At 32.7% G+C, this 288,358-nt stretch overlaps 9 protein-coding genes and 1 pseudogene across 13 annotated transcripts; 5 read left to right on the top strand and 5 right to left on the bottom strand.

Annotated features, from left to right (window-relative positions):
- The first annotated feature begins 214 nt into the window (after positions 1 to 214).
- On the top strand, positions 215 to 12,523 carry LOC143236898 (histone H3.3A). The gene is made up of 3 exons (XM_076475566.1): positions 215 to 372; positions 9,846 to 10,141; positions 11,841 to 12,523. Exons 2-3 carry the CDS (start codon positions 9,860 to 9,862, stop codon positions 11,967 to 11,969), a joined length of 411 nt encoding a protein of 136 aa, XP_076331681.1. The 5' UTR covers positions 215 to 372; positions 9,846 to 9,859; the 3' UTR covers positions 11,970 to 12,523.
- A 17,005-nt stretch (positions 12,524 to 29,528) lies between these two features.
- LOC143236900 (acyl carrier protein, mitochondrial-like) lies at positions 29,529 to 37,412 on the top strand. Its single transcript, XM_076475569.1, has 5 exons — positions 29,529 to 29,742; positions 35,313 to 35,423; positions 36,024 to 36,111; positions 36,833 to 36,928; positions 37,270 to 37,412. Exons 1-4 carry the CDS (start codon positions 29,569 to 29,571, stop codon positions 36,922 to 36,924), a joined length of 465 nt encoding a protein of 154 aa, XP_076331684.1. The 5' UTR covers positions 29,529 to 29,568; the 3' UTR covers positions 36,925 to 36,928; positions 37,270 to 37,412.
- A 35-nt stretch (positions 37,413 to 37,447) lies between these two features.
- Positions 37,448 to 83,081, bottom strand: LOC143236899 (eukaryotic peptide chain release factor GTP-binding subunit ERF3A-like). Of its 2 annotated transcripts, XM_076475567.1 has the most exons (15): positions 82,757 to 83,081; positions 67,615 to 67,695; positions 65,191 to 65,355; positions 64,376 to 64,409; positions 61,266 to 61,374; positions 60,413 to 60,562; positions 57,430 to 57,584; positions 48,363 to 48,509; positions 47,876 to 47,969; positions 46,637 to 46,717; positions 44,618 to 44,719; positions 44,032 to 44,103; positions 41,961 to 42,050; positions 38,214 to 38,382; positions 37,448 to 38,111 (listed from the first exon to the last, which is right to left on the bottom strand). In XM_076475567.1, exons 1-15 carry the CDS (start codon positions 82,959 to 82,961, stop codon positions 38,068 to 38,070), a joined length of 1,698 nt encoding a protein of 565 aa, XP_076331682.1. In that variant the 5' UTR covers positions 82,962 to 83,081; the 3' UTR covers positions 37,448 to 38,067. The 2 variants fall into 2 exon arrangements, with proteins under 2 accessions (XP_076331682.1, XP_076331683.1); XM_076475568.1 differs by lacking the exon at positions 38,214 to 38,382 and having other exon boundaries at positions 37,956 to 38,111.
- Positions 83,082 to 91,828: 8,747 nt separating this feature from the next.
- On the top strand, positions 91,829 to 117,981 carry LOC143236901 (chitotriosidase-1-like). 2 transcript variants are annotated; one of them, XM_076475570.1, is made up of 17 exons: positions 91,829 to 91,962; positions 94,733 to 94,804; positions 98,165 to 98,425; positions 98,693 to 98,871; positions 99,683 to 99,807; positions 102,306 to 102,429; positions 102,830 to 103,015; positions 104,767 to 104,886; positions 105,194 to 105,470; positions 105,688 to 105,994; positions 107,486 to 107,609; positions 112,873 to 112,997; positions 113,575 to 113,698; positions 114,219 to 114,404; positions 116,376 to 116,495; positions 116,753 to 116,933; positions 117,282 to 117,981. In XM_076475570.1, the coding sequence occupies exons 2-17, from the start codon at positions 94,753 to 94,755 to the stop codon at positions 117,476 to 117,478; spliced, it is 2,688 nt and encodes an 895-aa protein (XP_076331685.1). In that variant the 5' UTR covers positions 91,829 to 91,962; positions 94,733 to 94,752; the 3' UTR covers positions 117,479 to 117,981. The 2 variants fall into 2 exon arrangements, with proteins under 2 accessions (XP_076331685.1, XP_076331686.1); XM_076475571.1 differs by lacking the exon at positions 94,733 to 94,804 and having other exon boundaries at positions 91,833 to 91,962.
- Positions 109,503 to 111,683, bottom strand: LOC143239891 (protein FAM200C-like). The gene is made up of 4 exons (XM_076481510.1): positions 111,478 to 111,683; positions 110,579 to 111,308; positions 110,220 to 110,303; positions 109,503 to 109,682 (listed from the first exon to the last, which is right to left on the bottom strand). The coding sequence occupies exons 2-4, from the start codon at positions 111,293 to 111,295 to the stop codon at positions 109,503 to 109,505; spliced, it is 981 nt and encodes a 326-aa protein (XP_076337625.1). The 5' UTR covers positions 111,296 to 111,308; positions 111,478 to 111,683.
- A 2,248-nt stretch (positions 117,982 to 120,229) lies between the features above and the next one.
- On the bottom strand, positions 120,230 to 131,626 carry LOC143239110 (uncharacterized). The gene is made up of 8 exons (XM_076479941.1): positions 131,390 to 131,626; positions 129,924 to 130,022; positions 128,645 to 128,797; positions 128,366 to 128,482; positions 127,981 to 128,121; positions 126,652 to 126,678; positions 122,978 to 123,022; positions 120,230 to 121,488 (listed from the first exon to the last, which is right to left on the bottom strand). Exons 1-8 carry the CDS (start codon positions 131,399 to 131,401, stop codon positions 120,814 to 120,816), a joined length of 1,269 nt encoding a protein of 422 aa, XP_076336056.1. The 5' UTR covers positions 131,402 to 131,626; the 3' UTR covers positions 120,230 to 120,813.
- Positions 131,627 to 133,195: 1,569 nt separating this feature from the next.
- LOC143240546 (uncharacterized) lies at positions 133,196 to 137,181 on the bottom strand. Its single transcript, XM_076483163.1, has 3 exons — positions 137,062 to 137,181; positions 134,438 to 134,628; positions 133,196 to 134,183 (listed from the first exon to the last, which is right to left on the bottom strand). Exons 1-3 carry the CDS (start codon positions 137,125 to 137,127, stop codon positions 133,994 to 133,996), a joined length of 447 nt encoding a protein of 148 aa, XP_076339278.1. The 5' UTR covers positions 137,128 to 137,181; the 3' UTR covers positions 133,196 to 133,993.
- An 18,098-nt stretch (positions 137,182 to 155,279) lies between these two features.
- On the top strand, positions 155,280 to 160,307 carry LOC143236902 (uncharacterized). 2 transcript variants are annotated; one of them, XM_076475572.1, is made up of 3 exons: positions 155,280 to 155,418; positions 155,838 to 155,912; positions 159,217 to 160,307. In XM_076475572.1, exons 1-3 carry the CDS (start codon positions 155,328 to 155,330, stop codon positions 159,804 to 159,806), a joined length of 756 nt encoding a protein of 251 aa, XP_076331687.1. In that variant the 5' UTR covers positions 155,280 to 155,327; the 3' UTR covers positions 159,807 to 160,307. The 2 variants fall into 2 exon arrangements, with proteins under 2 accessions (XP_076331687.1, XP_076331688.1); XM_076475573.1 differs by having other exon boundaries at positions 155,361 to 155,658.
- A 17,459-nt stretch (positions 160,308 to 177,766) lies between these two features.
- Positions 177,767 to 213,324, top strand: LOC143236904 (uncharacterized; annotated as a pseudogene). The gene is made up of 7 exons (XR_013019787.1): positions 177,767 to 177,869; positions 183,798 to 183,823; positions 186,012 to 186,158; positions 198,873 to 199,064; positions 200,565 to 200,805; positions 211,619 to 211,766; positions 213,081 to 213,324. The product of XR_013019787.1 is annotated as an uncharacterized LOC143236904 (transcript).
- A 55,651-nt stretch (positions 213,325 to 268,975) lies between these two features.
- LOC143239312 (uncharacterized) lies at positions 268,976 to 270,437 on the bottom strand. The gene has a single exon (XM_076480259.1). It carries the CDS (start codon positions 270,279 to 270,281, stop codon positions 268,986 to 268,988), a length of 1,296 nt encoding a protein of 431 aa, XP_076336374.1. The 5' UTR covers positions 270,282 to 270,437; the 3' UTR covers positions 268,976 to 268,985.
- Between the last annotated feature and the right edge of the window lie 17,921 nt (positions 270,438 to 288,358).

The raw sequence follows: 288,358 nt of genomic DNA on the forward strand, positions 1-288,358 counted from the left end.
TTACGAATTTTTTGATATAACTGCAACTAATTATTATCGGACATGTAGTTCACAAAAACAAAGTCAAAAACCTTGTAAAAACGGGATTGAGATGGCTGAAATACATCCAATCAAATTTCTTATTTATCAACGAATTGGGCCACTGAAACAACAAAATTATCCAATCGTATTTTAGCTTTAGAAACCCAATAACAGGAAACATTACAATCCTTTTAGCCAATCATAAGACGGATATTATCAAGCATAGTACCCATCCTCCTTTTCGAGAAAGCGTGAGATAGTTTTGTTCGAATTGTTGATTATTTGGATATTTTCAAGCTTGAAATTATATCTAGGCATTAGTGGGCATAACGTACTGGGAAATTGTTAAGTGTAAGTAACTTACGAAATTTAAGACACAGTAAAATTAAATTGTAACCAATATTCTTTAAGTTTAACTTTCCTGGTCATTTGATTATAACTATTATAAGACATTTAACTTCACTTTTAGGGTTGTCGAATTTAAAGTAAATTATGTTCGTGCAACGTGTTTTTATCATATTTGTTAATTCATAATAATAATATAATTAATAGTGTTAATGTTACGCTACATATTTGTGAGTTACTGAGTAATAAGTTCAAACTTATTAGTTTAAAACTTAAAATTTAGGTTTAAATTAAAGTTTGATTAATGTTATATTCAGTGTGTTTAACTTTGACACAGTTTAAGTTAGTTACATTACTTAAATTTAAAACACGAGATCTCGCAGTTAAATGTAATTTATAAGAATGCTAAGTGAATTCCGATTTTCTTTCATTTTAACAACAGCCTTTCACTTTATACTGAGATATATTTATACTTAATGTAACTGACTATAGAACTGGCAACATACAGATATTTTTACATTTATTACAACGTTTCTTTATTAGCAATGTTACTAAGCTGTATAAGTTATACAGTGCCAAGACTGATGATTGTCATAATTATAACAAACAGTAATACATTAGAGCATACTTCAACAAATATTTTCAAATCTAGCAGCCAACCTGAAAAGTTAAACTCTTGAACCATGTGTACCTAACCTAACTTTTCAACTGTCTGTAATTTTAGTTTATCAGGTAATGTTTGCCTAGTTTCATTAACTAGGTGTGATTAACCACTTGCAGTGATTTCTATCAACACTAGAGTAGAATCAGGGTCATTCTTAAGGTTGGTAATTACAAAACTATCCCTCCAGCAATGCACTGTTTTCTTAGCATGATGGAGAAATTTCATTCACTCTGTACACTTGACCACAATTGTATTTGTGACAAAAAATAATTGTTTTGTATTTAGTTGCATCAACAATAAGTTGAAAATACTTGAACTTCTATTGTATATTCAGTCAGGTTACTGAAAAGAAGTGTTTTGTGCCTGAAGGCATTAAACTGCAGAGCACAGAAAGCTGTGAGAGTCAAACGTCTGACTATAATTGTGTGTTTGATCATTTTATGTAAATGTTGTCTTCCAATTTCGTTTTAACCCTTTTGCAGTGGGTTAGAGGCTATGTCATTGTGTTTATTGGTTTGCATTCAAAATTTTATTGAATTACTCTAACGTATGGAAGTAAGTTTGGAATCAAATTGTAAATTATAATTCAGACTTCATACACAAGTTAATTTCTTAATATAAAAGCAAATACTATAAGAGCACACTAAAGCAAAGATTTTATTGAGTCACCTGGTATGTTGAATGCAGCACTGTTTTAAATTAGATGTTTGTGATGCCAAATTGCTAATGTTATCAAGCTAGAATATAATGTAAGAATCTTGTATCTTTTTGTTTTGCTGAGATATGGCTTATGTACTGAATCAAACACTGGCCCCTTTCACTTCTTTTTAATTTTTGGAAACTGTCCCTTACATACACTTATTTCAATATATGATGTGAATAACCAGTTGACAGTTTAGAATATACCCTCAATGGTTTTCTCAGCCATTCTATGAAAAGACTGCAAAATTTTCAAGAAGATAGGTTGTGTCTTTAGTTAGCTTGAAGTTTTTTGTTTGTTTTTTAACATAAATACATCATAGTTACTCAGCATAATAAATTAGTGTAATCCTATGGTATTAGTATAGTTTTTGTGAATTTTTGGTTCTTCAGTTGTGTGTGTGTGTGTGTGTGTGTGTGTATAAAACCTAAAGAAATTGTTTGATACCCTACACATGCAAAATTTTAAAAGGCTGAGCTGTCTATATCTCGCAGTAACAGAGTTCAAAAGTCGTAGCTAAAAAGTGGTAATTGCTTGCTTTACTTCATGATTTATTGTTTTATTTTTTAAGAAAAATGTTTAATAATTTATATCTAAAGATATGTATATATTGATGTATAATAATTTAAACATAACTGTATATTTCAAATACTAGTCCACTAAAGCCCAGCAAAAACTGAAGACAAGGTCAGTTTAATATTATAGGATACATGAGTGCACGAGTTTTGTCAATGTAACTTGTATAATGTTAGTTAGACATGACTGGAACATCAGTACAATAACATAAATAACATTATGAGACTTAAGCTGCTTAGACTAAACGTTTGTATTTTCATGTTGTCATTCTAGCACAAAAAAGCATGATTTATATTTATTTACTTTTTTTATGGTTATGATGTTAGTCAGGTGACAGACTCCACATAGGGTGTAGAAAATAATATAAAATATAAAGTCTTATTGAAAACAAACATTTGAAATGTATTTAGGATGTTTTAGAGATTACACAAATAATGACATTTTAGACAAAGAATAGTTTTAATTAGAACAGTAAAAAACATTTTGCATTCAAACTAGTTACAAAACAGACCCAATATGTTCACAAAAGAAAATTTTTTAAAACATTTCATTAAAAAAATCTGATTTTTTTTGTATGGAAAAGAATTGTAATCTTTACTAAAAGTCTACCAAATTTTGTAAAGGTATGCTGTGTCAAAATACAATGCAAATACTTTACCATGTGCAAGCATATAGATGAACTTGTATATTATAATGAGCCCATTGCAAAAGGATTAACCCAAAGTAATTGTACACATCTGGATATTGTATACTGGGCCATTGTGTTCTTTTGTTGATCTGTGAATTGGCAGGGTGTTGGTAGGAGCAGGAATCAAACCCAGTTGTATTTTCTTTTTCACTAATGCCTCAGGCACAACTTCATGTAATGATAAGACATTGCAATTGGTAACTTGACCATTAAATAATAATATGAATATTATAATTAAAGTACTTGCTCAGCAGTAACACGTGTATACAGTACCTATATCAGTTGTGTATGTGATATAGTTTGCCCATTTGTCATGACAGAAATCTTGTTACCAAGCAAAATACAGGACTTTGATGACATCTTGCTGTCTTCAAGAATTGAGTTCTGTTTAGCTATTCCAGTAGTGGTCTTAAATGGATTGCTACTAAGTTTAGTAAGTTCAGTAACTATAATTGGAGTTTTGTGATTTATGGTTCACAAATTGGCATATTGTGCCCATGTGTCTTTAATACTACCTGTATTTATGAAACCAGAAGTTTACATGAACCAGAATAAATCCATTGCATTAAAAAAGAAAAATATATCACAAAGTCCAAATCATTCATGGCTCTCAAACTACTTAAATAACACCATAACAGAAATTAGGGAGTGCTTTTAACTGATCATATTATGAGATGCAGAGAACAATAAAAGTGGATTATTTGGGAGGTGAATGAAATAGTCATATAAAAATATACAATTTTTAAATAAGGTATATCAATTTTAGTTGTAGCAGACATGTTCATAAGTGGCTTTTATTCAAAGTATGCTATATTATAATACATATGAATAAAATTGAAAATATACACCAGTTAATGTATTTAATTAAGTATATTTTTCAAACTATGTTATATATAGCAAATTATACTTTAAACTTTGGAGAGCAGTCACCTTCCCACAACTCTCTTCAGAGAGTGAAGAGTGAAATAGATGTGGGACATTTGGGCTTCAACATCCACATCTTGCTTTTCTGATTTCTATTCCTTTGCTTATTTTATTTCATTATTTAATAATTTTTATGTGAAATTGGCAAACGGAGGTTAAGACTGGAAGACAGGGTCTAACTGCTGCAGAGTGAGTCCTATAGTTATCTCCAAAACCTAGGGTGATTTTATATTCTACATACTGTACACTGGGGATCCTTTCAAATGGTGCATTGATTTCTATTTTTTGTTTTTGTTTGTATCAAATGTGTGTGTGTGTGTGTGTGTATGTATATTGTATAACTTACAACATGATAATATAATTCTTGGTTTTTCCAGTCGTATTTAAACTTTCTTTATAGCTCTTTCAAAAGCTGTGTTTTATTCATAAGTGATTAAATCAGATGATATGATTTCAAAATGAAGGATAATACTTGAAAATCAAAGGATAACATTCTCATGGAGTGATAGGTTCTTAAGTAAAATGGTTATTATTTGAGAAATAATTGTGGACTGAGTTTTTTGTTAGGTGGATTGTTTTCTTTAGAATGGGGTGAGCAACACATTTTTCATAGTGGCCACAACTGTGGCTAATGAAAACAGTGTTTACCACATTCAAAAAGAAAGATGTTAGTTTAATCAAAATAATTGCATTTCAACTAATCTTCAGTGTGAAAAATGGTGGGGGTTTTCATCAACAAGTTTCACGAAATTTGGCTTAATATCTATGCTCAATGAACATCTTAGCTCTGCCTCTAAATTTGTCAGTTAGTTGAGATCTGTATCTAGATTTGAGAAATTCTAGCGTAGAAGATGTTGATTCACACACCTGTGTGTATCTAAACATGGAAAATAATTTTGAAATTGTAATCTTTCAATTGGGAAGACTCATTTATCAGAACAGTGAGCCACATCTCTCCGGTAGAACATTTGTGTTTACCTTTTATGTGTTCTACACTTTGTAGGGTAAGCATCTTGTCTTCAAATCCACACTTATCCAAAGACAAAAAAGATGTAATTTCCTTACTGAAATTTTCTAAGTCAAATTGAAATGGATCATGCAAAAATTCAAATTTTTAAATTCAGAGAAATGAGATTCAAATTTTTGAGATAATTTTGATCCAGTTTACATGGAGGTCATCTTTAGCATCAGAGAAATAATAGCCCTTATTATTTTCTAGAAAACTATTCAACTTTGCAAAATGTGTCAAATCATTCTTTTGTAATTGTTCCACAAGGAGGTTTAGCTTTAATTGAAATTCAGGAATACTGTGATAATTCACTTATTATTTTACCTTTTCCCTGAAGCTTCATATTCAAATTATTCAGATACGTTATCATGTTGCACAGAAAGTGCAAATCACACTGCCATGACAAAGTTTCAGTTTCAAGGAAATTTTCAATCTTACCTTTTTTAACAAGATACTCATTTATTTGAGGAAATAAGGAAGTAAATCATTCCAAGACTTTTCTTCTACTTAGCCATCTTTCATTTGCAAAATCAGTAAGATCATCGAAAGTACAGTTACTGCTTTTCTTCAAAGGCTTAACAAACTGGCAATGGATGAAAGAGCTTCCACTTCTAATATAATTCACAATTTTCACAACAATGTCCATTAAATGTTTCAATTTATCACTTTTAGACATGTAAAGATGGCAGTGTGGGCTTCATATTATTTTCATTTTAAATGCTGCTTTAAAATAAAAAGCAAGTCTTGATTTTGCCCCAGTCATGGTGGGAGCACTGTCTGTTGTGACAGAAACCAATTTTTTAAAATCTAGATTGAATTTTTTTGACATTTCAAGAAATTTTTCAAAGATGTTTTTCCACATGTTTGATCTCATAATCTACAAAGGCCAAGCATTTCTTCCCACCTGGAGGTCTGAAGTTACATATCAGACCCAAAATATCAACTGTGCAGTGTCACTAACATCTATTGACTCATCTAGCACTAAAGAAAAATATAAACAGTCTTTTAGTTATTCAAAACACTGATTTTCTGTCTTTTGTTAACTCTTAACATTCTGCGGACAGTTGTTCTTCGACTTAATTGCAAATTATTTGTGTTTAGAAGAATATCTTTTATTTTTGAATCATAATTTTCTAAAGGAGTTTCAGTGACCACAATCAATATTTCTTTCACTAGTTGAGCATCAAAAAATGATTTCTTTTTTTAAGCTAGGATCCAAGCTGCTTTATAGCTAGCAAATGTAACTAGTTCTATCAGTGATAAAAATATTTTTAGGCATCTCTTTCATTCATGAAGTTGTGCTTTCAGATGGCTAATTTCATTCATATAATTTTTATTCTTAACTGGAAATTTTGCATCAAATTCGTTGTTAAAATTGTTAGTGTTGCTCAAGGTTGTATACTTTATTATTCCTAAAAATGTTGTTACACAAAAGATACACTGGCTTATTATTTGCTTCAATCACTGCAAATTTCAACTTTCAATAAATTCTCATTTCACATTTTTCCAGTCATGTGCCATACTCTTTTCAGTAGTGACACCAGAATCAATTAAATTGTCTTTACTAAGTGTTTGCCATCATCTGGATTCTTTTGTTTCCAAATTATCCACTTATCTATATTATGGGATTAAAAACAAAATATATTTAAACACTTCAAAGTTGCACAATAAAAATATGTTTGCAAGTGCATGCAAAACAATGCATTTTATAACAAACATCTAAACTAGACTGATGTTACAAAATGGGCTGAGTCTGTGGCAGTGATGAAACTTGTAACATTAACAATGATATGAGGCAGTGCAGTTGCTGATTACCAAATTTGTGATAAAAAATAAATGATAGAAAAGGTTGATTGTTAAACCTGAGCTGACCACAATTGTGCTATTCACTGGTCACATGTGGCCAGTGGCCATGAAGTTGCCCACCCCTGCTTTAGAAGCAAAACTACTCGGAAGCTACAAAAAATGTTTTTATACTGTTTAGTGGCATATTTTACCAGTCTTTGTTTACAGACTTACCATAATTTTTTTTTCTCTAAGTTATTAAAATTATTTTATGCTTTCTCTGACATGGTTAAATAAGTGACAGGTATTGCTGTTTGTTACATTGGTGTATTGTGTGTTTATACCACTAGCCAGTGAGTTACAGAAACTGAAATATAGGCAGTTACATCACACCAAGGCAACCAAAGTTGAACAGTGATGGGCTAAAATTATCTTGTATTGAAGTTATAAGGCTCAAATGAATGGTATTTCTTGCTCTAAGCTATTTTAACTTTAGGGATGTGTATGTGCTGTGTTTTTCACTTTTTTCTGCAATTTTTTTTTGTCACGACATAACCACCCATTCACCATATAGTTAATGTTAGTTTAGTTGCCAGTATCAGGTGAATTATCAGTTGCAATGGTAACCATGAAATCAGCTTACCAGATAAGTTAATCAGAAAATATGAAACTGTTTTTCTGGTCATCTATTCATATTCACAACTCAAACTAATATTGGTTTAGTAGTTTATCAAAGAGACTGTGATCTTCATATCAGGTCATCCTGTAAGTAATGTTGTTTGTAATGCTGAGATTTAAAAGGAAAAAAAGAACTCGGATAACATCTTTAATCAGTTATGTGTTTTCTATCGTTTTAATAACAATCTGCCAATGTCTCAAAATATTTTCAATACCACATTTATAAAAATCAGGTGGTTTTTGAGACAAATAAGGTACAAAGGATACTTTTTAACTCATCCATAGAAGTAAACTGTTTTTCATTCAAATGATGTTGCAAGCTTCTAAAAAGATGGTAATCTGAAGGAGCAACATCAGGAGAATAAGGGGATGGAGAAGTTTCTCCTAGCCAAGCTCTTCGGTTTTTCTGGAAGTTATATCAGTGTGAGAACATGCATTATCAGTGATTGTATGGTTTGACTGTAACAACTCAAACTGTATTACAGCACCTTTAATCCCACCAAACACTAAGCAAAACCTTCCTATATGCAGATTTTGTTTTGGCTGTGGTGTGACTGGTTCTGCACTGATCCACTGTCAGCAAGGCTTATTATTTTGATAGAGTACCTGTTTCTCATCTCTAGTTGCAAGGTGGTTCAAAAATGAAGATTGAAGTTCATGAGAGTGATGTGCAGATATCTACTCATTCTTTCAGATTATCAGCTGACAATTCATGTTTTACCTGTTTTCCCAACTTTGAAACTATCAAGTTGTTGCAATTGTCAATGAACAGTGGAAGGAGATGAGTTTCTGAGCTAATTCTTCAACAGTTATACCACAGTTCTCTTCAGATGAAGCAGGATATTATCAAACTCAACAGGGTACATTTGTCAAACTGCAGTCACCAATTCTAAACTTATTGAGCCATCTTTAACACTTCCTCACATTCAGAATGCCATTGCCGTATGCTTCACGTAGTTTTGGCAGCTCTTTTCCCCTTTCTGAACTTCTAAAACATTATGCCTTATGTGCTCCTGATACCTCCATGAGAGTTGGGATTTCTAAAATAAATAAAACAAAAAACTAGTAAGGAAATGAATTGGCTTAAACTTAATGCTATAAAGTCATCCAGTATAACTTCTATGACTGAGAGTAACTTATTTTAGCCAGGAAATATGCATTTAAACTTATCCAATTGCAAAAAAATATTTATGTGATGACCTGATACATTATGCTTTGACAAACTGTCTGATATCATCAATCACCAATCCTATACATTTTTTGTGTAATAGGGTGTGCAGAAGAAAAATGTGATACTTTTTGTTGATGCATATTTGACAAAAAGATTTGCCTCTTTATGAAGAATAAAAGTTGATAACTATCCAATTCTTAAAGCAAGAAATTTGTAACTTAAACTGAAAATGTCTTTATAGGTATAGTGTGACGAAGAAAAGAGATATTGATACTCAGATCATAAAGTCTTTTTTTTCTTTAAAATTGTAATAAAAAAAAACTTCAGTCTCTTAGCACCCCTTGATATTAATCTTTTATACTATTCAGTTATTGTTTGCTAGTTTATTGAAGGTATTATAGTATATGTACAGTCAGTAATAACTGTTTTGTAGTAAAGCATAGTATACTAAATTAGAAGCATTAATAAAAAAAAAAAAAGTGGCCTCAGTATATAGACTGAAACTGGAGAAAAATGTTGAGACAACAATATTCTTATGAACAGCACACATTAACAGAATGATGAACCGTGTGATGAGTCAGAAGTTTGAGTTGTTACTTAAATTAGGAATTTGTAACAAAACTGCAACATAATAAAGCTATACTGTAGATCAGTAATTTTTAAGAGAAAATTGATAATACCAGTTTAGAATATATATAATTTACTGAGCATTTCTGTTATTAACTTCACTGATGTGTTTGTTAATCAATATTCACTTTGTCTTGATATACCCTGAAACCAGTATTAGAAAATTTGTGCTCAGCCAAGACAAGTGACAATTTTATTAAAGTTATTTTATTTCTGTAATATATTGATTTATACTGATTCTAATGTTTTACAATAAATTCTTGTAGCTTATATGCACTTGAAGGGTAGGGAGCCCCATCTTTGACAGTTTTAGAATTTGATGTAAGGTATAGTTGAGAAAAATTAAATCTAGCTTTTTAAAATTAGATTTAAAACTTAGCCACTTGACAGCATGTTGTCAGATTAGTTAATTAAATTTTCACCAAGCAATGCCCAGGAAAAATTTTTAACTGAACAAAACTGTGTGTAGGTCTAGATTTATGTTAGTCCCAAAATTAATGTTAGTGCATCTGAGTTTGAAATTAGGCATACTGCCAAGCATAGCAGTCCTGAGTTTAAGTTAATAGATCTATCACATTTAGGTACAAGTTGCCAAAGAAAACTTGAGTTGAAATGTTGCATTATAAATACTATTAAAATATATATTTGTTTCTTTAGTGATTTGATACACAATGGCTCGTACCAAGCAAACAGCTAGAAAGTCAACAGGAGGAAAGGCTCCTCGTAAGCAGCTGGCAACAAAGGCAGCTCGTAAAAGTGCTCCCTCTACAGGTGGAGTGAAAAAACCTCATCGTTACAGACCTGGAACAGTGGCTCTAAGAGAAATCAGACGTTATCAGAAGTCTACTGAGTTGCTGATAAGAAAATTACCATTTCAGCGTTTAGTGAGAGAAATAGCACAGGATTTCAAAACTGATCTCAGATTCCAAAGTGCAGCTATTGGAGCACTACAGGTTGAGAGTCTAATTATTCTTATTTTAAAGATGTGGATAATAAACTAAAATCCTCTTCATTTAGAAACATTTCAGATTTATCACATTACAGTAACTAACTTAAGTCCATTTTTCTATTAAATTACTTGGTTAGTTTCTTGCTTGTTTCATTGTGTAGTGAAACTTAGGCTGATTGATTAGCATTAAAAATGTAGATTTGTGATAATATATTTTAGATAAGCACCTTTTGAAAGCACTTCGGTTTTTATCATTTAGTGGTGACGTACAACTTTAGTAGATTTACTTTAAAAGAAACTAACAACTTGGGCAGATTTGGTGCCATTAGAAATTGCCCACCAACCACCCTTGAATCACAAGCTTTCCATATCACCAAAACTGAAGAAAATTGAAGTTTAAAGAAAAGGCTAAGATTTGTAGAACACTGATACATAGTCCATTATTTAGTTTTGTGTTTAACTCGTTCATCATAGGTTCGGTCAATCTGACCAGTTGTGACGTGTTTATACTTGGTCTTTATAGATTTAATACCTCTAACTTTCATTATAGTGAGTATATCTTGACAAAATTTGACAGTCCTCTTCAGCTAACATTATAACATTGTATTTTTAGTGAAGTATTTTTAGTCAACTAAAATAAAAATTTGTTCAATGAAAATGTTGAGGATCTGTTTTAGATAGTCTGTGTGCAAAGAAATTTCCATGTCAAGATTAAAAATACTTTTTCTCTAACAAATCTTAAATTTCCTCGTCTGAGAAATTCTGTATTGAGTAATTTACATTTAATTTCATTTACTCTTTGAAGAGGTGGTAGAACAATAAGAGAAGACAAGATGCCGAGAAAAAATGTCCTGTTTCACAGTAGGGGTTAGGGAAATTCAAGATTTTTAAAAATATTACTTTATAGAAGTACAAGGCAATATATCTCTAAATATATATTATATAAGATTTTACACTGATAATTAGCATAACTTAAACAAAAAGTAGTTTAATAAAGTTTTGAATGTTACACAAACTTTTTTTCAATGGTAATAAAGGTTACGCAGGGTGAAAGGATGAACAACAAATATGGTAGCAATACTTCAGTTGTTTGTTTGTATTTTCATTATGTTAGTTTAAATGTAATTTTGATTAGTTGAGTACTGGAATAATTAGAAACACTAAATTTTAGTTACACAATCAAATTGCTGAGCTCTACATACCATGAAATTTAACTCGAGGTATAATCTTCAAAATTAAAACATCAAAACCTTGAAAAAAGCAATAATCACAACAATAGCCATCATCTGAAGAGATTCTTCCACTTAAAGATGCACTTAATATATGAGTGAAATACAAGACATGCACTTCTTTCCCCATTAGATCTTTTCTGTGTAAAAAGTTGGCAATCATGAATTTGTGTAATACACCTATATACAAATTCTTCCATTGTAAATTTTTTTCAAGGTTATGCCATATCATTCACTGTATTCATTTTACAATCTTTCATTTTTCACAAAATATTGAATTTGACCAATTTTGACTATAAAGAAACTTGTTACATAAACTTTGTGAGGTGGAAGGTTAGAATTTTGCATAAGTGGGTCATTGTGTGTTTGAAGGGTCAGAAAAGTTTTTTGTTTTTTTTGGCATTCCTTACTCTGTGAACATAATTGTTACAAACTTTTATTTATTTCATAAATTGTTATTTTTTTAAATTACAGGAAGCAAGTGAAGCCTATCTGGTAGGCCTGTTTGAAGACACAAACTTGTGTGCCATCCATGCAAAACGAGTAACGATCATGCCCAAAGATATTCAGCTGGCAAGACGAATTCGTGGAGAACGTGCATAAGCACTCCATTGTCTCCAATATTGTACAAGCACATATGACTTTCATCATAACAGTTTAATCACATTTTCATGACCTGTCTTTTTCACAAAAAAAGTGATATCAGCAAAACCAAATCATTTTGTAATATGTAGGTTTGTAAATTATTTTACTGCTCAAACAGCTAAGGTGGCAGTCTGGGGATCATTTTGTTGAGTTTTTTTTGTGACATTTACTTCACTGAATAATGTGGTCTATTGACTGAGGTTATGTGTAATATTAGTCTTCCCTGTATAGAAGTTGTATTATGTCCAGTAAGAGAAAAATTAAGTTTGGAAGCTTCTTTGTCATCCATTTTTGTTTATAATTTGTAGCATGTGTTCAAGTTGTCGATCATATACGAGCTGAAACCTTGTAGAATTCAAAATATTGAAATTAGGTGAAGCACTAGTTCACTGCCAGAAACAAATGTGCAACCCTCCATATACATCTCTTATTAAATGAAAGGTGAGAAGATATAAGGCAGTCAGTTTTATGTACAATGTTTTTATTAACTCAATAAATGTTGATAAACATTATTTCATTGTCTTGTTATTTTGTCATGATTAAAAATTAGACCACTAAGTACAATCTTAATAAACTACTTAATTTTCTGTGATAATATTTAACTATACAAAATTCATAATGAGGTGGAGTATATTACTGACTTCTTGAAATATAAAGTTTGTGTACAAGTGAAAATAAACATGCCTATATAAAAATACATTTATCAGGAAGTAAACCATTGTTTTAAGAGAATGCAACATGAAGCAGGTGGCTAAATTTGTGCTCTTTTATATTGTTGTTTATGTAAAAATAAGTTTTTTCCTACTTTTTTTTTTAATAAACATTTGTTATTTAATGTAGTTATTTGCACTCAAGACTCCAAATAGTTAATGATTTTTAATTTTAAAAAATATTTATTATTATACAGTTTTTACACTTGCCATAATCTCAAGAATCCCTTGAATGAATATTAAAAGTTTTTGTCAGATACATACTTATTTTTCACTTTCTCTACCGTTTCACTAACTACCTATTATCACCAACTTACAGTACAATAAAGTGCTTAAAATTACAAAATAGAAATATGTACATACCTTATAACTCTACATTGAATAATCTTTACATATCTTTGGATCGTGTATGTACCATCATGTCTTTTTTTTTCAGCTTACAGTTTAATTTTAATGTTTTATTTAGCTTTTCTGTTCTTTGCTATTGGTTATTTATACACGTCACTGGGTGCCCACAGGCAAAAGAATAGTATGAACAGCAGATGCATTATCCTATGGCAAAATATTTTTGTATACACTTGGTATTGTAAGCTTTGTAGAGTGAAGGAAAGTTTTGGTTATTTTGTAAAAATTATTAAAACTTTCAAACATGATTTTTTCAAAATGTATAATTAACATATTAGTAAAACCTAAATACAGTTTAACTGTATCTCCAATTATGGCATATTTAGGTAAGAAACGGTTGTAAAGATGTTACGAACAAAGCACCAATTTCAGAATAACTTGTTGGATTATAGTATAAAATGATTCTTTTCCAACGATTATAAACCTGTGTTGAAAACGTTAGAGCTGAATGTTAACTATGGAAGTGGGTGTGGTACCTGTGAGGAGTTGATAGTTTGTTTCAGCTGCATACAGCTTGAAAGCTCTCAAACATGTCAAAAGGACAAGTAAACTACATTGTCTAGACTTGCATGTGCATGGCTGCCCTCTTATGCTTCAAATTATACTTACCAAATTTTGACATAATTTATAACATTAAAATACATTGATAGTGTAAAGTGTTAATAACATTTTGAATATAACTTAGTGACATTTGGAGAAAGGAATTTGAAATTTGTTGTTATTAAAGGGTTCATAAACTATGCAGTTTTCTGCATTATATTTCACCCTACAAAATTCATAATTTGAATTACATTATTTTCTTTCTTAAATGTAAAATTTGTGTACAAATGAAAATTAAATAACATGCTTAGGTAAAAATATACATTTATCAGGAAGGAAACCATTAAGTAAATTTATCATAAAGAAGAAAGCTGGATTTAATGTTCTTGTGTATTGTGAAAATGTGGAACGTGTGAGATTATGTAATTTGTGATTACTCAACTTCATTATCAGCCTGGCATGGCCAGGTGGTTAAGGCATTTGACTTGTAATCCGAAGGTTCGAACCCCTCCACACCAAACATGCACCACCATTCAGTTGTGGGGGCATTATACTGTGAGGGTCAATCCCACTAGCCATTGGTAAAAGAGTAGTCCAAGAGCTGGCAGTGGATGGTGTTGACAAGCTGTCATCCCAATAGTCTTACACTGCTAAATTAGGGATGGCAAGTGCAGATAGCCCTCATGTAGCTTTGTCCAAAATTCAAACCAACTTCATTATTTTCTTTTTGATATGAATTAATGTGTTGTGTATTTTGTTATGTAAATTTTTCAGTATTGAATAACACAATATAATTGGCTAAACCATTGAAAACATGTAGGAAAGAATAAATTACAAATTGATTCAAAATCTCAAAGAACAAAGTTTTTGGCAGTGCGTAATATACTGTTATGTGAAATTATAATTCCTTTGTTTTTATACTTGCGAATTTCTCATCGAAGTCTGAAGTGTTTATGTGTACGGGTGCCTGTAAAGGGTTATGGTAATTTTTTTCAATGAAAAACTTTGAAATATTTTGAAAACTACTGAGATAATCAGGAAAAAATGGAATCCAGATCTTGTGTACATGACTCGTTTTTGAAATATGCAGTAGCTGTGAAATATTTTCAAATTTATACAAGCAGTAAGTTTTTATATAAAACTCTTTAGATATAGTTATGTAATTTGTAAAACTATGAGAAGACAGGTTTTTTCTCTGAAAGAAACTGCTTGTAAGATTCAGTTTATTACGTGAAAGAAATATATTTATCAGTGTTTATGCTTCAAGACTTATTTCATTATTGTAATAGAGAAAGAAATGTTTGTTATTTTCAGTATAAATTTTATGAATATTATATGGTTTTTAGTTTTGTTCCCGATATTCCTAAGGAGGTTTATAAAACAACAGTCTCAGAGTAAAAATTAATTGTAAAATCAGGAATAATGACATGTTTTGTAGATAGGACAATTTAACATGTTTTTAACGTTTAATATGTGTAGTATTTTCAGACTTTGTAGTGGAAGCAAAACAGTATTGAATTAGGAAACTACAAAGTATTCAGCTAATCTGAAGGTTAATATGTCAAATTCATAAAAAGCAGATGGTCAAGCATCTTCTAAATTGGCAAGAATGGGTTAGGAAGTGTTATTAGTGTAAAGAATGGTAATATGAAATAACTTGATGGAACAAAAAAAAGACCTTTCATGGAAAAAAATCTGAAGGGTGATTAACTAAAAATAATAAATAGATGTTTAAACTTTGCCACAAAAAACATGATTTAAAGGTTTACATATCCTGTTCTTGCAGTTTTCTGAAACATAAAAGTTTTTCTAAAAAATTATTGTCCTGATCTGATCTAAACATAAAGTCATGTTGTTGAGATAAAAGCAAGTAAAGTGACACCAACCATAGAAATGAAACCTGAACAAATATCCTGCATTGTAATTTATGCTATTTGGATGAAAGATGCTTCATGATATAAAAAGTACTTTTACCAATTAGTTTTCTTATTAATATGTTTTTTGTATTTATGAACCAAAATTGATCACTGTGAGTTGAAGAGAAAGACTATTTGATTACATTAGATGGTTAACCTGTATTTGTTGTTCTATTGCATCATATTCAGTGAAATGAGGTTTAGAAAATCGAGTGCATTGTTTGTTTGTTTTTTTGGAATTTCGCACAAAGCTACTCGAGGGCTATCTGTGCTAGCCGTCCCTAATTTAGCAGTGTAAGACTAGAGGGAAGGCAGCTAGTCATCACCACCCACCGCCAACTCTTGGGCTACTCTTTTTACCAACGAAAAGTGGGATTGACCATCACATTATAACGCCCCCACGGCTGGGAGGGCGAGCATGTTTGGCGCGAACCCGCGACCCTCAGATTACGAAGCGCACGCCTTAACGCGCTAGGCCATGCCAGACCCATCGATTGCAACGCTGAGAAAAGTATGTTGTTGTTTTTTTTAAGTAATATTGGAAGTGTTTTGAGATACTTGCAGTTTTATATGGTTCTGGGGAAGGTTGCTGACTGTTATACAGTTGAAGAATGTGGTATTCATAAAGTTTCCAAGGATGCAGAATAAATTATCTGTTAAGAGTATGTCATTAAACCTTTTGCTAGAGGCCAAATTGATCAAGCCATGTGGGTTACAATAAACAAGATATGGGACCCATATACTTTGATATTATTATTGGAAATCCATGTTAATCTAAGTAAGTGGACAATGTAAATGTACTAAGAATATATTTTATTGTTTCAGAACAATAGTACAAAAATAGTATAACAATTTTTTAATGTGACAATTAAAATAACCTTGTAACTAAGATATATATTGTATCAACTTCTTGTTACCACATATGGAAACTATGCATCTATAGAAATAATGTAATTTATACACTTAGTATAGAGAATTAATACTTAATGCTACTGTTACGTAAAAGTTCCATGCTCTGCAATTTCTGAGTGGGACATTGTAATGTAATGGGCATAGATCTATGTAGTTCATATAATGGAGTAAATTAAACTGGTAATACAAGCCTAGATAAAAGGTCATATAATGGAGAAAACTGTTTTATTCTATTATAAACAAGTGGTGTCTAGTTGCCTTGTATTTGTGACTTCCACCCAATTCTAGCTCACATAGCTTAATGTAACTATCAAAATGAAAGGTGTAGATCGTTTAAATAACAGGCCAACAAATAGCCCAAAAAATCCTATCAGAGCTACAGGCATGAGCCTACTGTTTAAACTCATGTAATAATTCATACTCCAATCTTCAACGGCAGACTCTCACAACGATAACTTTCACTGATTCCAATTAAAAAAAGAGCATCTCTAAACATTTCCTATGATGTCTCAAATAAAATGAGTTACACCTATTTATTTAATCATTATCTAGTTTATGTCAGAGGTTGTCATGTTTCCTTTGAAATTGTTGTTTTTGTTCACAGTAAGTGGAATGTTTTTCATAGTTTGCTAATTTATTTGTATATGGATAAACACATTTACCTTAAGATCAGAAATATAATTAACAAGGAAGGTATCCAAGTGATGAAACCATGTGCTATCATCTTTATAAGTATGAACTTAAAAAGGTGTATTTAATTAGCATTACTTATTACTGTTTTGTTTGTAATTTTTCTGTTAGTAGTTTTCTTTGAACATTAGATAATTATTTGGTTGAGAGTCAATTTTTCGAAAAACTAAAACTGAAACAACTATTCAGTTAAGAGTAGCAGCATTATAGTTGTTGGGTCCTGATGACAAGTTGCTTTCCCCTCAGTGCTTTAAAATTAGGGATGTCTATACCTAAATTTATATTAAGAATCTGACCTGGTCATTTTGATCATGTTGTATAAGGTGCCATTTGTGTCAAAAATACCATAATGTATATTTACTAATTTTTTATAATGCATAATTTTCATTTTATGAAATATTATTTCAGCTTCTCAGAATAAAATTTACAATTAATCAGTAAGAATGTTTTATCAGATGATGAAGGTAAAAAAAAAAAAAAAGGTAATGTTCTTAATTCTACAGTTGTTTGAATTTTCACAGATGTTATTGCTAGTATTTATAGTGTTCAATATTCTCTGCAATGTGAGTATGTTGTATTTTATTTTCATAATTGCTTAACAATCCATTTTAATTCTGAAGAATTTTCATTATGCTGAGCTCTTGAACAATTAATAATTGTGTTATATAAATCATTATATGCCTGAAAACAACAATATTGTAAAAGTTGTTTTTCATGGCTTTTGTTAAATTAATACTTTACTGTTACATTGAGGAACCTGGAACTTTTAAGAAGTACTCACATTTTTACCTTCTATTGTGTTATAATGTACAAAGGCTTAGCTTCTATATCTACTGTTACCACAAAACCATTTTTTGTTCCTTTCAGACATCCAGCTTTTATGGCATTCATTGTAGTCTGAAATATATTTGAATTATATCCCACATATCCACTATTTTTTTAGCTAGTAGTCTGTACATGCTCAGAGAAAAATGTCTTTTTCGGTAATTTATTATTTTATGTGATAAACCAGTTGTGAAAAGAAACTGATTTGTGTTTTAGAATTAAGAAAGATGGACTGCAGAAAGCATGGCCCCTATTAATTAGGGAAAGGTTATATTTATCCTGCAAAATCTAACCTGCAAGCAACTGAAGCAACTGCTTCAAGTCTTTCAAAGTTATTCCTTAAAGTGTGTAGTTGGTTAGCTAACGACTCGTACAGATCTGCACGTTTTTAGGTTCACATCCTCGTTTTGCAGAATTTGACTTGCTTTATGAAATTTTTGCAAAATCTCATCTGACATGATCAACATAAAAAATTCTAGTTCTTGCATCTTATTTGTAATACTGTCTGCTTCTCTTCTGGTGTCTCCCTTTTGTGACTGGTCTTCAACTAAACATTCTAAAGCTTCCAAAATCTTAAAGAAGGACTTCAAAATTGCTGTTGTTTCCATAGCATGTGCCTCCCATCTGATATCACAGAGGGATTTTTAACACACTTTCATTTCCACGACAAGCTTTTAAAAATTTTTCCACTGGCTGGAGTAAATGCATTGTAGAGAAAAAATTAACTCCCACTTTACAGCACTCTGGCCTACCAGATTTAGTGAATGAGCTGCACAGGACACATATATGCACACTTATCTTCTTCTAAAATCTTTTGCTGCATCCCCTTAAAACACCCAGACATGTTAGCAGCATTGTCGTAAGACTGACCCCTACATTTTGAAAAAAGTTTCCAAACTTAATGTAAGTACTGCAATACCTGGTTTGCCATTTCCTCACTGGCTTTTCAGTTCCAGAAAGGTTAAAAAGCATTCAATAGACTGCTCATCTTTAAGTATCGAAGTACAACACTTAACTGATCTATATGTGATAGATCTGGCATCGAGTCAACTGACAAACAAAATTAACCAGAAGAATTTACTTCATCAACAATGAATGCATGGACTTTCTGAGCCATTGGTTTAATGAGTTCTTCACAGGTGGTTTTGGACAAGTAAGAAGGAAATCCTTTTCCAGAATTTTGTGAATTCAAAATGAGCCATGCTAAAAATGGATCAAACTCACTTATGAGATCAAGCACTCCTAAAAAATTCCCATTCTGCAGGGAACCAAATTTTTCATCTATTCCTCGAAAAGCCAGGCCACGTTCAGCTAATGTACAAATAACAGCTATTAAATGCTCCAAGACATGCTCCCAGTAACTGCACTCTTGTTTTGTTTTTCAAACTCTTGTTGTAAGCCTAAACCTTGTCTGCGAGTTAAGTATTTTAGCATAGAGTCTTGGTGAGTAATGCTTATTTCATGATGATCAATTACAATAGTATTTCACCAGTCACTGAACCCTTCTCTTTCAACAAAACAGGAAAATTTAGGAGCAAAAAGTTTACGAACAAAGCAGTAAGCTGACCCTGTTGATGGTGCATACAATAACCACTCTCTCTTGTATTGCTCACCATTGGCTTTTACCCCAAAGAAAAGTTTGCAAACAGTATCTCCTTGGTTTGCCAATACTGAAAGCCCAACAAGATTTGCCAAATGGCTCTTTGTGATGTTGATAGTCAGTGGATCCACAAGCAATCCAATAAGTCACATCATCAGCAGAGAAACTGAGCCACAATCCTGAATTTTTTGCTTTAGTTTCTTCATCTTTTGTAGACTGAAGCATTTTACCATAGTCCAGTAAATTTTCATATTCAGCAATTATTTCAACTTCAGACTGTCTTGTAGAGCAACTTGCATCAGCATTAATACTAAAAATATCAGGAGAATTTACTGGCAAAGTGAGGTCAGTTGTGAGTCTTGTGCGGGTTGGGCCATCTTATGATACCTCAACGTCAACATGATGTTCTGACCTTGAAGTGGACAAAGTGGTACTTGTTGGTGTGGAGCTTGATTCAACTTTAATCTTGTCAGAGTCAGATGCAGTACAAGTGATTTCTAATGGCAGAGATGGGTTTTGATTTGGAAGATCATGTTGTGTAAGTTGAGTGAAAAAAATTAGCTTTCCAACTTTGGCCACTAAATCCAAAGCCTTTTGTTGGTTCTTTTTTAACAGTTTTCTCTTTTGTGCACCACTTAATTTGAACAGGTTTCATCTTGCAGTCTGAAAAATACAGAAACAAAAATTAAAAAAACAACAAAAGAATATAGATCATATATAGTTATAATGGTTAAAAAACACTAAAATTCATAATGAAAAACGGTCAAACATACTAAACTCTTGATCTATATTTAGACAAAGATTGTCAGTAAGTTATCCTAGGCCCATCAGCACATAAACATGAATTAATAAATACTTTTATTGATTTGCTGCATTCTGATTGGTTGAAAACCATTCTAGACTGACTTCAATTCATTTTAGGAGAATTAGTTTTCAATCATTGCAAAAGTTTCATTAAGGTTGTTGCTGTGGTAGCTGTACGCAAGAAGTAATGTCATTGGTAATATGCAAATCCATTGTGAGCCAAAAAGTATTCCAAAACAATTTGTGATCATCAATACTGGTACACGTACATAACATATAATCAATTGTAAACTGTACTGCACATTGAACTACTAAATACTGGGTTAGGCCTAGGTTAGGGTACCTTCTTCTTCTTCATGTGTCAAATCTGCGGCAGACATCGACGACCATGACATGCCAGACTTCTCTGCTGTCAAGCTTCCTTATCAACTCGATGTTGCTCATTGAGTTCTTGGTAACATAGTTATTGAGGTTGTCGATATATTTAGTTCTTTGACACCCTCTGCTTTTCCTCCCTTCTATTTTTCCACATAGCATCTGTTTCTCTATCCCATTCTTCCTACAGATGTGTCCTAGAAATTTCATTTGTCTCTTTCTTATAGTTTTCCTGCCAGTTCCATGACTTCCACATTTGTTTTTCTTTCAGTCCATGATATTTTTAGCATCCTTCTAAGGAACCACATTTCAGCAGCTTCTAATCTCTTCTCTGTATCTTTGTTCAGTGTTCAGCTCTCACAGCCATATAAGAGAACAGACCATACATATGATTTCAAGGTGTTAATTTTAGTGACATTTGTTATGTTCCTGTTTGTGAATATGGACTTCATTTTATTGAAAGTATCCTTGGACATTGCAATTCTTTTCTTTATTTCTGTGTCACTCTTTGCATTTGATGTTATAGTATATCCAAGATATTTGAAGCTTTCGACTTGTTTTATTCTCACGTCCTTGCCGGTTATGCTACATGTGGGTGTAATTGATTGTTTTGAGATAACCATGCACTCTGTTTTCTTTGCATTTAACTGTAAGCCTTTTTCTTCACTCTCGTCTACTGTTGTTGTGAGGAGAGTCTGTAGATTTCGTTTGGAGTCCGCAATGAGGACTGTGTCATCAGCGTAGCGCAAGTTGTTGATTTGCATCCGCCTACTTTGACTCCCTGATGTTCATTGATGTTTCGTAGGATTATTTCGCTGTATAAGTTAAAAAGATCTGGTGAAAATACACATCCCTGCCTCACCCCTCTTTCAATTGATCTATATTCACTCAATTCATTCAGGGTACCTTAATCCTAATCAAATATCTGAAAAATGAGTTGTACCTCAACTGAGTTCAGTTTTGACCTGGGGGACTTTAGATGAACCAACAAACCATACATCAACAAAATAGGCATATGTCTGAAACTTTATCTACATGCCTGGATGCAAAGGCAAATTCAAAACGACAGCCTTAAATTGGGAATAGTCCACTTTATTATTCCAGGCTACAATAGCGTTTCCAGTGAACTTACACTAAACTAGTTATAGTTTTTAGGTCTAACGTTATTGTCACTTTGTTCTCAGATAACAACACTAACGTTAGGCCTAATGCTAATACATATATTATTATGTTATATTCAATTACGCATGTATTATAAATTTCTTTTTTTTTCAGAGAAATATGACCGATGTAAGCCCATTTACACTTGAAGAGCGTATTGTGACAAGTATGTGGGTACTTATTACGCAGCGAGAATGATGGACAGCACGCAGATACACTGGATACATAAGATATATGGATGGGAGGGTCTGAGGCCATTTACGTTAAGCTTAGTACTCGGTACTAACCTTGCTCACAAGAAATTGTTCAATTCATGCACTTTTTCAGACAATCCTAAATTTATTTTGTTGATTTGTCGGTTCATTACAGTATATTTGTATGACCATGGTAAGACAGTACTGTACTACTACTAGTTGTTAATATAGTGTATACAAAACAACGTTAAGAATCACGTTGTCATACACGTCCAGAAGTCTTACGCAATTTGACCTGAAAGGTAGAATTATCGCCTTTAGACTGCTCCGATCAGTTACTTGTTTTCTCAGCTTTTCAGAAATGTAATAGAACAATACTGATCTGAATTTATAGTTGCCTAACAGTTGATTTACACCTAAAAGTTTGTAGTCGTTGTCTCTGTGTTTCTGTCTCGGATTGTTCGTTCGTCTCATAAAAAATATCACCAGAGGCCCGGGCCGGGCTGGGACATTATGACGTCAGGATAGGATCAAGGAAGAAGTAAGAAATATAAGATTGTGATCTACATTTTGGGGTTTAAAAATGGCATACATGACAAAATTTTGTTACTTATTTATGAATAAAAGGGTGCCAGGTCCTAAATGTGATTTAAAACCGGGCACCCTTGTTTTTATCCCCTAAGTAAATCTTAGCTTCAAATCTGTTTATATTTTTACATAATCACAAGGGAATACATACATGCCCAAATACTCTTATAGGTTACATGTAATCTATGAACGGTGACATTATTACAGTGGCATTCCTTTCTAATTTTTTTCTTGGTATGATAAATTTCAAAACTTGTACTCGCAAAGGAGGATTTTTACAACAAGTTGTTTGAAGCCAAAAAATTACGGCTCAGAAAAGCTTCAGTGAGAAACACACTTGTAAAAATATTACAAAACACACATGAATAATGAATACAATACTAACGCAAATAAAAGTAAAACAAACGAGACAATAACCCAAATATAACGTACAAAAACAGAAACTGAAAGAAACAAAACAAGCCACGTCTCTGTTCACATCTGTCGCCATTTCGTTTGATTTTGTTTCTGTGGTATTGTACTCTTATTTTTCTGTAGATATGACTGAATAAACCAGTAAAAGTTAAAACAAAGCAGTTCCACTGCCTATAATATCTTATAAATAGTCACAACAGAAGGAATGATTGAGAACAAATATTTCATCTTAAAAGCCAAACATCATAACATACGATCATCTTTTACCTGAAATTTTATCAACATTTTGTATTGCTTTTCACAGTAATCTTTCGCAAATCAATGACTTCTTACTTCAGATACATAATTTAGTAGTTTCACAATACTTTAGTCACTCACCGAGCCAAAGAAATCGTTTTTCAACAATGCAGAATAAAACCAAACATGGCAGACAAGGACAATTACAAAAAAAAAATCAAAAAAATCGACTAAAGTTGAGTGTGGCAGTGAAAGAGTTAAGGGCATGTATGATAGCTAGGGGAAAAACTGTGGTTTTCCCCTTCCCTTCGTAGCCTGAGGTCGTGCTTATTTTGCTTAATGGTTAATCCAGGCCTGACGCCACTGTTTTACACATCTAACTCTTTTTCTGTGAATTGTATACTGTTTATGCTGTCGTGTCTTTATGCTTAACTATTATGTATGTTTTGCATACTTCATCGTTTTCTCAGTTTGTGTTATCAAAACATAAATATGATTTGAGCTATTGTATCAGATTTATAATCTTCCAAATATCATTCAGGCTTTATTGTAGCTAGACCAGTGTCTTATTTCTGTTCTATATTTCATTAACTTATTCTTATTCCTTTATGTCACTTCACTGTATTTTCCTGTTTCATATGAGAAATTATGTTGTTTGTCTTTTGCTATCTGGACATTGACAGGTGATCTTGGTTTTAATTTGAGTGTTTGCCATAAGCTATTCAGGATATATCACTTCAATAACATTTCATTTGGCATTCCTTTTAATGTACTGCTTAATATTAGATGAAATATTTTTATTTCACCTTAATGTAGTTTTAGTAATTGAATTTTATTTTTATGCATAGTTTTTATGCTTTAACGTTATTGCTCAAATATATGTATTGTCCTGAAGATTTTGTCTCATGTAGTTTTTTTTTATCTTCCATAAATTTTTTCAAAGAAAGTACCACCTTGGAGTTTTCACTATCAAAATTGTATATTGTGATGAAAATATCAATATCTTTGTTTTGATTCTGTGGAACTTGTAGACTATAGTAGCTGATTATATTCTTCTCATCTCGTGCTTTCGTTTGGTAAAAAGACGTCATGGTTTCTCCAGGCTTCAATAACTTGCGTATCCTATATTTCAAATACTCAAAATAATGCAGTAAACATAAGTTTCCAACTGCATTGTTAGTAATTTTTCAAACAACTAACCTGACAAATAAGGTCACTATCACCTGTAGACATTTTAAAGAAAAGGCAGCTGGAGTAAAATAAAACCTAAGAACCAGATCAAATGTTTATGGGATATTAAAACTGACTTGTGACATGCAGTGTATTAACTGATCTACTTGTTTCTATTTCACGGACCACTGCCAGATAATTATAATGTGATCATGTTTTACACAAATGAGAGTATCTTCAAGTCAGAGACTGTTTCTGTCCACATTATAATCTTAGGGTGTTTGTAATAAATATTACTCTCTTTTACTGGTATTTATAATATATGCACACATCACATACATTCATTTTCTTAAGACAATCAGTCTGTTGAGGGAAATAAAATTTAAAAGAAATGTTAACTTAAAAAATAACGTTATTAATAAATGTTTTTGAGTTATTTGCATTATGTTTCTCAATACAAATAAACTATAACAAGCGTGTCAAAGCTGTGGTTTTCTTATTGAAATCTCCGACTAAAAGCTAACATTTAAAAGATCTAAAAGTAAGTCATTTACTTTTTGTTAGACTAAAAGTTATCATTAACGCCCTTAGAAAAGAATCATAGCAAATTCATACTAGCTTGTACAAGCCTCTATGAGCCCGACATGGCCAGGTGGTAAGGGTGCTCGACTCGTAATCTAAGGGTTTGAAACTCCGTTACATTAAACATAGTCGCTCTTTTATCAGTGGGTGAGTTATAATTTGACAGTTAATCCCACTATTTGTTAGCGAAAGAGTAGTCCAAGAGCTGGCGGTAGGCGGTGGTGACTAGTTGCCTTTCCTCTAATCTTACACTGCTAAATTAGGGATGACGAGTACAGATAGTTCTCGTGTAGCTTTGCGTGAAATTCAAAAACAAACATTCAAGCCTTTATATCCCCCATTAAAATATGTATGACTCTACTTAAGAAAGGTGTGATACACAAACAGCTACAAGGAAGTAATAAACCTTTGGAACATATTGTGACACGTAACATTTAGGGCTCGGCATGGTCAGGCAGTTACGATACTCAACTCGCAATATAGGGGTTAGAATCCCCGTCACACCAAACATGCTTGTCCTTTCAATTGTGGGGCGTTATAACGTTACGGTCTATCCCATTATTCATTGGTAAAAGAGTTGGTGGAGGGTGGTGATGACTAGCTGTCTTCCCTCTAGTCTTACACTGCTAAATTAGGGATGGCTTGCGCAGGTGGCCCTAGGGTAGCTTTGCGCAAAATTCAAAACAAAAGCATTTCTGAGTGCTGCATTAGTAAAGCTACCAATCATCTCAAATTTTTGGAATAGACCTGATTTTAGGTAGCATGTCTCGGTATTCTTACAAGTTTCGTAAAATGTTAGTTTTGTCTTATTTTTGATTAGTTGCTTCGTTTGTCACTAATAGTCAGACGGTAGTTTAGCATGAGCCCGATTGAATGATGTGAGTGGTTGTGGAGTGTGTGTTTTTCGTATAGCAAAGCCACAAAGGGCTATCTGCTCAGCCCACCGAGGGGAATCGAACCCCTGATTTTAGCGTTGTAGATCCGGAGACATACCGCTGTACTAGCGGGGGATGTGGTTGTGGAACTTCAGCTAATGGCATAACTCAACAAGACTTGTTGCAACTTCCGCCTATTACATTTTGTTTCTTGGTAGTGGCTGTTTTTAGACGAGACAATTTTATTAAGCCAAGGTGAAGAAGACTTTTGAATTTGAAATAACACAATAAAAAAGGAAGTTTAAAATGAAGAATTACAAAAAAGAATATCCATTTAGTAAAAAGAAACAAAAGTTGGAAATGTTTCGCAATCATTGCAACTTGCAGTTCTCCGTCGTTTATGGAGGTAAAACACATATAGTCATTAATGTTTAAACATCAGAGAGCTTAAGCAGCAGAAAAAACGGCACTTCAGTCTCAAACGTTTAAGTCAGTGCTCAAAGTTAGTGAAATGATGATTGAGATTAAGATTATATCAGTCATATTGAAACCAAAAGTGATGCAGTAGACTCGAATACTGGCTCCATTTTGTAAAAAAAAACAACAACAAAAAAACTGCAGCAAAGATGAAAGAAGCGACATCTCTAAGTGCTGCGAAAGATCCCTCCAACCACAAGATGACTCCAGTTTTTGTGTGATGCTTCGTGTCAGTGGTATTCAAACTAAATTACTGGACTTTAGTAGTCTAACAGGAGAAAGAAAAGAAACACATTTTTAATTACTAATTACAATATTGAAAATGCAAACACTGCGAATAAGTGTATAGTTCAGATGAAATCATTGTATACTTTAGAATTACCACTGGATCTTACAAAAATAATGTTTGATAAAAAGGGAGAACTACAACAATACGAATATCCGTAGTACTGACTGCACAATTCAGATGATTCACAATATTTTGTAAATTAATGCTAATTGTTGTCTGTTTACATGGATTTCACGCCTTCCAACTGCAATAATTTTATTTTTACAAGTTCACTGGAATGTGCCAAAATATATCATGAGACACAGCAACATTTTGGTTGTCATTGCTGCCAGCTGTTAGGTACTTAAATGATACCAAAAATACAATTCATTTCCCAAATAAATGCTCTATACCACTCCAGACGTTTATCAAAGAGTCATCTTCTGAGGTTTGGCTTTAATTTCTACATGGTCGACCGACGATTTCAACGCGATTGCCAAGAGAATTGGAACAAAAGTTGTATAACTGTTGAGGCAACTAAAGAGTTTCGGTCTTGGAAAAAGCTGCAAGAATTGAGGGAAGAGAACTTTACAAGATAAATGGAATGTTGAAGATCTTATTAGAAAAATGTGTTGTGTACAGTTGCAAATTTCTTAACCATGACAAACGTAAGACAAATGTAAGGTATTTGGAGAAAAGGGTCTTACTGACAGAGTATGGGAATTTCTCTTGGATCCTCTTAAACAATATTTGACTGGGTGCTTGTGGAGGAGTGCTTCTTTTGCGTCACTTTCCAAACTTGTTTTATTTGATAAAATGTCACGTTACGAGCTATCCTAATCCTCTCGCATTTTTCAACTGGTGTAGTAACAAGACTCGACCATTTTTCAGATGGTTTGAGAACTCCGAGAACCTTCAGAATAAAGAAACCACATAAAAACCTTCTACCTATGACTGAGTTTGCATTATCTCTACCTGTATTGGCCTGGCATGGCCAAGCGCGTAAGGCGTGCGACTCGTAATCCGAAGGTCGCGGGTTCGCGCCCGCGTTGCGCTAAACATGCTCGCCCTCCCAGCCGTGGGGGTGTATAATGTGACGGTCAATCCCACTATTCGTTGGTAAAAGAGTAGCCCAAGAGTTGGCGGTGGGTGGTGATTACTAGCTGCCTTCCCTCTAGTCTTACACTGCTAAATTAGGGACGGCTAGCACAGATAGCCCTCGAGTAGCTTTGTGCGAAATTCCAAAAACAAAACAAAACAAAACAACAAACTCTACCTGTAATCAGCAATTCAATGGATAGGTGTTTTTTGTTTTTTTTTATCTTGCGAGAAAGTGAACAAATGATTTATATCCTTCAACGGGATGGCCTGGCATGGCCAAGTGTGTTAAGGCGTTCGACTCGTAATCCGTGGATCGCGGGTTTGAATCTCGGTCGCACCAAACATGCTTGCCCTTTCAGCCGTGGGGGCGTTATAAAAGAGTAGCCCAAGAGTTGGCGGTGAGTGGTGATGACTAGCTGCCTTCCCTCTAGTCTTACATTGCTAAATTAGGGAAGGCTAGCGCAGATAGCTCTCGAGTAGATTTGCGTGAAATTCAAAAAACAAAGAAACAAACAATATTTTACCGGGTTAATACTTAAAACAATGTTGTTGTTTAAATTAATTTTCAACACTCGTATTCTGATTTTTACGACAAACTGCTTCAGAACAAGGATATTTCAAAGGAAATACCTCTAGACTGTCTGTATCTCAATTATATTGAGGAAACATATGAGATTGTTGCTAAGTTTTGGTCTCTAAGTATGTTTCATGTGTTTATATAGTTTGTCCTAATGCTTTTGTTTGGATAGATTTTTCTTACGTTGAAGACTTTCCATGCTGTTTATGACAATATTTTCAGTAATTTTGGAAGTTAGTGTTTCTCTTTTCAAAAAAAGCAAAGAAAGAAAAAAGTGAGAGTTATATATTATTATCTGCGAATCATGACCTGTTCTGGCTTTAGATTTTAAGAAAGTGATAACTTTAATAACTCCTTTAATATTTGTTCAGTTTTAAACATATTTTCGAGGAATTAGGGAAAGATGTGAGCAGCTTGGACTGCGGTAATTTATTCTGTTCCATCTTCAGCAAGGTTTTAAATTATGTTAAAAATAACGCATAGCTGACCGCATTGAGGACTTCGTCATTCTAAAGCTCTGGAAAACTGAAAATTAGAGTTTAAGTTTGAAAGATGGGACAAGATGACAAGAATGCGATAGTTAACAGTGAATGTTGTGCTTACATAGCAAATCTATATAAATAGTACAGGTAACTACTTCGATGTAGATTTTCACCAAAATTAATATGGAGATCCAATAGGTCCATTCGAAGATGCATACAAATTTTTAGTTTTTCATTTTGCATTTTTATTGATGTTTTTTCATCACTACCTCATCTTCTTTAAATGAATCTTCACCATATTTGATATGGATGTTTAGTGGGTCCATGGAGAGATGCATACAAATATTCAGTTTTGAGTTTTATACCCACACTTCACTCTGTTTATGGATTTTTGCCAAATTTAAAACATACATATACGTATGGTTTAAATATGCTATTTTTCACATCTTACTTAAATTGGGTGGTTAAAATCGAGAAACAGATATTTTCACTCTTAATAAATTTTGCATAACTATCCTTATATTTTGGCGAAAATTAACGGTTCTAATGAAAAATAAATAAATAATTAAAAATACATTGAACAGAAGCATAATAAAATGAAAAATGGTAAGAACGTAGCGATAGAGAGCTCTGCTTTTCACTGGGGTAAGGAACATGGCTCTACAAGGGAGGTTGGTTTGTCGTGGAATAATGCACAATATGAAGATTTCCAGGACGTTTACTCATCACCCATCTACTCTAGCTTTTTTAAACACAAATGATATACACAGGAATACGTGGGAAAACAAATATTTGTTAAAACGTTCCTTACTTCGTGAAACGAATCAGGTAAGGGCAAATTAAGTCTTTCTTCGTTTGTTTGATGCTCTGTGAGAAGAGATCTGTGTTTATTATCAGGATAACCTGAAGATGACCTCAGAAGGTCGAAACGTTGTTCTGTACTTTATATTAATTAAAGTTTTAATACCCATACCAGCCGTCTTTAGAATACAGATCCTTATCTAACTAAAAGTTTGAGGCAAAACATTAAATAACTGCACTAACAGACATAGTTTGCTTAAAAAGTTTGAGAGAAACTTCAGAAAGTAATGTTAGTCCTTTGTCTGAAAGTTTAGTGTAACTTGCAAGGGCAGAATTTTAAAACTGAAACTCTGAAATACGTAGCTTAATACTTAAGCAGTTTCACTTATGTTTTACTGATAGTTATAGCATTGCTATTACTAATACTACTTAAGTCAGGAAATCATGGAAATTAGACTTGATTAGAGAAGAACTCTCCTACTGTAATTTATATAAACTCGTAACTTACAAAACTAATACTGGTAGTAAGACCAAACCCTTAAAGTTATTCACTAATTCATATTTAGGTTAAAAATTATAATTCGTTGAACAGGAGTGTAATACTAATAACAGTAATTGAATCTAATTAAGACATGTTTGCTTTTTTCATTCTCAGTTGATGTTCTAAGCTACTGACACATCTATTCAACATTTAACACTATCTGAGTAGTAAGTGAGAGTTTAGCTGTTTGATTTGGTGGATTTTCATTTGTATCGAGTGAGAGTTTTGTGTGGATACCTGTTATTTGAACATTGTTTCAGCTGACCCATTTGGAAGAGCACGAGTCTTTTAGACTGTTAAGTAATTTGTGAAATTAGATTGATTTAAAATGAATAATGTGTGAATATTTTTTCTATAATTTTTTAGTTTATGAAGGTAGAAGAGACTTTTTTTTGAGTTTTTCATTTATAAACATTTATCTTGCAACTCTATCACCTCTAGACCATATGAGATTTAATTACTGTTATGGACTCAGAAAGTCAAACTATTTTAATTGATGTATTTAACAATGCCCAAGGTCTCATAAATTAATTATTCTAGTCCTGCCCTAAAGAATTTCAGTTTGAGAATAGGTGGTAGAGGTCGTGATGAGTAATAAAATTGAATCAGATGTACTCATGTCCCCATACTTGATATTACTGGCACACAAAAATGTAGCTAATAAAAAGGAGGAAAAAAGTATTGTAGCTCAATTTTCTCTAAATCTTGCCTTAAAGAATTTCAAGTGCTAAAGCTGCTGGGGATTCTCTCTTGTTGTAGATGAGATTTACTTTTAGCATGGTAGTCACCACAGTCTAAAGAAATTCTCATTTACTGTGAGATTTGAATTGTGTATCAGTTTATATATATGGTAGAGCCAAGTGAACTTGTAAGCAACAGTGTTAAATATTGTTATTTAGTAAGATATCATGTTTACTCATCTACATTGTTGAATTTGCTCTGGGAATAATCAAACTCTTCAAATTGATACACACTTGCTGGGTGAATAGTCACATACACAAATTTGGTACCCAAATATTGGCAAATAGACCCAGCCTTTGTAAAAATGTCCAAGTATTTGCAAAATAGTATGCAAGACTTAACAATTGCAAGTTTCATAAAATAAGTCTCAAATGTTTTTGTTAAGAAATTTTCTTGATGTGCAGAAGTAATTCATATAACTTACAAGTAGAGAGATCTGCTATAAATATCTGTTGAAAATCTTCAGATGTTTTGTTTAAATATGGAAATGGTGAACCAATTTTTTAGTAAATTGGCAATCAGTGGTGAAGACTTAAGTATCTGATTTATTGTATGTAGTTATGTTATGAACAAACTGGACAGTTTGTGGAATTTAAATGTGAAACAGTACCTCAAGTCTAATTAAAATTGAAAATAACTTCACATGGAGACTAAGATCCATTTGAAATATCAAATGGGTCCACTTCAGAGAAGAAAAACTCTATAGTAAAATTGAAATTGTAGTCTATTTAGCAGCTCTTAAATGGCTTTTTAGTCTTTCTTGTACAGAATAAAAAGTGATTCATCCACATAAATATCTTTACCAGTTTATCACTTTAGTACTATAGTTCCTAGCGCACACTTTTTTTGAGGGGGGGATTAAACCCTCTAAGGTGTAGTCTAGATTGATCATAGTTAAATGAATCATTGGAACTTTACTGTTTACTAATTCTGCTGACTGTATTACTCTCTCCATTGGTGTCAATAGATTGCATTTAATAATAATATTAAATATTTTTAATATAAAAGTTTAAGTTGATCATCAGTATAACTTTATACTGAGGTACCATACTTGGACATAAATATCTTGTTATAAACTTCTAATTGTTTAGCATTCCATCTGAAATTTGTTTTTAATGGGTATATTAGTAATGGTCACTCTGTAACTGTTCAATAGCTTTACCAAGAGCTTTTTCTACGTCATGAATTTTTCTACTGGTCCACAGTGTTGTTTATCACTTTAATTTTTCTGCAGTACAAGTTATAACTCCTTTTTCTACATTCTGCAGCCTGTTTTTATCATCATTGCCATAACTATTTTTATTGTCCTGTAGCTCATTTGCTTTCACTATTATAACAATATTCATCATTCTTTAGTTCGAGCCTTTAGTTGTAAATAATTTTAGGACAACCCAAACTGGTTATGTGTTTTCACTTTATAGTAAGTTTCTTTTGATGCAGTGCTTTCTATAGGTCTTGTTTTCAATATATGGAAGCTTTCAACAAATTATGTTAGAATGTTGGCAGTGTTTAAAATGAGACTTAGTTTGCATTTAAAAATGGACAAAAAAACAATGTATAGATGACAACACTTGAACACCTTGGTTAACTAATAAAAATTATAAACTTGGTGTTACACTGTTCTAAATCAAATATCACACTAGAAAGCTCATAAACTGATTGCAAATTGATTTTATTGTGGAATTGTATGAGCAGAACATGACCATCCTCTCTTTGTCATACTTCAGCTACAACCACTTTATTAGGAATATTCTTTTACATTTGTTGTGATTCTATTTGCAATTGGCCTTTTGTTTCAAAGACTTTGTACCTACTTTGATGTTATCTCTCATCTTTTACTCTGAGTTAAGATAAAAAGTGAAGCTTGTTTAGCCATTCCAGATTTGCATCTACATTGAAAATAGTACCTACATCTAATGTACCAAAACATGCAAAATATTAACTAAAATGAATGCAATGTTACCAAAATCTTTTGAGTGGCTGTTGCTGGGTATAACCTATGACGTTTTTTTTAAGACTTCACTTTTAAGTTAAACATTGCATGATGTCTTGATTGTATTTCTGTGAAAATCTGAACGTAATGCACATAGAAATATTACTCATTTATATGGTACTCTGAATGTACAAATACAGGGTAGGTATCTAAGGGCAATATAGTAATGCATCTAAGTTGGCAAATGATACTTTTAGCTTTTATGGAAAAACAGAAACCACTGGTTAGCTTTGAGAGGATAACTGTGGATAATACATTAACATAATTGCCTTGGGAAAATTGTTAAATTTCTCCACATATCTCAAGTTCATTTTCAACTTGTCGGTTTACGTACATTATTGGATTCATTACTCGTCTTAAGAAAGATGTTTTTTTCATGCAAGTAGCATGATGTGAAGCTGAGTGTAGAAAAAAAGTCAAATTTTGTAAATTTACTTCACATATAATCAAGAACATCTAGGAAACTGAATTGGCCACTTCCTGCCATGTGTTTTAGAGTAAAAGTTATACATGTATGGAAGATCAGATTACCTGTAAAATGTTGCCAGTCTATTTGACATTGAAGGCTAAGTACTAAAAATATCTATATACCTCAAGCAGAAGATGTTTTTCTTCCATTGTTTTCTTATATGTGCATGAATACTAGAGCAAAAACTACCAAAGGAATACTAAAAATGTCTGGGTCTTTTGTGGTACTTTATGGTTTTCATTAATGCTGATAAATATTCATTGATGGGTAGAGAGAAGCTACATCTAGGCTGAAAAAAAAGTTGTTTGGAGTGATACATTTTCCAGCATGCAGAGAAAATCATTCTCTTTACTTAGATGAGTTGGAATATAAGATGGTAATGGGTGGATTATCTCCACATTTAACAACAAAAAGATATTTGTGCTGTTTCACAGGGATGGACACTTATTATTGTGTAGTCGTTCTGTATGGTATAGTACTGTGATGTACTGCTGTGGTAAGTCTCATACATTTCTTGCTGTCATTCTGTCTGAGGTATTTACAGTGCATGAAGCAATAAGTTAGATGTATATCATCATCATTAGGGAAAAGATCTCACATTAAACTCCTAAGTTTTATTTTATTGCAAGTTTGTTCTAAGTAATAAAAATATATACAAATCTAATTATTTGAGACTACTTACATTAGTACTAAACTGAAAATGTAGTAATTACTAGAGAAAAGATGCAAATCCATTTTCTTTAAAAAAATAAACACCAAAAGAAAAGACCGAGTAATATATATGTGTATACTATATTACTGTCACACAGTGGTTCAGCCTGCAAAATCCCATTTAAAGCTTAATGTTAAATTGAATGGAATGTCTTCATTAATAATTTTATGACATATACACAGTTTTTATTATCACTAGGTAGATAAGATCAAGGCTATTAGAAAGATCATTTCTTGAATTTTTTAGCAGAAATGACAGGTGAAAAGATAATAAATGTAGGAATTCATATACTTATAGGCTTTAGAATAGATACCTTTGTTATGATACTGCCTCTGAAGTACACAAAACTACTCAGCAAATTTATAAACTTTCTTTTGTGAGTGTTAAAATTTACTGACTTAATCAATAACCGTATGATCAGACATTTCATTGCACGTGGCTAAGTATAAAATGTGCTCTGACTGAAACCGTAACTCTACAATGTACATTAGCTTTCCTTACTTTTCTGCTTAAAAACATTACAAATGGCTTTGATACAATATTAAGGTATAAATTCAAAAAGGTTGCAGTTAGAAAATGTCTGTAAGAGTTCTTCTAGGATAATGCTCACAGTAAGGGTATGAAAATAACCAGATAGATGAGCTGAAATTAATCAAAGAAGGTGGGTAGTTTGCTCAGTACTTAATGAAAATCTTTATGTTGAAATTCATATGAGAAATAGTGTATTTTATTTATGAATGTGAAAGATAGTTAAGTTTCACTTTGTCTAAAACTCAGAAGAAAATCACTATTACAATTGTTAATATTATCAACGGTCTTAGTTTCTTATTCAAATAGGCTTTTGTCTAAAACATTGCAATCAAACTTTGGAAAGAATAGGTTTAGTTTAAAATTTGTGATTATACATATATAATACACACATGCATCTGTGATAAGTATGTCGGAATTCAAATTTCATCCTTTCAAAAGTAATGTACAAGATGTGCAACAATAATGATATATGAAGTTTTTTAAAGGATTATAGACTAAGTATTAAAGTGAGTGATCTGACAGTTATCTTAGAATTTCTTCTATACGTAACTTTAAATTTGCATGTTGTTACATTTCAGACTGTTAAACTGTGTGATATTTTTCTTCACAGTCACTCTTCAATGTTTGTTACTTCTGTACAAAACCTCCATTAACTCTTGATGTTATTAGAGATAGAGTGCTTGTAGTTCTGAAACTGTATGACAAAATAGATTCTGAAAAGGTAAGATTTCTTATGGAACCTTTGGTTGGTTTTATTAAACATTTTTTATGCTTATCTAATATTCATAATTCATAATCAGTATTTCAATTCCAATGAATTTTGTTCAAGGAATATAAATAATTCAGCTATTAAAATTTTTGTTATGTATGTAATATAAAAAAAAATTAACTTATTGTTTTAATTAGGTACCTTAAAAATGAGACATTTTTGCTGTAAGTTTCATAGTAGTAGACTATTGCTTGAATGCGATGCAAAGACATACAATTTGTCTTATTTTCGAAGTTAAATGCTTCGGAAAGCTACAAGCAATTTTTTTTAAGTACCTAAAATGGTAACTAATGTTAAGAAGTGATGCAAGTTATGAACTGTTAATCTCTAAAAGTTAATTTTAATACCCACGTATTAAGGAACACAAACACTTTTCTGACAATAGATAAGTCAAATTACTAGGAGTGAATTCTTATAACCCTTAAAAGTTACAAGTATATATGGAAGTATGTAACCAGTCTATAAGGTGGTACATGATTATTAATTTCTGTTCATTTTATTTAATAAATTTATATTGTGTACATTATAAATATGATGATTTTTTCTTTCTAGTTAAATCTACAGTCCCACTTCATGAATGACTTAGGTCTGGACAGTTTAGATCACGTGGAAGTTATCATGGCAATGGAGGATGAGTTTGGTAAGATTTGTCCTTTAACCCATTCAAGGGTGGGATATTAGGCCAGGTAAATTCTATGGAGTCTGTTCATATTTTCTGAAACAATCTAGGAACTTGGGTAGAATGTCCTACACTGAGATTTAATTTTTTTGTGTACTAGTTTGGCTGATAACTATAAATTTGATTTTACAATGATATTTCCTTGCAAGTACGTACACTAACCAATTCTGTGACAAGTGAAAATTTCTTAGGTAATGCAGGACTTAGATTAATTAAATCCATGCATTACTAGAATAAAAATTAGTATTTTTTTTTTCTGTGTGGAAAGAAGGAAACACTTCCATTAAACTAAGTCTTCTTTTACTGGAAGCTGATAGATATTGGAGTATAATAAATCCAACCAGCAAGTTATATTAAGTTAACCCTAGAGGAGATTTATGCAATGTCAGACTGTGGAAGACATATTGGAAACCTCAGCAGTACTTAATAGTGTTTAATTTTTAGTATGTGACATGTATAAAGGAACCTGAAACAAAACTAATTAGAATCGATGTAGCAGCAACTATAGGGTTAATTATTTTATCTACATAGTTGAGAAGTGAACTTTAGGTATAGTATAGTTGAAAGTTGTAATTATTTTGGAATTTCATGTTTATGCCAACTATAAAGAAAGGGTAAGACAATATTTTACTGTAATTAGTCTCATGACCTGAGCAAAATGAAATGTTTCTAATTCTTCCAGGGTTCGAAATCTCAGATACTGATGCAGAACACCTTTTAACACCTGCTGATATTATTAAGTACATAGCAGATAAGGAAGATGTATATGAATAACAAGGTATGGCAGCTGCTTTATTTGACATTGTCCAATCAAGTATGTTTTTCCTGTGAAAAAAAAATGTACACAGGTTTTGTGGGGTGATGCAATTATCCCCTTTTCCTCACATTAAAATTTCTAGTCATAAAAGTAATTCCATTTTCTTGGTAAAGAAGCAAACAAACCCAGAACAACAAGCAGTAGGAGAGCATAGTTTTGAATAAACCCTGATGTACTACACTTTGTTTGAGAGTTAAGTACATAACATTCTTAAAACAGTTGTAAAGTTGCCAAATTGAAATGAAATGTCGGTACTTCTAATATCTTGCTGATGTTTGTGCTTGAAAATGTTTTTTATGCAGGTTATCAAGGAGGTTTAAAAAATCAGCTAGTCTACAACTGTCAAGATATTTTAGAGCTTTGCCATCAGAGGAGCCTGAGAAATGTTATGTTATTATGCTTAGTTTGATGTAGTTATTATTGAACAATAAAATCTAGATCAGGACACTGTCTTTTTTAACAAGGACACAATGACACTAATACATGTATTACTGATTTTATTAACCTCATTTAAGAAATGTAACAAGGCAACCAACCAATTTTCAAACCTCGACAGAGGTATTTATAGGTACTCCTCTCACATGCGTATGGTTTTGAAAACGTCATCCAAATAAAACTTTTTTCAATAGTTTTAGGGTTCTCTGTTCTCCAAGATGTGTTGTTACTAAATGAATGTGTTTGGGGAATCTCCAGCAACCAGGATAGTTTATCACATAATACAAAAGAACACAGTGAAACTTTTCTGGAATACAAACAAGCCCAGTCTGTAGCCATCTAATATTTTCTTTGTGGAAAACAACTAACAAAAAAGCATACCAACAGGCAGTTGGTATAGATGTGTTCCTCTTCATTTGCTTGGAAGATAAAACAAAATATATATATTTAAATATATATATGTGTGTGTGTGCTGACACGTTATCAGTAGTTTATCCCATACTCAATGAGTTAGAGGATGAGTTTGTGGTTGAAAGAATCCTGATACATGAATGGCTAAGCAGTCAACAAACTCCAGATCTTAGATACTTTGGATGTGGCATACCTCCTTGGTATTCCATCCATGCTGGTTCAGATATTTGTAACACAGATTGTCTTTTAAATCTTTACTCTACAACTCTTAAAATTTTTCCTATGGCGATGGTACGGCCTACAATAAAAATAAATCGTAATTTCAATAATTTTCACAACTACCTACAGTTATTAATAAATATAAAGAAACTACATTAAAAATATTCAACCACTTCCCTACCTTCGTCTCGTAGTGTAAACCGTCCCATTTGTGGGAATTTTTTAAAAGATTCCATACAAGTCAGAGCTAAACATTCAAATCTCATAATGGCCACTTGATCCTGCTTTACAAACCGTGGTCGTGTTTTGCTTCTTTCTCCCGATTTTTTATCAATTAGGCAGATTAAGGCCTGGGTTAAAGAAATACAAAATAACTGTTCAGTAACCTTAGGCATTGTTTCATGATAAATATATATTTTAATTACAAGCTTTATAAGCACCACTAATAACTCCTAAGTAATGCTATTTCACAGCATTAGTGAACAATTTTTCTGCTCTGTTATATGTAAAAAGGTCCCTCCTTCAATTAGAGGCACTTCAGTGGCAGGGATAAAATGTATGGAATTGTGCATATTCATATCCTCAATCGCATTCTTAATTATAATACTTTTTGTTGTGTCACTGAGAGGGTTGTTAAATAAACTTTTCCCTTCTTTGGCTGTCATTGCATCTGCTTTTCAGAAGACAGCTCTAAGCCACACACTATGACTAGAAGTTTGCTACTCTTCATTATGTTGTCATTAATTACCAATATCCCTTTAACTCTCTCAATATGGACTGGGTCAATTTGACCAATCATGTAACCTCATTGTACTCAGTCTTTATAGGTTTGATACTGCTAACTTTTAATAGTGTGTACATCTTCATGAAATTTGGCAGTCTTTCATTTAACATTAAATTGTTTTCAAGGAAGTATTCTGAATAAAATAAAATACGATTTGCCTGTTGTTTTTTTTTCCAGTAAAACTGTTGTTATTTTCTGTATCGTAACTCTACAGAATAATGTTGATCAATTTGACCGATTTCATACCCACCAAAAATGAAAAACGAAAAGTAAATTACTCTCTTTTTTACATTTTAGTAATTTTTATAACAATAAATAAAGAATTTACCTGTATCTTTTGTATTAATGGTAGTAATGCTCAAAATTATCTAACCTTTCTTCAAGTTAATATTATAGATAATAGCAAAATATATTGTTGAAAACAAACAGTAGGAAGGGTTTTAAGGGATTACACAAATAATATTTGAGATTTATGGGGATGAAGAATAGTTTAATCATAACATGAAATCACTTTGCACTCAGATTAGTAACGAGTATTTTCACAAAAAAATTCTTTAGTAAAAATATTTCAATCTTTACTAAAAGTCTACCAAATATTGTGAATCAACACTGTATCAAAAGTTAGTGTAAATACTTAACGTGTGCAAGTGTATAGATGAACTCGAACATATTATAGTGAGCCTGTTGCAAAACATTCAAAAAGCAGACAATTCTGGCTTTCTAACTAAGCACCAAGAGCCATTACAAATTCATCTATGCTAAGTCTATATTTCATGTTGGTAAAAGCTTGAACTAAAAGAGGAATAGACAATTCATAGTTTGTAACACAATGTAATATAACATTACTAATTAGCTGAACATTTTGGCTCTCTAAATTATAGATAACACAGAATTAAATGTTAGAACTATTAACAAACCCTGAAAGAGAGGATATAACAGATGGGTGTGGCAAGAGGAATTTAATTTTCTATTTTATGGCTCTGTAACCAAACAAAATTGAGAGATATACAAATTATGGTTTGTGTGAACAATGAGGATTTTATAGTGAGTCATTTAACCTTATTGTGATGAGTCACAGGTTAGAGGCCATGTCATCATATTTGTCGACTCGCATTCAAAATTTACTGAACTACTATTTTATGAATTTATGTCACTAAGTTTGATATCAAGCTAGAGATAATAATTCAAAAATTCATATCATAAATTATTTCTTTTCTTGATTTAAAAGTAAATCTTTAAAAACATACCTAAACATCAATTTTCATATGCCATTTGATATGCTGAATGCAGTAGTGTTTCAAATTAAATGTTTATGTTGTTCAATTCAAAGACAAACCTTCTTGCTCATAACTTGAGTCTTTAACCTGTTAGAAATTTCTTTTTGTTTTACCCAAATACAGCTCCATTACTAAACTTATGGATTTATAGGGTAGTGATATAGTAAATTATTATTTTTGGGTTATTAAAATGTACATGTAAAAACTTAAAAAAAATCATTTCACATCCATCACATGAAATTTAACGCTGCAGCAACTGAGCATTCTTACATGTTTTAAGAAAAACAAGTTTAAAATCTTATTTTTAAATAGCAATAATGTTTGTATATATAAAATGCATTACAACTAAAATGTGATTGTATTTTACAAAATACTAGTTCACTGAAACACAGTCAAGACAGGTCACTTTGTAAAGATAAGATCAGTTTATATGATTGAATAAACGTAACGAGTGCATGTGAACTGCATCATTGCAACTTCTATCTCGACTAGCAATAGCTGAAAGGTCAGTATAATAAAACTAATAACGTTATGGCATTTAAACTATTTAGATTAAACATTTGTGTTTACAAGTTATAATCATCTGATAAACAATGAAATTTCAGGTAACTATCATAGAATAATTACATTGATGAGCTTTAATTATATACAAGTAAGATACATAGTTAGAGTGAAATGTGTGTATAATATGCTATACTAAACAAGGGAGTTGGAGATTAAGACAATACTACTAACACGTACACTTACGTATCTCGTATTGATATCTTACTTGAATATTTATTTACTATATCACTTATAATGTGGTTAAATCCTTTTTGTGAACGTAAAAACTATGTGTGTGTTTTACAGTTCTTCCCAGTCATTCTGGGAAGAAATAAGCATAATTTATATTTGCTTCCTAATTTTATATGGTTATTACAAGATTGATAGTGAAAATAACATAAAATAGAACGTATATTCTTAATAAAGATTTGAAAATTATCTGGAGGTTATACACATTTCATATAAAATTAAAATTTTTTCTCATGTATGAAAGTATTTCTAATCTTAAAAATGAAAATTTTTCCAACCTGTGCAGTTGCTGATGGAAATGAATAATAACCATCCACCTGTATGATTTTTTTTTTTTTAAACTTAAGTTTTGATGCTTTAAATAGGCTTTCTTTAAACCAGATAACTAAGAACAGTACATTCTTACTCTTTAGTGAAGCTTTAGTAAGTATTTCAGAATATTTCATGTGACTTTTTGTGTAGTTGTTCATGAACAGTTGTAAATTGAGTGGTTTTTAATAACGTTTGACATGACTTATATTTACACCAAATGAGACTCCTAATTGTAGGTTGAAAGATCTATCAGTGTATCAAATGAAAAACAAAATTATTTAGCATGTTTTAATGTCAAATAAACTGCCACATGAGAAAATGAAAAAAACAAAAAACAATTTAAATTGGATATTTTTTATTTCATGCATTTCTTAATAGACTGCCATGAAATTTGTTATGTGGAGTAAGTGTCCAGCATAGCACATCCAATAAAAATATTAGATATTTTTATTCTGAGAGTCCAAACCACAAAAGGTGGAAAATTGCTAAACTATCACTCCTGTTAATAACCCAGTGTGTCCTACAGGTCGTTTTGGCTACATGGCACATAACCACGTCTTGATACAAATGTTAATATAAAAAATACAAGAATTTGTATTATCCTTACATTTAGTTTCTATCACAAATGGCATTAAAGTTATTCATTGATGCTCTAAAACAGGATTCATTACCTAAGGTGAAGAATCCTGAAATACATCTGATGTTGTTAGGAAGTTCAGATGTACATAAAGACACCCACAAATTTAAGGAAATAAAAACTTACTTTGACTGACACCTCCTCAACGGTTGCATGCAGATGCAGGACAGCTGTATAACCCGGACATATAATAGACTTGTGTTCTAATATCACCACCTGTAAGTATGCATTTTCAATAAACTATAGGATTCATTCATTTCTTTAACAAAAAAGTTAATCACAAATTAAAAATAATCATGTCATATGGACTCTGGAATTCTGGTTATATGAAGTGTACAAATAAGGAATTTTAGAAAAAAAAAATAGCTTATATTAAAAAAAAATGTATTCACCTGCAGAGATGTTTTGAACGTTTCTACTACTATATTTGACAGTCACACTAAAACTGAAAATAACTTCAAAATTTCTCAATACAGTATTTTTTCAGCATTAGTGGACACAAGGATAGAATGCCATACTACAAAGACAAGATTACATCAGCTTTAATATAGATACTCCATAATATTAATGCTGTATAATGAACCTGATTGATTGGACATTCACAACATTAATTTGAACTACACATTTCAATAACAGCTTTCAAAACATGCCTGAACTTTAAATAGTGTATGTACTTCAAGATTGTTTTGTTTTCCAATATCTAAGCTTATATTTATCTTTTCTGATCAAAGTTTAGTATTTCCAGTTAACTTTGCAATTATTTTACATTTTTGTGTCTTGATTGCTTAATTGTTAATTTACTGACTGAACTTAGTTATTGTACTGCCCACAAAGTTCCTGTTATATATAGAATAGTTCGTAACTTTGAAAAGCAGTACAGCATTAAGCTAACACTGTAAGAAAGAGAAGATTCTGATATTTAACACTTATTAGTCAAGAATAATTCATATGAAAATTAATCACACATACATATGAAAACATTGAAACAACATCAAGATTTTAAAACAATTCCTCAAAGTTTAGAGGTCATATTTTTGTCATAACTTTTATTTTTGCATATTATGTTTGTTGGAAGGGTACAGGGATAATCTATGAAAAATATCTGATAAAGATACTTATATTTGGCCTGCAAAAGGAAACTGTTCAGAAAACATAAATATAAGAACTTGTGTATTATAAACAAACTATTATTATTAAATGTAAAAGGATCTCAACCAAAAAATATTATCAAAGTAGCATACTAGAACAACTGACCAAAGTAATGGTGATACCAATTTGAAAGATAAAACCATTGGTCACAAACAAAGATTTGTCAATCTTGCATTGCTGGTGTTATTTACAGTGGAAAATCAGTTGTTTTTGTTGGCAAGGTACAAAGAAAAAATCAAGGTAAAGCTGATAAGACATATAAAGTGAAACTTTTAGATGCACAATACAAAAAAAATTAGATGTCTAATACAAGTATTTTATCTTTTCAATAGTATTATATAAAACAAAATTTCAAAACTTTAAAACCTAAGATTTATATAAATACCAAATCATATTGAAGGTCTCATGAAATTTAGTTAACTATTTTCATTTTGACTAAGTTATGAAGAAACTTTATTATCAGTCAATATTTTGAGTGTGTTTTTCTTATAGCAAAGCCACAATGAGCTATCTACTGAGTCTACCGAGGGGAATTGAACCCATAATTTTAGTGTAAATCCAAAGACTTGCCACTGTACCAAGCGGGGGACAAAATCACAACCAATATTATGTGTTGTTTTTATTTAGAAGTGTAATTGCTTTGGTCATATTGGAAATGTTTAGGTCTGTGGCAAGGATTTCCTAAACCATGTTTCCATGGTTTATTTGTTTTAAATATTTTTGTAAAGCTGTCTGTATTAACCATCTCCAATTTGAACTGACAAAAAACAGCTAGTTCACACCATCAAACCTTGGATTAATTTTACTGAATAGTGGGATTTAAAGGTACTTTTGTAATACATCTATGATCACAATTATGAAAAATAATTTTGCAGGAATGATACATGAACTCTTGGATTCACAGTTCTGCAATTAACTAATAGCTCACACTGTCTGTGGATCTCTGACTATAACTTAAACATTAAGTTAAAATATGCAACCAAAAAGTAAAGCACAGCTATATAAATGATTGGATAAAACCACCTGTAAAAGTAATTACTAAACATACCTGAGCATCAAATATTTTTCCTACTGTACATGCATTGTCTGCATCACACAGGACAAAACCTGACTGTACTTCCTAAATGTAAAAAAATTACATCAAGTATCAGGAGTATCAACTGTATACCTTATATGCAAATAATAAATTCCTCAAATAAGAAACCTTTTTACATTTTCTCATTATTTTATAAATGTATTAGATTAAAATCTATCTTTATAAATATGTTTTGTATTCTTGATTTTTTCATATACTTCTTAGTTTACACAAAAATGAATTTTATTACAAGTACAGAAAAGAGTAAATTATGTATATTGTGTGCATGTGTATGAATTAAAACATTTCATGAAAACCAGAAATAAAGCTCAAAAGCAATGTTTATCTGTTGTAAAGGACAAAGCTACACAACGTGCTCTGCCAGCTGCAGGTACTGAAGCCCAATTTTTAGCATCATTAGCTCTTTGACTTACCACTGAACTACCAGTAGATCTTTAAAAACTAGTTATTCCTTTATGTTTCATAAAATACACCTTTATTCATTTTTTTAAAATAAAAACACATGCAAAGAAATATTTGATGTTTCATTCTAAGTTACCTCTTCTTCTACTCCTTTTAACTTTATCTTAACACTATCACCAGAAGTAACCATGTTAACTTCATCTTCATCCATCCACAAAGTTAACACTTCTACCAGTTTCTGTAAAAACAAAAGAATTCAGCATACTATTTTACCAAACAAATACAGAAGATTGTTACTGATTATTTGAACAATTTGTTTTATGTTACATAAAAAGTACATACAATTGTCAAATCTAAGTTTACAATCCTAAGGAAATTACTAGACTAATATAACCAATATCAGGAATGTTAAGTCTTAACCCTTTCACGCCTAGTAGGTGTATCTTGCCATTCCTCTAACTGCATATCATAAAAATTAGCAAGTCAAACCCTACTCGTACATAAAACACTGAAACAAACTTTAAAACATAAACCACGATAATCATTTAATGTTTTTGAAACTAGATTTTTATGAAAAACCACTACATGACACAAATATACACTATGCTATTAAGAAATAAACCTGTAACTGTTGACTTTAAAGCCAGGTTTCATAAAATATTATTCTACAACTCAATGTTTGGTAGTATTTTCTTTTTATTTTACACATTTTATTAAACAAGTAACTGTCCCAAAAAGAATCAGCACTTGAACCATGCTTTATTTTTCACATTGTTCTTTATTTATATTAATTTCAATAGACATACACATTTTTGAAAAGTTACAAATACAATCACAAGTCTAATAATGTAATGTACTAACTCATGTTTTTGAAAGAAATTCTGCAGTAAAATATCTCATGTATCATTAAAACTAATATAATTCTAACCTTACTATATATGATTTACAAAATTACTTCTGTATTTCTTTTGGAAATTCTGTATATTTGCTTCAAACAGACTACTGTTAATCTTTAAGCTAATGCCAGGGAAAGTGGTAAGATTAAGTTGATTTCAAATTACCACTGGGTAAGGATAGAAAGAATGAAACAAAATTGAATTCACCTGAGGAAAAGTTACCATAAAAGATTACATTCCCTCATGTACAGTTGCATTTTCTCATAAATGTTTTTGTATTTAATACATGCAATATGTTCACTTTTATTGGTTATAAATAAAAGAATATGGATGGTCAATACATTCCTGATCAGAAAAGCCAACTGAAAAGAGGAAATTCTTTAAGCAAAATTAAATTCTTTGGCAATGCAAGAAAGTAATATTGTGATAATTTTTGGAAGTTTTAATAATTAGTTTAAAAAAGAAACTTCTAGATTAATTACTTCAACAAAGGAAAAAATAAAACTGAGGGAACTAAGAAAATTAATATATTACTTTTAAAGTGGCACAAAACACAATATTGTTGGTTAATTGATATGTTATGAAAGAAAGGCTTCAGAATTAATAACTATAATTAGAAATGTAAAATTCACAAAAGAAGCTATGCTGTAAATAGATTGCAAACAACAAAATAGGTCTCAGCTTTCACATGATATATGACAGTCCAAAAAATATTTAAACTCTTCAATAAAGCATTGTGTCCACAAGTTTGTGAATGTCACTACAATCAAGTCTTCAATTATTTCCTTTTAAATTTAAGACAGAATATTAATCAAGCATGAAACCAGCTATACAAAAATTAAAATAAAAAACATGAGAAGTTCATAAGGACAAATTGCCACAACTATGAATTTTCCCTTGAAAAAATTTGCTGTTTTCATCGTTCAAAGCTACACATTTGGCTATTTCCATTCTGTCCAAGACAGAAAATCAAATCCTGCACTTTAGCGTAAATTTACTGATGGTACACTGGGGGACTTTTAAAACAAAATGTACAAGTAATTGTTTTAGACTATTACATATACAAAAAAAAAAGAACTGAATAACAAATCACTTCTTTGAGAAAAAAAATTAATATCCCTCTCAATATTTATCATAAATAAATTTATACATTTCTCACCAAGTTATACAAATACGCTTAAAGTACTCACTGATGGTCCAAATAAGATATGTGAAAGACATTTCATGCAATAATTTAATGTTTTTAGTAACTCACTCACCCTGATTGGCATTAGAATAAGCTGTTGGCCTCTCTTTACTGCTCCTGATTCAATTTTACCTAGGACCACTGTGCCCATATCCTAAAGATAAAACAAACTAACTTTAGTTTTTGTATGTTTTGGCAGTACAATGTTAGATTCTGAAATACACGTCCTACTGATATGATATTGTTTCCATAACTGATATCATTTCATAATTAACAAATACTATTTGTGAGAAAAAAACAAGTATCAAATTATATTTAGACCAACAACCAACAAGTATTCTGATCAAAACTACTTGTGAAGATGATCCTAAAAATGTACTAATAATTAAATAATGAAACAGAATTTAAATAAACCAAAGATTTAAAATCCCAGACAGAGATTCCACGACATATTTTGAGATTACAATCATAACCCATATAAAAGTGGATAATACATAAGTGAATATAGCATCAGACAAGCAGGCAAACTGTAGGATACAAACTAAATAGTAATTAGACTTGAGTGGTCATTTATGCTAAAAGCCGTGACAACTGATGCCTAATAATCGTCTCTTTATCATAAATACTTAAATAATTAATTATTACACAGTTCAAGGTATTTATGAAACAATTTTGAAAGTCAACATTTATAACTGTTAGTATAATGTACGTTTATAGGAATCATTGTGCAACATTGCTTCATGCATAAACAGTTAAGTAGGATTCATCAATCTAGACATCACATTACTGAAATCATTAGAAAATGCCCATGTAGCTTTTCAGCTATGTTCTTTTGATTGCTAAGAAACAATCTTCAATTTTAAGCTTTAATAATCAATCAATCAGCCTACTTAAAAATTCAGAACTAAAAATGGCTTGAATGATATCTTTCAGCTTTTGCTCATTATTTTAGCTGAGCAAGAAATAATGGCTAAGAAGTATTTTATAAACATTACTTTTCTCTTAAGGGTTTACTGCTCGAGTAGTTAGTAAGGCCATTACTAAAGTGCAGCAGGAAACAAAACATTTTAAAATTTATTCACAACACACTCACTCATTTTATTTCAAACTCAGAAGTGAAGTACCTTTGAGCATTAATTTTAACGATAACAAAAGACAGCAAAGCAAATAATATATTTATGCACATAAATTATGTAAAAGATTCTTACATAACTTTTTCTCTTATTTTTGAGGGTTCTAAAATCATATTGAAATTTTTAAATAGCAACTGTCACAAATGCTACCTGTAAAGTTAGCTCACACCAAGACATACCTTGTATTTATCTACAACAGGCATTATGAATGGTCCTTCCACTGATCTGTTTAATGGTGGAAGATTTTCAATGTACTGTAGTAATGAAGGGCCTCTGAAAATCAATGATGTTTCTTATCATTTTAAAAGATCAGTAGTTCTTTTAAATACATTGCATAAACATTATTGTAATAATTTTTGACATTTCTTTTCCTGAATATTACAGATCACCATTATTTTACTTTTAATACAAATATTTAACAAAACCAATTATATATTTTTTGTTTGTACACAGAGTTAGGGACTTAACATTATTCATGAAAGATCAATATTCTATTAACTTTTTTTAATTTTGCACATATATAATTAATAATCACAGATCATACAAAAATAAAACAAAGTTGAAGTCATTTAAATAGCTATAAGCTTTGTTTATCACACTTCCATAAAAGTCAGTTTTCCATTATCCTTAACAGCCAATAAGTGAATAAACTTTAATAATGCCTACCTATACCATGGACAAAGTTTCTCATCTAGGACATCTTTAAGAAAAGCTCCAGTAAGCCCTGAGCATGGAATGAAGTAAATATCTGTTTTTGGGTTAAAGCCACACTTCTTGAGGTAAGGAACCAATTTCTCTTTACATTCGTTGAATCTATGCAAAATAATATCGAACAAATTGACTGATATATTCTAGCTAATCATAACATTTTAAAACAAAAAGATATTTACTACACACACACACATTATTTTAAAAACAAATGGAGTGTATGCTGTTCACTTATCATTCAGCATATCACTTATAAGACAGACACCTACTGTAGAAGAACCCCAAGCTCCACAACACTACACAAACACACACTATAACAAAACATATGTAAAAGCATTTTACTTGACATTGTAAGAGGTTTTGAAAGAAAGAGATGATACATTAAACACAAACAAAGGTTCAAAGGCAGGACACGAATGGTTACAAAGGACAACACAGATCCTAATTAGGCAACTCAAAGGAACATGTAGGATGTATGATTCAAACAGAGTAGAAAAGGAGGAAAATAATAGAGGAAGGAAAAACCTTACTAAAATTGGAGAAATGGAAGCTGTAAAACATGACTGCCTGATAGCAAGACATGACAAAAGTGTACAAGCTTTTATCATGAAACCAGATGGAAATTGGGAAAGAAGTAACATAAAAAAAGACTAAAGGTGGAAGGTAGACCATCACTTTTGGTAAATGAACATGGAAGAAGGTCTGATGGATTGGAAAAGGAAAGATACAACACATGGAGTCAGTCCACGGACTGAAATAATGAACTTGAGAAAAGCCATGTATGAAAATAGAGTGGTGACATCTGGATGAACAATGTCTGATTGAGACAGAGACAAAGGTAAATAGAGGAGAGGTTGTACAAGTAAAGGTCAGAGGAAAGGGAATCATGGTTGTACTGGTCAATATGAAGTCACAAATAGGATTAGATACTGAGTGGTTTGGATTAGGGAGAGAACACTGCAGAGCAACTGAATAGGAAGATTAGCAAAGGTGTGATGACCCAACCAATCTTGACTGAATGTGCATACTCCCAGAGCTAGTAGGAGTGGAATGGGAAACCAAAGGGAAACAAGAGTGGTGTTCAAGTAGGTGGTGAATGTTGACATGAAGAGAAGACTCCACGAATGACAAGAGAATGGAAATTTCTAAAGTGTCAAGGTAAGCACCAACTCTCTACTATCGCCAGGTTCCTGTCTATCCACCAAACCAGACTAGCCCTGATTGGGGAAGGAAGGATTAAAAGGATGGTCCAAGGGATTTGTGAAGCTCCTTTAAAAGGAATGCATGAAATGAGGACTTTTAAGGAAGCTCATAACCCCAGAAGAGACAGAACCTCAAGTTATGAGATAATGTAAGTTTAGGGGCTTATGGACTGCTTACTGTATATCTCAAAGATGAAGAGGAAAAGGAAGGGCCCAATCAAGGTTGGAATTGAAGAAAACTCCCAAATGAACAAGGTACTGAGTGGGGATTAGAATGGACTTCACCTTTATCAGAAATCCCCATTGTGCTTCTTTTGCAGGAGGAGATGAGTGTGGTCTTTGAACTTCAAACAGGAAGAAGCAAGCAGGAGATAATCCTCCATATAATGATGAGTGAAAAGACCCAGTGAGTGAAGATTCTGGACAAAAGTTCTTACCAACAAACAAAACATATAAGGTGGGGTTAGTTGAAACAGTATGGCTTTAAACTAGAACACTCAACTTCTAGCTATAAATAATTATTGACGATGTGGGTACAAACCCTAATTTATATATGTGGAGAAAAATTGGATTCTCATATCTAAAAGGTGTGAAATGTAGACAAGGCAAAAAAAATTAAGTCCTACATTGACAAAAATTAGGATTACAAGGGACATACTGAGCAATAATTTAGATAGAATACTGAATTAGATGCCACTAGTAGGAATGATATGTGAAGTAAAAACTATCTAAACATTCGTAGTAGACAAAGTACATAAAGCACCAAAATTTACCTGTTCGATAAAGTACTTAATAATAAAAATGAATGTGTAAACTGACTAAAATTACCTAGAAAACAAAATAATAACCATTAAACTTATAATAAACTTAAATTAACTTAGATAACAAAGAACACAAATATTTAACTTAGCAAATTTCAAGAATTGATAACTTGAAATACAGCAACAGCAAAAGATGAAAGAAAACTAGCAAAATCACCCTTGTCTCAAACATGCAGAAAACAATTAATATGCATTGACCAGGGTAACCAGCCCTGCATGCGTGTGTGTATAAAATGATGTGGAAGGTAAAATCTCCTGAAGAGGTGTAGAGTGAAATACCAGAATACGAAGATGCTTAAAAAGCAGAGTCCAAATTGTCTTCTCCTTGGTAGTATTTTTCCTAAGCAACATTATCAGTTTAAAAGGAAGAAATATAAGAAATTGCAGCCAAACATCTTAATCTACCTCATGTGAATTAAGGCATGCACCTCCTCTGCAGATAAAGTCAAACCTGATTCCTGGGAAGTCATATTAGTAGTGTTGTCAACTGGCACTATCAAGCTGATACACTGAATTGAAATTTACATGAAATTATTTTTTAATTCAGTGACAAGAAACAAATGCAAAAAAAAAATCTTAAACAATGAAAGTACAGTGTGCTAGGAGTTCTGCAATGGCAAACCATTCAGATGACAGAAAAGCTTTTTTTATTTATGCATATTAGTACACTTATTATTACTCAAACAATGCATTCAAGTAAAGACACTTTAGTTACAGAAATTCTGAAGAAATGCAACACAAAAAAACAAACAGACTGTATAAGGGTAGGATACAAGTCAAAGTTGTTACTGCCAGTCAGAATTTTTTACATTTGATAAATGCTTTACACTACTTTCATGGTTATATAACTACTTCAATAGGTACAGACAAACAATAAACAGAAATAACTGATGAAAGGAAGACAAGCTATATGTAGTTGAAAAGTAAAGATAAAATATTTAAAAAATAGCAAACATAGGGATGGTTAATAAAAATCATTTAAAAAGCAACACAAACATTTTCTACACTGTGTGTCTGTGCTATTATATATGGATAATACGAATGCTGTCCCTACTATCTTGTATTGCTTTTTACTCATTGATATTAACCATCCCGACACTTATTTCCTTTATTGAAAGTTTTTCCTTACTTTTTATGCAGTGTTTTAATAGATACAAAAATGTTGTAATCATAACCGAGTTCCAAATGCAATGATTCAAATTGTAATATTATTGTTTATCAATTATTAACTGGTAATTTCTGTTTTACTCTGTACTTGAGGGAATACCAAATTTGTGTAAGAAAGCTAACTTCAAGGGGTAATGATACATCATATACAATAGAATTATGATTTTCATATCTTAATAACAAGTTATTAATAATATTTATAAAAGTGGATACTTCTTTTGAAAGTGTCCCCTGAGTGAAACTGGTTGACATCAATGTTTAGGTTTTTAAGTTATCAATTAATAAAAAAAGATGAAGATAGAACAACAAATAATTCAAATATTCTGCTGTAATATTTAAAGAACTTATGAGTCAGTCATTAGATATTGTTATAAAAAAAAATCACCATAAAGTTCTGATGATCTACTGAGGAAATATTTCAAATACCATTTTGATGAACAATTTGAACTGTCCAAACACAGGCAATGATACTGCTGCCTGATATACAAGATAAGAGTTTCTTATCATTTTTTGCTTCAATTTCTTTCATGTTTTTAATAGTTACTTTGTCTGTAAAACCTTGTGTGAACAGACAAGAAAATGAGAATTCTATTATTAGAACAGACAAATTAGGGTAAATATTTCAAGTGTTAAAACAAAAAAGAACAGGAAAGGGTGACAAAATGTAAACATTAGTCTGGCTAAGGTTAAAGGACAGATTAAAACTGGAAACTTAAATGGTCATTAATTACAAAAAGTTTGTTGTTCTCAATACTTACTTTTCAACACAGAACTTTTTTTATAATTTGGAAAGTCAGTCAGCAAGAGCTTAAAAATAGTCTTTTTAATTTTCTATACTTTTTAAAGCAATAAAGGTAAACATTCTGATTTCACAAGCGGCTTAAATTTTCTGAAGCACTTTTTAAGCTATCAGAAAAAAAAACCCTATAAAATTGCTTATTTCAGACTGATAAGTAATATATTCTGGATTTATAAAGTTGCAAATCATGTGTAAAATGGTATAAATAAAGAAAAAGAACTAATTTTTCTCTGTTTTCATAAACTTTTAGCACAAAGCTACTCAAAGTCTATCTACACCAGCCTTCCCTAAATTTCATGTGATTGGTTTGGTTTGAATTTTGTTCAAAGCTACAAGAGGGCTATCTGCGCTAGCCATCACCACCCACTGCCAACTCTTGAGCAACTCTTTTACAAACGAATAGTAGGATTAACCGTCACATTATAATGTCCCCATGTCTGAAAGGGCAAGCATGTTTGGTGAGACCGGGATTCAAACCTGCAACCCTTGGATTACGAGTCGAATGCTTTGACCACCAGGCAATGCCAGGCCTTTCCAAGTGATAGACTAGAGCAGGGGTGTGCAACAGGCGGCCCGCGGGCCACAACCCGGCCCGCCAAGCCATTTAGTGTGGCCCTAGTTGTTGTAATCTAACCATGTGGCCTGATCTGTAATCCAACGCAAATGGAATATTTTTAAAAGCATCGATCCTACGGGATTCCCAGGCTTCGACTCGACAAACTTCTAAAATTATCTTTGCTAGAGAGGAGCAGGCCGAATTCGATTGGTCGGCCTTCTTAGGGCATGAATAGGTGACGTGCACTAGCACTATTGTCTACGACTCAACGTCATGTCCTGAACCTCGCCTTCGCCCGCTGGCGACAATTTTCCCTAACCTCTGCTGTCCGTCATTCATTATTGGTGAAAATTTTATTACCTTTTACAGTTACTACAAGAGATTGAAGGTAAATTGATTATTATTTAGCATATTGTTGTGACTTTACTGAATTTATTAAAATTTTTGCTTTCAGATGCATCTGATTCTATGTACAGTGTGACCTCGTTATTCGCGGGGGTTACGTTCTTTACCCTCCCGCGAATAGCGAAAAACCGCGAATATTGGATGCAGTTTTAAAACGTATATGTATGCGATTATATACTATATGAAATGCTTCCCAAACACTAATGATACTTATACTCATTGATGCAGTAATATTGCATACTGTTATGTATTTCACTAAATTGTACCGTGCGTTACCGGGCTGTGCTTTGCCGTTTGCGTTGTTGGGGAAGCTGAGGCAGTCAGCCAATAGCAGTCCAATCTTGTTTGGTGAAGATGACAATTGATAAAAACGGCTTGATTGAGTAAATACAACAGAAATCTCCTCGAAAAGCCCTTTCAGTCTCTGTGACCTACAAAAACGCAGTTTAGAAACATGTGTTTCTGTCCACAAGAGGTTCCATGTGTAAATAAATTCTATGTTTTTTTCTACTTTGCTATTTTCGTGAGAATAATTTTTGTTTTGATTTCAGGGCTAGTAAAATGTCAGCAGTTAAGAAACGAAAAATTGATGATGAGGGAAGGTTATTCAACAGTGAATGGTGCACAAAATATCTTGTTGTCCCACATTATCAAGGTGTTGTCTGCCTTGTCTGTCAAACTACAATTGCAGTCATGAAAGAGTACAATATTAAGCGACATTACGCAACTAAGCACTCCTCCCAGTTTGATGAAATTGTTGGTCAGGCACGAAAGGACAAATTGAACATTTAAAAACATCCATTGAAAAGCAACAAGGTGTTTTACCACTTTCAAGAAAAATTCAGAACTGGTGACAAAACTGAGTTTTAAGCTTTGTGAATGTATGGCAGAAAAGGGAAAGCCTTTCAGTGATGGAGAATTTATTAAAATTGTTTAACAATATTCACAGAATATGCATGTCCAGAGAAAAATATTTGGTGGAGCAAACTAGCCTTTCCCGCTTTACTGTCTCACGCGGGACAAAAGATCTTTCAGAGGACATCAAAGAAACTTTGAAAGAGAGATTGAATTAGTGTGAAGCTTTCAGTCTGGCTTTGGATGAAAGCACTGATATCAATGACACATCCCAACTTGTCATTTTCATCAGAGCTGTTACTGCAGGCTTTGATGTTTTCAAAGAGTTTTAGATATGGCAAGCCTTTCCTCCACAACCACAGGACAGGATATTTGTGAACAAGTGCTTAAGGTTGTAGAAAAGTGTGAACTGAATCCTTATAAATTATGTGGTGTTACAACAGATGGTGCTCCTTCCATGACAGGTAGGACAAATGGATTCAGCAAGAAATTTCTAACTGCAATTGGAGCACAAGACATAGTTGTAAGCCATTGCATTATTCACCAAGAGAGCTTGTGCACCAAAGTTCTGGATTTTGCAGAAGTCATGAAAAATGTCAGGTCAATGCGTAAATTATATTCAAACACGAGGATTAAATCATCGACAATTTAAAACTTTTTTAGATGAGCTGGACAGTGAGTATTCAGATGTTTTGTACTTCTCTGCTGTACGTTGGCTTAGTAGAGCTGCTACTTTGAAGAGATTCTGGAATCTGCGAGAGGAGATTAAGTTCTTCATGGAGAGCAAATGTCAGAATGTGGACTTCTTGAGCAATGAGAACTGGCTGAATGACTTAGCATTCCTCACAGACATTACACAGCATCTGTCTGATTTAAACTTAAAACTACAAGGGAAAAGTCAACTTGTGAATAAGTTGTTTGAGCATATTTGTGCTTTTGAGAAGAAATTGGAACTTTCCAGGTTCAGTTGAGAAGAGCCATATTGACCCATTTTACATGTCTTGCAACCAGGAAACTGGAATTTCCTAATCTGGATTGCACCAAATATGGAACCAGTGTACAAAAGCTGCGGATGAGTTTGCAAACAGATTTCCAGATTTCAGACAAACTGAAATTAGATTGAAATTGTTCGCTCAACCTTTTGATTTGGCAGTGGAAGATAGTCCTGATGATTGCCAAATGGAACTCATTGAACTGCAGGCTGACATGGACACTAAAAGGAAATTCTCTGAAAACAGTTTGCTAGACTTTTACAAACTCTGTAATGCGTGAAAAGTTTCCCAATTTGTCCCGTCATGCACAAAGAATTGCCTCCCTTTTTGGTAGCACCTACTGCTGTGAGCAATTTTTCTCCAAAATGAAGCTCATCAAAACCAAATGTAGAAGTCAGCTGACTGATGAACATTTGACCAGTCAGTTAAGAGTGGCAACCACTTCTGTCAAAGCTGATATTGACAAGCTCTGCAAGGACTCTAAATTTCAAGTGTTGCACTAAAATGATCACTCATGCAAAATATAAAATATTATTGCTTGCATTTTGAGAATTTTTTTTAATTTATTGTGCATGTACACGAATAAGCTTGTTTTTTAAGTGGCCCCGCTTGATTGATGAAGTTGGTTATATGGCCCACCGACGAAAAATGTTGCACATCCCTGGACTAGAGGAAAGGCAGCTGTTCAACACCAACTGCTGCTAAATATTGGGCTACATTTGCTATTGATTTACCAAGGAATAGTGGAATTCACCATTACCTGGAAATACTCCAATGGCTAAAAGAGTGACCATATTCAGTGAAAGATTTTGATCCTGTGACCTACAAATTGCTAGTCCAGTACCCTAAAAATCAGACCCTTAGAGATGGAATAAAAGGATTACAAAAACAAATAGGTCCAAGATTTAGATTATTGTTACTTGGGACACATTTATATTTTTAAAAATCTGAAAAAGTTCACAATATTCATTAACTTGTAGGAAGCATGTTTTTAATAATGAGGTTAATTTCTTCTTCAAGCTTTATGCATCAGTTCAAATAATCTTAGAATTTTGTGACAACTAGTGCATAGTGGGAATAATTTATAGTGAACATCAGAATTTAGTGGGAATAGATTTTATGATATATAAGAATATATATTTACTGATATTTTTTGGAACTAAAGCATTAAAATAAAAAGGAAATTTGTTCCTGATTTGTTGTATTTAAAAGCACATTGCATTGTTAAGAAGCTCAAAAAGAAGTTTTCAGCTATTTATGAATTATGACTAGAAAATATATCCAATAAGAAGGAACATATAATCAAATATAGAGAACTATCATTTCTTCTTTAATCACTAACATGCTAGAGAAACAACATACATTGGACTGCCTATATGTAGTCCAGGTTAAGAAAATTATCTCAATTTTATTTAACCCTTTCGCAATGAACTCAGTATAATATATGAGTTCATATACACATTTGCACACATTAAGTATTTACATAACTTTTGATATGGTATGTGTATTTTCAAAACATTTGGTAGATGTTTAGTAAAAATTGCAAGTTTCTGTACAAAAATCAGTTTTTTTATTAAATATTTTTACTAAAGATTTGTTTGTTGAAGTAAAGAGTTTGTTTCTTTACTAGTCCAAGTGCAAAGAGATTTCATATTATGATTAAAAACTATTCTTTGTTAGCAAAATCTTTATTATTTATTTAATCTCTAAAGCTGCTTAAATACATTTCAAAAATTTGTTTTCAGTAAGGCTATACTTTGTTATTTCCTTTACTCTAACTTTGTAGAGTGTTATTTGAACAATCTTGTAACCATTATAAAATAAATTAGGAAATAATATGTAGTCATTCTAGCACGAAAAAAGCATAACTTAACCCACTAAGACTAAAGTCTCATAACAAATACCTATGTTCATATACAGCATTATATTTTTATTATACTGACATTCCAGTTGTGCCTAGCTAACATTACATAACTTGCATTGGCATAGTGCATATGTAATCGTGTTACTTATGCAATAATATAAAACTGACCTTTAGCCTTCACCTGTCTTGGTTGTGTTTTAGTGAACAAGTATTTTGTAATATACAGTTATATTTTAAATGTTATACATTACATATATATAGATTATTAAAATGCAAAGTCAAAAAATGTGTGCAATGATACATAATTAAGAATAAAAACATTTTTAATTCAACATAACTTTTAGAACTAATATTGCATATTTACCTATCTTCAGCCCACTCAACAGTTGGATCATCCATTTTATTCACCAAAATTACTAAATGTTTTACTCCAGCTGTTTTTGCTAGCATAGCATGTTCTCTTGTTTGGCCTCCTCTTTCAAAGCCTGTTTCAAATTCTCCTTTTCTCGCAGAAATTACCTAAAGCAGGTTTTAAAACTTCAAGATTATATGCTTATGTAACAAAAATAATATCTTTGTACCTATAAAAATTACATTAATGCATATAAAATAAAAAGACCTTTCAGTATTTCTTGATAAGCAAAATTAACAATTTTATTACTAACTAACAATCAGGCATTAATATAAAATAAACAAGTGTATTATTAATCTTCAAAAAAGTAACACTGAAACTATTGTTTAAAAAAAATGCTATTAGAGATAGCAGAAAACTAGATATTATCATCTTTCAGTTTTATAGGGGTTGAATTATGTATCCTGGGTGTCTTCAATTTCAACAATAAATGGCAGCATACAATCCATATACACAAATATAAAACAAGTCAAATATATGTTCTAAAATTCATTACACTATTGGTTACCACACTTGTATCCAGAGCTCTAAATAGCTTTCTTCAATCTGTCAAAGTCCACACAGGAAAGTTCAATTATTTTAGAACACACTTTGGCAAGATGTTATTCTTCTCTATCTCTATTACCACTATAACTGTTGGTTATCACAGCTGTATCAAGAGCTTTTGAAAAAATTACAGTGTTGTTAGGACAATGGTTAAAAATTTGATTTAAGGCTAAATAGTGAAAGGTAAATCACAGGTGAAACAACAAAATTTTAATTTTCATATTTGGTACAATATTTCAGTGGAACAATTCTGGGAACACTTTGACGTTCCCTTTTTTTGCTTTAATAACTGCAGAATAACTGCATTGTTGCAACATATTTAATCAAAGTGTCCTTTGAGATTTTACTCCAAATGTCTCTAACACACACCCATAAAGTTTCTTTGGAAGTAATCTTTGGTTTGTCAATGTTTTTTATCTATCAAATCCCAGATCTGTTCAAATGGGTTAAGATCAGGGCCCCATGGGAATCATTGCATCATTTGAATAACTCCAGAAGCTTTTTTCTTATCTCAGCTAAGTAACTTCTGTATAGGTTGAGTGAATGTTGGAAGTCATTCTCTTCTTGGTAGTTGAATCCTTTACCAACATGTAAACCATTTAGTATACTATAATGAATCAGTATTTGATGGCACTTGTGCTGGTCCATTATTCCATCTATTTTGCAAAACTCTCATTTCACTTCAGCAGAAAAACACCTCCAAACCAACACACTGCCTCCCAAATGCTTCATGGTAGGTACTATGCATTGAGATTTTTTTCACCTTTCAACATATTTCAAATTAGGACACATCTATCAATAACACCCTTTCACAAACTGACCAACTTTTTGTACCTTTTAACAAATTTCAGTCTCTTGACAATATTTGAGGATCTAAGTTTTGTAACTTCTACATGACCAAGTCTTCTTGATTCTACAGATCTGGACACTTTTCAGTCATTTGGTACATGACCATTTATCTCATGCCTGAGGTAAGTGGCAGGCTTCCTTCTGTTCTGAAGGCTGCATAAACTAAGATATTTAACATTAGTATCATTAGGTTTAAGTGTTCTGCCTTTTCCTTTCATATTTTCAAATTTACCTCTCTTGTCCTCACAAACTAGGGTGTACTTGAATGCATTTGGGGTGCATTTTAAGTCTGTAGCAATTTGACAGAAAGTCCAACCAGCATCACTTACAGCTTTTATGCAAACTCTCTGTTCTATAGAATTCTCTACGCTTTTATGGCTGTGGCATAACAACAAAATTTAATATATAGTATTAAACACTCTTTTTTATCAAGGTGTATTTATGTAGCACTATGAAATTGTTTTCTTCTAGTATATACTGGTATCATATGCTAGCTCCTTTCTATATAGTTAAGACACTGCATAGGGTACCATGACAATTATTTCAGACTCTAAATTTGACTATATTCCTTCAAACAGAACCTTTATGATATACCCTTGGTACAAGTATATGAGTATATTCTAAAGAATAGGTATTCCAGAACTGTCTTATTAAACTGTCAACAGGGATCAGTGAAGCATTACCATAGTGTTGAAATTTATATTCTGTAATGGCATGGAAGAATTAATCCCATAGAATGGAAAGAATGACAATATTCTTTTGCCCTAACACTTTTGCAGAGATACTGTAATTGACTCCTTTTAATTAAGGACCACACAGGTGGGTTCAATTACTTTGGAACACCTTTTGATAAGGCAAACTATTTTTTTTTTATATATCTGCAATTACAAGCTGTGACACTTAAATAGTGCCTATTATGATTAAACTCAAATGCATCATAACTTCACTTTTACTTTCAGTAACCTCATTGAGGTCTAGAACATTCTACAAGCTACAAGGCATTATGCTGTAACAATACATAATTAACTAAATGCGAAAAATAGAGTGTTTAAGTTATGTGACATCAATTAATAATAAATGATTCATAAACAGTTACATAAGTAAACTTTCCAAAGTTATCACTTTTAAAAATACTTAATTTAACATTCACACTTCATAACCATTTAGATAATAAACCTCTCATTAATCTTAAATAAAAAAGTCACATACATCTAACACCATCAGCAACATAACTAATGCAAAACATGCTATTAAATCTCTTATAGTACTGCAGTTCTCAAACATTATCTACATGCCCAATCGACAAAGTAATGCTATTCTTAAAATACGAGTCTACAAAGTTTATTAATGTTATTAGTAATATTTAAACTTATTTAAAACACAATCAAGAAAATATGCAGCATTACATTGAAACTGGATATTAAAATCAACACAATCAAGATTGTACAACAAAATTATATTAAAACAAAAATATTTCAAATTAGATGCAAAGTACTAAAACAACTGCCAAAATGTAAAAGCAAAAGAAATTAGTTCTCACCAATACAGCTAAGTCAGCTTGACAGGCCCCACCAATCATGTTAGGAACAAAACTCCGATGCCCTGGAGCATCAAGAAGAGTAAAACGTTTGTGCTCTGTTTCAAAGTAAGCACGCCCAACTTCCACTGTTTTTCCTTTGTCTCTTTCTTCCTGTTTATCAGTGATATTAACCAATATGTAAAACTAATGTTTTTTATAACAAAAAACTTTAATATTTACCTTATGAATTCATAATATTTTCACATACCCAGGTGTTAAGAGCTCCAGTAAAATTATAGATCTCATACCTGATTTTGTTCAATTACTCAAACGTTATCACAGTGGTAAAACTTGGTATCAAACAGGTAATAAACAATGTGAATCCCCCACGTAAAGGATTTTTAACAAACGCTTTCTTTGTTCTACAGAGAAGTTAATTACTCAACTATAATGTCCCTAGCTCTACTATATTTAGAAGTGAATAAAATCACTAACTAGTATATTTTATTAAAACTCAAGGTTATATGAAACCAAAAGCCATTCTGGTATTTCTTTAATCTTTCCAGCTGTTGAACATTATTAATAACCAAAACTGAAACAGTACACAGGGCTAGATTTAACAAATATCATTATAGTATTTGATCAAAAATATCTATTTAACTCACAGGAATATTCAAAATCAATACATTTTATATATTTGAAATATTGATTAAAACATTTCACTTGTGTATTTACAAAACAAGAAATTAATCAGAAACTCGTCTCTGTTCTTCTTTTGTGTTGATTTTTTCATCAACAGTTATTAAAACACAGCTTTTATTCTACCACAAATAAATTCCATTCATTTATAAAACAATGCTATAGTAAAACTCACCTGGTTGGTATCTAAAGCCCACGATAAATACCACGATTCTCTGTTCTTCTCCTTAGCTTCACGTTCATACTTCTCAAGAGTTCGTTTATCAACCATACCAGTCAAATAACTGTCATTAGAGACAAACAACTGCTATAGAAATTGCCCACAAAAACTAATTTTCTAGAAATGGGTGAACATATACTCTCTTATGTAAATAAAATGACTGAAGTATAATAACGAACTAAATTATATCCATTTTATATTATGATTTTATCATGTTTAAAAATATTTATTAAAGTTAAAATATAGTGACTAATACTTTCTGTTGTTGCTGTTCAGCTTACCAAATGATTCATAGATATTTGATCATAATAAGAACCACATTACAACTTGCAAACCATAAACTAGGCCTCATAATTACTCATTAAAAGCAATTTCCTCACATATTTTTCTCAAGTGTCCTTCCCAATCCACTCATACTGACCAAACATTTCAGAAAAAAAATGAGTAAGCATTCCACAAAAGTATTTTATATTTGAAATTATGTTGTGTTTCTAACAAAATACATGAAGAGTGCACAGAAGGTTCAGACAAGTACTGTCAATGCACGTGGGAGAATTTAAGCTTTATTTTGATTACTTTTATCTCTGCTCACTCCTACATATCAACATTTTAGTTTTTCTTTCAGTCATCTCTTAATTGATTCATATAAAAATCAAACGAATCATTTGCTTAAAAAAATGAAATTGTACATCTGTTACTATGCAGCACCACATTGAAGACTGCATAGGAAGTTCATCAAATTTAGTTTAGAGTGGGCAGAATAATCTTCAAAGCAGCAGCCTTTTCTTAGCTTTTTAAAAAAAACTGTGATAAAAGGTAAGCCAAAATTAACATAAAATGTGTTTTGGACTATGTTATAACTATTATAACTACAAAACTCCACATATTAGCCACATAATGTTGTATATGGTATAGTCAGCATAACTAAATTAGTAAAGATTTAATTTATAAAGCTGTACTCTCATATGAAGGATATTGCAAATCAAATCTTCATAATGACCAAGCCTTAGGTAATGAAACTTTTTTTTTTAAATTGCTATAATGAAATTTCTTGGCAAATGCCTAATGTTATTTCTCTTGTTAAGCCTTACTTATGGTATAGTCCTTTGAGCTAAATCTAAGCAAGGTCAACTTCAAGAAAAGGTAACTAAATTAAAAAAAAACATCAATACTGAAATTTTTTATTTGAAAAAACTATTTTTATGATAAAAACTTCTTGACTGGATCAAAAACTTTTGACTCTGAAACTGAAGGCAATCATCTCAATTACATTAGAATACACTGTGGAACCTAGAGCTTTACACAATATTAATGTGTTACATTATTATATTTTTATTCATTTCTTATCTTTCATAATATTTATCCTTCTTCACAATTTGGGAAAACTATTGCAACAGTACATTATTGTCAACAGTTACATTACAGTTGTTAGTCAATGAATGAAATATATTTGTGAAAACCAACAACTTCAAAGGGAGTAATACCAGACACTAATAGATTTCATTAATAAAAGACCTGATCTACTTTCACCAGGCAAAACAATTATTCTGCCTTCTGCTTTCACAGGTAATTCACATAAAGAACAGTATTTCCAAGGTGCAATAGGAACTGTTAGAAAATTTAGTCAACCCAATTTTTCCTTTATTACATTTATGTGCATTAAATAGTCTAAAATCCACTTAGTATGTGTGGAAAATTAAAATGTTCCAAAAAAAGTTTGAGGATTATATATGAAGAAAATAACTGCAAATGCAAATTGATATCTTGCATACAAAAGAAGAAATGATTGGAAAGATTTCAAATTAAATTCAGAGAATAAAAATCACAAGTAGTTACCTTTTACACTTAAAATACAATACCCATATCAATGCTGAAGTGTGTTCAAGTGTAAAGTACCTTTTTACATACATTTACAAGTGATATAATTGTAAAAAATTCAAATTCAACAGCATATCCAAAATAAAAATTTAAAATGGAATGAAATAATTTGAAATATATGGTTAATCACATAATAAGGTTAACTGTCCATTTTCCAATAGTAGAACAATTATTCTTTTATTGTTGGGTAAGAAGAGCAAGCACTGATGAAAAAGCATAACTAGAAAACATTAACTATACAGTTTAGAGATTTTTCCACAAAGGATGTTTCACATATAGACATTCCAAATCATTAAGTGTGGGAAAACTCTAGTAAAGCATGGAAGACAAGATAAAGTGGGTGCAGAAATCATTACCAGTTGTCTACATGCTATAAATTCTTCTAAAAAAGAAATGCTACCCGAGATTGTTTTCATCACACGCGAAAGAAGCCGTTTCATTTGAAAATTTAAGACTGTTAAAGGAAGTATTTGTTCTACTTGAATTTTCTTTATAATGATATGGAATGGAAAGATGCCTCAAAAAGGTTACAACTTTTAAGATGCAAGTTAAATGAGACAAGATTTTTGCTTATTCATGTTTCTGACAATAAAGAAAACTTTAGAACAACTTTAAAAAGACCGATATTAAAATTAGGAAAAATGGACATGTTGATTAGAAACTAAGAGATTAAGGAAAAGTTAGTAAATGAACTTCATTTCATATTCAAAAATATTCACATTAATATGACTGAGAGAGAATATTGAGGTCAGGCCTAATCTAAGAATTTTGATCCCAAGAATTAATATGATGCTATCCGCTCCAGTGCCATTCAACATGTGAATGCAGTTTTCAATAAAAATAACTTTTGCAATGACTATCAATAATGCTCAAGGCTAAATATTCTATCAAAATGGACTGGATTTATCAGACACAATTTTCAGCTATGGACAACTTCATATTGAATTTCCAAGAGTCAAAGTTTAAAGATATCAAAGTTAAAATTTTAGAAAATAACAGAGAAAACTGACTAATAAAAGTTATTGTAAAAGAAAGTGTAGTCTACAAAGAAATTTTGCAGAAATAAGAACGTATTCAAAACAGTATTAATGCAAGTTACATTGGTATTTCTAGTCTTGTAATATTTCAAATGAATTTCAAGATATAAGCAGATGACTATATAATGGAACTTTATGAAATTCACTTACAGAAGCTGCCCACCTATGGTTGACTTTCCAGCATCTAAACAAATGAAGAGAATAACAAATGTTCTTTATCTTCTGTTAGACCATATAAAAAGAATTATCACTTAATCAAGAAAATGTGAAACTACTGAATAGTTTTATGCAGTATTGTATGGTTAATCTTAAGCTGCCTCTGTGTCCATTTGAACAAGTCAGTATCTTAAGCAGTCTGTTAAGCCTAGTTTATCTTATCTAAATTAATTTTTCTCAATGTTTTTCACTCTATGCAGGCTTATAAAATGGCCCAAAGAGCCACACACTGAATAAAAACAAAATAAATGAGTAACAATGTATTATATAATGAAAAATATGACGAATTATATCTTGCAACAAGAAATACAAAACTTTGTTATCATGCCTATAAACCTACCCGAGAACAATCACAAATGAACGTGCAAGTTGAAATAAACAATAATGCACAAAGTATCAGTATTCCTTAACAATTTTTGTTTTAGTACTTAAGACTTAAATGTCAGGTATATCAATGGAAAGCTACTGTAGTGTTTCTTAGTTTCTATATTCTTTAGATGTTAAAAAACTACAGTAAGAAAACTTCTTACAATATCAGTAACAAATTAATTGAGAAAACTAAGTTTTCACTCTGATGTTAAATCCTGTTTTCAGGTACATTAGAAGCAAAATTCAACAAATTACTTGCTTATATGTATAATACATTTGGTAATGGTTACATTTTACTCAAACTTTTATTTAGAAATGTATATAAAAATACAGTCCACTAGAACAAAATACCTAACATATATAATAAACTTAATACCTACCTACATGACCAATAAAAACAATATTAACATGTTCTTTCCTTATTCTCTGTTGTTCATCTTTAGATTTCTTTTTCTTTGGCTTTGGAGTGGACTGAGGTTCCAAACTTTCATCATCATCTGCTGTTTCAATGTTATTTGTCTCATCTACATCTGCTTCTTCCCAATCTGAAACATTTAAAGTTAACATCAAAAATGTATTTCTCATAATAACATCAAAGAGAGCCCAATAATTAGACATATGGATTAATTTTCATACACACCTTGTCTAGGTAACTAGTGATAAAACCCAGAAAACTGAAGGATCCTAATGGAAAAAAGTTATCTATCACCTCTGAAGGAATTAATGTTGGCAACGTAATACTTCAAGATGAAAAATAGTAGTCAGATTAACTGATGAAAAGGATTCATCCCCTTCCCTGGCTACTATTGTTAAGTATGAAGGATCTGTCTTGTGAAAGGAGGACATAGGTTAAAAGGTAGTGTCCTGTGCACAGGTAGCAAAAACAACTCCAACTGTCAACACTAGCAATCCAGCAGCAACAAAAAATAATCCTTAAAGGAAAGGTAATACATGGAATTAATAGATGTAATAAATTAATAAATGGATGATCAGAAAGAGCATCCATGATCACTTTAATATCCCTATTAGGTAACTGGAACAATCAATTGGGATGGACTCAAAATAAACTAAGAAAGCCAGACAGCAACATGGACTCAAATAATTTTTCAACCTCTGGGTATCTGTAGGTAGTTGACAATGATACTGTGGAAGATGCTAAACCTTGTAAAAAAAAAAGAGCCTGGACAAAATGGGTTCAAATTCCTAGTAATACACCTTTGTTGACGTGTGCCGTTTTATTATTTTATGAATTTATGTAAAGAAATTTTGAACCAAATTGTAGGTTATAATTCAGACTTTAATATCATGTATGAGTTTATTTCTTAATTTAAATATAAATATTGAACAAACACATCTAAATATAGATTTTAGTGAATCATGATAGGTTGAATGCAGAACTGTTTAAAATTAGATGCTCGTGATGTCAAAATACTACGTCTCTAGTTTGTACTAATTAGAAACTGGAATTACTAATACTAACAACCTAGAATATAAAATAAGAATCCCATAACTTTGTATTTTGCTGATATGGGTTATGCACTGAATAAAACAGTGGCCCCATTCACCTCTTTCCATTTTTGAAAATTGTCCCTTATGTATGCTTACTTCAATATATGACATGATTAACCAACTGACAGCTAAGAATGTCCCCCTAGTGGTTTTCTCAGTCATTTAAATCTGTGAAAAGGCTATCACATTCTTTTGAATCAAGATTTCAAGGTAGGTAGGTTGTGTGTTTAATCAGCACAAAGTTTCATATTTTTTTAAACCTAAACAAGTTACTAAGCATAATAAGTTATAGTGGAATTCTGTGGTATCAGTGTAGTTATTAAAATTTTTTTGGTTATTCAACTATATATATAAAACCTAAAAAAAATTTGTTAGATATCCTTCATGTGCAAAATTTTAATAGGCTTAGCAACTTGTATCCAGCAGTAACCGAGTTCAAAGGTTGTAGTGAGAAGAGATCATTGTCAATATATAACAATAAGTAAGCTTCATAATTTATTTCGAAATAATAATAATCTATATACATATATAATGTATAATAATTGAAATATGACAGTATATTACAAAACAATAGTCAACTAAAACACAACCAAGACAAAAGACTAAAGGCCAGTCTTATATTATTGGATACGTAACATGATTACACATGTACCACATCAATGCAAGTTATATAATGTTACCTAAGTATGACTGGAATGTTAGTATAATAATAAAAAAGTATATACATGTTCATATACAGCATTATGTGACTTAAGGCTAAGTAGCCTAAGCTGGGTTTTTTTGTGATAGAATGACTACATATTACATTTATTTCCTAATTTTTTTATAATACTTATGAGATTGATCAAGTGACAGACCCTACATAGTTAGAGTATATAATGAAGTATAATCTTGTAAAAGCAAATGTTTGAAATGCATTAAGAAGATTTTTGAGATTAAGCAAATATCTGAGATTTTTGGGATGTAGAAGCTTTATAATCATAACATGAAATAACTTTGAACTCAGAATAGTAATAAAACACAATTTTCACAAACAAATATTTCATTCTAAAAAAATCTACATTTTTTGTACAAAATACTTATAATCTTTACGAAATGTCTACCAATTCTGTGAGATACACATATTGTAGTTCAAATACTTAACATGTGCAAATGTGTAGATGAACTCATGTATGTTATACCAAGCCTGTCATGAAAGGGTTAATGGTGCAGCTGTTTTCAAATAACAAAGTATTACCAACAATTTGTTTTTCCCCCAAAGTCTAACCTCATAAATGAAGGAGTTCATAACTTACCTGCTGGAGCCTCATCTGCTCCACTAATTTCATCTGTGTTTTCTTCAGGTGACTCTCCATTACCTTTCTCTGGTGGAGGATCTGCAAATAAACCAAGTTATGAACTTTCCATACTTTTACACATTTGTTTCATACTGCTACAAATGAACAATTCATATGATTTTACCTCTGCTTATGAACATTTTAATTTTCTCATTCACAAACAAGAAAAATAATTAATATTAATCATATGGAGAATTGTAATAAATAAACCATGGTTTCATGACCTTCTATGAATATTTGTATTCAAATGCTTTGATTTTTTCTGTAATATGTTCTTTTCACTTGCATATCAACTATAAATCACAACATTCTTGAATATGATTTAGCTTTATTCTACTTTCTTTATAAGTTGTGTTGTGAAATGAAAACAATGTTATTTTCATTTGGGAATTTATTAAATTCCAATCATTTTGAGTTTTGAAAAAAAATTTTTTATTGTAAGATATACTTGGAAAGAATTTAATTTAACAAGTCGTACTATATAAACATCTCTCACTTTGGCTACTGGCAAGTTTTATGCAATTTAATTTAATTTGTTATGATGATTTTTGATAACTATTAAACTGGTAACAATTTGTCTTTATATAACTATTGGTGCTGATTAAGTGCATCTACACATGAATCCAACATCATGATACACATAGGTAAAATGTTTTGGGCACAAGAAGTCCAATTCCCACAAACCAAAGAAACTAGAGGTTTGCTGTAGGTGGAGAGACAACAAAATTGAGTAAACAAATCATTTTTTATGTTAAATGGAAAGGTATATTATTTAACACATGAAAATCTGGTAAAAAAAAACTGAAAGTAATAATGCTGTTATAGGTTTTATTTCCTATGTACTATGATAGGAATACTACAAATGTTGTTGTCCACAAATCTTTAGTTATGACACACAGTGAAGTGAGAAACTTAAAAAGTGCTAAGTCATTTAATTCCAATTAACATTCATGTATAAATCATGCTTCTTGTTGCAAATAAAAATAATTCTAAATATTTTTTTTACCTGCCTAGAGTGTGTGTATATTGATTACTTATTACATGCCACAAGTGTTACATCACTTGATGTATGCTCACCAACAGGAGAAAAGTCATATTCAAATTACTGAATACTTATCTTTAGTAATGAAATACTTTAAGACAATGATAAATACATTTATTCACTCATTAATGATTATGATATATATGGAAGACAGTTTTGTTTCCATCTTTAAACTGTGAGTATTCTTTGGCACATAAATCCAACCTGTGCATGTAAAGTAATTCTGATATGTTTTTGCTTATTGGTATCCCATACTTAGGGCTTAATTTTCAGTAAATTATTAATGTATTTTACATTAATTGTCAGATACTATTTAACAAAGAAATATATTTGCATGTTCTTATAAAAAAAATGCAAAAGCTCTCCAAAAATAATTATTATGAAAAAATTTCTTAAATACTATTACAATCTAAGATGAGGTGTATTCCTTGCAATTATACAAGTTTCTTTAAATAGCATTGTCCAGCTTCATGTTATTTTTATCATCTTCAAGCCCTAATCCAACCCTCAACAAACTAAGCAAAATGCAAGTGCTATGAGTGATAATATAGAAAAAAAACAACACAAAGTATAAGCAGCATGTTTATGAAACCTAAAGTATTAATTTAGGTGCACACCTTGTATGTTTTTTTCTAAATATTATTATAACTATTTTTAACTGCAAAACTTCAAAATAATTTTTTCTCTAACTTATTTTCATATCAATCATATCACAAGAAATAAAAATTTTGAAATTGCTTGATTATATCACATCTGAGATACTAATAATGATTTTATAGCTTTCTGATTGACTTTATTATTAAACTTAGTAGTAGTGTGTAAGTATAAATAAACAACGAAAGTATTACAAATTTATCATTAGTGCTAGATGTCCAGTTGGACCCACCCCACCCCCACCATCCTGGAACATCTATTTTGAACAGGTTTCTCAAAGTACAGATCTCTAACAAGCTTTAACATAGTTTACAACATTTATGACTCGCATATCTAACATTTTTTAACTAACAGTACTTACTCCATCTACCTGGCTCTAACATTTCTCTATTTTATTTGCTTTATGTATATCATTGTTCATCAAATGCCATGTACCGATTTCTGAATGTGTTCTGAAACAATTTTATTTCTATAAATGAAATACTACTACTGATTTTTTAATAAGTTTATTCTTGGTATTTTTAGGGTGATAATGTTTAACTTTTTTAAAAACTTGTTTGAAAATATCACTAAGTGATATGTTTATTTTCATCGACAGTATTTCAGTAGTTTTAGTAAAACTTGATGGAGAAACCCATGGAATACTGTTGATGTTATTACTTTCAGGTTGTTATAGGTTTTGTATTACTTTGAATGTGTGATACATTCTCAAGTACAAATTAATAGGATGTATACAATACTTTACTTCTAAAGGCAGGATTTCCTCTTGTTTTTCATATATTTTTGCCACAAATTGTATGGGAATTTTATATGTTAATTCTAAGTACTTACACAATTTTCACTCAAATATATTTCATTATCAACATTTTGTCATATTCTGACACTTAATGTAATTCATGAAGAAAACTGGTGATATTTTTTATTCTACACAACTGCAGTGTTACCAGTAAACAAAAAATAAATTTATACTTGTCAGTTTTTAACCAAATTTTCACACCTATCTTAAAGAATAACCTTATGAAAGTATCACCCTATTAAGAATATATTATCAATTTCTTGGTTTTCAAGTATTTCTCTGAGCTCCTGTATAAGACTTTGGTGAAACCTTACAATACAATTTCAAGTGTTTAATCATTTAAAAATGAAACACAACTTTGAAAATAGCTATGAAGATTTATGTAGTGTTGTTCTTCATCTCAAACAGTTGGCAGATGGGGAAAAAAAAAAAAGAGTCAAACAAGATGATTGCCTTGACTCTGAGTTTGTTAAAAAAAAAATTGGGAAGTTTATACAACAGTAAGACTCCTGGGCCAGATAATGTCTCCAAGAGTTTTGAAAAAAAATTGATTTTTTTTTTGGAAGTCCTTGAATAATTGGCAGGTGTCGAAGGATTGAAAGTTAGCTAATAATACTCCCCTTTTCAAAGGAGGTAATAAAAATTGTCTCAGTAACTATAGGCGTATTAGCCTTATATATATAATCAGTTGTGGAAAATATTTTGGAAAGTCTGGAAAAAATGCTTCTTTGAAAAGGTATTTAATAAAGTTTAGAATTTCATTAGGTAGTCAACATATTTCACTAAGGGAAAATCTTGTCTTATAAATATTTGACATTTTTTAAATAGGTTACTGTTTGCATATTTGGAGGTAAAATTATATATTTGGTTATCTGAACTTTTAGAAAGCATTTAACAAGGCACCACAAAAGGCTTTTTAAAAAATGATTAACTCTGTAAATGTGAGGGATAAGTCAGCTAATTCTACAGAAGAATGGCTCAATGGAAGAAAGCAGAGGTTTTAAATAGAGTTCAAACTGGATCAGTTATAAATGGAATACACCTTGGGGCTCAGAATCTGTGCTTTTTTTATTTACATAAATGATACAAGAAGGAAAAGTTAATAAACTACTTAAGTTTGCAGACATTAAGATCGTGAGTTTTGCTATCTGTGAAGAGGATACTGTTGCTTTATGAAAAGATTTATATAATTTAGTAAGTTGGGTAAATAAATGGTAGATAGGTTTTAATTATAATAAATACAAAATCATATATGTGGGTTTTCACAATTAAAATTATAAGTGTAATTTAAATGGGAATATCCTTAACAATATCATGAAAGAAAGGAATCTTGGTGGAATGGTTGATCAGTCTCTGAAACCCATTTAACAGTGTGCTGTTACCAGTGAAAGGTCAAATATAATTTTAGGTTCAATCTACAGAAATATTGAATACAAGTCTAGTGGTTACAATTTCATTACACAAGTCAGGCCACAATTGGAATATTGTGTTCAATTTCAGGCTTTTTATCTTAAGGGCACTGAATTGTTAGAAAGAGTTCAGAGGACTACAAAAAATTAAGGTCTCTGAAAATGTATCCACTCTGATTGATTGATTCATTTAGTGTTTTATGGCACAAAGCAGCGAGGCTATCTGCGCCAGACATTCGGTAAAAATGTAAAATAAATAAATGTACTAATAGACATAAATGGAAATGAAGGTAGAACAAAAAAGTATAAAACCAATGTTGACACCTAGTCTACAATGTTAAGATAGAAGGCAGAGTATAAGAAGTTGTAAGGAATTTACTCTAGCAAAAAGGTAATGATCATAACCCGCCAGGAAGACAAACAGGTAAGTTCAAGAACCACCGTCAATCACCTGAAGTTGGTCTTTCCAGTCCTGGTTCCAGGTTATGTGTCATAGCAACCAGTATCAAAATGTAAAAGAATAGAAGTTTTAAAAGATACATAGCAAAATTGTAACAATGAGTAGCCAAGTGTCCAGTAAAAAGATAAAGTCAAGTAAATGGAGTAAAATTTGTAAAAGTAAATGAAGGTAAAAACAAAACAGCAATTAAAACAGAAAATGGTGTAAAAACCAATGGTGACATCCAGTCAACAAAGTTGTAAAGGACTACCTGTAGCAGAATGGTAATGATCATAACCCGCCAGGAAGACTAACAGGTAAGTATAAAAACCACCGTCAGTCACCTGAAGTTGGCCTTTCCAGTCCTGGTTCTGGGTTATGAGTCAATATGGCCAGAACTAAAAAGTAAAGTGGTAAAAGTGTGAAATGATATGCAGCAAAAGTATAATAACAACTCGCCAAAACGACTAACGAGTAGTTCAAACGGATAGTTCAAACAGTAGCGTTAGTCACTTGAAGTTGGCCTTTCCAGTCCTGGTGTCGAGTTATTTAATGTTCTGGCCATTGTCCAATGTCATATTGAATGAGAGAGATTAAAACTGTGAAAAAGGAACCACAATTAAAAAGGTGTAATGAATAAATATGCAACACTTAAATGAGATTAAAAAGATTAATGGCCATTAAAAAATTAAAAACATTATCAAGTTGGACAGAGTCACCATCACCAATAACTCTGTCCAATGTTACAGACTGACCCTGGGAAAAAATATGTTTAAAATATTGCCGTCGTTGAGAATTGTAACGATGGCAAGAAAGTAAAACGTGGCTGATAGTGATTTGAGTGTTACACAAACTACACATTGGTGCATCAGTTCCAGATAAAAGAAAATGATGAGTTAAAAAACTGTGACCAATGCGTAGCCTAGTGAGAACAACTTCCTCCTTCCAAACTTTACGGAAGCTAGATGGACAAAGTCCAATTTTGGGTTTGATTTGAAAACGTTTGTTGTCGCGTTGCTCACTCCAAGTGGACTGCCAGCTGGCACGGAGCTGAGCCTTGAAGACAACACCATAGTCCATGTACAGAATAGGCATAGGAGTGATGGTGCTGAAGCAGACATATTTAGCTGCCATGTCTGCAAGCTCGTTCCCTCGAATACCAAAATGGCCTGGTATCCAGAAAAACTGGATTGAAGTAGCTGCTAATGAGAAATGGGCCAGTCGGTTTCGAATATCAGCGAGAATAGGATGTGAGCTGACGTGTAGCGATTCCAAGGCAAGTATAGAACTAAGCGAATCAGTATAAATAGTGCAGTTGGAGTACTGCTCAGCTGCAATATGATCCAGGGCAAGAGTATTGGCATAAAGTTCAGCAGTGAACACAGAAGCTGTAGAAGGAATTCTGCGCACAACTACTGACTTATAGCAAACCATAGCAGAGCCCACTGAATTACCTGATTTGGAACCATCTGTATAAATGGGAACTGAATGACTGTTTGAAAGATATTCATTGAATAAAAGACGGTACTTCCAATCTGGAGTATCTGCCTTTTTTAGGTGACTGAAAGAAAGGTCACATTTGGGGGCTGTAATAAGCCATGGTGGGATGGGCCGACCTGTGGAATCTGCAATGTTATCCAAGGACAGACCCAATTCATCCAATTGCGCCCGGATGCGAAGGCCAAACGGAGCAATGACAGATCGTCTGTTCTGAAAAAGTACTGCCCACCGAGGAAGAAAAACACATTTCCAGGTGGGATGCTTTGGTAAGGAATGAAGTTTCGAAGTATATTGTAAAGATAGTTGCAAACGGCGAAGGTGTAGAGAAGGTTCATGAGATTCAATGTATATACTTTGAACTGGTGAGGTACAGAAAGCCCCAGTGCAGAGTCGAAGTCCTTGGTGATGAATGGGGTCCAGCATCTTTAAGGCCGAGGGTCTGGCAGAGCCATAGACCATTGATCCATAATCGAGTTTCGATCTAATAAGAGCACGGTTACTTTTAACACTGAACAGCGATCTGCCCCCCAACTGGTAGAAGAGAGAACACGGAGGATGTTCAATGCTCTTGTGCATTTGACCCGAAGCTGCTTTAAGTGTGGTATAAAGGTCAGTTTACGATCAAAGATAAGCCCCAAGAACTTGGTCTCCGGGACCACTGGCAGCAAAACTTCACCGATATGAAGTTCAGGATCAGGGTGAATACCCCGTCGACGGCAAAAGTGCATGCATACAGTTTTGGAGAGAGAAAAATTAAAGCCGTTCGCCAGAGTCCACTTCCGTACACAATTGAGGGCAGTTTGTAGTTGCTGCTCAATATATCTCATGTTTGACGACTGACATGAGATGTGAAAGTTGTCGACATACAGCCCATTCGCAACAGTGAGAGGGAGTTGTTCAGTGATGGCATTTATCTTTATACTGAAGAGTGTAACACTCAATACACATCCTTGAGGGACTCCAAGTTCCTGTACAAAAGAACGGGAAAGTGTCGAACCCATACAAACTTGGAATCTCCTGTCCATTAAAAATTTTTTAATAAACATGGGTAGATGGCCATGTAACCCATATGTATGGAGGTCTCACAAAACGCCATACCTCCATGTTGTGTCGTAAGCCTTCTCTATGTCAAAGAATATTGATACAAGATGTTGGCGGTTGAGAAAGGCTTCTCTGATAGATGTTTCAAGATGAATTAGGTGGTCTGTGGTGGAGTGCTGTCGACGGAACCCACACTGGGTGGGCGAGAGGAGGTTGTTTGATTCAAGGAACCAAACAAGACGAGCATTAACCATCCTTTCTAATGTCTTACAGAGACAGCTCATCAAAGCAATTGGACGGTAGTTTGAAGGAGTCTTGGGATCTTTCCCTGGCTTAGAGAAAGGTAAACTAATAACCTGGCACCAGGCATCAGGAAAAACATTCTCCTGCCAGATCCGGTTGAAAACAATCAGAAGGACACCAAGAGAAGCAGGAGATAGATGGTGCAGCATGTCATAATGAATATCATCAGGTCCAACAGACGTACTGGCAGACCGATGAAGGGCCATTTTTAGTTCCACCAGGGTAAAGGGACAATTATAGTCAAAGAAACAGTCAGTTCGAGAGGAAAGAGGTGATCGCTTTGCCCGAGTCTTGATGGCCAGGAAGGTGGAGGAACAAGCAGAAGTGCTAGATACCCGGGAAAAGCTTTCACATAGAGTGTTAGCGATGTTCCGAACATCAGTCACCTCCTGACCATCAGAGAGTAAGATCGAGAGGGGGACAGAATTGTAGTGCCCATTAACCTTTCGAATCCTGTCGCGTATGATCTTGGAACTGGTGGTAGAAGATATGCTGGTTGTGAATTTAATCCAAGATTCCTTCTGGCTTTGACGTCTTATCCACCTAGCATGTGCACGGGCCCGTTGGAAAGCAACCCGGTTTGAAAGTGTGGGATATCTACGAAAAGTATCCCAGGCCCGCTTTTGAGCCTTCCGTGCTAAGTGGCAAGCAGGATTCCACCACGGACGAGGATATCGTGGGAAAACGTGTCGAGGTTTTAGGAATACACTGAGCAGCTGCATGTGTAATACAGTCAGTTACCGCTGCTACACAGTCGTCTATTGATGGCTGATTTACGATGACAGGATCAAGTTCTGCGAGAGCAGTGAAAGTGGACCAGTCTGCCTGATCCAGCTTCCACCGGGGCACGAGGGTCGGGTGGCATCGACCACGGCCAGTCTCTCTCAAATAGTTCGGAAAATGATCACTGCCTAGTGGATTACTGTCAACCCTCCATGAAAAATGGGAGAATAATGAAGGGGAGCAAACTGAGAGATCAATAGCTGTAAAGGACTGACTAGGTGCATGAAAGTAAGTGGAAGAACCAGTATTGAAAAGAGAAAAATTGTGATCAGAGAGGATCCGCTCTACAGATCGGCCCCTCCCATCAATAACAGCACTTCCCCAGAGGGGATGATGTCCATTAAAATCCCCTAGGATTAGAAATGAAGATGGCAACTGTTCAACGAGAGCAACAAGATCTGATTGATCAGGGGATAGGTACAGAGAACAAACAGTGATGGTATGACCCAAGGAAACACGGATGACTACAGCCTCCAAGGGTGTGTTGAGTGACAAAGACAGGGTGGGCACATGTTGATCAACCAACAGTGCCACCCCTCCATGTACTCGACCATCACACAACCTGTCAATTCTGTACAGAGAAAACTGCCAAATGGAGACAGTATCAGCAGTTTTGAGAAATGTTTCTTGTAAAGAAAGACAAACAGGATGGTAGGAAGCAATCAGTGTTTTGATATCATCCAGATTAGAACGTAAACCTTGACAGTTCCATTGTATCAAGGTAGCCATTTTTAAGAATGGGTAGGTGAAGTGGCTGGAGAACCCTTCGGTTTACGACCACGCCTTTTTTCTTTACTGTCTTTAGTCGGAGGAAGTCTATCAACCCCCATGGATCCTGCTCTGGGTCGGGTGGGCAGGTTTTTGTCATTGGAAGGGGAATCCAGTGACTGAGGATGCAAACGAATAATTGTTTTGTCTCTTGTGGTGGGAGAAAAAGATGTATCAGAAGAAATGCCTGTATTTGAAACTGAAGGACATGGATCTTGAGGTTTGTTGGAAGGTATGGGAGGAACAGAGATGGGTGTGGAAGTCGATTCATCAACCTTTTAACTACGGAGGTCAAAAGGCTTTTCATTTGTTTTGAAAACGATTCTCTTGGAGGCACAGAGAGATCTGTCTGCACTCCCACTGTAGTTGTGAAATGAAGTGCAGCAGCATATGTCCGAGATGGAGTTGTGGACAGCAATTTCCGAGCCTCAGGATAACTAATGTTATGTGTCGTTTTTAAACACTGCACCTCTTTCTTCCAACCATTTTGGGCAAGAATGAAAGTAAGAGGGGTGAGAACCATTGCAGTTTACACAATGTGGGTTCATGTCACAGTCATAGGCATCGTGGTCCTTGTCTCCACAACGAGCACATATCAGGGAACCACGACATGATGTCTTTTAGTGGTCTGACATTGGAAACATCGAAGAGGGTTTGGTATGTATGGCCGAACCCTGCAAATGAGATAATCTGCCTTGATGGTGGCAGGTGCACATGGTGAAGTAAATGTCAAAACGAGGGTATTTGTTGGCAGTGTAACTCCATCTTTGCGAGTGGAGATGCACCTCACTGCAGAAACTCCTTGAGTGGAGAGACCAGCGAGAATCTCTGACTTGGGAACGTTCTTCAAATCCCTTTCAACAGTAACTCCTCGCGAAGAATTCAAGGTAGCATGGAGTGTAACCTCAAGAGGTATATCCCCAATTGCCTTTGAATTCAAGAGGAGTTCACTGTGTTGAAATGTGGATGTTTCAACCAATATGTGACCAGATCGAAGTTTCTTTACTGACTTTGGAGAGCCAGCAACTCCCTCTAGTCCCTTTTGAATAAAAAAAGGGGACATTTGCCCTAATTGTTTTTCCAAAAGTGAATGTAATATAAGAAAATGAGGTGCGTGTGTTACAGATGTTGAAGATTGCTGTTCTGAGTATTCAAGATGTGGTAGTTTACCCATTGACTGTTTTTTTACAATTTTATTTAAAATTTTTGGAGGATCCATAGGAAAAAGAAAAAATTTCGGTACCCACTGACCCCACCCACCATGGAGCCCTACAAGGGGATGCACTACAAAGTCATGCAAGGACAATGCAGCAACGCCAGGGTTTCGTGAGCACTATACCCAAACACCAGCATCAGGCATAATGTCCACAACACCCGTTGAGAACTTCCAACACTGGTACTTGGTTGACTCTAGCCCAAGTGGACCAGCCGATTGACCCAAGGGGGGCCACCCAAAGGCCGCCCGTCTACAGGAATTCGAGGCCAAAGTGGTGTGTAAGGGTTGGACCCCTCAACCACCAGGATCCTCTCCTCCCCTTCACGGGTCGCCACACACGGCAAACACGTGGGTGGATGTTTAGATCCCAGAGAAGGTAACCAGATAGAACAGAACCTTTCCTGGGAGGTCCCCTCACCACGTACAGGAATCCACACCGAGGGGTCCACTTTGAAAAAAGAAGTTAGGGGTAATTTGATTAAGGTGTTTAATATTGTGAAAGGAATTGATAGTGTTGATGAATCACTTTTTTCATGCTTAAGTGATAACAGTAGAATGAAGGACACAAATTTTGACAAGGTAGAAGTTAAATTTAATTTTCTAACAGGGTGATTGGCCCCTGGAATGGGTTGCCTTAGGATGTTGTGAAGGCAGTAAATTTAAATTATAGAAAGCTGGATAAGTAAATCAATGATAAGGGCTAACTTTAAGATATTTCATTCAAGCTTATTTATTTAATATTTTTAGGTTAGAGAATTGGACAGCCAGGATGGACTTATTATGGACAATAAGTCCCTTGTTGTCCCTAAACATTAAGTAATAAAGTATATACAATTGAACAGATCAAAAATTAGACATCACATGTTGATAAATATATAGATTTAAGTTTTTATTTTACTTTATGCAAATGTTTCTTTCATTGTGAAACTATTTTATCCTAAAAGAAAAACATTTTTATTATCTTTGTCTCAAATATAAAGCATGGAGTTATTACATATTTGAATAACAAAATGTGGGTATCGTGTAATATTTACATTAGCAATTCATCTGCCAAACAGGAAATATTCACAAGACTAAAGATAAATATTTTCTGCAAACTTTTTCACAAATGTGCAGTTGGCAAACTTTAGAAGCTGTCTCTCCTATAAAAACTGAAAACTTAAAAAACAATATAACAAAAAATACAGGAAATTTAATACCACATTAGAATAATGAAGTGACTAAAAAAGTTAAGATTGTTAGCATACATTCATTTGACTGTTTTGTATTTTACAGGTTGTAGGAGGCTTGGTGTACTAACTGATTAATGAATACCAACTAATCAATTAACAAACAGCACTAATCATCCAGCTCTAAAAAGTTCATTAGTTGATAGAAAATTGTGATTTCAAAGAAATTCACGACCAGACTATGACCTTTCCTTTTGTCATATTTCAACCAATTTTTAATGTTTTTTTTATCTTATTCACAAACAGTTTTTATTTTCAAAGGCTTCATACCTATTTTTTCTCAACTGCTTGTCTTTGACAAAAAATTAAAGCAATTGTCACATCTCGAAGGAAATCAGAATATGGTGCATACAGACATGTTATTTGTAATTCACATAGTATTCTGAATATGCTATGGGCTTGACCTCTATACTGTTACAGTATCAGGTCACCTAGTGACTGTTCTAAGGATAACATAGTGCATTTGAATTGTCTGACAATAATTCTGATTGTTTCAATCAGAAACCATTTATTTTAAACATTGGTAAAAAACAAAAAAATTCAACTGAAACAGACAGTTGATCAAGGAATGGATTCACAGACAACCTATAAATTTCCATGTTGAAGAAAACATTCTTAATTAGGTAATTTTTATAATTTTTTTATGAAATATTCCAATGAAACCTTATAATATGGGTGTGAATATCCATTTTTCTAAATTCTCAAAGTTTTCCACTTCTGCATAATAAGTCATTATTAACATGCACATCATAAGCAACAGATGTCAGATAATTTCTTGTTATTTTTATAACAATGCCGATTTTCAAAAATATCAAAATAAACAACTTATCTAACAGTTCTTTTACATTACACAACCACATTACCTTAAGACTTAACCTGTTTTAAACATCTTAGAATTAAAGGCTCTCACCACTGTTAACAGTTAATGGTCAGATGTCAGTATTATTAACAAGTCCTTATTAACTAAAGTTTACAAAGCTATAGTTTATCTCTACCATGCACATGAAAATAATACAATCACAAGTTGGCAAACATTTGACTTTTAGTGGTGTGAATACGTTCCTCAAAACATCAGATCATTACCACAACCCAACCTGACTAAGGAATAAAGTATTTTTTTCACCAACAGCTGCCAAATGAACATTTCAACACTTCTTGAGGTCATATGACTTACTCCATAAGAACATAAAACAATGGCAGATACAAGTTTGTTGTTACTCATATTGTGATTAGTTCATTTTTATTTTGTTGAAAATCGTAACATTTCACTTAGTTGTTCAAAGAAAGAATTCAGTTTAAATTATACCAATAAAATTACATTTTTACCTGTTACTATATCTTTATTCATTATGCAACTGCTAAGTAAATATTTGAATGAATCACTATTGCTACATCTTTAGACAATGGAAGCAAACAGATTTTTGTATTTACAAAACATCTTTATGGGTATTATGCATCCTTTAATGGGATAGTGACTGAATTACAGGTTACGTGTTGAAGCATATATGCTGATTTACTATATGTTTGTTGTAAGTAGAACTTTATGTTTTCACTTAGCAATATGCATGTTGGTTTTTATCCATGCAACATATACAAGAGCTTTTTGAAAATCGTAGTCCTGCAATCCAGTAATCAGATCAGGTGTGATCCTATACATTTCAAAATCACAAAAAGAGAAAAATCCTATTATTCTCCTGTGATTTTCAAATCTGAAGAACCAGGTTTTATCATTTTAACTATAATTTACTTCTATTTCTCCATTTAGGTAAGTATTTGTGGTTGTAATGCGCAAGTTTATAAAATTAAGTGCTAGGCATTTCCATAATGGCACAGATTTTAGGACTAGAACTGTTCATCTAAATTGTGCTTAAAGTTCAAGGCATAAAAACATGTTTATAGTATAAATGAGTGTTCCACAGTCATATTCATGGAAAAGACAGTCAGTCATGTTTCTTTCACCCAGTGTAATAAAACAAAAGTTACTCAAACCTTTTTAACTCTATGTCCTAATCTTGAAGATAATTCCAAAGTAAATAACTAAAACACGTTATATATATGCAAAAATGGCTCGTTTGGGTTGAGAAAATGTTTTACATAGAAGAGTGAACAACATTTCGACCTTCTATGTAAAATATTTTCTCAACCCAAATGAGCTGTTTTTGCACATATATTTCTCTACAAGTGGGTTTTCTCGACATCACTGATTAAAACACATTATTGCAATAATAATTTAATCAAAACTAAAATATGGAAAATAAGAAAGTGACAATGAAAAATACTGCATGTGTTAAAATACATACAATTTTAAAGAAGAATGCATTTTATTCAGCATTGGTAGAAATTGACTGATGTGCTCAAATTATTACTGTAACAGTGAATTATAACTACTTAGTAGTGATGTAATTCTTTTTTGTTTATATAGTGAAGATGGAATCTATAGAATATTGAAATATGTATCTATGTACTTTTCTGTTATAAATAAATAATGTTGTTCAAGTACTGTTATCCTTCCTTATCATGAAACTTCAAACAGTGATTGCTTATGTTCAAGATGAATTTTCTTTCTGTGAAAGTTTCTTCTAAGTCTTATTCTAGAAAATAATTACAGCAAGCAACCTCAGGCTTCAATAATTAGAACATTCTAACTCACATTATTAAATCTTTACTGGATTGAATTTCACAGTTTAATTTGCCATGAATGGTGCAGACTCATGATTGTAAGGGTAAATTTTAAACTGGTGTTTAGTTACTTTTTATTAAATGAATTGGATAAAATAATAATGACATACAGCTTGATTTTGACAACTGGATTAGTAGAGCTTTAGTTATTTTTCTTCTATTCATTTTGAAATTCTTTTCAGTGAAACTTTCTTGAAACTTCATGCAAATATATAATATATAAATAATCATTAAAAACAATAACAAACTGAAATTTGGGAAATATGGTGTTAAAAAGGTTTGAGGGATTCTCAGAATTGGATCAAAAACTTACATGAAATTAACATGGATATGAAAGGAACGGTTGGAAAGTATTGTTCAGATTTAATTTTATATTTCCAAAACTGATACTAAAGCCTTAAGGGAACTACTATGATCAGATTCATGGAAATGCTTTATAATTAACAATAACATGCAAATGGTCATTACAAACAAGGTATGTACCTGCAGATAAGTTTAAAGTCTACTATAATGTTTGTCATTTGAATTGTCTCTTAATAAACTTGAACTTGTAAGAAAACGTTTTCTGTAGTCTGTAACCCATAAAGTAATGCTATGTGAATAGCAAAAATCATTAATAGAAAGAAAAAATATATTTCCTTATTTTCATACATTATTAAACAGCAACAATACTAATAAAATGGATTATTTAATAACTCATTTCAAACAATAAATTACCTAAAAGTTTATGAATCTTATGTTCTACTAGCTGAGCTACCTAGGGTAGTTATGGATGTCATGTGTAAATAAAACCATGAAATTCTTACTTAATACAATGACATTTGGTAAATAATTACTCTTATTTGGCACCTAGTTACTTGCCAGATATTCCCATAACTAACTAAACACAAAGCCACGAAACTATAAGCTATCTGAATTGCATATCTAAATGATAAACAACTTCAGTCTAAATGACCAAAAATGCATACCCTAAAATTCAGATATAAAACCTTAAAGCGTGTGTTCTTTGATCACCGATTCAGAGTGATTGTTAATTTAGTAGTGTTAGTACTTTATATCAGGTTTAATAATAATTAAATAAATATTATCATGATAATAAAATAACGCAAAATTACATGGAGAAGTAAGCTCATATTATATGATATAAGAATAACTATTCACTAATCTGGTTGAAAAAAAAACAACCAAAACTGTCGATTTTTCGACATTCACTGCCAGCTATTATGATTATTATTCGTTACCCGGAGCCAGCTGGCCCTCGTCACCTTCTGCTAGTTGAGCTTTTGCCGCAGCAAGAATTGCGAAAGATGGCACAAATGGCGGAGCATCCACGTTCAGGCTTGATAGAGATGTCTCTAAACCATCATCACTGCCACCTCTATCATTTTCCATTGTTTCTTGCTCCCATGAATCTGGAGCTGTTTGTCTTTCCAGAGTATTCTCCATTACAAAATACTTTTCTGAATATAGATACTTCAATATGTAAACTTAATCCTACGCTAATAGCAGAACACACATTTACAACATACGAATCCGCGTGTCCAACTACTCGTTGACAAAGCGCATGACCAACAACATAGATAATGTGAAAAGTGCTCGATTTTTCAAAGTATGGAAAACAAAAATTTTATACATAATCCCCGTCAATATAAAATATAAAGATTTATGCTGATGAAAAAATAATAAAGCAAATGTTAGTTATAATAACTACATCTAATGGTATTACATATTTAGATCTTTTCAGCTTTGTTTTATGAGCGGTTAAATTTGGCGAAGAAATATAACAGTTATAAACATAATAAATGCAATATTTAGGATTTATTTGTATTAAAAAGAAGTTCATAAAAAAAAATAACGCGTTGAGAGGTATGATGCCCCACTCTCTGTACTTTGAGAGCCTTATCGCAGAGACCGAAACAGTGCTAAGACGTCCACTGGAATTTTGATTTATTTCTTTTACATTATTTCTTTCAGTTGCACAGCGGTATGTTTGCAGACTTACGCCACAAGAAACCGGGTTTCGATACACATGGTGGGCAGAGCACAGATAACCCCTTGTATAGTTTTATATTTAATCACAAACAATTAATAATCATTCAAGTGAAGAACAAATTAGTTACACAAAGAAGTACCGCCATTACCGGACTTAATTCAAAAATTACTGCTGGTGTTTTTTTTTTTTTTTTTTTTTACGAATTCTACATAAATAGCCTACAGAATATGGTGACTCATTAAAGGTATTTGTAGTATTATACTATTGGCAAAACACTTGACGGCATGGAAAGCACTGGAAATATATTTACCTGAGTTAAGGTTACCATAAAATACGGGCTCGACAGTAGTGAAGTACAAAGCGAATCGATTTGTGAGTATGGTGTCTGCACTTATAAGGCCCGGCATGGCCTAGCGCGTAAGGCGTGCGACTCGTAATCCGAGGGTCGCGGGTTCGCGCCCGAGTCGCGCTAAACATGCTCGCCCTCCCAGCCGTGGGGGTGTATAATGTGACGGTCAATCCCACTATTCGTTGGTAAAAGAGTAGCCGAAGAGTTGGCGGTGGGTGGTGATGACTAGCTGCCTTCCCTCTAGTCTTACACTGCTAAATTAGGGACGGCTAGCACAGAAAATCCATCAGTAAGATTGTTTGTTTTTGATTTTTGCGCAAAGCTGTACGAGGACTATCTGCGCTAGCTGTCTCTAATTTAGCAGTGTAAGACTAGAGGGAAGGCAGCTAGTCATCACCACCCACCGCCAACTCTTGGGCTACCCTTTTACCAACGAATAGTGGGATTGACCGTCACATTATAACGCTCCCACGGCTGGGATTACGAGTCGAGTGCCTTAACCACCTGGCCATGTTGGGCCACTACGTCACTGATTGAGGTATTTTATTTGTATTTATCGGGTAAAACCGAAAATTAGAAGCACTATATATAAGACTATTTTATTTAAGTAAAATTAAGTAAAAGTATTGTTGTTGTATTTTGAGACTGGGACAGTCACATTTTAAATACCCGGTATATATTCTGGACTTTCAAACGTTGGCTTTATTTCTTTAATACACACTTGCAATAATATACACAAGTGTCGTCCTAGTTTTAATAAATTAAGCCTATGCTTATAAAATTTTCTGGCACGTTATTGTTATTTTGTATACATTCCTCGATAAATTACATTTTCTGCCCTTCCGCTAATAGTTCGGATCACAACGCCTCATGAAGGCTTTTCTTTCCTCGTGCATAGCTATTCCACCCAATTAATTGAAGTTATTTAACGATTTAACGAAATATTTGTGTGTTCCTAAGTTTACCCGAGGCGCCAAGTAGTCGGGCCCGTCAGGCCACATCCACCTTTGTTTTCCCTGGAACTTTGAACCACTATGTAAATGGCTTATCCAAACTATAAGATTATCTGACCCTTGTGTCACAATACACTTACGACATTGCAATCTGGTGCACATCTTGCTATTCACAATCATTAGCCACGCTTTAACCTCAACCACTAACCAACAATACCGTAAAATAATGTAATAAATGGCGAATCGAACTTAACACTACCAAAACTCAAGCTATCATATTCCTCAGAAAATTCAACATATAATTAACAAAATTTAACAAGGTATTTGTGAAATTGAAAGAAACACCATTTGTTTTCAAAAACACTGTTAACTTTTTGTCATCATTTTTGTATAAAATTATCCCAGGCCCCACACTCCAAGTCTTCAAAATCGGACAAATAACTCACGCTGCAGAACTCTCGCCGTAAAACTGACTTTTATTAAGTACATTAAAGACTACGGGGCTTGGTATGGCCAGGTGGTTGGGGCACTTGACTCATAATATAAGGGTCGCGGGTTCGAATCCCCGTCACAATGTGATAGTCAATCTCACTACTCTTTGGTAAAAGAGTAGCCCAAGAGTTGGCGTTGGCTGATTATGACTAGTTGACTTCCCTCTAGTCTTTCTGTGATAAATTAGAATAACCCCAGATAGCCCTCGTGTAGCTTTGCACGAAATTAAAACAAACAAACAAACGGAGACTACGGAGCTGTGATAATGTGTAATATGGTCGAGAACTTCCAACATAAACTCCAGGCATTACAAAGGAGCACAATCTGCATAACTCTACTTCGACAATAACACCCCTCTAGATGTTGCATAAACGAAAAAGGCATTTACCCTCAATTAACTTCAGATTAACGAAACTTGCTATTAAATTTTGCTGCCACTCTGCCAACAGAAACACGCAAACATTACATTTCGCTACCTTAGCAGCCACTCTCTTCTCTTGGCAAAGATATACTTTCCTCTGTCAATAAAATCGCCAAAATTCAAAACTAATCCACTAAACATAAAGCATCTGTTAACCTCTATTTGGCTCATATAATCGCTTTTCAGCCTTCCTATTCTAGGTCAAGGAGTTTAGCATAATACGTTAACATCATGGTCACTAGTTAGGATTTAATGTGGCTCCCAACTAATGAAAATGGGGTTTGACCCAGGTTTTTTCTGGTGCTCTCTTTCCCTCATATCAAAATCCAATTGGGTATTGTATCGCCAGATCTCCACCCTCTGTAAAAGTTTTCCGTTTGTTACTATAGTAACATTCATTTCTTCCTTCGTTGCCTTTACCAACACGTTAAGTGTTTTCTTTATTCAGATCGCGTTGCTTAATTAACCTCACTAGGTTCGGGGCGATGGAGGGTTGTTGAGTCATCGAGTAACACTGGAATTTAATTTAAAGATTGTACTTTAAATTATATCACAAAATTTATCTCAATACCTTCAAACTGAAATTGGAACTCTGAACCAGTAGTACAATGTCATTCACCAGTATGTAGTTCCAACCTCCTTAACATTTTTCACTAGCACTCAGGTATTTAAACAAACTGTGGAAAGTGAATTTCTATTGAATTTCACACAGTTTACGGATTAACTTCCAGAAAAACCCAAATAAAACTTCACTGAATGAAAATTGTTGTTAATTCCAATTAAACATCTGAGCAAATTCTTTGACGGGGCTTTTTTATTGAGTACTTCCACTTTAGAGTAGTTTAATTTGCTTGCTTGGTATCAATTTTGCGCAAAGCTACTCGAGGGCTATCTGTGCTAGCCGTCCCTAATTTAGTTGTGAAATACCAGAGGGAAGGTTACTAGTCATTACCATCAATCACTAACTTTTGGGCTACTCTTTTATCAACAAATAGTGGGATTGATTGTACATAATAACGCCCCCACGGTTGAAGAAATGAGAATGTATAGTGAGATAGAGATTCGAATCCATTATCCTCAGATTGATTGCGAGTCAATCACCTGGTCATGCCGGTACTCTTTAGAGTGGAAAGGCCGTTCCCGCGAAAGAGTGCAAATAAGCAAAAAACGTAACGCCTCTTTTACGCAAGTTTAATATGCCATTACACAGTTACACCGAGTTCAAGCTTTTCACATACCATACCTGTACGACGTACGGTTCATAAGATACAGGAATATTTGTAGTACGGCATGTTTAGTTGTACAATGAGCACTTTGTTATTTCCCGTTTTAATTAAATAACATGCAGCTATTTGTATGACTTACGCACGTGTATGTTGAACATACAAGTATTTCAGAATTATGAATTTTGATAACTGGCGTTCATAGACTGGGTGGGTGTCTTTCCTTTGATCGGTAATTCAAAGTTAGGAACTAGAGCGGATAGCTTTAGCAACTTTGCCATAAATACAAAATACAGTTATTCTTAAATATTTATATAACTTGTAAAAAACGTATACATTTCTTGAACAAACGAAACTGGGGCTTGAGAATGTTAATGTTTGTTTTTAATGGTAAGTGTTCAGTGCATTGGTCTTTCCCGAAGTAAATCATTATAGAAAGATTGGAAGTCCAAGTTATTATTTCTAACTTAATTTTATTATTATGTGTCGAAATTACTGTAATAACTGTGGTTTGGTTTGTTTTGAATCTCGCATGAAGTTATACGAGGGTTCTCTGTGTTAGCCGTCCCTAATTTTGCAGTGTAATACTAGAGGGAAGGCAGCTAGTCATCACCACCCGCCCACAGCTCTTGAACTACTCTTTTACCAAAATAGTGGGATTGACCGTCACATTATAACGCCCCCACGGCTGAAAGGGCGAGCATGTTTGGTGTGAAGGAGGTTCGAACCCGCGACCCTCAGATTACGAATCGATAGTCTTAACCACCTGGCCATGCGAGGCCCAATAACTATAGATGTACCAGTATGAACTCAAAACATTTTCACGTTGAATGTTTAGTGTTTAACTTAAGCCTTTTCCTTTTTAATTTCTTGACTGGTTTCTTTATAGCTCTTTCGTATGGTGGCGTAATAGTAACATCACTTTTATAAATGATCAGAGTGCTAGTTGTTTTTGGGGACAAATAATGATTTACCTGTTTAATATTTGCGGTAATATGGTACATGCTGCTTAATGAATAAATCATGTGATTTATCTTCACTCTTCAGTGGACGTCTGGACTAATACCTATATACAAAATAATCACTGGCTTCAGAATTACTCCGGGTTAAGATGGTATATTTTATATTTCTTGACAGCAATGTAATGAACGTTAGTATGGAGTAAACTGTTTGAAAGCTATTAAGAGTTTGAGAAACTAATGAGAATATTCAGAGTTTAGATGAATATATTTATGAAAAAGAAGAGAAAATCAGTTCAGTAAAATGAAAAGACTTTTAAAAGCAACATAATTTTATAGTTCATTTTAATTGAAATTTTATTGACTCTTTTAAGGCAACTTATTCCGCTTATTGGTAGAAATTAATGGATTAATATTCTAAAGTTTACAAATGTAATTGTTAATATTTTTTGCTAACATATTTCAATCACAGTATCAACACATCTACAGTGCTGTCCAAGACTTTGTTTTGAATATTATTTCATGAACAGATTGGAAAACCAAGACTTAAATGCTATTTATAGTATATGTATGTATATTTTTACTTTATATTCAGTAGAAGGAAGTTTTGAGAAAGCTACTTTCTTTAGAGTGCATTCTTTTAGAAATTAGATTTATCACTAAAGCGCATTTTTTCTCCACATTGTAATCGACATTTTAATAATAGATAACATTTAATGAATATTATATGGAAATTCAAGGAAGACGAAATCACACATTTTTACGCAACTGATACCTACCTAAAAAGAAAAAAACAACAGATATTTGGAATGATTTTTCTATTATAAATGAATAAAGTAAATGAATTTTACTTTAATAACGTATCCCAGTTTTAAATACTTCCAACTTGTAACCACTACATAACTGCTCTTATCTTTTCTCAAACGTTCGAAGATAGCACTAAAATAATATATTTAACACCTCTAACAGCTTTAGAAGGAGTGGGTGCTTTTTCTTTCTTCGAAGCGTTGGGAAATGAGACTAACCACTGGTCAGAATGTTTGTGTGTTTAAGTCATGACCTTCACTTTAGTGTGAATGAATAAACCACCAAGGGCTACGTTTGACCAGACTCCACTAAGGTTAGATTTGTTGAATATATTTGGGGTTGGAAAGGTTATAAACCTTTTGACATTCATACTAACATAGTGATAATTGTTTCATTGCTGTATATTAGCCCAACAAAATATAGTGAAAAATGAGTTAAATATTGTAATAACGAGCTTCTGTAATACAACAGGTCTATTGTAACACAAACAGGTAGTGAAAATGACTACAATTGTTTTTAGTGCTATAACTCATAAATTAAGTTTATGGTGCTGAGTAGTGTATTTCGTTAGAGATTGTTAATGAGCATCATCACGAGTGAACAAATAATATTTTCTTTTATTTAGTACTATTTCCAAAACACTACATCAGAAAGTGTCGGGATGCAAAACAATTACATGCACATTGGCATTCCAAATGAAGTTTTCTGGGAATTTATATTTTATAAATTTGTGATGAACTTTCTCCAAAAAGATACAAAATTATCTGAACCAAATATACAGCTTAGTTATTGTTTCTAGCAATATTAGTTTGACTTTGTTGAAATTACTTCCAAAACTTTTACATAATCGTACTATTATTAAGTAATAATAAATATGGAGACGTTTGTTTGTTTGTTTTGGAATTTCGCACAAAGCTACTCGAGGGCTATCTGCGCTAGCCGTCCCTAATTTAGCAGTGTAAGACTCGAGGGAAGGCAGCTAGTCATCACCACCCACCGCCAACTCTTGGGCTACTCTTGTACCAACGAATAGTGGGATTTACCGTCATATTATACACCCCACGGCTGGAAGGGCGAGCATGTTTAGCGCGACGCGGGCGCAAACCCGCGACCCTCGGATTACGAGTCGCACGCCTTACGCACTTGGCCATGCCAGGCCTGAAATCTGGAGACATGACAGTAGCTCCAAACAAGTGAGAAAAGTGAATTACTATGATGGTATAAATATTCAGCTTCGGGGGTTCGCCCAAATCTGAGGTATTACCACAGTTGTTGTAATGCCAATTTTCCTATGTCCCTGAAAAAAAACACACTAAACACTCTGACATCGCATAGAAAAAGGCAGTTGACTGTTTGTCATAGATTCAAAAATAATAAGTCAAAACGCGTTTAAATTATTGATCTTATAACGGGGGAGGTGTGTGTGTTTTTCTTATACCAAAGCCACATCTGGTGAGCCCACCGAGTGGAATCGAATCCCTGATTTTAGGATTGTAAATCCGTAGACTTACCGCTGTACAAACGTGGGGCTACTAGAGTAGATACTAAATAAGTAACCACCTTTTACAGATCAGCTTCAATTGTCGGAAATGATTAATTTCGACACTTTAGGAAGTACTGAAGTTATGTATTGCTAAAATCTGTTTTTCGTTTTTATCCACCCCCTAAAATAAAAAGGTAGTTGCACTATCTATTGACTTTTTATTTGTCGAAAATCATATGGGGCTCATTACTCGATTCCCTCAAGCGTACAGTCTGTATGCTTGTAGTAATGATAATAGTAGCTGATCCCTTACATCTACGATCTTCAGTTCTTTTTTGGGATTCTAGTATATTTAGGTTAACGTACAAATAAACGTGAGTAACTAGTGGAGTGTAAAATCATGATAAGTATGTGACTGTGTGGTTCACAATTTTTTGATGAATTTGTTGGAGAAGCAATAGTCAAATGTTGGAGAATCACTGAATTTACTGAAAACCACATCAGCAGAAACTATTTAACTATATATCATGAAACTGGACTATGATATTAAAAGCGAATAACAGTGTGGTATCTTAAGAACGTATTTAATCAAACGTTTATACTCTAACCATAACATCACTAAATATTTGATTTGAATCAAACCAAACATAGAAACTATTCTGAGCCATTTATTTATGGATATGCATTCAATGGATTATATATCTGGGAAGTTATGGAAAAGAAGACATGTTGATATGCCTGACCCTTGCAAGGTGCATTGAAAGGTCATTACCCTGGAACAAGTTCTTCAAGCAGTGCGTCTTTTGAAAAGTTGTTCTCAATTTATATCCATCACTTCTTTTCATTTAAATATATTATGCACAACGGGTTATCTGGGCTGAGCTTACCATAGGGATATAACTACAAATTTTAGCATTGTTAGTCATCCTTCTTATCACTGAGTGACGAGAAGGGGATAATAAAGTTTCAGTAAACCTTTCCTCGAAAGGAAAGCAGAACTTTAAATAGTAAACTTTTATATTTTAGTATATAATTCTAAGAACTGATGATTGAAAGTAACTGAGAGTATACTACAATATATTAACCACACTTCATCTACCATTTCCATTGCGACGAGTCTTTCCACTAATATCATGTTTCATTTAAGTCATTTACAAACCAGAATATTACTAAATTTTTTTAAAAACTTTGTAAGAAATAAGAGCTTAGTACATTGAAATGTGAACAAAAGGCTCTGCTTCTCCCCCAGTGGCACAGCGGTATGTTTGCGTACTTACAACGCTAGAAACCTTGTTTCAATACCCGTGGTGGGCAGAGTATAGATAGCCCATTGTGCAACTTTGCGTTTAATTACAAGTAAAACAAGAAAAAGGTCTAATATTTTAAATTCAGAATCTCAATAAGAATTCATGACTTTGCATTTCTTAACATGTAGAAATGAATTCAAATATTTCTGGTTGAAATATGTAGACTGAAAATATTAATACGAGTAAGGAATATTTCTTTTCAGTCTTAGATGTCTTAAATATCGTAAGAAGCTAAATCCGTTCCTTACTTTGCATTCCTAATTAACTATTGGCTCTTTCTTCACGTGATCGAAATTACCGAGTCTTACTGGGCGCCATTTTGAACCGGCAAAAATAAGCAAGTAAATCGTTGGGTCCCTTTATTAAAGTGCAAGTGTGGTGATTAAGCAGAAAGTGGCAAAGTGTTCATACCAATTCGAGAACTGTATTGTAGCTGGCTGTGTTCTAAAGAGTTAGAAAGGTAAGTACTATGAGATTCAATGACAGAAATTACAGAATTTCGATCTGTAATTATATTTTGTCAAACTTTTGTGATAGAAAGCTGTATTCTGTCTTTCCCAATGTTCTCATATGAACATGATTTTCAACTGAAATTTGAAAGTCTTGTATGATTATTTCATACTAGTGTTTATACAGTGTTATTGGTTAAAGCTATTCGCAGATCAAATTTGCAACGATATTAACATTTAAATTGTGAGGGAAAAAAAATCCTGTTTTATTAAACCGCCTCTTTGTTACATATATTTTCCAAAGTTATGAAGTTTATTATTAAATCACATCAGCAAATGATGTTTACAAAATGTATGTTTATATAATTATAACTTATGCTTTCTCTCTTAGATACTTAGTAACACAACTGCAAGTTTAATTTACGAATATCGGAATATAATGTAGTAATTTATGTTCGAAGAATGTTTAACATATATATATCTATATGAGTGGGCATATCCTTATATACATACATACATATATATTAACATAGACCCACATACATACCTGTTTGCATATGTGTGTATAAACACATAAAACTGTTACATTGATTGCTTAACTAAGTCCTAAGGCATGGTTACGATGTTAATGTAGTCAGAGAGAGAAGGACTAGGTTGTTGACCTAATTATACAAAGATTAAATGTTACAAAATCAACAGTGAAAGGCAATACTAAATCAGAAATCTAGAGTGAAATGTTAATTTTGATGGAGGTATGACTATTTATCCATAAAGAAAAAAACAACAAACAAACGATATACAGTTATTTTGAAATAATTATTGTATTTGTATTCAAATAGCGATTAGGCTATTGGATTTCTCATTTTGTGATTCATTTAATTTTGGATCCTATGTAAGTTTTTTGTAAATCTAAAGGAACTAAAAGTAGGCTATTTTCAGTTTCCCTATTTTCTTAATATTAATCACTACAGTAAGTAGTAAGAAGAGACAAGTTTCTTCTTAACAGTCTTATTGAATTAAAATGAATTCAAACGAACTGTAATTATACCTGAATTCGCTACTCAAATGTAAAGCGACAAAAGTTTCTGGATTATGCAAGATCAAGCAAATCTCTGAGAATGTCAGACAGTGACAGTGTCATAAAGGTGAATATTTGAAGGAAAGGCCAGTGTTGTAAATTGCAATAAGACTGTTATTTTAAAATTCATCTGATTTCATAAATTATTACCAGTGTATTTTTAATCTTCGAGAAAAGAGACGCTTAATAGGATCAGAAATCGTTTACCGAAGCCTGCCAAAAGAAATAGATAAACTTATAAAAATAAAAAGTTTATAATACATATAATGCTTGATACTGTAAATAGTATTTAAATAGTAAGCTTCACAACAGACTAACAGTATTCTTCTTACTGTGGGTGTCGAAACCATAAACTTTCTACAGCGTCACAGGGGGACCATTGTTAGGTTTTTGATATTTTCAACCTGAACCGAACCTTATGTGACACGTGCTGAACGTTTAAGTCAGAACATAACCATTATTTAATTTAGAACTGCTGTCTAGTGAAAGGATAAAATGCAATAGGATCACTTACTACCCTTCAGGGTTATAACGATTTCATAGCTAAAAGTGAGGAGCGCGTTCAACAGCATATCGCGGTTCCAACCTCTCACCTTCTGTTTCACACCCAGACACACTAACTACTCGACCATGCCCAGCTGAATATTTACTAGTTACAAGCAACTTTAGTTGAATTAAAATATAGTGTTTTGTAATGTCCTAAATAATTACACGTTTTGTCCTGCGAGTAAAATACAAAACTCTTCAGAAGGTTGGTGTTGGTGTATTGATTGTTTGCTGGGAATTTAAGTTTGTACCATGTTTTTTTATGTTTCACTATGTCTTCGATTCTTATAAATACGGTCTTTTAGTTCTTATTGTATAAAACTTCATTCTTGTATGCTTTTGTACGTCCTACTAATTTAAAATACTTTATAACAGATTAACACTGAGAGATTTTTATCAGATGGTCCCAAATAATACGTTTAATTAAGAAAATATATTTTATTAAAATAAAGTATAACGTTGGGAAGGTAAAATACTGTAAGTAATTCAATTAGAACTTATAACAGAAAATGGACCTTATTTTTTGGAAAAGAATTTATAGAAGAAAACACTGAAGTAGTTATGTATGTTCTATAAGACTATATACTTTTCAAAACAGTCTTAAGTGAGATAGAATCCAACAACGTTGACGAGTATTTGAAGCATGAAAAATAATTGTTAACCAGGCCTACAACCAATAAATGATAATGTACCGTTACTAACAATTCTTAGCACTTAAAATCGTACAGTTGGCTAACCATCATTATTGGGTACGAAAATTAATAGAGCAAGATGTTTTGGAAAGAAAAGAAACAAGAATTCCTGTTAAAAGTCGCATGAACCAAAGTATTTAGTTTATTTATATATGAAATATTTCTAGTTATCAACTTATAATCTAATTGCAGATATAAAGCTTCAAATACTATTATCAAATTATGGTTAACTAATAGGCTTAACTCTCAATTAAATGATATCAAATTGTATAGGTAGATTTGTAACTTGTGCTTGAATTACTAGATTTAAACTGACTCGTTAAGCAGTGTTCAAAGCACATTTTTTTTAGATGATAAATAATTGACTGTTTGTTCAGATCATTATTGCAAGTTGCGAACAACCAAATGCACTTTTTTTCACTACTGAGTTAATAGAAACTTTAAACACTGAATGTTTATCTACAGGTCCTGCATTTTTGCAGATTATGTTGTCGTTACTACTTCTGGGCTGGTTTGTGACAGTGGCAAATACACAAGGTAGTGTACACTAGAAAATTTTTGTTTTAGGACACTTTGGCAGAAAGATTTTAGTTCTAATTGTTTGTGTATAAATGTTAAGTTATGTGTTTCGTGTCAATTCATTTTAAATGTGACTTTAAACTACCACGTTTAAATATCCTTCTATTTATAGCTACAGCCAATATTTGTTAATATTATGTATAGATAACGTGTAAACAAAAGCTATAAGTTTAGTTTTTATCTATTTAATGAACTACGTTTTTTAAGATAATATATTTCAAACCTCGAATAATTCTAGCATGATTCTAACTGCATTAGTTTTTCTGCGTCTTATTTTGGTTTGGTTTGTTTTGAATTTCACGCAAAGCTACACGAGGGCTATCTGCTCTAGCAGTCCCTAATTTAGCAGTGTAAGACTAGAGGGAAGGCAGCTAGTCATCACCACCAACCGGCAACTCTTGGGCTACTCTTTTGCCAACGAATAGTGGGATTTACCGTCATATTATACACCCCCGTCATATAGTGAATATTTACACTATTCATTGGTAAAGAGTAGCCCAAGAGTTGGCGGTGTGTGGTGATGACTAGCTGCCTTCCCTCTAGTCTTACACTGCTAAATTAGGGACGGCTAGCACAGATAGCCCTCGAGCAGCTTTGTACGAAATTCAGAAACAAAAAACAAAAAACAAACTGGTAGAATAATAACATAATTATTCGAATAGATTTTGTTGTTTTTTTTTACTCGAGGACATTCTGCAATACATGTTTTAATTTATAAATCATAGATAAGAGGGAAGGTAACTAGTCAACAACACGCCGCCAATTTTTAGACTACTCTTTTTACCAACGAAAAGTGTAACTAACGGTCACATTACAATGTAATTATTGAAAGCTGTGTGTATTGAGCATTGAATAAGGGGAGACCTATGAGCACGACACCACTGACTAAGGTTATTTAATGTTGTTATATTTCGATCTCTGCCATCCATGGTTCGCCAGTTCTTGTGAATGGTGGTAACATTAATTCAAGTAAAAGCAGTCTTACTATAATGGACGTAGCGTGTATGTCAATATATATGTATGTTGCCAAAACTCCTTTGTCATCTACTAAAAACAGCACAAATAAAAATTCATAAAAAAATCCACACTTTGTATATTCAAGATTCAGACAGTTATAAAAACAACTGTGGCATGTACAAGAACCATTTCTTTATAATAGAACATAACTTTAAATAAAAGTGCGTTTCTTACAACACGAACACGACATTCGTTAGGACTGTATGTGAGGTTCCAGCTGCTTTGTGCCATAAAACACCAAATCAACCGTATATGAGGATTTGGCTATTTATTTATTGATGTAATTTTTAAATGTAGTAGTGAGAAAAGCTATTAAAATTATTAAATTTTTAATATATAAACCCTTGTGCAAATTAATTGAAACAAGACGGAAAATTACGATTTTTTTCAATTGTTTGCGTATTATTTCTGAGAATCCAAAAATTACACACAAATTGATACATGATATAACCGCCTTTATTTTTCAGAAGATCATTAATCCGCTTTGGCATCGAGTCCACGAGTTGACTGCAATCTTTACTAATTTTTGGATCACGATACCACACCTCAATTATGGCCTCAGTTAGCTTATCTTTCGTAGTACAGTCTTTTTCCCGAAGTCTTTCTTTACAAATCGCCCAAAGAATTTCAATAGGATTTAAGTCCGGAGAGTTTCCAGGCCAGTCCAGCACCTTTATTTGCGTTGTAGTTATAAAATTCTTCACAAATTTCGATGTGCGGCACAGAGCCAGATCTTCCTGAAAAATGACAGATTCACCTGGAAATCTTTTTTCAATTCTGGAACGACTCTTCTCTGCAAAACTTCGATGTACTGTGGTCCTCGCATCATACCTTCTACGATATGTAAGCCTCCGACGCCATAGTAGCTGAAAAAGCCCAAAACATCTTCTTCAAGGGATGTTTTACGAACTGATTGATGTGAGATTCTCGAAGTTTCTCACCTGAAGATCTGCAAACATGCAGACTTCTTTGACCCTGTAAGAAGAAATGAGTCTCGTCACTGAATAACACCTTCTTCCATTGTTCTTGCGTCCAGTTCTTGTATTTCAGATCCCATTGATACTGTTTTTTCTTCATTGAGTTGGTAAGAAGTTGTTTTTTGACTGGTCTCCTTGCCCTTCTAACGCAATTTTCAATGATGTAATATTCCTCAAAATTTCGTCATATATCCCAAAAATAGATCGACCGTACTGCAAAACACAGCTAATGACGCCGTCTGTGTGAAAAAATGACTATTAAAGGAAATCAGCTGGTCCAGCGAGCCTACACCGGCCTCCATGCTGAAAATATTGTGAAATGACCATTTGTTTCAATTTATTTGCACAAGGGTGAAGAAATATTAAAGTTTATATCAGTAAAACTTATGAAATTTTGAGCTCTGTACATTGAATCATTTTGATGCAATTGGCTGCACATGACTTAAAAGCACAATCCAAACGTTTTTCTGTGTGGTCCATCACAGAAAAATAAATTATTTTTTAGAAAATATTTACTTTTTTTTTTTTACAATGAGGTATGAATATCAGGATTCAATAAACAGCCGTTCACAAAGCGACGTTTCTGTTAGTAATAGATAATTGGTATTAGAAACATATAAATAAAATTATGATTTAGGAGATATAGTGGGTTTTATATGTTCTCACGCATTATTTTTGCTTTCACATTTACTCATAAGTTATTAACATATTATTCATATGCTGGTTCTTGTATCTTAATACTTGTTGTGAACAGGAGTTGTATTAAGAAATGAATAATTTCGAATGAATAAATTACGTAAAGTAATAACAGTTCAGAAACATTATTATTGAAGTAACTTAAATTAAAAGATTAACCAATTGACTGTTACCATATTCTTTAGCGACCTATTGGTAATACATATATACACGGAAATGATAATTGCTTTGCTCTTTCCATGAAAGTCATGCTTTTGTGCATGATAGGCCCTCGATATATCTCTGTTCACCACTAATGTGGAAAATGCTGTTGCTATTGAACGAAGTGAATCGTTTAAGTTTATAACACAACAGTATGAAATCGGTCCTGCACCGAACAATAATAAGTTTTAAACAGGTATGTGCAGAACTAAGAGGGTGTGATCGCTTTCCCTCGCCTATGCACATGAAAATGATATATTGAATCAACACTGTTACGTTAATTAAAATACACAACCTCTTTGTTATATAGATGTATTCAAATATCAAAAAAGTAATTCATCTAATTTAGTTCCTAGCGTCAGAATATTTACAGTTGTGTTAATATAATATGTCAATTTTAATAAAACACACTCTGATATCACCTTAGGTACGGTCAATGATTCCAAAAAAATTGTGTGTTACTACACCAACTGGTCGCAGTATCGACCGTCGATCGGGAAGTTTACCCCCGACGACATCAACCCTTTTCTATGTACTCATATCATATTTGCTTTTGGCTCGATGAAAGACAACCAGCTGATAGCTTACGATGCTTCTGATGAATCTCAAGGTGAGAAGAAAGGTCTTTACGAAAGAGTGACGGACTTGAAAGAAGTAAATCCATCTCTGAAGGTGCTTCTAGCTGTTGGTAAGAAAAGATGGTTAAGTTTGAAATACACGTGTTTTACTATTATTTATATGATTAACTCACTGAACACATTTTTAAAACGTCGAAGGGGTGGAATTTATTAGTATAGTTTAAGATAATAGCTTGATAGCTGGTGGTTAATGCATTTTATGAAGAGTAGTTATTATCCAACTAGATTTCCTTTAATTAGGTCTCATCTAACCTTTAAAATAAGTCATTCAGTATTTTTAACTTCTGGAATTTTCTAATGTATGATTTTTTTCCCAGGTGGCTGGTCCTTTGGTACTCGTAAATTTAAAGCTATGTCTTCTAATAGTTTCAACCGAAGACGTTTCATTTTCAGCGCTTTGGAGTACCTTCGTCAAAGAAACTTTGACGGTTTGGAACTGGATTGGGAATTTCCCAATAACGATATAGACAAGAAAAACTTTCTGGAACTACTGAAGGTGAGTCTATCGTGGTGTAATATTAAATTGTATTTTTTTAGTTTCTGCCTGATATAGCTTGACAAACACAGAAATATGTGATATAGCTTGACAAACAGAGAAATATATGATATAGCTTGATAAACACAAAAATATGTAATATAGCTTGATAAACACAGAAATATGTGATATAGCTTGACAAACACAGAAAGATGTGATATAGCTTGATAAACACAGAAATATGTGATATAGCTTGATAAACACGGAAATATGTGATATAGCTTGATAAACACAGAAATATGTAATATAGCTTGATAAACACAGAAATATGTAATATGGCTTGACAAATACAGAAATATGTGATATAGCTTGACAAACACAGAAATATGTGATATAGCTTGATAAACACAGAAATATGTAATATAGCTTGATAAACACAGAAATATGTGATATAGCTTGATAAACACGGAAATATGTGATATAGCTTGACAAACACAGAAATATGTGATATAGCTTGACAAACACAGAAATATGTGGTATAGCTTGATAAACACAGAAATATGTGATATAGCTTGACAAACACAGAAATATGTGATATAGCTTGACAAACAGAGAAATATGTGATATAGCTTGATAAACACAGAAATATGTGATATAGCTTGATAAACACGGAAATATGTGATATAGCTTGATAAACACGAAAATATGTGATATAGCGTGACAAACACAGAAATATGTGATATAGCTTGACAAACACAGAAATATATGATATAGCTTGATAAATACAGAAATATGTGATATAGCTTGATAAACACAGAAATATATTATGCAGGAATTAAGAGAAACATTCGAGTCCGAAGCTACAGAGAACAATCTGCCAAAGTTGTTGTTGACTGCTGCTGTTTCTCCTGTAGTGTCAACTATCAACAGCAGTTATGACGTACCAACCATGATTAAGTAAGTATGTTTTACCACTAACTTCTAAACTATATATCAGCACCACCCATTTAACGCGGTTAACGAGTTCTTGAAAAACGCTGTGGAAAATGAAAATAAATTTACCATAAAATCAAATAATAAGAGGAAAATGCGTTCATGATAAAAAAAATTTCGGGTGATAGGAACTTTTAAATGTGTTTTACGGCATTAATTAAGTACTCAAACATTGGTTTGGTTTGTTTTGAATTTTGCGCAAACCTACCCAAGAGCTATCGGCGATAGCCGCCTAATTTAGCAGTGTAAGACTAGAGGGAAGGCAACTAATCATCACCACACACCGCCAACTCTTGGGCTACTCTTTTACCAACGGATAGTGGGATTGATCGTAACTTTATAACGCCTCACGGCTGAAAGGGCGAGCATGTTTAGTGTAACGGGAATTTGAACCCGCGACCCTCAAATTACGAGTCGAGTGCCTTAACCACCTGGTCATACCGGGCCAGCTCGTGTTTGTCTCTGGGCACTCCGTAATAGCATCGTACTACAGAACTACAAGTATTATTCGTATTAATTGGGCTTAATACAAAATCAATTACATTGTAGTGTACTAAGTATTTATATACCGTATATCGAAAGCATTATTCAAATGTAAATTAGAGCTGTAAAGTAATTATGCTTAATATACAAATATTGTTTTAGTCTGTCGATTGCATATTTCAACTTTAATAACTTTTATTTAATGTGATGTCATAACAGTGTACAATATCACAATTTCACAAAATGAAAACTTGCAAAATGAAGCATAGTATAGCTTGAAACGTGAGTTATGTGTGAATCATTGCATACGCTATACAAGTAGGCTTATGCTACATTACTTTATGATCTGTATGTCGATATGCTCTTATTTTCAGTTTTGTTTAATTTAATTACCAACTATAGCAAAGAAACAAAATATATCATCTGTATTTTGCTGGTTAATTTTATAAACTTGAGAGGAAGGTTTCCAGAATTTCCAGCTAAGGTAACAATATTGGTAATCACTAGTATTTACTTAACACACGTGGTACATTGTTCATTCTTACACCAGAGGATATTCTACAGCTTTAGTGAATAGATAGGAATTTTGCAATACAGATTTAACAATACAAGTTACATGCATTTCTAAATATAAATATATGTACATTTATTTAACGGAAAGAAACATTGATTTTAAAATAAATATACAATAGTAACTCGTTACAGTGAAAAGATTTTAAAACAACATTAAATGTTTATTTCGCTCAAGTTTCATGAATAGGTGAAGCTAAAAACAAAACCGTCAAAATATTTTTCAGATTCAACTTCTCAAATTTGAGTACCTTGTAGTTATAGTGTGTTAATAAGCCATTTAGAAATCAACTAAACAGTAATCTCTTTGTTCATGAAGAGGAACAATGAACAAACAATTTTGAACAATTAAACATTCGTGATTGTAATGAAATATTCTCAGGTTCACTGATTTCCCTTCGAGTAATCGGAAATAATGTACAAGATATTGGGAGGTTAGACAGTAAATGTTTAATAGGAATACATGTGATTTATTTCGGTTTTGACTAAATTGTGAAAAAGAGATGAGACTGGACAAAATGTGAAAACAATCTTTATTGAATAAAAACCAAAAACAGAAACACAATTAACATGGAGAACGTTGCTTTATTAGAGGTCGGGAGGTCTCAGTAGGTACCACTAGATCAATCAGTACAAAATGTCGCTATTTACTTTTACGTGAGCGCAGATAGCCCTCGAGTAGCATTGCGCGAAATTCAAAACAAACAAACTTCTACGTGACGCACTTCACAGCAATCTTTCCCACGAGAAAACGTATGTGATATCATAGAAGAATGATCTAGAACGAAACTTAACTTGTGTGAAAGGAATTTAACCACTTCCTCAACCAGTTCTACTTTAAACTTACAAACACTTATATAAATGAAAAAAAGATTGTAGAAAATACCTAATAGGCTGCTAGATGATAAAGTTCAAATTTTGGGTTTCATGTTGTTCAGCTAAATTATTGTTGTCTAGACAAGTATATCTTAAATGCCTTAAATTAAAACCAAATGTAATCAAATGATTATTTTGTCCAACCATATACTTTATATTGTTAGAAAATTTTTCAACAGTTTCAGAAATTAGAGCTTTAAATTTTTTGGCAAAATTTCAGTAAATCTAATAATAAATTCACTTCACACAGAAGATTTCCTATGTACATGTTTAACTCAATATGGTGCATCTATATATAAATACATATGTAATATCGTGTATTTTCTGAAATATATTTATTTCCCTTATCTTAACACAGAGGCGTTGCTAGTTACTTAAAAGATTCGGGGCTTGGGTCCATGGACGCAGAAATTTTCGACTTTTCAGTATTGTCAAGTATAATTAAGGCACGTAACTCATGTGCCAGTGCCTAACAATGCCTGTGTCTTTACAAATAATTCATTTAATTTGTTTTTGCTGGATGTATTTGTCAGGTACCTGGATTTCGTAAACATAATGACATATGATTTTCACGGAAAGTGGGAGACTAAGACCGGACATCACAGTCCTTTGTATCCTCGAAAAAACGAGACTGAATTATCAATGCAATTATGTGTGGTACGTTGTATAAGCTTGGGCATTTTGATTGTTTTAGCACATAAGCTATCAGCCTATTAAAGGCTTATTTCAATAAATATTCATAAAACTAATTGAAGCCATAGAAATTATGAAAATCATCCTCATGGGTGTTTTTTGGGAATATTTATCTTTTACTGAACTACAGGAAAGAAATAAAAATAAATAAATAATATAGAAATAATAAATAAATAAATAATATAGAAATAATAAATAAATAAATAATGTAGAAATAATAAGTAAATAAATAATATAGAAATAATAAATAAATAAATAAAAAATATAGAAATAATAAATAAATAAATAAATAATATAGAAATAAGATGAGATCGATTTTTATATACAGCATGATAACTGTTTCATAGAATTTGTTTCCATTTAGGATTTTTCAGCCAAGGTTTGGGAAGATTATGGTGCCCCCAAAAACAAAATTGTAGTCGGCATGGTAACCTACGGTCGCAGCTTCACCCTTGCAGACAAGAATAAGAATGGTCTAAATGCCTCCACGGTTGGAGGAGGAAGTCCTGGCGAGTACACAAAGGAAGAAGGTTTTCTGGCTTACTATGAGGTATAATTCAGGATTTTGTGTAACGAAACACTTTATATCGCCAAGCTTGAAAATTATACTTTTTATTTTAACAAGTATGTTTTTACTATTAGTCCAGTAGATAGGTGTAAAAATAAACTTAGTAAATAACCTTGATCATTTCAATGAGAATGCTAATGATTAGATTTAGTATTTTAACACGTTTCACGAAAATTAGTTAGAATGACTGAACTTTAAACAAAGCAAACCACACTGTGGGCTATTTCATACTGGAAGACCATATTTATTTTACGTTTACTAATTTAAAATTGATTTTTCATTGCCCACGCTAGTACAGCGGTATGTCTCCGGATTTACAACGCTACAATCAGGGGTTCGATTTCCCTGGGTGGGCTGAGCAGATAGCCCTATGTGGCTTTACTATAAAAAAAAAACGCACAAACACTGATTTTTCATCACCGAATCTACTATAATTTTGTTGCAACTTCAGAGACAGTAATGTTCATTTTAATACACACTAATAACACTTGTATTTTCAATAAAGTTACAGCCATGGTATTATTATCAAAGTATTGGAATAGACACTCTCAGCTAGTAATGGGCTCATTTCACGTCGCACTGCTAAGGAGGCCAACACTGTCAAAGTCAGATAATTATAAACATAAAGGAAAGAGTTCCCAAAAATCCAGAGGAATGGTTATTGAGTAAACTATTTGTATGAGTGAAAGAAATATATACCCATACTCAGCTTAACTTTGATTAAGCACAATGAGAACATAGACGTATCATACATAAACATAAGCTTTACAGCCCACAACTATACACTTCTTGGTTCGTGCTAATTTTGAGATTAATTGTGAAATGAAACGACAAACATTGAGAACTTTAATAAGGAAATTAAAACTGCATGCAAGTTGTTCCATTTTCTGCAAGGAGTTTGATGTCAACAGATTTTAGAAATATAAGCTAACTACAAACGGGTGAATGAAAATCGCCGACTCTGATGGTCATCTCACCGCCTTAAGTGCGGGTGGAAATAACATCAGCAATCGAATCTGTCATAAATATCCGAGAATCCCGCTATTTTTCCGGCTATATAAGCCAGTGAGCGTGATGGTAACCTTGAAAATGCTTTGATACGAATGTGAAAGGCAGTTAATATTATAATTGTGTGACCCTGTTTTAACTGACTCGGATTTGATACTACGACAGAGCTGCACTGTTATATTGAAGTAATTCTGTAAGGAAGGACGATACCTCTTTTAGCGTGTAAATGCCCCGTATCTACTAATGTAAGTAAAAGCTATTATCTATCTTGGCCAATCCAAAATCCAAACTTATACCATTTGAGGGATTGATCGGACAGAACACATCTGATCTAATCTGTAAGAAAAATGGTTTTATCACCCATTTGGTGGTAACTGTTAGTAACAGAGTCTAGCTAAGATTAACGAATCTTGTATGATATTTATGGATTATTCAACATAGGCGTATCTTATTACTTTTTAGTTAAATGTTTATATTCTAGTCGTTGTTCGCTTTGTTTAGATTAGAAAGAGAGCTCACAGTATAAAGAAACATTGTTGCATATAACGGTAGTCTTTTTACGTTTAAGCTATGATCTGGAAATCTCTCTTTTAGGGTTTTAATTCTGAGCTATGGTTTTGGTAATTTTTGTTGTGTGTTGTTAAACAATATCTGCTTTAAGAATAACTTCATTATTAGTTTAAAACTCAAAGGCAATTAATATTCTACTTTATATTTTTGCCCAGATTTGTCAAATGCTACAAAAAGGTGCTACTTACGTTTGGGATGAAGAAATGAAAGTTCCGTACGCTTTTCTCGGAGATCAATGGATTGGTTTTGATGACGAAAGAAGTCTCAGACTAAAGGTTAGTGTGCAACTTGTATAAATAAGGATCAGGCTTAATAGACTGTATGGGAACAAGATAAGTATGATAGGCGATTAAAAAATAACATAAAATATTAACATGGATAAGAACTGTAAAAGTAAATCATTTTGTGCGATCAGTAGATAGTTTTAATATCTGCAGTATTAAGTAGACAGCTGGGTAAAGCTAGAGTAAATATGATGTTTAACCAATAATTTACTACGATAGAAAAAAAATATTAATCCTCGTGAAGGTTTAAAATACATTACTTCATCGAAATTACGTTCCGATTTGTTTTATTTTGTAGATGATGTGGTTGAAGAAGAACAATTATGCTGGAGTCATGATTTGGGCTATCGATTTAGATGATTTTAAAGGTTCTTGTAGTTCATTTCCCTTCCCACTTACTAGTATCATAGCAGAGGAACTATTGAAGAAACCCACAAAGTCATATTTTTCCAACATTGAACAAGCCTTACCTTCAGCTTCAGAAACCTCGTTGTCTGATGATAAAACTGGTGTTACTAATAAGACAGTTTCACAGTTTTTTACACTTATGGAAGAGGAAAAACAGAATAATCTAGGTAACCAGTATTATCATGTTGAAGCTTTATGTGTAACCAGTATTATCATGTTGAAGCTTTATGTAAAGTTTTTTTTTTACAGGTACCATTTTCATTGTTTTTCTCTTTATGATTTGATACAAATATTTTCATTTAATTTCTGAGACAAATTAATAATATATTAAAGTTGGTAAACAGTTTATCAAGTTCCTAATCACAGCTTTCTTACTGTTTGCAGAATCCAATGCTCGAATAATTTGTGCTTTTACCAACTGGTCAACTAAACGTCAAGGAATTGCTAAATTTACACCTGACTTAATCGACCCAAATCTATGTACACACATTATCTATGCTTTTGGTGGGATCAACGATTTTGAGTTAACACCGTTTTATGAAACAGATATAACACATAATTCAGAGATTGAACTGTACGACGAGGTTTTAGCACTCAAAAAGAAGAACGAGAGACTACAAGTGTTGCTGAGTGTTGGTGGTTGGAGAACAGGTTCTGAACCTTTCATAGAAATGACAAAAAACTTGTACAGGTGAGAAGAATTACATTGAATAGTTAGTATAAAAATACCCTCAATGCAAAAATACCACGTTTTTTTTTACCAATTCTATAGTTATTCCACTCGTGTTTGACGAATGAAAAATACTTCAGAGAGATTTTATAAATAAGAGTTTTTAACTTTTTTTTCCTTTAGTCTCTATCTCACTTTTTATTTTCTATCAGTTGCTCTCGTACACACATTGTCTCGGAATGACCAGACGATTTGGGCACTCCACTCGCAATATTCTGGTCGTGGATAAGAATCTCTGCCTCACCAAATATGCTCGCCCTTTCAGTGGTGGGGGAGTTATAATGTAACAGTCAATCACTCTATTCGTTGGTGAAAGAGTAGCTCAAGAATTGACAGTTGGTGGTGATGACTGGCTGCTTTCCCTATCCTCTTTCATTGCTAAATTATGGAAGGCCAGCGCAGATAGCTCTCATGTAGTTTTGTTCGAAATTCATAACAAACTAAGATGCACACGCATACAGTATATAGTACTAATTAACATACATAATATTAATTCAACAGCATCATGTGTAAGCGAGACTAAGTTATTAGCGCAACGAAAGAATGAAGTAGAAAATTATCCAAATGCGTAAGGACAAAGCATACAAAAATAAATTTCAAAAAAATCAGTGAAGTCATAAGTGGTGTATAGGGGTATTCAAATGGTGTTAAAAACGTTCATCTATACAGCTATAAATTAATGTGTTTGAAAAATCGCAGTACAAAAGACGGAAAGGTTTAAATTATTAGAGGCCCAGTATCAGCTGTTTGTTCCTGTAATGTCCTAAACTAACTGCACATTAGCTGTCTTCAGCCGCGTATAAGGGATATGTTGTTTAATAATATAATCAATAAAGAGTCAATATTTGTTTTGAATTTCGCACAAAGCTACTGAGGGCTATATGTAGTAGCCGTCCCTAATTTAGCAGTGTAAGACTAGAGGGAAGGCAGCTAGTCATCACCAACCACCGCCAACTCTTGGGCTACTCTTTTACCAACGAATAGTGGGATTGACAGAAACATTATAACGCCACCACGGCTGAAAGAGCTAGCATGTTTGGTGCGACTAGGATTCAAACCCGCGACCCGCGGATTACGAGTCGAACGCCTTAATACACTTGGCCATACCGGGCCTAAAGAGTAAATAACCCAACCGCGAGTAAATCTAAAGAGGTCATATATATATTTTAAAATAAAATGATAATATCAGAGACGTAAAATACGAAATAAAGTACAGCTAAATAAAGTAAAAATAAAAAGGATAATGTTACCCAACAATACATACATGTATATATGTGGGTTTTAATTCTTCAGTCAACTCTTAACCTTAGAGTACTTTAATATCCCACATTATAGTCTGTACCGTGGTGATTCTTTCAATTTGTGCAGCGTTTCTGTTTCTAAGAAAAAAAAATATATATATTGTGAAATATATCTGACTGAATAGTAATTAAGAAAACATACTGTTTACAGGAAATCTCGATTCATCTTCAGTACCATCGAATTTCTTCGTCTATATGGGTTTGACGGGTTGAATGTCGATTGGGAATTTCCTAGAGGACTTTTAGAAAAAATAAGATTTACTGAGCTCATAAAGGTAAGTGTAGGTTCACGCTGCTTTTAAAATAATGTAAGATTCTTGCTTTACGTAGTAAAGTTTAAAGGTAATAATCGGTTTATTAGTAGTTTTGTTCATACTCTTGTTCGTTTTTGTTCATTTTCAATCAAGAGCTATACACTACGTGACTGTATAATAATAAAAAACGGACCATGGTTTTGCCTTTAACATTATTATATAACGTAAGACTTCTGTACATAAATCTGAATAACTGAACCAAGTAGAAACAAAAAGTATCACTCACGTTATGTTGAGTATTAGCGCTTAATTAACATCCCATTTTAACTAGAATAAAAAAGTTTAAATAAATATTTTCACACAAAGAAAAGTGAAAGGAGGGGGACAAATCAAGGCATTTTGTGGACATTTCTTGTTGTTCCGAAAGAGAAACAGAAGTAAGTTAAGTAAAGCTTTCTATTCTTCTGTACGAGGCGCTTTACTAAACTTGTTAAGATTCTCGAGTGTGATTTTATTTTTAAAAACAAATTATTTTAAACGGCCTTCTTCTCCAACGTATATCTCAAAGTAATAATCTACCGTATTAATGTAAGTTGGATTTTTTAATATTAATTGTGACAGCTCTGTTAAAAACGTAACAAAATAACAAAACCAACATAAATTTACATTCTGACAATACAGAGCACAATATGACAGCCATGTTGCTAGTGTATTGGAAACACTGGACAAGTTAAACTATGCTAAACTAATCATTGTAGATGTGTTATGAACACATTCTCCACAGCTGAAATTCCAAGAATGACAAGAAGTTATCAACAATTGCCTATTTGTCGAAATGGCATGAAGTGACTGTGGTAAAAAATAACGCCTGTTTAAACATTCGAATTTAATTTCTGTTTATTACTCTTTTTTTTTATAACACCAGGCTATATGAATAATTACCTTCAGGTAAGCTTATGCGAGTCGCATTCTTTCATGAAAGTTTTAAGGTACTCTATCGAATTTCGTCGTGTGTATTAGGTTGATCTGTGACACGAATTCATGAGTGTGTGTGTGTATTTTCTTATAATAAAGCCACATTGGGCTATCTGCTGAGTCCGAGGGGAATTGAACCTCTGATTTTAGCGTTGTAAATCATCAGACTTACCGCTGTACAGGCGGGGAATGCGAATTAATGTAAAGTAACACTGAAAGAATGGTGAGGTATCTAAGAAGATGGTGGTTCTTGTGAATATCTTTTACTTCTATTCACCGCCTTGCTAAACGCATAACGTCTGCTTATAGTATACTTTTACTTCTATACATCGCCTTGCTAAACGCAGCACTTCTATTCACCGACTTGCTAAACGAACCACGCGTACATTTGCCCTTTGTCTATGACAGTGGTTCCCAAACATTTTCAGCTTGTTACCCAATTTAACATGCCACATTAAGCATGTTACCCCTTTCACAAAATGTTTTCAACATTGATATATATGGCTAAATCAAACTAGAGATATATTGCACTTTATTTATTACACTTTATTTATTTACAATTTATTTATATAATTTATTTACACTGAATTACACTTTTAATTATTGTATTTGATCATTGTGCATTTCTAATGAATATTGCCAAAGATGTCAAGAACATCAGTGGGATGGATGGAGTTGCATACTTGAAGCTAGTTTAGGAATTCTTGGCTTTGTGGTTGAAAGTGCCAGCATGGCATCGTTTGCAACATTCAAGCGAGTCCTCTTTTTTGTTTTCATCCCCAGCACGGTTGAGAACCCCTTCTCGCACAGATACGTTGTTGAGGATGATGCCAACAACTTCAAGGCTCTCTTGGACAGAGTTGGCGAGTCAGCTAGTTGTGAAATCCAAAAGGAATCTGCATTTTGGTTTTGGAATTTGACTTTCAAGGCTTCATTTGCTCACATTGTGATCCACTTCTCCTTTGCAGGGAAATCATCATCATGAATGGCCTCATCAGGTACAGAAAAGGGATGAATGATCCAATGAAGACTGGTTGTTTTTAGGTCACTCTCTGGAAAGTAGTGCTGCATGCTTGTTTCAAGCCCCTTCAAATGGTCGCTCATCTCTTTGTTGATGGTCTGTAAAAGTGATACAGTATCATAACTATTCTCCTCAACAAACTGGTCTAGGGTGGGAAACTGAGCGATCACTCCTTTCTCCAAGCATCGAATCCAGAGTCTCAGTTTTCCCAGAAATGCAGTCACAGGGTGATGGGCATCAATGACAGTCGTGTTTTGGCCCTGGAGTTGCAGATTATCACTGTTCAGCTCCGCAAATATGTCAGCCAAGTAACAAAGTCGAACAAGCCACTCCTTATCAGTGAACTTGGTAGGAAAAGGAGATTCTTCTTGTTTCAGAAATTCCCGAAGAGCCGTTCGGAGCTCAATGACTCGACGTACAACCTTGCCTCGTGACAACCAGCGAATATCGGTGTGGTAGAGCAGAACTTGATACTGCTCTCCCATTTCCTTGTACAGCTCCCTGAATATGTGTGAATTCACATCCCTAGACTTGATGAAATTGACGATTTTCAACACATCTTCAAACACTAATTTCAGATTACCAGGCAGGCTTTTTGATCCAAGAGAGTACCGATGAATGATGCAATGATTTACAGAAATTTCTGGATTCACACCTTGTATGAGGCCCCGTAATCCACGATTACGACCCATCATCGACGGTGCTCCATCGACGGAGACCTAGATTAAAAAAGAAAAACTATTATAGATTGCGTCAGTTAGTCATTCTTACTTATCTTTTGCATTATAATTATATGGTTTTAATTTAATTTAATTTAATTTATTTTGGTACTTTAGTATTTCAGTACGACAGGCACGATACTTTTTTGTGAATTATGTATAAAATATTAGCTACACTACAGCTACTTGTACAATAAATAAAACTATATGACTATATGCCATGTAATTCATTGTATTTATACTAATCTAGACTTTATATAAACATCTCTCCCTACCTGTTGAACGCTGTTCCAATCCAATCCATTCGTGGTAAAGAAACTGTTGATGATATTGAAGATATCTTCTCCCTTCGTGGTTGTCAGCAGATCTTCGCATAATAGGAACTCTTCTTTGATCTTTTCCTGGTGGACGTAACGAACGAACCCAAGGAGAACAGCACAACTGGCTACGTCACACGATTCATCAAATTGCAAGGAGAATTTGCTATATGAGCTTTCCTTGATCTCTGTTGTAACTTGGGACAGAATATCTGATGCCATGTCATCGACTCGTCGGCGGATTGTGTTGTTTGATAGAGATATGACACTCAGTTTCTTCGCTTGATCCTCCCCACATACCTTGCTTACCATCTCGTATGCACAAGGTATAATCAGATTCTCTGCAATGGTGTGGCATTTTTGTTGTTTGGCAACTTTATGTGCAACAAAGTACGATGCTTCGACCGCAGCTTGAAGCTTTTGGGCTTGAATTCCAGATGAACCGAACTGGATATTCTTCAGTGCTACAGCCCGGCACTGTAAATAAGCCTGATCCTCATTTTGAAGATTTGGATGGCACTTCTGGAGGTGAGCTGAGAGTTTTGATGGCTTGAGGCTTTCATTTGTCAACACTTTGTGACATACTACACATTGTGGCCGATCCTCTCCACCAGAAGGTACATTCACAAAGCCATAGTGAAGAAAGGCGTCAGAGTAGGTGCGCTTTTTAGACATTTTATTGTTTAATCTGCAGAAAAAGAAAAAGAAAAACTGCATAAAAAAGTTTGAACAATGTGAACTTATTATTTATTTTTTCATGGCATTCTAGATAGCATTAAAAGAGCTTATTCAGCATAGGAATGATGTAATAGTAGGTAAATACTAACTATACTGCACAGGGCAGTACACATACATACCAGGTTTTGTCTACCTCGGCTGATGCTCACATAGAAACTGACAGTGTGAAATAGAGGCAACCTCAGGCAGTGAGTGACGCGTACTGGACACGTCGATGAGTCATCAGGGTTACTGAGTGACTTGTGTTCTGAAGCATACTTGTCAAAATACTTTTAGGTTACCACACACTTAGATACATATTTTTTCTTTTCTACTACTGTATATTAGTTTTTTGTGTTTATTGTTATTTGGTTTAACTTTATTACATACTTAAAATACGTTTAATTTACAACTTTACATACTAAGACTAAGTTAACATTACTCCTAATACCAGCTACCTCAATGTTTTCTTGATTTTCAGAATTTTAACTTTTTTTCTGTCACCCCTCCATTACCCCCGATAAATTGTTAAATTATCCCCAGGGGGTAATTTACTCCCAGTTTGGGAACCACTGGTCTATGACAATGTTTTCAAAACTGTGCTACGTAGAACTGAATCTTCTTTTTGTTATAGATACGATCCAAGGCTACAGTTTTGCAATTTTCATGTTTTCATACACACACGACAGCAGAATTCTGCTTAAGAAAATTATATATAAACATAAACACATCAAGTCATAATAGGGGGAATACACATAACAACGAGAACCTCTACTTTGGAGCACATAAAGTAATTTAATTGCTAAAATATATTGGTCATTCTCATTGAATTATAAATGGAAAGAAACCTATCCAGCTTGTCTGAATTTAAAGAAAAATAGCATGGTTGATAAACGTTATAGTGATAGAGAGATTTTATTAAGAAAGTATATAGATAGTTATGAGTGCAATTATAAGTGTGAACTTGCAGGTGGACACTGTGTTTGTCAGCTGGTCATAATACGGGTAAGTATGAGCTGGCAGGTGGTCCCTGTGTTTGACAGCAAGTCATAATACGGATAAGTGTGAATTTGTAGGAAGACACTGTGTTTGTCAGCTAGTCATAATACGGATAAGCGTGAACTTGCAGGTGGACACTGTGTTTGTCAGCTAGTCGTAATATAATACGGATTTTTATAATAATATAAACTGGTATGCTTCTTGTTATTAAACGTTTCCCTTCAACACAAACTAACAAGTATCAGTTCTAAATAAATACACATGTACACTTATGGGACGTGGATCCAATTGATTTTCTAATAGGTTTCTACTCTTCAGAATTTTTATATGGTTTTACATTAGTATATTTCTGTGATTCTGATAAGATTATCATTTGGTTTCCTTACTCTTGCATTTCATAATATATCTAAATATAGATCTTGTCTAAATGCTGTCAGTCTGTGTCCCCAAATGAATTTAATATTATTATTACACCTCTGATTTGTAAAGTATATAAATCTGGTTTCTCAACAATTATTATTTTGTATTGCCAACAGGACTTAAAAGAAGTTTTTGAAGGAGAAGCCAGAGCTTCAAAGAAACCACGTTTATTACTCTCTGCCAGTGTACCTGGAAATTTTGAAGCCATCAATGCTGGATACGACGTGGAAGAACTTGATAAGTAACATTGAAGTTTCTATTTTGTTTTAAAGACTAAATTTTTATATTACCTCTAGTGACTCGGTGTTAAACTTTGAACGATTGTAACGCAAATATTTTGGTTTCGATTGTTTCGTTGGACACAGAAAAGACTGCCCATTTTAGATGTGGTTAAATATAGTTTATTTTCCAAATGAAAAAAAGAAATACTTAACTCATCTAAATCTCTAATACGTTTTGAAATCAAGTGTCATGAAGAAAATGTTAAGTTAAGAAACACTAACAGATTAACTCGAACAATACATTTGTTTTTCACTTTACTATCCAATTAACTTCTCAGATAATTAGTACCTCAAAGGTTGTAACCAACTATTTTTGCAGAAAAGTATGTGGTCTCAGTGGTAAGTCTGAGAGTTTATAACTCTAACATTTTGGACTTCATTCCTGTGGCGAACAGGACGGTTCACTCTTTAGGGAACAGAAAGGTCTGTACATTACGACAAAAATTTTAGAATGAATCGTGACTATGTGTTTAGTTTCCTAGATTTTGATATAAGATACAAAAACCTGATAAATAAATGTTTCATCACTCTTTTTAGATATTTAGACATTTTCAATGTGATGACATACGACTTTCATGGAGCTTGGGAACACGAAGTCGGTCACAACAGCCCTTTACACTCATTAAAGGGCAAAAGCAAATATTCAAGTAAACTTACAGTGGTAAGTGTTTAAGACTACCCATAATTCAGTATTCTGAAGCAGTATATATTCATAAGTAATAAGTGAACTAGCTTATTACATTAAATTTTAAATGTAAAGGTTCTTTTCCAGAACATTTTGAGAAAGACTAATTTTGCAAATGTCATTCTAAATTAATGTGAACTGTATTTAATTGCATTTAAGCAACGCGTAAACAATAATACATTCTATATATATTCCTGTGTGTTCATATGATTGTAAGCTTATGTTTTTTCTTTTACTTCATATTTAAGGTTGCTATGTTTCAGGTGAATAATTTAAAGAAATTATTTCCGCGTAGCTTAAGAAATATGAAAAAGTAACACGAACAGAGGCCACTCCATCCTTGTAAATTTTATAATTTTTTGTTAATTAACCTTAGTCTTTGAAAATGCCGTCATCTTATCGTGCTGTTTTGAAGAGGGCTTTGCTAAATCAACATTTATTTTTCCCACTAAATAACTACAACATAGTATTAATATTTTTCGAATGTTCTTTAAAGGATTATGGGGCCAAAGAATGGGTGAAGAAGGGCGCCTCCAAGGAAAAGTTAATTATCGGGATTCCAACATATGGCCGTTCTTACACCCTACAGAAAGAGTCCTTGACTGACATTGGTGCTCCAGCCATTGGTGGTGGTCAGGAAGGAAACTATACTAGAGAATCCGGTTTCATGGCTTTTTATGAGGTAATAATAATTCTTACGTATTGAAAAGAGGTTTTAATAAACAATATTTTTTATTAGATATTCTATCTCTCACTCGTTTAATACAAGACAACGCTTAGAAAAAAACGAATGAGTGTTCGGAAATAATCGGAATTATCTTGTCCGTATGCTTGGCCTGACTGAATTATTTTTGACAGATTTTTCAAGTTCATACATAAGAATTCGGTCACTAGCAGCGCAACGTGTTTTGTTTCTATACTAAATTTGAAGAACATGCTCTGATGACGTTCCTAACCCTGATCTTGCACCATATAACTTTTTTGTCCTTCTGAAGGCATGGACTAAATTCAAAGACAACATTATTTGTTTGTTTGTTTTGGAATTTCGCACAAAGCTACTCGATGGCTATCTGTGCTAGCCGTCCCTAATTTAGCAGTGTAAGACTAGAGGGAAGGCAGCTAGTCATCACCACCCACCGCCAACTCTTGGGCTACTCTTTTACCAACGAATAGTGGGAGACAACATTGTACTTGATGTAGTGAAAGAGAACAGGATTTGTACCATTATGATTTGAATTAACGACGTTATTGTGATGAATATCAAAGAATGATGGAAGAAATGTACTGTACTTTACGGAGTCTGCATGAAAAATGATATCCGGTTGGCAATATCCTCAACATCATTGATGTATTTGTTCGTTTTAATATGATATATATTGACTTATAGGATATGAATGAGCTCCTTATATAAAACCCAGTAAATTTGGTCACTGGAGAGAATCTCATCCAAATTTATCCAGTAATGTGATTTACTTTTGTTTTTCTAAGCTCAAGTTTGAAAGTTCGAATTAAATCAGAAAGTATTCTTGAATACTAAAAAAATAATTTAGGTGTTATACTACATGACATATGTGAGTGATATAACGCTGGTTAGATAGCTTAACATATGCTTTTAATAGTTAAAATATCACATCTAAATGTTACTGGACCATTGAAATATTTAATCGTTGTGTTGTGTAAAGAAGCTCGTATTTCTAACAATATAAGTGTCTCCAGATGGCTTTGCAGTTGCTTATATCGTTGTAGTTCAAGGTTCGATACACACGACATATACAGTGAAGGTATGGCTGTGCTAAAACAAACGGATGAAATATATGAATGTAATGAATATATGTTTGTACTATTGAGTAAAAACCGTGTTTACAAACTATTTGAAAATATCCACTAACATTTTTACATTTCATATTTTTATAAATATATACAGTGTATATATATATTTTCGATGGATGCTGTAGTAACGGAAACATTATTTTACAATATAGTCAGTCATCAGGAAATAGTTTAATATGATAGTCTGAAATTTGTATATTTTAAAATAATGTTTGAAATATCAAATAAGCCTTAAGTTACCTTCCTGGCTTAAACAGATTCACTGAAAATGTCATGACACGCCAAATTATTTCTTATTGCAGATATTTTTGTAAATATATGAGAGAGTTATCTGTGTTAACTGTTCTTAACTTTTAACGTATGGACTAAAGGGAAGGCAGCTAATCAACACCCTCATCACAAATTATTTGGATACTCTAAACCAATAGTGTAATCTGACCGCCACTCTTATAACGTTATTATAACATGAAAATGTGAAACACAATTGTGCCAAAACAGGACGTAAACCATAGATCTTCTGATTGACAGTGCTGCATCTTAATCACTAGACCATCCTCAACCTGAAAAAAATACAACAAAAAACCTTTTAAACTGCTGATTTCAGCCATATGATTTTAATTATGATTTTTGTTTTTCTTAAGGCAGAAAAATAAAATGAATAGTATTTATTTTAATAGTAGTTGTTTTTTCTTCATTACTTTGATACCTTCATTAAACGGAATAATTCTAGTGTTCCTAACATTAAAAAAGCTACACCTCCAAACAATTAACAAAAAACATTTTAATTGCTGAAAGTAAGTGTTGTATGTAAACGTTTGTTTAGGTGTGTGATTTTATCAAATCTGGAGCCACTCTTATCTGGGACAATGAGCAGATGGTGCCATACGCGTATAAAGGAAACCAGTGGGTTGGTTTTGATGATATTAGAAGCGTCAAGACTAAGGTGAGTTGAAAAAGACTATCAGTGTTTTGTTTTGAAGACATTAGAAGTTCTAAAGCTAAGGTTTGTTCAAAGTAAGATTAGTATATTGGATTTTCGTGAAAGGGCCTGTTTAAACTCAACTGCACTTTTCTTTGAAGCCTATACGTTATGTTGTGTTAACCATGAACAAAACTCATTTGATACCTTATCAAAGTAAAAGATAGTCAAATATAAAAGTAGCAAACTAAAATGTACGTTTGCCTTGACTGATAAAACAGATCCAGTGGCTAAAGCAAGCTGGCTTTGGTGGAGTGATGATTTGGTCCTTGGATTTAGATGATTTCCTTGGTTCTTGCATGGGACATCCTTATCCTCTCTTAAAGACAGTGAAAAATGAACTGAGAGGATATATGGTAGCCAACCTGGAGGTTTTGGATAGTAGACTTTATAACCCTCTTGGTAAGTTGTTTGATTGGTGCTTTTACACATTGTTAAGTTTTTATTAATTTATAGATTACACTGAAAAACACCGAGTATGGGTTTGAGGTCAAAATCCATAAATACTTTTTATGTTTAATTCAATTATATAATACTCATTCTAATAATTAATTGATACGAGTATGATCGAGCTGAAAGGTATAAATTTCAGGGATATTTTTGTTAAATAGGGTTCGTTATTTGATAAAAGATATTTCATATGTCTAAACATCCATAATTCTCAAAATTAAAGGATTTACAATGTTAGTTTCAAAATGGTATTGAATTAAAGGATTAGAGGCTTTAAAACTTTGAGCAATTTCCTTTCAGGAGAAAGAGAATTAGTTTGTGAAGAACAAGATGGGACCATCTATTACCATCAAGACAAAAAAGATTGTTCAAAGTATTATATTTGCCACAATCAGCAGCTTCATCACATGTCATGCCCAGCGAATCTGGTTTTCAACCTTGATGTTAACCTCTGCGACTGGCCAGAAAATGTGAAATCATGTCTATCAAAGACATGAGAAGTTCAACAGTTTTATTTACTTTTATTTGAAACTTGAATGTATTAACATCTTCAGGGATGGAACTCTGTATATAATGGTAACCAAAGATATTTTATGAGTTTTTATTTGTAATTTCATGACAATTCGTCCCATTTCTTGATATAGTTACAATATTAGTAAAAACTGTTATTTTAAAAAGAGGGAATAGGGATCGTCAAAAAAGTACAAAACAGGTTAAATCAAAATGCAAATATTATATTTTCAAGCATGACTACAGTACTTATAAATGTTAGTGGAGTCAAAATAATGATTATAAGTTTGAGGAAATAATGTAGAGACTATTTCTAATTTCGTTTGTTTACTTTTTGGAGTTCATATGGTTCATAGGTGTGAAAATATAATCTACGTATTTTAAGTCTATTAGCTTATGTATTTTTTTTCCCTTACCCTCTTCTAAATGAATATTTTTTATTAATCTTGTTTCTTAATTTTTATGTCCATTTATGGAGAATAAATTTCAAGCTACATACGTGCAAATGTGTTCAATTGAATGTTGCATATTTTTCAACACTTTACTTACATTGGCTTTTTCTCCACCTAACCACCAGACTGAACTTATTCAAAATATATAACAAATGTGCAGCAAAGATTAAAAACACTTACATGTATATAATTCCAACAAACAAAATATCAGTTATTTTCAAAGGACAATGTTGAAGGCAAAGATTGTATCACCACAGATTTAAATGTTTGTTTTGAATTTCGCACAAAGCTACTCGAGGGCTATCTGTGCTAGCCGTCCCTAATTTAGCAGTGTAAGACTAGAGGAAAGGTAGCTAGTCATCACCACCCACCGCCAACTCTTGGGCTACTCTTTTACCACCGAATAGTGGGATTGACCGTCACATTATAACGCCCCCACGGCTGGGAGAGTGAGCATGTTTGGCACGAAGAGGATGCGCACAGATTTAATGACCAGCTTCTATCAATATCACGATGTAATGCAGCAAAAGGAGAACAGTAAAGAGTCATCTCATCAGAACAGAATAATGTTTATTTTAAGATAATACAATGTAAATAGATGCAGTAATATGCTTATCTCGTAAAGTATATTTTGTATGCATTATTTGTGTCATCTTATCTTAGCAAACACTTGTCAACAGCACTACCTTGAAGAACAAATATAAGTATCGTGTCACTTATCGATTACATTTAGAAAAGCTGCTTTAACACCAATTATTTAAAAATAGAAATAGCTACATACGTATGTTATGGTAATAAATACTGAACACACTCATGATTACAGGGAAGTATAAGAAAGAATAGAAAGAATCACCACCAGTGTATAAGTAGGATAATTTATTATGATAATTGTTCACTGTTAAAAGCTTACTGAAATATAGTAATGATGAACAACTGCGAATTGAGTAATGATATGCAACAGTAGCATCGAAAACCTTTCACGTGGAAGTTTACAACTAAGGTGCTAGAAAACGTACGAGGTGTAGTTTCTAACTAATGCGCACTTTAGGAAAACATCGGACTTTTTGATGATGGAAGGTGTAGGACTTAGAAAACTTTACAGTATGACAGAATTGGGGAGGTGTAATTAAGTTTTAAACTTTTGTACGACGCCACACTACGTTAGATATTAGTTGTAATCATTTTATAGTGGAATCAGAATAGAAATTTTTAGTTTGAGAAAACTCTAAGCAGTGAATCTCCAACCTTTTTCGTGATCCGTATTCGTAGATTTTACATTATCATGTGTGTTGTTATTTTTATTGTACAGCAATTGGCAATATATGTCTAGAGTAAGACATAACCCTCAGCATTTTACCAGTTGAAATGCAAACATGCTCGTCCATTCAGCCGTGATGGCTTTACAAAGTCACTGTCAATCCCACTATTCGTTGGTAAAAAAGAGTTGGCGGTGAGTGGTGATGACTAGTTGCCTTTTCTCTAGTCTTACACTGCTATACGAGGAATGGCAGATGGTTAGAGCATTTGACTCGTAATCTGAGGGTCGCGGGTTCGATTCCCGTCACATCAAACATGCTCGCCCTTTCAGCCATGGGGGCGTTATAATTTTACGGTCAATCTTACTATTCGTTGGTAAAAGAGTTGTCGGTGGGTGGTAATGACAAGCTGCCTTCCCTCTAGTCTTACTCTACTAAATTAGGGACGGCTAGCGTAGATAGCCCTCTTGTAGCTTTGCACGAAATTCATAAAAGAAAAATAAAGAAAAAGTCACCAGCTATCCAATAAAAAAGCTACAATTTTTAAGAAGTATGTGGATGTTGTTCTGATGCATCACTTTCTATTAATCGATAATTTCTAGAAATATGTTCGTAACTTTTTCATGTTAGTTATACGTCGTGAGGAAAATCACAATCGAAATGTAAACATTTTATAAACGTGATAAATGATAGTATCGGCGCTAGATGGGGGAAGGAAGGCAAAAAAGACATTTGCCCACTCAGAATATTCAAAGGGATTGAAAAATTCAGTCAAAATTACAAAATATGTAGCTATGCCAAAATATGTTGAGTTATTTTATTAACTAAAAGGGGGTAGCACTCAGTGCCACTCCCCACGCCCATAACAATGAAACCATAGAACCGCACCTCGTAAATGTAAATCATTTTTGTTTCATGGAACCATTAAAACTTTAATTTCTATTTAACTTTATAGAAAAATATGTTATTGCATTGTCAGAAGCTAGTTTTATTCATTTTTACTACATTAAAAGTAATAACGTGTGCGAATTCAGACACTGATCTTATCTGGAAAGCTTTGTAAGCTGAGTGTTTTTTAGTTTAATTGGCCATAACTTTTCCTTCATGATGCCAAAAAAACACGTAGGTTCAAGATGTCTTTATGTGAAATGATTATAACCCGAGCGATTTCGAATAGTGGACCTATCTTTATCGGGGCCAAACTCCACAAATCGGTTCTGTAAGGTTAATAGATATACCTGTATTTTAAGAACACTTTTTGCAGAAATACATAACATATAAACAAATACTTAATGTTAAACTTTCAGTTTTACCACAATCAATAAAACTCTTAGCGTAGCCACGCGTTGAACTTATGGCACATTTATTTTACTTAGAACAATATAACCGTGTGTTTGATTTCGGGAAGAACGTCGGCCAATTTCTTTATCTTCCTCCAAATCTCAATACAGTAAATTACCTCTCTGTGGTAACTGATTCTTCTATCTCGAGGCAAAAGTTTAGTTTGAAAGTTTTTTACATTAACAATTAACTTTTTAACAAGATGCCAATGTACCTACGTGTAACATACCGAAGTAATTTAAATATTTAGAGAAACGAAAAATTATGACACGACTAATGATGGTTACTTTTAATGAACCGTTTGTTTTCGTAGTTGTCCCGTAGAAATGATGTTTTGAAGACTGGTCTAATTAGCTCCTCTTGAACATTTATATCATCTTGGCAAGATGATGGAGAGTGCAAGTAGAGAGAAAATGAACGTTTTGATATGAAACGAACATCGGATGAATTAGAGACGATAGATTGTCTCTCAGAATCTCTTATACATTTAGATAAAGCAGCATTTCTTCCATACTCGTATGTACCAGTTATTCCAGTAGTTTTAAAACAGGAACCATTATTAACACCTGTCATTACCGAACTCCGATTAACATTATCAAAGCACTGCGTGGAAGGAGTTGTAAACTGATAAGTAGGTTTTTTTTCTAGAGAGGTGTTGTAGTTAAAGATTGGGACTGGATGAATGTTCTTTGTAACTTTCAACGTGTTATCGCTTTTTGCGTAGTTTGAACTTAAGCAGTATTTTTCTTGAGGTGAATTGTCTACTGTTACAGGATGTGGAAGCTTAGGAACTGCTTGCAAGTTTTTCTTGGAAGAGAATAACGTGGGTACATCAATTAGAATTTTATCGTTGTCTGGATGGCCACATTCAATGATATCCACAGAATATTGATGTGGTGATTTTATCTCTGTACAATAGCTTTCAGATATTTCAGTCATGTCCAGCTTCTGTCAAATATAACATCGAAACGTAGAAATTTTAGTATTCATTTCAAGGTGCATAATTCTTTACTTCATTATGAGCAAATGACTAACTTAAAATATTATATTTTTAACGTTCATATTTTGTAGAGCTTGACCTAGAATTTTCCAAAAACTTAACTTTTAATTTAAATAAAAACGTTGACAGCGTAGAACATATAAAATTATTGCAGTTGCAAGCTGATAAAAGGGTGTGTCTGCGTGCGTGTTTGTGTGACCGCCATAATTCCAAGAGGAAGGAACCTGGAAACCTGAAATTTTGCAACCTTACTAAGTAAACCCTGGGGATGTTCACTTGGGTATTACATACCCAGACGCATGCGCATCTTTCTAATGAGGAAAATTAGCGCAAAACCGCATAGAAAAAAAAAAAAGGTTTCTTATATTAAAATGGCGCAGATAGCCTAGTTGCTTTGCGCCATGAATACACCAAACCAACCAACCAACCATATCACAAACAGACAAGTACGCGGGCATGTGCGCGCATGCATGTACGAATCTTTAATGAGGCAAACTAGCGTAAAACACCGAAAAAATATTTCTTATATAGTAACTTCTATTATATAGAAAAGCCAGTGTGAGTATTAGTAACAATGTGTTCCAAAATGGATTTTATGTCATGTTACTAAGCAACAAAGGTATGTAGGATATACTAATAACCTGAGTGAAGCCGGGTTTTTCGTTAGTATTTCATAAATGCCTATGTTATACGTTATTAACAATCAAAATTCTATATCATTTTCTAGACCTTGTTTCTTTGTCGTTTAGCAATTACTATATTAATAGCATTAAGACTTTCTGTAACGCTTAACCAGTCGGAAATTATTAAAGGGAGACAAAAAGGTAAGAATAATTCTTTTCAATTCTGCTAGATGCTAAAACATATTATGCATTTAGTGGAAGAAAAAAATCTATGTAAGTCGTTCTTATTTTATAATGTAAACGGACATTTTTCTGATCAGAAGTGTCAAATTATTAGAATGTTTTTTCAAACCATCCAGCAAACAACTTTCTTAGTGATGCCAAACATGTTCGTAGGTTATTAACAATCTGATGTTAACAAATGAAACGAAAGCAATCAGTAAAAGGCAAAACATATTTAACCTTTTAATGTTCAAGACGAGCTAATGAATTAATATGAAGGAAATGACAGGATTAAGGTTTTGAATTGTTTTTTGTTGCGATATTTTCAATTTGTTCAGATATTTATATCTCTGATGATAGTTACAAAAAATAAAATTTAAACATGGAGTATTTATTAATATGATACTTTTTAAACCAAGGTTATCAAAGACTGTTATCATGTTGTACCAAGTTTAACAGTGTCCCTGATCCTTCCTTTGTATCACGCTGTCAAAATAATTGTAACCATAAAAAGTAAAGCACTTATAATTCACAAAAATACCACAATATTTTATTATTAACTATTTAATTATAATTTTCATAAAGCTCTTACTTTTATTTCAGCGCGCATCAAACTTCTTTTCTGAGTTTCCAGTTTCTAAAAATAAAAATATGTACAAAACTGAAATAACCAAAGATATCTAATTGTTAAGAGATCGATGATTATATGTTTACTGTTTGAAAGCAAAACCATAAAATATATGCACTAAATTAAACATAACTGGTTTGAATCTAACGATAATAACACTATGTAAAAAAACTTTTACTTTTCTTGTTCCTGGGCAAAAAGTGTTATTTCCCACTTGCTTATGCCTAAACTAAATGGAAAAGACCTATATTTCTCTTCAAATTTTGCTTTTGTGACCTGTGTAATTAAATTTTCAAATCTACCCACTTTCCAGAACATTCCAAATAGATTCAGTGCTGAGTAGCTGATAGAGAATTTTCTCGAACTTACAAGAATTTTCAAGAACTTTCTAGAATGTTGTAGAACTTACAAGAATTTTCTAGAATTTTCCATAGTAATATATATATATATACAGGAGCCTACCACTCACCACTTCATTTTAGTTCTAGCTGCGACGCATTCTGCTATGTATGTGGCCAGTTTATCAAGACAAAAGGGACAAAGTACTGTGTGACAGCATTTGCTAAAATGTGGAAAACATACAAGACATATTTCAGCATGCCTGTCGGGGATCAAGACAAACCCTGGGCACCTCATTTTACCTGTGAGTACTGCAAAAAACTCTAGAAGGTAAGACGGACAATTTTTGCTTGCTTGTGGAGAAAGTAAATTTATTCTTCATAATAACAATTTTATTTTGCTCTTTTGCAGGATGGTACAGAGGGAAAAAAAAATATGAAGTTTGCTATTCCAAGAATTTGGTGTGAGCCCACTGACCACTCAATCAATTGCTACTTCTACATGGTGGACCCTTCCAAACGTCGGGCTGGCAAGAATGCACCTGTTATCATCTATCCGCCCCAGTGCCACACTGCCATGAACTCCCTGTACCCAATCCGCCAGAGAGAAAGCAGCCATCCTCAGAAGAGAGCAACACAAATCAGCAGAGGAGATAGATGTTGAAGATCCAGATTACAGTTTCAGAGGTGCAGCTGGCGAGAGACACTCATACTACCCCAACCAAAGAGACCTCAATGACTTGATCAGAGATCTTGGTCTAAAAAAGTCGAATGCCGAACTTTTGACATCTAGGCTTAAGGAGTGGGATTTGTTAGATGAAAGTGTGAAAGTCGCAAGTCAGAGGAAGCGTCACCGACATTTTTCAAGCTTTTTCACTCGTCAAGATGGGCTCTGCTTCTGCCACAATGTATCCAATGCGTGCAAAACAATTGGAATTGCTTGTAACCCAAACGAGTTACATTGATAGCTCATCCAGAAGCCTCAAAGCTGTGCTGCTCCATAACGGGAATAAGTATCCGTCTTTTCTCCTGGCTCATTCGGTGCACCTCAAAGAAGAATACAACAGCGTCAAGACTTTGCTAGAAGCCTTGAAGTATGATGAATATGGCTGGGAGGTTATCGGAGACTTCAAAATGGTGGCATTTCTGATGGGTCTCCAAGGAGACTTTACCAAGTTTCCATGCTATATTTGCCTTTGGGACAGCAGGGACACTGCAGTGCACTACAACAGGAAGCACTGGCCACAATGGACCGAGTTCTCTGTGGGTAGCCACAATGTCAAGTGTGAGCCACTAGTAGACCTCGAGAAGGTGTTGTACCCACAATTGAAAATAAAATTATTTATGAAATTATTTGTTACAGCTCTTTATTAGGAGTCTGCAGCCTTCAAGTACTTTAGATATTTCTTCCCTAAGCTGTCTGAGGGAAAGGTCAAAGCTGGTGTCTTCGTAGGACTACAAATACAGAATATCCTGGAGTGCACAGAATTTCCCAAGAATCTCAGTAGGAAGTAAAAATAAGCTTGGGGCAGCTTTGTGGTAGTGATCCGGGGCTTTTGAGCAATTACAAGGCCGAAAATTATGTAAAACTGGTTGAGACTGTGGTGAAGAACTACGGCAAAATGGGCTGCAGGATGTCTCTGAAAGTCCATATCCTTAACATCCATCTTGATAATTTCAAGGAGAACGTAGGAGCATACTCAAAGGAGCAAGACGAACGCTTCCACCAAGATATACTGGACTTTGAACGCCACTACCAAGGAGCGTATAACGAAAACATGATGAAAGACGATATTTGGGGGCGGTCCGGCCAGGTGGATTAAGGCGTTCGACTCGTAATCTGAGGGTGGCACGTTCAAATCCCCGTCGCACCAAACATGCTCGCCCTTTCAGCCGTGGGGGCGTTATAATGTGACAGTCAATCCCACCATTCGTTGGTAAAAGAGTAGCCTAAGAGTTGGCGGTGGGTGGCGATGACTAGCTGCCTTCCTTTTAGTCTTACACTGCTAAATTAGGGACGGCTAGCGCAGATAGCCCTCGAGTAGCTTTGCGCGAAATTCAAAAAACGTACAATATTTGGGGACTAATACGAGAAAGTGATTTACATTACAGCCCCAAATCTAAAAAAACTACTCACTTCTAAACATTTTTTTGTATAATGTTAGTATAAATACATGTAAATCTTGATTCATATGTTGTTTTATTCTGACCGTATGTAAATGAAAATGTGTAAATTTGCTTATTTTTTTCAAAATAATTTCAAAATTTCATTATCCAGGTCCCAAAAGCAAAGTTTGAGGGGAATAATGGCCATTTTCTGTACTTTTACAACATAAACAATTAAGAAATAACACATACTATCCAGGAATAAAATTTGTGTTACATAGTGTAATCAACACATTAGTAAATGATGATTTACATGAATTACATCTTATCTTAATTTCTAAACCTAAATGTAAAAAATCGTTGTTAGAGTATAACAGTATCGTGTTGCTTTAAATTAAATATTTTATAGATGGTTCAATACAGAGATTGTGTTTTCTATTAGTGAGTCAAACTTAACTATAATATATAGTGATAATTAGATTACATTTTTATACGCACATTACATGTTTTAATTACAATTAAAATCAGAATAAAATTAATGTCGCTATTGTGAAAATAACACAACTGTATTATTCAATCAGATAACGTGCCACCTCTATGAAAGTTTAAAATGTTGTAATACATGTGTACGAAATAAATTAGTGTTGAATGATAAGTGAACAAAAATAGAATATGCATTTTAATAAAACATTCAAAGTTTAATAAATAAAACGATTTAATTACTCCGAATAAATTTAGCTAGATATTGGTGTGATCACTCCTGTGTACTCCTACAGTCCATAACTGAAGTGGAGAATTTTCACTAAACTATTCACTTGTGAAATGTGCGTTACTGAAAACATATTCACTGTGCTTTAATAAAGGTAAGGTTAAATAAATTTGAAGAAAAACATGTCAGTCAGCGAATCTTATGTTTTTACCACTTGTATAGCTTTGAAGTATCACACCACTAAATACTAAATATACAATTAGTTAGAAATAATGACCAAATATACACAAATGATTCATTTGAGAGATAAATTGTATTAAAGTGTTTCGCAAGAAAAGCTGTGTGAGACCCATTTGTGTGAGAAAAAACATTATATCGACAGTGGCGCCATAGCATTTGGATTACTTTATAAACAAATTAAGCTTTTTGGAACAATATTCTATGAATAATTACTACATGACTATGAGTTATTAAGCACTACTCACTTCATTCACTTCGTGGAGATGCTTGACCTAAAATTAAAACCATAAAATATGCTTGTATTACAAAATGGTTACAAAAACACAGCTAATTTAATAACAATTAGATGATGCAAACGTTATTTACAATAGTTACACGTGTGGTGTCAAATGTATTAGGTATTCCATGAGTGTGAAACCATGGAGAAAATAGACATTATATTCTTAAAATTGAACAAACTTATTTCTGATGTCAGATGTATATATTCCAGGAAAGAAAATACCTTGATGGCACAGGAAACCACGAATGTAGATGTAAAAGATTGTTAATGGCGTGCAATTCGATTAATTAACATGTAAAGAATTAATTGTGTATTTTTTCTATGGGTCCAGACTTGTGGTACTCTTTGTACTGTATTTTTACATCTATAGAGTTACTGGAATGGTATAAAATTACTCTGATGCTTAAAATAATAGCAAAAGAGAAGAAACAAACACGTTGTAGGCAAGACGCGCTAAAAGTTCTAGAAATTAAGTTTTTAATTTTTTCAGTACATTTTAAGTTATATATACAAACTTGTGAACTATAAATGAGTCGATATCCCTGTTAGTGCTCCTTGTGTGACATATTATGTTTATTTCTTCATTAACGTGATTAATACTGTAATAACTGAACGCGCTGAAGAACATTTTATCTTTTAAAAGATTTTTAATGAAACGACGTGGTTGAAAATAAGACTTCAATTAATTAAGAAAGTTTTACGTATATACAGGCCCGGCATGGCCAGGTGGTTAAGGCACACGACTCGTAATCTGAGGGTCGCGGGTTTGAATCCTCGTCGCACCAAACATGCTCGCCCTTTCAGCCGTGGGGCGTTATAACGTGACGGTCAATCCCACTATTTATTGGCAAAACAGTAGCCCAAGAATTGGTGGTGGGTAGTGATGACTAGCTGCCTTCCCTCTAGTCTCACACTGCTAAATTAGGGACGGCAAGCGCAGATAGCACTTATGTAGCTTTACGTGAAATTCAAAACAAGCCAAACTAATTCATGTATATACAATTATGGTATAAACTATGGGTGATTTTATCCATTTTACCACGGGCTTTAAGCCGCTGGTTGATATATTGTGAAACAACGTTGAAATAAGTTGAGATACCTTCCAATACTTTATACATCGTTTACACATTGATAATAATACCTTTGATACTGAACGTGAGGTTAATCTTGTGATTTTACACGCAAAAAAAAAAAAAAAATCAGTTCTCTTACAATAGCAGGACAATGTTTTTATATATTTACATTTGACATTTCATTTTTTTCTCACGTAAATTTTAACTAATTAATTAATTACCTCATTTTTTAATACTTTAATTTGAGACACCATCTTTTGGCTCTCGCTCATTATATTTTCGACGTTCAGATATCTTTCTTTCCACTTTGATATTTCTTTCCAAATGCCATCATTACCTGGCATCGTTTTTTCAAATAATTCCTGATAAAAGAGAAAAAAAAAAGCAGCTATAAAAACTGACACACACTTCAAATACAAACCAAAATTACTTTAAAACTTTAATACCGATAACAGCGAAAGCTGTTTGAAGAAGACAGCCCAATGTTCTGTCGAAACATGTAGCATGTTCTCCCAATAATAAATAGTTGTTCGCCAACTTAATATTATATTAGTGTAATATACTTCCTCACTCACGCTAAAGAAAGAGACACAAACAACTTCTCACCTCTTCAAGTTTCGAAATATTTAATCCTGCTTTCTTAAACTCACATTGTAGGCGGACTTTCTGGTTCAAGTCACGAGTTCTCAGAATAATCGTGTTGATTAACACAAGGACTGCGAACTAGGAGAAACAAATTACCATTTAGAGAACTTGGTTGTATTGAACAAACATATAGTCAACAAATACACTCACAACCTCCTGAGCAGTATAAAAACAGGCGATCTTTCAGTGGAAAGATTCGAAACGGGAAACAAACGTTCATAATAAAATAAGTTTTCTTACTTTAAAATCCGCTGAATTACGTGTTTCCGTCTTCAACATTGACACCATGAACTTAAATCTCACTGATTCACCATAAGCCAGTTGTAGAGATGTCATAGCTTCAAGAACCATTTCGTTACCGTCAAAAGAAGCCTGACAGACAGTTGTCAGTAACTAAGTAAAAAAGTGTTTACAAATGAAAAACCAATGTTTGTTTAAAATGAACAATATCATTAATAGATCATTAACTTTATTGTTATAAAATTTGTTTTCGCTTGCGACTTGAGAAGTTCAATGAAAAACTAATATTATAAAGTTTCAAAGAATTTGCAATTGTTTAATGTGTAAATATATCAAAATAAATATTTTAAGGCGTAACCTTATAAACTTAATTAGCATATTGTGAATATAATTTATCGCTTAACTGTTTTAAAGCGTTTGTAGTCGTCTTTTCCTTGCGTTTTTAAACAATTCATTTACTACTGTTGTTTATTATCATTTGTTGCTGTAACATTGTTAAGATACCTATGAAGCTTAAATTACATTTATTTAATTGCTTGCAATAAAATTAATAATACGTACGAGACGGCATCTATCGGTTCTTTTAAATAATTAAACTTGTAAAATTTCATTGAACATCATCTCGTGACAGCAAAATGACAAACAGAGATTTAAAAAAATAATGAAGTGGTTTTATTTTAAGGAGCATTTTAATTTATTTTACAGAAAATTAGTCTGTCTTTTAAGGAGAACTAAACAACTTTCTTCTTAGAAAACAGACCAAAGCATGTCGAAATATGAAGCATGTTCTCCAAAATAAAACCATATCATCTTGCTGATAAATTGTTGTTTGTCAATTAACTATTATATCGGAGTAATTGGTTTCCATACAAAAGACATTTAGTAATGTTATAAGAGCCTGTACGCATTCTTACAATCGTTAAAAGTTTGACAAAAGGAGTATTTATTAATTACAAGGAGATCTTCAAAATACTGTGATTGAAATGTATAGTTAGGTGATGTGGAATTCATAAATTATAATTTCGTTTATCAATAAAATGCATATTTATTAACTTGTCAATGGTGATTGTTTAAGCACAAACAAATATACACGTTGACACATCTAAACAATATTTACTTGTTTGTTAAAAGTTTACTCGTGCCGAGTAATTTAGAAATTGTCTGCCTTGCAGATGTAACAGATAATAACTGGAGTAACGTAATTTAATATTAAAATGTTTTTAAATATATACGTGTGTAAATTATATATTATTTTATTCAATTATCCAATCATTCTTACCTGCAATGCCAGCAAACGAGATTTTCTGCTATTACTCATTATGCAAAATGCTAAAGTGGAAACTCCATTAGAATGTTTCATAACCATGGTAACAGCCTCCTAAAATATTAAACCAGTTTTGTAGAATTTGTAAAGGCGATTTTACTATACAAGCTTCTTGTGTTTTATAATGACATTCATTAAATAGAACTACAATATCTGTTTAAGCCGGCAGAGAAATAAGCAACATGTGACTACTATACTTACTATGTATCAACTCATGCAGACAGGAATTATGTGGTTAAAGTGTATTTGTATATATTTATATCTTTAGTTATGTGATAATTATAAAACACTACCGCTTAAAATGTAGTTTGCGCATGCAGCTATTAAGTAAAAATTACTATATTACTTTTTATATCTTTTGGTGCACGTAAGAACAAAAACTACTTTTCAAATTACACCCGACCAAGATAAAAATAATCATTTAGGGGTTTGGGAAAGTTATTAACTCAAGCTTTTTTTTTGTTTTTGAACGAAGCTAAGGTGAAAAGTTTATCGGTAATCATTCGAATCGAAAATTGGATGACAAAAGTTTTGTTGTTAAATAGAGATTTCTTTTATTTTCAGCCAGAAAGCGTTTTTTCGCACTCACACTATAACGGTGATAATGGATAACACTTACGATATGTCTGAAGTACATAATGCATTCCTTACTAGAGTTTCAGCCACATTATATAATACTCTTTGAATCATCAAATGAAATAAGTAGCCGATCAACTGTATTCCAGTTTAAAGTAAATGCCAGCAACCACTTTATGATCTTGTCCCAATAATAGTCATTTTCTACCTTACAGGTCCCATTAAATGACATCTGGGAAGCTGATTCTGCCTAGTCTTTCAAAAGCACTCGCATTTTAACTAAGATAAGAATAATAAACTGATAAAATGCAAACATAATATACAATATACGTTTGGTGTGAACAGAAACTCAAACCATATTACAATTGGCAGATGGAGGTAGGAAGAACCAGTATAAAACAAAACGAAACACATTTGCGAATATATTTTGGACATGTTAAAAATAAAAGGAAGGAAGTTGGTTTAAAAACTGTTTGAAAGTAGTTGCAAAAATATAGAAAACAGCAAGAAATGAGGATAGGAAATGAACAATAAATTTTCTGAGAGTGGAAACCCTGAAATAATTGGAAGAAAAACCGAAAGAAAGCAAGTTATAATGATTGAAAAAACATTAATGAGGCGGTAATGAAAACAATGAGTTATACTTACTCAATATTGGAGTAGGATTGAAAAGTCTGTACAATGAACTTGTTATAAAAATATAAAACAAGGAGATGACGGTTTTGTTTTAGACATTCGTGCAAAGTTCTCAAGAGCCGTTCGCATTAGTCATCCTTAACTTTTAACTTATATACTAGCCCTCGTGTGGCTTTGCGCAAAATTCACAAAAAAAAACAACAACATACCTTTAATGTCATGCAGTTCTTCAAACATAAAAGACATTCGTGTTCTTCCCGCTGAGAAAAACAAACCAAAACTGAAATAGTTTGAAGCAATACCACAGTTTATAGACTACCATAATCTGATTCACCTCATCTAGATACAATCGGGGTAATTACGGACATTAGTCCTTATCAAGCTTTACTAAATCCTGAAGACATCACGAATTCAATAAAAATTGTTTAAATAACATAAATAATGCATAACAAGTTGAACTATTCTTTTCACACCATAACACCAAAAATATGTCATAGTGATGTTTAAAGGTACCCTGTGTGACGTATAAGTTCAGCACTCTTAACCAATCCATCAGTTCGCTCTATTAATCATTCGAGCACTCAGAGCCAACTTCGAGTTGATGCTCTGAGCCAACGCACTGCCCATGGTGCGACCTTGTAACATGCAACTTATTTGTTTGTTTTGTTGTTAAGAACAAAGCTATATAATGAGTTAGCTGTGCTGTGTTGATCACTGGAATTGAACCTGGTTCCTCGCGTTATAAGCTTTTAAATTTACCGCTGACCATTGGGAGGCTAGATTATTTGTATTACCTAAATTGTACCTTCAAACTTATAATTTGGATTTGGTGCAATTAGCATTACTCCAAAGTATTAAAGAAACGTTACTTTATAGTTAAATTATTTCTCAACCAAGTAAACAATAGTAGATTTTAGAAATATCTTTTGTTTACTGAATACAATTAATATACCAGTTTCATTGCCAATGTATAATTTGTTATAACCATTGAAACGTAACTAACCCTAAACTTGAAATATTGAATTATCCAAAATTAGGTCTAGCTAAATCAACCTGAAAGAGTCATGCCTGTTAAACAAGGGAAAAAATATACTTATTAATGAGTGTTCAAATACCTACTCTTCTCCAACACTTGATTCAATGCAATCTTTTCTTGTGAAGAGCTTATTTTTGACCTAGTTGCAGACGGTTTTATAGAATTTGACAGTCATTACAATGTCAATTATGATGTTTTCTGAAGGATTGAAATATTGATTTAACCAATTTTCCAGCTGATTTAAATTAGCATTTATTGCTAGCTAATCTAAGACTCAAAGAAGCTTATCATAATTCCAACAGTATGCCATCTAACATCACCCCATATTAGAACAAATTGTAGTCAAATTACGCACGAGACAGATTTTATAGCTTGAAATAAATACCACAGATGTCACTGAAGAGTACATCGGCTACTCATAAGTTGAGTAAGATCTATACATTTGTTCACATTTATGCCTCACCAAACAATAGCAGAATCACCAACGAAAAGGTATTAAAGTACTTGAAAACGGCATTCTTATCAACTCCGGCGATTTCGACAAAAATTAACGACAAATGCGACAGATTGCAGGACTTAAATAGACTAATGTACATCTTCTAACTTAAAGTTAAAAGCGTGAAGTCTGTAATTCACAGTTTGGTCATTCATATTCACTCCACTTTCTCCTAAAGTTCATGCTTACTTCTTACAATGTGTACTGGTGTTTTCTTTTGGCCATAATTTGCAGATAACGGTCATTAATAGGGCCCAGTTGACCTTCTATGAGTTTATTTAGGTAATTCAGTGTATACATTAGTTGTCTGATATATTGCCACAACTTTCTCGCACCAGAATTATCTGTTATTTGTTTCTATACTTATTTCATTTCTAACATTGAAATAGTTACGGTTGCTTCTACTTACATTAGAAATTTCCAACTGTCACTTCATGTAACATTGTCACAAACGTTACATGGGAATATTAAATAAAACCGAAATGGTTACTAAAATAGCAGTGGCCCGGCATGGCCAAGCGTGTTAAGGCGTGCGACTCGTAATCTGAGGGTTGCGGGTTCGCATCCCAGTCGCGCCAAACATGCTCGCCCTTTCAGCCGTGGGGGCGTTATAATGTGACGGTCAATCCCACTATTCGTTGGTAAAAGAGTAGCCCAAGAGTTGGCGGTGGGTGGTGATGACTAGCTGCCTTCCCTCTATTCTTACACTGCTAAATTAGGGACGGCTAGCACAGATAGCCCTCGAGTAGCTTTGTGCGAAATTCAAAAAAACAAACAAACACTAAAATAGCAAGCAGTAAATAATTAGATAAACAAGTTTTATTCCACTTAAGGTTGGGTTAACTAACAGAAACAAATATTAATATAATTAATATTATCTTTTAATAAAAGTAAGCAACTTTTATGGCTCAAAATTAAATAAATGTGTCAATAAGCAATGTTTTCCAACCAGTATATTATATAGACTTTCATATACAAACAAATGGTTTCTTCTCTTGTTAGTCTCATTTCTATAATCTTACTTTTACTACATACGACCGTTGTTATAATATTAAACTGCATATACGGATTAACGTCGAAACTTCATTAAACTTTTTCTGTTATTAATTAGAAATTCAGGTGAACATACGTTTATAACTTCTTTGTGATACGAATAACGGGATATAATATAGAAATTCAAATATTTCTCTACGAATCTAATATAATAACAATAGTACACTGCGAGTTCGAAACTTGAAGATAATTTCAACAGCTTGCTTATCCGATAAAGGAAATGAAATTCTAAAACGGGAACTTACACCAGAGAGAAGTCAACACTACCCTTACCAAAGCGTTTTTCAGCAAAAACTGCCTTTTAGAATCACGAATCCAGTTTAGCTTCTGATCAATTTGTATTTTCCAGCAACTGTTCAGAAGATCTAGAACTGATCTAACTCCATTCTGAGGCTCGGCTACAAACTCCTGGAGAAACCTTCACATAAATTGGTGAATCAATTACAACATATTAATTTACAAATAAAGTAACGAAGAATTGAAAACAAACAACAACAAAAACTTCAGTAAAACAAACAACTCTACATCTTTTAAATATTTTTCTGGTTTGAAATTTCTCTTTCAGTTTTGACAGCAACATACAAGGAATTATTGAACACCAAAATACCAAAGTTATTTGGGATATAATACAGCATAAAAACAATGGAAAATTAAAATAAATATTAAACGAACTTTGTATTGGCGGTTTGCAAATCTTCTTTCAATTTTTGTAGCATATAACATAAACTTGGAAATTCCAAGGTCACATCATTGTCCTCAGATTTTCTTTTATTCTTTGACATAACTTCATCAATTAGTGTTACCTGGCGTCGCAAATAGTAAGCGTAGTATCTAGGATCAATGTATGGAATAGGGCGTTTGTACTGTAAGATTAAAATACATTTAGCAAAACCATGTAAATACATAAGGAACTATTAAAAGAAATATATATATATATATATATGCAACAAATTTTATGAATCTTACGTTTCAGTTTCCCGATGGGTCAGCAGCAGGTGTACGTATTTAAACTGTTGAAATTTGGGTTTTCCTTCTCCGCAGTGGACAGACGACTGTGTTATAAGTTTGTAAGAAGTATTAAAAATATTAATTTCAAAATTAATTGTAACATTTTCAAATGAATATTGACGTTTATTATAGGTTAACATGGATCTTTTTAACTGCCACTGTAGTAAACTAAATTAAAAGAGCGCATGTCGACGTATACAGAACATTCACTCTAGACCTGAAAAGTGAGATATTCAGTAAATGTTATGATAAATCAATTTATAATTTAATGTTTAGAGACATATTTTTTGATCAGTGGTGAATTAAGAGCTCTTCAGGCTCAGTATGGTCAAGTAGTGAAGGCGCTCGACTCATACTCTGAGGGTTCGAATACCTGTCGCACCAAAATGCTCGCACTCTCAGCCGTTGGGGCGTTATAATGTGACGGTCAATCTCATTATTCGTTGGTAAAAAGAGTAGCTTAAGGGGTGGCGGTGGGTGGTGACGACTAGCTGCCTTCCCTCTAGCCTTACAATGCTAAATTAGGGACGTCTAGCGCAGATAGCCTTCAAGTACCTTTGCGCGAATTTGAAAAAAACGAACAAACAAAAACAGATGAGAGCTCATCCATTTGCCATAGATTTTTTCAGTGACAATAAATAACTTAACTTTCGTTAGTAAACAAAATAAATCAAATTAACTGCAAATGCTTTTCCACATTTCCATCACTTGTCCATTGTGACTCAAGGTCGGAGGTATATAAAAACAGCTTTTAAGATTTATCTTTTGTCTCTCACAAGTCACTTCCCAAGAAATTTTATTCTTTAATACCACAACTTACTAGTTGGGATGAACGATGAGAGACAAAGATTTTAATGTCGATGAGTGAAATGCCATTTATAATTGCAGTATAACACCTTAAAATTTACGGTTTGAACGTCCAAATCTTTTAAACTGTTGAAAACCAATAAGCTTAAAAGAAAGTTATAAACTTCCAAGTTTTATAACGGTTTAAGCTTGTTGGTTTCAAATAGTTCACAGGCTATTGAGGATTAAGCCGTAAGTTTGAAGATTTTAAAAACATATAAGTAAAAAAATGGTAAAGAGAAATATAATGTGATTCAAAAAATTGAATTTTTTTGCATAACGAGGCCTAGTATAACCTAATGGAATGGACAAAAAATATGTCCACCTTTTTAGCTGTCATGGAATTGACATATTGGGGGCAGGAATGCTAAATTCAAGAGCTACGTTTTATCTTACTTACCCCTAAATGGAAGTACCTTATTTCCATTATTATTTATTTATTATTTTTCATCTTTTTATGTTTATCTTCTTATTATTCTAATTTGGGAGGCCAGTCATCTTCCCACAAACTGTCTGCAGGCAGTGAAGGGTGATATAGATGTGGGAGTTGTGAACTTGAGCACCCGCATCTCGCTCTCTTAATTTATATTTTTTTTATGTGAGACCAGAGAATTGAAGATTAAGACTGATAAATAGTGTATCTCCACCGCAATGTTGGTCCTGCTTCCGCAGTCACCTCCAAAACCTAAGATACATTTTATAATCCCACGTTGTAGCTTGTACTATAGGATCCCTTTAAAAAAAAATGTGCAGCGTGTTTAAATTTTTTTAATTAGAAAAATTCATGTTAATGTGTTTTGGTTTGTAGCTTGAATATTTTATTGTCATAATCTATACACACACACACACACACACATATACACATACCTTTTGACATATTCAGAATAATTTCTAGTTGATTAAACGGTATTTGACAGATAAATGTAAAACCTAGTAAAATTTAAAAAGATAAATAAAAATACAAACAAACTTCTCTCAAATTATAGTTGGATACTATAATATTATATTGGTAAACTGAAACAGTTGTACGGCAATTTGTAAGAATATTTTGGCATGGTGTAACAATATACTAGACCACTGTAACAATGTAATAATAAACTATTTAGCCATGTGAATTTAACTGGACTTGTACTCCAAACGAAACATGTACTTTTTATCACTGAGGTGACAGCATCACACACACATACACAAACAGTTGCCTTTATCGTCAAGCTATTGTGCATGCGGCATGCAGTAGTCAAATTACCATTAGAACAAAACAAAAAAAACATTGTTTTTTCTTCTATAGTACATTAATACATATCTATCAAAGTAACACCAAATCAATATAAAACTTTCTAGTTTCACTCCTTTGACTATTAGCAATATACATAACTATAATGAGAAATATTTCCTGAACTTTCAACAAACATACAATTACCCATATTTATAGGCGGACGTACCTGAGCTGAACTACGAAGACTTCGTCTAAAAAACACTTCAAGTTGGTCGCTTCCGGGAGTGGACATTGCTGAAACTGCACGTCTGTTGTGATTGTTGTTCTATAGCTAAGTAAAGTATCACACCTTTCTCTGGGTATTAAAAGAATAGCAGAAGTGCTTTTACGTTCCTGATTTCGTTTCTTACCAGGAACAGTAGTTAGTAAAAAGATAACAAATATAGCTATCAATTCTGTCATTGGTACTTGACAGAATACCTCGTCAGCTCTGATTTAGCAACTACAGTGTGGTTGACATATTATTAAACATTCTACTTTACGTTTACTCAGAAATTATTATTCACAATTATTAATCTAACTCAGAAAATTAATTCCGTTACTGTACAACAACAATGCAAAGCTAAAATATAACTTAGTTGAGTTAATGACATAATCATGTTTAAATATTTGAAGTTCTTGTACGTGATCAACACTGATTAATTATACACTTTTCTTTTTAACTCTAGTATATGCATTCTGAATTATCACTTCAAATGTATCAAACGAATAAGCAAAGAACTAAATAAACACTGACTAATTGAATTAATAGTTGAATTGCTATTAATAAAACACAATCCGGGTGAAACACCTTCAAAACTTCTAATGCTAAACAAACACTTCACTTAAACGACGGTACAAGTTCTCAGAAAGACATGCGTTATTGAAAAAGAGAAATAGTTCGAGTCAGTATTTCTATAAATGGCTTAAGTAAGGAAGCCTACCTTATGAACATCGATTTAAAGTCAACATCAATTCCACAAAGCAGATTATGTTGGACTTTTTCACATCGATTCAGAAGAACACTACAGCCGAGCCAAACTCTAAACTATAGCAGTAACAATGTTAAAAGGTGTTTATTTATTGTTTTAGTTGACTTATTTTGTAGTATTATTCATGCATCTGGGAACAGAAGCATGACATGATTGCAAAGTCTTTCAGCGTAAATTTCATGGTTTTGCTTTAAAAGAGCCTTTCTTCTTTCGAAACTAAAGCAACTGTTGTGATATCTTAACGAAATTTGCATTTCCGGGTGAATCATTTGACCGTTGAAATCAGTCAACCAAACATTCGATGTTGAGCTGAGATAAAAACAAAGTGTTTATGAATATTGTAAATATACATGGCGTATGCACATACTGATGATATACCAAGCTAAGTTAATAATAAAAGGGAAAGTGGATAATATCACTTGACGATGAAGTAGTTTCCTGAATTAAGATGTTTGCTAGATTAAGGTAATACACAGTGAGAAATATACTATAAAATTTTATTCGTAACTGGTTGAGATAAAAGGATTTGGCGCTGAATTTTAACAGACACGTACTCTTCAGTATGAATTCTGCACATGTGTGTTTGTCTATAAAAATAGGTTTACATGTATAGTTCAATTTCAACTTAACAGTATTCTTTCTTACGTGATATTCCTACAAGCCTGTTAAAGACAGCTTGTAGTACTACTTTTGTAAGTGAATACTTATAATGTTTAAATTGTAGAAGTAAATTAGCTAATATTATATTTAATATAATATCACAATATTTATAATGTTGCATGTTACGCAGCTTAACACAAGAATTCACTGACCGTTGTTGTTTACAACTACTACAGCACCGAATACGTATCGTGTGCATCCATGCAATATCATATAAAAGAAAGGACACTGACTTTAGCATCAACAGCCTTTGGTTCTTACTTCCTGCGAGAGTTATTGCTGCAGGAAAAGTTTTATAATTTCAAACATATTTGGTGAGCCAAAAGGTCTTTTAGTAGACAAACATAGCTATATAAATAATAAAGTTAAACTTTACATAAAAAAGTAAAATTATTAACAGCTGTTAAAATTTATTATTAGACTAATGATTTTTTTTTTTTCAGATTGAATAGTGAAATCTCAATCAGTGGGATGAACAACACTTCTGCAGACTTACAACGCTAGAAAGCAGGTTTCGATACTAGTACAGGGCAGAGCACTGATAGTCCATTGTGTAGCTTTGGGGTACTTACAAATAAACAAGTTAATTCATTTTATGATAAACGAAAACTGTTCAAGAAAAAGGAAATTAATGGATTCCCATCAGGAGATTTCTTTGGAAATGTGTAAATTTTCAAGGTAACGTATAACTTGAAACTGTGAGCTCAACTTCCAAACTTATTAATCTTACAGATAATAAAATAATCCAAGCCTTTCTAGTCTGTTTTATCGATGCTAAATTTATCACCAGCAAGCTTCAAAGAAAAAAAATTATTAATTATTATATATTCTTAACAGTTTTGATGTAACTCTTACAAACGATTTAAAGAGGCAAAACTATGCTTTTTAGTGCATGATCTAGATTCAGTTGGTCTGATTTCAAATGACAACAATATTAGTAAAAGTAAAAGAGACTGAATTTTGTTTAGACTAACAAGTTCGTCTAATTTGTCCGAACTATTTCATAAATATATAATTTGGCAAGTATATCTTATAAGAATGGCTTTCTCCATTTTCATTATAGGTGACCATTACAGACAACTTTTTGGCACTTTAAACTCTCCAGCGGCTCAACGCTAAATACTGAGCTTTGGTACTTGTAGTGGGCACAGCAGATATAGCCTATCGTGTAACTTTGTGTTTAACAATAAAAAAATAAAGGCTGTTTAAATTCAAATTTCTTTGTATATTTTAAGCTTAAGCATACCCAAGAAACTTAACATCTATAAGGTTAATAAATTAATAAAAAAACGTCCCCAGTGGCAATTACAGTGTATTAATTGTGTAATTATTTTAATTTTAATTTTTTTCAATTGTGTGACCATTTTGATAAACTAATTATTTTAACTGTACATCCCCCCCTTCGGTGGAACAATGGCATCTCTGCGAACTTACAACGCCAGAAACCGGGTTTCGATACCCGTGGTGGTAGAACTGTGTAGAATTCTTATACAGTCTGATTATTTTTCATCAAGCAATTGTGAGTAATGTCCAAATATGGAGAAGAAAAATGGCCAGACAATTAGTTCAAAGGTAGATGGCACTATTACCAAACATCTACACCTGCTTCTGCATTTTGAGACAACGTACATATAAATATAAATAACAGTGTTTGCCATGAAAGATCGGATGGAAAACGTTTTTAAAACTAATCTCCACAGGAAGGGTGTTAATACAAATAACACTGTTTGCCTTGAAGAACAAATGAAAAGTCTGTTACTGTCATCAGGATTGAGGACGTTGAACCGTATGTCTTCGAAATTCTTCTAAGGTGAGTTACGTGAGTTTTATAAAAACTGTTAAGTAACGAACTGAGAGGAAATTCTGTTGAGGAACACAACACATTAAACGATATGAGGTTAAGGAAGTTTTTTTAAAAACTAGAACAAATATGTTACGCTCGTTTGTATTTATTAAAAACACACACGAGATAACACAATAATGTTAACTCTGGAAGAATTTTTAATAAGAAAGAATATTCAAGAAACAATAGTAATACGAATGAGAGAGAAAATGATTGATTTTATGTATTGGTACCAATGGTAATAAAAGGCAATTTTTGGTAAACTTTATTGATTGGATAAATGTATTGATGTATATTATTTCTCACATTATTGAATATGTACTTATTGTCTACTAGACCCAAGGAGAATAAAATATCCTTTGTTTTGTGCTAAACGTTATTCTCTAATTATTGTAAGTTTGAAATTTAGGATTGTTGTTTGATTTTTCTTCTTTCAGGCATGTTTTTCTTGAAGCAGATGAGGTGTAACTTAATTCGGATTAGACAACAATACAGCTGTTTATCGCGTCCAAAAAATATCTGCTAGAGGAGCTGTCTACCAGCTGCCTCGAGTACCTGTGTGATATTGTGACAAAGAAAAATGTCCTTGGGATATAAAGTTATTTGAAAAGATTGTCAGGTAGCAACGGTCATGATGAAGGGCAAAATCTGCAAAACGAACTGTTAAATAAATGTGACTCTATGATTGGTGCTCACAATGATCACGTGCTACTCAGTGGCGATTTTGAGAACGTGGAGAAAGAGTTGCTCAGGGTACCATCCAAGTACATTCAGAACTAACAGTTTTTAACTTTCTGGTGAACGGGGCTTGCCAAGAATGTAAACGCCAGAAAATTGAACTTACTTCTATGAACAAGAGGACAGTTTTAGGAAAACGCTTGTATTATGTTCGGTATTTGGTGATAAGTTTGAAGGTGTTTTGTTCGGGACCAGCCATCTCTGAAGCCCTTAGTGATGAGGAGAAAAATAGCTTGATAAAACATCTTAAGGGTAAAAGCCTTCGTCCTCTACCCGATCAATTGAGCGGGAGGCGACAAACAATCAAGCAGCAAGGCACTGCAGTTTCCGCTACCCCATAGCCGCCCTGTAAAACAATGAAAAAAAAAAGCCACCCAGAAGCTGATCGAAGGATTAGGCGGCTTCTTTATTTATGCTATCAAGCCACTAGACTGATTAATCATGCCAGTTGGCATTATTACGACAGTTTATATTAAAATTGGTTTTGTAAAAATATACCTATGTTAAACCAGTATTTCACACTTTATTGGTCATGGAAGCATTTTGAAACTTAAGCTGAAAACTAACTACGTTTGGAACGATCATACATAGCAGGAGTTTACATGGAGCCTTACGTCTTATCGTTAGTTTGGATTTGTTGGCATTAAACTCGTTTATAAGTGATCATGGTTTTCAAATACGAGAAAAGAATCACATAATGATCTGTATGAAAAAGCCACATGAAAATCAAGGTAGTTAACAACGCTACATGGAAATCCAGGTCTTTGTGAAAATCACACATGTTGATTTACGTCTTTACGAAAACCCTACATAGAAATCTATATCATTACAAACCTTCAACACCAGACGATATATTATTATTACTTGTTATGACTGAATAAATAGTACAGTTTTTTTTTTTTTTTAGTTTAAATGCTTTCCAAGTACCACTAATACAAGCTTTTACTCGACTTAAAAGATGCAGGTATAAAACTGTGAAAAGGAAGAACACTTTAATAACCATGTCTTCAGTCCTAAGATACAGAACACACAATAGATAGTAGTATGAATATGTTAGATTTATAATAAAAATTGTGCTATGGAAACGTAAGGTGGAAAATATTAATATAAACTTTTATTACAATGAAAGAAGCTACATCTAATTTTATATGTTGTACGATAGAATAGTAATTTTTACCGTATTGAAACTACGAACTGTATTCAATTTATCGGTAGTTTTGGCTATTGCAACACCTGTTGTACAAAACTAGTAATAAATAATATTACCTGTGTGACAATTTATTTTAAACCAAAACTGATACCTTAAGAATTGGTTATATAAATTTAAAATAGAGCTTAAGTTTATTATGGAATTTTACTTATTAGGTGAAAATGCTAACGTGACAAGATTGTAGTAATTGAACAAGATTCACTTGAAAAAAATGTGATTGTCAGAATATTTACACTCATTACTGATAATCACACTCATTACTGATATTCTGTTAGTTTAAAACAAGTAAATGTTTTGTATGATTTTTAGATTTCAAATTAATATACTGCTTTTACGTCATGAACTTAAAACGTGTTTTAACTTGTTAGTTTGAATTTATCTAGGCTCAGTAGATAGATAAATTACTACTAAAGAAACACGAGAGCCTAAACACTATGTTTCTGTAAGTTACACTATTGTGAATATACTCTCGAATTGACTTTCCTTAGGTAAGGTGCATTAGTTTAACAAAGGTTAGAGCTAGTGTAGAGGCTGAAAAGTTTATAGACGACTTAATTGGTTTGTTTTGAATTTCGCGCAAAGATACACGAGGGCTATCTGCAATTAGCCGTCCCTAATTTAGCAGTGTAAGAGTAGAGGGAAGGTAACTAGTCATCACCACCCACCGCCAACTCATGGGCTACTCTTTTATCAACGAATAGTGGGATTGACCGTCACATTATAACGCCCTTACGGTTAAATGAGCGAGCATATTTCATGCGACGGGGATTCGAACCCGTGAATTACGAGTCAAGCGCCTTAACCACCTGGCCATGCCGGGCCAACGACTTAATAGATAATATTTTATGTTGTAATTACAGCTTAAGCTGTGGAAAGAAATAGATAATACTTTATATGTGATTCTTATCTCACAAGTAAACATGAAAAACGTTGATTTGGGGTGAACAGCTAATACACGATCCCCAATGAACTGTCTACAACGTAATTCGGGATCGCTGCCACTTAAGTTAACAAAGCAGCCTTACCATAAATTTGTTGTACTTTAATCATGCACTTTGTTAACTAATATTTCATTTGGATCAGTTGTTTTCGTGAACAGGCTGAATGTTCATTAGAAGTTGGTTGTTTGTGATCATGTGAGTTCGATGATTGGCTTTGTAATATGTTAGTGATGTAACTTTAATAGTGAGTGATGGTTTGGTATATCAAATTTTACACTCGTAGGCTGTAAACAACTGTGTAGATTGTAGTGTGTGTATGTATATATTTAGTTGTTATTCGAGCGTTCGCAATCACCGCTGCGTTGTATTTTGATCATACCATTTCGTGATGGTGAGTTAAGCGCATGCAGATTCTCTTCACACTGGGGGCCTGGTGTGGCCTAGCAACAGTTTATGAGTCCGAAGGTTTATGGTTGGCGTCTCGTTGTTACAAAATTCGTGTTTATAAGAGTGAGAGTCAAATCCAACTATTCGATTAGAGTAGCTCAAGAGGTTGCGGTGGATACTATTAATTATCTGCCTTTCTTCTTAGTTGATTAATTCAAAATTAGGCAAGGCTAGCGCAGATAGTCTTCGTGAAGCTTTGCGCGAGAACCCGAAACAAATAGATTTCACGGTGGAACAATATTTAAGTCCAAACATTTTCAAGTTGAGTCACGGAACATTAAGTGGCAAGTATTTTAGTAGTGCAGCAGTCATGTGAATAACCAGTACAATAATACAGCACTTTATATAAAATAAATGTGGAACGTGACTTGTATCTCAACAAACATAAAGTGTTTGTGCTAGCCATTATCTGTCAAACATTTTTATCCACATAAAAATATTTTTCCAGTAGTTTTTCCTGTTGAAAACGTAATGTAGAAGTATAATAAAAGTTTTTTACTTTTTTTAATTTACTGGTACTTATTAGCAAGAGAGATTTAAATTTTGTAAATTTTACTGCGGCGGGTCGTTTACTTTATTGTTGTAGTTTTGATTTGTAACTTTTATGCATTTTATAAACGAAAGCAACAACTTCTTAAAGCGAGATATATGTAAAATTATTTACCAAGTTATTACTTGCTTAGGCCTGATCTACGTAGTTAGCTTGCTTCATCAGGAATTTTCGCTGATTTCGGTGGACGTTGCTTCATCTGTTGTAAATCGATATCGGTGAAAACTACATATCAAAATAAACTTCTGAAGATGTAATACCGTAACGTGAAAATAGTTTTATTTCATATAAATCAAAAGCATGTTTTAACGAAACGTAATTTGGGTCGTGTTATACAATACGATTTAACGAGCACTTCCCATTCTCGGGTTCCCAACTTGTTATATCTTCTTCAGTCCTGCTTACAAGTGTTTACGTTAGCTTGCTACACCCACACTCGTAATGATACCACTTCTAATGTTTCGTAGAATTCTGCAGATCGTATTGGAACAAAGAAAGTAATAGTTATAATTGTTTGTTTGTTTTTGAATTTCGCGCAAAGCCACACGAGGGCTATATGCCCTAGCCGTCCTTAATTTAGCAGTGGGACTAGAGGGAAAGCTAGTCATCACCACCCACCGCCAACTCTTGGGCTACTCTTTTACCAACAAATAGTGAGATTAACCGTAACATTATAACGCTCCCACGGCTGAAAGGGGGAGCATGTTTGGTGCGAAGGGGATGCGAACCTGGGAACCTCGGATTACGAGTCGAACGTCTTAACCCACCTGGCCATACCAGGCCTAATAGTTATAAAGAACTATAATTTGTCTAATATTCTGTACTTGCAAAAAACACAACACAATACAAAAGAAATGTGATGAAATAATGTTTGGTATAATAACAAACTTAGACAGTTGTACGATTTGATGATGTTTTAGAACTGAATCTGGTATTCGCATGTTATCGTACAGGAGACAGGGGTTAAAAAATACAAACATTTTGAAAATAATTGCATCCTACCTCAGCCAGGAGAGAGATAAAGTGCATGTTCGAACATATTACTATATTCAAAAGGTTGTAACAGAAATAATATAAGTTATAGAATCTAGGTTTTAAACTTGCAGATTGTGAGCTACCGCTTTGTCCCCGACATTGACTTGTTAGTAAATTATAAGTACAGGCTTGACAACGTTCAGTTTTATGTAAATTCTGTTTATTTTATTTGTATACAAATACTACGCTGAGAAGTTTAATTTTCAAGCTTTGAAGCGTTGTAAAGATATATTACCTTGATACTGTTTTGTGGTTGTTACTTGAACCAAATTAGAAATTTTTATCCTTTATTATATGTTAAAAATAATCGTTAAAAGTGATTGAATGATATTTATAAATTTTCTTTGACATATTTGTATAAAAATATATTTTTATATTTCGTTTGCGATGCCTTGTTATATCTATATGGATGTGCTGGTTGAAGCAAGAACTTAATTTTTGTTCATAATACTAGAATAACTTTTAGCTTATTGTTGGCTGAATGGTCTTTCTTTATTTTGGATAAAACAAATACAGCAAAAGCAAAGCTCGAAAACGAAGAACTAGCCAACAAAGAACCACATTTTCTAGCAGTGTGTATACATAGTTGACTTATTGTTCCTTCGTAATATGTCGTTGTTATATGCATGCTACTGCAGCAAGTGCAAGTCGGTGAATACAAAGAAAGTTGCAGAAAAATTCCTGTTTGTCTTAGATTTTATGAATGTTAGAGTTGATAGTTTTGATTGTTTTATGTTTCACGATCCAAAATAATGGTTGAACGTTAAATGTTCTTGTTTATTAAATATAATTTATTGTATTTAATATTTTTTTTACTAAGCTCTAACCAGTGCATTAAATATTTCTGCTTACTAAACTACATCCACGGTATTTAATATTTCTGCTTACTAAACTACATTCACTGTATTTAATATTTCTGTTTACAAAATTCCATTCAGTGTATTTAATATTTCTGTTTACAAAATTCCATTCAGTGTATTTAATATTTCTGTTTACAAAATTCCATTCAGTGTATTTAATATTTCTGTTTACAAAATTACTTTCAGTGTATTTAATATTTCTGTTTACAAAATTCCTTTCAGTGTATTTAATATTTCTGTTTACAAAATTCCTTTTAGTGTATTTAATATTTCTGTTTACAAAATTTCATTCAGTGTATTTAATATTTCTGTTTATAAAATTCCATTCAGTGTATTTAATATTTCTGTTTACAAAATTCCATTCAGTGTATTTAATATTTCTGTTTACAAAATTCCATTCAGTGTATTTAATATTTTTGTTTATAAAATTCCATTCAGTGTATTTAATATTTCTCTTTATAAAATTCCATTCAGTGTATTTAATATTTCTGTTTATAAAATTCCATTCAGTGTATTTAATATTTCTGTTTACAAAACTCCATTCATCGTATTTAATATTTCTGTTTACAAAATTCCATTCAGTGTATTTAATATTTCTGTTTATAAAATTCCATTCAGTGTATTTAATATTTCTGTTTATAAAACTCCATTCATCGTATTTAATATTTCTGTTTACAAAACTCTATTCATCGTATTTAATATTTCTGTTTACAAAATTCCATTTGGTCTCCAGTAGTAAACTTACAGACTTACAACACTAAACTTCGGTTTCGATTCCAAACAGGGAGCTATACACAGCTGAATATAAGTAGTTGACTAAAAATGTATTACACAAAATATACAAAACTGCAGAAAATCTCATAAATATTCATATTATTGGTGATTTAGAAAATGATACTAGGATGAAATATGAGGTTGCATATATATAACGTACAATGAGCAACCATTTTTCAGAAATGTGTCCAATGACAACCATCACCCACCAGTTATTAGTCTGCATATTAACATTTTAATGAATTAATTCGTTCATTTTACAGTAATTTCTAGTCTCTAGTCTTAATAGTCGTGATATATATAAAATCAAGATGGACTGCATACGCTTTCAACTTCTTTTCTATCTTTCAAAAATGAAACGTTAAATTTTATGTTCAGAAATTTTAAAAGGAAAAAAAGCGTTGGGGATGAATACATGTCCACTTTCATGATATAACTGAAATCTACTTTATCATGATCATATCTTTGATGTTACATGTCTGTTGTGCTTGAAAAGTTGAAATATCTAGAATGTTATAAAGCTAGTAGTAAAAACAATTTGAGGTATACAAACTCTGTTTTAAGATGTTTTAAATAGGCTTAATAATACTTCTTGCACATTATTAGGTTTTATTTTCAATTTATCTTTTCTGTCTTAATCTTGTGTTACTTCCTAAACCGAATAATGTACTATGCAACTTTCTCTAGTTTGGAAATGGATATCAAAACTGAACGATCAGAAAATAATGTTCTTTAAACGTATTTTAAGAGAATTAATTAATTATTTAATTTAATGAGCACCTAAAAGTTAAAGCTAAACAAACAGTATTGTCATAAGAAATAATAAAGAGAACCTTGGAATGATGTTTAACAATAAATCTATTTATTATTAACATACTTGAAACTCATTATTACAATATTTATAATTTACTTAATTGCGAAATACACAAACGTTGTTGCTTGTTCTTGTTTTGAATTAAGGACAAAGCTACACGATGGGCTATCTGTGCTTGCCCACCACGGGTATCGAAACCCGTATTTTAGCGTTGGAAGTCTGCAAACATATCGCTGCGCCACTGGGGGTTAGTGCCTTTTTTTGAATTAAGCAGAAAACTACACAATGGACTATCTGTGCTCTGCCCACCATGGGTATCGAAACCCGGATTTTAGCGTTGTAAGTCCGCAGATATACCGCTGAGCCACTGGGGTGCTAATACAGAAATATATTTGGTGTTACACCAGTAAGAATACAATTTAAATTTGATTACAACTTTTCTATGATATGAGAGAAAAATGTAGAGCGAATAGAAGAAACAAAAAATATTTGGTTATTTTTCTATTGAGGGAGTTTAAAGTTGTACTTTTAATATGAAGTTATGTTTCTGAGACCAAATGAAATCAGAAAATGCAACCAACATTTCAGATATAAATCACCATTATGTTTTATTACTACTTCAGAATGTAACTTGAAAGTTAATTGAACCTACGTGGGTTTAAATGGTAGCCTTTATGCGACTCTCATGATTAAAACACAGCAATGAGATAAAATTGGCAGAGATGTAATATGAAAGTTTATCCGTGTAATTTTTTAGAAAAATAAATATTTAATATACGAGATGAAAGAAAAACGTCGAAAAAAGACGTGAAATAACTATTTTATATAATTATTATTACGTATTTTACTTGATCTCGGACGATTCTCCGATTTATTATGTTACGTACGGCACATTACGATTTTAAATAATGGGAATTTTTCATTTGTATTTAAAAATTACTTGAACGTCGATTTGTATTGAATTTATATTTACCAAAAGATGGATACACACAATTTATATAATTTACCAAAAGATGGATACACACAATTTTCTTACTTCACACAAATATATTTTACTATACAAATAATAATACAATTGATAATAATGGTTATTACAAATAACGTTTTATATACAGCAGTTTTACAAATTTACAGACATTAATGAGCCTTTTATCTGGTCTGGAACTGAATCTTTTATAGACGCTTCACGGAGAGCGAATTTGTTCTGATTCATATGCAAAGTTTTTATAAACTTACAAATAATATTGAGACTTCTACCCGGTCTTGAACTGAATACTTTGTCGACCGTTCACGATGCGCAAATTACGTTTGTGTCGATTCACAGATACACTTCACTTGACGAGAATGCTAACTAGCTTTATTCTTCACACGCGAGTTTTTTCCGGCAAAAATATCTAATATCCTGGTAGAAATACTAAAGTTTGTAATGTTCGAAATCTATAAACGTTCCTGGTCAAATATATGTAGGTTTCAGATTAATAAAGTTATTTGAAATCATATTTTTTTTCTGGATCTCAGGAGGATAAACAAAAGTAGAGAACAAATGATCCTAATATCAATACGCAAGTGCAGATGAAGCAAAAAAATATACTTTTCTTCTGATTTAAGCCTAACATTTGGATAAATATAATTTAATTAAATATAAAGAGAACTATCGTGTGTTCTCTATTGGAAAATGATAAAAAATATCATCGAAACATATACATTAACACTTTATAGTTAATATAATATCGTTCAGGAGCTAGGAGCAAAGCAAGAACTTCCACATGAATGTGTCTCCCGTTGGAACAGCGGTAAGTCTACGGATTTACAATACCAAAATCAGGGGTTCGATTCCCTTCGGTGGACACAGCAGATAATTCGATGTGACTTTGATATAACAAGAACACATACACGCTCCATATATGAAAATAACTTTCCCATTAAATACAAAATAAAATTGCTTTGTGTCGAATATCTAAGCGAAATAGAGGTTTCGTAAACACTTTAATAACCCAGTAATTATCATTTAAAACACGTTCAGCACTTACCTAAATTACTTAGTTAGAAAGTATATTTCTAAATGAGCTCAATATCAAATATAACACAATAAAACGGCTACATCAAATTTTACTTTCTTTAGTGTAATTTAATTTCTTTGCAAAATATTTCATAAAATCAACTTAACGACCAGGTTTTTTTTCTTTTGAATTACAATAAACAACATTTAAGACAATGTATATTGGACGGTTCTTATTATGTATCTTCAAACCATTATGTCGAATATCACAGTGTTTACTAGCAGAAGGAACCATATTATAAGCTTCTAAAATTACTTAGTTTTTCAACAAATATACCTACAATTTAATTTGTCATTGATTGTTTGGATCAAACTATAAAGCTTTAAATTTAGCGCAATCTGATAAAACTCAGAATTCGTTTAAAAATCATCAGTAACCTCATTTCTTAGTTTGAGAAAATAAAATTTTACAATAAATCTAAATGCTACGAGGCTTTATAACCTTTATAACCTTTGCATAATTTGTTGTTAGATAATTTAGAGTTATAAGAGTAAAATTAAAAGAGCTACTCCAGACTACCAAAATATCAATAATTAATTTTCGTTTCTGGATTATTTATCTCTACATAAATGACACTCATTACCATTTAGAAAACACTTAGGAATAAGAAAGGACTGTGCAAACCTGATTAATTCAAAATACGCGGGAACGATCGAACCAATCCATAGATAAAGAAGAATGGATCATTAGCAGTATGGCACACCAAGCTCATCTGCTTAATGTGTTAAGTATTTCTTATACTTGTTTTAGACGGAATGAAATATTTTTACTAAAAAGGGTATACCTTATTGTCCCACCGACAAACTTAATCAATTAGAAATAGAATAGTATGTAAATAATTTTATTAGATGAATTACACTTAGAAGTTTTATACACGAAAAGTTCAAACTCATAACCAAGATGATGTCATTTTACAGCTCATATAGCTGAGGTTACACCTTAGACATGTAAATTTACATATGACGTAAGAGCGATGCATTATAGGAATTCTGTGTTTATATTTAAAATAATTAATTAAATGAGACATTGGTTTAAAGACAATTTTATATTTAGTATGTTGGTAAAATTTATTATTCAAAACAGGTTTGATATGTTTCCATAATTTTATAGAATAATTACCAGTAAATGGTAGAACGCAATGAATTAATTATTGTTTTCATAAATCACTGAATTGTGCAGGGGTAAAACAAGTAGCTATGTTGGCCCGGCATGCCCTGGTAGATAAGACACTCGACTCGTAATCTGAAGGTCGCGGGTTCAAATCCCGTCACATCAAATATGTTCGTTCTTTAAGCCGTAGGGCGTTATAATATGACGGTCAATATCACTATTCATTGGTAAAAGAGTAGCTCAAGAGTTGGTGGTGGGTGGTGATGGCTAGCTACCTTTCCTCTAGTCTTATACTACTAAATTAAGGTCGGCTAACGCAGATAATTCTCGTATAGCTTTGCGCGAAATTAAAAAACAAGCAACTGGCTATGTTATAAGCCGATGAATTGGGTTATTTTTAAATTCAAAAGATAAAAACTATGAACACGAAAATATTTTTATGAAAAATTTACCTTATGATAGCACTTAGTGTTAAAACCTCTATCTAAGTTAACAGTATTGGTATCTAAGAAAGGTAAACTGTTAGCTGTTTATGTTTTCAAATGTAAGTCTAGTATTAATACGTTGGTTGTTAAGATAATTTTGAAATTATTGAATATCAGGTTTATTCTTAAAAACTACAAAGTATCATTAACATATCTTCTAGTGTATAATGGTTTAAACCTTTCTAGACAATTTTAACCACTTTTCTTCATAATAAGTTAAAAACAAATTAGTCAAACATGGTGCGAAACTTGAACCCGTAGACATTCCATCGAGTTGTTCGTAATGACAACCACAGAAATATTGAGTCTTTGGTGACAAATTCTAATATTTTTAGAAATAAAGAATTATGAAAATTAAACTATTACTTAACCCAATTATTTCATTTAACGGTATAAATTTGCATATAAGGAATCAATGTAAAGACTGGAAATATAGATAGATTCGTAAAAAAAAAACAGATTATATATAACTTTGGAAAATTCAAAACTATTTTACCCTTAAATTCATTAGTTACATGAAATTCAAAAACCTACTAGCTTATAAGTAAGGGTACGTATACTTAACACAACTAGTCTAACGGGACACTTTAATTTATATATTATAGATAACCCATAAAATATTCTATAATAAGAAACAACTGGTCTAATTTCATTATAAATGATATCATATACCAAATCTTCCTTTTAAATTTTAACAAATAAATTTGTAGATGTCTTTCTATTTTTACTGTAGGATCTAACTCTAATCTCATAAATTTAATGCAATCATTTAAAGTAGTTAAAAGCTATGTATATATTTTATTTTCATTCAAAATTACTCCACCACTACCTCTATCAGGTTTAAGAATTATTAAGTTATCAAGTGAGATAAAATGTTTTAAGACAAATATTCTTCTTTACGTAAGTTCTTTTGAACTTTCTTTGGGTGAAAGCTGCAGCATTTTGAAAGTGCTAAGCCTGAAACACTGTACCTATATTATCAAATTGTCATTTTCTTAACCTATTAGTATGCATTGCAATCTTTGTTGTAACTTCTTAAAACTATAAAAAAATATTCTGCATAATTCAGTTTATAGGGATAATTAAAAACTAAATCTCGTGATAATACCTTTTCTTCTGCTTGAGTTATCTGAAAATCTGAGAGATTATAAAGGACCTGTGGGTATATAAGATGCGTTCTGAATTAAATGTTAATCAAACAGCTTTATCTTTGACCCTAAAGTAAATCAAGAATAAACTCAAAGCTTTATCCAAATTTTAATTTTGCTTTGTTTCTTGACATTAATTTTCTTGTTAACTTATTGGAGTTATGTTCACATTTAAGGTTTAACATAACACATATGAATTTCATACCCGAACTTGTGGTTCATTTCACTGTTCTCGCATGCCCGGCATAGCCAGGTGGGTTAAGACATTCGACTCGTAATCTGAGGGTCGCGGGTTGGAATCCAGGTTGCACCAAACATGCTCGCCCTTTCAGCCGTGGGGGCGTTATAGTGTGACAGTCAATCCCACTATTCGTTGGTAAAAGAGTAGCCCAAGAGTTGGCGGTGTGTGGTGATGACTAGCTGCCTTTGCACTGCAAAATTAGGGACAAGATAGCCCTCGTGTAGCTTTGCGCAAAATTCAAAATAAACCAAACCAAACTTTCACTGCTCTCGCTAATTCTGTACACCCACGACATACTTTTCTTTTTGTTTTGTATTGTTGTGCATTGTTTCATTGTACTGTGTTTTGATGTTAAAGAAGCGTTTGCATTAACATTTGCATTTGAGTCTTATCTGATTAGTTGTACAACTAATGAGTTTGTAGATGAGAAAGGAAGTGAAACAAATTCTAAAATTTGTTATCTTAGAACAGGACTAATAGCTTACTTCTGCGAGTATAAAAATACCACAAATATAAGTTAATACAAGAGCTTTTAAGAAGCAATTGATAGGCTTCTAGTAGAGTATATCTCGTACAACTCTAATAATGATTATGTACAACTCTAATAATGATTATGATAATTGCCTTCCCTCTATATTTCACAAGAGAAGGTCAAAATTACAACTATCTCTATAGAGAATGATTTACTGAGCTAAGACGTAACTACTACGAAAAGGAATTATATAACGTTCAGTATGAAATTCCGCATGATGGCGCTGTACCACTCATGTTTAAATGACAGACATTTAAGCTGATCCAAGGAGTGTAAAAAAGTATTTCTTTAAATAAGCTAAGATGATATAATAAAATGTGTTTAAGTTAAAGCACCATTCCTAAAGTGTATTTAATTTAGAGTAAAAATGTATTTGGTTAAAAGTATATTCGAGTAAAAAAGTAGAAAGTAACATCCCATAGTGGATATAACCGATGAACTTTATTAGCAAAACATTTTATATGCTTTAGCAGTAGTTGGTCTTCAAAGGTTTTTTCTGTACAGTTTTACTTGCTTTAAGTAATTCGACTCGTAATCTGAGGGTCGCAGGTTCGAATCCCGGTCGCACCAAACATGCTCGCCCTTTCAGCCGTGGGGGCGTTATAGTGTGATATCAATCTCACTATTCGTTGGTAAAAGAGTAGCCCAAGAGTTGGCGGTGGGTGGTGATGACTAGCTGCCTTCCCTCTAGTCTTACACTGCTAAATTAGGGACGGCTAGCACTGATAGTCCTCGAGTAGCTTTGTGCGCAATTCCAAAACAAACAAAGACTACCACTCGAGGAAATTGTTTCAATTAGTCAAAATATCTGTATTTTTCTTCAAACCTAATGATCGTTTGAATTACTTACATTTCTTCGTGCGAAATTAAAAAAAAAATACTTGCTTTAAACTGACAATCAATGCAACAACACTAAACAGTTGTTCATAGGCAGCAGAGCCAGGCAGTAGTGTATTCGTTCGTAAGAATATGTCCAGAAGGAACGGAAAAGACTTAACCATATTCGTACTACTGTTAATTGAATTGGATAAGTTTAAAATGTCTGCCTAATGTAATATAAACTAAATTTAGGTATTTGTTCAGTAAACAATTATTTCCAAGATATATATATATTACAACTATCTCTATAGAGAATGGTTTACTAAGCTAAAGATATACATAAAACTTTACTATTATTTAAGAACTTAAAAGTAATGATTCTACATATTTAGTCGTTTAGAGAATATGTCAGCGTTCAGGGAACTACAATATTTTTCGCTATAAACCTCAACAGGAAAAATACATATTTTCTGTTCACATTAAGAATGAAAATAAAAAGTAACAAGTCGCTGTCTTCAATTGCATTCAGCTCTCTCTATTAGCCATATATGTCTCAAGTAGAAGACATACTCCATTAACAACATACTTTAGCAATAACATTATTGAAGTCACCATACAGCGTACAGTTGTCAAACATTGTAGTAATATTTCAATAACAATGCAACTTAGTAGTGGCGACGTCTTTACACTTCATAACATACATTTCTAATCGCTGTAAATATTCCGGTAGCATAAACGGGTGGACAGTACTATACATCTGAAAAGGTATATTTACCTTTGAATACAAACCTAGTATATTTATTTAACAGTTTTTCTGTTTGATGGGGCTATTATAAAGGTTTACCATTATAGCTTTGTGTTCGTATAGTGTACAACATATATATATATCTGAGTGTGACACTGTCACTTTAGAGCATTTCTTACCTTAGTACCATCTTTAACGCGTTCTATAGCAACCATACATTCATTAACATTATTAATTGTTTCTTCTACACAAGTTTATATATGATAGATATCCTTTGAAATAAAATTATTTCACTTATATTCAGATTACATATACTCGCTTGTATATAAATAATAATGAAGATGGTAAAATATTAATAGAAACTAAATGTTATCCATTGTTCTACATCCCGGAAACAAAGAACACACATCCTGTGAAAAAGCAGGAAGGAAATTTCCTTTGTCTTTGTAATGAAGGTTTTATATCCAGAACCCTCTCTTTCTCAGGGTAAACGAGAAATTTCTTTCCTTCAGACAGGTTGTCTTAACTTTACCTCTCACGGTAATATTTCTATTTAGTTTTTCAGTCAAAACCTCCGTCAAGCTCTTTATAAAATTGGAAAAATGATTTTAGTAACAAAAAGACTGACATTGACAAAATGTTCTAACTAAAGAGCATGTTATTTTTTGTTTAGGAGTAATCAACTTTTAAAGTTTAAGTGATCGTGAAAAATTAACCGAAGACACGTGTCTCTTCTTAATCGTCAAATGCTTGGTCGACATCAGTCAACTCAGAGAAAAGGTTTTGATGTATAATCTATTCAACTGTAACTAAGATGCATTACCAAGTTGAGATGTAAAATTAATTATATAAGTAAGGCGTGTTAGTAGAAAACACATGAAATTGGATTAGTTTCTTAATAAGATTTTACAGGTATGTATTTTGAATAATTTATTTTTAAGATCAGTTTGTTTATACAGAGATGAAGCTCATAACAGCTCTTGTGGTTTTGGTCATCTGCTGTGAGATGCCAGTGACAGAACAAAGCAAGACAAGTAAGTTTATATTGTGGTGTTTTGTCTGTAAAGAAACGGTTTTATAATTAAAATTTGAGCATGAAAAATACTACTATCTTATGAATTATGTATGTGCGTGTGTCTAAATATGTATATATGTTTTTTTACTTAATTAAGACAATTCACATTTATATTAATTAGAAGCTATGATCAAAATCCTAAGCATTTACATTAAACAAAATATTCAATAATAAAAAATTATCGTTATTAATCAAAACTGTTAATTATACGCTCAATACCTTCTTGCGTTTGCTCTCTAGAGTCCTGTTTATGCAGGTGGTTATCGCGCTCGACTCGTTATCTGAGAGTCGCGGCTTCAAATCCCTATATGTGTGTGTCACATCAGGCTATCTGTTGTTTCCATCATGAGGAATCGCTGTTACACTAAACATACACGCTCTTTCAGCGGTGGAAGTGTTGTCATATGATGATCAATCCTATTTGTTGGTAAAAGAGTAGCCTAAGAGTTGGCGGAAGGTGTTGATGACTAGCTGCCTTCATTCTAGTCTTACACTGCTAAATTAGGGACGACTAACGTAGATAGCCCTCGTGAAGCTTTGCGCGAAAAACCCCCCAACAACAAACAAAAACAGTTTATTTTGTAAGTTAAGTTTATCTAGTGTTTAATCAAATAATTTTAGGTTAATAAACTAAGGTAACTTACTTGCCTTGTACACACGGTCTCACGGCTCATTCCTATTGATGATGGAAGACGCAACAAATTGGAAGCATCTTTGTGACAGCGTAACAGAAATTTACCAATGATTTAAGTTATTTTGGAATGAAACGTCTGTATATATATATATATATATATATCATCTGGTTTGCATTTTTCTGTTATCTCACATAAATAACACAATTTTTGATAACCTTCCAAATTTCAACAAGGCCTGCTCAGCATATTTGAAGAATTTAAAAGTCGACACTTCGTGTTTGTTATCCATTTATGCAAGTGGGTTTTATAGACTTTTGTAATATTATCGGATTGAAGCATTTTCAATAAATTAAACATTTGTAACTTCATTTTCCACATTAAACTTCTAATAATAATTTATTTCAGAGATCTAATCAAACATTAAAAAACATTTTCTTAATTTTCAGTTTGGTTTGCTTTGAATTTGCCCAAAGCCACTCGAAGGTTATCTGTCTTAGCCATCATAAATTTAGCAGTGAAAGTTTAAAGCGAAGATAATTAGTTATCGACTCTACCATCAACTCTTGGGGTTTTCCTTTACTAACGAATAGTTCGTAATGTTATAACGCTCCCAAGGCAAAAAAGCGAGTGAAACGTGAAAATAAAGCTATGTTTTTGATTCAACATAAAAAGTAATTCAAATTAACAGATAACGTTTTCATTAAAGTATTAACACATAAAACTCATTTTTGTTATTTTTGACGCAAAACTATTCAATGGGCTGTTTATGATATGCACATCGTAAGAATATTATTTTGAATTTTAGGACTACAAGTTCTTAAACTTATCGTTGAGTTATAGGGATAAGGCTGAACGAGTATGCTTATTTCCAATTGATCAATCTTAAAGTAGTGGAGAATTCATGGTTTGTAGTCCGTTGCTGAAAAACGTGGTGCATATTTTGGAGTCATTACTATTCCTCTTCAGCATTTTAAAAAATCATTTATAGATATTACGAAGATTATAAATACACTTGCTTTGTTTTCAGCAACTAGAGCGATTGTGGCCTGGTAGTTGAAGTTCGAGACTGTCGATCTGCAGATACATCGTTCGCGTCTCTTTACCAGACATAACAACAACAAAAATAGATTACACTTCTCACCTGGAAGCCATAGGTGCGTAATAAGGGTGACAGGCACGTCCCATTATTTGGTTGGACAAAAGTAGCTCTAGAGATGGCAGTGGGTGTTATTGACTAGTTGCCTTCACTCTAATCTATTAGTTCAAAAGTACGGACGTCTAGTACAGATAGTCTTTTGAGTAGCTTTTCTTTGAAGTTCTGAAACTTATACTTTCAAATATTGTGTTTGTTTGTTTGAATTTCTCGTATAGCTTTGTCATCACCATCCGTCCCCGCTGGTACAGCGGTAAGTCTATGGATTTACAACTCTAAAATCAGGCGTTCTATTCTTCTCGGTGGACTAGTAGATAGCCTGATATGGCTTTGCTATAAAAAACAAAGCAAACAAAAGCCATCACTACTTACTACCAACTCTTAGGCTACTTTTTTGTCAAAGAATAATGGGATTAACCGTCACTTATAGCACCCTCACGGGTGAAAGGACGAGTATATTTTGTGTGACGGTGATTCGAACCTGCAATCCTCAAGTTACGAGTAGAGCGCTCTAACCACCTGGCGATACCGGGCTCAAATCTTGCGTGAGAGAGAAGTCAGCACAAGTATAAATGTTCACATAAGAACTTCAGCCCAAGAAAAAGGAACTAAGGATAATTTCAAGTACACAAAAATCTAAAGCTGTATTGTTGTTCCAATAATTAACTATTTTGTAGAACAAACAATGATTACACAGGTTTGCAATGGTTTTATTCTCTTAAAATTTTCTACAATAATTCCTGTACGCTAAATCTGAAATTATATCCATTTTACTACATCGCGTACAGGTTTTGTTTTTGTTTTTTGTTTTTACAAAACATCATATATATTTTTATCTAAGTGAATAATTTTCATTAAAATCAGGTCACATTTCATTGTGCTTAAAATGTTGACAATTGATAGCAAGAGATTTCTCTAGAACAATCGCGACGTGAGAGTCTTATCGATCATTCTAGTACCCAAACATAACAAACATAATGATAAAAAATGTTCATTGTGGTAAAAGAGATAATTTTTTCAAGTAATATTTTTTCTTCTCAATTTGTAAAAATTCCTCATGTGATAGGAAAAAAAAGAATATTCTTTTCGAAATCTAGTGCAAAATCAGTTATTAAAACCAAGACAACTTTTATGAAATTTAAATTCGAATGCCTATGTTACTGCATATGGTTTTGGTGTAACAGTATACCAGTTGAAGTATTTCATGCTGATGAATAAGAGAAAAAATATTATTTAATATATTTTAGCTTACTTTTAGTCTTGTTATTTACGTATGTCAATTTTAGTGCAATGTTTTGTACAATTTAGGAAATTCACTTTGTTCGTTAAAAGTCAAACCATTATGGCTTCCAATTTTAAGGCTCGCCTGTGACAGTCGGGAAACGTACCATATTCCATTTATATATAGTAACAACAAAATTATCAAAAAATTAGTTAAGATCTAATTAAAGACAGTTTAACAATGTACCTTGCAGTGTTCAAACGAGAAACGGAACGGAATTCTGCAACAGACTGCATTGGAACAGCGAACATGGATGCGTACGTGGATTCGGTGTTACAGAATGCCAAACATCAGATCCCCGATCCTATACCTCTCCATAATGTTGACAAAACTGTTCATTTAAGAGACGGTGAAGTTCGTGGACTGTCGTCTCTATATAGGAGTGGAAACTCGTATATATCTTGCAATAAAGACTCAGTGGCTATTCAGATATCACTGGGTCTCCGAGATCTTAAAGGACACTATCGGTGGAAAAAGAAAATTGCTTTCATTCGTCTCAGTGGACACATCTTTATTAAGGTAACAAACTTCCAAGCTACCATTAAGATCAGCCAAAATCTCTCTAAACCAAAACCAAGGTTGGACTCTTTCGAGATTACACGACTCAGTGGAATAAAAATCCAAATTACTGGTTTGGGGCCGTTAAGCTACCTGCTATCTAGCTTGTCTACCTTAGTTGCTTCAATTTTTCGAAAAAAAATTGCCGATGCTGCAGAAGGACCAATAAGAAACGCCATTCGATCGGCTCTTAAGAAAGTAAAACCAGTTCTACCCAAGTACTAAATTTCGTTCTGATTAATATCACATAGAAACTCTTCAAAAATCTTTCCAACTTTTCCTTTTATTTCTTCTATTATAATCCATTACTACAAAATAAGATTAAGTGTATTATGCAGAACAAAGCACATAAAGAAATAAATAAACAGATATTTTTATAATTAACCTAGCAAGATTTCGAAGGTTACAGGTAATACATTTTCAGTTTTTTTTACTAATATTTACTCACAATCTGTTTAAAAGCTCTATTTTATCTTATAATTTCTAATAAACGTATTTTACACCGAAGTCATTTTAGTAACCAGCTTCAAAATAATTACATTACCAGCAGATTTCATTTGTTTTGCAAAGTTGGCTGGTCTAAGCTTCATAATAAGTATATAAAAACTTTTATATACATACACTTTTCATTATTAAGTTTTGAGAAATAATTTATCTACTTTTCCATGTAAGAAAGCAATTATACTGATTAGATGTACTTAATGCATTAAACGAGTTTGACTTTGATATATATTTCAAATGTGGCTTATTCGTCTATCTCTATGGATATTTATTACCTTTCCCAAGTCATGATATTTGACCAAATTATTTATCCAGAGAGAACAATTTTTTTTTAATTTTGTATTATTATTTATATTACTTTAATCATTCTTGGTAAGAGTAGTTTTCCACAATAACATAATGGCAAGTCAAAGATTTTAAACGTACGGTTATGCTTTCTATATATATTTTATCAGTGAGCACACATATATTTTTAACCCATTACTTACCCTCGTTTTTATACTTAAATTAGTGGAACCTTCTGTTGAATCTGGTTTATTATTAATTTTAAGTTCATATATCGTTCGTTTCCAATGATGCCCTAAGCTGGAGGGTTTTTTAACAGTTCCTGACGAGAGCAAATAAAAGTGATAGATGGTAATACACATTAGATAATTTTTAATAAATCAAGTAGTAACTGGTCAATCATATACAAATCGAGGGGATTTTAAGACTTTTGATACCTGTAACGTGTAACAGCTACAAGAGTAGACACACGAAACAGTTCTTACTTGTTCAAGTTTCTGGATATTTAACTCTTTGACGTCACTCTGTTATTCAGGAGAGTGTTTAGATTAACAAAATAACAGACCACAAGGAGAAACAAATTAGAAGCTGTTGTATATGTCAATGGTTTGGTTTGTTTGTTTGTTTGTAGTTAAGCACAAAACAATACAATAGACTATCGGGTATCGGAACTCGGATTCTAGCATTGTGAGTCTGCAGACATACCGTTGTGCCAATGGGGGGACATATATATCAATTATTTTAAACTGTGTGTCGCGGCAACTTACTAGGGATGTCGCGATAGTTTCTAAAGTATTACATTCGGCAGCAGTGGTGTTATGCAAGTCAAGGTAGGTGGGCTGAAGTGATGTTAGTGAAATAAGGTTTTGTTTGTTTTGAATTTCGCGCAAGCCGTCCCTGATTTAGCAGTGTAATAATAGAGGGAAGGCAGATAGTCATCACCACCAACCACCAAGTGTTGGGTTACTCCTTTTTCAATGAATAATGGGATTGATCGTGACATTATAACACCCCCATGGCCAAAAGGGCGAACATGTTTGGGGGTGACAGGGATGTGAACCAGCAACCCTCGGATTACGAGTCGAGTACCTTAACCAGCTGACCATGCCAGGCCTATTAAAAATGTCCAATAGTTTAATGCCTAGATAAAAATAAACAATATTTCAAATTATCAGTAATAACCTTATAATTACAATTAGAATATTGTGCATGTATTTTATTGTATAATTAACAATGCACTTTAGAGCTGAACAGTTATGACTTCTAACCTCACCTCTTCGTAACAATTTGTGCTGGATTTAAGAAAAAGAAATACCAGTTGAAAATGCATATGTTGCATAAGTAAACACTTGGTAATTTAAATTATTCTTTGCTTGCAATAAAACACGATTATTAAGATAAAGCAACCTTACAAATCTTATTTTATCTAAGCATAGAACGATATCTAGCGTTCACGAAGAAGTCTGTTCACATTTCCAATAACTATTAAAAGCTTACAGGTGAATTTTCAACAAATTTAATAATTGCCTTAGAAACTTACTTTGGTTAGTTATAATTCCTGTGTAGTTGCCATATTTTTAAACACTTTAGTTTTTGAGTAAAAAATGAAACAAAATATGCGGGTCCTCGAACTTTAGTTCCTCTCGGTCGTTTAGTTGTTTCCGTGACGTTTTACAACTATGACGTAATAGTTGCCAAACACGCTTCGTTGCGCGCCGACCATTTTGTTCTTTTCAGTGCTGGTATTTTATGTAAATCTATTGGTCCTTTTTTCGGATTACATACTTTGTGAGACTATTTTTTGTCTTGATATTGCTACTTTATGCTTGTTTTATGATAACATGGTTTACTGCGTTGCTTATGTTTGTAAAAACGGTTCGGCATCGGGCAAAAAGTTTCCATTTCCGTGCAAGGAGAAGGAACCGGCAAGGTGGCTATAGAGGGTGCGGATGGTCAATAGGAAGAACTGGACTCCTTCACACCATGCAAAGCTTTGTCAAGATCACTTTGAACGCTCATGCTTTGTGTCGGATCCTACTATTTTGGATTCCGTGGGTTTCAAGCCAGGCAGGTTGAGACTGAAAACACCATCGGCAGTAGACAGGATCGTCCCCACCATCTTTTTTCGTGTAGAGCTGAGAACTGATCTCAGCCTGCAGTGTACAGGTTTCACCCCTTTGAAGCCATCCCTTGCCATCACGAAAAGAACAAACTTAAAGGTATGCGTGCAGTATAAAGCGATAAACAATAACTAGTATAATATAATAATTTAAAAAGTACAAGTTTTTGAAGAATGTAACTAGACATACACATTTCACATTCATGAGCGTGTTTTGCATTTGTGGCACCTGAAAGTCAGTGAAACCTTGATTTCCTAGTCTAGACAGTAGACAAATCTATCCCAAATAGAGTATATTCCAAGTTTAAAAGCTGGTAGATCATTCTGTAGATGTTCTTGTATGATTTTTATGTATGGAAAAGTTTAAAGAATACCATTTTTCAAATTTAACATTTCAAGATAAATTGAAATAAGACCATGTCTTTAACATGTTGAATTAATCAAGTATATGATATGTATTGAAAAAAAAACATTGTAAACTTGTAAACAATCAAATATAAACTCCATAACATATTTCCATAACTCATCATAATAAAATTAATCTTAACAGAGTATTTTGACATTGTCATATTAAATGTAAATCTCATAAACCTCATAAAGCATGTTGTTTTAATATATAATCTTACTTCTTCAGTATTACTCACAGTTCCGCTGCTCTCGCTCGTGGAACTATTTTCATCACTGTAATTTGTAAGATCTGTGTCAAAAGTAACTGTTCTAGGTTAGTTCAGTGTAGGTTCGAATCGATATGGCGCTACTCGACACGGTTCAGAACACAAAGTCAAAACAGACTCCGCCTATGTTTCTCCGTATGCACTGGCCATGTTTATTTATATATATTCAATGCGCTGGCATTGACGGTTTGTTTGGCAACTATTACATCACAGTACGTTTCCTAGCGGCAAACGTAAAAACGTTCGGATTGCTGCTCGGAAAGGGCTCTTTATGCACCAAGTTCTTTGTTTTATTTATTAGCACAAATTTTTTTTATAAAAAAATGTGAACCTGCAAAATTAATCAGAATGAGTAGTTCTTTTGACTGTAAAGTTTGTTTGTTTTTTCTGTAAAATTCACCTTTAACAAAAAGGGCTGATACTATTTTCTTCAATGTCTTAAAATCATTGTGATTAAATCTAGAGTCTATGTTAAACTCCTAAACATCGTGAAATTTTGTATCAGTCAAACTATTTTCGCAAATGTTTCAATGGTGTTTTCAAAACTTCATAGGTTAAAAGTTTATAATGAATCATGTACATTAAATAACTTAGACACTTTCTGTCTTAGAGTTTCATTACCACGGTAACAGCTTTATCAAAATGCTACACTAATTTTTTAGAATTTGTAGAGATTATTTTAGTACAGACTCTCACATTTTATAGTAACATCAATTCCATGCAGCTACAATATCATTTTGATATAATAATTAAAGAAGAGCTCTAGGGCAGGGGAGCATCCCCTTGTGCTTAATATTATTTATTTTGGGGACAATGCATTTACAAAAAGCTATAAAAATGGGTAGTTTGCGCTATTCTAGCTACAGTCACAGCACAAAAAATAGACTGATTTTTATATTTTAACCTTAATGAAAAGCTTCCCTCATTGAAATCTGAAACCACGCTCATTCGAAAAAAAAAAAAAAAAACGTACAAATATTATATATTCAGTTTCTTCATTTGTACAACAAGCAATTATTTATTTACTAGTTATCTACATATATCATTAAATATATTTGTTAACTGAGATGTAAATCAATGATTCATAACGAAACCACGAACACATACACTACTGGCTAAAATCTTAAGGCCAATAAACATGAAGAAAAAATATGCATATTGTGCTGTTAGACTCAACCACTTATTTGAGTAGAGCTTTGAAAGATGAAAATAAAAAAAGGGAAAATAAAAACTTTTTAGCATTTAATAGGGAAAATGTGAACATTATAAAATTAGCCTGAATACTAGCTGATCAAAAGTTTAAGACCATACCAAAAAGAAGTCCTAAACAGGGTAGGAAATGCCCAACAAGAGATCTCAGTAGTGAGCTGCACGGCCGTCATTGCGAATAACTGCAAACATTCGCTTTGGTATGGTCGATATAAGCGTTTGCAGAAGGCTGGCTGGAATGGTATTCGAAGTGGTGAAGATGGCCTCACGAAGATCATGCACTGTTTGGAATTGACGCCGTTTCTATAGATTTCCCTTGCCATCCACCCACAAACATTTTCAATGGGGTTCAGATAGAGCGAACACGCTGGATGGTCCAAAAGAAACACGTTATTCGTCATGAAAAAGTCTTTTGTCCTGCGGGCATTGTGGATTGCAGCGTTGTCCTGCTGAAAGATCCAGTCATTTCCACGCAAGCGAGGGCCTTCAGTCAATAAGGACGCTCTCTCCAACATGCCAATGTAGCCATCTGCTGTTTGACGTCCATGTATAACCTGAAACTCCATTGTTCCATAGAAGGAAAAATCACCCCAGATCACGATGGAACCTCCTCCACTGTGTCGTATAGAAAATGTCTCCGATGGGATATCCTTATCGTACCAGTAACGTTGGAAATAATCTGGACCATCCAGATTAAATTTTTTTCTCATCAGAGAACAAAACCTTCGTCCACTTTTCTACGTCCCATGTTTGGTGCATCTCAGCGAAGTTTAAACAAGCTGTTTTGTGGTGTGGAAGGAGGCGTGGACTTTGAAGACGTTTACGGTTATTTAAAGCCTTTCTCTTATAGATGCCGTCTTAATTTTCTTTAGTTGCCTTCTGCGTCCGTAAGGGCCTTAATCTGGTTCGACGATCGGCTGGTATCTTGCCGGACAATCCGTCGAATCCTCCTGCTCAACGCCGGCGAAATTGTCTTAGGCCAACCACTTGAAATTCTCGTTCCGTATCCCTCAGGGTCTTTTAAAAAATTTGCAACAGCAGTTTTACTACCAGCAATGGCACGTTGAGAGAAACCTTGCTTTTGCAGCTCGACAATTCTGCCACGTTCAAACTCTGTCAACTTTTTAGCTTTTGCCATGTTTTTACCCAATGTAACACAGGAGATGTTAGTGGGAGATATTGACAACGCTAATGCTTGAACACAAATGACTAAATATCATTACGTGTTAACCGATTAACGCTTCGTTTCAGTATGGTCTTAAACTTTTGACCAGCTAGTATTTAGGCTATTTTCATAGTGTTCACATTTTCTCTATTAAATGCTAAAAAAAGTTTTTCATTTTTATTTTCCCTTTTCTTATTTTCATCTTTCGAAGTTCTACTCAAATACGTGGTTGAGTCTGACAATGCAAAATGCATATTTTTTTTTATGTTCATTAGCCTTAAGATTTTGACCAGCAGTGTATACGTGTTCTACAATATCCCCTGCTCACAAGAGCTACGTACATTCTGGGAAAGAAATGAGGCATAAGAGTTCTTAATATATACAGTAGTTGCAGAAATACGTTTGCCTGATTTTTCTGTAGTAATATTAATTAATGTGTGCAGTTCTGATAAATTCCAGGAGTTTATCAATACATCTTTAGATATTCGAGTTAGTCCTTTTTATAAGCAATTTATGATGCTCTGATGGGGCAAGTTCTTGTTTGGTTCTCTAACGTGTATTTCTGGAGAAATAGGAGGAATCACTTCATGGCATACTGCAAACAATGGAGGATATTAATATTTAACATTTCAGCCTCTAAGCTTGGTTTATTGTAATATTTTTTACAACTGTTTCAGCGTTTCTACCTTCAAAAACTGTCTACATTATTGCCATTTTCCTCAATAATATCGCTGTTAAGTGCTGCAATCCCAAGGTCTTTGGATAGTTATAAATGCTTGCATTTACCAAGTCTGTAGTTGTTTGAGTTTAACAATACACAGCTTTTATGATCAGTTTGAGAAGACATATCAGAGCAAGCGGCATATAGCAGTAGATAGATAAAAGAGGAGGGATTGCCAGTAAAATTTCTTTATGTTATTATTCTTTTCCATGAAGGTTGCCTTGGATGATTTAACATTCATGAAGCAGAAGGAATGCCAAAAAATACCATAATCTCTAAAGTATGAAATATTAAACAGTTGAATCTAAAGTATCTATCTCTAGACAAAAACAATTATAAACTAGATATAATAATGAAAACACAACAGGGAAAAGTTAGCAAAACTTTTACTGAGAGGTTAAACCCCAGAGATACTTGGATCAAGGGAAAGAATCCTATGGAAAGTAGCCGACCAATGAGAATAAGAGTAAATTACAACTTAACGATTTGAACACATAGGTAAGCTATCAAAGTACCAAATATTTTTATACCATTTACTACTAGTTGGGTCAATATGTCGCAACGTGTTTAGTAGTTTTATGCGTCTTACTGTTATAACATTTAATGCGAATTGACCAAAAGAAGTGAGTAAAATTACTAATTTTCTGTACAAAATTTATAGGATCCTTAGCACTAATCAGGGGTTTTAAATTAGAATACTTATAGCATTTTTTGACGTTTTTTCGCCGATTTGTATGTTATTAACGACCCAATGATAATAATAATAATGAAAAAGACACGAATTCGCAAACTGTCAGGTAGATAATTGCCGTTCACAAGAAAATAAAGGTGCATGATGGGAAGGAAGAAGATGATGTTGTATACAGCTGAAAACAGAAATTATAAATTATTTCAATAAATGACTTGTATTGAACAATAGCAATGTCAACAACTTTAACGGTTTTAAGCTTTCCTTTTCTAGTACCTAGCTTCTTCATAATAAATAGTGCCAAAAAACATCCCTTAAAAAAACTGGACCATTTTACATGTACACTTTTGGGCAAAGGTTTAAGAGTCATAAAAAGCATATGATTTGTACTCTCTTTGATATGTGCAAATTGTGGGCAGCTCCTAAAGAGGTTGGATTAATTAGCAGAGGAATAATAAACCTGATAAACCAGCTAGTACTTTCCGATATTTCTCTACTAGCTTATTACTGAGAACACCACGAATTCACTGTATATCAATTCAGAGGTTATTTTAAATTATTTTTAATAATTTGTTAGAATTAAGAGTGCTTATTTGATAATAACATGTTAGAGATAATTGGTAACATCAACGAAGATTATTAAGTCGTGATTTAGAAGATTAAAATATTTCTTCGCGACAGTGAAACTAACGAAAATGTTATTCATCTTGTGAGAAATAAGTCGAATATTTAAAAGGAATCTTTATTCACAGAGATTAGCGGAAATGAATGCTTGGTTTGAGGTACATGACAGAAAAAAAAAGAGATAAATGTTAATAGTGTTAAGTCTGTACACGCTCTTTGATCAAGGAGTGGACACAGATATTTTTCTACATTAAATTCAGTAATATCACATGATATGGACTAGGATGTTAAGATATATAAAAACAAAAATAAGTTAAAGCTAGTTTACGATTATTAAAGTTGTTGGCTCAACCCATTCAATTTCACTTGAAAACAAACAGCAAAAGATAGACTTGTTGGTACTAGAAAGTTAGCTTCCAAGAAATCAACTAAAAATCTGGTAGCATCACTCCCCTCCCTCTCTTCTCAGTAGCGAGATCCCCTCAGTCGCACAACACAGACTTACAATACTAGAAACCTGGTTTTGATACTCGTGGTGGGAAGAGCATAGATAACTCTTTGTGTAGCTTCCTGTTTAATTACAAAGAAACGTAGTAGTGAGAGAAGAATTTTTTAAAAATTTCTAAGAACATTCTTCTCTGCAAACAACTTTCAACAGAAAATTTTCTAGAATTTTCTTCATTTTTAATACTCGCCTTTATAATTTAAAATTAATTATAGAGTTCGTTTTCTGATTTAGGAAACTAACGTTAAGAAATACAGAACACGGTAAAAGCGAAAAGTTTGATATAATTATCCGAATGAAAAAAAAAGTTTGGAAAATTATTAATGATCAATTTAAACTTATGAGATAAAAATATAGAATTTATCTCTTTCAAAATGTTGAGTTCAAATAGAAATCCTGTTTCGAAATAGGAGATAGGAACAGACAAAAAAGAACCAAGCATGTAATAATATGAAACTTAATGATGTTAATTTAAAAGCTTGATTAAAAATATGCTAAATTAATTGATTAAGTTTGTTTAGAATTAAGCACAAAACTACACAATAGGATATCTGCTTTGCCCAACCCGGTTATTGAAACACAGTTTTTAAGCGGACTGAGTCCGGAGATATGCCGCTGTGCCACTTGGAGGATAATCAATCACCACAGAAAAACGTACTATTATGTGTAATAAAATAATTAGAATTAAAAAAAGTCTAATATATCAATACAACAGAGAAGTTAAACAAATAAGTATTATAATTGAAGTCATCATTCAAGTACATTCACACTTAACGATATATTTCTGCAGTATGTTCAGTAATTTTACATGATATGGGCTAGGATGCTAATATATATATATAAACAAACAAATTAAGGGTAATTTACGATTACGAAAATCTTTATCTTGAACACATTCAATTACACTTGAAAAACGTTTATGTTATGTTCATTCCAAAAATAGAATTAAGGATAATACCTTACCTTTAAGGGTATGAGAATCTTACCTTTTTTGTTTTTGAATTTCGCACAAAGCTACTCGAGGGCTATCTGTGCTAGCCGTCCCTAATTTAGCAGTGTAAGACTAGAGGGAAGGCACCTAGTCATCACCACCCACCGCCAACTCTTGGGCTACTCTTTTACCAACGAATAGTGGGATTGACCGTCACATTATAACGCCCCCACGGCTGGGAGGGCGAGCATGTTTGGCGCGACTCGGGCGCGAATCCGCGACCCTCAGATCACGAAGCGCACGCCTTAACGCGCTAGGCCATGCCGGGCCTTTTAAATGTGTGGCCAAATTAATCACTTATAAATGGCCTGTATGGGGACCGAACCCTTTTTTGGGGGGGGCTCGTCCGGGAATCGAACCCTTAAGGTATCCGCTCAGCCCTCCGAGGGGAATCGAACCCCTGATTTTAGCGTTGTAAATCCGGAGACATACCGCTGTACTAGAGGGGAGCTTATCTGCTCAGCCCACCGAGGGGAATCGAACCCCTGATTTTAGCGTTGTAAAGAATCTTACCAATCAGTAAAGAAGATCGTCAAATTACGTTAAAGAACTTTTCTACTAGTATATTAATAATTAAAGAGAATAGATAATGGTAAATATTTTAAAACTAAAATTCCAATCCTTGATTAAACATGTCATAAGACTTTGAAGTAACTGCGTGAATAATTAAATAGCGGTGCTTTTATCATTGTATTTCAAAAATATCAAAATACCATAAAACATTTCAAAGTCCATTGCTAGGACAGCAGTAAGTCTACGGATTTTGAACACTCAGATCAGTGGTTTATTTCCTCTTGGTGGGCACAGCAGATAGCTTGATGTGGCTTTGCTATAAGAAAAAAACATTTTTAATGTTTAAAATTTCTAAAGTGATCTCTGTTTTTAAACAATGTGAGGTAAACATTCTAAGACTATTAGATTATTTCTTGTCTTAACAAGATGTTGAAACCTATGATTCAAATCCTCTTAAAAACTAATTTTAAAGATCGGAATTTAACAAACCGACTGCCAGGCACGAGCCTTTAGTTTGCATGCCAGACTGTGGACAGTGTTTATACAGCTAATGTTGCAATATTATCAAAATAAAAATAACTCTTCGCACTTTTGGGCCGTAGGAACATTTAAGCTGTGCGATTGGTTGGTTATTTTTGAGAAAAGTCACATCCCGAATATTAGTGTTGTAAGTTTGTAAACTTGTCGTTATCTCACCGAAGAACGGAGGATTTGAAAGAGATGATTATATCCTATCAAGTCATCCCTTAAGCGGTCCGGCATGGCCAAGCGTGTTAAAGCGTGCGACTCGTAATCTGAGGGCGTTATAATGTGACGGTCAATCCCACTATTCATTGGTAACAGAGTAGCCCAAGAGTTGGCGGTGGGTGGTGATGACTAGCTGCCTTCCCTCTAGTCTTACACTGCTAAATTAGGGACGGCTAGCGCAGATAGCCCTCGAGTAGCTTTGGGCGAAATTAAAAAACAAACAAGCATATATCCCATAAGTAATGTTGGAAACTTTAATACAGAAAGTGCATCATCATTTGTGTCTTTGTAGAAAACTTTAACGACTAAATTATGTAGTAGGACGTGTATAGAAGAAACTAACCCAATTCAACTTTTTCAGATAATTAACTAAATAAATCCTTATGAAGATGGATGTGTCTGAGGCGCATATTAAGCATATAATGGTTTATGAGTTTAAAAAGGCAGAAACCACATGAAACATTCAAGACGTTTATGATGCGGTGTTTCTCAGTAAAAGAAAATGTCGAAGCTGGTTTCAAAAGTTCATATCAGGCGACTACACCTTAAGTGATGCACCACGTTCAGGTCGGCCTGTTGAATTTAATGATGACTTGCTGCTGGCTGCACTTGATGAAGATTGTGTTATTATAGTTGAAGAACTAGCACAGAAACTTAATTCAACTCATTCAACAATTCACCCTCATCTGCAACAGCTTGGAAAGGTGTCAAAACTTGAAAAATGGGTTCCCCATGATTTGACAGAAGCTAACCTTAGAGCAAAATGGACATTTGTACTTCTCTGCACTCTTGTGAACGTAACTCACTTTTTTGAACAGGTTAATGACTGGAGATGAAAAATGGATACATTATAAAAATGTTAAGCACTGCAGATAACGGCTTAGTGCAGGTAAACTGGCTAAAGCACAGCTCAAAATGTATCTCCACCCAAGGAAAGTCTTGTTAAGCGCTTGGTGGGATATTGTTGATGTGATCCACTTTGAGTTGCTGCCACTCAATGTAACGATTACATCAAACTTCTATTGTCAACAGTTAGAACGTTTGAATGTTGCACTGAAAGAAAAAGAGGCCAGCTTTGATCAATCGTATAGGTGTTTTGTTACACTAGGATAATGTACAGCCCCATACAGCAAGAATCAAATCTGCAGAGATTGAATAGCTAGACTGGGAAAAACTTCCATATCCTCCTTATTCTCCACACCTTGCCCCATCTTTTAATCATCTATTCAAAAGTTTGCAGAACTATCTTGATGGAAAAGAGCTTGGAACACATGAATATGTCAAAACTACCATATTTACGTTTTCCACTGCCCATTTGAACAATCTCTAGCGACTTGACCAGTAAGACTTTATGTTGGATAGCATTGAATTACATGAAAATTACAGTTTAGTGGTAGGACATAAAACACAACTACGCACACTTACTATGGACAATTATAGGGTATTATTGTTATGAAAAAGAGAAAGGCAAGTAGGTATTTTAGGCCCATGGATGAAGTGATATTTTAAACATCACATGCCAATTATAAGTGAGTGAAATAACTCAAGAGACACAGGCAGAAATTTACAGCCATAACATCTATTGTATAACGTTGAATAACTTTGCAATCTTGAATAGAACTTGGTAAAATGTATACTTTTAGTGCCTTCCCTGTATAACAAAAATAACTACTCTATACTATACACACCCTTATAAAATGCAATCAATTTTCAGCGGTATCGAACTACTTAAATAATGCAATGTTAAAATGTATTATTGGTACATTCCATTCCACTGCAACTTTATATTGGTTACAATTGCATGTGCCTATCCAACACACGAACAAGCTACAATGATGAAGAAAATTATTGCATCACTCAATTATTTTCACACTTTTCTTGGCTTCTGTAATTTTTTTACAATATTGCCCAATGTGAAAGAATCAGAACAAGTGTAAAATGTTTGTAGACATTGTTTTGTGTAAACTAACTCATATTTCAGTTATATATATGTGCATTAAAACTAACCGTGAAAAGCGTATTACAGCATACGATCAACAAATACTTTGCAAATATGAAAATGTTCTCAAAGTGTGGAAATCTAGATCTAAAGATAATGCAATGAAGTTAATTGACAAAAAGTGACCATTGAGTCTGTTTTTGTTTTAATATTTGGTTGTGCCTCTTCTGGTCTTGATAACTGCTTTACATTACTGTAAAGCATAGATTACACGAGGGACTGAATGTAAGCAGAGTGAGCTCATAATGTCACATGTATATTATTAGGGTTTCATGCAGTTCCAAGGTGTTTCTTATATTGTACATTGATACCTTTTACCTTTCAGCAGTCTTAGATAACAATGAAACCTGGGATGTTGTTTGTGCAATGCAGTTTTTTGATCCTCTCTCTTAGAGGATAGTTCTGCACCTAAAGCAACGAAACAAAACTTAAATATGTCTTTTCAATGTACATATAATGAATTCGTTTCGTTATTTCATGTATTCTGCACAGAGTACATGTATATTACCAAACATTTTAGCCTTGTAGCTTGAAGTAGTCACCCTGAAATATGCTTTGGTGAGCTCCACCGAAGTATTTTCAAATTATTGGCTTTAGTCGGGACTCGAGAATCTCTGTCGGCATTAAAAATGCCTTTTACAAAATACAGGTATCTAACACGTTGGCCAGAGATGCCTCCCTATGTTACCTAACCCTATGGACACTTCACATTTGTATTCAAACACACAGGATGAAATTCTTCTTCACACTGATGTCATATAAAGTGCTTCTCCTCAGATCCGTGCATGTTGAACTTTTATTCATTCGATCCACACTGTGTTCCCTAGTGGGACAGCAGTAAGTCTTCGGATTTACAATAGTATAATCAAAGGTTCTATTTCCTTTGGTGGATACGGTAGATGATACAATGTGGCTTTCTTATAAGAAAACACTAACACATTACTTTGGTAAATTCAAGGCACAAATGCCTAGTTACTTTGTGCCATAAAACTCCAAATAACCAACCAGCTAGTCAAGTCAAAAAGCTCTTTAGTCCAGTTGAGTCCCATATTGTGAGTGAGGAGGAGTTTTGGGCCATCTTGCTTGAAGGGGAGACTGGCCAAACACAAGCGAGATGAGAAAGTTCGAGAAGCGTCAGTTATCATTAAAGTTTCCAACCATGCTATTTTGAAGCCTGTGGACGACAATCGACAATTCTGCAAGATGATGTATTTCAGAACACGATCATCAGTTGCCGTATTAGCTTTCTTACTATTCCTTTCCTCCCACCACTCTACACTATCAGTTTTTTTATATCTCTACATCCAGTAGTTTACAGAATACTGGTAATATTCAGTTATTTTAGCAATCTGTCTTTTCAAAACAACGACTGCTTTTTTTTCCACGGAGTTAATTCGGTATGTTTGGCCATGGTAACATCACATGCACATTGTAATAGATAGGTTTCTAAGGTGAGTTTCAGTAACAACCTCTGTTCTTTACAAAAAAAAAACACAAAAAAAAAAACGATTGATGCAATATCTAAATAGACTATAAAGCAGTTGATGTAGTAATTAGACAGTACTGCATTATCCATGAAACACATTCGGCACCTACATGCACTTGAAACAGACGATGATTCTGAAGCAAAATGTTAAATAAATTGGCTGTGCAATACATTTTTCTACTACTACATGATAAATTCTCTACCTATAAAGAAACTGAATCACAAAAACTAAAATATAAAAAATATGTTTATAAAATATTGTTGTTTTGGTGTAAATAACATAAAATGGAGTGTCAGAACATTACATATATTCTTGGCTACAGACTGAGACAGATTTTGCATGCATACATATAAGAGGACCCGATTACAATGTAAGCATGCCCTGGTGGTTGACAGAGTACTTTAAAAACTTAGCTACACTATGAGTTGACACGAACCTGTTTTGTTTTGTTTCTTATTTACATCAACTGATTTAAAATGCTATTCAGTGAATAAATTATAGTTTGTTTTTATGCACAAGATACATGGACACTTATATATATATTTATTTCTTATGATTAGCTCCTCCCTTCCTTCAGTGGCTCAGAATTAAGTGTGAGGTATTATAACGCTATAAATCAGCTTTCGAAACCCACAAAGAGCCAATACAGGTAGCTCATTAAGTAGTTTTTGCTTAAATGAAAGAGGTATTATGATGTATGCTAAGAATGTAATTTGAGTTATTGAATGGATATAATAGCGTTAGGTGCCAATTCTTTTTGGGTTGGGTCATCTGATATCAATTTTAAACTTCCCACTGAGCCACAGACTGAAGAGGGTGTAATGGGCTTTAATTAAAGCAAAAGACAAACTCCTGAAATTGCATATGGTTAAAAGCCAACATTAATTTAGGTTCAATATCATTAAAAGCAACTTTGAATGTTTGTTTGGGTTTAATGTGAAGTCCTTTACTCATTATTAATGACATAAAATAATTTTGGAGCAGCAAATAATATGTAACATAACGTCACAATTAATTATATGTTATCATTCTGTGGACTAACTAGTTATTAACTTACTGTTAATCTTTTCTTCATTAAGACGTGAATATCAATGAATAAAAGATATGGAATAGTCCGAATTTATTTTTGATTTGTTACATTGGCTGTTTGTTTGTAGTTAAGCACAAAATTACACAATGTACTATTTATGCTCTACTCACCACGAGTATTGAAACCTGATTTCTAGCGTTGTGAGTTAGCAGGCTGTGCCAATGGGGAAAGTTAACTTTAGCTGCAAAAGACTAGTTTCACCAAACTCATGGTTCATTTAGTAATGGAATGTAAGCATTTTGTTTAGATTAGATGTATAGTCTATTTCTAATGATAATAAATATTTTAAAGTTTGCATAACGTGACATACTGTCACATTTAATAACCAACTCTTACTGAAATTCTCATTCTGATTAAAAAGAAACAGACAAATAAATAATGAAACTTATTTTAATATTTCTATTGATTTTTATATTGGGATACCTCCACATATTATCAAGTACCATTATCATATTTGAAACATTTTTGTTGTTGTATTTATAACTTTAAATTTTATTAATTTAGCCACATTTCCATTAAACTTGCACTTTCTGGGCTCACATTTCGATTTTTTTTTTATGCGATTCGATTTTTCAATGCGAGTTTACCCTACAATGTCGATTTTTCTAAATTATTTTCAGATTATTGTGTCATTAGGGATAATCCACAAATTTTAACTGACCAAAAATAATATCAGCCCCAAGATATCAAAATAAACACTTTTAATGTTATCCAATTTCAAAGGCTTACAAGTATTCTTTCAGATTCTCTAAGTACATTTAATTAAGATTTCTTACATTTACACTTAGCTAATATGTTGCTCAATGTTAGAAAAGGTGGTAATAAGATACTCACAGAAAGCTGAAGTGTGAGGAGACAAAGAAAATTACAGTTGCAGTGTTCATCTTGCTTATCATGATTGACGTGGATTCTTCAGCCTCTCCTTTCAGAGCAGGATAACTCTCTTTTTTCACTTGTTGCAGACGTTTTTATTTTACTTTTCTTTCATGTTAATGCGACTTACCAAATAGTATATACAACTATCCTCAAGTAGTTATATCACTTTATTGGCTATTTCTTTCACAAACATGACATAATGGCCAAAAAAAAAAACAAAAACAGTCACCACACATTTTTGTCATTGATTCTTCATCAAATAATTCGACTCCCATCACTCTCTCTCAGTTTTATGTCTAATATTCATTAATCAACTGCAGCTTTCGCCAATTTTATGGTGTTTCCAAGCTGTCGCGGAATTTCCTAAATCCCTCATGCTAATGAGGCTTTCATAGTTTTTGACACCTCTTCTGACCTTGATTAGCGTCAGCTCAAGATAGCATAAACATTCCATTGGATCAAGTCCCAGCATGTTCTCCTTTCAATAAACATCACTACATAGCTAATTTTTATATATCCATGGGTAAACTTCACATTTCTTTCCAAATATTCAATATTTGAAGCATTTATATACAAAATGCTTCACTTACTTCCACATCAAAACATTTCGATAAATTGGAGTACAACTTCATTTGGAAATTTGGAACGAACTATTCCACTTTGCGTTAAAAATTTGTTTTACCTGCCATGATAAAACTCATGAACAAATAAAGGCCTTAGCATCGGTATTCCCCTGTTACCTTGATTATGTGAATTAGTTGTTAACAGAGTAGATCAGACTGTGAACACAGCTCTACACCCTTGCAGAAATTGGTTTAGATACGCCTATGATGTATTTTATAATTTGAAGACGGCAACCATCAACAATTTCTACAACTCTTTAACAAAATTCACGCTAGTATTAAATTTCCTCATGAAGAATAAAATGAAAACCAGGTTTTAAATTACATATAAACAACAATAGAAAGAAACTCCAACAGTTTTAGCACGAAAATCTTCAAAAATCTAGTAATGATAATAACTATATAAGGTGGGACTCAAGGCACACAACTCAACAGAAAACTGACATGTTATTATGCATTTATAACGCAGCATTTAACATATGTAGTAGAGGGAAACCTGCAGAATCAACTAGAATGAACATCTAATACATTTATTAACAAATGTCACTTCCTTAAATATAGAGTAAATAGAATCTTGCTCAAACACAAAAAAACAAAAAAAACACCTCAACAACAGAAAAAAAGGAAAATAATATAAACTCCACCAAATAAACAAAATCAAACATACTAATGGGTGTCTTGCCATATGATTCAACAACCCGTGGAAAATGACTTAAATATTTGTAGAATCGCAAGGAAAATAGACAAGTTAGACCAAAAATGTAGAATGTATATTGTTCTGGTTTTTTTAATGTTTCAGTCATTACACAGGTTTCATAACTATGCTGTTCTCCAAACGCTGTTTTAACTGGACTGTCTTAAACTTATTACATTTGATTATTTGTGGAGTTCTAGTGAGGTCTTTTTTCCTAGTTAGAGGTGAACTGTCTGAAAGCTTGGACTGTTTGTTTAATTTACTTCAGTTTGATCTATAATAATCATATTAATGCATTTTGTTTGCTGGAAAATATTTCGTTGTTGACAACTACTAAATGCTCTTCACCTCTAGCCTTAAACATAACTGAAACATATTTATCCATTTAAAGAATAGATTAATCGCATCTTTCACAAATGATTAGCATATGTTAATAAACAATAAACCTACAATAATGGGGACGACATGGTTAACACTTACACACACACATACACATACATAGAAATGTTCTATGTGTGTGTGTGTTTTATTTACTGTGGAATTCTGACTGATTGATAAGTTGTATAACTTTAAGTTTATGCTTAAATGCTGATTTTACTGTCAATACTACTCAATAATTTATTTAGCAAAACGTTTTATGGTGTATTTACTTGTTGATAGAGGGCGCGGAGATGGGTTTAGGACTGAACAGATGTAAAGCCTAACACTGACTGAGCTTCATAAATAATGAAAACGTATTAATAATTATAAGGTATAAATAGGTATTTATTATTTCAGGTATATGTATTTATATATATGAACTTGCCTCTGTATAGCTGATATTTTGTTCTGAACGAAACAAAATCTCGATTAAGCAAAAACTAAAAAGAAGCCTAGCAACGTCAACAGTACAAGTTAAAACAACTTAAGTGTTAGAACAGACAAAACGATATGTTATTGTTAGTGGATAAATACTTAGATGAAATAAATGCTATTGTTAGTATAACTGAACAACTTGTTTATTATCGGATTAACAGAATTTTGATGCATATGCTCTGTTTATACGATAATAAGTTTTTATGTTAAATGACGTCTTTTTTTTGGTTTACAATAAAATGAGTAATTTATTAGGCTAACGATGGTATCGTTGACACTGCCGGTATAAATCCTTGCTAGTGGTTAGCCTAAGTAGTGATAAATATATACTTAACATTAATAAAAACTTTACTACTATTGGTGAAATGTAGGTTTAAGGTATTTAATTGAAAAATTAAACTAATTCAACATGTAATTTTGGATATTAAAAACACTGTAGCCCTGTTTTTAACTCTAAAGTGTTAAACATATTTTATTGATTATGATTGGGTGTTTTTGAAGATTAGAGTATACAACAAAAACTGAAAAAGTAACATAGTATTACTAATACTACTAATACCTGAAAAACTACTACTAATAATAGATTAATAACCAGGATGGGGGATGCATCCCCCCACTGCCCATACCAAAATTGTGTACAATTACTTGTAACTTGATATTTTATAATAAAATCAATAAATGAGAGTTCACAGACATATGTTTCTTTTTTTTTGTTTCTAAATTAATTCCATGAAATTTATGTTGCAGTAACAAAGGAAAGTTTACTTGGGATCAGGTTTAAGTCACTGTTACTTAGTCGATCATATCCCCCCACTAAAAAATCCTGTATCCACCCCTGATAATAACATATGACTTGTTATAACAATTACATACTTGGAGGTATAACTTAAAGATTAGTTACATTGTGCTTGTCCTGTACAGCTAGTATGATTCATTAACTGGTGGACCTGCCATGTGGTGTGATGATTAGGGTTAGAGCATTTAAATTCAAAATAAAACTAATGTATCATCTGATACAGAAACATGCCCTAGCCTTTTACATGAAGAGTTAAACATAATAAATTGGACATGTTTAAGTGTTTTGGCATTGTTGTGTAGAAAGTTCAATGTCATAGGACATTGACAACAAAATGCTGTAGAATAAATTATGGTAGGTCTCCACAGTATATTCAGGGTTAATGCACAATGTCTTATGCAAATCAAAGTATGCTACATTTAGTCTCTCTTGAGTATAGCAACTAAGTAGCAATGTCAGTTGAAATGGCACAAAGCACAAAACCTTGACTCGAGAATAAGATGAGAAAATGTCCCACACTTGTGTTTCTGGGCAAATACATAATTTTTCTATCATCTAAATATAATTTTTGAAATTTTTATTATGTGCTTCATCTTGTGAAATTAGTTTTATTTTTAGGTTTAAGTGTTTTGACTCAGAATAGTAAAATGACTTTCGAATTTTAGAATAACATACAGTTACAAGTAGGCACATAAGTTTTCCCACTAAAGTAATATTATATGAAAGCATTAGGTTAGTATGTATGTCATTAAAGGGATAGAGAGAATTTTGACATTTTGTTTTAAGCAAAATCTTTGTTTAACAAAGTGAGGTACCACGTAAAAAAGAATAAAGTACATTTTGCATTATGTTGAGTTAGGAAGAAAATAATGATAATTTTCTTTAACCAGGAAAATGAACTTGTAGCTCATTTATAAATTTAGGTTTTTGTGCTTTGGCATTCAAATCTAGTATCAACAGTGATTTTTAAATGTAAGAAATACTAGTCATCATGCAGTGGCTAGCTGGAAATTATTTTTCAAATGCTAAATACCTAGCAGTCCAAACATTTAAACATTGATAAGTCATGACGACTTGAATAAGACAATTAGTAATAGCAGATGATTAGACTGATTTGTCTTCTAGCTTGACAAAACAATCTGAATCAAACTCTTGCACTGGAAAATAAATATTTTTGTTTAGTATTGACTGGTGTGTATGTTTGCTATTGGAAATGTTCTTTGAAATACAAAATACCCAACAGTTTATAATTATGAATAATTATTAATGAGCTTCCAATATGATAATATAATTTTTGAAATTATTATTAGTATTATTATCATCATTATTTATTATTACTGTTGCAGCTCATCAGTGTTATAATTTATGGATTGTTGGATAATTAGTATTGAAAGATTGCTGGTTATTGAGTATTTAGCCACTGTGAAAATAACAAACCATGATTGTAACTACATGGCTGATGTTACTACCTCATTTTAATTGTTTTCTCTCTTTCCATTCATTAAGGTAGACAAAATATTTGCTTGCAGTAGAAACATTAAATATATATTAAAATGTGCTCAAACAGTTTTAAATGTAATATTTAATTTTTTTTTATTCTTTGTATGTTAATGGTTTCCTTGAAGAATTCAAAGAACTTCTGTTATTATGGAGTCATCAACAATTTTTAATATCTTTGTGCAGACTTTGCATCAATTTTGCATGTTTAACAACTGAATTAGTTCCAGAAGGGTGTCATTTCAAAATTCAGTATTTGTTTAGAGCAAAATAGTTTCAATGTAAATTATTTTTTGCTATAGAAGTATTTTCTTCAGCTGTTTAAATGATATACTACTTGATAAAAACTTACCTTCTGGACATGTAAGTTCAATTATATGATTTAGCAAAACTTCATACATTTCACCAGACAAATTACTTAGCTTTACCCATATATATTTTGACATTCAATTTCCCTTGCAAAATTAAAATTGTGCTGCAATATTGTGATTTAAGGTTATTGTATATGCTTCTTGAATAGTTTTCCCAAACAAGTCTTGTTAAAGCTTGCATTTATTTTAAACAGTATTCCAAACTGAGAAATGATGTACTAGAAAATGTATAGTGCAATGTTTTATAAATCTTTCAATAAAACACCAAATTTTGCATTTTCTTTAAAATTATATGTGACAAATGTGCTATATTCATATTGAATATTTTCACAATAAATCTTAAATTGCTTTTTTAGTTGCATACTGTCTATATATCTACTTTTACTGAAAACCAGCTGATGTGCTCCACTTTGTTTGGGTTATCAAGTTGTGTGGGTGGATGTTATGATAAATAACACAAAAATCCTAACTTTCACACAACTAATATATATTATTACAGTATTTATTATTAACTTGCCAGAAGTTTTGTATAAGGTTCAAAAAATCAATACACATATACATAAAATTGGTATAGACTGTGTGGTCAGGATGATTTTGTACTAAGAGATAAGGGCCAAAGTGGTGTCAGCAGGGGTTCTTCTTGTTATAAGCTTTAAACACCAAGCTCTTACAATGTCCCTCCACAGTGTTTTGTGTGATTAATTAATTAATGTACAATGGATGCAGAAGTGTTTTATGGGTCAAAACTGAAGCATCACAGGTTTAAGTAGGAAGTGGTATAACTCAATAAATGGCTCTTAATATCAACCTTGTGGTGGCTGTTGGAGTATAAGCTACAACTGAGTTTGTGTGTTATTGCAATAGTGGCAGGAATTTCTTTTTATTGCATTTCTCAGTAAAGAGTACTGATGCCTTTCTGAAATATTCGAAACATTTATATGCACTCTCCCTACACTTTGCGTGTGTTGTGTTATAGAAAATTTAATGTTTTTGTATAGGGATGTTGTGTCTTGTATGAATGTAGTTATCATTAACTTACAGAAATAATGGTTGGATGAAAAGGGTTGGTAATCTTGCATTAACATGCCCTTTGTTCTAAACTATCATCCCATAAAGTTTAGTTGAGATTAGCCAAGCAATTTAGGAGCTGTGGTGATGTTATAATGTAATAGCCAATCTCAGTTGTCATCGATAAAAAGAGTAGCCCAAAAATTAGTGGTGGTGATGTTGACTGGTTGCTGTCCTTCTAATCTATTACTTCTATATTAGGGACAGCGAGTGCAGATAAACCTTAAGTAGAATTTTGTGCAAAATTCAACTAAACAGATAGCACAAGTAAAGACTGTAGATTTTTTAACCAGTACTTACTATACTTTTGATTATCATTAGAGTTGTTTCTTTAATTATAATTTAAAATTGGTGATGAAGAGGAAAGTAGTTCATGAGGCATAAGGTAACTGATGATAGATAAAAGGTTTTGCATACATATGTATGAAGATAGAAAACTATGTATGCCATGGCTTCATAATATACAGGATAGGGAGAGCTGGGTTATTTGTGGTATTCACTAATTAATTAACTGACCAATTACAATATCCCCCTACAATATCTGCTAGCAAAAAACACCCACAGAAAACTGATATGTGCTACCGTCTTACAACCACTACATTATTCTTACATGATATCAGTTTTCCTGTTTTTATATGGATATTTTTTAAAGTAATTTTTCAAATTACCTTAATTTCATATGATAAACTTCTTCTGATGGCTATCATTTGTAAAATATATTTAAGTTTTATGGATATTTCTTTCTTGGTGGATGAATCCCAGGTGTTGACTGTGTACCACCATCTATTCCCTATTGTTTTTTAGATATATTCTGATCCCATGCTGATTTTCTGAGAGTCAAATAAATTGATAATTAATTAATGAAAATGTATAAATGTCATAATAAAGGTAACTTTTTATTTGAAGCATGTTATGGTTACGTTTATAATGTATACACTCAGACTTTCACCTGTATCCTGTTGTCTTCCAACAGCATTTTCATCACATTTAATCCTTGTGTCTTTTGTCTTTGTACCAGTATATTAACCTTATATGGCATAGTACTTACAATAATAATAATGGAAAATAGTAAAACTTTGAAACTAATTTCAATGAGTTAATTATTTTCATAACATTTACAGGTTAATTATAATACTGATTAATCAGTTAATATATGGATGTAATCACTACTTATGAGTAATTCTCTCTCTCTAGCTATATATATATATATGTTACAGTTCAAGCAGTTTAAGTATTAGAATATTAGGATTCTCCTGGGTGATTAAATATAATATTGATTAAAAAAAAGTTAAAAGTGATTTTAGATTTCTGTGGAGAGTTAACAATTTAATGTAACTATCAGTTATTTCCACAGCTCTCACACATACAAATTTCAGTTTAAATTGTCATGATAGCTGTGTGTGATATTATGTATATAAAATACAATAAAATATGCAGGTAAGCTATTTGTAGAAAAACTTTGCACATCTTGTTGTCAAATGAGATGCATCTCATTTCCAAAACTCTAGGAAAGTATTGACTTCAATTCTATAAAAATAAGTTTAAGCAACTAAAAATAAAACTTGACTAATATTTCTGACATGTATTAAATCAGTTCTAAGAATGTGAAGTTAAACAGTTGAATGTTTACTGCTTTTTCTTTAAATGTGATTTTTTTCTTTGATGCATAACTCATTAACTTCGTTGTTGAAATTTGTATTTCTGTTGAATAATGAGCAGGGTATTTTGAGCTCTAATGTAATTAGATAACAGGAACATAGATTTGTATTTTTTTATTTAGGTTTCTGCTTTATAGTACATGATGAATTTATTTAGTTTTATTATAGTTCTATGAAATTGGGATAAATAGTTACTTTTTTATATAATGAAAAGTTTAGAAACAGTTATCTTTATACTCCAAATAATTATAAATTTTTTTAAAATTTTAATTAATGTTTGCCAATGCCATTTCCTTTTTATTAGGGTTAGCACGTGCAACTGTTTGATTTTAGAATATTCTATAAATTATAATAAAATATGCATCAAAACATTAATTGCCTTGTAGCTTAAAAATAATGGTAGTTTAATCCCTCTCTGTAAATAATAAATTGGTTGTTAATTTTTGTTTTTATTTTTTAGGTAGTTTTCTTAAAGCATTCAAACATGTAAGTATATTTATACTCAATATTTATGTTTAAAATATTTCAGTAATTTATTATGATAATTAGAAGGCAAACAATGTTTCTTTTGTGTATATTAGCATGGGCAACAATATGAAAGAATGTGATAATAAGTAACTAAAATGTTGTTACCAATATATAAAGTACTATAAACATTACAAAACCTGTGGTAGCCAATGATATTCTACTAATGATTCTTCATAAATGTTCAAGTGCACAAGGATATGCAAATAAAAGAAGTAGGAAGATTAAAATAATATACCCCCTCTTTGTAAATAACTGATAAACTTAAAACCAGTGATTAAAAACAAAAGTACATTTGCAACTTTGTATTAGTTAGCTTATTTTTTGAATCAGTCATAATTATAATTGGAGTGTAGTCCCAAATTTATAATGAAAAGACTATTCTAGCTTGCTGTTGTAAGTTAAAAGTGAGCTAGATTTTCTCTGTTGTTGAACTTGTATTGAATATTCATAATATTCTAATGCTTGAGTTTAGATAAATCAGACGTATTGACTGATGATGAAATTAAAAATTTGCCAATGTCAGCAACTCTATTGGTATAATTGGATATCACTGTCCTCAGTCTTTGTCAACTTTCCTGTTGTTCAGATGCTATTGTGTTATTTTTATTGCATTTTTTTACACATGGAAAAGTGTTTTAAGTAAGATGCTAACTTAAAAGAAAAGTTATTTTGTGCATCAAACAGATTGGGAATCATGCAGCCAGTAAAAAGTATACAGTGAGTGATGCAAATGTACATCTTGGTGTGATATGAAAACCAAGTTGTTTTCTTGCAAAAGAAAGTACAAAATAATTTCTGGCTCAAGAAAAGGAAGACATCCTGAAACTGATGTCACCATTTTAGTGTATTTTAGAGAGTTACAAAATAAAGAACTGCCTGTAACAAGAGAAGTCTTAATGTTAAAAGTATAGTGGAATTTTATGTGAAAGATGGAATGTAAGATGACATTCTTTGGGGCAATAGTGCTTAACTTTAGAATAGAACAGCTGGTCAGAAAAAACATCAGAGTAGCATTCTGATTAAATAAAGAAAGCAGAAAGAATTATTATTGTTATGAACTTTAAAATGTCCTTATATTTTGTATATTTTTTATTATATTTCATTTTAAATACATTATTAACATTTTTAATTTATTACTAAACTCTTTTAAAACATATTTACTCCTTTCTAATTATCATCCAAATTGTTTTCCTGAAAATTCCTATTTAAAAGTTGGGTGCATCTTGAATTAGAGGGCTCTTTAATTTGAAGTAATATGGTATTAATTACCTATTCCATTGAATATATATATGCACACATGTGTTCATTCATTAGTTTACAAGATTGCTATATTCCCACATATACATTTTTGCAATAAGAATGCTTAACAAAAACATGCATTGCTAGTGTTAACTTTTCTTCTTGTACTATGACAAATTCTGACCTATTTATACATGTATGTATTAGTGGTCATACCTTAGTTTTTGATCATATAAAAGTAATTGCATTTTTACACAACATTCATCTCAAGAAAAATAATGCCACCATAGGAAAAATATTTACTCATATATACTGTAACTGCACTTGATATCTGCAGTGAACTTGTGTTTTTATCTGTTTTCTATTTTCTGCTTGGTTGAATATAAATATTACCATTTCCAAATCTTTAAAGAACTTGTTACCCCAGCATCTTTACTTACATCTGTATGGGAATGTATGATCATCATACAAACTTAAGAGCAGCTGGCTTTTAGTATGCAGAGAAATTTCAGAGCCATTGGTGTATGATATATGTAACCATATGCCATGCTTTTTCATGATAAAGTTGAATAATCAGTTAAGATGGAAGAATGTATCACCTGTTTTATAGACTTGTATATTGCTTGAAGTTATAATTACCAGTCTTGGCCTCTCCTTATCTTGTTTATTTCACTAATTAAAATTACATTATGTTTTATTTGTTTTGAAAAATTGTCCTTGGTGTTTATTTGTAATTTTACTGGCAATATTGTTTTTAACAGTTAATTTTCCATGCCTTTTTAAGTAGTGTCTGAATAAAGAGCTGTATATAATGATGCATTGACCAAATGTTATTATGTTGTTATTGTTTTTTCCCCTTAAAAATTGTAACTTAAAATATTAATGTTATGCATTGGAACGTAACTAGGACTCAAAGCCGTTCCAGTGGTATGGCAAAGACTTCTGATACTAAAAAAGCAAAAACAGTTGACAAAAAGGAAAGAGGCAGGGACAAAGAAAAGAGGAAAAGAGCAAGGTCATCAAGTAGTGATGACAGTGAAAGCAGTAGTGACAGGTAACTAGTTCAAGAAATGTTCAGTCTTTATTCCTCTTGTAGAGACCAATTTTGTCTGAAAATTAGGGACTTAACTGGATTCAGTTATTGTGTGTGTGTGTGCATTATATATATATGAGGTGTCACATAGTTGTGAATAAACAAACATAACAATGAGGATTAGTAATATATATCTAATATTGGAGATTTAAGAACTGATCACTTTACTGAGCAAAATCTTGGTTGTTTATAGTTTTATTATGTATTTACTTCCACCACTAAAAGCAGATGGAGGTTATGTTTTCACCTCCATGTGTTTGTGTGTATCAGCAAGTTTTCTTGAAAATGACTTGAGTGGATTTGGATGAAAACTAATATACATTTGAATTATGACTAAATATACAAGTGATTAGTTTTTGGAGGGCCAAGTTCACAGCAAGATCGTGAAAATCAAAGTCTTCCTATTTGTTACAATGATGATTGATTTTTCACACTACTTTTACTGTGTAACTCAGTCAAAAATGATCAGATTTTGATTAAATGTAGTAGATGTGTAGAATATTCCAAATTGTCCTGTCAAAAATGTCTGTGTCCATTGATAGTGACAGATGTATGGACACGTTTTCTTGAAAGCCATGTATGAACAACACTGCATGGCAGAGGTATACCTCTACTGAATGCCTCTCTAGTTTTTGTGTTTTGGAAGTCATTCATCTTGACAACTAAAGACTGTAGCAAGCATGATAAAATTTATACCTCATTATCTTGGCCAAAACAAGTTAGATCTCTCCACTTACGTCAATTTCTACCTTTATCCCAATTCCCTGTAAAAGCTTTCTATGTTACTTCCATTTTTTTTAGACCTGTCTTCTTGAGTTTGAGTTTGTTGTATATTTTATTTATTTTACAAAATAATGAAAATGAAATTTTGAAGTAATATTTTTTCAAAGTGATTTCAGTAATTTCAACAAAAAATCCTGAGATGTTCACAATGTCATGTATCTAATATGGAGTCTCCCAGTGTATTGAGGGGGCTTTCTGTGGAGGATGTCTAATTCCTCACATACAGAGAGGTGAACATTTACATGGGTCTGACGTTTCTTTACCTGTAAGCTCAGGGACTGAGCTTGTAGAGGATCAGGGGCAGTTTTTGTGGAATTCTATTTTTTATGGAAACTTTGCTCATACAGTTAATCATGAGCTTTGGATGAACATCCTGCATCTTGCATCTTTCTTGCAACTAAAACATCCAATTTATAATGTCTTGAACATTTCACCTGTAGCTTACAACTCTTCTTTGTTGGAGGGCACAGTCATTTGGCTATTTACATGGCTTTTCCACCTTTCCCAGACATTGTTGATGAATTGAGAAGGGAATCTTTCATGCCTTATCTTCTCCATTTATTGGATCAGCATATATTTCTTTCCATTGCTTGGAAATTCTACATTTGAATACTCAAAGGTTAGATCCTTTTCTTTCTTTTTGGAGTTCTAGACTTGATGCCATTGTTTATTAATCCAGTTTCCCCAATGCATCTGTCTCTTACAAGTGCCTGAGGCCTATCACAGTTCTCATATTAAATTTTTGGAGGTATTTTGATTGGTGTGCTGCTAGGATCTTTTGGAGTGAAGTACTTTGCTTTATGAAGCCTGATTTCCTTCTTTGGAACTTGAAGATATCAGAGAAGCTCTATTTCTTTGACATTTAATTTTTGCAGGTATTTCAGTTTCCATGGAATCTAGAGTGGATATGGCCAGTGTCCATGGTTCTCTTTTGACATTAGTCTGTTACATTTTCAGTCTCCTACTGGTTAATTTCCTCCATTTTTCAGTTGTTTGTAATATCAAAGAAGATGGTTGATTAGTAGTCTGTCATTGGCCTATCTCATCTCAATAACTTTTTTGTCTTTGGTGACACTTTGTACATGGTTTATGGATGACAAGGTTCAGTGTTGCTGATGCATATCTCTATAGTCTGATCAAGGAGTCTTCATGTTGTTATCTCCATTTTTTTGTTCAAGTGAAAGGTTTGTAAGTTTTGCATGTTCTAACATTTGGTCTTGCATCTTTTGCTAGATAGTTGTATTATTTTCACATCATTTACACTTACAGTTATGTGGATGGCTGGTATCTTGCTCCTTCTTGCCACTTGATAGAACTTTACACATGAACTCTTTTTATCCAATGTTGCAAGAGTTGGGATTTTCATCACAATGAAGAAATCTATTCTTCCCACATAGTACCTCATCTATTTCAGGGTGTTTCTCAACTGTTTTATCAGTTGTGTACAGTCATCTCCTCTAAGCTTTCAGGCCATTTAACAGGCCATTCTTCTTCGATGGTAATTTCTCTTTTTTTTCGCTGCCTTTTGAGATTCTGTCTCTTTCAGGAGATGTGGGCATCCTTGGAATCACTTATTCATTTGGGTTCACATGTGTTCCCTTCATGGTTGTTACAGGACCAATGGAATGTTTTCATGGATGATGACCCTTTCATCTTCCAACATGCTTACTCTTGTCTAGTGGTTGTACAGGGAAAACATAGTAGTAGGTGTTCCTTTCCCACCTCCACATCCAAATACATTTTTAAAGGATGCTTATCTCCAAGGTTGTGACACTTGATAGTAGATATGGACTTCAAGGGCCACTGAAGAAATAAGGAATATTCTCTCCACATCTTACTTTTAGAGCTTCAAGCAATTCAAAGATATATATATATATCAGGTTCTCATATTGTTATACGGAAGGTTGTAATACTACAGTCAGACAGTTCCACTGTAGTTTCTTACATTTCAAAGCAAGATTGGATGATCTTTTCTTTTCTGCCCATAATCCTCAGTCAGACAGTTCCACTGTAGTTTCTTACATTTCAAAGCAAGATTGGATCTTTTCTTTTGTGCTCATAATCCTCAGATTGTTCTCTTTGCTTGTAATGTTCTAGGTGTAATGAATTTAGTGGTCAATTTGTTATCCTGACCCAATGAAACTCTTCCCACAGAATGGATGCTTCTTCTGCAAGTTTTTGTGGTCTGCTCTCATTACCTTTGCCACAGTCCTCATTCTTTTGGTTTCTTGTGCCTCAGTTTCTGGCTTTTACCTGTTAGCAAAGATTGGACAGGTCTTCATCTTTATGTCTTCCATTTGATTCATCTGATATACAAAGTTCCTGCACAGATTTGTTCTTTGATCAGTTGAGTTCTTCTGGTGGTGCCACATTGGTTGGGTCAGCCTTGGTTTCCACTCCTTAGTATCTTAAGGAGTATCAATCGTTTCCACTTCCTCAGTGGGACATTTTTATCTGGCAGTCACCATTGTACAGTCTGTTGTATGATGTTACCTTCTTGGGTGGCAACTTTATTATATCTGTTCTTTTGGCATAATTTGTTGGATATTTATTGATTGAAATGGTTTACTTATAGTTAGTGGTCTCTCAGATGTGGTTTTAATTTTTCTCATCCAACTGTACCACATGTTTTCTATTTCTCACATGGTTAATCAACAAAGGTTTGGTGCCTTTTCCATTTCTCTGTACAAGGTAGCTCTTTCATGTATTTTAGTTTTCCAGAGGATGTAAAGTTTTTGAGTTTCCAGTTTTATCCCTGCACTGCCTCTAAAATATTTCCAGGTTATCAATCCTCAACATCCTTTTCTATTTCCTTATTAGAACATCAAAGTGGTTCTTTGTCTTACTTTGTTCACTCTTTGAACCTTTGGTGGCGTGTTTCCTATATCACCTTTCTCTTAAGACATATGTTCTATTGTTGGGGAGTGAACTTCGATATTTGAGTGTATTTACAGTTCATTTTCACAGTACTCTTTGTTTTTACCCATTACACACTATTGTATCCCAGTAGGTCCTTTCTACACAAAACTTTAGTGGCTAAAATAGGGGTTAAACCATTCTCTCCTATTTATCTTTCTTCCATTTCTTAATTTTATGACAGCTGGGATCCAGATCATCTTTCTTTTGTCTGGTGTGGGCTCTCCAGTGTTCTGTTGCATGCTCTAAAATGTTTCAGGATTTGTGTCACCTTTTGTTTCTTTGTTGAGATCTTCTGGTGTCACATAATTTCTCCATTTGCTTTGGAAGATTCGGTTCTTCAATTTTTTTGTATTGCATACTCTTGGCTTTCAGTGGAGGAGATATGACTTCCTAGGTATCCTCTCATCAAGTATACCATATCTCAATGTTTCTGGTGGTTTGGTTGCATCATCCACTGGAGGAAATTGTACAAGCTTGTGTGTAGATCACTCCTAATATACTTGTATATCATTATTTATATGGTTTGGCAGTTGCCTATTAAGAAGGTTTTCTAGCTGCTTTCCATGGCTATTCTTCATGTTCCAGCTAGTTTGTCAGAGAGGTGAATAACTTTATTTTTCTCTTCTTTTCAGCCACCTGTTTATCATTTTCATTTGGATTCCACATAGTGACAGTTGGTACCTCATTAGCTACCAGTTAACCAATAAAACAAAATTCCTGGTTGTAACAAGCTTTGTTGAGATAAGGTGTTCCATAAGACCACCTTGCTAACTTGTGTGCTTTCCAGGTGTTAAACAATTATAACACAAAGACAAATACACTACTGGACTACTAGTCATGGGTAAAACATGAGATTTTGCCCATTGCTGCTGACCCCTAGATTGAATAAATTGAGGTAGGTTTGCTTTTGAAAATTTCTATGGGCAGGAGGTGTAAATAACAAGCTTCAGATTATAATTCCAGGCCAGGCAAGGTTAATCATTGTTTCTTAAATTTGGGTTGAGTGAAGCATAACAGATTCCAGAATTCTGAGTTTGGTTCATTGTATTTTGCACTTGTTCATGTTGGAGCAAAAGTTTGACCTCTTTTAAGTTGCATGCCTTTTCTCCTAAAATCTGGAGACTCAACATGCTGTGTTCTGTAACTTTCATGTTAAGTTGGAATTATGACATGTTAATAAAGAAGACAAGATTTGGGCCCACAGCTGTGTAATTCCAGTGATGAAATGAGAGACTTCATCTACCAAGTTGCAGTTTTGCCTGTGTGGCTGGTTGACTTTTATCATCTAGGAGTTAGATTCTTTTTGCCTGAGTAAAGAACATAATTGTTCCAGAAGTTCTGCAACCCCAACTAGTGTATTATCTCTATAGTTCATTTTTCCACACCTCTTTTCCAGGCTTATGCTTTCTGTGTTGTTCTTATTTTCACTAGCACCCCTGTCTTGTCAGTGTGAGATTCTAATTGTAGGGTGAGAGGATATAAGTGTTTCAAAATTTAACATTTTTCTATACCAAAAATGTATTTCTGATAATATTTCCACTCATGCTCTTCCACCCATTTTCCCATGAAATAGTCAGTTTTGTGTCTGCTAAATGAGTTGTCTCAAAAAGTGAACAGGAAGTAATAACATGGAGCTTATATACTGTAGGTAGGGGTTGTGTTGATAGTAGATGTAGAGAATTGTAATGGAGTTTAAAAGCTAGAGTAAGTAAAGTAAAATTTATACCACTGCTTAGATGGGTTAACCTTTTCACAAAAGACTTAGTATAGTATACACGTAGTAAGTATTTATACTGTAATATTTGATGTGGTATGTGTACATTCATAAAATTTAGTGGACTTTTAGAAAAGATTTGAAGTCTTTTGTACACAAAAAAGAACCAGATGTTTAGCAAAGTATTTTTTAATGATGATTTGTTTGTGAAAATATCTAGTCTATTTCTTTGCTAGTCTGAGTGCAAGATTTTCATGTTATGATTAAAAAGCTATTTTTTATAAAAAAAATCAAATTTTATTTGTGTAATCTCTAAAACATCATAAATCTATCTCAACATTTTTTTTTGTTTTTTCAGTAAAACTTTATATTTTATCTGTTATTTCTCTAACAGTATGGAGTATTTCAATTTGACCAACCTTGTAACCACCATAAAAGAATTAGGAAATAAATATAAATCATGCTTTTTATGTTCTAGAATGATTACAAGTTATAATATGAAAACACAAATGTTTAGTCTAAGTAGGTTAAATCTCACAACATTATACATTTGTTATTTTCATTATATTGATCTTCCAGCTGTGCCTGGCTAGCAGTACAGAAGTTGGACTGATGTTGTCAGCATGCATTTGTGTTGATGTGTCCAAGAACATAAAACTAGCCTTTACAAAGTAGTTCCCTGTCTCAGCTATTTTTTAGTGTAAAATATAGTCACATATCCTTTATAATATATACCTATGTGTATTAATATTTATAAATTAGTTTTCATAGTTATTTGTGTTAAGACATAGAACAGTAAAGAATGAAGTATACAGCAAACTATTATTTCTTCTAGTTCTGAATCATGCACTTTTTTACTGATTGCTATAGTTTGCTAAGCCTATTAAATTTTGCTTGTGAAGGATGTGAAATGAAATAATATGTTTTAAGTTTTATCTATACATTTGAAATAACCCAAAATCATAAATTACTACATCAATACCATAAAATTTCAATAAAGTTTATGAAACTTTTTGACTGCACAATTTTTTTATTTTCTGATTTTAATGTAAATTACATTTATAGTAAAGATATTATTAAGGCACAGTCTAATTTTATAGCTTTCTGTCTTCTTGATTTATATAAACTAGTATCCCAAATCTGTTTTCCATGCTCTCCTTCCATATCCTGTCTTTCACAAAATATCAACAATTCTCTCAAATGTATGACTTTAGATTATTTATAACTAATAAACAGAGTAGGTTTTGATTCTTAGATATTTCCTATAAGAACTGATGTATTCTTGTGATAGTATTTCAGTTATTTTGGTCTATATATTCATTGTTACTATTGCTAAAGTCCCATTGACAAAGTATGTGGACTATTTTAAGACACTGTGTAGCTCAGTCAGAAAGCCAATTAAATTATTATAGTTATTGGACATTGTATGCATTATATGTATTATTATTTTGTGTTCTTACTTTCATACTTGAAAAAAAAAAAATTATTTTATGTACTACTTTCATCATAACAAAAGACAGTTAATTTTTTTTTCTGGGGCAGAAAAATAAAAAAAAACCAAAAAACCAGACATGAGTACTAATTTCTTGTGTTTCTTTTGTATATTTCTCATATATTTTTACATAATAACCTAAATGAAATAATATGAAACTTGTGTGGTTAGATAAGAAAAAGTAAATTAAAAACCTTAAGTAGAAAAGCTCTGTAAGGTAGGCATATGAGCTACCTGAGTATTACATAACTACTCTTGCTTGAGACATGCATCAGCTGTGTTTTTCATAGCCTGTTTCATTGTTAAAATAGAAACAGATACAAACTATTAAGAGCCTGAGGTCATTTATGATAATTTTTTTTTTTTGTTACAATCTGAAGTTATTTTAGAAAGAAAAAAAGCAAAATTAGATTTATTTCAGGTTTTTGTGGTGATTACAAGGTCAGTTAGGTAACCATATTTATACAGTGCTAAGGTAGAGAAAATAGCTGGTAAAAGAGAAAGCAAAATAGAAACAGATACAAACTATTGTGAGCTGGGAGCTATTTATGATAAATAATTTTTTGTTACAATCTGAAGTCATTCGAAAAAGAAAAAGGGAAAGTTTAGATTAACTTTTTTATGGTGGTTACAAGTCATGTCTCTACAGTGTTAAGGTACAGAAAAGAGCTGGTAAGAGATAAAGCTCCAGATAAAAAAACTTCATTTTGGAGATTCTAGATGTTATGTAAAGGGAATTTGTAAACATTTAAGATGAAAGAAAGATTTTTAATCTTAACATGAAAGTTACTTTGATTTCAGAATATTCAAAGTGTGAGTCACTTTTGGCTCCATAAACTCACTGAGAAATATTTAGCAAAAAATATGTAAAGAGAAAATTAGATTTTTTGCATGAAAAAAAAAGTCTTGTAGTGTTCACTAAAATATGCTAAATTTTCTGAAGATACAGTTATTTAGATTAAAAGTTACAGTATTTATAGTTTCTTGATTAAATGGTGGTAGCAAGGTTGTTTAAATAGCCTAAAATCTGTGAATCCTTACAGTATATAAATGGTAAACATTCACATATGAAATTTAAAGCTAGCCATGAATATTGATCTTAATTTATGTTCTTAATATCCTTTAATACCCAATCAGTTACTTGGTATAGATCATAAGCCAAATTCTCTGGGGCTACATGATCATTTTTATAGTTTTGTTCTTATGTTATGTAATCTTCATTTACCAATAATTCTAGATAAATATAATTATGTATTATTACAAACAATTTTTTGTTACTTGAGAGAAAGTGCATATATTATTTTAAAAACTTGGTGATCTTTTTATTAATAGTGCTTGTAATATCAGTATAATTAAAAAACTTACTATCTCCAAATCTCTGAAGTTTATTGTGTTCAAGATGCCATTTGTGGTGTTAGTGTGATACAAAACTAAAATATGGTAAAAATAAGCTAATTTATTTTGCAGAAAGGATTTATTCACAAAGACATTAGATGTACATGTAAATCTGACACTTATTTCATGTCTAAGCAGTCATTTGTCATCTAAATTCACACATTTTTGCTGTGCAAAGGAAAATATAAGATCTACAGCTAGTTGGAATAAAAGAACATACTAAAAAACATGAGTACTTGTTAAGTATTGCTCACCTTTTTTGAAAATATGTTGTGTTATTATCAGAACTGAAAACTTAATTAGCAGAGCTGAAAATAAGGAGCAAATAAGATTTGATGATTATTAAACTAAGCCAATTTCAAATCAACAAAAAATGTATACTTTTGCTACTTTATAAGTTGTGAACTTATTTAAACTGTTGATTAACATTGGTATGCCTACACACATTATTGAGTTTGCCAAATAAAATCAGCATAACCTGGATTGATAACACATGAATAACAAAAAATTTAAGTATGCACAATAATTAAAAAAAAGTAACTGTCAGAATGAGTGAAACCAGATTCAAATCTTATAAAATTTTGAATAACTTCAATACAAAGGGTCAACAGATTAACTGGAGTCTAAAGGACTTTTTAAGTAGATGAATGGAAAATCTTCTAAGAGCCATAAATGAACTTAAGACCCTCTCAATAGTGTCATTAAATGAGGGTCTTTGAAACTGCTTACAGTAATTAATGTATTTATTTTACAGTTTAGAGATTCTGCCTCAAAATTGGATTAAGGAATTTATATGATTTAGTGTTTGTAATGCTTAAAAGTTATCCTGAAAGATTCGACAAATATCACACCAATGCTTTCTTCTTGAAGTTGATTTAAAACAATCCAAGTTTACCATAACAATCTGTAAGGCTCCATCCATTGTTCTGTAAGAATATCATAGAAAAAACTATCAGTTCTTACGTATTCATTATAATTATATTTTCTTTACGTGAAAGCATTCTTCAATGTGTGAGATCATTATTTTCAGCCTTACATGATTTTTTATTTTATTTCTGTTGCTAAAATACTATAGAATAAGCATAATTCAAACATATCTTACAGAAGAATTGGGGTCATGGGGGATATTCTATAATTAAAACCAGTTGTCATAGGACTACTAACAGGCACTCTTTTACATTAATATTACTATTTCTTATCCACCTAAGTAACCTTAACTCAAAACATAAGAAACTCTAAATTATGAAAGGCCATACTAACATTTGTTTCACAACCTAAACAAAGAACAGAACCTTCTAACTGTCCTTGAGGCACAAAAGTAAGAACAATAAGCTTAAATTAAAACAGGATTGAAAGGAAATTGAAAACAAAACAGTTTATGGATATGATTACACAATGTAATAAAATTTCTACTTTTTTTTTTCCTGGGGAGAAAGTATTATTTTCCAATTGCTTATGCCTAAAGAGAATGGAGAAGACCTATTTTTCTCTTCAAACTTTGCTATTGTGACCTGGGTAATGAAATTTTTAAATTTACCCATTTTCCAGAACATTCCAGGTAGATTCAATGTTGACCAGCAAATAGAGTATTTTCTCGAACTTACAAGAATTTTCAAGAAGAGGAGGTAGATGTTGAAGATCCAGATATAAATTTCAGAGGTGCAGCTGATGAGAGAAACCCATACTACACCAACCAAAGAGACCTCAATGACTTGATCAGAGATCTTGGTTTAACAAAGTTGAATGCTGAGCTTTTAACATCTAGGCTCAAGGAGTGGGATTTGTTAGATGAAAGTGCACAAGTACAGGAAGCGTCACCGATATTTCTCAAGCTTCTTCACTCATCAAGATGGGCTCTGTCACAATGTATCTGGTCTGTGTGAGGCAGTTGGAATTGCCTGTAACCTGAACGAGTGGTGCCTCTTCATTGATAGCTCATCCAGAAGTCTCAAAGCTGTGCTGTTCCATAATGGGAATAAGTATCTGTCTCTTCCCCTGGCTCATTCAGTGTACCTCAAAGAGGAATACAACAGCATCAAGACCTTGCTAGAAGCCTTGAAGTATGATTAGTATGGCTGGGAGGTTATCAGAGACTTCAAACTTGTGGAATTCCTAATGGGTATTCAAGGAGGCTTTACCAAGTTTCTCTGTTATCTTTGCCTTTGGGACAGCAGGGACACCGCAGCACACTACAACAGGAAGCACTTGCCACAACAAACCGAGATCTCTGTGGGAGGCACAATGTCAAGTGAGAGCCACTAGTGGACCCCTAGTAGGTGTTGTTCCCACAATTGCATATAAAACTGGGTCTTATGAAACAATTTCACAGCTCTTGATAAGGTGTCTGCAGCCTTCAAGTGATTTCGAGACTTCTTCCCCAAGCTGTCTGAGGCAAAAGTCAAAACTGGTGTCTTTGTTGGACCACAAATAAAGAAGATCGTGGAGTGCACAGAATTCCCCAAGAAACTCAGTAGGAAGGAAAAGAAAGCTTGGGGCAGCTTTGTCATAGTAGTTTGGGGCTTCTTGGACAATCACAAGGCTGAAAATTATGTGGAACTGAATGAGGCTATGATAAGAAACTACAGCAAAATGGGTTGCAGGATGTCCCCGAAAGCCCATATCCTTGATGCTCATCTTGATAAATTCAAGGAGAACATGGGAGCATACTCAAAGGAGCAAGGCCAGCACTTCCACCAAGATATACTGGACTTTGAATGCCACTACCAAGGAGAGTATAATGAAATCGTGATGGAAGACTGTATTTTGGGGCTGATACATGAAAGTGATTTACATTACAGTCACAAATCTCGAAAAACTACTTACTTCTGAACATATAACTTTGTATAACTTTAGTATAAATACGTGTAAATCTTGATTCATATGTTGTTTTATTCAGACTTTATGTAAATGAAAAGGTGCAAGTTTGCTTATTTTTTACATAGTAAATAGGTTAATTTCCAAATTTCATTATCCAAGTCAGAAAAGCAAAATTTGAAAGGAATAATGGCTATTTTCTGTGCTTTTACAACATAAGCAATTAAGAAATAACACATACTATCCAGGAACAAAATTTGTATTACATAGTGGTGTAAAAGACACTGAAAAATAATATACTTGTTAGTTACTAATTTCAAATATATTGGCTTAATTTTCTCTGGAGCAGTTGTGAGCATCATCATTTGGCTCTGCAACTGTGTCTTGAGATAAGTTACATGTCACCTCTAATGTTCTGCTCGATCAAGGACTAACAGTACAGCAGGTATTTATTTTTCCCATGAATAACATGCATTTCTCATTCTTTGCTCTCTTTTCAAATTAGTGGAATTTGGTGATTATTGTTGGGGTTATTTGAAATAATGTAATACAGTAATAAGTGAAAACATTAATTTGATTAAATGATTATATTTGATATTAAGTGATTTAATCATAATTTTGATTATATGATTATTTTACATGACACTAATTAATGCTCATTGGTAATTGTTTAATCAAGTTAATTTCCCAACTTTAAAGGTACTTCAAAAGTATAATGAAATTAATGTTTCAGAGTTTAAATGAAGTTCAAAGAGATGCTTGCTTCTGTTATAATTTAATCTGTCTACCTCATAATGGTTGGTTGAGAAAATATGATAACATGTGGTTAGAAACTATTAAGGCAAAGCAGAAGTATTACTTCATAGTAGATGATGGTGGTTAGTCTATCAATGTGGATGGTGACAAAGGGCCCTAAGTATTTCAATACAGTTATTTTATGTAGATGAAAATTGTATGCAAAAATTATGCAGAAGAGGTGGAGTAAGTAGGTATTGGAGAAGTTAGATCTGTTTATTAAAATGATTGAGGCAGTTATTAGCTTAAAGATGTATTTCTCTGAATTTCATTTTATTGCTGAGATGACTTATCTGGGTAATTTATATTACAATATATGTTATCCTATTCCTATTATTTGTTATAACTTTCTAGTTGTGGTTATAGTTTTTTTATTTCTCAGTTGATTTTTATTTTATCAATGAAATCCAAAGTGTTTTCTTATGTTCTGTTTACTTTTTGAAAGGAGTTTGAATATGGTTTGGATGTGTCTGGCCTCATAGCTAAATGTTTATAACTTGTAAATTTGAGAATATTTTTTACAAAATAACTCTTTCAGCATAATACATTTCATTTTAAAATAATTATATTTTATCATGAATTCCAAAATTATTGTATTCCTAAGCAGTTACAGATTTTGTACATTCTGCTTGAGGAGACTCAGTAAAGGAAGTGTCTTCAAAAGAAACAGGTGCCTGATATAATAAAAATAATGTCTTTTAAAATTTTAATGTATAAAATTAAATATCAATAAAAAATGTTATTATTGTTTAAACTCACAAAGCAAATCAAGGTCTTCATCTAGTGGTAGTTCGACTTCCAGTAGTGGAAGTTCCTCCAGTTCCAGCAGTAGTGGAGAGTCGCAGTCAAGGTCTCATTCTAGTTCATCATCATCATCAAGCTCATCATCTTCATCTTCTGTGTCACCAAAGCGTTCATCCTCTAAAAGGGATCAGAAAAAACGTCCTTCTTCAAGGTGAACATAACATGTAAACTGGTTTCAAGACAAAATCTTATTTCAAGATTGATATGCTTATCTATTAATGTCAGTTTTATCTTAGTTTCTAATTATTAGAAATTACAACTTAATTTTATGCTTTAGAGTTCATTCTTGGTAAAAACATTATTTTGATAGATTTGGAAGATAGAAACCTGATGAGCCTGGCCTTATGCAATTAAGTGTAAAGTGAATGCTGTTAAAGACTTCATAGTTAATTATAATTGAGTAAATAAAAATGTAATAACATTTACAAGCATTTGCTGCAATTTATAATCTAATGCATACTAATGTTGTGACTGATAAAGATGTCTGTGTTACCTGTAATAGAAAGTTTGGTAGGTTTTAGAATAGAAAAAAAGTAGGAATTATACTTCAATATAGACTAGTGTGTAGTTAATAAAAATGATGAGGTAAGTACTACCACCATAGTGTATCCTAACATCACATTTCATAGTGAACTGAAATAAATTTTGCAAAATCAAGCTTGATCAACACAGATGCAGAAAAGTGCAGTCAAGGCAGTCAAACATCCTTTATGAGCCAATCAAGTTCAAGATCATTCATGAAATGAATTTGTGGCATAATCATAGATTAATAATTGGTAAAACTCAGATAGATCAGCAACTTCTCATCTCTAGAAAAGCCAGTGTATTTTGATAATACTACGTTCCAACAATGGCTTTTATGCCATATTACTTAGATACAAAACTATAATATTGTTGTTAGCCCATATACTGTAAGTATAAAATATAAAATGAAATAGACAGAAAACAAAACTTGAAAAATACTTTTTGAATTCTTAATTTAGTTTGTTGATAAAAAAGGTTTATTTTTATTAAAAACATTAGTTATATAACAGAAAATAGTTTAATTCTGAAATTAGTTTAAAATTGAATGAATATTTTTACTCTCATGATACATTTTATGCACTTGGCTGTATGCTAGGTTATCCCATACTACATCTTTACTTCAGGCTTAATATACCAACACTCACTACACTTATAATGTTTCACAACATCCAATCATCATGGCTCCATTTCACCCTCATCACCAAAGTTGTAATAAACAGGGAGTAATTAAACTGTTCTATCTGGATAAATGTATTTTGGCTTTTATGAGAAAATCAAGCATGATTAGAAACACACTGGATTTGATAATGATTAAGTAATTCACATTCACTTAAAGTTTTTAAAAACATAAAACCATCTTTTACAGAAATTACTTTCCAATTTGTGTAAGTTATCAGTAAGTGGCATCTTAAGGTTGGATGTACTACATCATTATGAGTGATGATTATTCTAAATATAACCAGCTGTATTAACCACCCAAAGCAGCATTAAAAGATTGAAGTTATAAATAATGAGTTATAATTGGAAAGGTATATAATTTGAAACTTATTGTTAGTTACAATTTTTATCAAATGTAAATGTCATTTAATGACAAACTGTCATGATTTGTATGGCATGCATATACTAGGTCACCATCTTCAAGAAGAAGGAAGCGAAGTCCCACTCCTCGGCCAACTAAGATTCATGTGGGTAGACTCACCAAAAACATCACTAAAGAGCATGTAATGGAAATATTTAGCACATATGGCACTATAAAACTGTAGACATGCCAAAAGTTCGACCAAACAGTAACATAACTAGAGGATTTGCTTACATTGAGTTTGAAAAACCAGATGAAGCTGAAAAAGCAATGAAGCATATGGATGGAGGTAATAAGAGAAACTGTAACTACATATCAAAAATTATCTATTATCTTGTTGTTCATACCTAAGTAATGTTAAATAGTGTTTCTGATGTGGTATTCTCCCTTTGTTCACAAGATTAGCTTTTCTCATTTTGTGTTGCCCTCTGTTCACAAACCTTTTTTAAATGCATGCCATAAGTAGTAATGGGATTAAAAATTTTTAACAACCAGTTCTATCTCACTTTACACACCCTCATTTTTTGCAATGAAAAATAATAACAAAAATATCTTACTGAAGTAATTTATTTAGTATGCTTTAAATGTTTCCAAATTGCCATTTGATTATTATTAAAATCTTTATTCCTTCCACATTTGATGCTGTTGTCATCAGCTGTGTGTTTTTCTCATTCCACGTTTGAACTGAAGAAGTAGGATCCCATGGACCCAATGGGAGGTCAATCAAATTAATTGTCTTCAGGTTTGCCACATTTGCAACTGTAAGGGAGCTTCTTTTATCCGAATATATAATATTCATTATTTAAAACCCTCTTTCTCCCTCTGAGGAACTAAGAGCAATGGTATTGATGATATTTTTAGCCTGTTGTACAGTTCTTGATTATGACAATTTTGTAGGATATTTTCCACATAGTCATAGAAATCATTAATGCTGATTTTGTGATGAAAGAGCTTACTGAATTTGTACAATTTTTTTTCAGTGGCTTTCCATGGAACAACAGTTCATCAATATTCCAAGAATCTGGCTCAAGTATGTTTACCAGTTCATGAATGTTATTGTCATTTTCTTGTGCATTATTTTTTGATTTTAAGTGATCACAATCCATCAATCTGGCTTTCATATTTTTTTTTTACTGTTTCCAGTAGTTTTTGATGAGGAAGGCCTACATATGTTTGGTTTTCAACCAACCTAATATTTCTTAAGGCGTCAGAAGCAATGGTTTTATCAGTTTTGTTTTCAAAGGTTCCTCTATTTTCTTTGAGTATTTCAAATGCCTTAATGGCTCTTTTTATTAGTTTTTCAGCTCTTGCTAAGTTTAAATTTCTGGCTTGAAGGGCATCAGGAAGTAAATAAATTTCTTGTATTATATCTATCATTATTGCTAAATCCTCCAGGAAGAATTTGTTACAAAGATGGCTAGCCATTCCTGAATATTTTTTCGTAGTAGAAAAATATTTCAACAATACTGGATAAGCATGCCATACATCAAGTGTTGATCTTAGCCTGGAAGCAGTCCATCTTGGTCCCTAAACTTTACCAATCTTCAGAATTTCTAGTCCAGTTTCTTCCAAAATGTTGAAAAGTTCCATTTGGTTTTTATTTGATTGATGAAAGATCGTGTAGATTTTATCTTTGAACTCTTTGAAGTGATTCACTTGTTTTATATCAGGGTGGAATTATCTAAAACCAGTTGCAAGTGGTGATTTAAGCAATGCCAAATTATGATGTCAGGAAAATCATTTTTAAGTTTAATGCTCACCCCTGACTTGCGGCCAAGCATTACACTTGCACCATCTGAGCAGAATGCGTCCAAATTATTTTTCAAATATCCAATATAAAATCCTTCATCATACAAACTTTTTAATAGAGATGTGTGTATTGTTTCAGCATCCTATCCTTTCAACTCAATCAGGTGAAGAAAAATTATTGGCAACAGATCACAATCTTCAACTTTAAAAAAAAGAATCCCATAGTGACAGTTGATTACATAGTATGAATTTCCATGGTGAAAGTTAATACATTGTACATCTAGCATCAGAGGGCTATGAGCTGGTAAGAACTGGTTTGGTGAACTCGTGAAATTTTAAGAACAGGTTTTTATGAATTGGTGCGAACCAGCTGAATCCCACCACTGGTCATAAGCATTCATCATCCTACTGCTGGAATCCAAAGCTCCAATACATCTTTTATGCAGATCATCATGTGCCACCTTTCCATCAATAGAAGAGCACTCTTATCACATGTTGCTTGTGACTCTGTGTGACACTACTAAACTATCACTTCTTTTTTAGCACTCTGTAGACCATTGATTACCTTAGAAGTGGTTTTTCTTTATTTACCTAAGTTGAATTTCATTTATTTTCCCTTTTTTTGAAAGCATTTGATTGTCCACTTTTGCCATGCATTTTTTTGCTTGTTTAGTATCTAACATGCATTCCCAAGTTGCTGTTATCACTTTAGTTGCATATCACTCATCTGTTACTGCATTCTCTGCCATAAGCATGCTCCTATAGTAGTGGGTTCAATTTTACATGTTTGTGATGACAGGTTCCAATTTTCTTGTTCATCTTACCTATGCTCTGTTTTCTTGCCTTGGTGTTATTCTTGTACTCATTGTAATATCTTGCTTCAATCCTCTTTCCAAAGCTTTTCATGGGAATTCTATGACAAATTTCATTCATCAGAACAGCCATTTCCTTTTCAACATTCAGATTTGTTATGTTCTGTTAGAAGATTTTATTTTGCCCTTTTCTCCTTCCCTTCAATCTGGTGGTGGATTGTCTTTTCTGATCATATCAGTGGTTCTGTCATTGTTTGAGTACTTCTAATATTGGTGCATTTGCCACCATCTTCATTCAAAGGTTACTTCAGTTTTGGTCCACAGTTTTCCATTCTAGGGCTTTGACAATAAATGCCTTCAACAGGGTTTAGTCCCACCTGTTTTTCTGTTTTTTCTCCTATTTGATTACTTCATTGTATAGTCTTTCTTGCCCTTGTCACTCTATACTGAGTTCTTCTGATTGCTCATTAGTGGCTTGCTCAACCATGGTTCATTCAGTTGCTTCAACTCCTTGTGATCTCTCTTCTCCCTCCAGACCTGTTATCTCAACTCCAGTTACTGGTACTATTTTCCACACTTCCTATCCACTGTCTTCATATTTGGCTCTTGTCTGGTCCATGAGGAGGAGTTACTATTTCTCTTGCAAAGTAACTTCTCATTAGCCTGCTCTATTTGTCCTTCTTCTATGGATGTTTACATGAGGAAGTGGAATGTTTTTTGCTCCTAGGCTTTGACTTGGGGTTTCTAGGCTTCTCACCATACTGTTGCCTATATCTCAGAGTTTCTCCTGTGTCTCTTTGAGAAGGATTTATGGGTCTTCTGACTATGAAATTAAAGGCAGTGTTATGACATACCTTCCATTTTCCTCATTTCCACAGGGTTTTTGATTCATCTGTCCTTTCCATGTTGATCCATTTCTTCCAGCTCTGTGGGCCACAAAAGTGTTCATTCCTCCTGTAATGGGGCATTAACGTGGTTCTTCTTGCCCTCGCTTTATCACCACTTGAACTCCTGCCTTTTAATGTATTTCCTCCTGGCCTGCAGATATTATAGATCAAATATTTTTGCCCTCAGTGTTACCAGCATTTTGTACCATTTTTACGTTATCCTTTATATGGATCATGCTTTCTTTTCATAAACCTCAGGGGTTGAGAAGGTTCATCCTTCTTTATCCCTATCTACTATTCCTCTGTTTCTCATCTCTGCCTTCATCCTGATCCAGATAGACTCCTTTATCCAGTCTGTGCCCTCCATTGCTATATTGTTTCCACAGCTTTCTTCCAGAGTCTTTTTTTATCCTTTGGCAATTTTCCTCTTCTGATGGTTTTTCCCTGGTCACTCTGACCAGTTGGGTTTAAAGTTTGATCTAGCTGGTTTGTTTCTTCTTCTATCTTATCCAGCCTGATATCTTTCACATTTCCTCACATCAGATATGTTACCTTATCTTTTCTCTTGCCTCTTGTGGTCATTGGAGGAGATTCTATGATAGAGCATGTAAACAACTCTGCATAAATTCATTTCCCACTACCTAACTTTGTCACTTTTACTTTCTCTGGATATCACCTTCTGCCTGTGACTGTTCTACAGACTTCAACATGACTGTGACATGAGGGAAGCCATTCTTAATGCTATCTTTTCTTTCAGGGTCCTTTTATTCAGCTTTACTTTGGATCTTGCTCTTTGGCATGTGGTGCCTTACCAGGTATTCTGTCTGTAATTGGAATGGCTTCCACTTAGATAACCATAACCTTTCACAGAAATTCTTGTTATCAAATCCACACTGTAAGCCATGTTGATTCTATAACATTTTCTATGACTAAGTATGCTTATCCTTGAGATGGGGTGTTTCACAAGATCACTATAATGTAAATTATTGATGAAAATTGCATTATAATATGCCTCTTCCAGACCACACCATCAGTGAAGAGCATGGGTAATGTAGTAAAGGATTGCTGCCTTGCCTCAGTTGAATAAATTAGTGTGGTCTGCTGTTAAAAATAGAGTTTTGTAATCACCCACTGGACTGTCTCAGGTGTCACTGTCTCTGTGGGTTTTCTAATGGATATTTACTCTCTTTCTTCCAGTGAATTATGGATGTCCTTACCACTTACCAGTTCCTAGCTGCTGGGGTATTTGACCATGGAGGCAACCTGCTGGATGGTTTCCATATAATGGTTGTAATTGTTCATTTCAGAGTAGGGTAGTGGAATTCTGCTGGTGTACAGGAAGTTACAGGATCCTCCAGATGGGTAATTTTCCCAGAGTTGAGATGCTTAAAAGCATTTCACCACTCTAATTGGGTGCTCTACTTCATCCCTTATGGGGATTTTGGTACCCAGGGAGTGAGAATTTGAGGAAAGAGAGAATCAATCAAATAAATCCTGACATATGTTTTTGGCTATTTATTTTACCCTCTTGATGGGTCATTTGTGTTGTGGGTCACAGAAGGTTTTCATAGCAAGTTTTTGCTTCTGCCCCCAGTTTTCTCTTGTTGTTGCAAGGATGTTGGTGGCCTGGGTTGTTTTGAACATATTTCATAATTGCATGAGTCAAGTGCATGCAATGGAACTCCCTTGGATTTTGGATGTAATGTCTCAGATCTCTGGAATTAGGTCACCTTTTGCTTTTCTGTAGTTTTTTGGTAGGTTCTTGCTGGACTCTGGTATTCGAGATAAAGATGGTATAATTCTCATCCTACCCTCATGAGGATGTCAGTACTCAGTGAGTGAGGTTTTGGATGTGGTTGATTTACCGAGTGGGGTCCATTGCACCCAGACTACTCTACATCATTGGAAACATCATCTATTACTCACTTTTAATCACAGGGTTTAGAGATTCTGTATTTTTTGTATCTTTCCTACACCATCCTCCCCCACACACGTGTTCTCTACATGTTCTACCATGTCTGGCCCTCCTGACCATTTCCATTTTCATGGCATAGAGATACCTATCTCAGATATGGTGCTGTGCCTTTTCTCAAATCATTTGATCTGTTCCTCTCTTTTTAGAGGGTTCCTGGGTATACACTTGTGCTTCTCTTACACCTGGGATCTGATATATTGCTAGTATTTGTCTAAAGCAGTGTTAGATCTCTTAGTGAAAGGTGTTATTGAATGGATTTTTCTACCCTCTTCAAACATTTGAATTATTTGCTTTATCTTTCAGCCTCATACATTCTCTGTTGGGTTGTCAAGTCTTCTACCCTTGAAATTCACATCCTGAGACTGCAGTTTTGTCATTATATGGATAACTGGTTTCTTTTGGCTCCAATTCCAGTAAGCCTCTTATGATCATACTCTTATTCTTGAACAAGAGTTAGTGTATCTGGGTTTGTTGATCAAACTGGAGACATCACATCTTGCATTCAATTCATTTGTCAGTAAGGCTGAGGTTTCCTTAGTTTTCTCCTTTTTGTTTGATAGAAATGAAATACTTGATTTCCAATGCCACATCCTCCTCTACTCTCACTGTTTGGGAGGTTCTATCTCCTCTAATGAGGTGGGGTATATTTCAACTTACAGCAGCATGTGGGTAGGTGGTACCACTATGAATCAATATTTCATCCATATCTCAACAGGCTAAGGGTTAAAGGCCATATTGTAATGTTTCTGACTTGTATTCAAATTTTATTGAACTACCGTTTTATGAATTAATGTCATTAAGTGTGCTATCAAACTGTAAATTATAAGTCAAATTTTCATATTATACATTATTTAATTTTGTAATTCAAAGTTGAATATGTAAAAAAACACACCTACACATTTATTTTTGCATATCACACAATATGATGAATGTTGCACTGGTTCAGATTAGATGTTTGTGACATCAAAATACAAAGTCAGTAGTTTTGTATGAGTTCAAATTTCTGATATTTAAAATTTAGAATATAAAATAAAACATGTCTTTTCTATATGCTGAGGTATCAATAATGTATTGAATCAAATGTAGTGGCCTCACTGACCATCTTCAATTTTTGGAAACAGTCCCTTATATACACTTAATTCTATGTATGATGTATGAATAGGCAATAAAAAGCCCAGAATGTCCTACAAATGGTTTTCCAAGCCATTTTCAAAAATAATGGTGTTTACTCTTTGTTTTGAAACAAACCTCCATGCTGGTAAGTCGAGTCTTTTACCTATTTGATTTTAAAAAAAAACAACCCAAATACACCTCAGCTATTAAACTTGATAAATGATAATAGATTTCTATGGTATTGATATAGTAATTTATGAGTTTTTGGTTATTCAAATATATATATATAAACCTGTAAAAAAAGTGCTTCATTTCATGCTCTGTAAAATTTTTTAAGACTTAGCAACCTATGACAAGTAGCAACTGAGTATAAAGGTCATAACAAGAAGAGAAAATTGTTTGCTTTATTTGTTTATTAACTGTTCTGGCTCAGCTTGGCAAGGTGGGTTAAGGCATTTGAATCATAATCTGAGGGTCGTGGGTTCGAATCCCCATTGCACCAAACATGCTCACCCTTTCAGCTGTGGGGGCATTATAATGTGATGCTCAATCCCACTATTCATTGGTAAAAGAGTAGCATAAGAGTTGGCAGTGAGTGGTGATGACTAGCTGCTTTCCCTCTAGTCTTACACTGCTAAATTAGGGATGGCTAGGGAAGATAGCCTTCGTGTAGCTTTGCTTGGAATTCCAAAACAAACAAATAAACAATTTATTGTTATACGTCTTAAGAAAAATAAGTTTTAGTGTAAATAGTAGTAAAGTATATATTTATAAGTTAATGTATTATAACTCAAATGTGACTGTATTTTCCAAATACTAATCCACTGAAATATTGCCAATACAGGTTATTTTGAATAGGTCAGTTTTAAGTTCTTGGATGTGGTAACATGAATATATGTGTGCCATATCATTGTAGCTTCTATTAAGTTAGCCAGCAATGGCTGAAAGGTCAGTATAGTAAAAATAATATCTATAAATGTATAACGTTATGGCATTTAAACTATTTAGATAAATTGTTTGTATTTTCAAGTTATAATCTGTTGTCATTCTAGAAAGAAAAAAAGTATAATTTATATTTATTTCCTGATATTTTATGGTGGTTGTGAAATAGGTCAGATCTATCAAACACATATATTGAGTTTGATTTGATAGTGAAAATAACAGATAAAATATAAAGTTCTGATTTGATGGAAAAAAGTAACAGATCAAATATGAAGTTCTGATTTGATGGAAAAAAGTAACAGATAAAATATGAAGTTCTGATTTGATGGAAAAAAGTAACAGATCAAATATGAAGTTCTGATTTGATGGAAAAAGTAACAGATAAAATATGAAGTTCTGATTTGATGGAAAAAAGTAACAGATAAAATATAAAGTTCTTTCTTAAAAAACATTTGACAATTATCTGGAGATCATAAAGATTTCACAAGAGAAATGTGAAAATTTTCGGATGAATAATAGTATTTTTAATCTTAAAATGAAAATTACTCTGCATGTTGCATAGTCAACATTCTGAAAGAATAATTTTAGGAAAAAAAATCTTAACAGTTAATTCAGAAACCTGATATTTTGTGTATGAAAGCTTTGTCATGCTTACCAAAAACCAACAGATTTTGTAAACATATGCTTATATTATCAAAAATTGTAGCATAATCACTCTTTCCTGGTTACAAGCTCAGTGGATTCTACCCAACCAATAATGAAAGGGTTAAATAAATCTCTTGGAACTGTTGGCAGTATGCTGAGATTTGTATAATTTTCTTTTGATGGTTTGTGGATGTCTAATAATGATTCATACTGACAACTGTACTATTGTCTCATATCAATCATCATTGGGGCAACAGGTATTTCTTTCTGTTTTTACACTGTAGACCTCTTCTTTTTTTTTCTGAGCCCATTCTTTGCAAGTAAATATTATTGCTTGTCATATTCAGGGTGTTCTGAACCTTGTAGTAGATCATTTCTCATGACCTGACAAGATACTTACTGTGGAGTCGTACCACGATCATCTGGTATTCAGACTACTGTGCTTTGACTACTCTTTATTACTCTCTACTTGCTGATGCAGTCATGGTTTACTTTATTGAACCTTCTTTGTTTCTTTCTTCCTTTACTTTTGTTATGATGTCTGCTCCATTAATCTTGTTTCTCCCTCTCACAACTGGTAGTGTCTAAACTCCATCTTCACAATGGGTTTTGTCTAGTCTCTTGTGAGATGTTTCCATCTATTTTCACTTGTAACCTTGTTTTTTTCTTATTTTATTTGTTTTTCATGTATCTTTGTCTATCAACAAAAATGGCACAAATTCCATATTGCTTTGTGCATCTAGGATGTTCCTTTTCCTGGTATTCTCTCCTGCATTTTATGAAATTTTCACTTGGTTGTCCAACATAAGGCTTATTGCTTTCAACTGTTGCTGGCTACAGTGTGACACTATTAAATGCTTCCAATTTTCTCTTTTCTAGTCAGGCCTTCCCCTTGCTATTTCTTTATGTACTCTTTCATTTGTTTCATCTCTTTTGTTCTTCATCTCCAGTTCTTCTTCCTTATTGGGAGCTGAATGTTCTTTACACTTTTTCCCTTCCTATCTTTGAAACTTTGTCCTCTTTTTCATTTTGTAATTTTTTACTTTAAACCTACTTCTTACTTTTTTTGCCTGTAGTTCTTGCAGATCTGACTAATTTTTATGTTTTTTTCCCCTTGACTATTCTTTTCTCCTACAGTTATCTGCAACTCATAAGAGTTACAGCATGTTCATTCTTATCTCCTTTTTTGTATGTCTCTTTCCTTTTTTAATTTGTATCTTGACCACCTTAGTGGCATGAGATGCCTGTCAAGATATATTTAAATTTGCACCATACTGCCATTTGGGTTTGTAATGCTTACTGCTATAAGATATGTGCTCCACAAGAGTATTAGGGGATTCTCCATGGCATATTATCTGCTAAACATTGCGTGATTGAGACTGTATCTACTTATGGAATATCATGAGTAAAGCAGTATCAGGGTAGCTGCTCATCCCTCTGGTATTTAATGAATGTACTGGGACTTGCCTGCTTTCAAAAATAGGTTTTATGGTCATTCATTACACTATCTTAAGGTGTTGCATTCTTCAATGTTCCTTAACTTGCTTTTACCCCACACCCATTTCTCTATTAGAGTATGGGAGTCTTTATCATTCACTAGTTATTAGGAACTAGGGTAGTGGACAACAGAGGTTTCATCCTAAATGTGATAACTCCATTTAGTTTGAGAGTAGAGCAGTGATGTTGTGTTGGTATAGATGGTGTAAATTTTTCTCCTACTGCAGAACACAGAAAACATTTTTGATGTTGCCCTCTGCTAGTACAGTGGTATGTTTACGGATTTACAATGCTAAAATCAGGTGTTTGATTCCCCTTGGTGGGCTCAGCAGATAGCGTGATATGGCTTTGCTATAAGAAAATACACACACATTTCTGATGTTGCTTGGTTTTGCACTGGAGATGGCCAACTGTATACAGTTCACTCCTCTGGCTAGATTTCTCCTGTTCTAATACTGGAAATAAATGATCTTGAGACACCAAAATGTTTTATTTAATTAGATACTGAATGTTTCTCTTTACAGCTTCTTCAGAAGCATTCACTGATTAAATAAAAATAACATTTTAATGTTATAAGGTTATGTATTTATAGTATTAAAATGTCTTCTATATACCAGTATGTACTACAGAAATTAAATGAGTTACTACAACTGTCTGGATGTTATTTCCTTGGTATGTCCATGGTCAGACTCTAATTCTTGACTGTACTTCTTTTCTGTGTGACTTGGTGACAATATCCTCACTATGGGCAGATAGTATACTATGGTACACGAGGAGAGTTGTCTCCCATGGATGTGCTTCTATTTTTTTTTTTTATGAAATAGGATGTCATGCTCCATGGGCTCATCTAGATCAATTTTGGACTAGTCCCTTCTTCACTTTATTGTTTTATTATAACTAATATGTATGTGAAGTTAATATTTTAACATTGAAGTGTATTTCAGACAGATACCTCTACTTATACTTTCCTCACTCCAGTGCTTCTTTTCTTGCCCAGTCTTGTTTTGAAGTGATGATTGAACAATCAATATAGAATGTGTCAGCTGCACTAGGAGAGTTTTCGTGGTCTCATATAGTACAGTATTAGTATGTTACTTTAGGTGATAGCCTCAAGGCTAGTGGTAAGCAAAACAAATCATGTGTAGCACAAAATAAGAAAAAGCTAATATAGGAGAAGATTTAAGCATCTGTTAAAAATACATTTTTAGTGTTGTAAAATGCTAACATTTCCATGCTTTGTGAGCTTTTAGCTTTAGATGTGATTGGATTTTGACATATTGTAAATACCTGATAAACTGTTTATCAGTTCTTCTTTAATCAACATGTAATAAATTTTTATTGTTTCAAAAAATAACTGCATGTATACAGACGAAGAAATTCATTAATAATATTTCAGTTGGCATTTTTGATATGTGGAGCGGTTTCTCAGTTGTTTTATGTTAAAGAACAAATATTTGATTAATAATTTTTTAAATATTCTAGGACAAATAGATGGGCAAGAAGTTACAGCTGCACCTGTTTTAATACCTAAACCTCGACCTCCTCCTCCTAGACCACCAACTCCACCTCGTAGAGGTCCACCTCCATCTTGGAGACGTTCTCCACCTCCTCGTGTGCGCAATCGTCGTAGGTAAGCAAACTTATTATATGGTTTAAATTATAGTTTAACCCTTTTCTGACAGGTTCAGTATAATATACATGAGTTTGTATAGTTAATATTGCATAACTTGCATTGATAGGGTGTACATGTATTTATGTTTCTGTATCCAATAATATAAAACTGACCTTTATACTTTACAAAGTGCCCCTGTCTTGGCTGTGTTTTAGTGGACTAGTAATATTTTATAATATACAGTCATACTTCAGTTATTATACATTATGTATGTATATAGACTTTTACAATTTAGAAATAAGCTGTTAAACATATTTTTCTTAATAAAGTAGGAAAGGAAACAATTATTTCTTCTAGCTATGACCTTTGAACTCAGTTGCTGCTTGATATAGGTTGCTAAGGCATTTAAACTTTCTCACGTGGTAATTATGAAATGAAATATTTTCTTTAGGATTTACAAATGCAGTAAAATGATTAAAAAATTATAAGGTACAATATTGATACTATAGAACTCCAGTATAATTGATCAAGCTTAGTAACTGATCTATATCTAGGTCTTAAAAAATGAAATTTAAAACAGACTAAAAGACACAACCAACCTTCTTGAAATCTTAGTTTAAAAGAAAAAGGAGGCTTTCTGATAGGTTAAAAACATTGAGAAAGCTACTAGGGGACATTTTAAACTGTTGACTGATTAATCACATATCGTAAATTGAAGTAATTTTATATAAGTGACCTATTTCAAAAATGGAAAGAGGTGAATGGGGCCCACTGTGTTTGATTCAGTACATAAGCCATGTCTCAGCAAAATAAAAGATATATGTGTATATATATATGAGATTTTTATTTTGTAATCTAGCTTGTAATTATTGTTAATTTGAATTTCTAATTCGTACAAAATTATAGATTTAGTATTTTGATATAACAGTCATCTAATTTGAATTGTTGCATTCAGCATACCATGTGACTTAGAAAAATCAATATTTAGGTGTGTTATTTTAACATTTATTTTTAAATTAAGAAATTAACTAAATATATAATTCTAAAATTTGAATTATAATCAATAATTTCGTACTGAATGTATCAACACAAATTCATAAAATAGTACTTCAATAAAGTTTTCAATGCAAGTTGACAAATGGCACCTGTAACCCATCATGGTAGAATTAATGAAACTTTAAGTACAATTTATATCTTTCACTCATTTCTACAGTAGATATCCAAAAAGTGTGAGAAATGTTTTTAAAGTTTTGCAAATGCTATGTTATATACAATTCTCTGTTTAAAAACTATAATGAATTATTAGCTAATAATTTTATAATATATCTATAGATCACCCCCAAGACGGCGTTCCCCAATTAGAAGACGATCCAGATCAAGATCCCCAGTTCGTAGAAGGCGTGCAGAGAAATCAAGCTCCAGCTCATCTCATTAGAATCTAGTTTTAAAACATACATTTTTTGTGTAATATTAGGTCTGTACCCATTGTTCTCTGTTTTATGTAAACATCAGTTTTGTTTATGTGTTATGCAGTTTTGAAAAATGTCTAAGTAAAATGATTATTCCTTTGTGATAAGTATCAGCTTAATTCACTTTCTTGTTTATGGGTGTGTGAAAGGAATTTTTCAACTACTGATTAATTGGTTGTCAATGGAAAACTCGTAGCTTGTGAAGCATATTTGATAGTAACACATATAATGTAATGCCATACTCACAGTACTTTTCAGTCTTTGTAATTGCCATGATAATTCCTAGGTCTCAAATAATTAATTTCTGAATATTTTAGAATTAATATTAATTTCTGTAAAAACTTGCCAGATTCTTCACATATATGTAAGTATTTAATATAAATATATTTCATGAAATATTAAAGTAATATGTTAATGCCATTTGTGAATCAGTGGAAAATAACACAGTGAGTTCTGGGATTTTACTTTGCTACTATTAACAGAATTATCAAACTCCTTTCAGTACTAGGCCCAACAGTTACAAAAAATAATAATTAGTACTAATGCAATGCACTGTCACAGATACGAGTTTCCTTTGATGGAAGTTAAGGATGGAACAAATACCTTATTCCATTGAATATTAATTTTGTGATGAATTGGGCAGATAAATAGCATTTCCATTGATGGATTTCTTAAAATATTACACAGGCATGATACTATTTGCATGTGCATCACATATAATAAGTATAGTATCATCTATCCTTGATACTTTCTACTGACATTGTCCCTGGTATTAAAGAGCTCTGTGAGTCATAATTTAGGTAATCTTTATTGAGCTTAAATAAAGATTATCCTCACCTGTTATTAGTGTATGTCACAGGTGGTCACAGTACTTGCAGAGGTAGTAATTGCAAGCACAATCTAAATAACAATGTCAGAGACAAATGAAGCTGGTATATTACTGTTTCATTCTATCATGTGTTGTATATCTGTAAAGAACTTGAAATGGTTGCTTACTCATATCGAGTTCCCCACTGGTACAGCAGTATGTCTACAGACTTACAACGCTAAAATCGGGGTTTTTTTCCCCTCAGTGGATTCAGCAAATAGTCCCGTATGGCTTTGCTATAAGAAAACACACACACCTTTATATAGAACTGTATATTGCCATTTACATCATTATTAAGTTTTAGAAAATAATGACTAAGTAACTAGTTTATTACTGTACTATACTGAAGCAGTAGCTCATGTGTAAGGCTCATTTTCAGTACTTTATATCCTCATCTTCTATCTTTCTGAAAATAATTGAATTTAGTATGGTGATAGGAGCTGAATGTCAAAATTTCAACCAATTCACCTATTTTACCACAGCCCGGCATGGCCAGGTGGTTTAAAGCATTCGATTCGTAATCTGAGGGTCGCGGGTTCGCATCCCCGTTGCACCAAACATGCTTGCCCTTTCAGTCGAGGGGGCATTATAATGTGATGGTCAATCCCACTATTCATTGGTAAAAGAGTAGCCCACGAGTTATCGGTGGGTGGTGATGACTAGCTGTCTTCCCTCTGGTCTTACACTGCTAAATTAGGGACAGCTGGCACAGATAGCCCTTGCGTAGCTTTGCACAAAATTAAAAAAAAGACAAGTAAACCTATTGTACCAACAACAGAGATAATGTTTTTTAAATAATACACTTTCCCTTCCTTCCCCATCTCATATTCACAGTTTATTTTTTTGTGATCATATTCAACCTTTCAATAAATAACATATAGTTGAAGTATAGAGTGAATAGCTGTTATTAATTGCATATCTGTTGGAGACTGACTTATGAAATGAGATCAGAAGATTAGATAAAAATAAGTTGCCCTTTCAATTTTTTTTTTTTTAATTTTATTCATAAGAAGGTTCATAATTCATCATTTTATTAAATAATTGGTCTAGTATTTTGATAATAATGACCTATTACTGTTGCTTTTTGGCTATTAAAGCAATTGCCCACTATTCAACCATTTAATCTGCATATCCCTCTATTTGGTAACTAATTAGAAGAATGTTCCTAAACAAACTATTAGATGTAATTTATAGAAAAAGTGTTATAGAGTGTTTATCAGTTAATAAATTCACTGCATTATTTACACTGTAGCTACACACAAAATGCCACAGGAAGTTCATTTGCTGCAATAATGATAGGTTATGAGAATGTTAAATGAAGCACTTAGATCACATATGTATGGTTTGTATAAAACAAAAATCCAGAAAATTTATTCAAAACAATAGTTACTAAGATTATTAAAAACTAAAAGAATGAATTTGTTAAATTGAAGTTAACCTGTGCAGTTAAATTTGTTTTGAATATCTAGAAAATACATTTTTGTTTGCAGGAAATGTTTATTAATGTGAGGATTGAGTAATTATTTTTGACCTATGGACTGTGGCAGTCAGGACAACATTTTTACAACAGAATTACTGTATGTACATTTTATCACTTTGTTTGTGTGACAAAACTGTGATTTTATCTGCAGTGAATTGGATTTCAGATTTATTCATGACAACCTTTCAGAGCTGTGTATAGTCAAGTACAAGTTAAAAATTCCTTGATGTATGTTTGGTATTACATTTTTGGTAAAATAACACTATCAAAGCAACAAAACATTGTAGTTTGTTAATAATTAAATCTATAAAGCCTTAAAACTATTAGAAGATTTATCCATTATTAACTCCAAGTGGACTTTTCTAGGTAATTAATTAAATTAATTATGCTGGATTCTATATATATATTAACCTATAACGTTTCGACCAACACTTACAATAGCAGAAGGTTAATAGATAATTAGCCCAAACACAATATTTAATTTTTTTATTTATAGCATTAAGTTTCACCTAAGTACATTACGTTTGTTTTTAACTACATGAAGTTTTATATTGAATAGAATTGCCATATGTAATTCCATTTATCCACTGGAGTTTTTGTCAAATCAACGTTAAATTTAAAAGGGGGGACTAGAGTTAATAGCTTCTACAAACGTTAAATTGATGCTAGAACATCGTTAAAAGACATCTAATATAGTTTAATAAAATTTATATAATGGCGGATTCTGGATGTTGCCATTACCTATTTTTCATCTCGTCTTTGAGGTACAAGAATAGAAAAAGATACTTCTATACGATAAGCTTATTATTGTATATTGGTAGTCCTAGGATGATTCCAGCCAAAGTGAACTATGCGTCACTCACAAAAGACGTAAGGTTAAACCAGTACATTTGTTTCTCCTGGTTCAGAGTAAACATTGTAAAATCAGGGTTAAAATGTCTACGGACTCGCATCGCTAAAATCCAGGGTTCAAATTTCATGTGGTGGACACAAGAGAGAGCTCAATGAGGCTTCCTCTTAAACAACAATAAAATATATACCAATTTATGGATAAAATACTTTCAGTTTAATGCGTTACATATTTTGTTACAATTCTGTAGTAATTGGCATTTTAGCGTAAAGCTAAAAACCCTGATTTTAGTATTTAAAGTTTCTAAACTTACCGCTGATTAATTCAATAAGATACATAAATAATACTTTAAAATATTGTAACAGGTTTTACATGTAAATAAAAATAAGTTTTCGTGCACTGCAGTTTATCATTACGAAAGTAAATATGTCATCATAAATTATGCGAATGATTTACTGCTTGTAATGTTTATCTCGCCCTCCCTTATTCTCTCTCAGCTAGTCACAGTCATACCCTCTTGCCACAAAAACTAGCATAACTGACTTCGCTTGCTTACCTTGCATAAACCAGCTATTTTTTCTTATTTTCTGCATCCACAATCAAACAGTTTTCATTCACACCTTATTATTTTATCGAAAACAGGATAAAGTGGATCACTGTAATAGCGAACTTGTATATTTATCAATTTTTGCTTTCAGTGTACGAAAGTGTATTTTGAAACAATGTTCGATGTGATTCCTGCATGTACAATATCAACGATTATTATTACAATTAATCGAGGTTCGGCATGGTCAGGCGGTTAAGACACATGCCTTATAATCCGAGGGGCACGCGTTCAAATTCCCAAACATGCTCGCTGTTTCAACCGTGGGGGCGTTATAATGTGACGGTCAATTCCACTCTTCGTTGGTAAAAGAGTAGCCCAAGAGTTGGCGGTGTGTGGTGATGACTAGCTGCCTTCCCTCTAGTCTTACACTGCTAAATTAGGGATGGCTAGCGCAGATAGCCATTACGTAGGTTTGCGCAAAATTCAAAAACAAACAAAACAAGCTTTGCGCGAAATAAAAAAACGATTCTTCGATTTTGTTGGTCTACCTGTCTTTTAACAAATGTTGAGCTAATTCACTCTTTTGAATTAGTGTAAAAAAGTTAATAATTGTAATGAAATCTATTTGTTTTCATTTAGTTGTCTGAAAGACCTTTTTATTGACGATACACACTAAACCAAAAAAAATGCACACGGTAAGGTGGTGAAACGAATCTTGTTTTAGCTGTCCATCAAAATTACTTCAGTCCATTTCACTATTAATAGATATTACTGCATTATATAAATAATAAACACCTAAAGTAACGAACGCTGGTTATCATGTGTGGGTGCGTGTTTTCTTATAGCAAAACTTCATGGGGCTATCTGCTGAGTACACCGTGAGGAAGCGAACCCCTGAGTATAGCCTTGTAAATTCGTAGACTTACAGCTGTACCACCATCGTCATGAGGTTAGTTTCGAGATAAAAAAAATATTATGTGAGAATTTTTATGTTCCTTGCTGCTTTCTAACAGCGACTTTCTTGTTTAAAGAAAAAAAATCTCATAATTTATTTACAGTTATGCGGAAGTTTGTAGATTAACTAAATGTTAATGTCCTTCACATCGCAACAATAATTCAGAAATCGCAACAATAATTCAGAAACAAAGGAAAATATAAATGTCTGCAAAACTTAGGAACAGAAAACAATGAAAATACCTCCTTTTAGTAAAAACATTTTATGGGCATAAAACCAAGAGAGACGAGGATGTCTAGAAACTAAAAGAAAGAATAAACTTTTTGTTAATTATTGATAAAAAATGTTAGAAATAAGGGTATTCGACTGATACATTGTATAAGCAGACCTACATATGATCGGAACTTTTTCTTCCAGTTACCAACAGTGAAACATATAAAGATCAAGCATTTTTTTTCTCATTTAATTTTTGAAAATACTATTGCATTTTCATTTTGCTTCGTGATAATTAAGTAACAGTATCAATTCTGTCCTGTTAGTATTTTGCAAACAGCGTCTTCGTGGCAGGTATTTAGATTTTATATATAAAACAAAGGTACTATGAGATCAAACGATCGTATTTTGCCCTACTCGAGGTTTATTATAGATATTAACAAAGAGAACGATTGCATAGATGGGGGGGGGGATGTTGGCGTGATTAATTTTATGAACTGTTGTTTGTGAGGACCGCAAACCGTCCAGCGACGTGAAGACAATCCTTATTTCACTGTTATGTTCTTACTTAACTGAGTTATTCATCTTAACTCTCGATTTGATCTTCACTTATTTACCCCAGTTCTAAACAGATCACTTCTCTTTCAAGAGAGAATTTTCTGTACAGTGTTAGGTAAGGAACAAGTAGTCGTATTACTGTATTTAAGCAGTGTCCGAATGTAGACATTGTACATCAATAATAATGACTGTGAATTGTATCCAGAAATACATTCTCCGTTCGTATAGGGATAGCTGGTTCTGTTGTTAACTTGTTAAATATTTGTGCGAAATTGTTGTTCCAAGTTAAGAGCGTATTAAACGTTATACCTAGGAATTTGATGGAAGTTGTAAATTTCGTATGTTTGTCGTATAGTTTAAATTCAACTCGGAGTACTTGTACTTCTTGTCTATTTTGTGTAAAAATCTAACTGCCTGTGGTTTTCTAGGATTTATTGCCATACGTTGCTTATTGCTCCAAGTGGTGACCTGGGCAAGAGATGTATGAACTTTAGATGCAGCAAGCACATGATCACGTGACGTGCTATAAATAGCTTGTAATCCACATATTGAGACGCGTGTGTAACATACCCAGGTGGAAACGAAATGCCTTTTATGAATATCTTAAATACATTACAACTCGTAATGTCTGTCTGAACGTTCGTCAGTCTCTTGTTTACAGTGGTCGCTTCCTCGTACTGCGTTTTGAAAAGTTGTACACACAGGCAAATTTGAATATACACTTTTCTCCCCTTATTTCAAAAAGGTATGAATAATGTTAATGCCAAATATTAATTGTCAAGCAGGATATTCTACACTAATTTGTTATGAATTAATCATATTATCATCCACATCCCAAAATATGACGAATAAAATTGTAGATTTACTGTATGTTATTGTTGAGTAACTTTTAGTAAGACTGAAATGCGCAAAATTTTTTTTTTTTTTTTTGTGGTTGATGGTATGAGTAGCTCAGAAATTTTGCTCTGAGTGAAACCAGGATTTCAATGCAATTAATATTTTAAAAGTACATGTTATATATAATACTGGGATTAGTACCAATCTTTGAGGTACCGCTAATAGTGGAAAGGAGATAGATAAGCCATTATTAAATTTGACTTTCGCTTTGACTTTGAAATGCAAGGAGGAATCCGTTTGATTATGAGCGTTGATATTTTTAATATTGATAGCTTAGAATGGAGACCATTGTGTCAGACAAATTCAATTGTAAACAAAAGCAATCCTTCTCCAAAACCTGTTTATTGTCGAATATAAATAGTATAATATTCATGTTAACAACGTTTCACCAGATTGGGCTGGTATCATCATGTACAAGTACAACGAGTGTGCTCTTGATCTAAATTATATAAAAAACTTGTGGATGCACACACTGGTATTAGACTGGTTAAACAAGATTCCAAAATAAAAATAAAGATGATCAAATTATTAATATTGCTTTTCTATACATGAGAAATATTTTCACATTCAAAGCATTTTCTAGATTATTGTTAATCCCAGATTCACATGTGAATGTATGTCGTGAGATTTAGAAGATTATAGATCAAGAAAGTTGGTCAGACAGGAAGTTAGGGCAGCATAAAGATATGTTGAAAATGTTGAAATTAACTCTGAGGATATCTTTAAATACATTAAATAAAATGTTACAATGAGGGTAGGACCTTTGATCTTCATAGACAAAATCCTTGTTATTTAATCGGTTTTACCTGTTGGTTTTATTTGCTTTTTAGGTTAAGATATACTTACACCTAAATATTTATAACATAAGGTTCTCCAATTACTAAGGTTTAATTTTAGCCAAGAAAGTCATGACGCTTAAAATAACCAAATTAGAAAAAAACCATATTCGACAGATAAATATAATGCATAAATAAAATAAGTTAATTAATAATGTAAAACTTATTTTGAAACACTTATTTCGAAAATTCTCTACTATCTGCATACATCAGAACTATACTAAGATAAAGAGAACTAACTGTAGCATTAAGAACTTTTCCAAACGGTAAATATATTTCTAGAAAACATTATTCATTATTTTTGATCGGCACTCAATGAAGTTTATTTTTTTCCAAGTTGCAAGCAAATCCCAGAATCTTCACCTGGTAGGGGAACGCCCCATCATGCCCCTGTAGCTATGATTTTGAGTCTCTCACAGAAGCAGAAAACCAAATAACTAACAGCTCTGAAAATACTATTTGGAACACTAGCTGCTCCCACAAACACAAAGCAGTGTATATATTACAAGTATTACTTTTACATACATGATACTTAGTTACTTTGTTTGTTTGCTATTAAGCACAAAGCTCTGCCCACTACAAGTATGAGTCTGCAAACATACCACTGTGCCACGGGGTACAACTCAGTTATTAGGCACAACTGTATTCATATCTTTCTTTGTCTTTTCTTTATATTTCATGATGTATATGTATATCATGTCAGAAATAAAACTTTTCTGCAAGTTCTATACAACAAAACAAAGTGTAAACAATATCTATGTGAAATACAGTTTGTTACACATGGTATATTTGAAAAGTCACTACTTGCAAGAAATTATTTGTACGTATCTCAGAAAACAGGAACATTTCGTAAAAAACTCTGAAAAGAAGTCGTGTTACTATGTAAGGCTCGAATACAGGAAATATTTGAATAATTTTTGGGAATGCTGTATCTATTTATTATCTTATAAACTTCTGGAGTGTGATTTTACTAAAATCAACCGTTTCTGTAAATTTTACTTTTATTATGAACTTTATTATGAAGACAATGTTCAAAAGTTCTCTAAAGGATACGGACTTGCTTAAAGCTCAATATTTTCCCCTGAAGAAAACATTCTATTTGAAATAACAAAAATTAAAACGAAGAAGTTTTAAAACATCAACAACAACGTTTGCAAAGCTTATTACGTGCGAATTTTGAACAATTTACTTTTCAAATAAGTGTACATGTTGGAATAAACTCAAGTTGATAAAGAATCTTACGTGTATTGTTTCTTCAAACGAAACATATGACTGCAGCACGAATTTCTAAAAGAATATTTTATTATTACCAATCAATAAAATGTGTTTCTAAAGCGGAACGTTTGTGTCAATATTACAGAAGAATGTCGATTATTTCACTACAAACCTAACGTTATTTGCTATAAGAGGTATAAGGTGACTAAATATCGAATTTCAAGTCTTTAAATAATAGCTTACATTTTTATAAACTCTATTTTGAAGACATCTGAATGATTCAGGAATATGCCTAGTACAAACATGAATATATAAATTATTCTGGCTACTATGCATGGATTGCAGTTTTAATTTTGAAATATTTCAAAGGTAGTTTAGAGATAAATATTCTAAATGAATCGATGGTAGTGGTTTATGTGCTACATTGTGGGTTCAAGGTTCCCGCCTATGCAGAAAATCAACAAATAACAACTCTCACTTTAAAGTAGTGGGTCATGGGTGCGTTAGTGTAGTAATAGTTAAAACTCCCTATTTGGTCTGAGAATGATAGCAGTTGGCTATTTTGTTCTATTGTTACGGCTACGTATAATGTAATCATTATAGAGGTTAAATATATATTTACGATAATCTGCACACATATTTCATTTTGGCAACTATAATAATCAGTTAATTTTAATTTTGTTTTTCTCGCCTTTAAGTTAATCCTCAGAAGAGCACAAATACTTTTCCTATTGTTACGTGTTTAGGTTTCTTGTTATTAATGGAGAACAGCGTTATGTTTCCCCTTAAGCCTCTTTTGAGTAAATGGTTTACTCGAACAGTGTATGCAACAATTAGTCTAATTAATTAGCCTAATTGGCTAATTACGAACTTACTCATGTCTTTTATGGCACTAGAATTGTGATTTAGTCTTCATTTTGATAAAATATTATATTTGTTGAACAAAATCAGAGATATTTTATACCATTTTGTTCGTGACAGAAATGAAAATAGAATGTTATATTCAACACAAAGATAAGCTGGACATTTACATATTTAGTTTTATTGCAACTTGATAAAATCTGGTTATAAAGTTTAGGTAATAGTGAAAAGAAATTGGAAATTACTTTTTTAACGACAACCTTGTGCGCACTTGGAATATGTGGCTAGATTCAAGTATAATCTGACCTAGTTTTTAACTACTTACCAAAATGAAGACAGTCAGAGCTCTGTTAGGGTATTCAGACTGAATAACTGGATTTAGTATAACTTTTATGATACGCCCATATTTCAAAGTTTGAAACTTGTTCAACGGTATTGTTTGTCGGAATTTGGATGTTTTATTCTGCAACAGGACAGGTTAACCACAAGGCCTTACGCCTATCAAATATTTATTTTAGCGACTCTTTTTCTACACAGACCTGCTCCGTTTGTTTTTCAAATATAAGAGATTCTTCTCCATAAAGAATAAAATAATTTTACTTTCAATGTTCTTGTTTGTACCAGGAGTATAATGGAGCATTACTTTCAGAATTAAAAGTGTGTTTGATTTAAACACAAACACATGCTCGTAAATTTAAGTTACAAAGTTGAGAATTGTCGTAATGTTAGTTAACTCAAGTATAGAGATATAGGCACTGCCCTACCGAAAGTGTTCATAAATCTCTCAGCATGTAATTGTGGAACACAGTGAATATGTATTAACAGAGAAGTATTAGATAGATAGATTGGGAGTTTCGGACTGAGGACAGAATGTCCAAAAACCATAAATTACGTGATCTTTAAAGTGAAAAGATTGAAGTGTGAAAATTTTGATACGTGAAATAACCGCAATAAGTTATTACGTGCGATCAACTTGAGCGTGATACTGTTCAGTTTATCGGGAATTTAGTAAAATACATTATTTCTAAACCTTTACGTTTATTGAGAATGTTGTCAGAGCGACAAGCTGAGAAATATACAAGAGAATATCTTCGAAATAGTTTCACACTCGGTTTGTTGTATCCAATGGCCATACAGTGTGTGTTTTCTTAGATTTGTTCATGAATTTACCTGTAATAGCACCAGATTTGATTTATTCTGATGTCAAACCTGTCACCATCAGTGGTTTAACGATTGGTCGCAAATTATATCGGAACCATTTGACAAAATTTCAAAATGATGGCCAAAGGTACGAGGCAGGCAGATACATTGTTTGACTACGAATTTGTTGCGCCATCTATGAAGAACTGTGTCATGAAGGCACCACAATGTGATCTGCAGTTTGCACATCGGATGAATGTCAACATGTGAAGTGACAAGGCAGGCACTATCCATAACCAGTTTTTTCCACCAATCATTTGTTGTCAAACGTTTTTCGTTTTATTAATTATTTCGCACTCCTGACATTTTGCGTAATTTGGAAAACTTAGTAGAACCTCTGTGTTTAAGTTCAAATTTTATATTGTACAATAATTTTCAGCTTTCCAGAATCACAAATATCAGTGATCAAGAATTTATAAAGTTGGCAGAATCAGTGTACAATGTGAAATCTAGAAAGATGTTAAACTCTAGAGCAATATTAAGGTTTATGTAAATATATTTAAACATGATGCAAATTAATCCACACTAATAATACTTCATATATTTCTACTTTAAAGTAAATATTTAAATGTATTCCTGATACGTACTTTTCTTTTCCATTAGAATACCCGAGAAGCTAAAATAAGCAACACATAATCTCAAATGAGTCTTGGTTTAAAAAGGTGGAAACAGTAAGGAATGATATCTTGTCTCACGCAAATCTTCATATAGATTTTAGCCATCGTGGGCAAATTCAGTAAAGTTTCATTTGATTACCCTATGTGAAGAAAATTCTATGTTTTATGTATTTGCCTTAGATAAGCACTCAGTAGTACCAAGCCTGGTTTTATAGATACATATATATGTGTGTAAATTTAGATTTTCCACTTTTCTATATAAATATTTCTTTTATTAACTAAAAGGTATATTTGGTTTTACGAAACCGAAATTGAGGAATGTTAGCATCACATTCGAAACTCTCTGATTTCACTTAGGAGAAAATGCAAGGTTTCAGTTTTGACTTATCTTCATGTTAAAACCTTTTCTCCCAGAGGTTATAGCGATTCATTAGGCCAAACTTTTAAACTTACCAAGATAAAACCTTGAGCAGTTTAGAGCTTTTACTAGTCACTATCCAACTTATAGGATCGTGATCTATGTAGTTATAATTCAAAAGTTTTAGACAATAGGTACTGAAAACACGTATGCTGGCTACAAAACGTAATATAAATTAAAAACATAAGTATATGCAATTATAATGTTAAACAGTTTACGATTTTAAAAACAAAAGAAATAAAAAATTATTCTATTAACAGTCTCTGTGAAAATGCTATTACTTTACAAGAAATCCTAGAACATTTCAAACAACATTTTTACCAAATTCTTATGTGGTTGTTACACAGCAGTCAAGTACTGGTGCTTCTCAGTGACTCAGCATTAAGTCTGAGGCTTATAACACCAAAAGTAGGGTTTTGATAACAGCGGAGCGCAGAAAGCCCATTGTGTTACTTTGTACTTAACAACAAACAATTTAATAGTAGAGTTTACTATCTACTCTACGTCTGTGGAGCATACTCTAACCAATGTCTAGTCGACACAGTCTTAAAATGAATTGTAATGTTTTAGTCTTTTGATGAGAAACACACAAACAAACAACAATACAGGTTTTGAATCTTAGGCCCATAGATCTAGACTGACCATGCCATTAAATAGTAAAACCTGCTATTTTATTACATCAAGCTCACATGTGATCGCAATTGAGAAATATTAACTTATTACTGACACATTTTATTGTAAGCATTGCGCTTACTTCTCATAAAGCGTACAAGATGAGAATAGGGAATGAAGAAAAATCTTTGTTATGTGATAACTCTTTTAACGTCACAAGTTGCGTAACAAATAGGATTGGAAAGATCGATCGTTCTATTTTAATACGTGTGCTACATACACACAGGTCTTCCTTCTTCCACGAACGTCTGGGAATTTTTGTTTAAACCCAATATCATTTATTTGGCTTTTGAATTTTCTTATGAAAAAAATAAAGAATAACAATAAGAAAAACGGATGTTGATCTATCACAACCGTCTCGTGATCGTAGGTGTGAGATGTAAATATATTTATTAGATCTTCGCTTAAATATTGTATATATATATATATATATGACTGTGTAAGGAAGTTTACGTTGGTATAGAGACTATTTATTTATTATCTGATTAGGTAGGAATTATCTTGTAGTTTTAAGAGATAAGTTTGCAGACCGGTTATTAAAAACAAACATAATATTTTATAAATAAAGAAGGTTTTATGCTTTTATGGATAACATAAATTCCCGATAGTTTAGAAAAATATATTTAATATTAAATAATGTTTACAATATAAGTAAATTAAGTTTTAGGAAAAAGGCAAAATTGAAGAATAACTCCACTTTCTTTGTCTCCTCTTTTAATAATAAAACTTAAATTTTAACAATATCCATGACTTTTGGTATAATATACGAATGTGAGTACTCTAGAGGTTTGTTTCAAAGTTGATAATAACGTAATGCTCATTTCGTGACTTCATTTACGAGGTCGGTGAAATGTGTTGTAACAATGATGTGGTATTAAGATCGTTAGTAATTTCCCACTGATATATTTGTATACTCTGTTATTTTCTTTGTTATAGTGATAAGTTTTTGAGAAATTATAATTCAATATATTTATATAAACGACCATTATTGCACTTTTATTTCTTACAAATTCATACTGAGTAATAAAACTAGAATAAATACGAAACATTTCAGTACATTTGAAAGCCTCAACAATTAAACATACGAGGAAGGCATTACTGCAAGATTATAAAGGCTTAAAGTTGAAAGTAAAGCCTTAATGAAGCTTATATGTATAGTTATTTATGTATATTTTGCATGATATTCAAATTGCTTTGGAATTGTTAACTGTCTATAAGCTTATAAGTTAAATCGTACATTTTCTTATTGGACTAAGTTTTTGGGAAACAAATATCACGTTTACAGGCTAGAATTGTCGAAAACATTTATTTTTCTAAAGTCGATTTGAATGTATTTAAAGCCCTTCAGGGAAAGACCGTTTTGTTTGCATTCTATTTAGGAAAGTTATACAAGGTCGTTTGAGTACAGGTGAGAGCCTCACAGGTTTTTAATTACTTTATTTCAAGATAACCCGAGAGAATATTTCATTACTACTTTTGTGAAATGAGAGAGCGCTCAGATATCATAAAGTTCAGTACATACATTCAGTATAACGGATTACTACCAACAAAATGTTCTCAGCTTAAGTGGAAAAATCAATATATCATAAGAGTGAGTGGTTTTTGTAGTCCTTAAATTCTAATAGAAGAAACTTTTCCCAATGAAAATAAAAAGTGTACAAAAGCAAAACATTATTCAAAAGAGCAGATATATATTTTTTTTAAATTTCGCGGAAAGCTACACGAGAGCTATCTGCGCTAGCCGTCCCTAATTTAGCAGTGTTAGACTAGAGGAAAGGCAACTAACCATCACCACTCACCGCCGACTCTTGGGCTACTCTTTTACCAACGAATAGTGGGGTTGATCGTAACATTATAACACCCCCACGGCTGAAAGAGCGAGCATGGGATTTGAACCCGCGACCCTCAGATTACGAGTCAAACTCCTTAACCCACCTGGCCATGCCGGGCCACAAGAGCAGATGTGCTTACTTGAATGCAAGTGATACATTTTTTTAATAACTGTAGAAATAATGGCATGGTACATATATGTATAGGAAGAGTTTGTTTGTTTAGAAATAACTTCTGTTTGTTTAGAAATAACTGTAAAGCTACACAATGAGCTATCTGTATTCTGCCCACCACAGGTATCAAAACTCGATTTCTAGTGGCGTGAGTCCGAAGACATACTGCTGTGCCACTGGGAAGCCATATATGGAGAGAGAGAGAGAGAGAAATGAAACCACGCATCATTGTACACGTTTGCCATTACAACCACAGGTATTAAAACTCGATTTCTAGCGGCGTAAGTCCGAAGACGTACTGCTGTGCCACTGGGAAGCCATATATGGAGAGAGAGAGAGAAATGAAACCACGCATCATTGTACACGTTTGCCATAGCAACCGTTATTGTTATTGAATGTGCTAGTAATAAAGGAAGAATCATCATATTTTGTTCTTATCGCTTCTCGATGTAGTTAATAGAATTATTCTGTATAGACCGTTAAAAGTAGACACGCATGGGAAGTCGTTCTTATGTAACAATAAATAACAGTTACTGCTAGTTAGGTTATTTCTGCGAAGTATCTAAGGGACAAACGTACATAAGTGGAAGGAAGAAAGGTAAAACCGATGTAGCAATTGGTTTACAAAGCTAAACACTATAAAGTGTAGGGTCGAAAAAGAATACAAACGTTATGGTATGAGTGCCAGAGAATATTTAGGAAAATTTATTACTTAATTTCAAGAAAAAACATTTGGATATTTATTAATTTTACAAATTTATCTATAGATTAATTCTAATTTCAAGAAACGATGTTCAGATCTATTGGAAGTTTTATGATACGATCTGAAATTTCAGTGAATGTATTAAGATGGTATACTACATTTTGGCCGTAGTTTGGCAACACTACTCGTAGTTTTAACGACAGTTTCATAAAATTGTACCTAAACATATTAATAGTTTTGTCAGATTATATGCAGTTCCTGTAATAGTGATATCAAACTAAACACAATTGTAGGGCTAGTTTTATAAAACCATACGAGAATTTATCAGCAGTGTTCTGATATTTTACAAGTTATTTTTGCAACGTTATAACACATAAATAAAGCGAGAGTTTCATGATAGATTATTTAATTTTAATATGAGTACTATAAAAATGTATGGAGTGTTACCTGTAGCTTTACGAAAGTTACATCTAGTGGTAACCTACATTTGCTTGTTTATTTGTAATCCAACTTACATAACACATGAAATTGCTGGATGAAATCTCTTAACGCAAACTCGAAAGCACATAGAATACCTAGCTTTAGCCCTTCTGCACATATTTTGATTCTTGCTCTGGAAAGCTTTATTTATGTGATTATTCCAGTCATAAGATAAGTTATAATTATTTCTGCTGTAAACAAATAGCACAGTCATTGTTATTCTTAGCTTAGGAATTATGCTGATCAAATAAAGATATTTAATAGCTAATTTTTATTTCTGTACAGTTTTTTTTGGAAGTAAGTCAGGTAGATATGGTCATTATTGTTTCTTACTATTCAGTCATTTTCATTTTGTGATTTAGTTTCTTCAATAAAGTGTTATGTGTATCTGCTATTTTAGCTTTCTCAAAATCGAATAATGTGTTATTTTATTCCAGTTACCTAGAGTCCCCTCATATATCTTTGACCAATAAGATTCTTCATGATCATTTGTTTCTGGTAACTTAGGACTTAAAGGGATTAGTTAACTATTTACACTCATTTGACATCTTCTCTGACCTGATATTTTCTTTAGTCGTATAATTAGTTTCCTTGGTGGCTATTCAGCTACCACTTTATCTTCTTCAATGACCAGATCTTTAAGCAGCATCACTTACCAATTAGCTAGCTATCTTTAGTAGTTCAGCTTTTTCGGTGAGCCAATATTGTAATTCTTGTTGTCCACTTTCAGTTTCAACCATCTTTTACAGGAGTGGTTGTCAACCTCTCCGGACCAAAACTGGTCCATCACAACCATCTTGTCGAACCGTGACATTTCACAAAAAGTGACCAAATATACACGTGTAAATCGTAATGGTTTTTCATTGTACTTCCATTTCAGTGGTTCGTGACAGTTTAGAGAGGCAGCGAGCAGGTGTATGGCATCGAAAAACTTAAGATACACTATTCTAGGGCAGACGAAATATAAAATCATTAAATAACGAATAGGAAACAAATCAGATTTTTTTCTTTTTGCTTAAAGGTTATCATAAAATGATCAACTCAACACTATAAATTACTTCACCAGAGAAACCTATCTTAATAACGCGTTTTGTCCGCGAGAGGCCCGGCATGGCCAGGTGGTTAAGGCATTCGAATTATAAGCTGAGGGTTGCCGATTTGAATCCCCGTCACACCAAACATGTTCGCCCTTTCAGCTGCGGGGGAGTTATGATGTTACGGTCAGTCCCACTGTTCGTTGGTAAAAGAATAACCAAAAGTTTGCGGTAGGTAGTGGCGACTAGCTGCCTTCCGTCTATTCTTACATTGATAAATTAGGGACGACTAGCGCAGATAGCCCTCGAGCAGCTTTGCGCGAAACTCAAAACAAACCAAATTGTCCACTTGAAAGAAATTGACACAAAAATAAAAATGAAATAATATTTTCAGAGTCCACTTCTTTGTAATGGTAATATCACCGCATCACGGCTTTGTTTTCATCATACGCTTGAGTGATCATATGAAAATTATAATTGAAACAGTACGATAGTATTAGGTCCTAGAATGATGATTTATGTCACACAATTCTTTACTATATAGCTGCCTCATAAATACCTAATATAAATGTCATTTCAACTACAACTTGAGGCCCGGCATGACCAAGCGTGTTAAGGTGTGCGAGTCGTGATCTGAGGGTCGCGAGTTCGCATCCTCGTCACGCCAGACATGTTCTCCCTTTCAGCCGTGGGGGCGTTATAGTGTGACGGTCAATCCCACTATTCGTTGGTAAAAGAGTAGCCCAAGAGTTGGCGGTGGGTGGGGATGACTAGCTGCCTTCCCTCTAGTCTTGCACTGCTAAATTATGGACCGCTAGCACAGATAGCCCTCGAGTAGCTTTGTGCGAAATTCAAAAACAAACAACTACAACTTATTATGCTGTAGCTCAGCCGACCGCATGAGTTCTGGTATTATGCAAAAGGTCTTGTTGTCAGCGACTGATATATTCAGGGTGTAGATGAAATATTATTATACACTCTTCTTACTAGAAACTGTATGAACTATTAATGACTTAGGAAGTAATGACAATAATGGAAAGAGCATATCACATAAAGGTAGCTCAGATTAAGTTCAGAGAGTCTATTCAAACATTATAATTAAGTTCAATGGGCACCTGAGATATCAAAACTGAACTAATTATTATAATTATGTACTTTTATTATCATGAATTCTTCATTCATAAAATATATATATATATACACATATATAGGTAAATACAAAGCGAAATGAATACATATTGCTCAAGTTTAAAGTAATTTTTTTAAAGTTTTTAACTTTGTAGTTGTGAAGAGTTTTCTATAATGTTTCTAATTATTTCGTAAATAGCTGCATTGAAGGACCACAGCCGCTGGTGGTAAATGGTTTTGAACTTTTTTAAATCATGATGCTCATTTTAATATTAATTAAAACGTCCTAATTCCTAATTTACTTTATGCTGTCCCTAATCAGATATGCTTAGCCTCTATTGATTTAATGATTTTAAATCATTAAATATCCTGCAATCGCCTATATAGTTTTTATTATTTTCACTTTTCAACCATTTGATAAATGTGCAATAAAATACTCAGGTTAATGTAAGTTATAGAAAAGGTACTTAAGATGATTGGCTATGTATAAATGTGGTCGGGAGTCTTAAGTCAGTACTTGAATTGTCACCATAGTTTATTTTATACAAGTCTTGATTCTGCTTACTTTGTTATTAATTGCAGTTTTGTTGCTTTGTACAGAATCTTATTGAATCGTAACTGATCATAAATAAACAAAAGTAGTTTTTATTAGTAATGCATTACATCTGTATTTGTGGTTTATACGTATGTGAGAGTAAAATATTGCTACATGTGTTTGGGAATCTCCTTCGTCTAGGAAATTCATTAAATCGACGACGGTGGACAATACCTGGTAGTTGAGAGAATTGTTGTGAGTGTGGTAAAGGATGAAGACATATGACAGTATATAAAGTTTGTTTGTTTGATGCTAAAGCCAAATTGGGCTATTTTACGTTCAACGCAGGAGTAGTACCCCGAATATTTACCGTTGTAAGTGTGTAAACTTACTGCTGTCTCACCGAGTGAAAATATTGTGTTCTTACCGGAGTTGAACGTTGTTTCATCTATTTACCCCATTTGACGGGTAGGTGAAAGGTCAAGGACAAAATGAATTCAACCACTGTCGTTATAATGGTAGTAAATTGAGATTTTCAAAAACAAACTCGTGAACAGACAAAGATAGAAAGAAACTCTTGACTTCTACGCCTATTTTTGAGCGTAAACTATAATTTGGTTTATTGTTGAACTTATTACGGGGAGGCTCTACTCCGTCAGCGCCTTTCTAGTTTAAATAATTTCAGGCACAAGAGAATAGAAGGTCTGCTTATGACGCACAACACGTGCAAACGGTGAAACGAGTGATAATTTTATCCGGCTATAACTTGGTCTCGTCTGATATTTCATTATCTTTAACAGAGAATAAGGAATGCTTTGTGACGTTGTTGAAAGCCTGTCTTAACTGAAGACTCTAGATTCAAGGAGACAACGCAGTAATCGATAAACTTCTGTCACATATTTAGTTTCCGTTTTGTTTGGACATCATATCGAAGTCAGTTGGTGATGTCTTAGGGTGAGTGACTTTACTTTTAATGGTATCAGAGACTACGTACGGTCCAATGGAAGCTCAAAATCTAGAATTTTACGAGCTTGTCTGAAGCTGAAATTTTTTTTTAGTTATTGAGATTACGAATCCCTCTTATCAGATAGGCTAGTTTTCTTTAATGCTTAACCGTGTAAATATATGGTAAACATCCTAATAAACGTTCAGTGAAGTTTGATTGCTTAGGATCTGTCTCTATTGGATGATGAATTATAAATGTAAATTGCTTAATAAACGAAGTCGATTATGCGCATCAGACACTGTTCAGAGGCCCCGTTATGGCGTTCGACTTGTAATCTGAGGGTCGCGTGTTCGAATCACCGTCACACCAAACATGCTCGCCTTTTCAGCCGTGGTGTTATAATGTGAAGATCAATCCTGCTATTCGTTGGTAAAAGAGTAGCCCAAGAGTTAACGATGGGTGGTGATGACTAGTTGCCTTCCCTCTAGTCTTATGCTGCTAACTTGGGGACGGTTAGCGCAGATAGTCCCCCTATAGCTTTGCGCGAAATTCGAAAAACAAACAAAGCACTGTTCAGAATATCATTTTCGTTTATTATAAATATCACCGTCACACTAAATATGCTCGCACTTTCAGCGGTGGGGGCGTCATAATGTGACGGTCATTCTCACTATTCGTTAGTAAGAGAGTAGTCCAAGAATTGTTGACGGTGGGTGGTGATGACTAGCTGCCTTTCCTCTAGTCTTACACTATTAAATTAGGGACAGCTAACGCAGATAGCCCTCATGTAGCTTTGGCGGCATGCAAGAAACAAATTATAAATATAACTGATCCCGTTGACAGCATTTTTTAATCTCGAGTTTTATCCTAAAGAAAGGGCGTAATCAGTTACATGCACGTATGCACGAGAAAAACAACTAATAATGTTTTAAAGCTGTGATTACTTAATACGAAAACGAAGTATTTATTGATGTACTTAATGCATGATTGAAATAACAACTTTTCGTGTAATAAAGCAAACACAATTTTATCTATGTAAGTTGTGCTAATTTGTTCCTATACGACATACGTTTGGGAAGATTGTCGTAGTTGTGGTTCCTTTAAAATTTCTTAAGGCAAGTTTACATAACAAATACAGTTTTGTACTGTATGTGATCTATGTATCGAATGTAATTTTGTACTGTATTTGATTAGCCAGAAGCTTCGCTGAAAGAGTAGTAAATATTTGATTAAAATGAAGTGCTGTAAGTGACATGGAAAAGTTTGAGAGTAACATTCTAGATAAAAATGAAAATATAAACGTATTTATTGCTAAGTCAAAACTAAAATTAAAAATAAATTCAGCGATCTTGCAACTTTGGTACAACCTTGAATGCAAAAACACAGGATAAAACACCTGTTTGTGAAATATAGAATTTAATAAGTTTCCGTTTTTCTTTTATTCCTATAGGTTTCTATATTTACTGTTTACACGGTTATATTTTGCAGATGAGTGAAATAAAAAAAACGTGCTTATTATTTCGTATCTCGTTGGAAATTCAAAGCTGTAACAGACTCGGTTCAATTTACTTTCTTCGATCTAACTTCTCGTTATTGGTCAAATTTAAAGTATTTAGAACTTTGACACGTGTTTTCAAGCAACAAAAGTGTATACAGAACCCTAACATTATTTACAGACCACTAATTTTTGTGTTTAAATATATTGTAAAATAACTTTGTTTAACACAAAACCTATTTCTCAAATAGACGTGTCTCGGTGGCAGGATCGAATTTAAGAAATCCAGAATTTATCCGATATTGATAAAACTTATATTGGATGTAGCAAACAATGAGATGTGGCGATTACAACTTACAGTTTCTAAATAGAAAAATTACTTAAGTTATAACTGGCCACATCATCAGAAACTTTATGGTTAATGATGGTACTTACTATTGTGTAAAAGGCGTTCCCGACTTCTCCTTTGTCTGTTGTTGTATCTATTTTTTAGACCAGTGCCCAATATATTTTCAACAGGTAGCTCCTAGGCCTGATGGCCGTGACAGGAACTTTGCTACTCAAAAACCTTTATCTGCACTTGCAAAGTTCTGAGATGGTCGACTTGCAACCTGTGCAGCTGCTGTTGATGCAGTCACGATGGACTTTTCGACAGTCCTTTCTGAGGCACATCTCTCTATTAAGTCTAAAGATTCTGTGGTGACACTCAAAAATAGATTTGATGTTGACAAGGACAGTGGAGATAACAATAATAGTCTCCAGCTAGACCAGAAGATCAAAACTGTCTTCAAATAATGAAGAAAGGTCGAATAATTTGATCAGAGAACGAAATAAAAATTTTAAAATATTGATGATCACTTGCTGTGTTATTGCTATATAGATTACATATTTAGATACGGCAGCTTGTATACTTTAGATACGGCAGCTTGTATACTTTCATGTAACAGCTATAAAAACAATTACTGGAGTTTCTTGTTCTTTACTTCACAATACTTCACTTTCTGTTTGATGGAAAAATCCTGTATTAAAGAGACAAAAACGTCAGATCAAGAAACTTTAAATAGTATCCAGAAAAACAGATTTGTTTCTTTGATTTCTGATTGTTAGGAAAATTTTCAAATCTTTCAAAAATATATTTAATGGTATCTCTATATTATAGAATCTGATACTGCTACAAGTTAAGTTGAACAAGCATAAAAAATGAGTTAAATGCTTAAAAATTGTCCCAAATCTCACATTTTTAATAAGTTCATTACTTCATTATCGGGATTTTAATCTCATAATGTCCACTGAATGACGACTTGATATTACTTGAAATAATGGCCCGGCATGGCCAAGCGCATTAATGCATGAGACTCGTAATCTGCGGGTCGCGGGTTTGGATCCGCGTCGCGCCAAACATGCTCGCCCTCCCAGCCGTGGGGGCGTTATAATGTTACGGTCAAACCCACTATTCGTTGGTAAAAGAGTAGCCCAAGAGTTGGCGGTGGGTGGTGATGACTAGCTGCCTTCCTTCTAGTCTTACATTGCTAAATTAGGGACGGCTAGCGCAGATAGCCCTCGGTAGCTTTGTGCGAACTTCCAAAACAAACAAACAAATACTTGAAATAAATACAAAATAAATCAGCTGCATTGAGATTGTCACTGCTAAAGAATTTTTTTTTGTACAACTCTTTTTCTTGACGGCAATAATAATGGAAAAAAATCACTTTCCATAAATTATTCGAATGATTTCTGCTACACTTTTTTTGCTTTTGAAAAATGTGTTTAGCGTGTTCCTGGAGACAACACGCTCAATGGTTGAAGTATTACTACGTTTCTTATTAAGAAGTTTCTTAACTACTTCTCCATTAACAAAGGATACTCTCTGGTCTCATTTGGATTAAAGGAATGTTATTAATAGAAGTTGGTTGTGAAGATTACACAGGATCCAGTCTTAGGATCAGTAAAGAAATCAAATGATGAATTTTGAAGAAGTATTTTGGAAGACAATGTTGTTGAATTAACAATATTTGTTTGGAATGTTTATATCTTTGAACTAATTCTCCGCTCAAAAAGTATTTTTTTTATTTTTATCATATATAAAAATCACTAACTAGTGATTGCTATAATAAATCATTTCTCTCAGTTAAATTTAAGAAACACTATAGACTGCTAAGCAATATTCCAGGTTCAATTATCATTAATGAGCATTAAGCATCTTGAAATAAGCTAATCTATTGTATTTTTTGTAAACTCAAATAAAGTAAAAACAACAATTCAAAACAGTTTCATTAAGTCAACTCTACAACATCAAACACTGTAAAAACAAATATTTGAAATCAAGCCTATTTAACAATCGCTAAATATTTTAAAACATTGTATTTCAGACAGGCTAGTCTATTAAATACTGTATAAAGCCATAACATTTTCGGAGATAACGTGGATGACTGATGTCTAACATAAAACAAAACCTGTAAGAAAATGGTATAATTGAATATATAATTATTTCAACGAGAAGAAATCTTTGTATCCCGTAGGTTTTGGTTTTGATATAACAGATCCTCATTTAATTAAGCTTTGAAGAAACGTAATAGAGGTCCCCCAGTGGCTCAGCAGTATGTCTGCGGACTTACAACGCTAAAAACCGGGTTTTGATACCCGCAGGGGACAGAGCACAGATAGCCCATTGTGTAGCTTTGTGCTTAATTCAAAACAACAACGTAAGAGTTTTAAAACAGACTTTTGTTTTTCAGAAATGTCATTAATGTTTTTTAGATACGTCTACAACAAATCTTAATTTTAACAGTTAAACTTTCTAGGTTTAAGTTAGAGAAAATATAATACTGATTGTGAGCAAGTTACTGATATAAGATAATTCTTGAAAATTCAATATAATAAAACTTGGATAGACACAGTACAAAAATGGGTGGACATTTTTGAAGTAAGTTATGTATCTTAATCCACTTCTTATAAAACTATACAAAATTTAGAAAAGCAGTATTAAGATTACCTCCGTTTTGCTTTGTATATTTATAAGAGATGTTTGTTTAGTTGATTTTTATATTGTTATAGAGAAGGAGAAAGATAGAGTTTTTTTTTAAAGCTGTGTTCGTGAAGACAATTCCATTATATTTGGTAGATGCGGTGCAAGATTGAACTGCGGGTTTGAACTTTTTTCGACAGTGCAAAGCATGTTATTGGTTTTTGTTTGTTTTTTACATTTCGCACAAAACTACACGAAGGTTATCTGCGCTAGTTGTCCCTAATTTTAGTAGTGTAAGACTAGAAGGAAGGCAGCTAGTCATCACCACCCACCGCCAACTCTTGTGCAACTCTTTTTCCAACCAATAGTGGGATTGATCGTACCTTTATAACACCCCTACGACTGAAAAGGCAGGAACGTTTGGTGTGACAGGGATTCGAATCCGCAACCCTCAAATTGCGAATCGAGCGCTCTACCCAACTGGTCAAGCCGGGCCCCATAAAACATGTAACAGGAATTGTTAATGCGAATAGTCTATAAAGGTTAGAAGTTTTACTTTGGTTATGTGCTTACTATTATTTCACATTAGAATGTTATCTATGCAGTAGTTTCCTTTAAATTAGACATCATTCTGAGATATTTTTCCGAAGCGTAGATTACCTCCAGGTTGATTGCTTTACATCTTGATAATATGAAAAATATGTATGTAAAAACGGGTGATTTGGGTTGAGAAAATATTTATGTAGAGGAGCGAACACCGTTTCGACCTTCACAAACCTTAGAAAACATTAAACGCACACACCTAGACAAAAAGCAAAAACAACTGACAAAAGTGAATATACCCCACGATTTAAAAAATCACGAAACCATATACGGCTGCATATTATATATTCCAGACATCAACAGGAATATAACCAACATTTGGCAAAAAACTAGCAACAAAATATGACATTCCAGTTAATACTAAATTTATTCAAAAACCAGGCAAAAAAACTAAGGTCTATACTGTGTAAAACCTACACTGACAAACACAACGCAAACATTATTTATAAAATACAATGTGATACCCGCTACGACTTCTATATTGGAGAAACAAGTAGGAAAATGGAAACCAGATTCAAAGAACATAAAAAGTCATCTTCACACGTTTTTAAACACTGCAAGTCAAATAAACACAACATAACCATAGAAAACACTCAAATACTAAATAAAAAAACAAACATAAACAAACGCAAAATTAAAGAAGCCTTACTTATACAACAACTCAAGCCCGAAGTAAACCAACACAAAGAAACACTTTTATACCTATATTAATAAATATATTCAAACATCTAAGCACGCCTTCTACATTCCTATACTTAGTTACACAACTCCCTTGAAACGTTTGGTCAGCTATCAGTCAGTTACCTCTTTCTTTCTTTGTGAACCTGACGATGACCGTAGAAGGTCGATACGTTGTTCGCTCCTCTACATAAAAAATTTTCTCAACCCAAACCAGCCGTTGTTACATATATATTTTTCTCTACAAGTGGGTTTTCTCGTCATCACTGAATATGAAAAATAATTGATGAAACGCAGCTAAAATGTAGTTTTAATAACGAATAACAAAGACAGGCGAAAATGCAGTTCTTATTTTAAAAATGCCATTCACTAAAGTATTTGTTATTAGAATCCAAAATTGTACTTTTCTTATGCCATGTCGGTTACAGTTGAGGAATAATGCTTTTCCTTTTGATACTCATGTTGAAATGGATAATACCTTTAGATTTGTTAACACCAATCGTTACCATTAAATAGGATATGACAAACTTGTTGAAACAAAAATATTTCGTTTGCTATTTATTAGGTCCACCAGCAAACAAATACAACATATAAAAATCCTCGACAAACTTTCCTGTGGAGAAAAATTCGAATTCATCAAGCGTATTATGAACACTGTTATCACAAGTATATTTAATTTTCTAGTTATTGGCCTAACAACAAACAAGTACAACAAAAAATAACGGACAATTTCTTCTCATTCCTTGACGAAATTTTGCGTGGGGAAAAATTCGAATTTATCTAACATAACGGTCTGGCAAGGGTAGAGGGCAGGTGGTTGAGGCACTCGACTCGTAATCCGAGGATCGCGTGTACGAATCTCTGTTGCACCCAACGTTCTCGCCCTTTCAGCCGTAAGGGCGTTATAATGTGCGGTCAGCCCTACTATTCGTTGGTGAAAGAGTAGTAAAAGAGTTTGCGGTGGGTGGTGATTACTAGTTGCTTTCCCTCTAGTCTTACACTGTTAAATTAGGGACGGCTAGCACAGATAGCCCTCTGTTGTTTTACGCGAAATTCAAAACAAACGAAACCCAACATAATGTGCTTTTCAAAATATTTACCGAAACTCTATAGCACTTATTTCAGTTGAATGCTTGTTATATGCTTAAAATTTGACAAAATAAAGAAAGTATTTTAAAGTAGTTTCTGGAAAGTTCTAGTAAAATTCTGGACTTAGGAATCTGGTATCAAGTTAAAGTGAAACAAAGAAACCATTGTGGAAAAATGATTCACAATCATTGAAGATTTATGATTTTCCTCCAGGTAAATTTTTATTCACAATCAGTGCAGATAAATCAGCTTTAAACTTACGTAATTTTATTTCACACACAAAAAACGAGCGGATAGACCAATAGATGCAGAGTTCATTCACGCACACTTTTATTTCTTATTAAGTTTAATGTTCAAGAAGGGTGGTAAGTTGAGAAGTCTATTATTTCTACTTTATTTATTTATTTAACCTGTTTTTTTTTTATTGTGATAACGATTAATTTTAAAACTCTAAAATTCGTGTTTCGATTGCCTTTTGTGGACACAGCAGATATCTAAAAGTGGCTTTGCTCTAAAACAATTTCCCAGGTAGTATATCACAGATATTTTAAATCTGTCTGTAAAAGGCTGCTTCCGTTACCCATCGGGGCCCGGCATGGCTAAGCGTGTTAAAACGTTCGACTCGTAATCCGGGGGTCGCGGGTTCATCTCGGTCGCACCAAACATGCCCGCTCTTTCATCCGTGGGGCGTTATAATGTGACGGTCAACCCCACTATTCGTTGGTAAAAGAGTAGCCCAAGAGTTGGCGGTGGGTGGTGATGACTAGCTGCCTTCCCTCTAGTCTTACACTGCTAAATTAGGGACAGCTAGCGCAGATAGCCCTCGAGTTGCTTTGCGTGAAATTCAAAACAAACAAACAAACAAACAAACAATCTGTTACCAATTTACAACGCTAAAATCAGGGGTTCGATTACCATTGGTGGACCCAGCAGACAGCCCGATTTGGGTTTGCTATAAGAAAACACGAAACACACAAACTTCTGAAATAAAACTAGCAAACGAAATTAAAGAGTTTTATGTTTCAACTCTCTGAAAATCGTGAAAAGAAAAATTATTGGAAAAGATAAGTGGTTATATTTTTGTTTCCTCAAAAGAACCCGATAAAATATCACGAATAAATCTGCGTTTACTTTAGCTCTGTATTCGGTAATGATGTTTTTAGAACGTTATATTTTGAGGTAAAAGCAAACAAACAGCGATGTAAAATAAAAACTCTGCTCGTGAAAATGTTTTTAGTTACTTGTAACATAGTAAAATGTGAATGACTGATACAGTTACATGTTCGTGATCAATAAAAGTATGTTCATCACTTTTAGTGTTTAGGTTACAACACCTTACTATAATCGCCTACAGTTTTATCAGCGATGGTCCTGGTTACGAAATACTGTATTTCATTGTAATGTTCACTACAGATTGATTTTACCCAATGTAATGAAAACAATGTGGTTCCATTCCTCTCTACACGTTTTCATAAGTCTCTGGAAAATGCGCAAGTGGTGACTTTAGAAGGCTCTATCGAACAACAAAAGTCATGCAAGTCAATCGGAGATATCTGCCAATGGGGTAACACGAATTTCTGTATTTTCACCTTACTGAAGAAGTGACATGTTTGACTTGGACGTATGACTTTGTTTTAACATAACCATATCTTAGTGGTACATAAACTGCATAAAGGTACCACTTTCTTGCAATACAGTTGTGTCAACACATTAATCTGACGGTCTGCAGATTCTGCCTTATAATTTTCTTATACTCCCCACATAACTGTAAACTGCAACCATTAGAAATCCTTTAAGAAACTATTATGACATGTTTCGTGATATATCTGTAATGATGGGTTGCCAACAGCAGAATGGCAAAAAATTTGAACTTTTGCAAAATCTTAAGTTGATACATACTTCGTCTAAACTGACACAAACTGACCTTAAAGAAGCTTGTGTCGCTTTTGTGAATCAGCTTACAATTACAAGAAAGCTTCCTACTTTACCTGCAATGTACTGCTTTATTCTCGAGTTGCTTACAGTTGGAAGCTCAGGTGTGCGACTGGTAGTTGTTTGGAATAGCCTTACTTTACGTGCTCGGACTAACGCTTTTCCTTACTTTAACTGTGTAGTTAAACAGTATAGATACGGCTTTATCAGAAATACCATTTGTTGTCTTATACGCTTTTAGATTCGTGGAATAGAATGAATCTATTTCTAACGTAACTTTTACAGAAAAGGTTAATTTAATTTGTCAAATGCACTTATAAATCGCTGCTCTTTAAGTGAATTGTAACAAGAGGGCTTTTCTATATGTAAAATCATAGATCATTTGAACGGCCAGGTTACAATATGACTGGATGTGCAAAAACGTACAAAACGTACACGTGTACAAAACCTGTGTATGATGAGTTATGTTGCACTCGAATGTACTTACGTAAGATATTACTACGAAACATTTATTATCCGTCGTTGTAGATATATATATATATGTTGTACTGAGTAAGTTATAACATATAATGTTATCTAGTTGCTACTTTATTCGTTTGCTTAAAATTGAGGTTTATATAACAGATAAAAAAATAGTTTTTTTCATTTATTATCAGAAGTAAGTAAAGTACGGTTAAATTCCAAAGGCCCCTCGCTAGTACAGCAGTATGTCTCCCGATTTACAACGCTAAAATCAGGGGTTCGATTACCATCGGTGGGCTGAGCAGATAACCCGATGTGGTTTTGCTATAAGAACAAACATACACACACACACACACACATAAATTCCAAAGAGCTAATAAGATCACACGTCGTATTAAGCAGATAGCTACTCTATAAAATTCTTAATAATGTTGGAATTGTCACAAACTGGTTACCATGAGTAAAAGGTCGCAGTATTAATGTATCTTTAAAATTAGGTTTCAGAGTATTTAACTTCAAAATACGTGTCTAAAATACAGTACCATAAATAACAACTCACTGAACATATTATATATATACATTTGATTGAAGAGAAACTGGCATATTTATATTCTGATTTAATGATTCTTTTCACATGCGAACACGAAGTTTCCATTAACATTTCCTGAAGTTAAGTTTGTATTATATTCTGGACTTCCGCGATGATAAGTTAAGTTTGTATTATATTCTGGACTTCCGTGATGATAAGTTAAGTTTGTATTATATTCTGGACTTCCGTGATGATAAGGCTTTACAAAAAAAAAAACGTTTTTCCCCTTTTGTAAACAACGTACTATTAGTAAACTTAACGTTTCTAAAACACTGGCCCGCCATGGCGTGGTCAGGTGGTTAAGGCGCTCGACTTGTAACCTGATTGTTTTGGGCTCATGTTCTCGTCGCACTAAACATGCTCACCCTTTTAGCCATGTGGGCATTATAATGTGATGATCAAGCCCACTATTCGCCAATTAAAGAGTAGCCCAAGAGTTGGCACTGGGTAGTGATGACTCGCTATTTTCTTTCTAGTCTTTCACTGTTAAATTAGGGACGGCTAGCTCAGATAACCATCGTGTATCTTTGAGAAAAGTTTAAAAAGAAACAAAGAAATCTAAAACACTGAACTGAGCACGAGGCAATAAAGTAGAATGTAGACTTTTTATCTGTAAAACGAGCTTTGTATTACACATCAAGACCACGATAAGCTAGTCACGATTTTGATGTTGTGTTGCGAAAGAGCTATGGCCGGTTCGTAATAACGTTAACAATCTCGTAACACTGATGAAATCGCTTGTGAAATTTAGTTTCGGAAGATTGTTTAAAAAGTAAAGAAGATTTATCAAATGTCTTTGATTGAAAACACATTCTTGGTTCTTATGGCTTAGTGGATTTAAGAGTGTGAACATAAGCAATATATATTTAATATGAGGTTTTCTTGTTTGTATCGATATCTTAGTTTTTCAGTTTTAAGTTTGGAAGTTCCAAACTTTAATTACTTAAAATGAACTACAATGTAGCTTCCGAAACGGTGAAGAACTGTCTAAAAAAATCTTGAAAACATAGAGTTTATTAAAAGCTTGTTATATGGCAAAAAATCTGTTACGCGCATATTTTTTGTTTAAACTAGCCAGATACAAAAAAGTAAATAATAAAGTAACAAACAGGTACTTGCTTTTAACCGAGTTTATTTTAAATAGTTGATTCTAGTCATACCATAAACTGAATGAAGTGTTTGGTAGTGTACTCATAACTCTTTACATTTTGTACTTAAGGTTATAATATTTATATTATAAATAAAAAGTAAAAACTCTGAGAATAAAATAGAAGTATATCATGTTAGACTCAAAAGCACTTTTGTATAAACCAAAGGAAAAGTGTAGTCCTTATAATCTATATGATACATTCTTGTGGCATGTGCCGTTGGATAATTATCTCAATAGAAATCAACCAGCCTTCATTACTGTTTGTACAAGTAAGAAAATTCCAAGATTAACTCTTACTTATTCTGTAGTTAGATTTCTTCGTGGAAAATAACAATAAATTTCATTATTTTCTAGGAAATATAAGATCCATAAAGATGTCAAATATACCTTTTTGTAACGCATATTCATGAAGTTCGTGACCGTGACAAAGATTCTGGGAGATTGCCTTCACGTGATTCGAAGTCCACGTGCTACCAAACACTATGCTAGAATTAAAACACGAACCATTCAAGTGTTTGCACAATTATTCCAATCTTACAAAGTAGCAGATGCTCTAAAGTTGAAAACAGAATTTTTTAATAACATAACTCCATTACTTTTTAATGAGACTTTAGATTAATTATTCTAGAAAATATAAAACCCAAAACTAAGTAGATCGTTTTTGTATACATGTGTATCATTAAACATATGTTTAAATCTTCAAAAATCCATATTAAAAAATTTAAACATAATCATGCAAATTAGTTTTTACCATTTTACTGAAATAAAAAATACGATTTGTAGCTCCAGAAAAAAAATGCCGCGTTTGTACCTTTGTTTATCTTGAAGTACTAACTCGTATGCTTTGAGAATGGTTGCTTTAACCTTATAATAATCTATATAATCTTCTAGAGCGATAGCAGCATACACTTCTGCTTTAGTAGTTAAAATATTCTGTAATAACGATGACCATTTTTCAATGGACCATTATGTGGTTTTAGCAACCTTCTCAAAATGTTGGAAATATTTATAAACTTTATTTTCATTATTTACTTGAATGGTGGTACTTTGACATAATAATTAAGTTCAAAGTTGTCATTTTGCCTTGGTTGATCAGAATTGAGTCTACTTTCCATTTCCTTCAACAGAATTTTATTTCTCGGCTTTGATTCAGGCTTGTTCAAGCTCGATGTGTTTGAGTTTTAGTTGTATCTTTAAGTTATCTTTATCACTCAACTCTGATTGCGAGTTGGGACGCTAAAGTATTCCCATAATGCTTTCTCAGACAGCAAATCATCATTGACTAGTATTCCAATGATATGTTTTTTTAGTTTACTTTTTCTGATTAAATTCTTTGCCTCTAATTTTAAAAGTTTGGCAATTTCGAGAAATTCATTTTTGTCATATACTTGTATTTGTTCAAGGGAGGATGATTGAAGAAAATATTTATAATCAGACATGATCAGATCCTGTTGGTACTGGTAAAAATAAATCTAATTCAGATTATTTCGGACGATACCCCAGTTCATTATGTTACGTAGTAAAATTTATCTAAGACAAGCCTTCAATTTATTAAGTTATATATTACGATTTCAATAGCTTAAAACTGAGTTAAATTATAATATAAATTTAGAAGTTAATTAAATGTAGAAATGTATCAAATTTATGATGTTTGCCAAGAATATTGATTCACACAATTTTTTTCTTAATACAAATATATTTTAATACACAAAGAAAAATACAACTTATAAGAACGGTAATTATAAATAATGATCTACATACTAAAGTTTTACAAGTTTACAAACACTATTGAGTGTTCTATCTGATATAGAACATTCTTGATATCTTATCAACGGTTCACAATGAGTGAATTAATTCTGAGTTGATGCAGATACAATTCACTTAACGAGGAGCTAGCTAGTTCTTCATTCATGAGTTCTTTACATATGAAGTCAGTTTTGCAACGCCTTCGTAGATACACAAACGTCAAAAATTAATCAGCTAAAGTTAAACGGTTTGTATTATTCAAAATTTATAACTGTTCCTGGCCAACTATCTATGTCTCCATTAGTAAAACAGTATGTATGTGGATTTATAACGCTAAACACCGAGTTTCGATAACACGGTGGGCAGAGAATAGATAGCTCATCGGTAACTTTGTCCGTAGCCTCAAATAAAAAACAAACAAACAAATAAATAAAGCATACATTGTTTTCCAATTAATAAATGTTTAATTACAGTTATTGTCTCCGAGATTTATCAACTGTTGCAAACCAACAATAAATATTGTCTCTTGACAAAAAAAGTCTCAACAGTGACTCATAGTTTTTGCAAACAAGTAATTTTCATTTATTTATGTAAATTTATTATAATTAAAGACATTTTTAAATTTTCAAATTTGATCTATTTTGTCCTTAACACACAGTATAATATTGATTTCTGTCTGTCTTAGTCAGGGGAGAGGGTGCCATTAGCTCCTACCATACGGACTTATTTACGTGTGCTGGAAAAGGTCTAGGACATTAAAAGTGCGCGGTAAGCTGCTAACGTCTGAGAAGCAGTGCGCTAGTGTATACACTGTTCCTCTTCCAATTATTTCACACTAGATAATATACTGCATTCCTTTATTTTGAACCTCGACAATAAGGAAGACAACTGTCCGACAGCAAACACTTCTATGTATTTAGCTTATTATTTGTATTTTTTTTTAAATACCAAGTTACCAATTTAGTTATCTTAAAATTTCATCCGTATTCTTTCTCTTTCTTCTTGTATTCATATAATAAATTTAGAATCAAGTAAAATCATCAATTTTATTTTCAACTTAATTTCAATATAATTACTATATTACCAAAATATAAATGGTTGAAACTACTTAAATTATTGACCATTATTAACATTAAAATATAATTACATCGTATTACAATATTTTGAAATAATTTATGAAGTGTATAACATTTATTGACTTCTTCTTTCTTCACCATTCTTAGCCCATGATAATTTATATTTCCCTTCCCTTTTACATTCCTCGCCTATGAAATAAATATTTAACAATTACTGATAAATGTTTGTAAATATATATTGTGCTTCTTATTGACAATACCTGCTTTCCTCGTTGTTAGGTTTTTTCATATTTTGTAGTAATTTTTCATGGAAAGGCCTGTTTGTAAATTTCACTGTTAAAAGTCTTGGAAATTTTCTTATTATGCCATTTTGTTCAGCTTTTCTACGCTAGGTTTCTGTGTCATTAGTTACCACTATAATATTTAATGAAGTGGCTACTTTCTTGAAAAATTAATTATCTTTGTATTTTCTTAAATCATTTCGGGAACTATATTTGAAATATAATGTTGTTATTCTACTTTTTTAAGCCTGTAAGCAAAGTTTGAAGCTTCTGTTATTAATAAATCATTATCACCTTTTTTAATATCGCTTAGTTCTTTCAAAAGTACTTGAACTTCATTTTTATTTCATAATTCATAAAGTCTGGGATGGATGATTTGCAGCAATACATGGTGATTATTATGAATAATGTTTTATTTATTTACTTGTCATTATAATTTTAAGTGGGTAATTAATTTACAATTTGTCTTTTTCCAAGATTAATTCGAATTTAAAACTTTAAATTCTAGCGTATAATAGTACCACTAGTTGTAGCATTAAAGTATCCTTTATTACAACAGTTTGTTTTAATTAATTAATTAATTAATGAAAGCAAACAAGTTAAACAACGTTGAATATTAGTGAAGTAAAAGTAGTTTTTTTGTTCAATAAAGGACTATAGCTTGGACTGTTGTGTACACGGACCACATAATTGGAGGGGACACGGTCCGTGTTTTGGTCTGTGATGAACTCCTTTAGTGACTAAAGAAATCGTTTGATTCTTACATTAACATCTTTATTCATTGATGGCTAAACGCTAAGCCTACTATTTAGCAGGATATCACTTTCGAGTTTAATGACCGAGAGAACAATTAACTGAACAAAGGCTCAAGAATAAAATGCTTGAGTTTAGATTGTAGAGTGTGCAAAACTTATAAAGCATTGATAATAAAATGGAAATAACAAACCTATAGTAACAGTAATTCAGTTCTAGGTTTTAGGCTGAAGCATCATTTGACGAATGTGATCTTTAATTGCTTTGAATTAGAATATGATCACTTTGGGTAACAGATAGAAACCTAAATAATCTGAATGCACACGATACAGGTAGGACTTTTAAAGAAGGGTGTAAATGATATTAATCTTTGAAGATGTTAAAACCAAATGGTATAAACACTTGTTCAACCTGGACTGATATTACTAGACGCTTATTAATTTAACTATCTAAACATATAAATCAAGATGTTAATTGTACTCCCAAAATAACCACAAAACTATATGAACATTTAAAAGAAATGAATAAAACTTTTAGTATGAGTCTTAAATAAAACACAAAATTCAAACAAAAAGAATGATTCACTACTTAAACTGATTTTTGATTTAGTTGTTATTTGGTTAAGAACAAATAAATTTTCTCTTCAGTATGTCCACAACTAAAGACAATTTATCCATAAAAAAGTACTGTTATAATAAATACTCACGAATCTTTAGTAAGTTGTTAAATTGAATGATTTTGTTTTTATCTCTTGAAGGTCACTGTATGAGTTAATAGAGAAATTACCAGCTATAGTAATAGGGACCGTTGTGAAAGTGATATATCTCTGAATCGAATCCGGAGACGTATTCTAACTAGAAATTTAAAAGGGGTATAACTACCGTTTCTTCAGTTATCATAAACGGAAGCAAATTCAATTCATCAAGCAACATTGAAAATCGAATTTCCTAGAATTTAAAGCAAAATTACAATTAACGGTATAAAAATATAGATGTCAACATTTCATTTATTTATTCAAAAGTCCTGCTCAACCTCGAAACGTCTGTTGCTATAGCAACTAATAAGAGTAAACTTGGTAAATAAATAACGTAGGAAGTATAACAATTTTAGATAGAAACACGAAGAATACTACAGTTACGCATTTTCCATTTTCCTTTTTATAATCATTTTTAAATGTTTTTATTACTATATGCGATAGAAGAGATTAATATTTAACTCATTTTCTTTGTTTAAACAAAATAATTAAAAAGTACGGAAAGATAAACAAAATACCTATGATCACAGCATAATATATGATAATATCTTAATCCTTTTTAATGCAATAAGTATTCTGATACATAGTTTTCTTATCTCAGTGAAAATAATGGTTGTCATCGTAAAAGCAACAGCTTTTACTCTCTTAATGCAACGAATGCAGGAGGTAAAATAAAATAAACGTGTTTAAAGGCTTATTTGTTATATGTATACATATAGTATTTTAAATTTATATCACACAAATAACTTTAAATATCTTTAAAAATTATTTTATTTCCAATGAGATATTCATCCAGTGTTGAAGGATTTGTTGGATAACACGTGATTATACAGAAGGTTGAGTACGTTATGTTAAAACTATTTTGAAACGTTATCACGTCGTTATAGTTCAAAAATGGAAATGAAAAACTGAAACACTAAATACACGGTCAAATACACAAATATGTTAACAATCACTTTAGGCCCAGCATGGCCAGGTGGTTAAGGCATTCGACTCCTAATCTGAGGGTTCCGGCTTCGAATCCCCGTCACACCAAACATGCTCGTCCTTTCAGCCGTGGGGCGTTATAACGTGACGGTCAATCCCACTATTCGTTGGTAAAAGAGTAGTTCAAGAGTTGGCGGTGGGTGGTGATGACTAACTGACTTCCCTCTAGTCTTACACTGCATAATTAGGGACGGCTAGCGCAGATAGCTCTCTAGTTGCTTTGCGCGAAAAACAAAACAAATCTATCTGTACATATATTTATCTCGAAAATTTATGCATTATAATCCAGTTATCATTGTAAACGTAATTTTGTTGAGCCTTTTCTATAATTTCTCTTCACTGGCATATGGTTGCAAAGCAACGAAAATACCTTAAGTTGAAAATATAATGATGATTAAAAGCTCAATTTTCGTTACCCTATATTTAGGCACACAAAATGAAATCTCATTAGGATTTGACAAATTTTAGTATTTATAATAGTTGTTTTGTAATTATGTCTGTGTTTGCTCAATTAAGAAAATTAAATCTAATTAACTAATCTTCAGTAGTAACGTAGGGCACAGGCACACTCGAACAGTGGAGAAGAGAAGCAACACACACTTCATTTATGACAACAGTAATAATCAGGAAGATCTAAATATAGATTTGTTAAACTGATGAGACAGTTATTCATGGCGAACAAACTTGTAACCTATAAATAAAGAGATTATCAGAAGTTTTAATTTTAAGTAGAGAGTCAAAGTTAAGGATGTTAATAAAAGTTTACATTACTTATGCGAGTGAGTACATGTGTTTTTAAATAAATTTTCCCCGAGACACTAAAATGGATTTCCTTAATCTGTAACATAAGCATAACAGTCTTATATTGAAATACGCTTTTGTGAACTTTCTGGAAAAATGTTTCTATTTGTTTCTGCTTGTAGTTTGTATATACGGATTTAACTGCCTTTAGTTTTCCAAAACACGAATATGAATTGGAGATAAAAAAAGACTTAGAGGGAAACGTTTCATTCTCTCTCTTACAGGGTTAAGACGTTTCATGAACTAACAAAGCAACAGCTCTAGTAATAACCACGACCTCTTGTGGTGGAATACGCTGTTAGTTATCCGATTAATGCAAAAAATAACAAAAAGGAAAACTAGAAGAGCATGTGAGAGCATAAAGTTTACTCTTTAAAGGTTAAATTTGATTGCAGTTTCAGCAATTAAAATATTACATTTCTAATTGCATTTTTTTGTGTTAGAATGATTGATAATTAAACACCATTAGCCCTGATAATATATTTTTTCCTAACCTACTTTGCAAAGAATCATCACAGTCTGTAGTGGTAGGCTTTGCTGTCGCGTTCTTTGATTTAGGTAAACGATGGGGTTTGGAATCATATGAAGATATTTGAACTTTATAATGAATTATTAGATTTGTAGAATTGTGTAGTTTACATCGACAGGACATGTTGTATATAGGATTATATAATGAGATAAAGTAACTGGTTTTGTGAGTTGTTAGTACTCTGACGTAATATTTCACATCAGGCATTGCTTTGATATTTCATACCTGGTTTTATTTAAGTACTTTGTAATGATACGTTTTCAGTCAGAAGAACAACAATAATGTTTTAGCCTCTGGAAGTGGACTCCTTCACTGACTGCCTCATTGATAAGAAACTATATGAATATGTGAGGACATTCAAGGTTCTTTAAAAGTTTAATATGAGTGTTGACTCAAGTAGCTTACATGGAAGAGAATTTTATATATTTTTAGATTCAAACATTTAAATTAGAAAGAAAGAGAACCCAGGCGAGAAATTAGTCATTTTATGTATCGTTTTTAGACATTGTACGTGAGTTTGAAGCAAAAGGTTTCAAAATAGCTAGTTTTTTAGGTGATACTTAGTTAAACTAAATGTTTTTTAGGGCTGCCTTATGAACTGGAAACGATAAAGATCTAGCGAGAAGAATTTCATGTACACACAGGCAAACACAGATACACATATAAAGGGTTAAGGACGTCACATGAAATATACAAATCAGCAAATGACTTGACAACTACAGAAAATATTAATAAATGGTGGGTCTGTATGTATCAGAACTACAATTTGATATTGACTGGTATTATGTAGGTAGTATGATGCTGCCGAAAATGTTTATTTTTTGGAAGACTGGATAACACCATTTCCGACGAGAAATATTCATACACTTTGATTAAATATCTGTGTTCAAATCAGGGACTTATAATTTGTAATATGAGGCTATCCATTGTACTTAATAGTATTGGAACAAAAAGAAATGCCGATCAACTTGGGATAAAAAAACCTGCAAAAAGTCATACCGTAACATGGTAAGCAAAGAGGGTCTTGTAACAGGTGACATTTCACGAACACAAATTTCAATGACAAAAATCAGTCCACGTGTTGCAGGTAAAATACTCAACATAATTAAGAAGGATTTTTGTTTGGAAATGACGCAAATAATGTGTTGTTTTACCAAGATAAACCTTACATTAATACTTCACATTCAGCTGCTACATACTTGATGCAGCAGGAGAATGAGACAGGTATTCATACTGTTCAGTACCAGTTAAGTTGTTAAACAGAAAGTTTATGAACTTCTGTGTGATTGGGTTGTTGGAGCGATCACTGTGAAACTGTCGTTCTCATAGAGTGGATAATAAAACCATGCACGGTGGAGTGGGGTACTTTGAACATGAAAATCTTACGATGGAGTCTTTTGCAAGATAAATTATGCTACATTGCTATTGTCAATATTCATTGTCATGAAATGGATCATGATTGGACGTGATGAAATAAGTAAAAAGCAATTATTTTTCTTAGCAAAACGTATTTCTTTCATATATCTCAGTTTATTGAAAAATATGATGCATACAAACGTACTAGTTAGTTCTATTAACATCACGCATTAAAGCAACTGACTGGTTTAAAGTTACTGAGCGCACGGTTGGGATGTTTTTAGAACTATTCAAAGATTAAAGTGTTACAGTACAACTTAATATTTCCTGATTGTTCGTTCTACATATAAATAAAAGAGTCATCTTCCTGGTCGCTGTAATATCCTTTTTTCCGTACTGAGGTTTGCTTTCAGTAAAAACTGGGGCATTAAGTTAAGGTGTTCTGTACCAAGAAGGTAAATATTCAACAGTAGAACCTTCATTAACCATTATTTCATATTCAGAATGTTAACTTATCTCTTGTCTGTTCTTCAAAAGCTTTTGAGATAAGTATTATCTGATCAGGAGGTAATATTCCAACATTACAACTGACAGTATTGTGTGACTTGTAATTACTAAAAGTCTTATATTTGCTTTTAAATTTGTGGCTCCTTAACTAAATATTTCTGTTTGGTTAATGGTACAGGTTGTTTGCACGAATAATTTTTCACGTAAATGCTGTGAAAACAATGCTCGGAGTGTTTCTCAAGGAAATCAGATAATTAAATCTTTTAATTTGTCAGCAAGAACTGGTAGGTGTTCAGCTTCTGAACGATCTGTATGCTACACGTTTTGAAATAGGAAATCTTCTTCACAGGACCTCAAATGTTAGACGTGTTTTAAGTAATTAACACAAGCATCATTTGATCAGCTGTATACGTTTGGTGGTTGAAAGTGTTAAAATGAGTCAAATTGGTGATCAAGATGAAAAAAGTACAGCACAAATGTTCCTTGTTGCTAGATGTTTTAACTTACATTGGATTGTATTTTTTTCTTTTTTAATTGGATGGCCAAGTAAGGTAATTAAATTTTGAAAATCTATCCATAAGAATGGCCACTTACCAAACATTTGCTTTTTATCATTGTTTTTCTACATTAAGTTTCTCCGGTATTTTCTGACATAAGCTTTTTACTTTATAGGCTGAAATTAATGTTATTTTCTAACAAAACAATTTCATTTCAGCGTTACAATTATTAATGTCATCTGTTTCATTCAGTGTTTTAAAGATGCATACTAGCTTTAAATTTTTTTCCTTCACAGACTTCGTTTTTCTCCTATAAATATTACGGTTCTCATGTGTAATCAGTCACGACTTTACACGAGACATGAGGGGATATCGTGTGTGAAAGAACCTCTTTTCAAGTGTTAACTCCTTTTTGAAGGTCAGGAAATTAAATATAGTGTTGCAAAATCTTCCGAACATGGCATAATAATTTTATATTCATTATCTCTTTCGTTTGTTAACGTGTTTATTCAATCTGATATGAGTCTTGCTATGGATCATGTGCTGCTCTCCTATTGACTGACTCACGACTTACCAAGTAAAGAAGTGATTTCCCCCTATAGACAAATCCTTCTGATATACACGGATTTTACTTTTGTATTCCACATATTAATAGGTTTGATTCATTCTAGCCTAAGATTTTTACATGATTGCATGCAATGGATTCTGTAAGATATTAACCACAGACAGTCCTCATGTGTCACACTGTATTTTCAATGTGTGGATTTTTCCAGATATTGAGCTGACAATTATATAAATACTTATTTATTAAATATGGGCTAACACCATCACTTTCACATTTTACTTCACTAATCATTGTTTAGATGTAATGCAACTTATAAAAAAAATCAATCAACACAGCTTAATGTGGTGTGACCTTTGTTTTTTGAACTTTAGTATCTTTTGCCAGACAGTCAAGTGATTGTTGTGAGTATTTTATTTGTACGTCTCACCAGACTTATAACAAACGTAACAACAATCAGAGTGAACAAGTAGTTCAATTTGTGTTTCGTCACGTCACAAAACGTTTGATCAGAACTTACATTTACCATTCAAAATGCCGTTTTGTAAACTTTAAGCGATCGTTCTTGCGAAGTTTTCCTTGGAGTAGTTTTTTCTTGGCTTGCAACCACTGAGAACCTCATCATGCAATGTTCAACCTATGGCTTAAATAGAAATCTGAGTTTCATTTTCAGTCAATTTACTTTTAATTTATTTGTTAGCCACTTTCAAAACGTTCTTCGCATTCCTTTTGTTGTCCTTGGTGAAAGAACATTTTTCTCCCAGACCAAAGGAGTGTTGTAACTATATTTTTGTCTTTTATATCCTGCTAATAGAAAAAAATAGTTGAAATTTGGATACTAAAATACCTCGAAGTGTTATTGTACTTTTTACAACTTTATGACAATTAATAAATTTCTGTCTCGCGTCTTTAGAGAGCTTTTACTTTTCCAATATTGAATAATTGGTAATGAAATTTATCATATATATATATATTTTGCTCATCTTAGTATTCCTCTTGAGAATGTAACGTACAATTTGGATTCTGCAATATCACATTTCGAGCAGTCAGTAGACAGTAGTAATATAACATTAAAGGATATAAACGGACGAACTTTCTGAAATAAATACTTATATAAATCTATTTCTTGTAACCCTTTTTAACCTATACTCACAAAAAAAACCATTTGCTAACAATAACTTGAATTATAATTACTTGTTACGATAAATTACAAATTTCTATTGGGATATGTAAACGTTCATGAAATTGGTATACATATGTATATTTATTTAAACATTGTCTTTAGTATAGAGAAACCATATAAGAAGATACGAAAGTACATTAATAAACTTACTTAATGCAATTTTTAATATTGTAAAAATCCATGGGTTGTAGGTTTTCCATATGTTACTTTTGTGAAGTATCCCAGGTGATTTACGTGTTTTTCCTAATCGCTGTTTTCAAAGTCTGTCTTGGCCTAGTAGTCAGCGTCCTGAATTGTTAATGCAAAAGGCCAGTGTTCGTGTCCCGTAATGGTATAATAAAATCGCGCATAATTCTTTGGGTCGTCTTGCAAAATAAAAGTTGGCAAAAATGTTGTGAATTAGATCTCTTCCCTTGAGTTTATTTGTTCAAAATTAGAGACAGCTGATGCAGATAGTCCCTGTGCAGGTTTACGCGAATGTTCGAAACAAACAACGAAAATTTTCTTTTTTTAAAGTCATTTGAACTCTAAAAGGATAAAATAACCTCTCCGAAATACTAGAAGAGTTAAGCTGTGATCTAAAAAGAGCTTATCAAGGATAGATAAGTAGACTATTATTCAGTGCAATGCAACATTTTTTATTACAATATATGGTCAGTAAGCACTATAATTACCTTGTTACTTCTGTTCGTTAGAGAAAGCCAGTCCCAAGAGTCTTTGGGAGAGTCAGTTACATTTTTTTTTGTGACAGAGCACCGAATTCATCGTGGCGTGTTTTCCCAAATACCAACGTTCGTTCTTTGCTTACCCTAGAGATTCAAGGAAGATGTGTATTAAAGGCGTCAACTGCAATTGCTGACACCTACAAACAATAAGTGGGGATTAGGTAAATGCAATTTCATCCTGGTATAAAGGCGAACAAAAATAAGACAGTACATACACACATAAATTTCTTGGATCGAGTGAGAAAGTATATTAATGTGTTCATAATGAAGCAAAAGTGAAATAAAGAAAGGTGGAAACGAATAGATGAGAGAAAGAACATAAGAATCTAGCTCTGTAACACACAGACACTGAGTAAAAACATGAAAATAATTATTTTTTGAATTTTGCGCAAAGCTACACGAGGGCTATCTGCGCTAGCCGTCCTTAATTTAGCAGTGTAAGACTAGAGGGAAGGCAGCTAGTCTTCACCACCCACCACCAACTCTTGGGCTACTTTTTACGAAATAATAGTGGAATTTACTATAAATTGACCCCACAGTTGAAAAGGCAAGGATGTTTTGTGTGAGAGGGATTCGAATCCGCAACATTCAGATTATGGCGATGCTCGGAAAACTTAGTTGATAACACTAACTGACATGAATCATTTAACGAAAAACTAATGTTTCACATGGTATATTGTGAATTAAATATTTTTTAAAGTGAGTCTACACTCAACCGATAGCTTAGGATCATGCGCTAAATTATAATCTAATAAAATTTTAATTGAATCTATGTTGTGGTTTTAAAGTGCATTTTCTTTTTTCAAATGTAATATAAAACAACTTCAGTAATTGCACACCTTAATATTGTATAGGTTGTATATAAAAGTCTATATATTATAGTTTTGATAAAGAAAAACAACGAAGAGTGGATATCACAGTGCATATGCATCATTACAGTAATGAAGTATTTCTACGTAATTTCTGTGGAAATAATTATTTAATCATTTAAGCGAACTATGCTGTACTTCGAATAATTTTAAATACATATAAGCTCACCTTCGTAAGCAGTAAATTAAATGTTTCTTGAAGGTTGGATGTTGTTTGTTAAATATTTCACTAAATGTTCTTGCAGCGTATTGTGATATAATTTTACGCAGTTAAATTTGTATAAAATATTAACTGCTATGTTTTAAAGATTAGTTGAAATTATACACAAAACTTTATAAACAACATTTATCAGGGGAGGAATCTAATAAAACGAGGGATGTGGAAACTTGCTATGAAAATTTCTTCTTACAGTTTACATTCTGACGTGTCTTCAAGTTGGAGTGATTTAAGAAAGGCGAAAAGACAAAACGATGTATTAATCGCAGATGTCTCGTAGCGTGTGCTAAGTAATATAGTTAACATTTACTTCAATAATAATATTGAATAAAAACCGCTCTGAATGGTCCAAACATTGAGCTTATGCCCTTCCTATAACTCTGATTCGTAAAGGTCGAGCTCACTTATGTATTTAAAATCTCGAAGCTATCTAACGTGAAATGAGATTATTTATCAGGCACTTCAAACATATTAGTATTCTTAGGTTGACTGTTTTCCTCCAGAATTGAAAAAAATGCCTAAAAGCAATACAGTTATTGAATTAGTTATTAAGACCACTATTATCTGTTTTATGGCCAGTTTTTCAGAATGGATATTTATAAACATGAATAAATCAACCAAAACAAACTGCTGATGAACTTTGTTTAAGAATATTTTTAGCATCATTTAACGGCAGAAACATATTTAAAAATGCTGTGATTCTGCCTATCTGGTTCATCCACCAATATGTTAAATATAAATATAGAAATGAGAGGTAATACTGTTTCAAACAGTCTTTTGCCAGTTAGAATTAAGGATTTTATAAAAACTATCCAACTTGGGTGAGGCACAATTATTAGTTTGAGAGATTCCATGACGGTTCATGAAAGATATTTGTAATTACTTACTTCTTCTGGAATTAAGTAGAAACTTCTATGTATATGTTAATTGTGAGTTGATCGATGTACTAAATATCTAATACTTTATACTTCGTACTTTAATGAAGCTTTTCAGTAAATTAACAAGTTATACCTGTCTATATGAAGTTACCATCAAACAAAAAAAACTCTAAAAGGGAATTTCAAAAAACAATAATTATTACTACTCTATAACCGTATTCAATAAAGCCATCTAACGTTTTAGTATACACACAGAATTATTGTGGTAATCATGTATAAAATGAAATGGTTTTAATACTTTAAAGTTGCCTCTTAAAACTTTGAAGGAAACAGTTTCATAATATTAGTTATCTTTATATAAAGTTACGTATGGTCTTGTAATGTAACGACCAATCCCACTATTCGATTATAAAAGAATAGCTTAAATGTTGGCGGTGGATGTTGCCAGCTAGTTGCTTTCCCTCAAAATTAGTAGCTTTGTCCTAAACAAAACAAAGAAACGAAAGGTTAAATTTATATATACTGTGTAGCTAGATTGAAAATACTATTAATATAGAATTAATACTAACATTAGAATAATTTTTATATGATTAAATGTAGTTCAATGATATTTGGGGTGGAGTTTGTAGAATCGATAGGTACATCAGAATTGGATTACGTTTGAGAATTTTGAGCTTGATTGCGACTATCACAAGACTCAAAAAGGTACACAGCTCCAAACTTGGAAAGCTCTCTTCCTTGAGGATAAATTACAGCTAATTTAGGGAAATTAGAGGGGAATATAGTAGCTTAGAGCAGAAATAAAGGAAACAAGACAGGATATGAATGTGGAAGAACGATGTTTTAAGTGAGAGTGGAGAGAATAACTTTGGACTTACAAAGGTAGATATAGACAAGCAAGTTATGGGTACAGAGATAATTTCAGTTAGTGTTAAGAGATAAGTCTTATAGATTTAAACCTTTGACTGATTGAAATAAAAATAAAATGTCCTGGGGAATTCTCTTATTAAACATTACTGATAAAATGGTATGTAATGGAAAAATAAAATAATTTGACTAACATATACTCGGTAGGTACTAAAATACAAAACATTTTAAAGCATATTGACAGTTTAGCCGTTGGTTTCAAGGAATATTCTTTTTTTGTCGTGCACAAAAGAACAAAATACGTTATAAGCTACAGATCAGAAGAGCTACTTAAAAAGAGGTTTAAGATAAATAGAAACAATGGTCCTTTCAAGGATTTTCTATTGGGTTAAATGAGGGAATAAACAACTTTTCAAGACCCAAGCTTACATGAAAATTTATAGTGGATGTGCTTATAGAAACAGATTAGATGGCTGGACCTGTGGGATGTTTTTCAAGTTAAGGATAAATTATACATCAGAAAATAGCTTCGGGGAAAGCCCTAGAGAGACCCATTAAAGACAGTAGTTTAAAATAAATTTGTGTATTGGTAAAGAAGCTGAGTAAGTTGGAAATAACAAACTAATAGGAGAACAAGGAGAGTGATAAGATCAAAACAAGAGAAGAAAGAGTTTTGATTATAAGTTTCTCAGGTTAAAAATAAGCTTCGTTGTTATTATACTTATGTCAAGAGTATAAGGAACAAAACAGATGGGTTTAGGGTTCAGTTTCAAAGGGAACACTACGTTATAATAAGAGTTACTGAAACCGAGGTAGGTTTTGTTAGTAATACAAATATATTTGTAATTCCAAGTTATAAACTATTTAATAGCCATAAACATTTTTAAACAAAATGCGGCTTAGATCGATCTTTATTTAAGAGATGTTTCCCATCCTGTTAAAGATTTATATATATCTATGTAATAGCCGAACATCTATCCATTTTTGTCATACTCTATGTCTTTTGAACAGTTAATCATAGAGATACACATAAAGGCACACACATTTATATATACCAGAATGATTCTTCGTATGACTGTGTTACAGGAAAATTATTCGTTTTTTTGCTATTCCAAAATTTCATATCAATACCCTCACTCATCCGATTAATTAAAAACTCTATAACCAGAGCGCTTTCAAAAGGTAGACGTTTCTTTTTCAGGGGTAAACTGATCTGCCACTCTTCGTATTTGTTGATCAATCAATTTAAGGAAAACTTTATTACGAACAAAATAGTTTCTTTTGTGAGGGAAATTCGAGATCCATCTTCCCCCCAAAAACAGAACTTTTTCTGTCAAGCGATTGAAAGAAATATTTTGAAAATAGAAGCATAGACGGAAATAAATAAGAGAAGAACGTGTTTGAGTATATAGTTGTTATTCGGCTTATATGGATATATATTTCATGTTGGTTTTATGTACATGCATTATTTTATTATACTATATATATAGTTGGATATATTAATTTGGATTCAAGTAAAGATCTCCCTTTTGATACTTTTTATAGAAATGACAGTTGTGTTTTCTGGCGGTCAGTAAAATGACAAGAAAATGTGATACAATCCAGTGGAAAAAATATCCTCGGTTACTTAGCGAATCTGAAGACTGTGTTGAGTTGAATGCACCCATTGAATCGACAAAATATATTTGTCAACGATACATTTTAGTGAGTATCCTTTGCTTTGAGATAAATTCAATGTCATTTTTCTTATTTAAATTACACAGAGAATGTCAAAAGACTATTGTAAACGGCTCACCAGGCAACAGTATTGCATACATGCTCTGATCCAAGGGTTCAGTTTAACTGTACGTTTAATATTTATTCATTAATACTTTTAGGAAACTTACCGTTGGATTGTTCCATATGGGGTAATAATCGCAAACATATAATTATGTTACAAATTTATATTATGAAATATGATATAAAAGAAAATCAATATACATTCATTAAAACAATTTTTTGTAAATCTGTTAATTTTTCGAAGAAAGTAGGTATTAACCAGTTATTGAAAAAGGAGTGGGCGTCTTGAACTAAGTATTTGAAAAATAATAAAAGAAAACCTTTGATATTATGACATCCAAAATATGGCTAAGTAATCAGCATTTGCAGAGGTTAAGAAAATATTAGCAAATTGGATTGTAGAATGGATGGATGAGAGAAATTAAAAAATGAAACATATTTGAGAAAAATATTTAAAAGTAAAGTGTTCTTCATTTAAGATGGACGGAGAAAGACAACAGAGAAGATAAATGGCTTACTAAAGACTTAAAGGAGAAAATCTTCAACAAACGCCATAACTTTAAGAGATCTAAACTGACAAAGGCTAGAATATTTGGAGGGCTGAAGGAAAGTTAGTTACTGGGTTAAAAGAGAAATGAAAAAACTCAGAATAGTTTATAAAAAACAGCAACTGATTTATAAAAGCAAACATAAATTAAAATGAGGATTTGGATCTTGAAGGATTTTATTGAACATCATGAGAAGGCTGAGCGCTCAAATGTTTTTTCTTCTCTTGTTAGAAATATTCTTGACACTCGGTATTCTATGAAAAATATTGGGATTGACATGAACCGCGTAGGTTTTCGTAAGTTGGTGTTGAAAAGAAACATTTTTAGATTAAAAAACATATATAGCACTAGAACCAGACAGTGTTCTTCCAAGAGCTCCTCTCTTTCACTTTTGGTAGGTTAATGGATAACGTGCCTAAGGATTTGAGAATTGCTAAAGTTACGACTGGTTTTAAATTGGATAATAAAAGTTGTCCTGGAAGTTATAAACAAGTCAGCCTTGCTTCTGTAGTGGGAAAAGTTCTAAATAAATGAAGTTTTCCAAGTTTTTGTGAGATATGAAGTCATAAAAAAAATCAACATGCATTCACTAACAAGAGATTTTCCTTACAAGTCTGTTAATTTCTTCGATTAAAGTAGCTGTTAACCAGTTTATGAAAACGGAGTAAAAGTCTTGTACTTAGGATTTCAAAAGTAATTAAAAACCTTTGATAATATGACATCCAAAATATAGCTGATCAATCCACATTGGTAGAGGTTAAGGAAATATTAGCACCTAGGATTGTAGGATAGTTGGATGAGAGAAAGTAAAACGTTTTTATTAATGAACTTCAGTGAAACTGGACTATTGCTATCAGTGGAATGCCCCAGGAGTCAAAGCTTCGCCATTTCTTTTTGGTATAAACATTAATGATATTCATAAGGACGTAATGAGCAAATTAGTCAAATTTGCAGGTGGCATTAAATTCTTAGGTGTTTCTAACTGGAATGAGATTGTTGAGGTACTACATAATGACTTGAATCAATTGGTTAGTTGAACAAATATTTAACAAATAACTTTTAATTATAGCTAGATAACGCATTTGCATTATCATTATTTGGACAATATATCTTATGTAAATGAGTTTGTTTTAAACCTCGTGCAGAATTACTCGAGGACTATCTGTGCTTACCGCTCCTAATTTTGAATTGCTGGATTTTAGGGAAAACAGCTAGTCAACATCACCCACTTCCAACTCTTGGAATACTTTTTACCAACAAATAGTGGGATTGACCGACACGTCATAACGTTCCTACTGCTGAAACGGCGAGGATGGGACTCTAACCCGCAACATTCAGAGTGGGAGTCGAGTGCCCTAACCAAATGAAAGGAGACAAGGATCATGGCATATGGTGGATAATTCACTTAAACAGTCGCGGTTGTGCTCTGTTGCTGATAGTAAAGGTAAAATAATTTTGCGAGTATATTTATATAAATTTAAAATACGGATTTCATTTATAATACGTTCTACAGTTTTAGTTTTCTTATGTAAAAAAGGATATCAACTTATTGAAAAGCTGCAGAGAATGCTAAGAGAATGATTCCAGATTTTGAAGGGTTATCTTATGAGCATAAATTAAGATCTTTTAACTTCTTGTATCTTTGGAAAAGAAAGATTATAGGTAATCCAATTGAAGTTTACAAGTTTATTCGAAATATCAATAGGATAAAGGTTTCTGGCTTCTTTGTGGTACATTCTGAAACCAAAAGGACGAATAATCAGTGATGTCGAAAAACCCACTTGTTGAGAAATTTATATGCAAAAACGGCTCGTTTGGGTTGAGAAAATATTTTACATAGAAGAGCGAACAACGTTTCGACCTTCTTCGGTCATCGTCAGGTTCACAAAGAAAGAGGTAACTGACCGGAAGCTGACCACATGTTTGAAAGGGGTTGTGTAACTGAGTGTCGGAATGTAGAGGGCGGTGTTAGATGTTTGACTATATAATTTTATTATATTAATATAGGTATAATGGCGTTCCTTTATATTGGTTTATTTTGGGTTTAAGTTGTTGTATAAGTAAGGCTTCTTTAATTTTGCGTTTGTTTATGTTTGTTTCTTTATTTAGTATTTGAGTGTTTTCTATGGTTATGTTGTGTTTATTTGACTTGCAGTGTTCGAAAACGTGTGAAGGTGACTTTTATGTTCCTTGAATCTGGTTTCCATTTTCTACTTGTTTCTCCAATATAGAAGTCGTGGCAGTTATCACATTGTATTTTGTAAATAATGTTGGTGTGGTGTTTGTCAGTGTAGTTTTACATAGTATAGACCTCAGTTTTGTGCCTGGTTTTTGAATAAATTTGGTATTAACTGGAATGTCATATTTTGTTACTAATTTTTGCCAAATGTTGGTTATTTGTTTGCTGATGTCAGGAATATATGGTATACAGCAGTATATGGTTTCGTGATTTTTTGATTCGTGAGATATATTTACTTTAGTTGGTTGATTTTGCTTTCTGTCTAGGTGTGTGCGTATAATGTTTTCTACGGTTTGTGGGGGAAACTTATTGATGTTGATGAAGTATTGTTTTATTTTGTCTAATTCATCGTTAATTTTATCTGGTGAGCATAGTTTTATGGCTGTGTTTATTTGGTTTCTTAGTATGTTGAGTTTTTGTTTTGTTTCATGTGCTGAGTCCCAAGGAATGTATAGTCCAGTATGGGTGGTTTTTCGGTGGATTTCTGTTTTGAATTGTGTGTCGGTTCTTGTAATTTTGAGGTTAAGAAATGATATTTGATAGCTTTCTTCCTGTTCACATGTGAAGTTAATGTTGGGATGTATAGAGTTAATGTGATTGAAAAAATTAAGTATGTGTTCTGTAGATTTGAATCCCGCAACTGTGTCATCTACATATCTGTACCAGTATAGTGGTGGATGTAATGCTGTGTTAATTGCTTGTGTTTCAACTTGTGTGATAAAAATATTGGCTAGAACTGGTGATACTGGGTTGCCCATGCTTAGGCCATTTGTTTGTATATAGTTTTGGTTGTTGAACATGAAGTTTGTCTTTATCGTGGTGAATTCTATTAGGGTTGCTAACTGGTTACTGGGAATTTCTATGGTTGGGTTAGGGTCTCGGATATAGAGTTCTAAGGCTATCTTGCAGGCTTCAGTGGTTGGAACTTCTGTAAAGAGGGATATAACATCAAAACTGGCCATTAAGGCTTTATGATTAAGTTGATTTAGATTAGACTTGAAATTAAAAGAGTCTTTGATGAATGAGCTGGCTGATGTTACATATTTGGAGAATGCCCATGCTATGTATTTACCAAGATTGTAATTAAACGATTCATATGTGGACATTATTGGTCGTAATGGACAATCTGGTTTATGAGGTTTGGGGATGCCGTATATTTGCGGTGTGCGTGAGTCGGTTTTACGTAGGTAGGAATAAAGTGTTTGTGAAATTGTGTTGGCTTTTTTCATTTGTAGTAGTAATTTGTTCAGTTGCGTCTCGTGTGTCTTTGTTGGATTTGTGTGTATTGGTTTAAATTTGTTCGTGTCTGATAGGATGTTATTCATTTTTTGGATGTATTCATTCGTGTTCATTATAACTATAGCGTTACCTTTATCTGCTTTTAGAATTTTTATGTTTTTGTCTTGTTTTAGGTTTTTAATGAAATTAACGTCTCTTTTGTAAGGTTGTTTTTTAGTTTTCTGTTTTGTGAAATTATGTTGATGGTTTTGTGAGAAAATTCTTTGAAAAATCGTTTAAGGTGTTGTTTTTAGGTGTTTCTGGAAAATATAAATTTGTAATTTTACCTGGGAAGTTTGGCTGTTGGATGTCAATAAAATTATCTAAGTTGTCTTCTTTCTGTTGGTTGTTTTTGGTTGTTTCCTTGTTGTTGTTCTCTGTAGAAAGTATCACAAGTCTCCTGGCTAGGTCTTCTAGACATGTTTTGATTTCTATGGTTGGAATGTACCTAGGTGCTATTGTGAAGTTGAGTCCTTTGTTAAGTAGATGTATCTCGTCTGTGTTTAATTGTCGGTCGGATCTGTTAATTATGAGGTTAGTCAACGGTTTGTCGTTTTGGTATCTCTTTTGTTGTTTGCATCTCAGTTTTTCTAGTTTTTTGTTGTGGCAGATCTTTTTGTCTCTGTCGTTCTTAGTATTGATTTGGTTTATGTTTCGTTGTATAAGTCCGTAAATTTCTGGTTTAATGCAGCATGCCAGTTGATGGTCTATGTTCATTTTTTGTTTTTGTAAGTCATGGAGTTCTTTGTATTTTGTGTTCAACATGGCTTTAAGTAGTTTTTTCTGTAAATTTTGGATAATGTTTGTGTATGTATTAAAATTTTTTGAAAGTTTTACCTTTACAAAATTAGGGGTTAGTTGTTCTTTTCTACATTGTTGAATAAAATAAATGTCATTTCTTCTATTAATAATTCGTTGGTTTAAATTTCTTAGTTTCTTAACGATCGTGTAAGCGTGAAAAAATTTAAAATGTTCAGAATCATGCCCGTTTTTGTCATTTGCTAAAAGTTGCAGAAAATATATAAGTTTAAGATTTTAAACATCTAATCAACCTAATAATAAATCACTACCACCAGAAAACGTTTACTGTTACTGTTTTATTAGTGTTAGATTTACATAAATCACAGGAAATTGAAAATATAAATAATGGAAGCCACCTATTTTTGTTATTTTTCTATCATATAATAAGAAATATTCTATATTTTAATATATATACTGTCGTAAGAGAGACAAAAAATAACTTTGCATTATGCATATTTATAACATATATATATGCATGTATGTAGAGAAAATTAACACTGATAAAGGTAAGTAAACAAAATCAAAAGGAAGGTTTGTTTTGTTTTTGCGCAAACATACACGACGGCTATCAGCGCTAGTCGTCACTAATTTAGCAGTGTAAGACGAGAGGGAAGGCAGTTAGTCATCACCACCCACCGCCAATTCTTGGGCTACTCTTTTACTAGCAAATAGCGGGATTGATCGAAACATTATAACGCCCCCACTGCTGAAAGAACGAGCATGTTTGGTGGGAAGGGGATTCGAACCCGTGACTCTCATATTACGAGTCGAGTGCCTTAATCACCTAGCCATGCCAGACCTCAAAACGATGGGCTGCGTTGAAAACAGCAAGTCCAAACCTTCAACTAATTATATTAGTTATAACCTAAAAACAAGCCGAAACAAAAATAAATTAAAATCTATTATGAGAATAAATTTATTGAAAACTGCACAAATACAGATATATTTATCTTAACTTACAGATATATAGATGATTTAATCAGTACAGATAATCCTGAAATAAATAATGTTATCAACACTATTTATCTTGCGGAATTAGAAGTTGAAAATACTTCAATATCTAGTGCAGTTTGTTTGGTTTTGAATTTCGCGCAAAGCTACTCGAGGGCTATCTGCGCTAGTCGTCCCTAATTTAGCAGTGTAAGACTAGAGAGAAGACAGCTAGTCATCACCACCCACTGCCAACTATTGGGCTACTCTTTTATCAACCCACGAATAGTGGGATTGACCGTCACATTATAACGTTCCCACAAGCTTGTTTGGTGCGACGGGGATTCGAACCCGCGACTCTCAGATTATGAGTCGAACGCCTTAACCAACCTGGCCATGCCGGGCTCATCTGGTGTAGAAGCACATTGTATCTCAAGACGGCTGATAAGGGTTTATTTTAATAAAAGTGTCAATACTCATACCAGCGGTCTCAAGATACATTTTTACTTCATGTGGGTTTCTCGTCATCACAGACAGAAGCACATTATTTTGACTTAGAAATTAAAATAATTGGTAAAGATATCAATGCAAATACGTTTGATAAACTAAAATATTCTGTCTTTCCAATTTATAGTTTACCATCTTCTAATAGTAATCTAAATAGGAATTATTTAGATACTGTATAATTTCTAATAAATTACAATATTTTATCAGTAATGTTGAAATATTGATACAAAAACTATAGTTAACGGATTTAATAAAGAAACTTTAAATGAAATTATTAAACTATTTTCTAACAAGTATAAGAACGTATCAAATAAATATAAAAAAGTAAAAAGAATAGAGAAATTTTACTAAAAATGTATAATAACTATTGTTAGTTATGAATAAGGCCATTTAACAATTTGGCACTACTTTATGCGGATGTACACCATATAAAGGCTTGGTTAGAGCATGATAGTCACAGTAAACTTAATAAATGGGTGGTGGCTGGGTGCTATACTAGTTTATCTAGATAAATGAATGGGACTCTTCATACATGTATAATTTGTTTAACAGGTTACCAGTTAGTGCCTCTTTACTATAATGGTGGCTGGAATGCTAACTTCAAGAAGTAAGTTTTCAGTTTACTTATCTCCAAATGATAATAATTTATTTTTATTTTTTTATTTTGCAATTATTTTTTCTTCTTTATTTAGGAGAGCAGCCATCTTCCTACAACTGTGGCAGTGAAAGGTGATGTAGATGTGGGACGTTGTAGGCTTGAACACCCACATCTCGGTTTCCTAATTTCTAATTTTCTTATGTTGGACAAGTAAGTTGGACGTTAAGACTCCTTTATTTTATTTCTTTAGGTGAGACTGGCGAATGGAGTTTAAGACTGATAGACGGTGTATCCCCACCGCAATGTGGGTCCCACTTCAACAGTCATCTCCAAAACCAAAGACACAATTTATATCTCACATTATAACTTGTATCTTGGAATATTTTTAATTAGTGTAGCATTTGTTAGTTTTTAATTTATTTTTCATTTTAGGTGACAACAAACTAATATATATGTATGCATGTATATTAAATGAGAGACACTTTAGCTGCGATATTTTAAAACTTTTACTAATAAATCTCCTCCTGGTGAGTTTTGTAAACAAATTTTGTCACAATTTATTTGATGCCATAAACTCAGTTATAAATTATTTGATATCTTTAAGATAGCAAAAGAAACGCTTTTTACTGTTTTTGAGTCAGTTTTTCAGAAACAGGAGAGATAATTTTAATTCTTAAACAATTTGGTAAGTACAATAATTTTCAACTTTAAAAATGCAATAAGAATCTTTTGAAATAAGCTGATAAATTATTATTAATGCTTACAGCAAAAAAATAAATGTTTTGATTTTTTTTATTGACAGTTACTTGCCATGTTTTACTTCACCTTTAAAACAGTAATAGGAAGTATAATACTTTACACAGTCAAACGTAAAATGTTATAGTATGTAAAATCCGAATTAGTTATTTATCATAACTATAGAGCTGTTCTATTTTAGCCAGAAGCATACAGTAGTTACGTTTTTGACATTAAACACAGCTAGAAATATCAAGAGAGTATCTATAAACATGTATAATGTAGTAGAAAAGATAAAACACCTTTTAATATACAATTAATAAGTAAATAGAATTTTCCTCTCTCTGAATGCTGCACACTATATAACAATATCTTAAGGGCTACTGAAAATACAGTAATAACAACAGGTATTGCACGTGCTGTGCAAAACGTGAAAAAGTTACTGTATTAAAAGTATAGCTAAGCAATAATGAAAAGTGATATTTGTACAAGCTTTTGGAAGGTTTTATGACAGTTTCAAAGCCAAGAAAGTACAGTTTGTAGTAATGATATACATGTATTTAGAATATTGAATAAAAAAAGATTAAAACTGCTCGGAAGACAAACATTAAATGTTCAACAGTTAAGGTTCAAATTACGATATTCAATGCTAGTAAATCGAATTACTTGCACAATATTTTTAAGATGTGAAAAAGTATAAAAATCACACACACACTCACATAATAATCTGCGAAGTGACTGATTTACAATTAATTACAAAACGTGAACACAGTTTAGTAGAAACAAGACTTTTCATAATTAACTTTACTACAAAAGTCAAAAGAATAGCAGTTTTCTTTGAAATATTGTTAACGTAGAGTATTCATTATAGGTACACTGGTATGGGCGGCAACTGCCTAGTTTAAAATAACGGAATTGTGGAGATTGAGGTTTCGAAACGTACTCATTAGTAGTAGTATCTTTGAATAATCCTGTGGTACAACAACGTGAATGCTCATATTTTAATGAAGCATTGTTAAAACTACAATTTTTTATGAGCATTAACATCAAAACATACAAGGACATATTTTCAATTATTTGTAAACCTTATATATTTATACAAATATTTTAATAATTTGTAAACCTTATATATTTATACAAATATTTTAATAATTTGTAAACTTAGTCGTAAATTACTACATTGATATATTGTAGCGCTCGATAATGTTTTTGAAAATGGTATTTGAAACCATCATATTTTTTCCCGATTTTTAGACAAGTTAATGCGATTTGATTTATGCTTTCAAACTATAGGTTCTATTGACTTTAAAAATGGCCGAAGTTTTAATAAAATTAAACTGTTTTGAATTTTCAACATCGCGGTTTGAAATGTTCACCCTTGACCATGTGACTTTGCTGTGCGAAGCAAAATACTTCAGAAAAAGAAATAAAGAAGAACAGATACGTTTCGGTAATGATGTATTTGTAGTAATATCTTGTCAAGTATTCCTAAATTAGAGGATTCATGTTTCTTTGTGTTTTAATTTTCAGAAGTTCAGTTGTCAGCTATTGAAATCAGCTGTATATTAAAACAGTAATAAAGCAGCAAATATATAAAAATTATAATAGCTTTGACTTAATAATATATAATTAAAATATATTGTTTTACAAAATGTTTTTACTCATTTGTTAAGAGTAAAAACAAAACAAAACACGGTGACAGTGTTCAAACAACAGGCATTACCTTACACTGATAATTAACAAATGGTTAATCGATCACAGTTTGATCGACTGGCTAAGAGTTGTTTCAGTTAGCAACTAATAGATGTTGGTAATGACTTGAGTTATTAGGGCAAAGCTTTGACATTGAATCTAATCTATGAATTCTTGAATTCGCTTCTCCCAGAACAGGATTGCTCAAAATTGGCTGGGTTGTTAATGAATTTCTAGAAGTTCCAAAATATGATTTATTAAAAATGCTTGGAAACTGATTTCTTGGAACAGGTAGACTGGCTGAGTGTTGAGGTATAATTTGTGGGGACATTGTTGTGTTAACTTTCAGGTCTGAGCATGCTGTAACCTTACCAGTGATATTGTCAGAATTGGCATCCAGGTCTTTTTCAGGTACACTAAAGATATTGTTCGTAAACACATCAGGCTCAGTTTGGCTCGTCACTCCTGAACTGACAAAACGTTTCTGAATGGTACTTGTAGTTAGTGGAAAGCGTGGTTGTTGGGTTGAAGTCAACACCAATTTATTAGTATCTAGATGTTGTGTATTAGGTGACAAAGATCCCGACTGCTGTATAGGATTTGTTGAAGACCCAGTAACTGAAATAAACCTAGGCGAGGACAGGAGAGGATTAAAAGTAGAAATTATCTGCTGCCTTTGTTGTGTAAAACAGTTCTGGTGTGTTTGCTGTCTCGTAACCCGTTGTTTTATGTATCTATTGAACTCAGTTGGAGAAAGACGATGAATTCTTTTATCCACATTTTTAAGTTTTGTGGAACCAAACTTTGTCTGTGCAAAAGTAGCAGTCGTAAAGATGGTGGTTGGTGTAGAGTTGGAATGGAAACCATTCACTAAATTGTTAGAATTTAAAACAGAAATAGGATCAGAGTTAACAGGAGAAGGTGAAACGCAGAGGGAGATCTGATTCAGGTGAGTCGTGACGTGATCAACTGGCTTGAAGCACTGAGCGTCAGGATTAAAGGTGCGCGAGGTATCATGAGGTTCTTGACAACTATCGCTTTCACATTTACTGTACAATCCTTTAACAGATCCTTTCTCGCCAAGACGGTACGAAACTTCGCCGGGATCTATCCAGATGCTGAGCTCCTTAGGAAGATTCTCTTGAATGTCAGATAGGTTCATACCGCTCTGCATGGCCGCCGCACCAAATACAGGATCTAGAGGAGGAACGGTTTTCAAACAGCGGTATCCTGACCCCTTCATAGGTCTTTCGGGATACCAGTGACCAATAAACTTCTGCCTCAATGCTTTCTCAAGCTCCTCCCCAAACTGATTCACTCTTCTTCTCGGTAATTTATTATACAGAAAAGAGATGAGGAAATTTAAAGCTACTTGTACTTCGACATGCATGGTTTAAACGATCTCTGTCCACTGGGATGCTAATAATAGGTGCTTCCGCTTCTTTGGCACGTCAAATTAAGAGAATAAATTTCTTCGGAGGTAAGAAATCTTTCAAGCTATTTCTCTGTTATGTTATGTTCCAAACAGCTACACAGCTATTTTCGTTTTCTTTCTTTCAACAAATCTGTAAAGATGGAACATTAAAATAAGAAAGCATGTTTCTTATAATGCATTTCATATCGCTTTCAATTTATAGTACTTTTAAATTTACAATCACACTCAAGTAAAATGCCAATATAAAGTAATATTTATTTCATGAGTAACTATATTCCCGTAGATAAATCACAGATCACATCGGTTTTCACTCAAGCCGTTGTTTATTAAAAAAATATTTGAAAACTAATTTGAAATAACGAGTAAAACGTTTTGAAGTGGTAATCTAGTAATACAATAAACATAAATACTATAGCTAGACGAAATCAATTTGTAATTACATTCTATTGGTCGTTGATTATCTATGCTTACTTATTGTTCAACTTATTTTATTTACAGTTATTTGCGTGTCTTCATATCTCTGGCTTGTTAACACTTTCATTAACATTAGTTTTATTACATTTTTTCCTATTATCCATAGTCGTTTGTATTTAACCAATGAAGCTTTTACGAACGCAGAAGAATACCTCTGCAATGAACAAACGTTTGTTCGATGGCGGAGAGAAGAATCGTACGACAATCAACGTGTAATACCTAAAGTGAAGCATGCTGAGGGCTAGTACGAGTCGAGCTGCATTTCATGGAACAATGTTCGAAATCTACACGAAATTAATGACACTCCAATTGCTTGCAGGTATAAATAAATTCGTATTTATCACGCCATTACTTCAGGAACGAAACTACTTGAGCAACTATTCATCTTTTAGCAAGATAGTGATTCCGCACACGCAACAAATGTCGTGTAACGATATCTGGGAAGAAAAAGAATCCAATGGAATACCGACAACAATAGCGTGGTCTGCGCAAAGTCCCGATACGAATGTTATTACGGGTAGATGTGGAGACTGAGAAGGTTAACTGGCAACTAAATAACTTCGCTGAAATACAGAATAATTGTATCCATATTTTACAGTTGTACACTTGTAACTTGTAGCATAAAAATAAGGAAGAAAAAAATCTATGATTAATTCTTCTAACGTGTCTTACATACAGCTTCAAATGACTATCCTAAATGTAAGGCAAAATAAAAGACATTCATAGAAGTGTCAAAAATAACGTTTCCGTTTTAGATGCGAGATTTTGAAGTCTTTGACCTCTCTTAATGGCTTTATGTAAATGTAAAAAAAGTCTAATTTCTTAAACGAAACTAATTTTTAGCTTGAATAAATTCAAGTATGTAATGAATTTTATTAAAGAAACAGACCAACCAACGAACATTCTAACTTATCTTTTATCGTGAATTATTCAGGATGGAGAAATTGGGTAAATTTCTAGTTGTAATAGCTAACCATGTTATCTTTGACATTTTAAAATGAACGATTTCAGGTTTGTACTTACAGTTTGTAAGTACTTGTAATTTCAGAACTACTCTTTTCCGACATCCTAGTATTTCATTTAACTTGTGGTAGTTTCATTATAGTTAAACAGGTATAACTGCCCCTGTTACAGTAGTATGTCTACGAATTTACAACGTTAAAATCAGGGTTTCGATTCCCTCGGTGAACTCAGCAAATAGCCCGATGTAGCTTTGCTGTAAAAAAACACACACACACGTACTCGGGTATAACTGCTGCTTAAAAATATTGTGCAGAAAATAATTCATATGTTCTGTTTATTTTAGAATGTTTCCAGAAAGCTACTAAGGGCGCAACGCTTCCTAATTTGTAGGGAAGATAGCAAGATAACAGTATTCACCTCTAATCATTTAACTATCACCATTATAACATACCCACAACTCTATTATGCGGAGTGCGCTTTCGCGATTCACAATATGGACAAGCAATCCATTAGGCCGCGCACAAGTAAGTGCACTCTTTTAAAGGCTATATCACTGATATCATATTTATACAAATTTCAGATAATTTATTATAGCATAAGAATTATAACTGTTTTACGTTGTTACGAATGAATGTAACGTCAGAATAGCTATTTTTTTTTACTATAGTAGTTCAATAATTCTTAACTATAAAAGAAAATTTCCCCAAAGATAACATTCTCACAAATACTTTAATAATGCACATTTAGATGGTTGTACATCAAGAGAGATATGCTCGTCAATATACAACTTTGTGGACGACGGCGGGAATTGATTGATTCCATTATTCATCACAAGTGGTATGTATGACTACCTCGGCTTTAGTATTTTTATCTTTATTTTTCACTTCATTGGACAAGTTCCTCTGGTCAGGGATCGTCTAGTCATTCAACAGTGCGCTTTATGAGTCGATGGCTTCAGAATTTCTTGCTGAAAAACTAAAACTGTTATAAGTCATATAGAAGCATCCCGTTGGTACAGCGATAAGTCTACGGATTTACAACGCTAAAATAAGGGTTCGATTCCCCTCGGTGGACTCATCAGATAGCCCCATGTGGCTTTGCTGCAAGAAAAAATACACAAACAAGTCATATAAGATATTCTTCCTGCAACCTTGATGACAATTTGTTTCGCCATCCATAGACTCCTTTTTTGTAACTTTATACCCTAATGCACATATTTTTTTCAGAATTGTTTCTTCTGTATCTAAATAATTAGATGTTTGAACTTACGGCTACAAACTGTACATTTGTAGCCATAAATTATTCTGATTGAATTTGTTCTGAAGATCACCAAAGAATAATTTATCTTTTTAAACCTGATATAATTTCTTTGAGCTTGTTATGATGTTTTCTGATTTTGAGTTTATAAGTTAAGATTATTCAACCACAAGATCCCTGCTATCACAAACAAATAGTGTAATCAAATAGCATGATGTTGAATATGTAAATTGAACAATCTAAAAATTATCTAAATGAAAACATAAACCACGTTGATGTATTTAATCAATACAACCTCCCGCCTTTGATTAAATTTTGCCATTGGTTTCTAAAATAAAGCCACGAGAAAATATCACTATATTTATATTTTGAACTTGTAAAAAATACGTTGATTACCTTTATATACTAAAGGTCTTCAAATATAATAATCTGATGTTCTTAAATAATTCCAGGTGCAACGTACAGCGTCGAAACCTCTTCAGAAATTACACTATCACACTTTCCAAGTTGACATCTATAATTAACAGGATGTCACAACATCCTGTTGTCTCAATTCAAACACAAGTTTTAAATTGCTTGTATACTAATATTGAGCTGGTTGTGCTTGTTTAAAAATTAAACTGCCTTTTTCTTTAACATTTAGATAAGAAAAACGGAATGTTTTCGAATTAATAATCTTAAAATAATAAAGTCAAGGGACTTGCTTGTTTAAAACTACTTTCAATACATCCAGCAAAATTTGAAAAAAACTTCAAATTTGTCCATTAAATCGCTCGTCTTATAAGTTTCAAAACTGCCTTTTGTTCGCTAAAATCGTTTAATGATTCGCTTTGATGAGTTTCAAGATTGTTGAGGTTTTAAGAAACATCGGTAACATCGTATATTGTTATAATCATGCAAATACTTTTACTACTCTTAAATATACGTAGTATATAACAACGTGTCATTGTTTAATTTTCTTTTCAATCGTAACGAACGTGCTGAATTAATATAATAAGAACATAAGACGACATTTGAAACCGATAAATAAAAGAAAGATAATATGAATAACATAAGACTGTTTAAAGTAATGACGGTAAAAACAAACGAAATCCATAAGAAATCCAAATAAAACGTTATGTAGAATTAGAAGAAGTGAGGAAAATTATAATCAACTAAACGAATTTAAGATACCCAGAGAACATAGAGAAGAAAAGAAAAAAATATAAATATTGAAAGGCTTATAGGATGAGGCCAAGGAATGGCAATTAAACACACAAAACGAATCAGAGGTAATACTTAATCAAGAAAGGTGAAAAGGAATCAGAATCATTAGATGCGTACTAGAAAAAAAGAAGGAAAGTAAACATCATAGAGAACCAGAGGAAGAAACAAGGGTAGAATAGCACACATACCTCAAGGAATGGTAATTGAATGTTGTTCAGATTGTTTGTTTTTGAATTTCGCACAAAGCTACTCGAGGGCTATCTCTGCTAGCCGTCCCTAATTTAGCAGTGTAAGACTAGAGGGAAGGCAGCTAGTCATCACCACCCTCCGCCAACTCTTGGGCTACTCTTTTACCAATGAATAGTGGAATTGACCGTCACATTATAACGCCCACACGGCTGAAAGAGCGAGCATGTTTAGCGCGACCGGGATGCGAACCCGCGACCCTCAGGTTACGAGTCGCACGCCATGCCGGGCCCAGTGTTGTTCAGAACCACAAGAGTGAAGTCGAACTAAGTAGCATAAATATGACAGAAGAAATAATGATAAAAGGACGATAAAAAGCAAAGATAAGAAATAAAGTAAGTAAAAATACAAATAACTGATTATAGCGTAAGGAAAAATAAGAATATTCTAATTGTTGTTTTTGAATTTTGAGAGCTATCTGCGCTAGCCATCCTTAATTTAGCAGTGTAAGACTAGAGGGAAGGCAGCTGGTCATCACCGCCTACTCTTAGGCTATTATTTTTACGAACAAATAGTGTGATTTACCATCACATTATAACGACCCCATGGCTAAAAGGGCGAGTATGCTTGACGTGGCGGGGATTCGAACCCTCAAATTTTGAGTCGAGTGCCTTAATCATCTGGCCATGCCGGACCATTCTATTGGTTAATAAAACGGTGGGAATATTTGACAAGCATGCTATAGAATGATTGATTTTTATCGTTGTAAATAGTATTTAACATTTTCCACATGGCTAACTTTAAGAGTGATAGGAAGTTTACTCATACTAGAATAAACTTGAAAATTAGTTTGTACTTTGCTCTTGGCGAAGCATACTTTTGACTTAAAGTGCTAAAACCACAACACATAATGTTTGCAAGCATACTATACTTCATAAGGTCGACTGTTTATGAAAGTGGTTTGCTAAACTTATGGCAAAAATGAATGACGAGTTGTATGCTTTGGGAAAAAATTCAATATTTATTAAAAAGTAAGAAGTACGAAGCACGATTAAAAAAGATATATTACAAAAATACACACCGAGAAAGTAAGTAAAGTTACTGATCTCTTGTTGAAAATACATCTTAAAGAGCAGTTCCAAATAATTTAATATTTAACTGTTACTAGCCAGTAAAACAATAAACACAGATCCCAAGAAAAAAGAGAAACTTCTTTTTATTCCTGCAGATATTAAAGTAACAAGAGAGGTTATGATCCATTACAAAAATACTGACACAGAGAATACTTCTTTCTTATTTTTGCAGATATTAAAGTAACAAGAGAGGTTATGATCCATTACAAAAATACTAACACAGAGAGAATACTTCTTTTTTATTTCTGCAGATATTAAAGTAACAAAAATGTTGCGTTCCATTACAGAAATACTAACACAGAGAGAATTCTTATTTCTTATTTCTGCAGATATTAAAGAAGTTGTGTTTCATCACAGCAAATAAAGAATGGATGCACTTTAATAGCACAAGTGCTGGATTTAATATTTTTGAAGAACAAAAACAACAAAATTAAATTAGAGAAATGAGAAAAACATGGCATTTGTACGTTTTACAAATTCATTATTTATTACGGCATCAGTAAAAATATCATCTCTGGTGTTGTAATAAACGAGGTATTTGTGAAACGTACAGTTGTCTTGCATTTCCTCAGTCATGCCGAGTTTCATCAAACACCGATGGTTTCAAGTACTAATCATACAAAGTGAAGTGAATCTGTAAATGCAGATTCAATTCCAGTTAGAATCTCTGAGTATTGCTATTAAAGCGCAGACTGGAAACTGGAGTTGATTAAAAGATAGCAAAATTATAAATAAATTAACATACTACCAGATATCAGATTATTTAATGACGGATGTTTCTATATCGCAAGTCTAAGATACAATATTAAAATTAAAATATAGGGAAATATACTTTTTATTTAAAATCCACATATATAGCTACAGCTAGACAATAGTGCCATTTCAAATGTACTACTTATAAATATTTCAATACCATTACAGTCTAATTCTATGTATTTGGTTTTCTGAAAAGAAACATTATAGATGTGTAAGTAACGAGATTGTGTCCATATATTTTTTAAGATCGGAAATTATGGTAGCGAAAGCAATATTTAAATCATCTCTAAAATGATCTATTGAACTGATATCGGGTAGCTGTGCTGATCAAGGTGATGTTTGGAATTACTGTTATTCTTTGAATCAACTCCAGATCTGTGGAATGCTACATTATTGTAATGTAAGGACCTTCAAATATCAGGATGAAAAGTGGCAACAACATTCAGTTACATCCTTGATGTTATTAATCTTTCTTAAGAAACTAAAAACTTAATTATTTTCACAAAATAATTTCCACATTATTAGCAGCTTGCAGGATAAGGAAGAACAGCAACAACATTAAACAAACAAAGTGAGATTCAATTCAATTTCTACATATTTTTACTCAATCCATATGAAAAAGGATAAAATACGATTCTTCTGTCCAGATCACATGTTATCAGGCATTTGTTGCCCTTCACTTTACGCTCTAAGGACCAATGAAGACGTGCTTTCCTGTTTGTATCTGAGAGCTGTCTTCGGATTGAGTGTAGGTTGTCACACGACAGTTGTTTTTATAATATATATCACAAGATATGGTTGAAGATAATCAAAACCTGACCGCTATTGAAATAACCAGTAAACTGGGACACAATCTAACACGTGCAATATTTTACCAGCTTATTTAAACTATTTTCACTTTTTTAGTCCCTAGTAATTGGTATCAATTTTTTGTTTTTTTGAATTTACAAGCCTAATCTCTGTAGTCTGCACCGGCTGGTACTATCAGATAAGAATTTTCTGAACAGCCACTCAAAGAAATCTTTAATTATGACGCTTTTGCTAGAAAAGCAACCAGTATTATAATATAATCCTATGAATATCAGAAAAAGAACCTACTTTTTATTCATTGTTTTGCATACTAACCGTGGTATGATTACATTACAGTATTAATAAGGATTAAGTTGTAGATGACGAAAATTTCAATTACCAATTTATTCTGCATATCCCAATAAATGAACTGTGCTACAAATCCATTACAGCGCTAATAACAAGCGCTAAAGACGCGTTAAGATGATTAGAATTGTTATGTATTTGAAATAATAAATTGTTTTTACACTGCAACTCCGAATTTTGTGGTTAGCCTTAATAAAACACAAACTGCAGAAAGCCAGTTCAATAAATCCTGGCCCGGCATGGCCAAGCGTGTTAAGGCGTGCGACTCATAATCTGAGGGTCGTGGGTTCGCATCCCCGTCGCACCAAACATGCTCGCCCTTTCAGCCGTAGGGGCGTTATAAAGTGATGGTTAATCCCACTATTCGTTGGCAAAAGAGTAGCACAAGAGTTGGCGGCGGGTGGTGATGACTAGCTGCCTTCCCTCTAGTCTTACACTGCTAAATTATGGACGGCTAGCACAGATAGCCCTCGAGTAGCTTTGTGCGAAATTCAAAAAACAAACAATCAACAAATCTACAAACGCCCTCCGTTGAACGTTAAAAATGAGCTATAAATCCAAAGTGTGATAAAACAGGAAGGAAATACATAACAAGAATATTCATGAAAAATAAAAATTATTTACTTTTACGATAAAATTATTTAATCTCAAATAATCACTTAAAAGAATATTATTATTATAAAATGTCGTACCAACAACTTGAATAGGTTTGATGTGTTTTTAATATTAAAAATTCAACTTTTTCATAGCTTCTTGTATACTATGATAAATATAGTCGTCATGCTATCGTAATTAATCTAATGTCATTTATTAGTAAGGATATAATAAATAATTTTTATATAGTATTAAAATATATAAGAAAAACAATAGAATGTTGAAACACACATAGAGAAAACATCAAATAAAGGTAAGGGAATACCTACTTACACGATAAAGTGGAACTGACGATCACTTTTATTACACCTCCACGGGTAAATGTTTTCGGGGCACATTTTAGGCTCCGTATTTGGGTATTCGATCCGCAGCCCGAAAGCCTAATCATTAGATCACTAGTGACTACTTGACAAAGTAAATAACATTTTGTGGAAATTTTTTATATATTAATGTCGCAGGAAACTCCATCATAATTTGTCTCAAAAAAACAACTATTACCTTTATTTAAAATGGAATCTCTTTTACATTCAATTACAATAGTGAATTGCAAACAAATCCGACTATGTCAAAACACTGTGTACTGCTTTTGATAAAAAAAAACTTTTAAAAAGCATAAGTTACAGCTACCGAAATAAAACCCGTTAAAAGTTGTTTATGAGAAAAACATAGAAACTGTAACTGTGTGATGTATAAATGTTACTAAGGGTGGTGTGAAGTTACTACCTTCTACAGAGATCTAACCGACTGCTGAAAGTCATCATAGAAACTGTAACTGTGTAATATATAAATGTTGCTAAGGGTGGTGTGAAGTTACTACCTTCTACAGAGATCTAACCGACTACTGAAAGTCATCATAGAAGCTGTAACTGTGTAATATATAAATGTTGCTAAGGGTGGTGTGAAGTTACTACCTTCTACAGAGATCTAACCGACTGCTGAAAGTTATCACAGAAACTGTAACTGTGTAATATATAAATGTTGCTAAGGGTGGTGTGAAGTTACTACCTTCTACAGAGATCTAACCAACTGCTGAAAGTCATCACAGAAACTGTAACTGTGTAATATATAAATGTTGCTAAGGGTGGTGTGAAGTTACTACCTTCTACAGAGATCTAACCGACTGCTGAAAGTCATCACGCCCCTGCTTTTAGAAAACTTGGAATTGTGTGTGACGGTTAAAAACAAACAAAATGGAATTGTATTTGAGGGTTAAATTGGGCTTGTTAAGCATTATTGTATTATGAAACTCTCGATTCTGACACGATCAGTTAATTTTTAGTACTTTCGTGTTAATATAACAATATTAATAATCGTGTAAATATTGTCACTGTAACATTATTCTTATTATGATTTAATACATTTGTAAATAATTATTGTTGTAAAATTCCTTTGTGTGTTTTTAGTTTCACGATCAGTAATTTCTGCTGTAAAAATTTGCATATCGGTATTGTTTCAGTTAAAAGTTGAGAACTGATGAAGAATGAAGTTATCAGTTTCAAAATAAAGAATGTATGCTTGAAGCATTACCAACTTCATGCGTATTAGTACTGTTAATGCAAAGATACACAACGGACCATCAACACACTGTCCATCACAAGGAATCGAACCCTGGATTTTGGTGTTGTAAGACAATAATTGCTATCGTAGGATATACACTTTAAGTTTGAAACATAACGATGAACGAAGCTGTTGGTTTCTAAATATCGAATAAATATTAACGAACCCGTTCAACGCAGGTCAGGTTAGGTAACAATCGGATGAGTGATTCACATTTATTAGTGAGAATACACACATACTTTGGTCATATAATGGTTTACATGAGTTTAAAGATGATCAAGGGTATCAGTGTCTAAGTACGCAGTTTTAATTTGAAATGAAATAATTAGTTTCTAAATGAAAAAAGTATCATGAATAATGGTATTTCTTTCTAAGTATAAATTATCAATTTGAAGATTGGAATTAAAAGCGGTTTCTTTGTTTCAAAGTACTTACTTATGTATTATCTATTGTCACGAGTAGTATCCAATATGATTACTTACGTCCATCAGCTACTTGCGATTACTTATCATTATATATAAACTTCCAATTAGTTATATCATTCGTTTCGGCTGCTAATCTGCGGCCATCTTTAAATATATCTTCCGAATTACTGTGTGGTAAGTGTGGGGAAAATAGTTACTTGAACTCGAGCACGAGTCATCTTCTTAAAAGTGAAAGTGTGCTATTTACTCCTTCTGAGTCTGACCTCCGCTAATACAGCGGTATGTCTACGGATTTACAACACTAAAATCAGGTGTTCAATTCCCCTTGGTGGGCTCAGCAGATAGCCCAACGCGGCTTTGCTATAAAAAACATACACACAAACACACACCCTTTTGAGTCTCCTCTGAAAAGGCTTCAATAAATTAACTATTTGAATAGTTTCAAGAATGTTAACTCTTGCCGAATAGAAGGAACTTAATCCTAGACATTAGCGTTATAAGTTTGTAAACCTACCTCTGACTGACTTAGGAACATTTTCAGAGAGAACTTTAATACAGGCGCATGCGTGTATGTAGATTTATTTCTGTTTATTTTTGATGCTTGCTTTTATTTTACGCTTTTCCCAGAATTCATGTTATTCATTGACAAAAAGGTTCTCGTGATACATTCAATAAGGAGGGATTCTAGTGATGCGTTCAACAAGAAAGTCTCTAGTGATACGTTTTTTTTTATTTATTCTTGGATTATCCTATATTATATTCATGCTCAATTTGAAGATCAAGCAGTTTATGACGCTAGTTTCTACACTGTTGGAATGACTTGGTCTATGATAGAGGTACGTGTTAGTTTCCTGTGACATATGAGTGACTATCTTGGCAAACATCACGTCTAGGAATGCAAATATACTATTGTATTCTCCATTAACGCGAATCGTATATCCAAATGTTGTCTGTTTAGGCGGTTTATGATTATAGAATTCTAATGTAGTGTATAGTTATCTTATAAATGCACAATCAACATATCTGAGCTAACTTCATTCGCGTGGAGCCCTTGTTTTGAAGATGTTATCTTCAAAATTTTCCACGTCGAAGTTATTGAGTACTAGTAATAGGGGGTGAGTCCATGGTAGACCTTGTTGTTGGTAGTATGTTGTGTGATATAGAAGGTTGTGAGCTAAGTTAAAATGGTAATTGTCAGTTGGGTGAGTTTCTTAAAAGTACGTGTACTATTCCAATGACTGTTGTGTTGGTGAATATGTTGAATATAACGAAGCTGAATATTGCTGTTAATTTCATTCAATGTCTTGTGTATCTATAGGACGATATTTGGCCTATATTATAATTAAAATTTTTGAAATTTCAAAGGTAATTATTGACACTATGGAATGCTTGTAGATAATTTGCCAGTTAAAGGTCACATTACGTTGTCTACATTTATAAAAGAAGGTGATGTTATTACCTATTTGAGCTAATTTACAGTCGTACCAAGACATTAAGAACTTGCAGTAATTACATTTTAATGACCTTATTTAAACATATTTTAAAACTATTTTGAAAGTTAAATGCCGTTTTTTTTGGACCCAGACAATACAGTACTAAATATTTTTTAATAACTTACTGGACAAAGAATATGTACTTTTACGACGGCTAGTATGGGTATTAACACTTTAATTAAAATAAAGGTTAACCTTTCTTGTTAATCTAAAGATGAAGTAAGAAGGTCAAAACGTCATGCTGTACTTTATTTTAATTAAAGTTTTAACACCCACACCAGCAGTCTTCGAATTTCAACGTTAAAATCAGGTGCTCGATTTCCTTCGGTGAAAAAGCAGATAGCCTGATGTTGCTTTGTTATAAGAAAAACATACACACTCAAGTGGGTTTCTTGTCATTACGAATGGATAACGAATAATGATAATGTTCTAAGAGTTGGTATCAGTTAGTTAGTTATCACCATTAGTTTCCATCAAGGAAACTAGGGCCGCAATCGCTTGCGGATTCTTCAACAGGTATTTAAGTGAGTAGGTTGTTAGCCCACTGCACCGAGCCGTCCCTAATTTAGCACTGTAAGACCAGAGGGAAGGCAGCTAGTCATCACCACCCACCGCCAACTCTTGGGCTACTCTTTTACCAACGAATAGTGGGATTGACCGTCACATTATAACGCCCCCACGGCTGGGAGGGCGAGCTTGTTTGGCGCGACGCGGGCGCGAACCCGCGACCCTCGGATTACGAGTCGCACGCCTTACGCGGTAGGCCATGCTGGCGCAAGAGTTGGTATAGTGAAGAATATATTTTTATTTTATGAACGATTGATATTTTAAAACAGAAATGATTATTCTGTAACTGGTTTCGTGTACGGATAATAAAGGTCATTTTAGAATGATAGTACCTCAGTGTTTAATTCACTCTTAGGTTAATACTATAAACGTATAACTAAAATTGCTTAAAACACCATCGTTTGACGAAACAGGTCAAATTCAGAACTGGAGCCTTGAAGATGATCAGTTGTGTTACTTTCAGCTAAAGCAAACGGAAAAAAAAGAAAACCACTATTAATACAGATCTGCAGAAGTGGAACTCAGATCAATAAATATTTCATTTGATTGAAAAACCAATGTACGTGTTTTAATGTGCCCCATTTCAGTGAAGTGATTTATTTCAATATTAGCTGTTGTTGTTTGGAATTTAGCACAAAGCTACACAATGATCTGTGCTCTGCCCACCACGAGTATCGAAACCTGATTTTTAGCGTTGTAAGTCCGCAGACATACCGCTGAGCCACTGGGGAACTCCAGTATTAACAAATTAATAAAGAAATTAAGAATAATAAAGAAAGATCTTTATTTTGCAAAAATATTAATTGAATGGCTTAAGGAAAAATGTATCACTTGCCATACTTACTTTCATATTTGTACCTCTTAATGTACAGTTTTAGTGGACACGCTGTCCACTTTTTCTCGAAATGTTTAACTTTGTTGTTGACATGTTGATTAGCAAAATATTTTAGTAGAAACTTGTTTGCAGAGTCATATTATATATAATATGTACTTAAAACAATAAAATCATGCTAGAATAAGAATAATATGTTGATCTTGAGTATAAAAATGACGATGTGTGACATAAATATTTACTTATATTAACGATTAGCTGATATATTCACTGAAATGTGAGTTTCATGTGGAGTCAATGTAAAGTCAATCTGTTGATTGGACGGTAATGATTTGAATGTTTGGTTTTATTCTATTGTGAATACAAGTTAAGTATTTTTTTTTGTAATGAGCTAAAATGCACATATTTTTATGAAAGAACATGAACAAAAACCCATTAACATTACAAAAAATATACATTAATAAAACGACAAACATGTTATAAAAGAAAGATACGAATGAAAAGTCCTAATATTTTATCAGAGAGACCGAATAAAGTTGTTTATTCTTAAGCGTAAAGTTACACGATGTTCTAAAGTGCTGTATCCACCATGAGTTTCGAAATCTAATTGTTAGCGCTAGACAGACTTACCACTGACCCACTCGATAAATTAGGTGTATTGTAGAAATGAAAGACTTTGAAACTAAAGAATTAATTCACAGATCAATGAAACTTCTCGGATAATTTCACTTAGAAAGTAATTTTGTAGAAGGACGAAACCATAGAAATCGATAAGGCCATGAAAAACGCTATCTATTTGGAAATTATCGCTATAGGAAATATATTATTAAGTTTATGAAATGTGCGACGAAACATGTTATTTTCGCAGTACTTCTGATCTCGTTAAAAGTTGACTTATATTTAAAATTAAATACATTAATTCAATACTTTAATTCTTGTGTATATGTTTTATTTACGAAGTATCTGTTTCCGCCCTGAAGGTAATTGACATGGATATGAACCACTTCTTTGTGTTCGTTTTTAAAATAAACATATGCTACAAACATTTTAACGTACAACACTAGAATAATAAAATATATTTGAGATACGATGAGCGAGGTGCAGAGGTCCCCCGATAGTAGAGCGGTATGTCTTCAGATTTACAAAGCAAAAATCAGCGGTTCGATTCTCCTCGGTTGGTTCAGTGGATATCCCAATGTGGTTTTGCTATAAGAAAACACACACATGCAGCGTAATTTTAATGTATGACTCTTTACTAATAAACTATAATTTTCTTTTCGAAATTAATGAAGTTAAGATAAACAATCGTTGCTGTATATTAACGAATTATTAAAATAATGGCTTGAACTTCAGACTTTAGGCAGTTAGTTAACTCTATAGCCTCTACTGAAAAAATTGTTGGTTTGCTTTATTGCACATTGGTACAATCTGAATGTCTCAGGTCTGTGAAAAAATAAGATTATTATTCATGTTAAAAAATTCGTTAGACTCCAAACTGTTTCCCCTACACTACTCATAATTTGTTCATGTGGACCCGTAATACACAAATTAAGACAAATTAAGAAAAATAAACCTACAATTTAAAGTGATTTTAATCACAATTAGGTGTAATGAGCAATACTTTTAAACTAAGAGAAATAGCACTTGTGCACTAAACCGTTAAAATTATTGTGGCTCATGTTTATATTAAAAAAGAACACAAAGAAATGATTCATATTCATATCAATTAAATTCACAGTGAAAAAACACGTACATACGGACAGAAACATTAAATATAAAAATGCTCATTAATATGTTTCAAATGTAACTATCCTTGCTAAGTTTCAACATAAAGTCTTATAAGCAATTAGATTACATTCAAATTATTGAATGATACGGTTATTCTAATAAGCAACCATATATCTACATAAAACAAACCAACATTTAAGGTTCTTTTTCAAATCGTCTTAGAAGACGTAAATCATAGAATTACGAATACGGATCTTATCGAATTTTCAAACACAACTTTGTAAAATATTTATGTACCAAATTGCTTCTACGTCCAAGTTTTGTTGGTTATAGATTTCTAAAAACATGAGTAACGGATTTGTTATTATACATTTATTTTAATATCGATATTTGTTTTAATTAAATATATTTTTAGAAATGCATGTAACTTATATTTTCAAACGTGTATTGGAAAAGTCCAGCCTATTCTCTAAATTTGTAGAAGATTCTCGAGTGTAAGAATCAACAATTTACTGTGTTTGTATACAAAATATTAGTGATTACCAGTATTACTGACAACTAAACTTTTGAGAACCTCGTCTTAAAATTTATGAATCGTAACACGCGAAGAGACAGTTTGATATTGTTGGTTTGCTACGGTTACTATACTATAAAGCTCGGAAGCTATAATTGCAATTAACACCTGTTAATCGGAAAACTACAGATGTTTGACCAGGAGTGTTTATAGCTTTCGAACATTACAAACCATTTAACTTCAGAGATTTAATTTCGGACATTAGTATTTCTACGAAGATATCTTCGTCGGAAAATAGTCAGCTTGTTGTACAAAAACGGCTGAGGCCAGCTAAGAATAGAGCCAGCTACCCACCCATTTAATGAAGTGTAACAATGTCAACTCAGAATTAATTCGTTCATCCTGAACAGTCAAAAAATATTCAGTTCAAAATTAGATAGAGGACTCAGTATTGTTTGTAAGTCTATTCTGAATTTCGTGCAAAACTACACGAGAGCTATCTGCGTTAGTAGTCCATAACTAAGCAGTGTGTAAGACTAAAGAAAAGACAGTTAGTCATCACCACCTACCGCCAGCTCTTAGGCTACTCTTTTACAAACGAATAGTGGGATTGATCGTCACATTATAACGCCCCACAACTTAAAGAGCAAGCATATTTGGTGTGACATGGATTCTAACCCGTGACACTCGAATTAGGAGTCGAGTACCTTAACTACCTGGCCATGCCGGGCCTTTAAGTTTGTAAAACTTTTGTATATAAACCATTATTTATTATAACTATTTGTAATAACCGTAATTATAAATTCTATTGTTGTTTGTATATTAAAATATATTTGTGTGTGTGTATCAATTGTTGGCAAATATCATAAATTTATATATATATATCGAAATCTAATCAACTTCTAAATTAAAATTAAAAATTCCTTCTACCTGAAATTGTAATACGTAACACGATAAATAGGAGATTCGTCCGTGATAAATTATAATGCTTAACACACATGAACAACATAAAAATGGAAACAAGAATTCCATAAATAATACAGTTAATCCCATTAAATATTACAACGAAATCTTGTGTATCTTATTTAAACAATAAATGATTTTACCTAACTGTTTGGTCAGTTCTTAAAATTGAGTGTCGACACTGACGAAAACATGATTACCCATTTTAATACAATAAGTAGAATTCATCTGCTTAAATTTGTGAATTTCAACTGTAATGAGCTGTAGTTACATAAATCTGTAATTTGAGGGTTAAAACAGCAACTGAAGTTTTTAAGTTTAAAAAGAACTTTGTTGTGAATTATTATTCTTTAAAACTAAAGTTAAAATTCCAAAATAGTCACTTTCTCTACGAAACTGTTTTTGAGATCCGGAAACATGTATTTTTAGGATATACAATTTCTAAAATAACATAAAATATATCACTCATTTTTTTCTGTAAGTCATAGATGATAACCCCCCCAAAATATTAGAAAATGTTGACAAAGGTATAAAATAAAACATTTATTTTTATATCATGTACAGTTTTATTTATACTTTGAAATAATCCTTTATGACATTAAGATACATAATTCAGTTTTTATTATGGAGAACATTTTGAGTTCGAAATATAAACATCTTGAACACAACAAAAATGATTTATTATTAGTTAGCACATCGAAAGCCATCTTTTTGTTTGACACTTTAAAAGTGTTTGTAGAGAGAGCAGCCAGATCAGTAAGTCTGGTTTAGACTGGAAAGCAGAGTGCACTACTCTGCACAAGTTAAAAATCAATAGACGTATGGTCTACTTTTCGACTTCGCATGTCACTAAAGTTTAATGAAATTCATATTTCGTTTTCTTAGTAAGACTCGTTTCTTTGATAGTGTTACATTTTTGATAATGTATATGATACTAATATGCTTAACTTTACGCGGTAGTTGTGAGGAACGATGCTAATAAAGTCAAGAGAGTTGTGTTAAATAGTTAAGTATATTAAGCATCGTTTTAGGTAACTGTTTCATATAACATTATAGTTAACTTGTTATATTGCGATAAAATTGTTGGGCAGTATTTGTTGCATTAGATCATGATTGATGATAATCTTTGTAACATTCCCGTTCAATAAATTGAGGCATGCAGGTTAAAGATAAGTAAAACCAAAATAACATTATAAGTTATATATGTACGTATGTATACATATATATAAACAAAACGTAAAACACTGTTTTGATTTTCATTTACTGTTTTTTAGATACTAACATTCAAATTATAATAAAGATTACCTTTGTATATAAGTTAATTAATTTGGATGAACTAATGCTGAAGAATAAAAGATGAATGAATTATTTAATACTATTTATGTCTTTAAATATCAATACATAAAGTACTTAAGGCTGTACGTATCATAAGTAAAGTGTTAATTTATTAAGCATTTCCGATTAAGTGTGTGTATACAAATTGTATTATTGCATTAAGCTTTTCAGGTTAAATGCTTAACACGAAACGTATTAACTTGTTAATTCTTTTCAGTCACTGACATTTCTTCTCTATGTGAGTTATTGGAGTTAAAATTAAGTCAGATCAAATAAATAAGAAAGACAATACACAACAATGAATACTAACACATTACATTTTGTTTGTTTTGTTTTTGAATTTCGCGCAAAGCTACTCGAGAGCTATCTGCGCTAGCCGTCCCTAACTTAGCAGTGTAAAACTAGAGGAAAGGCATCTAGTTATCACTACCCACCGCCAACTCTTGGGCTACTCTTTTACCAACGAATGGTGGGATTGACCGTCACTGTATAACGCCCCCACGGCTGAAAGGGCGAGCATGTTTGGCGCGACGAGGATGCGAACCCGCGCCCCTCAGATTACGAGTCACACGCTTGGCCATGCCGGGCCAATTCTAAAGAGCAACGATTCAAGTTTTGATGTAACCACAGTTAGATTACCGTATTATTTTTAGCATCGGCGTGTCCTAACGTGGGTTTACGGATTCCTTGTTGCTTAAAAATCGTAGGCTGAATACATGGTGTTTCTATAGCAACCCACCTACCACGTTCGTATAGACGTATGATGGCTACTTTATATTTGATAATTAATTTCGTGCTTATAAATAAGTTGAAACTTTTATAGATAAAGTTCAG

The sequence above is a fragment of the Tachypleus tridentatus genome, chromosome 13, assembly GCF_004210375.1.
Source record: "Tachypleus tridentatus isolate NWPU-2018 chromosome 13, ASM421037v1, whole genome shotgun sequence".
NCBI lineage: Eukaryota > Metazoa > Arthropoda > Merostomata > Xiphosura > Limulidae > Tachypleus > Tachypleus tridentatus.

Coding starts and splice junctions, on each gene's coding strand:
- LOC143236898 (XM_076475566.1), top strand. CDS start 9,860: ATGGCTCGTACCAAGCAAACAGCTAGAAAGTCAACAGGAGGAAAGGCT. Junction 10,142..11,840: donor CAGCTATTGGAGCACTACAG/GTTGAGAGTCTA, acceptor TTTAAATTACAG/GAAGCAAGTGAAGCCTATCT.
- LOC143236900 (XM_076475569.1), top strand. CDS start 29,569: ATGGCTCTACAAGGGAGGTTGGTTTGTCGTGGAATAATGCACAATATG. Junction 29,743..35,312: donor TACTTCGTGAAACGAATCAG/GTAAGGGCAAAT, acceptor TTTTCTTCACAG/TCACTCTTCAATGTTTGTTA. Junction 35,424..36,023: donor ACAAAATAGATTCTGAAAAG/GTAAGATTTCTT, acceptor TTTTCTTTCTAG/TTAAATCTACAGTCCCACTT.
- LOC143236899 (XM_076475567.1), bottom strand. CDS start 82,961: ATGGAGAATACTCTGGAAAGACAAACAGCTCCAGATTCATGGGAGCAA. Junction 67,696..82,756: donor CGAGGGCCAGCTGGCTCCGG/GTAACGAATAAT, acceptor GTTTATTTGCAG/ATCCTCCACCAGAGAAAGGT. Junction 60,563..61,265: donor GGGCTTTAGATACCAACCAG/GTGAGTTTTACT, acceptor ACTGATAAACAG/GAAGAAAGAGACAAAGGAAA.
- LOC143236901 (XM_076475570.1), top strand. CDS start 94,753: ATGTTGTCGTTACTACTTCTGGGCTGGTTTGTGACAGTGGCAAATACA. Junction 113,699..114,218: donor ATTCAAGTAAACTTACAGTG/GTAAGTGTTTAA, acceptor TGTTCTTTAAAG/GATTATGGGGCCAAAGAATG. Junction 116,934..117,281: donor TAGACTTTATAACCCTCTTG/GTAAGTTGTTTG, acceptor ATTTCCTTTCAG/GAGAAAGAGAATTAGTTTGT.
- LOC143239891 (XM_076481510.1), bottom strand. CDS start 111,295: ATGTCTAAAAAGCGCACCTACTCTGACGCCTTTCTTCACTATGGCTTT. Junction 110,304..110,578: donor ATTGGAACAGCGTTCAACAG/GTAGGGAGAGAT, acceptor TTTTTAATCTAG/GTCTCCGTCGATGGAGCACC. Junction 109,683..110,219: donor GTGTGAATCCAGAAATTTCT/GTAAATCATTGC, acceptor TCACTTTTACAG/ACCATCAACAAAGAGATGAG.
- LOC143239110 (XM_076479941.1), bottom strand. Junction 128,483..128,644: donor GTAATTCAGCGGATTTTAAA/GTAAGAAAACTT, acceptor TGTTTCTCCTAG/TTCGCAGTCCTTGTGTTAAT. Junction 128,122..128,365: donor ATATTTCGAAACTTGAAGAG/GTGAGAAGTTGT, acceptor CTCTTTTATCAG/GAATTATTTGAAAAAACGAT.
- LOC143240546 (XM_076483163.1), bottom strand. CDS start 137,127: ATGTCCACTCCCGGAAGCGACCAACTTGAAGTGTTTTTTAGACGAAGT. Junction 134,629..137,061: donor GTCTTCGTAGTTCAGCTCAG/GTACGTCCGCCT, acceptor TTAATCTTACAG/TACAAACGCCCTATTCCATA. Junction 134,184..134,437: donor TTGCAAACCGCCAATACAAA/GTTCGTTTAATA, acceptor ATTTATGTGAAG/GTTTCTCCAGGAGTTTGTAG.
- LOC143236902 (XM_076475572.1), top strand. CDS start 155,328: ATGAAGGTTTTATATCCAGAACCCTCTCTTTCTCAGGGTAAACGAGAA. Junction 155,419..155,837: donor TCTTAACTTTACCTCTCACG/GTAATATTTCTA, acceptor TTGTTTATACAG/AGATGAAGCTCATAACAGCT. Junction 155,913..159,216: donor GACAGAACAAAGCAAGACAA/GTAAGTTTATAT, acceptor TGTACCTTGCAG/TGTTCAAACGAGAAACGGAA.
- LOC143239312 (XM_076480259.1), bottom strand. CDS start 270,281: ATGCATGTCGAAGTACAAGTAGCTTTAAATTTCCTCATCTCTTTTCTG.